The sequence below is a fragment of the Rhinichthys klamathensis genome, unplaced genomic scaffold, assembly GCF_029890125.1.
Source record: "Rhinichthys klamathensis goyatoka isolate OS25496 unplaced genomic scaffold, OSU_Roscu_1.1 h1tg000029l_1, whole genome shotgun sequence".
Classification (NCBI taxonomy): domain Eukaryota; kingdom Metazoa; phylum Chordata; class Actinopteri; order Cypriniformes; family Leuciscidae; genus Rhinichthys; species Rhinichthys klamathensis.
The window spans coordinates 240,334-516,796 of NW_026606579.1; the positions used below are offsets into that span (position 1 = coordinate 240,334).

At 38.9% G+C, this 276,463-nt stretch overlaps 10 protein-coding genes and 1 long non-coding RNA gene across 17 annotated transcripts; 5 read left to right on the forward strand and 6 right to left on the reverse strand.

The window, feature by feature from the left end:
- Positions 1-4,202: 4,202 nt before the first annotated feature.
- mpped1 (metallophosphoesterase domain containing 1) lies at positions 4,203-38,877 on the reverse strand. Its single transcript, XM_056245096.1, has 7 exons — positions 38,704-38,877; positions 37,189-37,558; positions 36,322-36,503; positions 26,004-26,229; positions 6,979-7,094; positions 5,399-5,512; positions 4,203-4,790 (listed from the first exon to the last, which is right to left on the reverse strand). The coding sequence occupies exons 2-7, from the start codon at positions 37,353-37,355 to the stop codon at positions 4,672-4,674; spliced, it is 924 nt and encodes a 307-aa protein (XP_056101071.1). The 5' UTR covers positions 37,356-37,558; positions 38,704-38,877; the 3' UTR covers positions 4,203-4,671.
- LOC130079879 (uncharacterized) lies at positions 17,934-18,840 on the forward strand. Its single transcript, XR_008806622.1, has 3 exons — positions 17,934-18,331; positions 18,479-18,601; positions 18,682-18,840. It is a non-coding gene; the product is annotated as an uncharacterized LOC130079879 (long non-coding RNA).
- A 2,615-nt stretch (positions 38,878-41,492) lies between the features above and the next one.
- scube1 (signal peptide, CUB domain, EGF-like 1) lies at positions 41,493-114,748 on the reverse strand. Of its 4 annotated transcripts, none has more exons than XM_056245093.1 (23): positions 114,519-114,748; positions 112,604-112,726; positions 104,864-104,989; positions 95,761-95,895; positions 75,955-76,080; positions 73,163-73,279; positions 66,652-66,741; positions 62,003-62,119; positions 55,673-55,795; positions 53,248-53,364; positions 53,034-53,156; positions 52,830-52,949; positions 50,973-51,083; positions 46,125-46,241; positions 45,218-45,376; positions 44,894-45,097; positions 44,621-44,782; positions 43,367-43,534; positions 43,127-43,288; positions 42,846-43,043; positions 42,609-42,761; positions 42,042-42,121; positions 41,493-41,954 (listed from the first exon to the last, which is right to left on the reverse strand). In XM_056245093.1, exons 1-23 carry the CDS (start codon positions 114,727-114,729, stop codon positions 41,802-41,804), a joined length of 3,195 nt encoding a protein of 1,064 aa, XP_056101068.1. In that variant the 5' UTR covers positions 114,730-114,748; the 3' UTR covers positions 41,493-41,801. The 4 variants fall into 4 exon arrangements, with proteins under 4 accessions (XP_056101068.1, XP_056101067.1, XP_056101070.1 ...); XM_056245092.1 differs by having other exon boundaries at positions 45,218-45,379; positions 114,519-114,747; XM_056245095.1 differs by lacking the exon at positions 66,652-66,741 and having other exon boundaries at positions 114,519-114,747.
- A 1,447-nt stretch (positions 114,749-116,195) lies between these two features.
- Positions 116,196-122,074, forward strand: samm50l (sorting and assembly machinery component 50 homolog, like). Its single transcript, XM_056245124.1, has 15 exons — positions 116,196-116,370; positions 116,562-116,672; positions 117,036-117,137; positions 117,475-117,562; positions 117,957-118,063; positions 118,890-119,020; positions 119,128-119,215; positions 119,297-119,425; positions 119,504-119,575; positions 119,713-119,799; positions 119,969-120,039; positions 120,405-120,472; positions 120,590-120,736; positions 121,099-121,240; positions 121,444-122,074. Exons 1-15 carry the CDS (start codon positions 116,350-116,352, stop codon positions 121,487-121,489), a joined length of 1,410 nt encoding a protein of 469 aa, XP_056101099.1. The 5' UTR covers positions 116,196-116,349; the 3' UTR covers positions 121,490-122,074.
- Positions 122,075-123,763: 1,689 nt separating this feature from the next.
- aldh1l2 (aldehyde dehydrogenase 1 family, member L2) lies at positions 123,764-135,519 on the forward strand. The gene is made up of 22 exons (XM_056245133.1): positions 123,764-123,943; positions 125,084-125,228; positions 127,780-128,014; positions 128,233-128,398; positions 128,490-128,591; positions 128,714-128,803; positions 129,009-129,143; positions 130,074-130,199; positions 130,280-130,371; positions 130,901-131,168; positions 131,246-131,373; positions 131,552-131,702; positions 131,786-131,856; positions 131,946-132,051; positions 132,635-132,722; positions 132,928-133,021; positions 133,179-133,278; positions 133,939-134,037; positions 134,126-134,291; positions 134,643-134,748; positions 134,949-135,148; positions 135,231-135,519. The coding sequence occupies exons 1-22, from the start codon at positions 123,896-123,898 to the stop codon at positions 135,284-135,286; spliced, it is 2,772 nt and encodes a 923-aa protein (XP_056101108.1). The 5' UTR covers positions 123,764-123,895; the 3' UTR covers positions 135,287-135,519.
- Positions 135,520-136,830: 1,311 nt separating this feature from the next.
- Positions 136,831-138,369, reverse strand: nopchap1 (NOP protein chaperone 1). The gene is made up of 4 exons (XM_056245160.1): positions 138,222-138,369; positions 137,793-137,864; positions 137,546-137,679; positions 136,831-137,446 (listed from the first exon to the last, which is right to left on the reverse strand). The coding sequence occupies exons 1-4, from the start codon at positions 138,289-138,291 to the stop codon at positions 137,258-137,260; spliced, it is 465 nt and encodes a 154-aa protein (XP_056101135.1). The 5' UTR covers positions 138,292-138,369; the 3' UTR covers positions 136,831-137,257.
- A 686-nt stretch (positions 138,370-139,055) lies between these two features.
- On the forward strand, positions 139,056-166,441 carry slc41a2b (solute carrier family 41 member 2b). 2 transcript variants are annotated; one of them, XM_056245151.1, is made up of 11 exons: positions 139,056-139,174; positions 140,055-140,671; positions 140,982-141,089; positions 143,255-143,326; positions 143,588-143,732; positions 143,928-144,074; positions 146,925-147,072; positions 147,196-147,275; positions 153,106-153,237; positions 156,088-156,236; positions 166,252-166,441. In XM_056245151.1, exons 2-11 carry the CDS (start codon positions 140,174-140,176, stop codon positions 166,273-166,275), a joined length of 1,503 nt encoding a protein of 500 aa, XP_056101126.1. In that variant the 5' UTR covers positions 139,056-139,174; positions 140,055-140,173; the 3' UTR covers positions 166,276-166,441. The 2 variants fall into 2 exon arrangements, with proteins under 2 accessions (XP_056101126.1, XP_056101119.1); XM_056245144.1 differs by lacking the exon at positions 166,252-166,441 and adding an exon at positions 162,159-163,005.
- Positions 166,442-169,345: 2,904 nt separating this feature from the next.
- Positions 169,346-213,562, reverse strand: chst11 (carbohydrate (chondroitin 4) sulfotransferase 11). 2 transcript variants are annotated; one of them, XM_056245163.1, is made up of 3 exons: positions 213,304-213,562; positions 191,841-191,926; positions 169,346-172,673 (listed from the first exon to the last, which is right to left on the reverse strand). In XM_056245163.1, exons 1-3 carry the CDS (start codon positions 213,419-213,421, stop codon positions 171,819-171,821), a joined length of 1,059 nt encoding a protein of 352 aa, XP_056101138.1. In that variant the 5' UTR covers positions 213,422-213,562; the 3' UTR covers positions 169,346-171,818. The 2 variants fall into 2 exon arrangements, with proteins under 2 accessions (XP_056101138.1, XP_056101137.1); XM_056245162.1 differs by having other exon boundaries at positions 213,319-213,560.
- A 2,342-nt stretch (positions 213,563-215,904) lies between these two features.
- Positions 215,905-218,686, forward strand: nfyba (nuclear transcription factor Y, beta a). Of its 2 annotated transcripts, none has more exons than XM_056245165.1 (7): positions 215,905-215,927; positions 216,664-216,757; positions 216,859-216,992; positions 217,243-217,440; positions 217,698-217,776; positions 218,004-218,083; positions 218,199-218,686. In XM_056245165.1, exons 2-7 carry the CDS (start codon positions 216,664-216,666, stop codon positions 218,229-218,231), a joined length of 618 nt encoding a protein of 205 aa, XP_056101140.1. In that variant the 5' UTR covers positions 215,905-215,927; the 3' UTR covers positions 218,232-218,686. The 2 variants fall into 2 exon arrangements, with proteins under 2 accessions (XP_056101140.1, XP_056101139.1); XM_056245164.1 differs by lacking the exon at positions 215,905-215,927 and adding an exon at positions 215,934-216,085.
- Positions 218,687-219,934: 1,248 nt separating this feature from the next.
- On the reverse strand, positions 219,935-228,308 carry hcfc2 (host cell factor C2). The gene is made up of 16 exons (XM_056245161.1): positions 228,044-228,308; positions 227,583-227,731; positions 226,335-226,495; positions 226,038-226,246; positions 225,859-225,943; positions 225,388-225,494; positions 225,059-225,286; positions 224,769-224,972; positions 222,652-222,680; positions 222,495-222,561; positions 222,274-222,351; positions 222,151-222,182; positions 221,912-222,052; positions 221,639-221,824; positions 221,272-221,563; positions 219,935-220,317 (listed from the first exon to the last, which is right to left on the reverse strand). Exons 1-16 carry the CDS (start codon positions 228,201-228,203, stop codon positions 220,238-220,240), a joined length of 2,208 nt encoding a protein of 735 aa, XP_056101136.1. The 5' UTR covers positions 228,204-228,308; the 3' UTR covers positions 219,935-220,237.
- Positions 228,309-236,707: 8,399 nt separating this feature from the next.
- On the reverse strand, positions 236,708-239,883 carry avpr1ab (arginine vasopressin receptor 1Ab). The gene is made up of 2 exons (XM_056245166.1): positions 238,774-239,883; positions 236,708-237,506 (listed from the first exon to the last, which is right to left on the reverse strand). The coding sequence occupies exons 1-2, from the start codon at positions 239,639-239,641 to the stop codon at positions 237,103-237,105; spliced, it is 1,272 nt and encodes a 423-aa protein (XP_056101141.1). The 5' UTR covers positions 239,642-239,883; the 3' UTR covers positions 236,708-237,102.
- Between the last annotated feature and the right edge of the window lie 36,580 nt (positions 239,884-276,463).

Here is a 276,463-nt window from a genome sequence, read left to right on the forward strand (position 1 = left end):
TTTAATATACGGTGACATTAAAAAGTTTAAGGTCGGTAAGATTTTCCAAAGAAATGTGTTTTGCTCACCAAGGCTGCAATTATTTGATCAAAAATAGTAAAAACGGTAATATTGAAAAAAAAATATTTAATACATTTTAAAATGCAATTTATTAACTCACAAGATTTTCCAAAGAAATGTGTTTTGCTCACCAAGGCTGCAAGTATTTGATCAAAAATAGTAAAAACGGTAATATTGAAAAAAAATATTTAATATATTTTAAAATGCAATTTATTGTTTATAAGTTCTAATATGCTGATCATTTCACATTAACAGTTATGTTAATATGTTAATATGCTGCTTCATATTTTTGTGGAATCTGTGATACCCCCGCCCCACCCCCAAAAGTTCAAAACAACAGAATTTAATTGAAATAGAAATCTTTTATGACTTGATAAGTAAAAGTATTAACTTATTTCTTAAGAAAAAAATTGTACTCATTGAAGCCTTAAAATGATGGTCATAAATAGATAAAATTGTTTTAAGCCCGTGCTGAGATTTTTATTTTTAATGTTTAACCCAATCCAGCTGAGATCAAAGCAGTAGTTTTTCATCTCTCTCACTTTGGAAAGAGTGTGATTCAAGTGTAATGAAACTAATGGAATCCATAACTTCAGAAAGGTGCTGCATACTTCATTTTCAATTACATTTATGATCCATCGTATTGCTGGATCTAAATATTACATATACATCTATAAATATTCATTACACACACACTGGATAGCCTCCTACAGTCAGTCTTACTTCAAGGGAAAGATAGTAGCATTTGTTTGAAGCAATAAGAATATGTAGTGTTGATTGGTAAAGAATTATATAGATTAAAAATAATGCGTCCATGAACTTTTAGATATGAATGTATAAGGACAAAAAGTATATATTTTAGCCCATGTAACATCTAATGTGTTTGACCATATGCAATGAACAGTATGTAAAAGCCCATTTAAAGCACATTCTCCAGCAACTACTTAATAGAGAAAATTATAGGGCTAAAGATATTCGCCCCGGAGGACATTTGTAGTCATTAAGGATGACACCGTAGCAAATAACAGCATTCAGTTCCCAAATTTGAAAAGGTTTCTTCATAGAATAAGTCAACCAACTTCTGCTTCAGGATATGGGTAATTCAAGGGCGATGGAAATTAAACATCTTTGTCACAACAAACATTGTTCATAAATAAGCAGCATATGACAGTAATCAGCATGCATTGTTGCGGCTAATTGTTTCGTGTTTTCTTTTCTCCAGCGGCAGTTGCATACGCATTTGTTCCACCCGTATTCCTTCGACTGGCATCAAGTAGTTCCAGAGTGAGCCAGACGGCACACCCCGGGACGTTTAACAGCGCTAAAATGCAGTACACCAGGCCTTTTATTCAGCTTTAAGAGCCTGAAACGGCTGACAAGAAGATGCCGAAGATGTATTTGTGAGTTTATAAGAGACACAGAGAGAGAGGACATCGCTGTGTAAAGCACACAAGTCGACAGAGAGACAGATGTTGATGGTGCGTACTAAAGAGGATTCACTCAATGGCACATGAGAAGATGGCACAAAAAGATCTAAGAAAATGGAGGTGGACACATAAGGAGAGTAATAGGGAACATGTAGGTAAAAAGTGGCCAGAGATGGGAAGGATAGCAGAGAACACTCTTTAATGGCATAGTAAGAGCCAGCTCGGAATAAATTACCTTCCATCCCGCAGGATTACTCATGTAATTATTTGAATGAGGGATTTCATTAGGATGTGCAGAGGTGTGGAAGAAGGAAGGCCGAAATGATACAAGAGTGAGGACAATTTTTACCTACATGAATTAAGTTTTAGACACGTGCAGATAATTGATATGAAATTCAGAGTCCTTTGATTAGGACAAAAAACATTAAAAATGGGAATCTACTCGTCTCACACGCAGCTAGAGAAAAAGACCGAGATGAAACAAAAGAGAGATTGAAGAAGAATGAGGACATAGCCAATTGATGGGGGTGAGTTTTAATTTAAGATGGGATATATCTCGGTGGTAGTGGCGTGTCTGAATTTCATTTGTGTAAATGATCTTTGAAGAAACTACAGAAAAAAGTGCGCACATCCAGTCACAATTCAGAAAACTGAAAAAAAAATAGCATTACATGTTATGTATGGAATATATACATTAACGCTTCAACTTGAAACACTGTGAACACGGTGCTTTGACCTCTAGATCATCATCAGGAAAAAAAAAGGTCTATATACCAACAGGTAATGATGACATCCTCAGATTACCTGCCCACAGGAAGTCACATGATTTTTGTGTACACTTGTTTTTAATTTTGTGTAGTTATGTACCATATTGATTAACAACTGATATTAGAGATCTTTTAATTTATCTGTACCAGTTGATATTGGATATTTAATTTTGGATAGTGTTTTCTCATACTTTGACATTTTTATTAAGTGTCAGATGTCAGCGAAGGTAAAGTTAATCTTAAAAAAACTATTTAATAACACTGTTCTATAGTAAATCTTAAAACTTATATTTTTCATACTGTACATTACAATTGTGGTGCCTAAATTCACTTATTAAAATGATTGCAAGCGTTTTATTTTAATTTATATAGACAAAACAGTACAGAATTGTAATATTTGCCATTTATCAGTTATTAGCCATTGGTCAAAATTTTAATATCGGTGTATTCCTAATTTGTGTATCTCTGACTATGTGACATAATATAAGGTATGAAATAATGTTAATGTAAATAAACCCATTCTATTTATATACATTTATAAATCATGTAACTTCCTGTGGAGGTTCTCTGATGATGTCATTATGTTTCCAATGTGAAATGAAACCATAGAGACAGGTTGAGTTTGAAACGTTGAGGTTGTTCAATACAATTTTGGAACATTAATATCAGTGTGCAGATATTTACTTTAGTTCCTCCCATAAATGATCTTTTCCAGAACAAAAAGCAGTTTCGACAGTGAAATTCCTCTCTGCTAGAATTTATTCAACACCATAACTCTTTAGATGGCATAAAATTAACTGACCAAAAAAAAAAAAATCTCTCAAATAAAGAAAATATCTTTAGCACTGAAATTTCACAACACAAGTAATTAACAAACAATCCACAAAATCTGTTTGGAAATTCAGATCAGCATGCTGGGAAAAAATTAACTGGAGCACAGCAGTAAACCTGATGACAACATCTTCAAAAGAAAGGCCCACATATGGGCACGAATGAATGGAGAGAAAAAACAAGAGGAAAGCCACATGACAGTGTGAAGCACCTCTGACCGAATGCAAACAAGTGTACAAACAGCAAGAAACCCTTAAGAATAAGTAAAGATGAGAATCCATCTCCCAGGCATCAGCTCATCCTTCCTTTCTAGTCCAATATTTTTCTTTTTATCCCTTCGATCTCTTCGTCCTCTGATGCTTTCTTTTCCCTGGGCTATGAAAGAGGAGCAATTGATCGTGTATCAATGCACAAGGAGCCCACAGACGCACGCGCACACACACGCAGAGTGATAACTCGTTCGATTTGTTCATTTTTATTCATCCAAATATGGAAGATATGAAAACCCTCTGCACATCTAACAGAAGCGTCATATTAGGCCTAATGCCACACACAGTTAATGCTGAAGAGCTGTAAAAACACATGGGAATAAATTATCGCCAGGAGGAATGTTAATAAATTATAGTGGGGAGCATGTGGATCAAAGTGCAACGTATTCTTGTTATGCAAAAGCGCACTTTGCGCGCATGACGAGTCTTTGATATTCAGAGGAGGGACATTAACGGCACGCTTTAGAAGAACTTTTAAATATTTGACCTTAAACACTTCAAACTACTGTAAAAGTCCACACTGCTTTAGTAAAGGACCGTTTGCTTGAAAACACACTCACAGTTTTACACGTTTACAGTAAATCGAACAATAAAGAAGGTGTAAAAAAGTGGAGAACACAGGAAAATATTCGGACACATTTTTTTGTTACCCCACCCCACTCCCCAATCACTATTTTTTAACATCACATTCCTGTTTAGGGCAAATTTATTTCTTCCAGTGTATGGCCCCAAGTTCAAAAGAGCAACATATACTGTAACAACAGAGCAGTTAGGAAAAAAGTAGGATGAGAGACTGAGACTCGGATAAAGAGAGAGAGAGAGAGAGAGAGAGAGAGAGAGAGAGAGAAAGAAGTGGTAAAGACCCTGAACAAACTTGTTTGCACCATAGCACTGTTTCCTCTGGGCACATCCTGTAACTTTCAAGAGTGGATCCAGAGCAAAAGAAAAAAAGATTCTCTCCCCCGAGTCAGAGGTCCATTGAGGCTACAAGGTTACAATGTTCCTTAAATAAGTGCCAGCCAAATGAGGAGAAAGCTTTGCTTCCATGACCATAAGTACATGCGATTGTCACGCCGATTCAAGTGCAACACAAGAGTCAAGTTCAGAAAAAGAGTTCAAATGTCTGTGTCAGTGAGGCAGAATGCCACTATTTTATGTCTGAGGGTGGCACACGGCACAAAAATGGGTGGAAATATCCTTGGGAATATCCAGATTAGCGTCTCTCGCTCGCTCTATATACACTACGCAGCATCTGTATACGCTCAAGAAAGGGGCCCTGAATGAAAGAAGGCGGCCGATGGACGGGTCTCGGTTCAATCATGAGCTTCTGGGATTGGGCAAGTCGAAAACGATGGGTGCGTTCATAGGCTGGAAGTTCACCGTGCACGCAGAGGCGTTAACAAACGTGGTGGTTCCGTCTGTCATCATACCGTAACCTAGCTCACACAAACATAAAGGACAGAGATATATTACCATTGCTTAAGTTGAAAAACATCATGTACGAGATGTTGTAGCGAACATATATGTTTAAATACAGGTAAAAGGTGAAAACCGATTTTAATCAAATCAAAAACCAGGATGAAAGTGTTAAAATCGAAATGGTAAGTAGAAATAACCATGCAGTGTGTGTGTGAGGGATGAATACTTTTAAGATTTTAACTACTAAGACATTGCAAACAGCAAAAAATTACACATAACAATAAGTAAACAGCTGCCGTTTTTATGTTATGGCACAGAAATTATGCAAAAATATGGCAGAGCCAAACACGGACATGCAAAGCACAACGCACAAGCTTACACAAATGTATAATGCAATCGCATTGCCCTCTATGAGATTATTTCCTCTATTTATTATGCATATGAATGTGAACTAGTTCTTGCTATAGAGCTGTCAGAAGGCAGAGCAGCATGGGACAGACTCTGCCTTGCTAACCCCAAAACAGGGTGGATTGACGTGGCAGCATGAACAAGATCACAGGGCTGTGTGGATTTTCATGCATGTGATTTACAGACAGTTGGGAACATCATCATCTGATGTGATTACCTTCATGAATGTGTCCAAATACATGTAGTTTGGGCTGAACTCTCCTCTGGACGGTGTTCAATAGCTCCATACAGCCAACGCGTTGCATCTTCCTGGGCACCCAGTCCAAGAAACCTACAAAAAAGGAGTATAATTACTAATATGAAGATCACAAGTGAAAAAATAATAATAATAATAATACATTTTTATTTATTTTTTTAAATCAAAGATGACAGAAACATATGATGTTTGTTTCATTTACGCTTTTGGAGTTAAAGCAGGACAAATGCCAGACATACCTTGTTACCAAGTTAGGGAAGGGAATCATATCGAACTTAACAACTGTGGTTCTGATTCAACTTAGTGGTTTGGGGGTTGCTTAATGATGTTTTATTCATTTTGAAGAAGAAATTTGAGATGTGAGGTGCTAATTTAAGAACTCTACCAGGGTAAAGTCTTGACTCACTGAATTTTAATTAGATGATGTGACTGGATGCTCTAGAAAGGTTACAGAACTTATTAATATTCATGAGCTAAGCCTTAGCCATAGTAGGATTAGTAAACACATCCTGGATTTTGATTTTCCTTTCACAATTAATTGGGTGAGTCCAAAAAAGGTTTACACATCCAGAACCAATAACAAAAACAAACATCCTGAAGTTTGGGTCCAGATTGCGAACCGGTTCTTGATTCCCAAACCTACACCAAGTATTGAGAGAGTGCAATGATTTTGACTTTAATAAAGGGCTGTTCACACAGGACACATTCTTATGTCCATCTGTATTGTTTTTCTATGCAAACAAAAGTTCATTTTTGTGAAGAGATAATGCGTCTAAAATTCCTACTATATGAAAAAAAAGCACGCCAACAGAGTAGTACGTCCGAATTCATAGTATTCAAAAAACAGTAGGCGAAAAGTACCCGGATGACCTACAACTTCAGCCGAGACTCTGAAGTACGCATTTGATGGACACTTTACTATCCCATGAGGCCACGGGAGAGGATTTGTGAACGGTGGTGAAGCGAAGCAACTGGTCACGAAGTAAGTTTCAAACTATGCAGAATCTACTATACAGTTTGCGATTTTGGATGCAGCGTCACTGTATATACAAATTGACTGGATCCAAAGTGATCATCATTATAGACTACAAACTTGACTTCACACATGTAGTCTGATGTCTCTACATACATAAAGCACAGACTTACTGGGAATCTTCAGAGACCTCATTTGAGGCTAATGATAAACACCCACATCTGCACGAATGTATAGTGAGACACGTCTTTACCATGAGAATTACACATTGTCACATTCTCAAAGCCCAAAAGCTTAGTGTTTTAAACCGCAGCTGTCTCTATGCACAAACTTCCATTCTCCGTACATATGACTGTGTGTGTGAGGGTTTTATTATGTGCGAAGGGATTTGCTGCACTGCGAACAGCGTCTCAGCGTTGCATGCTTTAGCAGCCTGCTGTAGCAACTCCATCTGCCAAAGCCTCAAAGCAAAAGACTTGTGTGTGCGCAAGGATGAAGACAACATAATGGGAAATAACCATCACCGCATGCTTTGTGTGTGTGTATTTGTGTGTGATTTAGGTCTTACCCAGAGGAGGGCAGTGTGTGAGAAGAATATCCGTGGAATCTGGGATCTGATTCCACTTCTCCAGCAGAGCTTGTCCTCGTGGTAGATTAAAACCCCAGCCGTAGTACCACGGCTGCCTGAAAACATAAATAAAGAAGAAAAAAAACACAGTTAAAGCCTGCTGATGTGACCATGACCATTACTTCCAATATCTTCACTTGTGCTTCACTGATCTTTTACCCAGACTGCCCAACCACTGATTAAGGTAAGATGACATTTCCATTTGGATCTGTATGGTGAATGTATCTGTGAGATATCTTAGGTAGGTTTATGATGAAGAATCCCCAAATCTCAAATAGCAATCCCTTTGAAATGACTGTCACATCTTTTACAAAATGTAATAGAGAAAAATAGTTTAAATAGAAGTGAAAAAGAAAACAAAACAGGAGACCAATTTAGCTGTGTGGTGGGAGTTACAGGTGCGAGGCCGGATAAGATTATGTCCTCATCTCTCTGCTGTTGACTGTCCAAAAAAGCAGGGGCGTGAGGACGATTTGAAAAGCTTGGCTCATGAATATTAATTAGGTGATGTAACGCTCGCCTAGTAGTCCAAAATGATCGAAAAGGCTGGTAAGTGGGCGCTTCACATAGAGGATTACCATTTGTGCATTTGATCAGTCCACTGCCAATGCACTTGATTGGCAGAGGCTTCTCCTTGGTCTTAAAGTCATTTAAACAAAACAAAGAAAACGCTTGCAATTAGGCCGCCAACAATGTTTTAATTTAGATTAATTCGATGAATTAATACATTTAATTTAAATGTATTAATTATTAAACAGCTCATTTAAAATATTTAATTCATTAAAAAAATTTAATATTGAATAGTGATTCATATTTTTATGCCTGTATAAAATATTATATACAGATCACACATAAATATATATGCACTTTAGATTAGGGTATCACACCAGTCCTCAGGTCTTTACACTGGCTCCCAGTTACATTTAGGATTGATTTTAAAGTATTATTACTGGTATATAAATCATTCAATGGGTTAGGACCTCAATATATTGCAGATATGCTCACTGAATATAAACCTAACAGATCACTCAGATCATTAGGATCACATCAGCTAGAAATACCAAGGATTCACTCTAAGCACGGAGAGTCTGCTTTTAGCTATTATGCCAGCCGCAGCTGGAACCAGCTTCCAGAGGAGATCAGATGTGCTCCTACAGTAGTCACATTCAAATCCAGACTCAAAACACTTCTGTTTAGCTGTGCATTTACTGAATGAGCACTGTGCCACTGTTCGTCCAACTGGTTTTTACTGTACTTTATTTTATTTTTTATTCTAAACTGTTTTAATTATTCTTATTTGTTTTGATTATTTTAATTTCTTCTATGTAAAGCACTTTGAATTACCATTGTGTATGAAATGTGCTATATAAATAAACTTGCTTTGCCTTGCCTAGGGTCCAATTCTCACTATGAACTAACTATGTCTTTTGCCTCAATAAACTCCTTATTACTGCTTATTAATAGTTAGTAAGGTAATTGTTAAGTTTAGGTATTGTGTAGGATTAAGGGATGTACAGTAGAATATGGTCATGCAGAATAAGGCATTAATATGTAATAAACAGCCAATATCCTAGTAATAGGTATTCTAATAAGCAACCAGTTAATAGTGACAATTGGACCCTAAACTTAAGTGTTACCATTTATATTTGTGTGTGTGTGTGTGTGTGTGTGTGTGTGTGTGTGAGAGAGAGTGTGTGTGTGAGAGAGAAAAGATCAGAAAGACAGGAAGAAAGAGAAAGATGTAGAGAACAGGTAGAGAGAGCCTGTGTGTAAGGACAGAGAGGGGGGTTGATGGTTTTGCCTATGCCCCATCACTTTGATTGCAGATGCACCAAGCTTGAGTGACGGTATAGAAATTAACATGTCACTAACAATCTGTCCCCAGATCCATCTTCCTCTGCTGTGGCGGATTTGCACATTCATGTGTGCGAGTATGTTGAAAGACTCTGAGAGTGTGTGTGTGTGTGTGTGAATGAGAGTTTACACATGAAGCTTCCCTTGCCTCTACGTGGATTTTGTCATTTATAGAGAGCAGTCACTTGAAACATTTACTTTTATAGCTGGCTGACGCATCAGTGTCCTGCGCTGCAAACAAACACACACACACACACACACACACACACACACACACACAGACACGGACCCTTTGAGGAGCTATCTAGATCAGCCCTGGGTTCCATCATCTTAAGAAGGTCAAGAGGAAAGAAGGGGCTCGTGGGAAAGCAAATGCTATTTTCATTTGATTTCAACTGATTAATATTCAAATCACTTCTATCATCAGGGTCTAAACATTTATGATCAAACATCCGAAGGCACATTGACGCAGTCTGATTAATTCACATCTCTAATCTTAAAACATTTAAAATGGCCTTTGCATATTGATGGTGCTATTTAAATATTCATTTCCATCTTTACACGGACGTCTCAATTACACTGGATCGAGAAAGTACTCATTATTGGTGTCCCAAACAGCTTTTCTAACTAAGTAGAGGGAGATTAATAAGCAGAAGGAACGAGAGAGAGAGAGAGAGAGAGAGAGAGAGAGAGAGAGAGAGAGAGAGAGAGAGGTTGCATGTGAACACAGAAAGGGAAAGAGAAAGGGAAACACTTTGAAAACTGCTTTAAGCATGATTCAATCATGAAATTCAAAAACTCTGGCTCAGATTAATGAAGATTATTTCAAGCCAGAAGATCAGACGTACACGTGTAATTCCTTAAAATGTGACACGGCAGAGCCAGTGATGTACTAAACCATCAGGGCATTTATCAGTTATTATCAGATGTTTTTTCATTTGTCAAAGCGAGTAAGAAGCAGAGACAGCTGTTTGCTTTCATGCCTTTACTCCCATGATGCCACACCAGCACACAAGTGAAAAAAAACAAAAAAAACTTTGCAAACTAGGTTTCAGGATTTTATAAAGCAAATTTAAGGGGTGTTTGTCCACTTAAAACATCACCACAATGCTAAGGTGTTGCTATTTGGTTGCTACAAGGTGTTCTGAGTGCTGCTAGTGTATGTCGATAGGTTGTTGCCCAGTCAAAAGGGGCTTTTGCACCGGGTAGATACAGGAACTCTGTTATAGGAACTGGCCACCAGGGCAGCCCACTCCACCGAGAACTAAATTTTCCCCTAGGGCCATTTTTCTGGTTGCATTCGCACCAGCAGTAACTCTGAAGTGACGTAAGCCGACCGAGAGCGACATCATTAAGCACGACATTTAACAACGGCAGCAACTGGAGGATGGAGGACGCCGTGATCGGCAGGTGTCGGTCCATCTATCGCAGTTTTCCATGTTTGTGGAGTAAATATATGTAAACTGTGTTTACATGGCTTTAAAAAAATGGCGGGTGACGGTGTTTTGTACGGCATGTGTTTGCCCAATCATGTGTTTGTCACTGGTAGTTCCTGTTGTGCTGGGTTAGACCCTACTCTGAAGTAGGCGCTAATTAAGTCCCCCCAAAAGGCATTCCTATAACTAAAATCGATCCCAGTTCCTGCAGTGTGAACACACTCCAAAACAACTGGTATTTTCGGCCATAGGCATAGGAACTATGAAAACGTTTCTCTGGTGAGAAAGCCCGTCGTAGATTAATCACTCATCTTGTTTTAGCAGAAAACACCAATCAGAACTAATCAAATAGTTGGACTAGAACTGCCATGTGGTTAATGTCTTTTAAAGTAAGTCTATTTAAAGTAAGAGTAAGGTCTGGGTCAAATCAGTGAGTGTGTCTGCATGCAAAACCTCTCTTGGCCAAATGATATCAGTGCAGTTTCGCCAAAAATCTTTAAACGTATAAGGCTGCGGTGGAAAAGGCTGTCAGGCCTTTTTTGCTGCTGGTAAGATGACGCACTTTGAGTGGAAAGATAAAATGCATACGAAAATTGGGGAGAAATAGATGGAGAATGCGAAGCAGAAATATGAAGCGTCATTCACAGGTCAGTAAAGTTAGTCCTAACAGCCCTTTTTACGTCAAGTGCATCCACAAGCGCTCTATTCCAAAACCTTTCTGACTAGAGCCTACAAGGCAGCTGCCTTCTAAGGGTACATTTACACATCAACAAAGTACTAAAAACAGAAATGTTCTTCCTTTGTGTTTTTTACAAAAAGACGACAACGTTGTCAAAACAATCCCCGTTCACATGGATCTGCAAAAATTACTAAAAATGCTGTATTCTGATGCCAGGCCAGTAGATGGCGCAAACACAATCGCACCTATAGACTGAACAACACGTAACACGCATGAGCAAGACATCACAGTTCTCATACATTTGAGAGTTTGTAGTTTAAATGGAGATGATAGCGGTATGGTTTTCAGAAATGTGCATTTTGGAACCAATTATCAAAAATTAGTCGAAACACATAAAAAGTGTTCCGTTTTTATTTGAAAATGGCGTTGTGTAAACGGCCCATCCTGGTGTAAAGGTGTGACATCCTGACTATCATGGTAGAACCTTATAAGTGAACGCTTTGAAACACTGTGTCCTCACACTTTCTGACTAATGAATTTTCACTTTTCCAGTATTTTTGAAAATATTTTTTTAAGAGATTTCTTTTAGCTAAAGAAATACTTTGAATCTGAGTTCAACTAAAAAAAAAAAAATTATACCACAGAACTTTTCCATGATTTTATCAATTTCCATGGCTTTTCCAGGCCCGGAAAACACACTTTTGGAAGCTTTTCTAGGATGGTGGGAACTTCTCCATAAGCAGCAACTCAGCAAGCTGTACAAATAGCACTTTGCATGGCAGTTTAAACACAATTGATTTCAATAGAACTGTTGAAATTCCTAAGATAATACAAATCATTTTTTAATTACACTGAACTATTTTTATCAACACTTTTCATGGGCGAATTAAATTTGTTAAAACAATCTCACAATTTCTCATACTTCATTCACTTAGCTTGCAGCAATGCATTCTGGGATTGTCCTATGCACAAAGATTACACATGATTCTGCCTTAGTATTTGGCTAAAATGAGGTATATCTTTGGAAGCGGCTTAATTAAGTTGCCTACTTTGTGAAGCAAACTTCAAGATGGAAGCGCTCCAATGTACCTCCATAGGCAGCTCACTAGATTTTGGAACATAGCAATGCATAACTAGACATGTGTGCACATAAACGCAGACACATACAAGCTATCTGCAAATGAGGAGAGCTTCTGTTCAACATCCTCACCTGTGGCTGCTGTAATTACAGATGATGGTGGTTGCCTGATGCTAATTACAGAAGAGATGTACACATTATTCTCTGTGTGTGTTTAAGATACTGTATGTGCATGGCACAGAAGCAGGTATGAGAAGTGAATAATTAGTAATGCGATGTTTCTGACAATGACCCAATTGTGTGTACGAAGGAGAAGAGGTTGGGAATCTACAGGGATAAGCTGTTACATCTCTGAAGAGTTAAGAGGCAATATCAGACAGCCTCTTGACAGTGCACACACACACACACATACATAACCTCATTAAGAGAGCGCGTTTCAATTAATAGCTTGCAGGTCACAACAGTCCACTGAGATATACTAGCACATAAGAAGTGCTGTTAACATCACACATGTGCTCACTTACACACTTGAACTATGAATGAACAATAATACAACTTTTCTTGACATGCTATTCCCGAAATGGCTTATCGAACAAGAAATGAAATGAAAATAAAAAAGTGAAATAAAAACAAACAAACAAAAACCATTCATCTATAATATCTCAAATGATTTTATCAGTGAAATCAAAAAACTAAGAAATATAAATTCACACACAGAAGAAAAACAATGTAAGTCGGGACTTGATTTTATCGACTGGTTGTTAAATAAATAAAATAAAATATATGGATTAATGTGATTATTTTATTTTATCATAGAGAATGAAAAACTAAGAAACATAAATCCACACATATAAGAAAAACAATGTAGGTCGGCTATTGAAAATAAAGTAATAAAATAATAACTGTTTGTCAATAAGATAAGTCACATGCAACATAAGATAAGCAGTGAATTTTCCATTTCATGTCGACTTTAAAGATTCAACTTTAACAAGAGGGTTTTACTGAAAAGCTAAAGCATAGCATGCCGTGGAAGCGTACACATCAAACAAACAAAAAAACTATACAAGAAAAAATCTGAACTAACTAGTTGACCTCACGAATCAACTAAAGTACTAGTTGATCACTGTGACCCATCCCTAAGTTTTGAGCCAGTGTTGTATATTTAGTACAGTGTGCTGTGTTGTATAGTTGTATTTCAGGCAGTGTTGCATATTTAGAACAGTGTAGCTGCATTTTTCAAGCCGTGTTGTATATTTAGCACAATGTGCTGTGGTTTTGTTCTGAACTACAGGACCGGCTGGACTTTGATGTTTAATCTGAGAGAAGCAAGCGGTCCATTCACGCGGGGCTCCAGTCCGAGCAGCACAGCAGGAGAGACACACACACACACACTCCACAGAACGACAGAAAGGGAGAAAAACCCTGGAAGGCAGAGTATATCAGTCTCTGACAATAAAGGGATTAGCCCAGGCTTGAGCTGATATGAGTGTGTATCTGTTTATGTTTCTGTCAGACATTGCTGCACACATGCTCTGAACAACTTCACTGTTTGCCTGATTCCCCCATTCGTTCTCTGTGTTAACATGTGGTAAATATGAGACATTTGGTCCCCAGCATGACGTATGCAACACTCAGCATGCAAAAGTGAAACCAAGACTACTGGCCATGACATATACACACATTCACAAACAAACACACACACACACACACACACACACACACACACACACGCGTTTGGATTCGGTATCTGATGTGGAATTTATATTTTTAAAAATGATAAAAGAAAATGAACAATAAAAGCAAAATTAAATTAAAATAAATACAAATTTAAATGAAATGAAAATAAAATATATAGGTGGTGGAGAAATTGGAAATTCAAACAGAATGAGCACCACAGCTCAATGTGAGCATGCGTGTTAACCACTAGGCCACGGTTTCCACCAACAATTAAGCACTAATGATAGTCTTAAGTATAAATTGAGGGGTGGATAATGAATTTGGACCCTGGGAGAACGTTTCTGGTCCATTGCATCCGATCCGGACAGTCCGAGGACCAGCAGTAACAAACCCATCTGTGCAATGAGACATCTGCCCACACAGCTCGACACCTCTCTCAAACTTACACACACACACACGCACGCACTGGCCTGGGCACACGGCAGACTTCAGAACAGCTGTGTGGACTCACACTCATCAACGGGAACATTCACAGCACTGATTAACATAACGAGCCAAGAGCAGGGACACACACAGAAGTGTTTGATAGCCGATGCAGTGCTTTAAAGGAATGGATTGTGCATGAAAATGAAAATTCTTCCATCATTTACTCACCCTCATGTTGTTCCAAACCCGTATGACTTTCTTACAGTATGTGGAATATAAAAGGAGAATCTCATTAGCACATTAGCATATTCAGATTTGTCGCATGACATGACCATGCCAAATTTAAATCTGCTCGAAATCCTTTTGTGTCCCACGGAAGAAAGAAAGTCATACAGTTTTGAATGATATGGATGCGAGTAAATGATGGGCAGACTTTTCCTTTAAAGTCTGCCCATGCTTTCTTAAAAGCAGTTCTTAAACGTCCGTGGTTGCATGAATAAAGACCTCTGCGTCTGCAAGGCTACATTCGGCATTCCTTTTGAAAAATCAGGCTTAAATGCTTACTGAAAGAAAAAATCCTCAATGGACAACATCTGCACTGCAGCGAAGCTCTCATCTTGCAATGGTGTGTAGGTGTATGTGTGTCCGCATTAAAGACGAAGATGCTCAATTGCAAGAAATACCCAATTAAACTTCTCATTAATATTATAAAAGACAAGTAAACTTAAACTTTCCAAAAGAATCCCCATGGCCCTTCACAAAGAAGAGTAGAATAGGAATGAGAGAAAAAAAAAAAAGTTGATGTAGAAAGATGATGACAAAATTAGCCAAGAGAAAGAAAAGCAGTCTTCATAGAGTTCTTGCAATAATACACACAAAAACAAAAGCTCACACTCACATTGGTTTTGTCTGCTTAAGCACCCTACGTTTTTTGCATTGTTGTTTTTAATACAAATACTCATCTCTGGACATCGTGGACAGAGAAAACGGTCTGAAATATACCTGCACAAACAAACACTACTTGAATTTTTAGCTAATCTAATCTTAGCTGATCTTAAAATACTCTGCTGCAACTGACCAATCAGAATCAAGAATTCCGGAGAGCCTACCACAGTCAAATATTTGACCGGCATATTCTTCCTACAAAGCTATGCCCATTTCATGTTTCTGGCATCACTCTGTGGTCAATATCTGCTTGCATAATTTAACCTGAATCAATACATCATGTATATTCGTTTATTTGTCAAGTAGCTGTGTAATAAGTGGGATAATGTGTAATTCAGCCAATCGTTACAGCAAAATAAAGCCTAAATAGGTAAATAATTTGAAGACTTTAAGACCCTCTAGCGGGCCCCGTGGGTATTAGGGTCATACCCCTGCTGATCACCATTTGGTAACAATTTTATAACTCTACAGTACATTAATTAATAAGTGGGTTTTGTTCATTCTAAATGCTGTGGAATTATCATCAAAATTAGAGGTAATATTTAACATGTAACAGATGCATAGACATTAGCTTAAAAACAACCAAGAATATTTCTATAAAAATTATTATTAATCACAATCTTTTTATAAAGCATTGTAAACCTCTTTACTGAATCTTTTGATACAACTAAAGACATACTGTACAGTATCCTTGAGCAAATCTGAATGTTTGCGCAATAGGCCTTTAAACTACAAAGCGCACAGCGTCCGGAGATTCTTCACTGAACGATTACTTCTGTTTCTTGCTTTGGGTCCCTTGGCTTTGTCTCTCGTCCTTCTTCCGGGAGGATTTTAGGAGCGCTGAGAGATATGTGCGACTCAAACAGACACGTGCATGCAGCGCTAATGAGCTCCCTCTGGAAGCCCTCAAACACTCTGTCATACGTTAGAATTGCATTGGCAATACGTTACTTGTGTGTTAGCAGTTTGTATATGGTGTTGGAAAGGTGGAGAGGACGAAGGGACAGGAGAGAGCGGGATAGAAATGAAGAGAGTTTAAAAAGAGATGAATGGAGTTGATAGGGGAAATATCAAGGCTGTTGTTGTGTGTTTGTTTGTTTGAGAGAGAGAGCGAGAGAGAGCGAGAGAGAGCGAGAGAGAGCGAGAGAGAGAGAGCGAGAGAGAGCGAGAGAGAGAGAGCGAGAGAGAGCGAGAGAGAGCGAGAGAGAGCGAGAGAGAGCGAGAGAGAGCGAGAGAGAGCGAGAGAGAGCGAGAGAGAGCGAGAGAGAGCGAGAGAGAGAGAGAGAGAGAGAGAGAGAGAGAGAGAGAGAGAGAGAGAGAGAGAGAGAGAGAGAGAGAGAGAGAGAGAGAGAGAGAGAGAGAGAGAGAGAGAGAGAGAGAGAGCCAGGCCCCTCTAGTCTGAACTGTGAGGAGCAGGTGCAGGACAGCAGCATCAGTGTGTGTTTGTGTGTGTGTGTGTGTCTATGCAAATGTGTGTCAGTGACCGTGTGTGTGTGTGTGAGATGAGGTTGTCATATGGATTGGCATGGAGCGATGCAAAGCAATAGCCTACTGGGTAATGAACACACAACACATACTGTACACACACATGCAAGGTGAGCCTGTCAGGTCATAGAAACTTGCTCCTGCTGTGTTAATGCGCTTTGTGTTGGCTTACCAGCAAAGCCTTCAGCGTTTACACACCGATTCAGTTTCAGCTTGACTTTCTGCTTCAACTTGCCCATCTGAAACTTTCTGTGAGATTTTAGCTCCATGAGGAGCCATTTAAACATTGTTTCAATGAAAATGCAAAGCATTTTTTAAAAGCAGAGGCTATTTACACTAACTCCGCCCCCTGACGTCTGGTTGGGCCAGACAAACTCACCGAAGACGCTGGATTCTCAACAGTAACAATGTTGTAGGGGTAAGGCGCAGGGCAGAAAGTTTAGATTTTTTTTTGCCAAACTCGCTCTACTACCTTTTCCCATCACATATCAGATCAGAAAGGCATTTATTTTCAATACTATCTATCGCTACAATCTAGTGTAAATAGCCACTGCCTTTTTGAAATGTTATTTACAAAAAAATGCTCACCTAATATTTGGTGTTTTTAACTATGTACATCTAAATTCATCATTTGATAGTGATACAATGCACTTATTGTGTACATACAAGTTTTTACATTGTACTTATAATTTAAAAAAATACCTGCATGTAATTACATCCATAATTTCACTGTTGATCCTTCCCTTACCCCTTAACTCACCCTTAAACCTGCCCATACCACCAAACCTGTCCCTAAACGTACCCGTATCCCTCCTCAATAGCAGCAAAAGTGTTTTGCAATACAATATGAATACAATAAGTACATTGCACTTATTTTTTTATGTAACTACATAGTAGTTAAAGACACCTAATATAAAGTATGACCCAAAATATAATACAATTCCAACGCTTTGTTTTTTAAAATGAGGATCATAAAAATTGTTAATACACCTGTGATGCATTTTTTTAAAAGTTTTGTAGGTACCCCTCATACCCCAGATAATCATATTTGTGTGAATGTGCATCTGTGTAAGGGAATACAATTTCTCCATCTCTAATTGGTGGCAGAAATACTCGCAAAGTTTTGCCACATGGTACCACATTTCCTTCCTCCACAGCTGTGCGAAGGAAATAAATAGCCAGTACAGAATAGAGAGCAAAAGAGGTGTAATGAACAGTAAAGGGAGTTCAAATGTAGAAACTGAGGAAACGCAGAAGTGGTTGTCTGGGATTGTGGCGGTGTTTCTAGAAATCAGCATCTAATTCCGCCTGTGAAACTGCTGGACATTTTTTTCCTCCCTCTTCCCTCTCTTTCCCACAGAGTGATAGTTGCCTTAGCAACCGTGGCAAATCTTCCTTTTCTCAAACAGATGTCCCATTTAGTTGGAAATTAGAATGTGTAAAAACCCAGGAGACTCAAATTATTTCCAAGTTCTCCGGGAGGAGGGAGACGGAGAAGAAAAGAGGAGCGCAGAAAAGAAAGGAGTGGCGAGGGATGGAGAGAAAAAGAGGAAAAGGGAGGGAGAGGGTTACATATCCTCCTCCTCAGGAAGTGTGAAAGTGTGTTGATTAGCCATCGCTGTGGGGCAGCTAATTCTGACGCCCGACCAACACTGAAGAGGCAGCAGACGGAAAAAGACACAAGAAAGGGAGGACAAGATGAATACAGGATGGGTATGAACCATTGTAGGGTCCGTCTTTCGCTTAATACGGTGTATCATTTTATTCTCCGAATCATTTTTTTTTCTGATACGACTGATAAAGCGGGTGAAGTCATGGAGAAGGGCGGAGATAAACTGTAGCATCTCGCCTGTTTTGCAGGTAAACAGATTCAGCGTTTATGAGAATGTAAAGAAATTCCCCAGAGCCGTGCGTGCTCACATATGTGCGAAGACACAAGCCCGGTGTGAGCGAGGAGTTTTCGCCTTGGAGACCAATTTACAGGTAACATCCAGCCAAGACATGAAGCCCCACATTCAGCTGCTTTTAATAAAAAAAAGCTTTCTTTTCTAGTGCTTTCCCAGACAGAATGATTGACGCATAGATAACAGGCTGAAAAGACTGGCGGGTTGGAATATCTGGCCCTTGATTCGTGTCGACGTTCCCCATGCAATGCTTTCAACTCTATGGAGCATTAAGCTACAGCTTACCTATTGGAGCAATGCCATTTTTTAACGTTTTGCGGGGGGGGGGGGGGGGGGGGGGTTTGCAGTAAGGGTAATCGCTGACATTTCAAAGCACTGTCAATGATTATGCACATATATTGGTGGTATCACGGTCATAAATTCAAAAGTGTTTGGGGCACAGTGCCACAAATTGCCCTAGATATTTAAAATGTGGAATGTGATCTATATATACACAATGTATTATAATTTTATATATTGTTATAGCCATAATATATTACGATATTTTATTCTAGGGCCATCTATAGTTACAGGTTTTGACCCTTTTAATTCATTAATTCATATGAATTATTTGACAAAAAATATAAATAGACAACAAACAGATTTATACAGTAAAAAAAAGAAAAAGCCCTCATAAGGTCCTAGTGTTAATTTGATTTATTAACAAAAATCGACAACAAACTGGGTGTAAATTATAAATTATCGCTCATAAATTATCAATAAACAAAGAAATTAATACATTTCTGGGTAACACTTTACTTGAAGGGGTGTGCATAAGACTAACATGACACCTTCATAATCATGACATGACACATGTTATGAATATGAAGGAAGTGTTATGCATGTTTGTGACAACTGTCATTAAGTGTCATTCGCTCAATTATGACATTTTTAATGCAAATATGACATTGTTTGAGATGTCTTTGTTATGACACCTTGACATAAACCAATACATCATAACCTGTCAGTGTCTTTGTCATGACAACTTGACATTACTAAGACAACACAACCTGTCATAAACATGACATAGCAGATTAATTATCAAACTTAAGAAACCACTTAGCTTTATTGGTTAACATTACATTAAACTGTCAGGTGGTTGGTTTTGACATTGGCTGTCATGAAGCCATTATAACGGTTTAATGACAAATTCAATTTGTACCACTGTAGTTGAGGTCACGAAAAATATTCATGACACAGTTATAATGGCCTCATGACAGCCAATGTCAAAACCAACCACATGACAGTTTAACTTAATTTAATGTCAAGTTGTCATGACAAAGACACTGACAGGTTATGATGTTATGGTTTATGTCAAGGTGTCATAACAAAGACATCTTAAACAATGTCATATTTGCATTCAAAATGTCATTATTGAGCGAAAGACACTTAATGACAGTTGTCATAAACATGCATAAACCCTACTTCATATTCGTGACATATGTCATGTCATGGTTATGAAGGTGTCATGTCAGTCTTATGTACACCCCTTCAAGTAAAGTGTTACCCATTTCGGACACTGACCAATACTATTATGTTGGTGACCATTTTAATTAATAAATTCAATTGAATTACTTGCACAAAAAATGGACAAAAACTGGGCATTATGTGTAAGAATAAAATATTACATAATGAATGTAATAAATAGAAGTAAAAAAAATTTTTTTTTTAAAAACTTACTTTACTTCCCACTTACTTAAAAGAACAACAAAACAAAACAAAAACCCCGGATAAACAATTTCTGAATCCTACCATTAAATTTCCAATTCTGCTCTTTTTCTGTCCAAAGCTGAAATATATTTGATCTTTTTCCTAATACTGTCACACTTCCCGCTTTCTTGCTATCTGGCAGCCTCATAAAAGCCCATAACGACCAAGTTTGGAAGTTGAAGCACAAGACATGAGCCACGTGAAAAGGCCTTTCAGAAGAAGAAAAAACCCAAAGCAGATGGAAACAGATAAGGTCGAACAACTTCTCGGAGTTAAGAGCGGCTAACTCAAGTGTGTGAGCGTGCGTGAGGGGTCTACATGACAGGACTAGGCCGTTCAGACACCCCCTCTCCCTCAGGCATCTCAGATGTTAATTGAGGAGGTCCTCCAGTGGCCAGCCCTACATAGCCGAAGCGGTGAGCTCTTTTCCCCGTGGGGAGACACGACTGATACTGTACTAATCTCTCCTCTCTTCTCAAATCATTCTCCACATCAGCCGCCACTTTAATTAATTCACACAGACGTGCTTGACAAGGTCAAGCAGTTAAACGCACTGTTTTATATATATACCCACCACCACACCGTCCTCTCGATCATTAGGCTCAGTTCCTTCCTCCTCTCCTCCTTTTAAATCTTTCGCTTCGTCCAAATGAAGAGCTGTTCATTAGTAGCTTGTGCCGTGTCCCCTTCATCAGTGAAGAGGAGTCATCAAAACAGGGGAGGCAGGTACACCAGAAGAGAAAACACGCATCCTTTCTGTCTTTCACTTTACTTTCTTTCTCCTCTTTCTTTTTTGTTTTGTTTTGATGAGCTTCTTTAATTGGGCCACTACAGAGGCGAAGCAAATCCTCAATAATTAAAAAATCTAATTACGGAGTCTTTTGCATCTCTGGCAATAATTATTCCTCGTGGAGTCACTGGATAGTGAACATTTCTTCTATTTTCATTTCAGTTTTACAGGGGGAAAAGTCTGCTTTCTCCTTAATGCTTTATCCCCTCCTCTTTTCAGTCTCTTTTCCTCCTCCTCCTCCCCCTTTGCAGCTTTCTCAGGACAAACTTTTTGATGGTTGTCACTGATCTTAAACAATAAAAACGCTTAAACACCCACATACAGTACATGCACACATATGAGGTGAGCAGTATGACTAAAAAATAAATAAAATCACAGAAAGAGTAACTTTACATCATGTTAACAGTAAATGGTATTCTGTAATCTTAATAAATAATTTTTAAAATAAAACTATAAGCTTTTATGTATGCATACTATTATATACTACATAATGATATATTACACTACTTTTGTTTAATCCAGTGAATTAAATACTTAAATACCTATTAATGACCAGTTCTCCCGTTTTGACTTTGTAATTTTGCATTACTCCACGTTAATCCATAAAATATAGCATGGCACCGGGACGTCATGCCGTCATGCAAACCTATATATATATACAAACCTATATATAAACACCTGGCAACCAGGTGTTCAAGAACATTGACGTTGATCATCTGTCTTTGCTTATGAACGCCCTGCTGTGCTTTATAACAGTGTAAGAAGCCCCCAGCTGCCCCTCAGAGCAGGAGAACAAGACTGACTGAAAGTGATTGACAAAAATCTGTTACAATTAATGTCCTTTGTGGTGCTCTTGTAGGAGATGCAAGTTTTAGACCAGCTTGAATCATTTGCTGATCCTGTTCCACACCTTTGCATTTTATATTTTCACTACTACACTAACACTGTCAAGGCATAGTTGAAAATGAAAACAAAACAATTAAAATAAAATCCTCTAGAACTCGAGACATGAGTTTCAAGAGACTTTTTTCCCCCAGTAGAAAAATAAACAAGTCTTACTTTCATGAGCTTAAGAAATGCAATTTGCAAATTTTCTCTCCTGAGTAGCCCTGCAGTGTTACAAATTAATTTTACAGAACAAATACAGATACAGTATGAATTTAATTCCATTTTTCAATTATGCATCACAAAAAAAAAAAAAAAAGTTGTTCAAAATAGTTTTAGATGAAGTATAGCATGACATACTGGCGGACACTGCTGCCACTGCTTATAAACTATTCAAATAAAAGAGCAAAAAGGCCAAAAATGTCACTTTTCACTTTGTACAGTTTGCGCATACAAAGGTAAACCAAAGGCATACAAAAGCAAAGCCAAAACCTTTTAATCTCCCGAGTTTCAATGCACTTTTCTCGATTACCTTCAACCTGCTCTTACTGCCGGTGCATAAACATTCAGCTATCAGCTTTACTCCCCCCCGCAGGGCACACAGGATGTGTTTGTGTTCACCAAGCATCATTGTATGCATAACTGTCCATATGAGCGCATATACATGGGAAAGTTTAAGCTGCTTGCGTGCGAGTGTGTTTAGCTGAGAGCGATATGTGCAGTGGGTCCTACACAATTGTTTGTGCTTCACGCTCTTCTGAAAGGGACAGCCATCCTTAATACTTCATCCACCCACACCAGCTCTCACACACGCACACAAATAGGCACAAACGCACCACGCGTCTCTGCATTTGCAGATCTGCGGATGACAAATGACTTGTAAACTTGCATTAGCGTCAGCAGAACAGAAAAACACCCCACATGTTTCCCCCATGCAGGTCTTTTCATTCCAGAATCACCGTATGACAAATAGTCAGGATTTAGGAAAGAATGCAGCGTGCCAAGATCTCATTTAGCCCGGTAGAGGAGAGCGAGCATGTGTGTGAAAGCATGCAGATTACGAGTAGGGATGTGCAACAGCGACTAGTCAATTATAGAGGTCGACTAGTCTCTCATGTTTTCTTATTTATTATCATTCCTATTGAGGAATTTTAGTGATTTTAAGCATTAAAATTAGCGTTTCAGCTGCACGGAACAACGTTCTCGGAGGGTTTAAACCCCGGGTTATTGTCATTCTAAACCTCGATTTTAACCCTGGGTAAAGGAAGGCTTCACACTTGTAATTTAGAAGCGGAGTTAGCACCACCTTTTATCTGAGGTTAGCAGCACTTTTGCGGTGTAAACCCAGCATTGCGGTGCCAAATGTGTGCAGTGTGAAACGATCCCGTGTTACACAACTAAACCAATCGGCAATCGCGTGCTTCATATTCACATGCTTTGGACAGTCATGGAAACACAACGCATTGTAAAAATAGTAGTGTCAGCATTTGAGGGGAAAACTGTTAAATGGTGACAGAAAACACGACAATTGCAGTTAAGACGAAACCGTTTCGTTCTTCCATTCAGGAAAAACTAGAAAGCAGTCTGCTATATATAATAGGAGAATCTGCAAAGCTAGAACCTTTATATAAACAGGTTGAATGCCTAGTTTGTCCAATCAATGACAATGACACTGACATAGCAAATATGCAAATAAAAAAGTTTACCCAGGATTTAGTGTGAAACGAAACGACATCTTCAATACCCAAGTAATTTTTAACCCCAGATTATGAGCATTCTTGTGAAATGTGAGATAACCCAGGATTCCATTTACCCAGGGTTTGGAATGATCCAGGGTTAACTATTTCAAGTGTGAAAAGCCCTTAGGAGAGATAAGGAACACGATTAAAAGAACTTTTCTTTTTTTTACTACATACATTATTTATACAAATGTAAGGCAGGATTAGTCTATTGTAATTTTTTTTTAAATCCACTTTACACACACAAAAAAAAGAGCAGGAACAACTGAGCATGATGCTTCTGCTGAAGATCTCTGCATTTGTTTCATTCTGTTGTGCTGCAGTTGGTGTGGTAACAGCCGCAGCACTCTCTCAAATAAAGGTACACTTTTGCACCATATCTATATACAGTAGTTCCAATATGCACCCGTTAAGGGTAGATAAGGCACTAAAGGTGTACCTTTCAGGGTACTGTCCCAGTGAAAAGCATTTGTTCACCTAAAGGTCCAAATTTTTGACATTTTATCTGACAGTGCAGGTAAACTTAAAAGGCAAAAAAGAACTTGAGCCAGAAGAGAAAAGAGAGATGAACAGGAAGTGATCTGATGGACAACATAAGCTCTTTTCCAAACCTATAGCCTCCTTCTGCCTACATAGACATCTGCCTTCTAAGCTTCTTAACTGAAACAGAACCTCAAAAGTGACTGATTTAGAATTCATTTGGAATAAAAAAAATTGGGGTTTTCATTTTTTGTTGTAATTTTTCTCTGGGGTTGTCTTTTCTTTGAAGAATACGTACAATAATGAGAATCTGGCCAAAACGAGGTATCGTAGAAGGCAGCCCAAATACATAGCCTACCATTTAAAACAGCCTTGACACTTTATATGTCTTTAAATAGACAGCTTTGGGAACAGAGCAGTAGATGAAGCAGCAGAAAAAGTAGAGATGAACGACTTTACTGAGCAATGCAGTGCTGCACAGATCACAGACAGCCATCGCCCGCAGCAACACAGGACTCGGCCCATAAATCCCGGCGACTTCACCAGAACAAAATCTCCATGGAGATGAGAGTTTTGCAACTGTGCCCCAGTGTGGCAGAGTGTCTTCAACTCTACAGTGACAGGAGGAGAAAATGGATGTAGGACTAGATGGACTGACAGAGAGCGATGATAATGATAAAAGAGAGAGAGAGAGAAGCTCACAGACACACTTTCTGTCCACCTTCCCCTATGGTGGAATGCTATTACCAGATCTCAGCAGTGCTTATGTTTTTTTAAGTCTGCATGGTGTAAACACACATACACACTGGCATGAGATGAGGATTTCTGTCACGACATATCGGAGTGGATTAATACTTGAAGGTTTTAATCTAGCTCATGAGTTCATGACTGTTGTAAACACCATCAGCTTGACAAACCACACACACATGAATAAATGCTTATTTATCAACTTTGATGTAAGGGCTTACTGTGATATTTGCAGAAGCCATCTGTCAGTGAACACACCTTAGATGGGACACACACACACAGCTATAAAAATGAGAGCATATCATAGACCTCTATTGTTGTACCAAACCAAACCCGTATAATGATGATAATAATAACAACAATAATAATAATTATTATTATTATAACCCCATCTCTTAAAGAAAATGCTTTGCAATGAATAAATTACTATTATAATTTTAGTTTTCTGATAAATTATGATAAACATTACAAATGGTTTATTATATATTATACATGATTTATTATAATTTAATTATTATAACAACCTATAGCCTAATAATACTATTAAAATGTGTCTTATTTTTCACATTTATTACTTTTAATATAAACAAATTAAAATAACTAGAGACAAACCCTAAATCACTTTTATTTATGAAAGAAAACATAATTTAGCCCCTATGAATCTGTTTTTCATTTTAGCACACCTCCATGTGGTGTCATTGTGTTTTACTATTCTTGTAAGGACGTTTTTGCTCCTGCAAGTTTAGAAAATACACCCACACACTATTGTACAGGCCAAATTCATAAATAAAAAAAAAAAAATTACCTGGCATGCGTTTACAATACATCTGCGTTTATACTTCGAATTCAGTGCTTGCAAGTAACAAACAAACAAAGTTATTCACACACACTGGCACAAAGGTAAATCGCAGGACATGGAGGGGTGGCAAAAGAAGTGTTAACAAGAGAGATAGACAGAAAGAGGTAAGAAGGAGCAAAAAATGAGGAAGACTTGAGGGGGAAGGGACAACACAACAACATATGGTGACAAACACGGTGACAGGAAGACTTGAGAAAGCGTGCGCAAGAGAGAGAGAGAGAGAGACACTCACCACGGTGAGCCGTAGATGCGGAAGCCCCTGACGGTAACATCAGAGTCCTGCAGGTAGATGCAGTTGGTGAGCAGGGACTGCACGTTCTCGTAGTTCTCCGGCTTGAGTTTGGAGGCCGAAGGAAAGTAGTAGAAATCCTGCTTTATCAGGTCTGCCATAAACTCCTGATCGAACGTCAGCTCGTGGTTCCCGGCTATAACGATTTTTATCTCGTAGGGCAGAGTGCCTGAGGAAAGAGAAAACAGCTGTCATGATACAGTGCCTTCGTGAGGATTAAGATATTTATTTGATTATTTATCATCCTTCATGCAATGTTGCCATGATAAGCAACTGCGGGGATTCCACCCACGAAACAAATTTCCATAACTTTCCGAGTCATTTGTGGTTACTAGATAAGGACTTTGACTCATTTTGAAGGCGCTGCACTCAAAAGAAATTGTATCTGATCTGAGATAAGAACAACTAGAAAATCAATTTTCACTACAGCAATTTCCATTGCTTTTTTAGATTTTACTGAAGATTTGATTATTTTCCAGCACTTTTATTATCATTTTTAAATTATCACTTAAGCCCTTGTTTTAAAAAAAAATATTTACCTGTCATTTTTTCCATCACTGTGGGAACTGGGAACCCTTTAGCGACAATAATCTATCTGGAGCAAAGTGTCTTGATCAAGGATCTAGTATGGTTCAAACCTGCAACCTTTCCCTTACAAGCCTTGAACCAATCTTAAACAAAGCAGCAGGTCCAGACAAAATTTGAACTTTCTTAATGAAATTGAGGGACAATTTGCAGAAAACTTTCTAAATTGATTTAAACACAGTCAAATGTGTTAAACAGAGCTTAGAGAGACTGCACTTTTATTGGTACCTAAAAGCATAGTCGAATTAGCCAAAATATTAAGGGGACATAAGGGGAAGGGGGATGTGTAGCACTGTAAATGACAGTCGGACTAATACGGAGGAAATCTGCGCTGCTTTCTCTGGGCACAGATGCCACATGGGCCTGCCAATAAGGTGGGCTACATCATTCTCCTTGAGGTATTAAGTTGGTTTATATTGGCACTTTGGTGTTTTTTGGCAAGCAGAATGCATTGCAGTAAATCAGAACATGATGCTGGACTCTTAAAGAACTTGTTTTCGGCTCCTCTCTGGAACAATGCAAATTAATATAGCACTTCATAATTCTGACATCAATAAATGCACAAATATTATTACTCCTCGTTCCATCTCCATTTTTTCACGGTTCTATAAAATTTTCACCACACCGGGGAGCGAACCTGTCCACGCCTGACAAACACAAAGACAGTCTGTCCCCACAAATCTCCTCTCTCCAAATCGCTCTCCCCGCAGCCCTGCGGATCCGAGGCAAAATTACGACAAACATCTGGAAATGTTCCCTTTATTTGAAAAGTGTCATAAAAGAGATGAGATGCGTCAGAAAGTGTAAGGTTTGAGGTGTGACGGAGAGTTCAGTCAGCCTGTGTTTTGACAATTACGCAGCCAAGCGAGTCCCTGAAAAGCGGCAATTAAATTGTGGGCGGGAAGGATGTGGGGGGGTTCTGGTTTTGAGGACCTTCAAAAAAATAAAAAAAATAAAATTGACAGAGCGCGCACACACACACACACACGCAGTCCCTCGCACATGCTTATGCTCAAACCGTGTGACTTAACAGCAATTTTCCTGACACTTAACACACGCACAATACTCCACGGCACCTCTCAAAATCTGCGTCCATAAGCACAATTTTACCATCGCTGGGAGATGATCGTAAAAGAAAGACATGGACAAAAATTAAGAGTGAGTTTTATGTGTCCGTGGCAGATGCTTTACAAGAATCAGCACAGGAGTCTAGCAGATTTAAAGCCTCCTTCCAGAGGCAAAGCTCTGATATCTTTCATGTTTGCTCAACAGTTTTGCAATACACGTAATTAAGAACTATCTTCAAGCTCAGTCGTTTGCTTTACTGTGATGTGATCTGATTTAATTTCCAAGCAGATTTGAGAGAGTTCATATCTTCTTCTAATGCATGTCAAACCCTTCATAATTCAACATACATTTTTCAGACACCCGTCAATACACCCTCTATATTACAAGGAATACTTCATTCTGATTGGTCTTAGCATTGTACTTTACTTCAGTGGTTCTCAACTGATTTTGCTTCAAGACCCAAGCTTATATTCAAATTGGTTTAACATGCAAAACAAGCAAATGTCTTTAAATAAATAAATAGGCAGATAAGCAAAACAGATAGACAGACAAAAAAATCGTTTATGGCTGGCCATGTTGGAATCAAAGTAACTACCTTATACCGATAGTAGAGACAGAACTTATGGTCAAGGGTGTGTTCACACTTGGCATGTTTGGTTCAATTAAAACGAACCTTGGTGCGATTGCTCTGTTAGTGTGGTTCATTTGAATAAGTGTGAACCCTGGTGCACACCAAACAAGCGGGCCGAGACCCCTGAAAGCAGCAGATCTTCGTTTGTGTGTGTGACGGAGGGATTCCTGCCGCTGTTTTTACATCTTTTATTTTATAAGCTCTTCATGAGCTGGTCAACATACCATGTAAGCTACGCACATACAACGAGCGCATTTAGCTCAGCATAACAGCATTGTTTTGACCAGCAGATGTGTCCATGCATGTCCCTATGCCTTTAGGTTCAGTGTTAAAAGGCCAAAGTTAGTGAATGCTAAGCGGACCAGGACTAAGGGTGTGTTCACACTTGTAGTTCGGTTGGCTTGGTTCATTTGGTCCAGGCCAAAAAACAAACAAACAAAAAAAACATTTAGTCCTGGTCCACCTAGCGTTTAGATTGGCATTATTATCACCGAACCTAAAGGCATAGGAATATGTTCACAACCTGATTGGTCGGCTTTTATGACGTATTGCCTATTTTGAGACGGAACTTACCGAACATCCAAACCAATACTGTGTATGTGCGTAGCCTACATATGATGGTATGTTGACCAACTCATGAAGAGCTTATAAAATGTGTAAAAAAGGAATTTTTATTTTTATTCCTTCTATTCGTCTATGTGCTCACAACATACAGCCATTTGTTTATGTGTCCTCGCATCAAAAAAAAAAAAGAGAAAACAAGATAAATTCCATATTGTGTTTATGTTGTGCACCATCGGTTTCACGTACATGTGTAGGCACTAGGCACTGCAAAAGTGTGAAAATCTCCCGGTGCATATGTTCATCTACGTGTACTCATTGCCTTTCTTTTCTCTGCTTCTCGCACTCCTTTTCTCTCTCATATAGATTCCTCAAACGACCAGACTCCTTCAAAGGCAGAATTACAGAGAGAATCACCATTTTACAATGGAGTCATTCTCTTAGAAACACAAAGCAAAAAAAAAGTCTTTGGAAGCAATCAATCACACAAATACAAAACGCCAGCAAGAGGGAGGATGGAAAAGACGAGCCCAAAGCTTTTGTGATGAGGAGGAGCGGGAAATGGAAAAGAAAAAAGCATGCCGATTTCAGCCCAAAATGCCTAATCCGGACACACGGACGAGTGTGCGCTGCTTGTTGTTATTAGTTTCTATCTTCTTGGGCTCTTTGTCTTTGATTTCAAAAGCACTTTCAAGGCGGCAATAGCTTAAATTTCACTGTGAATCTGACAGACAGCTTCTGTTCTTTTCACTTCAAAAAGAGCGCAATTAAAGTGGATGAATGCAGGCCGGTGCGTGCTCACACAGAGGCAAACGTGCAGCGAGAATAGCATGTTCAACACACACACACACACACACACACACACACACACACACACACACACACACACACACACACACACACACACACACACACACACACACACACACACACACACACACACACACACACACACACACACACACACACACACACACACACACACACACACACACACACACACACACACACACACACACACACACACACACACACACACACACACACACACACACACACACACACACACACACACACACACACAACAAGCAGTAGCCATACAAAACGTCTCACTCTTAACGTGTCTTGTGAGCTGCAGCATTGAGGTGTGTGTGTGTATGTGTGTGTGTGTGTGTCTGTGTGTTTGTGTGTTCTGTGGACCATTAAAATAAGGGCTTTAGAGGTGCATAAGCCCAGAGGAAGTGTCCGGATTTGAGTGCTATTGTCATTTCTGTTCTGGTGGGTGGTCTTTGGACTTTGATGGAGCAAATCCTCCAACCTCCAAAATTCAGAGCTCATTCAAGAGGATTATGGAGCTGTCTCACACTGTGTGTGTGTGTGTGTGTGTGTGTGTGTGTGTGTGTGTGTGTGTTGCTGCAGACGTTCTGCGAGACGTTTGCCACCTACGTGATACGTGCACTTTCTTGTAAGTTGGCTGACTGAGAAAGTATCTGCCAACGGCATAACTGCGCATTTTACACAAATTAAAATTAATCAGGGTGTATTGTGAAATATAAATGGACAACCACAGATCTTTAGAGTACAGATTTTGACAATTTTAGGCAAAAGACAAAAACATTTCAGTTTCCATCTCATTCTTCAGGTAAAACTGTCAGGCTGTCATGTTGCGTTTTGCAGTGTATTCATTGGATAATTCATGTCACTGCAATACATTAAAAGAATATGAAAATGCCTGCCTCTCTTTACAAAGTTTCTGTTACTTTCTTACACAATGATGCTGATTAATCGTTTGTTTAGCTCGTTTTTCAGTAAAAAAAAAAGATCTATAAAAACACACTGTAGATGGGATCAAAATCAAAGACCCTGACTGTGGCGATGCTGATTGGTTGATTTTACATGAAAACAAACAGTATTCTGACTACAGGTGGCCAAATTGTAAAGAAATTCCCTTTATATTTAAAGGGTAGAAATTGCCTATTTGAACCAATAAAATAACCAATTTTCTTTAAACAGAATTTAGTTTTACCCATTTAAAGCTTTTTTGGCCTCAACATTTTTCATGGCCAAAGCCTACAGTAAATTACATTGAAAAAATATTCATAAAACAATCTGTGTGGAAACGTGGGGGAAGCACAGACCAAGTTTTTTTTTTCAGCTTAGTTTCAATAGACAGTCTTTTTGGACTGCTTTCTGAAAAACAGTTAGAGTTCATGTTTTCATAGTGCATCGAATGCTTTTATTTCAAAAGATCAAGGAAGATTTGATTTCTCATGATATGACCCCTTTAAAGCATATTTGTAACATTTGATTTATTTAGTTCAAGCTTCTCACTTGTTTCAACCCTTCGATTCACCCTCTTCCTTCTTTTTTAGTCCATAATCCCAGCTCAACAGAAAACAGTGACGCTTTGAAGAAGTGAAGTGAAGAATCTTTCTGCCAACATGCACAAACACACAAACGGTGTAGGTGTTCTTTGTGTTTCTTCATGTGCCCATGTGAAATGTAAACACACAGTATTATAACAAGCACACAAACACACACCGCATTCACCGATGTATATGTAATCAGTTTTTCACACACACACACAATTTTCTTGCTTTTTGAAAATGACAATTTTGTATGCAGTAATTTTTTTCTGTGGAGAAATCCATAAAAATTTTGGTCTGCTCCTAATCATACTACAAAATACCTGAAGCGTTATAGTGCTTGTCATGGAAAAGAGCAATACATTCTTCAAAATGAGAATTTTTTTTTTAATAATACAGGTAAATAATTAATAATTTGGAAAAAATTAGCAAGAAAGTCTGTCACCATGAAATCAAAATGATCAATTCTCCTTTTTTTATGGAATATTGCAGTGTTTATTATAAATTATTGACCCGTGATTGTGAACATCATTATTTTTTTTAAATCATGTGCCCCCATACTCTTACATCAAAATAACTCCCCCCTCCATCAGCAACATCTCTTTTCTTCTCTGATGACAGTTTTACAGAGTGAGGGCAGAACAACCTGTCACTCACATGAGATCGACCAATAGAAAAACCATAATGGTCCAACGATCCAATCAATTGCCACCGATGGACAAAATCATGTCTCAGCAAACATTTTTTCTTGTTCAAGAAGCCGCCTAACTCGGATATGTGTCACAATACGAAAGAAAAGCTTAATCGCAACTTGTTTCATGCCAACTTTAAGAAAGCAATAAGATGAAAAAGATATTAATATTAGTTACAGTAGTAAACAAATGATATGCCATACACATAGATCCATAGACACACAGTATTCAGCCACAAAACTACACAAAGATTTAATCTATGCCTGAGATTGTCTTTTACACTTTAAGTGAAAAACCGTAAAGCAGTGTCAAGCTTCATTGTTAATAATCCACAGCTAAACCTTCAGCTGACTAAACCCATGGCAGGGTGAAAAAAAAAGCAGAAAAAAAGAGCCGTAGAGCTTGAAGGAAGAAAAAGGGAGAGCACATTAAAGTTTCATGACGGTTTTCTCTCCAGATACAGACCAGAGAGAGAGAGAATGGAGGGAAAATTCCAAAGTTGAGAGGAGAGAGGGGGGTGAAGGAGTGAGAAAGGTATAAACTTTTCTCCCAAGATTCTTCCACCCCACACACTCAAACACACATCTCACACAGCCCACGCAGCCGTCACATCACCATTGGGCTAATCTATTATTCATTATGTGGACAGGACAGAACAAGACGGGGAACTACCAAATCTTCCTGACCTGACAGAAAGTAAGTATAATATCTACTTCAGACACGCTTCTCTGCACATAATGACTTACAGTGAGAAACAATGCTACAACATACTTAAAATTCAGCCTCACCTATGCGCAAATTGTCTTAATAAAGTCTCAGAAAACACCTGTGAATCCTTAGAGTGCTCGAACAAGCAAACTTCTGGAAGACTGGAAGAACTGGAAGAAAGAGCAACTCTCTGAGAGAACAAAGGAAATCAACATTTGAACTCACTCTGCTGCACCATTCGAGACGCAAGTCTCACCTCAGAATCATTCTAATCTACATCTCTCTCTCTCATGCTGAGATCACCTCAAGTTCATCCAAAATCTATATGGTTTTAATGTGAATAATTATCATACAGTATTACACATGTTTGATATCATTTGAAATGTCTCAGTGCGACTGGTACAAAGGTCTCATTCCCAAAGAAGTAAAACTAAAGGTAATACGGTTTTTAGGAGTTTAGAGATAACCTGTACACAATTTGCCGATTGAGCGCAGCCTTACGCTTCTTTAATTGGACTGGACTACTACTGTCCGCACAAACATAACTTACTAAAGCTATTGATTTATTCTTCAGCAAAACACCCTGCCACTACAGACTATGACTATGACCCCCAGAAAGGTAGAACTATCACTTGTGATTACTGGGAATTCATTTAAGATTTTTCCTTTAACTTGCAAGAAATGATCCTCAAGCATGTTCTCCGGCCGGTGTAAGCCTGAAGGATACATGGGGAAAGATACAAGCTAGGTCTCTCACGCTATACAGTTGTTCAGCAGGCAAATACAAATGATTCAAGACCAATAAACACACAGAGACCAGTAAAGATACAGATTTGCTTAACTGCGCTCCTACACTTCTGCTACGCATTCATACAATGGCACTGTTAATTCATGAACATCTGTACTTCCGAACAACGGCTTCTGTTAGTTCAAATGACCTGTTTGGGCAGATGAGAACATGCTGAAATCATTTAGTATTTAAAATTAATAAAAGATTATCATTTTTGTCATCTAGTCAAATGACAAAAAAAAAGCTCTCTTCACATATATATTTAAAGATACATGATAAAAAAGGTACTGAATGGCCATTAACATTTCAGAATGGGTCACAACAGTGGTTGATCTGTGGTCAAATGGTCAAAAGACGAATAACGAAAACATAATTATGAAGGATGTGAACTGTTTGTTTTTCTTAATACTTTTAATCCACACGGATGTATTAAATGTGACAATAGACTTGTTATATAATGTAAATTTCTATTTCAAATAAATGCTGTTCTTTTAAATTCATCAAAGAATGTATAACAGTTTCCCTAAAACCCATAACTGTCTTCAACATTGATGATGTTTCTTGAGCAGCAAATTAGCATATTATATATGATTTCTGAAGGATCATGTGAAACTGAAAACTGCAGTAATGGCTGCTTAATTTAGCTTTGCATCACAGGAATAAATATTCATTTTTCAATAAATTAAAATACAAATATTATTTTAAATTGTAATATTTCACAATATTACTGTTTTTCCTGTATTGACTTATCAAAAAAAAATCAATACATTCTACCAACCTCAAACTTTTGAATGGTAGTGTGTGTGTATGTGTATATATATATATATATATATATATGTGTGTGTGTGTGTGAATATTCACTGAGAAAAGCCTGTAAATGAAGATAAAGAAACCACACTATGAAGGCAGGTAAAAATCATTAAATAGACATTACAAAAAGTGGCTTTAAAAGACTTTAGTTTATTTCTCTATCAGTGAACGCAAGTCTATCACTCACCTACAGTCCACAGCAATTCATTTCGCAATGTTTTTGTCTATATAAACACACACACAAGAGTCAAGACAGATATCGCTTCAATCGCTATGACACATCACTGTTCTTTCCCCATTCCAGCAGTGCTAAAACACACAATATGGTAACAACTAGGACACATAACACCAGTTTACCAAGCTACAACGTAAACCTCTGTTGTAGGTTTCAATACATGCTAACTAGGTTTTGGAATCCACGTTATCCACTAAATAAATGAACCATATTTCATGTACTTCCACACCTCCTTCGAGTTGCATTAATGCTGTATTGCCATTTACCACACCTACTTTGAGGTCTAAGGTGATGGTCCATTATTGAAGAACCCAAACTGGCAAAAATATTAAGGCTGACATGTTCAAGCAGTCTCAAAGAGGCCAGACAAAAAGAGAGGGAACAGATTTCGCAAACATCAGTGTCGAAGCGAAAGAGAAAAATATAAAACTGACAAGGAGGCCTTGAGACTAGGTAGGAGTATATGAGGAAGTCCATGTGATAGTGTGTGTGTGTGTGTTGGCACAGACTTTAAAGTATTGTGAGGTAAAAAGTAAATCATATCTCTGAGGATTGTTGCTGGATAAAGGAAGCATGTGCGCAGCGAGTTCTCTCAGATACACAGGAGCAAAGACTGAGAGATGAGAAAAAGAATCACGTTATAAATATTTATACAGAGACAAACGCGAGAACAAACACGCGAACTTCCTTTTTGGCACAGGGACGGCGTGCCAGAAAGAAAGAGAGAGGCAGGACAGCAGAGAATCAATAGCGGGAAAGAGGATGAGACACACGAGCGAAAGTCTTAATCTGACTGGTGTCTTCTGCACCCCGCTGACTAACCTCCATCCCTCCATCTATCCAGATCTGCTGCTTTCTATTCCCGCTCCTCAAACACCAGTCATCTTTCTTATTCTGTTTATTACTGAGCCTGTCTCACAGTTTTTGGACATGCACACGTGTACAATAAGTTATAAATAAATAAAAACATGCAACACATCATGACTATGACCTCTAGATATTCTGCTTGTGATAAAAGGACTTGAATTTACATTCAAATTCACTACAATATTCTGAAATTATTTTATCAAAGCTTGTTACTTCAAAAAGGTATCTTTTCAAGATTTCTCATAAGATCTCTGTGCTTTATTTCCTATAGTGATATTAATAATAATATTATAGTAATCTGTATAAAATTATATAACATTTCATTTATAAAATTTTACATAAAATTACATTTAAAGAAATAAAATGTAAATAAAAAAGCTAGAATGGTGATAAATTAAATATTTTAATGTTCAATGCTCAATGCGTCCCTCTTCTCAATTTTATTTCTGCCTTATTACATGGTGTATACTGGGCAGGTCAGGTTGATATCACGAGTTTATGAAACAGGCTATATAAACATTAATGTTCTTGACATGTAAAAGCATATAAATGACATCAGAAATCTGTGAAAGTTTAGAATGAACTGTTTCCAATAAGTATATTTGGACTGGTACAGTATGTTTTCATTCATGTTTTCTAGTACATGAACTCCTTTTTCAAAAGATCTAGGCATGCATCATTCACAAAGCTACACACATCCCACATATCTTGCATGTTCTTTATTTAACTTTTTTTTTTGCTAAGAGTAAGACTGCATTTCTCTTAGCTCTGCTTAACATATTTTATCACTTAAATCCACAAAATCAGTGCAGAAAATGGCTTAAAGATATGCAGAATTAGTCAAATGATGCAGTGATCGATAAAAGTATTGCAAAAAAAGATCAAATTTTGAGTCAAACAGCTGGCAAAAGTTTTTTAAGGAAGAGAACAAATAAAAAAACCTCTCACCGAGCCAGTCGTTAAACTTCTTAACTTCGCTGGGCAGGCCGAGCTCTGTGAAGTCTCCAGTGTGCAGTAAGACGTCACCGTACGGCATCTGAATAGTGTCAGTGCGCGAGTGTGTGTCGGAGATGCAGACAAACCGCGTGTAGCCCGGGGGCTTGGGGGAGTCATGGGGTAACGGATCTACCCTGTGGATAGACAGAGAGAGGAGTGGGAATACATAAGGTTATATATCGTTCTCTCGCGGCTTAAACAGTTGCGTTGGCAGAAACGGGTCTCTGAGGGACACGGCAGAGTTTTGAATAAGAATGGCCCACTTTAGAGCATCTCCTACTGGGTCGACCACACAGACTCTACCGACAACACACACACACACACACACACACGTACACACTCACAGATATTCATAAAAATGTGCAAACAATAGCTGTGACCTGTTTTCCTTTATAAAATGGCAAGAAAAAATATGGCCCATCTGAAGAAAAAAAACCCTCATGGATAAAAGCATGTGCAAAATCACATATTTTCAAAAGCAACTAGTTAGTTGTTGCTCTGAACAATTAGACAAACTAGTCTCTTTTCAGGAATCCCTGAATAATTCATATTCTCGATATTCACATGAACCCAACTTGGAGCATTTCACAGGAAACATTTGGCATCTTAAAAACACAACGCTCATGGCGTAAGCTGCTTAAAAAACAGCATGAATTTTGACTAAACACCCAAACATGTCCGTCAGTTAAAGCAAATTGTGCTGTCAGCGTGCAAATTAAAGTGCTGCTGCTAAAAATCTTATTTAAAAAACAAATCGGTTGTCGAACAACTAGTCGACCATAGTGACTCATACCAAATGTGCACATGCGAGTTGCTTACATGTGGACGTGGGGCGGCTGGAAGCGACCCTGGTTGATGTTGTAGAAGGTGAAGGCTTGAGTTGGGTTGGAGCTGTATTCGTCCACCTCTACCACTCCTCTTCCTCCTCTCTGAGACTGTTGCTGCTGTCGTCGGGCTGCCATGATTTCCGAAAGTGTGAAAGCCATGGCAACACACACACACTATCTCTCCCTCTCTTACACACGCGCTTGTCCGGTGGTGTTTGCTTAATAGGATTCCACTTTAGCTAGGATCAGATTGTCTTGTGCAAGTCTTTGGGATGTCCAGGACCGTATTCAGTGGCTGGCCCACCGTATGCCTCTGCTGCTGGGATAGAGAGCCTGCATGCTTCTCCTCAATCACAGTACACCTGAGAGAAAAAAGGTACGAGATACAAGATAAAGGGAGATGTGAGTGGTGGCAGAGGCATATTATCAAAACCCACAATCAGACGCCCGGTTGGCGGCGGTATGTCCCACTCTACTGTGTGTTAGCGCCGAGATCTTACACAAAGCCATGGTAACCATTCTGTCACGATTTCTATATCTAACAATAGAGTTCCCTGCACTTTCAAGACGGGAGGAAAAAAAAGATGCGATGCAACAGAGACAATTGTTTGGGAGGAAAGAGGACACAAAGCCCTGTGAAAGAAAGGGGAGCTAAAATGTTATTTTTGACCTGAAATAACAAGTAGGGAAAAAGCTGAAAGCTTTCTACTCCATTCCTTGAGAAATACATAAGTGCTCAAACAATGCAAAAACAGAAAAAAAAATTGTGTGTGAAAAGAATAATGATAACAATTCATAAAAGATGGATGATGACTAAGCACACTAAGTAAAACTATGTGAGACAAAAGCTTTGAATAATAGTCTAGTAGATGGTCGGATCATTTTTTTTTTAACAAAACTAAACAAAAATATAATATATTACTCTTGTAAAAAAAAAAAAATGTAATGTGATGGTACCATATAATAAAGTGATGGAATCACGATGGCACTTAGATATATCATGGTACTGAATGATTTCCATATTGATAAACTGTAGTATTTCAAAGAATATCATGGTATTTATCATGCTACATTGTCAAAAAAAACATGTTATTAACATGGTATCATGTCCAAAAATGAATACCCACATACTTGTTGCCACTTTTACTGTTAGAGTAACAGTGGTTCACAAAAAGAGCCAATACGAACTACCAGTTTGATGGGCTAGATTGCATGATGATTTGCTTTTCATTGAGTTTAATTTTGCAAGGTGTCCTTTGCCAGATAAACATGATAAGTCAAGGTTTAAATGACAAGGAATAAAACCAACACATAATATAATATCATAATGCCAAAAATCAATCACTCATGTTTAACAAGTATTCAAGAATTGACTGTATCTATGGTAACTCTCTCTTCTTTCCAAACAGACGAGCATCATTTATAACAGCGCACTCTCTTATACATATTAATTCATGCATATTCAAAATATCTGCGGTGCTAATTTACATACCAGAGATATACTTACCTTTTCAAACTCAAGAGTCTAACGCAAATGTGTTTTCGGAGATGTGCAGGTAAAGACTAATATAACCGGCAGGAGAGTGAAAACGCAGCGGCTCCTGTTTGCAGAGGCTCGCGCTGGTTTGTTTGAACTGGAGTCGCGTGGTGCCCCGGTATGCGTGTGTGTGTGTGTGTGTGTGTGTCTGTCGCTCTTGGAGACACTCCCCCTCGCGCTGCTCTGGCTCTTTCTCCTCTCCTCTTGGCGAATCCTACTATGGCTTAGACTGTCCTTAGAGCTTCAGTCATGTAACTTCATTAATAATCATAAGCCAACCTTTTACTATTGCTAACAGACCAGTTTGTTGTTGATGAATTGTATTCACAGAGTCCTTCCGCTTGACCAACGTCTCCCTTTCATTCAATCAGTTAGGAGTCTACAAGGTAAACGTCACGTATATTCACGTGACAAGCCCCATCCATCAAGTCAGTTATTTCAGTCAGAGAATGGCTTAATTTGTTTTATGTATATATCTGCCAGTGCAATCTATCTGTATGTGCTGTCTAATCAAAGGTTGTATTTTTGTCTGACCTTGATCTGCATGTCATATTAAAGTAGTAGTGGCTTTTTAAACGTAAGTTATATCAGTCTAGACCAGCTGTGTGGTAGTTAAAAATTGAATTCTGAAACATGAATAACACCCTTTTTAGTTTTCAAATTAGTTCAAATATTTTGAAAAGCAAAAATCTTGGTCGACACTGCCCCTTTGTGGGGAGAAAACGGCATGATTTTTGATGATAGGCCTATAATATGACCACAAGAGGACGACAAATCATTCAAAATGGCGTTAGGTGACATAAGGGTGCTTTTTTCTAACTTTGCTAATTTTTCCTCTTTAAAAAAAAGAAAAGATTTAACTAATACATTATGAGAATAAGCAACAATTGTTTCAAACGAAAGGTAACAGCTCAACAAACAGCGTGAGATTTGAATGATTTATTAATAAAGTGAGGTCTTAACAATAGTTCCCATTCTCTTCTAGGGTTGATTTCACACTGCTGAAGTGTTCATTCTTTTGAAATGTGGTCATTCACCATGGTGGAAAGCATTTAATTCAACAGAGCCTTCCAAAACAGTCCTGAAAATGTCAGACTGTGACCCTTCCCCAGCACATTGTCTCCTTCTACTGTAAATATTAACTTAAAAAAAAAAAAAAAAACCCACTAATATATGTACATCATTTACACATCTGTATTCATAAAGCTTACAAATCACACCAGCAGCAGTCTGAGTCACTCTCTCCATCTGAGGGGAAAAGCACTTAAATCTGTGCGTGAAGCCATCGAGGTGTGTGTTTGTGTGTGTATTAGTTGCTTTTGCATGTCACACATTCTTCTTCTTTGCTAATGGCAACTGTTCCTCAAACAGTCACATGCCTTTGTTTTAGTAATCAAATGAGACAACAATATGTGATTAACACACACACACACACACACACACACACACACACACACACAGAAGATCAACTACAACCTGCGGTTTTCTCACAAATCATAAATTACTGTGCTAGCATAATATGTATTACAGCATTTGTGTGTGCATGCATGAATGTATGATTATTTAAGCTCGATGCATGAGCGAATGTGTTTCCCTGTCCATATGTGGATATTACAAATACAAGCATTAATAAGTGCTCATATAACAAAGCAGCTTTAGAATGATCACTCCGCCCCTCCCTCCCAAACAGGAATATATGCAAAACAACGCAGAACACTGTAAAATGACAGGTAATATTATCTGTATTTCAGTTACTTTATGGCTCATCTAGATGTATGTGGTTGTGATTTGATTTAATTGTGATGGGTATTTTTCACATACTTCAGGTATGACATCAGTTCAACAAACAGCCTCTAATCTTCATCCACAGTTCAACAACAAGAGCAAAATATGTGTCTTTGTGCACAGCACAAAGGTGATATGCAATTACTATGTAATAGATATGATATAATTATGTAATACACCATAATAAGTCTCTAAATCCAAAATTGAGTTCTTTGTTGTTCTGAATAAACTCTTCACCATTTCCATGAGTTTTATGACACAACAAGCTCAAGAAAAAAAAGTCTGCCAAAAATGATCACCATATTTACAATTTCTCAAAATGTTCTCAAAATCTAAATAGCAGGTTAATGACAAACTCGTTGCATCACGTAATCTTATAGAAATTAATCTTATACTGGTCAAGCTGACAAAGAGGTACAAACCCAATAAAAGCAGATGGCACTTCAACATTAATACTTTTCTGATATTAAACTGAGATTATTATGAAGTGTGTTTTGTTTTCAGGAGAGGGAGAGGTGAGAATATCTTTCTGTATCCCTGTAGAGGGGCAGTACGGACATTTCTTGTTTCTACAACCAAGGTAAAACATCTCTATACAACAAAAACAAAACAACAACGAAAAAAGCAACTTATATTTTCTTATTCTCTACAATATAAAATTCAAGTGCAGTTGAAGCTCCAAATACTAGTAAAACAACGTACACGTAACTCTAACTCTCATACTGACAGGTAGTTTTTGTCTTTTATCCTGTTTTTTTTATTTATCTTTCACTTGTCTGGCTTTGTCTTTTATTTTTTTGTGGTCAGAACAGAAAGTGAATACTTTCTCATTAAGTGCACTAGGATATTAAAACCCCTTGTGCACATCAGGGGCATGAAAATAACCTTTTCCAAACAAGAATATATATATATATATCTGTGTGTGTCTGTATGTGTCCTAATAAGCCATAAGCTTGCACATCATTTTTGCACACACAGACAAGCGCACGCACACATACACACACACACACACACACACACACACACGCACACACACACACTTACTTACAAATATACTGTAGATATCAAACATCCAAAGAGGGCTTTTGCAAAATCAAGCACATAAATATTAGCAAACAAAAAACATACAAAGACAAAAAAGGACAACTGGACAAATCTCAGACAGGAAGAAGGCCAAACGTCTTTATCTTCTTGCAGTAGTTAGGCCTTCTGGGAGCTAGTGGAGAAAAGACAGGAAGAGAGATGGGGATAGAGCCGGGGTCGTGGAAGAAATGTTCGGGTTTCTATTTATACGGCCGTAGAAACCTGGAGACTTTGGAGCGTAGCAGCTTGATAAAGGAACGTGGAAACATCTCCTTTGATTCCTGCACAGTGTATTTAAAGTAGTTATGAGGGTGGGCCAGCACATCAAACAGAGCTTTAATCAGCTTCTTATCCTGAAAACAGAGAAACGTGCCATTAAAAGAGGAATATAAAGTCATGTCTGACGACAGCTACTTACTGTAGTGAAAATAAATGCTCACTTTTAATATCTCTTGGTGGTTTTCTGAGGCGTAAAGTCGACCGTCTCGAACAATATCCTCTATAAGTTGCTGGTAGTCTTCTATAATGACAAAAACACAAACTGATATTAATAAATGTAGTATATTATTTATGTACACGAATAACTTTTTTACAATTTATAGAATGTTTAATGTATCTCATTTGTGTAGTTGCTGTCTAAATGCCTGGCCACTTTATTAGGTACACTTGTTCAACTTCTTGTTAACGCAAATGTCTAATCAGCCAATCACAGGGCAGCAGCTCAATGCATTTAGCCACACATGGTCACGACGATCTGCTGAAGTTCAAACTGAGCATCAGAATGGGGAATAAAGGCCTTTGAACGTGGCAGGGTTGTTGGTGCCAGATGGGCTGGTCTGAGTACTTCGGAAACTGCTGATCTACTAGGATTTTCATGCACAACCATCTCCAGGGTTTATAGAGAACGGTCCAGTGAGCGACAGTGGGCAAAAATGAGATTTCATGGGCTACATCGAATGTAGTATGTGAATGTGTGTGGTTGTGTTTGGACTGCATCTGTAACTTACCATCATAAGTGACATATGGAACCTGAAATCCCTTTCCACTGTTACCCTCGTTAGATTTGAACTGGATCCACAGCTTGCGTGAACGGGAGGTGAAAGCGATTGGTCGCTCATAAGTTTGACATGTCTCATAAGTTGTAATGGAAGTGGGCAGGGCTAAAAAGAGAGAAGAGGAGCTCAATAATTTGCATCCCTGCTTGCAATAATTAACTAGCATCCAAAATGACAGGTATACCATACCGCTCTTCCTCATGACAAGAACATCCCCGCACTCATCCTCAATGGGCAGGAAGATCTCTGGTACAACAATAAGGATGCGCCTCTTGTTCGGAGGGTTAATGGTCCAAACACAGTCCACATTAGATGGATAGTCACCGGGATAGTTGGGAGATTCGATGTAACCCATGAAATCTCCCAGCTCACCGCCGCATAGCTGATCTGCAAGGGATAAGAACAGACAGACCCGTGAATTCACTGCTTATCATGGGATCTGTGAATGGATTTGCATTATTCTGCCTTACTTTTGCAGTGAGATACATTGTTAGCTCCGTCAAAATCTGTAGTGGTGTTTCCAGGGCAGGTGATGCAGTAGTTCTGTCCGGACTCAGACTGGTAAGTTCCAGCCGGACAACGGATGCACCGGTGCGTGCTGGCGTTATAATGATGCCCAAGAGCACAGTGAACTAGAAATATGGGGAAGTGAAAACACAAAGTAAATATGGACATAAGAAATGTGCTTATTTTGCAGTGTTGCATCATACCTTTGGCTTCACAGTCTCTAAAGGACGTGCTGGCCGTGTGTTTGGTCAAGAGTCCTCCTCCACAGGGGAAGCACACCACACGGCCCGGCTCAGGCTGGAAGGTGCCCAGCGGGCACGGCTGGCACGGGCGGAAGCCATCAGCAGAGAACTGACCGGCAGGGCACTGGCCTACAACCAGAGAATGACATTTTGAGTATTTTGAGCATTTAACAAAAAAACAAGATTATTTTGATTATGCACTACCATTCAAGATGAAATAACTGCTTTCTAAGTTAATATATTTTAAATGTAAATTATTCCTGGGATGCAAAGCTGAATTTTCAGCATCATTACTCCCGTCTTCATTTCCTTCAGAAATCATTCTAATATGCCGATTCGCTGCTTGTTCTTTGAAGAACAAGGTTCAAAAGAACAGAATTAAAAAGAGAAATACAATTTAATGCATTCATGCTGAATAAAAGTATTAATTTCTTTTAAAGAACAGTAGTGTATTTGTGTTATTGTTATTTCTTTTTTCTTCATTTTTTAAAAATGAAAATAGGGGATAGTTCAACCAAAGAGAAAAACAATATAAATTCCAGTCTGGAATTTACAAAGATTATCAAGATAGCTTTATAAGACTTACTGAGTATAGAAAACTAGACTACTTTAATGGTGCTTTTGTCATTTCTGGAGCTTCATAGCCCCTGTTTTCCACTCACTACCAATGTATTTAAATTCACAACCTGAGCATTTGGCAAAATAACTAGATAAACAGAGAAGTGTCTCATGATGCTCATCAGTTATGTCTCGCGAAATTGTTTGAATTTTTTTTTTTAATTCCACAAAGAGGGCTAAAACCAAAGTGATTTCAATCAAGTCAATTGAACAAGCATCATGACACTGCAACACAAATATTTGTAAACATTTCGTTTGGACATTCTACCATGAATATATTACCTAATAATCACCTAATAAAGGGTTTAGTATTGAGGTGTGTTTGTATGCTGTCAGTCAAATACAATTTAGCTGCTCAAATAGTTAAAATGAGCTGCTACCAATTGATCCAGACTTTGCTAAGTCCTTCATAAGAAATCTTGCATTTGCATGATAATGAGTAATTCTGGGATTTTCTGACCCTGAATTTCAAAATCTATTGATTCATTTGAAAGAATGTGGTCTTGCATTAATCAGCTCCAATAATCAATAGGTGTGTCATTACCATCACAAAGCTATTCATTGATTGAGTGTTTGATAATGTGTATCCACACACACCTCCGCACTCAGAGACGTTCTTGGCCCCTGCGATGCCCTGTCCCTCGGTGCTGGGGCAGGGCTCGCAGGACAGCTGGCCCTCCCTGTCCTGATAGGTTCCTGGCGGACAGATGACGCATTGTTCCTGTTCTCCACTGTAGAACGTTCCCACACCGCAGCTGACTGGGAGACACCCGAACACACAGAAACGCACCCAAACACACAGATACAAGATTTATGAAAGTGTCTTCAACCCCAGATCAGAAAACAAAACCCTTATCCCAAAATACTCACCGCAATTCCCGTCAGTGAGGACCTGTCCTATACTGCAGGTCTCATCTCCTTCTGTCTGTCGCACGGCACGCTGGGCCACCTCGTACGCCGTGCCGGAGAACTGAATGTAGAACTGCTGTTTACTGATGGACTTCCTTAGTGTGCGCATGGCATTCTGAAGCCTCTGTTTGGTCTTCTCACGCACACAGTCCACATTACATGATTCTGACACATAAATAAAGACAAAAGACATCACATTTACACTCTGAAGTCACAGATGGCATGACATGGGAACGCAACAGTTAACAAGAGAGAACTACTGTACACACATGCAGGCAATGTTACCTGAGGCTTCCTCTTCTTTCATTTCCATCTCAAACTCTGCTGTGATGTGGGAGACTTCCTTTGATGGAGACTTCCGGCCACGACGGCGCTTTTTGGAAGAGTCGCACTTCAGATTCACAAACGTCACCTGACAGTCGTCTGTGCAAGGTAACTGACCAGCTGCTGAAAGGACAGGAAAGGGAATAAGGAAAAGCAGAATAGCAAATGAAACGGGAAATCAGAAAGAGAGGATTAGGAAAAGAAGAAACAGGAGAGAAGAAAAATAGGTAAAAAGAAAAGAGAAAATGGAAGCGAGGAAGAAAACGAGAAGAGAAATGGGAAAGAAAAGAGTTGAGAAAGAAAAGATCAAAAAAGAGAAAAAGTCAACAAAACAGGAAAAGGAAAAGAAGACAAAATGATAGGGCGAAGGAAAAGGAAATAGGAAAAAATATTTAAAAAACAGAAGAGTAAAGGGAAATGGGGAATAAAAAACATGACAAAAGAAAAAGAAAAAAGGAAAAGAGAAACAAGGAAAGGAGAAAGGTAGAAGAAAAATGGTAGAGGAAGAAACAGGACAAATGAGAAAAAAGGAAAGAAGGAAAGGAAACAAGAAGCAGTAAACAAATAGAAAAAATATTTCACAAATGAGAAGAGAAAAGAAGAAATTTGAAAACAAAAAGATAAAAAAGAAGAAGAGAAAGGAAAATGTAAATGAAACAGGAACAGGAAAAGGAAAGGAAACAAGAAGAGAAAAAAGAAAAGGAAGTAAATGAAAAGGGAAAAGAAAAAAGAAAGAAAAGAAAAGGAGAAGTGTAAAGGAAAGAGGGAACCAGCAAGGAAAGGAAACAGGGCAAATGAGAAGGAAAAAGGTAAAGGAAATGAGAATCCTTCAATGAAAAGATATTTTTGAATGTGGTGTGTTTCTCACCCTGCAGGCTCTGCTTCCCCGTGTCCCGGTGTTTCTCCTTGTTGCGGGGTCTCAGGTGGCACTTGGCGTCTTTGATCTTAAACCGTGCTTTCTGCTTCACAGGCTGGGCCAGCATCTCTGATGGATGGGAAATCGGCAAAGTCTCACTTTCACTTGCACGGTTTGGATAATAATCATGGAAAACACCAAAATATGAGGCCTTTTTGAAATCCAACATTCAAGCACACTAAATCTGTCCTGTGGGCTGAGCGGCCCATTCCAAAGTATTAAAAATATGAGTGTCTAGTTTAACACAAGAAGTCCAAAGTCAGTGAGGGAATGAAGGGAGACGAAGGGTCAGGAGTTGAAATGAGAACACACTGCGGTTGAGGACTTCAGCTGGTCTTCTAAAAGCATATCGAGCGTGTGGCGGTTTTGGACCCGACAGCAGGGGGTTTGGTAGTGAAACTTTCAGCGATGTTTTTTTTTCTTTTTTTTCAGAATGTGTGAATCAAGCGAACTGTCTGTTTGCTCGTTCTCCCCGGGCCCCGTGTGTAGAGGCCCTCAGGAGCCACTGTGGTAGAATACCGTCTGTGTATTTCAAATCTGTCAGCATAGATGTGCAGCCAGCACAGAGTCATTTACTCAGGTTCACAGCATTCCTATGTACGCCGTCCAAAACAAGAAGCGGCGCTTGTGTATGCGAGAGAATTTCGAAGCCGTCTGTCTGTCTGTCTGAGTCTTGCATAGCTGTCCAAAATCTACACAACGAAACCACATGGGGAATGTCGAATTCTGAGAGGCGGGAAAGAGAGAGTACTGGGGATAATAGTAGCGTGTCTGTGACCTCGGCAGGGTTGAATGATAGGACCTGTCCTAATTCTCCTCACAGATCTCTGTATCTGAGCCCTTGCAGTGATCCAGTGTCTGTCATGCGATGTAATGGACTGGAACACGTCACGCTAGATGACTCGTTTACAGCTGTCCTGTCTGATCTCTGCTAAAGGGGCCAAAAAAACAGAGAAGCGTCCTTGCTCTGAGCCAACCGAAAGGAGATGTAGGACATACTAGACTCATGGTGAAAGGAAAGGAAAGGAAAGGAAAGGAAAGGAAAGGAAAGGAAAGGAAAGGAAAGGAAAGGAAAGGAAAGGAAAGGAAAGGTCAGTGTACGTTCTGGTAATTAGATTTTCTACTTAAAGGATTAGTTCACTTTTAAAAAAACTTTTGCTGATAATTTACTCACCCCCATGTCATCCAAGATGTCCATGTCTTTCTTTCTTCAGTCGAAAAGAAATTAAGGTTTTTGATGAAAACATTCCAGGATTTTTCTCCATATAATGCACTTTACTGGGTACCAAACGGTCCAAGGTCCAAAAGACAGTTTCAGTGCAAACTGTTCAAAGGGCTTTAAACGATTCCAGACGATGAATAATGGTCTTATCAAGCGAAACGATCGCTCATTTAAAAAATAAATAACAAAGTTTAAGTTTTATAAGCTCACATGCTCGCGTCGCTCTGTTCTGTGTGACTCTCCTGTTCGAACTCGTTCATCAAAATGAACAAATCTTTTTCCGAGTCATTTGATTCATTTAACGACCGAAATGAACGAATTGACTCGGAAAAAGATTTGTTCATTTTGATGAACGAGTTCGAACAGGAGAGTTACACAGAACAGAGCGACGCGAGCATGTGAGCTTATAAAACTTAAACTTTGATGTTTTTTTTTTTAAAATGAGCGATCGTTTCGCTTGATAAGACCATTATTCATCGTCTGGTGTCATTTAAAACCATTTGAACAGTTTGCAGTTTGCACTGAAACTGTCATTTGGACCTTGAACCGTTTGGTAGCCAGTAAAGTGCATTATATGGAGAAAAATCCTGGAATGTTTTCATCAAAAACCTTAATTTCTTTTCGACTGAAGAAAGAAAGACATGGACATCTTGGATGACATGGGGGTGAGTAAATTATCAGCAAAAGTTTTTTTAAAAGTGAACTAATCCTTTAAAGGTACAATATGTAGCTTTTTTTTGGCCACAAGAGGGCGCAGTTTCCAACAATAACAAATGCGTATGTTTATGACACAGTGACGAGCTGAATGATGGGACTTGCTGTCAAGCTGATGGATCTAATAATGTTTATGGATGAGTGAAAACACTCATGTTTTTTAACATTACAGTGGTATGAAGCAGGTCGCGATTGCTAAAGAGACAGATATCACGCGAGTCCCGCAGATATAAAGGAATAAGGACATTTAATTCTACTGACCTACACGCAAGTGCTGGATTACTCACACAGGTCAGTTTATTAGACGAATTCAACTTGTGAGGGAACGCAGCGCTGTTTCACTTGGTCTAACGTTACTCTATCACACTAAACGGCATTTAAATGTGTGTTGAAAGTTACAATGTTATTCTACATGTTAGTTCGTTTTCTATACGAAACTAGCAGCTAGATCGAGATTAGAATAACGTACTGACCATATTCTAACATGTCATCATGTTGAGCTAACGTTAACATTGATTTGTTTTATGTACATTTGCTCACCTGTCTAATAAAGCTGTCAAGTCGTGACTCGTGAAGCTCTGTCGAGTCCAAGTTAGTCCTGGACGTGGAGCTCTTGGCATCTCAAAAACCCCACGCTGATATTGATCCTTATTTTAGTTCTCCTTGTTTGCCCCAAAGTCTGCTTGCCATGGTTTATGTTTGAACGAAACAAGAACTTTGTGCCGCTAAACGTTACGCATTACGCAGTTGTCCATGTCTGTCGCCATGGTTACATCATGGCTATGGCAGTTCGAGTGGATACCGAGGATAGCACGGATATTGCGCCATTGACAGGCGACATTTTTTTCCGGGACGGCCACGGAGGCCCTGACCCAAATGGTGCACTTCATGCGGACTTTCGGTCTCGTGGACTTAAATCGCGCGTGCTCGCCGAGTCTACGAGTCCGTAGGCTGTCCCATTTAGCATTTTAACGCTCTGAAGTGTGCTCAGCAGCGCCCCCTTTGTACCCTTGAAGCGGTCTTCCCACGAAGCCCGCATAGATGCAGGCTCCACGCACTTTACCCAGGAATCCTTGCGAAAGGCCAATCAGACAACGGATGGGAGGAGATTTCACTCACGGACAATTGTTAACATGGCTGAGAAGAAAATATTTAAGTGTAATTATCATTACGATTTTTATGACAAGTTTATACAAACATTATGATCATCGACCAGTGGTTGATGTCTCAAACATAAGGCTAATAATAGCGAGCTGAATAATACGATCGCATTATGATTCATTAAATAAATAGAACAGAATGTCAGGGCTTTACTGAGTCATATGTAAACACAACAACAATAGGCATCATATTTCCCCAAACCTGCAGCTCCTGTCCATAACAACAATCAGACCGTCTTCCTGTTTCCGGCGTGACGATCGAGTCTGTCCCAAAAATACCTCTCAATGCGCCCTCGCAGACTCGCGCTAAGGGCCCTATAGGTCTGCACTACATGACGTCACCGAAGTTTGGACTCTGAGGAAGTCCACAAGTCTGGACTGTGCCATTTGGGACAGGGCCTTATTTAAAATTGGAATTTCTCTGAAATAAAAAATTATTTAGACTTTATTCAACGAATAGTTGAATAAAGTCGTTATTTTAGTTTTTTTTGCGCACAAAAAGTATTCTCGTCGCTTGATAAACTTAAGGTTGAGCCACTGTAGTCACTCTGACTAATTTAACAATGTTTTCTGGGCCGGCAGGTTTCACTTACAATAGAAGCCTATGGAGGAGTGAGACAGCTCTCAGATTTAAACAAAAATATCTTAATTTGTGTTCCGAAGATGAACGAAAGTCTAACGGGGTTGGAACGACATGAGGGTGAGTAATTACTGGCAGAATTTTCATTTTTGGGTGAACTAACCCTTTAAACAAAACGAAAAATCTAAAATTAAACCGTTTTTTTATTGCTCTTTATTGCTCTTTAAGTAGAAAATTGAAATTACCAGAAGGTACACAGACCAGGAAAAGGAAAGGACAAAGGAGAAAACAGATAAATAAAAGGAAAGAAAAGAAAGGAGAAAACTAAAAGTAGAAACAGGAAACAAGGAAAGGAAAATGAAAATAAAAAGAGAAAGGAAACAGAAAATCTGGAAAGGAAGGGAAAAACAGAAAAGGGAGAACAGAAAAAGTAAAGGGAACAAAAAAAAAAGAAAAGAAACAAGAAGTAGAAGAAGAGGAAAAGGAGAGTACAGAGCCAATTAAGGGACATGGTGATAAAATATATTTCAATGCTTTTTGTGTTCGCTCGCAAAACTTTTGCGTGTTTTTTTGCGCCCGAATGCAAAGTTTCTCAGATGAGCACAAAACATTTTGCAAGGGAACACAACGTTTCTTGGGGGAACGCAAAACTTTTGCGAGAGGACGCAAAATCATTGACATTGACAATCATTGACATTTTCCTCCCATCTCATATTTATTTCCTTCACCCTGTCCCTTTAGGTGCTCTGTATGAGAGGAATGAGAAGAGAAATAGGAAAGAAAGAAACAAGAAATAAAAATGGAAAAAGAAAGGAAACAATTAAAAGAAAAAATAGAGAAAGAAAAGGAAAGAAGAGAAAATGTATGGGATGGGAAGGAAACAGGAAAAGGCAAGTGTTCGATCTACCGAAGATTGAGAGATGTATTGTAGTACATACTAGATGTATGCACTAGATTTTGTAGTGAATACTTGTTTTTTTTTTACTGCATACTATATTTTACAATGCATGTTAGCTGTTTTAATACCTATTATAGACTACTGTTTGTAGTGCATACTAGACTGTAGTACATACATGTTTATGAGAGGCTCAGTGCAGATAAACCACAGAGAAAAGATACAGTACCTGTGCAGGTTTGCAGGGAGCTGCTGCTGGATGTAGTGACGTTCTTCTTCAGTGGAACTTTACCTGGCTGGACAGGCACCCCGCAGCTCAGAGTGTAACTGTTCTCAGAGTCTAAATCACACACACACACACACACACAGAGAGAGAGAAAGCTTTTAAACAGATGTTCCAGGTGCTGCATGCACCTGAGTATTGTCTCGTAGTGTGTGTGTGTGTGTATGATGTACTGTGTGTGTATGATGTACTGTATGTGTGTGTGAGTGGAGAGGGTTGGCTGTCATCATGACAGAGTACTGTGAAGTTGTCTAGAGAGTCATTGGCCTGACTTCGGCCTTGCCACAAATCGTCCAATGGCAGGCTGAGTATTTCTGTTGGCGTGCGGCTACAGCCCGCGGGTGAACAGGATTAAAAGAGGTTTTATACAGCTTTAGTGCTCGAACCCGGGGAGACCATCCATTAACACACACGTACAGAGAATCCAAGAGTCATAAACACACACACACACACACACATATATATATATACTCATACACTCAGATTCGCATTGATCTAACTTACAGATGAAATTTAGACTTTATTCATTTTGATTTATTCTAGTATATACTACTAGGTCACATTTCTGATTAGTGCATACTTATTATTGAAGTGCATACTAGACTTTATTGTGCATATTAGCTTTTATAATGCATACCTCTTTCTGTAGTACAACCACTGCATTGCCAAATTGTTCACAAAATTCCCTATATTTAATATTTATAATGCACACTACTTTCTGTAGTAAATGCACTGCAAGTTTTCTATAAAAAAAGTCTACAACCTTTAAAAAAAAATTGTTTCTTGTTTTAAGCGTAAAAACTTAAAACACTGTGCAAGATCAATGATTTAACGTAGCAGCACCTCTCTACAAGACTTTTTTGACGGATGAGCGGTGGTTCTTTTCTATTTAAGCGTAAAAACATCAAAGCTTCAAACAAGCAAGAAAAAATGTAATTTAATAAATGTTCTCTGAAAATATTTTTCAGATTTTTTTAATACTTGTTTTTGTAGTGCAAACTAGACTGTATATATATTTTTTTAGATCGTAGTGAGTGAGAATGTGGCCCTTGTGTTAGAGCTGTGCGAATGGACCAAAGTTTAGTGAATCAAGACTTGTATGAAAGTTACTTCTGGGTATTAATATGTTTACGCACATTCCTCTAAACCGATGGTCCTTGCATAAAATTTGTCAGAGACAAGTTTTGGGCGTCTAACACCTTAATACCTTTACCAAAGCAGTCCGCAGAGATGATAGATGTACTTATGAAATATCATTGCAACATTCTTTTCTAGTCACTTTCTCACAGAATGTCAAATATCACATTCACATGATTCCTCTGGTCAGGCCAATTGAACGTTTCTTGCCCTTTATTGTTTGTTTGGTTATCTAACAGATATGACAATGCTTGCATGTTCAACGTCATTATAGCAGTATTAATATGACTGTGAGTTGTTGAAAGCTTAATTTTCATGTGCTTTCTCATTTCTGGCCAGTTTTTCCTCATTCCATCAGCCTCCTCATCATCAAGCTTATTGATTTGATTGAACCAAGCATGCAAATTTTGTGATTTAAGGTTTGAACCACTAGAGGGTAGCAGAGGACAAAGACTGTTTGAGCCAATAACCATAATAGAGTGCTGCTTGATCTAAATAAATATATTCCTTTCAGGCGTATATAAGAAAGTGAACAGATTTACAATTTATAATGTACATTACTGAATTTAAACAAATCAAACTGCACTGAATGTATCCAAACAACACAGAATACAACATGCTGTTCAACTGACTTCCAGAGAAATCCCAAAAAGTAAGGTAACTAACCAGCCAGGAAAAGGGCGTTTGATGGACAGGACAGCGAACACGTCTCTCCTCCACCTGTTTTAGTGCAGCTGAGCTGAGCACGAGGTGCCGGCTTCCCATTCGCGAGGCATTTTACCGCCTCTGAGGGACAAACGAGGTATGGTTACCATGGAAACGACAAACATTATGGGATATTTCGGGACGGGGAATGAAACGAGGACTTACCAACACAGTCTTTCTTGTTCCAGTGGAGCTTTTGTCCAGGAGGACACACACACTCGTAACTGCCCGGTGTGTTCACGCAGCCATATTCACAGCTCCCGTTATTAATGCTGCACTCGTCAATATCTGTTACGCACAGATGTCAGTTTGTCCATCAAATTGTGATTTTTTTTTTTTTTTTTTAAACCATTGGCTGGTATTGAGATTGTGAACTCACCGCCACAGTGTGTGAGGCCATAGAGACTGTAACCTTTGTGACACACACACTCAAAGCTTCCCGCGTAGTTGATGCAGATGTGGTCACATGTCCTCTCAAAGGAACACTCGTCAATATCTGCAGAGGACAAAAACACACATTTACACACACAAAACCATCAAAGCAAACCAATTGTGTATAATCATTTTCTGGCTTGAAGTAAAAATGACCCCACAATAGTGATTTCACCAGAAACTTGGAGTATCCTAAAAGACAAAAAAAAACAGCACACTCTTTGCTTGTTTGACTCATGGTTACACTTTATTTTAAGGTGTCCATGTTACAGTGTAATTATAAGTACTGAGTAATAATAATAATTAACTACATGTACTTACTATAGGGTTAGGGTTTGGATTAGGGTGTGGGGTTAGTTACATGAAATTATGGACCATTTATAGACCATTAGCTAAATGACTAATTGTAAAATGTTAATGTAAATACTATAGTAACTATATGTAACATGTCTAGCAAGGACACGGGTTACAGACTCATTTTTGGTAACGTTTTTCAAAGCCACAATTGCAACCAGTGTAATTAGTGGTGTTTTCTAGGACAAACATACAATTTATCCTACTTTAGTAGTTTAGATTCATAGGTCTTTAGTAGGCTATGTTTGTTAAAATCCCAAACAGTAAAAAGCACATTTTGTGTTACAGACATGAGTGATACATCAAATCATGCATCATGTTGAGGAGACTTCTTTTACTTTTCTAAGTGACTTTTGTCATCTAAAAATAGGTGACAGAGATACCATAGAGAGAGATCCATGTCACACAGCATCATGGCAGTCAAAACATGCTGAAGTTAAAGGTATAGGGTAGGCAATTTTAGGGAGGCTAGCAATAGCAAGCTAGCTTGTAAAGCATGAGATCCCCTCCTTTCAGAGCGTCACCAAAGCCACGCCTCGTCCAAAACATATGAACGCACACAGCCAGAGCAGAGTCTGCAAAGCGTTAAACTAGCTCATGTCTAAAGCACATAACATTACAATAATAATGAACGTAAACAACTTACAGAGCTCTTGTTGTACTAACTGACTGATTCACTGATAGGCTTACTGAACGCGCTGATGATGTGATGTCTGCGTGAGCAGGGTGCGCGGATGTATGGAAATACATACAGGCAGGTTGGACATTGTATCGATTGGACGAACATTTTTTGGTCCTGGGACTTCCACAGAAGATGTATGTACATGTTTTAATATTTAGACCACCTTATTGATCAGGATGTAAAGAGAGTTTCAACCAATATAACAAAAGTGTTTCTAAAAAAAAATTGCCATCTCTACCTTTTTAATATTATTGTTATAGCCACTCTGCCACACCCATAGAAAAAACTGGCAGCTATTTTCCCTTGATAGATTTTCTGGTATGAAGGGAATAGAAAAGTAAAAAATTAAAAACTAAAGATGTACCTATATAAACATAGCAAGGATAATATACAAAGAGACAAGCATGACAGAAAGATGGCACGTCCACAACATTGCGCTTCACCAACACACCATTCAATAAAAACACACATACACACCCCACGCACTGATTAGCCAGGAATCGGGTGGTGTGGTGTTTTGGTTTAGCTTAATAAAATCATTTCTGTTTGTACTCCCACTCGTGCTCCGACATGCTTGTAGGAATCCGCCACCATTCACCTCCAGTAAACTCAACTAAACACACACACACCTCATACGACGCCAAATGCTTGCCAGCATCCCAACCAAACAACAGCCTGAGCATGAGGTGCTTTTGATGAAGAGGTGTGGGACGGTGTGTGTGTGTGTGTGTAGACAGCTTCTACATCCACATCTCGCCCAAATGGCTTTAAAATAGTTCACCCCCAAAATTGATGGGGTCTTCCAGAATGTTTAGCTCTTTTTCATTCAAAAACAAGTCAAGTTGCTTTTAGCCGTACAATAGCTTTGTGCGATAAACAGTTCGTTATTCAAAGTGTAGTCGTGCAAGCATGAATAAAAGTTTACAGCTGAGAGTGGAGAGGAAGATTTTCACTAAATAAAAACCTACATTTACAGTCATAATAAACCTTTACAGTTCAGTCATAATTTTTTTGTCATGTATGGTACTTGATATTTTATGGTTATTTTTGGAGCTTGAAGTGGTTGTTGGACGTATCAGTGCAGCCTGAACATTTTCCTAAACGTATCCTTTTGTGTAAAACAAACCCCTTGTTAACTAAAACAAGGGAACAGGGAAACAAATTATTACAACGTGACCCTGATTTAGTAAAACGAGGGAACAAACTCTTAATTAATGACCGTGATGTTTTTTTTCCTGCATGTCATGTGCAGCCGGTCCGTACCCATGTAGATCTAAAATGTTCATTTGTATTTCCACCCAGAAAGCAACAATTTGTAGTGTGAAAAGTGACTCACCTTGACAGGTGCGCTCGTTGGTCAGGAGTTTGTGTCCTTTCTGACAGCTGCACTCGAAACTGCCCACCGTGTTCCGGCAGAAATGATCACAACCTCCATTATTCTCCAAACACTCATCAATGTCTGCAGAGAAGAGAGAGAGAGATGATGATAATGGTGGAAAACACTGATACGAGGGTGTAAAACCAGTACCACTATTCTCATAAACAGCTTTTTGGATATATAAACAGTTTTCCTAAACAGGGAGCCACATACACAGCTCCACAACATCATCTTAAATATATCAGCCAACCCTGGCACACCGTCCACAAACCCAATAAAAGCTAATCCCATCAACAAATGTGTAGGAAAACTGTGTATGTGTGGAGTTTGGGGTTTCCTCTGCAGTTATTTCAGTAGCTGTAGCAAACACACACTGGCTAAGGTTTGCACTAATATTAACTGAACTGTGGGACAGAAAGTTTCCACTAAGCTTAAGACCACAGATACACATGCTAACTGAACACAGGGCATTAACGATGCTTTTGGGAAACGCACCCCAGATTAATAAATCAGATTATAACTTTGAGACTTTTGGATCCCACTGTATGAAATAGTTTACCACTTTAAACAATGCGATTGTAAAATGTTCTAAACATATTGAATGAATCTCATTCTAAAGCTAGGATGAGCAATAGGGCCTTTAATTAGGGCTATATGACGCCTAAACTGCATTTAATTGATTTGATTAACAAGGCAAGGCAATTTATTTATAATAAAGCACAATTAAAAACAACGAGTAGTTGACCAATGTTCTGTACAATTCGTAAACATATGCAAAGAGCAAACACAAAACACACCAATATTATACAGCACATCCATCTTACTACTCACAGTAAAACAACAAGCTACTAACAACTAAGCAAGTAGGGTTAGGGTTAACAGATTAATTCTTCCTGAGAGCCAATTTCCACACTAAAGCTGTGAAAATCAAACTGTTTATCAGTTTTATGCTGGATTTCAAATATAAATAATGTTACCCATCTCACTCCGTCTGAATCATTTATCTCTGCTGCTCTATTTCTCCAAAAAAGATAATAAAGAGAAAGAGAATAAGCTCTCTAGAAGTTTGCTAGATCTTTTGACCGATGTGCTAAATCATAATATCTACTTTTCTTGTCTCAATCTGTGTGTTTAAACATCAAACCTCTCCGTAGAGTCTCCAGAATCAGAAGACCTATCCTGTCTAATAAAAGCAAGTGTGAGCCTGTGCCGTGAGGTCATCGGTCTCCATGTCCTAAAGGAAGTGCTTTATCATCTCTGATGGTTTATTTCCTGTCTACCTGTCAGATATGTGTTGTTCAGGTCAAGATGTTCTACAATACCTAAACCGCACATATATCATCCGAATCTTTGCATTGAAAAGATGCTTTCAGGGAGCTGGTGTATGCAGCTTGATAACCAATATAACATCATGCGGATTCATTAACAGAATAAAAACAAATTATAGTGCAAATGACATAATGGAATGTTTAACAGTGATTTAGCATTCACACTTCCCTAAAACACACTCTCACACACATGCACTTTATTCCAATGGCTCCTTAGCGCAGGCAGGGGGCTAATGATATTCCACATAATGAAGTTTAATGGGACTAAATAAGCTTTGAGTTTAAGCAAACATTGGACATTCTTCACATCTGTAAATGATAAACAACTGCAGGGGCGAAGACTGAGAGGCAGAGAGGATTCGTCTACATCGATTTTCGATCGGAAACCGGGAGAGCAAACACTCACACAGCAGTCAGAGACGTGCTTATAAAACAAGTGCTACGCTAACTTGATCTGATTAGAAAGAAAGAAAGCTTGCAAGAAGAATGTGGAATCCCCATGAGCTCTGGAGCGAAGGTCTGTACTCAGGGATGTGTGTAGCCTTACCAAATATTTAGAGAAAAAAGCAATTAAAATTAATACATTTGTGGAAACATGAACCTCTACAAATAAGTCAGGACAGAGTTTTCAACAAAAGGATCGTTTTTGCAGATTGTTTTCAGGCTGCTCACCTCAGGCTAGCTAATCTCTGAGAAATGCGCCGTTGAGCGCGCCAGTGTATTTTTTGGAGATTTAAATGGCCTGTTTTATTTGCTTTGTTCATAAAGGGATTTTGCCATGTAATAACACAGGCGCTGCTTGTCCAGAGCAGCCAGGAAAAACCAGCGTGATTTCGGCCCCGACACTAAAACTCTTCGGAGCGCGCGGGGGTCCGTTGGGCCCGGTGTCATCCGAGGTGATGCCGCCTGGCTGCTATTGTGCGGATTACTGGGCTCTGTGTGTATTAACACAAATAGAGCTCAGTGTCCTGACAGAGAGAGAGAAAAATGGAGGACTGATGGAGAAACCAGGCCTGCTATGACCCTATCAGCTTGATCTTTTCACAGTGCTGTTTGGTGACTGTGAGGAAAGGTGAGCTTTCTAAAAAAGAGCCTAGAACATCATAAGATCACCAGTTGCATAAACATGGCCACTAGTTAAGACTGTGTCTGATCAAACAGTCTGATCAGCTAGCAATTAGTAAGGGATAATCAGTCTTACCGTTCAGATTCAAATCAGACCATTCTACATGTAACTCACATAAAAAAAAATGAGATGACAAACTTGTAAGAATAGTCTAAGCAGTTTATGCAACCAGCCGCTGGTCCACACATCTATTTTTACTCAAGAATCACCTGCTTAGACAGGAAGAGATTGTCTGACTAATAAAAGCAATCCACCACAGATCATATATTAGAACAGCATCTTTGTAAAATCTTGTACAGAAAACGCAGGAAAATAGTGAAAAATGATTTTCAGCAATCCAAAATTCTAACTCAGAAAAACAATGGAGAATTTACAGTTCTTCTAACAAGCATCTAGTTGTTTTGCTTCTAAGTGCCTCAACCAAAACTGAATGCCTCTTAGATTTAAATTATACTTGACTGGAAAACTAAAAGAAAAAAAATTCTAATCCTATCATTTACATAAAATAAACTAAATTGTTATTTATTTATTAGTTTGCATATGTATATATAAACTGTATATATATATACACACACACACACAGTATATATATATATATATATATGTAGACACACATAATATATATATATAAATGTTATTTTTTATTTTTGTTCTTATTATTATTATTAGGATAATGTAATAATAATAATATGTAGATTGTTCATAAATTTATATTTTAATTAATTAATTTAACACTCGTTCAAATCAGTATACAGTACATTATTCCAAAGCAAAAAAGAAAGAAAGAAAAATAAATAATGCAGAATAATGCAATTCATTCCACATCTGAAACAAGTGAAACCATTTTGATTACATGGACTATGTGTGTGTATGTATGCATGTATGTATTTATATATAATAAAAGATATTGTCAAAACCAGACAGATAGCATGGTTATTGCTAGTCCATCAGCTACTAATACTAGAACTGTAACCTGGAAGACAAAAGCTAAACTCCTTTCAAGCTATTTGAGTCCCAAACACAAAAGTATGCAGGCCAGCAGAGACGTGCCTGGGGTCCCATCAGCCGGACCGAGGAAACATACACACACAGACACAGATATGAGCACACGCACACAAGACAAACTGTTCACTCCCATAATTCATTTCCCCCGATGACACCGTACACACACACCTTCTAATCAAACATCTGGAAACTGTTCGCAGTCATTTCAATCACTCTCTCTATCCTCCCTCGCTCGCAATCTTCCCGCGTGCGATTGAGCGAGCGTCTGTCAGCGTGCTGGCCAAGCTCTCCTGTCTGTCATCGCAGATGAAGGGCCTTTTATCAAATTCAGGCATTTAAACATGCCCTAAATAGTTTATATTGAAATGATTTTGTTACAGAGGCAAGATTGGGCAGCTCCCTGCGAGACCACTCACCGAGGAGGGGAAAGAAAGTGTGAGAGAAGTAAAGCGAAGATGACAGTGGAAAAATGAGGAAAGGTCACTTGTAGACATTTACACACCCACATACACTTATTATAGCAGCGTGATCTCTATGTGATGCACTTTTCTGTTTAGTCTGGGGTTAACGTTGGTATAAGCGCAGAGTCGCCTGGGTTATTACATAAGTGGCACTTGTGCCTTTTCTGTTATGCGCAACATTTACATCCCAATTACATATGAGGGCTGAACACCTATCATTATTGTGCTTTCATCTGTCCTTGCTTCCACAGACTTAAAACTAACCGACTTAGCATCAGATAGTCTGTTAAAGATGTAACGTTAAAGGGATAGTGCCCATAAACGGTTTGGTTGCCCATATTCTTTAAAATATCAGAATAAAGAAATTCATACAGGTTTGGAACAACTTGAGGGTGAGTAACTGATGACATAGTTTTCATTTTTGTATACATTTTCAAATTGTATACATTTATTTTAATTAAAAATATATTTAAAAAATTAAATAACATTTTTTTATAATACAAATACTGGCCTATAATGCTGTGAGGGAGCCCCGTATCAAATTAGATGGTCACTACTGAGCTCTTTTAAGCCTGTTAGGGGTGTGTCCTATATCTCCAGCCAATCAGCTTTAAGTCAGAGGCGTCAGACCATCCTCTCATATGTTGATACCGATGATCAAAAGAAGCTCTATAATCACTGCTTACTTACACTTGCTCCCTAACTGAACAGAGACGTCGAGAGTGTCAGATCTAGCATTCACAGCTAGAGTCTAATGTAACATCCTTGTTCTTCTTTACTAAAGAGCTTGATTACAAGCTATTTTTACAGAGTTCACTAACAGGCAGTAATAAGTGGTCACTGGCACAGCACACCTGTGATAATTGACCCAAAAGTATGTGTGTGAGTGCATGAGTGCGTGCGTGATAAATGGCGTGTCAGTGAGCAGATCTAAGACCTTGTGCTGGATTTATGAAGGCAGACCCTGAGGCGGGCCTAATTATTTGGGCGGGTCACAGCCAAACCAGACCAACATCCATCTTATCATACGAACACAGAGATACCCAAAACACCCCTTTAAAGCCATCCCATTAAAACTCATCAAAAAGTACACTTTGTTGAATGTTGACAAAATTTCCCGGTTGAAAAAAAAAAAGTTTAAACCAGCTTAAAATGGTTTGCTGGCCTTACCTGGTATCCCAGTTGGTTTTAAAGCCACTTATCAGCTGGTCGGGTCTAGACAAGCTTGACCATGTTGGGACACCATCATAAACCAGCTTAAAAACATGCAAACCAGCTCAGGCAGGTTTCAGCAGAGTTATTTTCTTTCAAGCAAGTACAGCAGATTTCTTTTACATAATTGGATAAATTAACATTTCTACTGAACAGTATTGATGACTCTTATTGCACTATATAGAGGTGTATGCAAATTTTTTGTCCAATCAAATGCTTGCTTTCAGTAGCAGATCATGCTCTCGGCTGTGATGCAAACTAAAGCCACTTGGTTATTTATTAACAAGAACAATAAAAAAGCCCTTCAATATGTCCAGCCTAAAACGCATCTTTAAAAGAAGAAAAGAAAGGTCTTTAGAGGTCTTCAAACCTCAGGATGGCGCTCTGCATGCGTGTTTATATGTGTGTGTGGTTTTGTATGACATCCTCCTCACTAATCAAACAGTGGTTTGTGGAGGCGTCTTGCTGTACGGCGCAGATGGGGCTGTTTTAGGCACATACGTGCTACATTCTCTTCCTTCTTGAAGAAACGGTCACATGACCACGCCTCATCAGTATGGCAACCTCCCAGGGAAATGACAAGAAGAAAAAACAGCTACTTTCAGACACATTCTAGTGGAGTGACCCACAGGTGCCCATTCACACACTCGTTCACTCGTTCATCAAATTAAGGTAGAACAGGAAGCGATTAATCTCTAAGTGTGCAGGTCTCCTGGACCGTAGTATGGTCAGTGAGTTCTTGAGTGTGTTTGTTTATAGAGAACCCACCATCATCCCGTGCCAAGATAGCTACGCGGCAGTTTTACTTTGAAACCCCTGCTCATTGACGTCAAAGCTGGAATTTCGGAAGGAGAAATGCTTCGCAGCCAAAGCAACAACAACACGGCCATCACCGACCCATTCCACAGGACAGGACAAACGGACGTAAAGCCAGTTGGTCTTGGCTTGGGATCACACACCCCCACACATCCGCCGATACCTGACCATTTTGAGCAAAAGAATTCATCTAATAACGTGTCTCCAATTTAATCCGAGCCTTGCGGTCTAAATACAGGAAATCTTAAATTGTTCCCTGACATTCAGAAGCACACAGAGGGAGGAAATCAGGACATGCTCCTTGACAAGTCATATACAAACAACACGCATCTACACTGACCTTTGCAGGTCTTGCCGTCGGGTTGAAGAGTGAAGCCCACCGGACAACTGCAGCGCACCCCGGTGGCCGTGTCCTTGCAGGTGCGATCGCAACCTCCATTGTTCACCGCACAGGTCTCTGGGTAAATAAACACACGGGATGGGACAGACAGAGGAAGTAAGGGAGCATAAACACAATTAGAAATCAATTTTCAACATTTTTGTAAGTCACTAGACATGGTTGACTAAGAACTAAGTGAGGATGTGCAGTCGTTTTGAGAGCTAGGCTTGACCGCAACTATTTTTGGGGAAAGGTGCATGTAAATAATGAATCCCAATGGATGCAGTTGGTAGTTTAAAAGGAATCACGAAACTAATACAGCACTTTGCCCTTAAACTTAGTAGGATGACAAGGTTCGTGACAGACATGAAACAAATACTTCATGAAAAAAGCTGGATTTTAAATTATTTCTGATAACACCATCCCTCTGCCCTTCCTTAAGCCAAAGATAAAGACTTCCTTGGCTACTTTGTCAGTCAAAATGTGAAATTAAAAAGACAAACAAAAGGAAAGAGTTGTGAATTTTTTTCCCTGGGGATAAAGTTAATAGAAGGGAAATCAGAAAACGGACAGCGTTTCTGAAGGTGGAGGGTGGAAAGCGGCGGGTTAGTCTTGTCACGTGAATGACTGTGGAGAGAAAGTCAAAATAAGCAGTTAAACTGGAAAACATTGTGTTTTACTTGCATTCAGATGCACATGGGCCAAAGACTGCTATGGAGGCATGAATTCGAACATGTTTTGATTATTAAAACTTAAAATTTAATATTTTAAGACTTAATATTAATATTTAAATACTCAGATGAGAGTTCCATCTTATATGTGATGTCATCACACATTCATTGTGTTCAAATATGAAAAATTGCTTAATTGGTCATTTTATGCAACAATAAAAAAAAAAAACATTCACATATTTGGGTCTCACTTTATTTTAAGGTGACGTAGTTACACATGACATTACTACATGTACTTACTATAGTAATAACAGTAAATGATCCATAACTACAAGTAACTAACCCTAACACAAAACCCTAACCGCAACTTGTGCATGTAAGTGCATGTAGTTAATTATTATTACTCACTACGTAATTTTAAAATAAAGTGTAACAATAGTGTGACACTTTAAAGTTTTGTCAGTTGCTCCGCCCACTGTGACATCTCATTGGTCCAAACTCTCATTCCACATAACTATATTAAACATCAGACATGTTCTGATTGGACCAGATTATATACCCACATAATCACACCTGGTTAGTACACTGTGTCTGATTCTCCAGGTCACGTTGGAAGCCGAGACGTCCATTTGGGAACAGTCATGGGATCTTTGAGCCATCATGTTTGCTTTTTGCTGACCACACAGTCAAAGACAAAGACCCAAAAGCAATTTGGTTGAGGACACAAAAGAGTAAAGACGTAGAAGATCTTCATCTTCAACAGCACGTTTTTTTCCCCCTGTGGGATGGGGAGTGGGTGAAGTGGCTTTCTGTTAATGATTTATTAAGCATGTCAAAGTCCCTGTTATTAGAGTTTTATGCTATGGGCTTTTCAACTGCTCCAAGAACAGCTGGACCGTCTTTTGCCCAGGGACATGTACATGGGACGTGCGTACACACAAACAGGGTTTGATTAAGTTAGCTGTGAATGAATACACCAAATACCGGCACCAAAAGTTCTCGAAAAGGGGTGTGGTAACTCTAAATGGGCGTGCCTTTCTGATTGATGGATTTGTATGTTTATATATACGGATATCACTCCTGAACGAAAGATGAAGATTCCTCAGACATCATGATCGTGTTTCCCGGCTCCTTTTGGCGAATGGCCAGTTAAAACTAAAAGCCCACAGTTGACTGGAGAGATTTTGACTGAACGTCCCAGTGCTGAAAAGAAGCCCTTCTTTGGGAGGAGAAGGAAACCACACAGACCTTCCACACATCTAGAGCTTTGGTGCCTACAACAACTTTCAGATAAAGTCTAGACTTGAGCCGAGAGACAGCTGCCCAGAGGTGTGTGACATTTATTTGGATCACGCTCCGGAGGTCAACGAATCAGAGATCAGCCCCTTTCCACATGTGCCCGACACATGGCAGTTTATTTAGATCAAATTCCCCCCCCTGCTGCTAAGTGACCACCTTTTTAAAACACCTATTTGTGTTCGGTGTCTCGCTTTCTCTTCTTCTTCTTCTTCTTCTCCAGTCTCTGGGTTTCCCATCATGCCTAGGTACAATAGCAGCTTTCTTTCTGACACCGACTTTCCAGTTTAATATGTCAGGATCGGTCACATCCTGGTGCTGTTGGCCTCAGCTGTGACAGGAGGGCAGGATGAAGCAGGAACACCGAGTGTCAAATCTAGCGTTCTCCTGTGGCTCCTGTGTGATAGAACACACACACTTGCACAAACACTCACATGCAAAGCCAAGCTACTTGTGTGAATCTATCATAACGGGCCCATTTGTGCATTATGAAACTTGGAATATGATCTTAGACGGGTGAAATAATGAGGTCAGTAAGATGGTGATGACATCACATGTGACTCTTAAAACCCTTCTTAAAACAACCTCTCCATACAGTTCATGGTATGATCTAGTGTGCATACACGTCAAAAAGTGCTACAGTTGAAATACAGTATAGCGTGTGTATATGTGTATCGGGAAAAAATGAATGAAATCTCAGCTCAAGGGGGGAAGCAAACTCAAACTGAAATGAGGTAGAAGCAGGAGAGTTAACATTGGGTCTATCTTCAATGCAGCTACTACAGGGAGGAGAAAGTAATTCATAAACCAAAGACACTATTTCAGAAATTATCAAAGAATCAAGAAGGTGATAAAGGGGGAAAAATCTCTGTATCGCCAGGTTCCCGGGTGTACCTAAAATTGTCAAAAGCAATCAGTAGTGAGATATGTATGAACTGAAAACTGGACTGAATATACTTTGGCTAAATAATTTTTAACCTGATAGAATTAAATGTAATTCACATTGATAAGTTGTTTTTTTTTTGTCACAAACATAACTTATTTTAAGTTATAATAATGATTTGAAAATATACTTATATTCTTTAGCCACAACCTAAAAAACTAGCCCTCTATACCTCATCGTTCAGAAAAGGTGTCTGGTCTGTCCTCCCAAATACTTTACAAACAGTTTTTCTGCCATACAAAGGCAGATCTGTTGTCTGTCTGACAACATCTTGGCCTTGGTTCATGAATTCAAGGATAAATAGCTAAATGGCTGATATATTTCTGAAGGTCGAGTCTGTGTGAGTTATCTTCTCTCTCTTAGGAGAGCTAACTGAAGCAGATGGACTGGAAACTAAAACTTTATTCTGCATTTCTTTTCCGCACCCTGAAACGATAATTCCTCCATAAAAGACACATTAAAGTCAACACAAAATCAAAAACGACCCTATATACTTTCAGAATCTGGTCTTAATGTGAACGATTCATCAATGCACGCTATCATTAAAATAGAACGATTATTTCAGATTATTCCAATAGAAACACTTGCTTTGCCTCTACAACTTTCTTTTTCAGTCAAGGGGTCAAGAAATTCACCCTTATACGGGCAAAAGTCATTTTTTTCCATTGACAATCATTCGGAAGTAACAAGGTATGACATTTTTGCAAGCAACATATTTGTCATTTATATGTTGCTTGCAAAAATGTAATACCTTGTTACTTCCGAATGATTATATATGTATATATATATATATATATATATATATATATATATATATATATATATATATATATATTATTTTTTTTTGTGTGTCCATTTAGGTATGTAACACCCATTTTTTCATGACCAGTAAATTCCTATTTGACAAAATCAAACCCTACATTTTTCTCATTGAATCTTGTTCAATTGGAAACAACGTTACATTACGAAAGTAAAACAGGTTTTGGCATTTCATGTTGACTTTAAAAGAGGGGGAGATTTTACAAATTTACAGATACTACATTTATGAAGCGCAGATGACAGAAGATAAATGTGGGCAGGTGATAAATGCCAATATTTAATTGTTAAGAACACATACTATTAATAGAGCGTAAAAATGATGTCAGGCATCTTCAGCGGTGGTTCACCACAGCCCACAGCCTCCTATGATGTGGAAACGGTCTGGACCAACTCTCAAGTCATTCTTTCTCCATAAAATGATCTGGCCATTATTTGTTCAGTATTCAGCCCACAAATGTTCCTCCAGTTCAACTAATCACTGTCTAAAATTACAACTAAAGCTGAAGTCATACAGTGAAATGTTCGACTGGAAAAGAGGGGATTGGTTTATCATCCAGTGTAGAGCAATCCAGTGTTGTTTTTGTTTCCGTCTTTGGGAGTGGATGGAAGCGGTCAGTTGTTAGTTGTGTTGTTTTTGTCAAAGAGAAGAGGCGGCGGCATTGAAGACAGTTTAAGGAGAGTGCAAAAGGAACCTTGTCATGTTTGAAGGGACATTTCTCTAATTTGTAGGAGGGTCAGACACAGAAATATCGAACGAGTGACCTCAGGGGGAAGGGCAAAGGAAAGGAAAGCAACTCAAACAAACTAAAGGACAGAAAGAAACGAGGGGGTAGAAGCACAAGCGCCATGGCAACACATAGAAAGAGGAAGAAAAGAGTTACCCATAAGTAGACGACGTTTCACCCGCTTGTCCACATCAGCTACTGACGTGGTATTGAATTCAGAGCTCTCAATTGCAGCCTCATCTTTCTCTAAAACACAAGTGACAGGGGACAAACAGGGAGGAGTAGGTTAATGAGAAGCCCAATGTCCATCGCCCGCACAGACAGCCCCGCTACAGGCTGACCCGCCTCTGGCGACACGTGGACGCCTGGACGCGGGCTGCCTGACCACCTTGGCGTTTGAGCCCAAACCAAAGCCAAGAGGCGTAAAGCCATGAAGAAGCGCAAATAACCCTGTTAGAGTGTTAATCACATGAACAAACAGATAAATAAAAGAATATCAAGATCTCCCAAAATAGGGGGGAAACGAACATGGGGACGTGGGAGGAGCTTAACAAAAGGGGGACAGGGATTGGACGGGAGGGGCAGAGATTTACAATAAGACGCTGTTTCCGTTGTAGTTCGTCTTCCATATCAAACAGCCACTTGTTTACCGCAGTAACAGAGAGGACGAGCAGTGGAGGAGGGAGAGAGAGAGAGAGAGAGAAAGAGAGAGACAAGGGATACAGAAAAAGAAGAAGGATGGATACAAGTCAAAAGACAAACTGCATGATAATGAGATGATGACAAAACAGGACACAAAAAAAAGGACACTCAGTGACAAAGATAGAGCTGAAAGGAAGATGATGACACAAGAGGAATGGAGGTCTCATGGTGGGGTCCATGAGAGGAAGGTGGGACATGCAGAGAGGTGGATGAATGACAGAGTCTGGGGCAGCGCTGGTTGCCTGTTTGTCTATGGAACACATTACAACTGGCTTGGACAGTCGAGTAAATGCAGAAAACCACTTTCCGAGCGTAGGGAATTGCCAGGCGAGTGTTGTGAGGAGGGTAATGGCTTCTGAGCATGCAGATACAAGCACAGAATTGGTGTTAGAGACGAAGGGGCAGGGATCGGGGACAAAAGGACCCAATCCTGAATGGGTGGAGGGCCAATCAGGATGTGGATGCTTGCCTTAAAGGGACATTTCACCTAAAAATTACAGTTCGGTCATCATTTGCTCAACCTTAAGGTGTTTCAAACCCATTTGACTTTCTTAGATATTGAGCAGAATGTTCACGCTGCTTAAATAAAAGCGGGCAGAGTCTGTCAAGCTCTATAAGACGACAAAAAAACGCACCATAAAAGTAGCCCGTGTGAGTTTTCTGAAGTCATATGATAGCGGTGTTAGTAAACCGGCAAAATTTAAGTCGCTATTTGCTGAAAGTAACTTATTTGAATTTGCTTACATTCAAATATGGTGAGATAAGATGCATCACACCAGGTTTAATGTCATTGACATGGTCAACGTATACATATTTGAATGTACAACGTCAACATTGAGTCTTTGTGTGAAGAACAGGCCAACATTGAAGCAGCTGTTTGCTGAAAGTCTTCTTATTTGTGTTTGTGTCAAAATGCCATATTTGATGATGTGCCATATTTGAATGTACAAAGTCAAAATTGAGACTGGCAACTAGTTTTATGGTGCTTGTTTGTAATTTTTGGAGCTTGACTGCATTTATCCTCATTTACTTTCATTGTGTAGAATAAAAAAGCAGCATGAACATTCTTCCTAACATCTCCTTTTGTGTTACACAAGAAAGACATACAGGTTTTGAATGACATGAGGCTAAGTAAATGATTTTTTTATACTTGGGTGAACACTCCCTTTAACATCAGGCACTGAAAGTCTGTTTGTCCTCCCCTCTTTAGTCACTTGAGGACACTAGAAAAACATTGAATGTGTGTGTTTACAGAAATCTGTCTATTTCTGTGTTTATGATTTGCCTGTATACAGACTTGGCTCTGACTGGCCTCTTTAGAGGACTCCACCAATCAGAGGTTGGAGTGAGTGCAATGTCACAGAGAAATTAAATAAATAAATAAATAAATAAATAGGGAAAGGAGAAAAGAATCAATAATCCACTACCTCTTATGTGACTACAGTAACCATAAAAAGCAAAGGGGTTACTCTTAATGTTTTTAAACAATAAAGAAGGAAAAACAATGAAATAGAACGATATTTCACACGGACAAAATCATGCAGGCGAATGACAGCTCGTGCGTTAGTGTGAGAGGACAGGAAGTGAGCTAATAAGAGTAAAAGAAGAAAGCGATAGTGCAGGGCGAAGGAAAACATGCAACTGGCATGAGGAGGAGAGAAGGATGCTCTAAATGAAAAAAGAGTGACAGATGAGAGTGGAGTGGAGGCCAGTTTTGCATTGTTTAGTGACACTTTTTATTCAGGGTTGCAGACGGGGTTGGTTCATGCTTGTTGTGGGGGACAAGAACGAGAAGATGCCATTGGCTGGCTGATTTCAGAGAGGTCAGGCAGGGGGCGGGACTGGTGTACAGATTGGCTGGTCAGAGAGGATGGTGTTTTCTGATTGGTGGGGGCTCTACCGTTGATCAGGCTGCAATTGAGAGGTGTGTTTAACCAGTTTTACCCTTTCTTTCTTGCATTCGTTAGTAGATTTGCTTATAAACCACTTTATTCCAGTCAGAATCACTCTTTAAATTGCAGACAAGACAGGCAATCAGTAACTTTCACCAGAGAAGCAGGAGGAAGAGCAGGGAGCCCATGAGACACGCCACACACAGGAGCGAAAGGGGGATCCTAAAGGAGCGCTAAACACAGTGAAAGACCATACCCACACAGCACAGCTAAACACACAGACCACAGCGAGGGTCCAGAGAGAGAGAGAGAGAGAGAGAGAGAGAGAGAGAGAGAAGAGGAAGAAAGGAGGAGGGAGACAGGGATGAGGTGGGAGCAGTCTCTACACTCCTCGTCTGGTCCCCGCGGCCGTTTGGTGTCGCTCCGTGGAGGCTGGAAAGGAAGAGTTGATTGAGTTTGACGGGAGAGAGTTTGGCTCCGGGCTCTAAGCTGCCAGAGAGAGGCGAACCAATCCAGTGTACGGCAATCAGCAGGTACAACAAAACAAACTTTTGCGTTTATGTTTCTGTGGTCAGGGGAAATGTACGTGTACTGTGTCAGTTGACAGTGTAATGCAAAACATGATTGGTCAGGACACAATCATACAAAATAAAGCTGCTTAACAGTTTCATATTCATTTAAATGATGGTAAATGACAACTATTTAAAGGGATAGTTTGCCAAAAAATCAATATTGTGTCATCATTTACTCACACTCTTGTCATTTCTTAATGACATTCTTCAAAAAACTAAAGAAGATATATATATATATATATATTAAAGAGTATTTTCTTCTCATACAATAAAAGCCAATGGGGTCTAAAACAAAAACATTCTTCAAAATATCTTATAGGTTTGTAATGTCATGATGGTGAGTAAAGGAGACCATTTTAATTTTGGGGTGAACTACCCCTATAAATGTGTAATGTGTACTTCATTAAAACATTTTGCACAAAATCTACTGTAGTATAGAACAAATAGTTTCAACTGAATGATTTGAGTTCATCTTATATAGTTGTACATTAAAGACAAAACAGTAGCATAATAAAGTTTTCTGTATTCTACACAAAGTGGGTCACCCCCATTTTGAGATCACATAAGCCGAAAAGTACTTATTTTACCTTGGTAAACTACCTGTTATTGGACATTTTAGATTGCAAACAAATCAACCATGTATGACTATAAATTATAAGCTTTTGCATCCATGCACTATTCCAAAACGACTGACAGATTGGCACAACATTAGAAAATTGCCCTTTCAAAAGGCACAATTTGTAAGATTATGGCATTAAAATATCCGGAAACCACTAGCACAGTGTTATATATTTTGTTCACTTGTGTAAATACATTATCCCAAATGTTTCCAACAATGTTTAAATCCAGAAAAATGTGCAAGTTTAACCAGTGTAACATCCCGTGTCATTGTGTCGCCTGCCAATGGCGCCATATCCGCGTTATCCCCGGTTTCCGCTTTTACTGCCGTAGAAAACATGGAAACACAGTGAGTCTCATGAATAAATGCGGAAGTAGTTACTATAGCGTCTAGCACGCCACTCTGTTGTTGTTTCGCACAGTCGTCACGGACCACGATTATTCATTATCATTTGCAGCAGGTTCTGTCGCCAAAGAAAACTCCAAGAAACGTAAACGTACGGGTGAATCAAATGACCCAAGAAGAGTTTGGGACAAGAGGAGAAATAAAACAAGAATCAGTATCAGTGTGGCATTTCCTAGACGGAGAGAGCTTCGCAATAAACTTCGACTGGACAAAGACGCTGATCTTTCATGTGTTTTATTAGGTGAACAACTTTTACCAACAGAAAACATTCCATTGGGAGTGGAGGTGAAGACGACAACTCCCGTCATGCCACGCTACTTCACAGCATCATTAAGCTACCCCTTTGTTATTGTTCTGAATATGCGACCTCTAGCGGCAAAAATTACATACCGTGCCTTTATATATACATCTGACGTCACTATACAGCCACTGGAATTTCTTGGCCTGGGTGTGAGGATCGGACACTGCAGTGCGGTAAAACTCATGTAACATGGAGTGTGTTTCCTGTGCGCTTCACATGACTGATGACCCTTCACTGGCTCACAAGCCCATGTGAGCCCACTAAACCCACCTGCCAACTACAAAGTCTCTATCCCCACATTTACTACGTTTCAGTCCCAGTTCATGTGCATACACCCTGTCTGGAAGGTTTTATGCTTACGCACACCTGGAGTAATGATACAAACTGCTCTAAATGTTAAATTTAGGGTATATGTACTCTCGTAACTGAAAGAAACTTTGTATCGGCTAATGATGTGGTAGCTGGCCTTCAGTTGGAGGAGTTTGAGGAGACAGCAAAGACTCATGAGAGCCAAATGACATAAAAAAGATGCTCTTTGGAAGGGAACTCAAGCACACATGCTGGCATAACAAATTATAAAAGCAGGTCAAACATCGCAGAGGCCATGAGGTTCACCCTAAGAAAACAAGCATAAAAATGAAACTTACCTGCAGTGGGTCATTTGTCTTCCCGAATTTCAAAAAGAAAGAGTGAGTTGAGAAAGAAAGAAAAAACATTTTCTTCTTCATTTCTGAAGTATTGCCCCTGGATGCAGCCGTACCCGCATGGCGTATAAAGTTTTCCCTTTCGGCAAATATGGCAGAACTCCATCTGCCGACTGGTTGGCTTTTCCACCATTATCAGAATGATGAATGTGTTTTGCACACGGAGAGTTCAGCGATTAAATTTCCATCATCAAGCACATCTTCCCAAACCGACACAAGCACACACATCTCTCTCTCTCACCCAACCCACCCTTTTCTCTGGCTTATGCACTTTTGCTAGAGCAAGATACATCAGAAGTCTCATTTTCTGCCCTAATAGTCACACAGAGCTGCGTGTGTGTGAGAGAATGAGAGCATGAAAGCCAGAAGAGAAGATGAATGACCAAATTAGCTGTGTCACTCCCCGAGTGTCACAACTAATGGGCTTTTCCATCATTGAATTAGCCACTAACTGCTAAAGCAAGCACTGAAAATCAACGCCATCCCTGAACCACAAGGATTTGATGCTTTCATGGGCAGGGGTTTGTAGATGAGAAACATGAGTTTTCTTTTCCCGCCGTTATCACTGACGTCAAACCTGTTATATTTGAATGTACACAAATGCAAATGCATTATTGTATCCCTTAATTGTTTTAGACAAAATATACACTTCTCTTTTCCACATAATGAAAGTGTCTGTCAAGCTACAAAATATGCAAAAAAGAAGGGATGCACAGATAATAAAATTCTGGCTGATTACACTTCACTCCACATTCAAATATGGAGCATTAGCCCCACACCAAGATCACATCAGATTCATTTGTGAACACAAATGAGATTTGAGACTATTGTGCAAATAGCACTATGGTGCTTTTCTGTTTGTAGCTCAACAGCTTCCAATAATTTTCATTGTATGGAAAAGAGACGTGCAAATCTCCTTTTGTGTTCCACGGAAGACAGAAAGTCATACGGGTTTGGCACAATATGAGAGTGAGTAAATGATGACAGAATTTTCATTTTTGGGGCAAACTATCCCTTTAAAGTTTTGCTTCATGAGTGGAGGACGCTACAATTGACATGTGTATGTTTATAGACCCCTGAACCGCAAGGAAGCAGTTCGTTCCTGGATGCCACATGGGCTGGAGTGTGGGGTGTTCGTCTCTGAGACGTGAGGCCAATCTTTGGGGTTCGCCGTGCCAGAACCCAATGCACTCTCTGACCGCAGTGTACCGGGACCCTCAAAGCGGAAACCGTGATATGGACCATTCGACCGGCCTACAAAAACATCTTCAACAAACATTCTGTCCAATCTGTCAGACACAGCCCTCCACATATAACCCTGGTAAAGCTCACTCACCTCGCGCTCATTGTGTAAATACGACAAGGCTGAGGTTTCCATGAAGAATTTTGCTAGAAAAGCTAAACGTATATAAACGACCAGGCAGTGTGTGTGTGTGTGTGTGTGTGTGTGTGTATGAGAGAGAGTGACTTACCAATGCAGGTCTTGCTGTCCGAATGCAGGGCATATTTCTGATGACATCCACACACAGGCCCCACGTCGGTGTCATCACACGAGTGTTGGCAACCACCATTTCCATAGTTACATGTCACTGGCAACACACAAGAACTGTGAGGAGGGCTAAAAAGAAAAGTGTACCGCTCTGGACACCCCTTTAATCAAGGTACACATACACTGTAAAAAATGATATGATCAATAAGTTATGACAACATATGTTTTACAAACTTTAACTCAAGTTAAGCAAGCTTATTGGTTTAAGTCAGTTTAATGTAATTTAAGTTGAATTGACTTAAACATCCAGATTGATTGCACTTAAGAATTTAAGGCAGAAACTCTTTTTTTTATGTATACACTTTGGTCATTGACAGATGGGGAAAATAAAATGTATATAATCTTGTATAGTTACATGGGGGGTTGCAGAGATGCTATAGAAGATTCCCTAAAGAACCCTTCAGCGAACAGTTCTTAAAACCATTTTTTTATGAACATCATTTAAGAACCTTTTCCCACTATAAAGAACCTTTTGTGCAATAGAAAGGTTCTATAGATTTTAAAGGTTCTTTATGGAACCATTAATGCCAATAAATAACCTTGTAGTCTAGCAAAATAAATAGGCTTAACAAGAGAGGACAAAACACATCCAATATCTTTTGTGGATGTCAAAGGCCTTTGGTTGGACAAAGAGACCGTCCAGATAATCCACATCTAATACATTGTGCAATACTTGGACGAATAGGAGTTTGAAGGACTTTGGTCCACGATTTTCCCACTAGTATTAAAAATAGAAGAATGACGAATCGTAGATGAAAGTTCTCCAGATGTTCAGGCCAGAGCCACAGCACTATAACTTATAAGTCCTTGACAGATCAGTGGCTGAGGTGGTTTGTTTAAGGGCAGATCAGTATTAGAGGGCAGACTAAAATCAATCTGTAAACCTGTTGTTTGGCTTTGATGCCACCAGCCGTTTTTCTTTGAGATGTATATTCAGAAGCCACTTGTGGCCATAAGGAAAAACTAAGGGATTTTTCATACCACTTGAAAAGAATCTAAACAAGTGTTGTTAACTTGAATGAGATCAATACATGATGACTTTATAATTTGTAGCTACATTAATTATAATTATAATGTGGCCATTTTAAATGTACATCAAGTAGAATTTTTTACTTTACTAAAAAGTTTGGGATCACTTTAGTTTAGGGTCCAATTCTCACTATTAACTAGTTGCTTATTAGCATGCATAATACTAGGATATTGGCTGTTTATTAGTACTTAAAGCACATAATAATGCCTTATTCTGCATGATCAAATTCTACATCCCTGAACCCTACACAATTCCTAAACTTAAAGCTGCAGTCCGGAACTTTTCCTCTTTGTCGCCATCTCTCTGTTCGAAATCTGTAACTGCAGTGATTCGCGGAATTATCATCTTTACGTGGGTTGTAAATCGGCATGAAACAGCGCGGATGAACACAGTGCTTTGAGGCGAGTGCTGCTGTCAGTCACCGCGCTGTGTGGATACTGTCATACAGAATCACAGATTCACTTTTTGAAAGTTTGACCAACATAAGAATTTTCATAAGAAAATGTCTTCTGAACAAGTAAGTAAAATCCATTTTTGTTCTGACCAACTAAGGGGGGAAAAGCATTCGACATGATAAGCTTCGTTAGATTTAATCAACGCGATTTACAGCAACCGTGCAAATTATAGCCTACTTTGTTCTCAAATTGTTCATGTTAACAACATCAGCATTGCGTGACTAATGTTAAATTTAATGTGTTTTATGGTTAGCAGCTACCTGTGTAGTTCAGAATTCATATTCTCCATAATAGCAAATCGAGAAAGGCACAACAAAGGAAACTCCATAACTGTGTGAATTAAGAAAACGTACTGTTACACGATTGAACTACTGAAATGTCTTACTTGTTCAGCAAAAAAAAGCTGTCTCTTCTTCCGTTTTGAACCCCTTCAAAACACGGAGTTCAAGCACTTTTTAAAAGCCCCGCCGATGTTTAAATCCTTGTGTTCGCATGAGACGGTTTCTTTCTCTTTCTCTAGCCACCTTAAATCCGAAGTACGAAGTCTTTTGGGTTTTATAACTGCTGAATCTCCAGTTGATGACACTGATGATTGTTGTTTGGATCTTTCTGGATGCCATAAGTTTAATTATGTAAAGTGCTGCGAGAAAAGCCTATACATCTAAACATCTCGTCACGCGCAGTATAGCCGGCTATAGCCGAAACTCCTTCTTTATGTGTACGGGTGTGACGTCATGACGCAAAGACATGCTCGAATTTCCCGCGGAAACCCACCAGTACCACTGGAATTAAAATCATTATTACAAGCTAACCGTTTTGAATCTAGCTATGGCAAGCAGATAGTTTTGACCACTGGCAGAATAAGTTTTTTTTTAATATAATTATTTTGGATTATTTTTAACTTAAAAAAGTTACGGACTGGAGCTTTAACAACTACCTTACTAACTATTAATAAACAGAATTATGAGTGTATTGAGGCAAAAGTCGTAGTTAGTTGGTTAATATTGAGAATTGTACCCTAATCTAAAGTGTGACCAAAAGCCTGAAGAAATGAGTAGTATTTTTGACAAATGTTTTAAAATGATGTACACTCACATCTAGTCGTATCGTGTCATTTCTATTCTGGTTAGGGGTTACATAACTAACGAAGTACATTTTTAAATTTTAGGAGTCTGAGAGACAGAGGGAGCAAGGATATTAATATGATTATGTTGCTAAGTTGGTACATACATTTGCAGTCACGTTGATTTTCCTCCAGCTCAAATCCTGGACGGCACTCACACGCCACACCACCTTTGGGAGTCTCTCTGCAGATATGGGCACAGCCATGTTCCTTATTCATACAGTTCATCCCATCTACCAAAAGAAAGACAGAGAGAAAGAAAGAGAGAAACCTGAGTTACAGTCATGTAATCTCCCATTACAAACACTCCTCTGTCAGGCTCCTGGAGATGAGCGTGTGATTTTTATGAGTGGTGTAAATTAGTTTAATGTTTCTGCCACAGGACCTTTTTTTCACACAGAGAACAACACTGACACCGGCTGACCTGTGGAAGCGCACACAAAGACTCTCTCCACGGACAACATGCTCAGCAAACATCTACAATCCTATTTTCTTCTGAGATTGCAAAATCTCTCCTCTTGTTTCACCCACAGGAATAATTCACCCACGAATGAAAATTCTGTCATCGTTTACTCACCCTCATGTCGTTCTAAACCCGTATGACTTTCTTTCTTCGAGGGAAGACAAAAAGTGAAATTATGAAGTACATATCGATTTTTTCCAATGCAATTATTATTTATTATAAAATGATACGGCTTTGACTGTTCCAATATGTCGGGCGCCTTAAATGCATCCTAAAAGTATTGTAAAAAAGTGGTCCATTCAACCTGTGCACTATATTCCAAATCTTCTGACAGCATATGTCGAGTATGTGTGAAAATAGACCATTTAAGTCATTACTCTTATAAATAGAGCAATGTATCATGAACGAACAGTTCTAATTTCAATGAGTCGCCTGATCCAGTTCACGAATCAGGGTTGGGTTTCCCAAAAGCATCGTAAGCTTGACGTTGGTCTCTACGATCAACTTAGGCTTACGATGCTTTTGGGAAACGCAGTCCAGAACGATTTGGTTCTTCAGTTCAGCTCAAGGCTCAACAATTTAATCATATGCTTTTCTGTCGTTTTAAAGATTAAAAACTGTGATTAAATGTAATTGCAAGGAAATATGAGCAGTATATATATACACACACATATTTTATGTACTATATATTACTAGTATATATATATATATATATATAATATGTATATCTATCTATCTATCTATCTATCTATCTATCTATCTATCTATCTATCTATCTATCTATCTGTATACAAACTACAAATATATATATAATCTGCCGTTTTAGGGCAAAAAATCATGCAGGTTTTTGGAATGACGTGACATTGCATAAAATGACAGAATGTTCAATTCAGGAAATGATAAATTTCAGTTTGCTGTTTCCTTTTTCTCTGATCTCATAAGTAGAGTATAACGGTTATCTAACACAGCATCTCTCACCGTCCTGAGTGAATCCTCCAAGTTTCCTAAACAAAATGATAACATAAAAGCCCGGAATAAAAGAGCCAGACAAGGAATGACAGAAAGGAACTGTTGGGCTTCTCTAATGGACATCCTCCTCATCTTCAGGCCAAACAATGAGCAAAGAATGTGTATGTACACAAAAGCAAGTCTCCGTGGAAACATGGCGGGTTCTTGCATCTCTGCCCCCTCTGTAGCCTCTTCAGAAGCGCTAAGTGCTCTCAGGACAGAGCCTAAAGTAGGCTGCTTTTCTGTCGGCGTCCCAGAGGACACCTTGATGTGCCTAATTAACGTGGACTCTGGAGAGGGTCATCAAACCTTTAAACGACAAAGAGATCTGCCACAATTCTCACCCAACGGTGTGAGAGTGTGAAGTGCTATAGAACATTTTAAACACTACTCGAGGTCAGTGATTGGCAGACTAATGTAGTGAGAGACTTGATTGGGCTGCAAAGGGTTTGATAGGGTTTTAACTGGAAGTGCGGGAGATAAAATAAGACCTTCTGCCCGGCTAAAGTTTTAAATATGCCATCCAGCTGTCACAAGAACACAGACCGAAAAGGAAACAAAATATTGACCTCTTTCACCTCAGACTGTCATTCCTCCATTTGTGTACATCCACAGCAGCACTCAGGAAATATGTGAGAGAAAATGGCAATTATGGGAAATTTTAAGTGAGTGCTTGTGAGAGAAAAAGACAGCAGGCTCATGCACATACGTGTGTTTAATATCAGTATACACTCTGTGTGTGCATGCGCTCTGTTACTCATAAACCCACCACTTAAAATAAGTGCTCTAAAAGCCCCAAATGCAATGTCAAAAGAGAAGCCACCTTTTAAAGTCTAAGGTATAATAATTTATACACCAATTACAGTACAGCTCAACCCGGCGTTTCTTCTGGGCCGACAAAATAGTCTCATATGTCCATAGATGGAGAGAATAGGATGGAATCTGTCTTTGTAGCTCTGAACGTCAACATAATGTGGATACATATAAAATAAAGACCTCTTAAGATGGCCTACATATCCGACAACTCTTTATAAGGGTGGAAAAGTTTTGTTTTAGCCCAGTGGCTCTGAATATCATTTAGCTTGCTTCTGATGTGTAAAATTGTTCAGCATGTTAACTGTATTCAAGGGGTCAATGTTAATACAAAATTCCTCGATCTTTAGAAATTAAGTGTTCAGAAAATTAGCAAAAATGTGTGCCGTTTCTGGCTACGCCGTATCTGCAGATCCTTCTGAAACATCTGAACAAGTTCACAGATCATTTCGGTCCAATCTAAACCATTTGTGTGGCACATTTCAAACTACACTGGAGCAGAAAAGCACTCTTACTCATTTCATAGCATTTACATTTTAAAAGCAGAGCATGTTTAATTCTAAAGCTTCCTATTAGATTCTAAAGATCAGAGAAAGGTTAAATGGGCAATGAAAAACTAAATTATGACTGGGTGCAAAACAACTTTGACTAATATTATTAATTATAAAAATGATTACAATATGACACCTGTAATAGTCTTGCTAACAGGAAGTGATGTAACTGGTTTCCAAGGTTACATTCAAATCTTGCACGTTTGGCAAAGTTTGACAAGTCTGTCATTTTATGTAACAAATGAATTTCAGTAAAAACCAGTTAACTATACATGAGTGCATACACAAACACGGCCTCAGGCCCCCTTTTTTCCCATCTCTTGTAAATGCCATTTTAATTGAAATCTGTCAGACTTTCAATCTCTCTCCAAATGCACAATGCTATATGTACTAAGCCATGAATTTCAATGAGGCTCTTTTTCACCAGCAACCATTGATGTCCTTCAACTGAAAACAGCCTTTTCCAAAAACCCTCCCCAATCTCTACTTCAAACACAAGCTTTCTTAACAGCTCGTCACAAGTTCTCTCTCTCTCTCTCTCTCTCTCTCTCTCTCTCTCTCTCTCTCTCTCTCTCTCTCTCTCTCTCTCTCTCTCTCTCTCTCTCTCTCTCACACACACTCTCTCTCTCTCTCTCTCTCTCTCTCTCTCTCTCTCTCTCTCTCTCTCTCTCTCTCTCTCTCTCTCTCTCTCTCTCTCTCTCTCTCTCTCTCACACACACACACAAGCTTATTAATTACGGCTAACATTAAAGTGGGCCTTTTTTCTGGAACCTTCCCCGGCTAACCCAGTGACCCTTATTGAAGTCACTGTGACTGGAGAAAGAGACAGTATCCCGGTGTCTATGTGCATTTCTATTCTCTCACTACATCTGTCTCTCCCTCAACATGAAGGTTTACAAATAGCTGGTGATCATACACTGAGGCAAACATACACACTTTAGCCTTTACGCCTCTATTCTGACATAACGCAGCTGTTTTCTTCAGTGAGGAATGAGTCAGATAGCAAAAGTGGGAGAAAGAGAATCTGAAAAAAACCCCAAAAAAAAACACAGCTGGACATGTATCAGGACACCTCTAATTTTGCACACTTCTACCAACCAGGGATGGACTGGAACAAAAAATATCATGTGCTCCAGTTCATAGCCAGCTGTAATACTTTTTTAGAGAATTTTTAAACATGTTATATATTTATATATTAGATAGGGCCTATGTTTTAGGGTAACACTTTAGAATACGGTTCCTTCGTTAATGAATAACTACACAGGAACAAATAAGTAACACAATATTAACAATCTAGTAACTACTATTAACTAACAAGAAATTCTGATTAACAAATTAGTAAGTACAGCGCACAGATGAAAGTGGTAGTTCACTATTAAATAATCAATAACTACTTTTTTTAATGCTTCCCAGAGAACTACTGTAAGAATCATGGTAACTAACAAGTAATGACTCAAGTGTTACTACATACTTCTAAAGGAATGACTAATTATTTGGATCCGTATTCTAAGTGAAGATCATGGTAACTAACTAGTAATTACTCAAGTGTTACTACATACTTCTAAAGGAATTACTAATTCTTTTAAGCTTTTGAGGTTTTTGGTGAAGTTTTAGATAGTAATTCCCATAGAAGTATGTAGTAACACTTGAGTAATTACTAGTTAGTTACCATGATCTTCACTTTAGAATACGGATCCAAATAATTAGTAATTCCTTTAGAAGTATGTAGTAACACTTGAGTCATTACTAGTTAGTTATCATGATTATTACATGAAAAGCCAATCCTAAAGTGTAGAATCTTCTAATCCCTCACAAGATATTTGCACGCACGTATGAGGTAGGAGACATTAATAAAATCTTCTTCTTTTTTTTGCGAGGTATAGGTTAAATAATAAAATCACTGAATATGGTATTTGGATGGCCGATAACTCAATATGTTCCAGCCGTCACCGTGACTCTGGCCAATTTCTGGCATTCCTCTGGACAGGCATTGAATCACTACAGGACAAGTAAGGTCCCGACAACTGCATTTAAAAAGCCATTTCTTTAAAATTATTCAGTTGATAAATAGTTCTCTAGGAGAGAGCATAGGCTAATTATTTCCCAAATCATAAGTCTGCTATGCTATTACATATTGATAAACCGTGTGTATTTGTTTACAGCAGTTATTAATGTTAATGTAGTGCTAGTCATTTGTCCTGCATTAGTTATTGATTAGTTTTGCATGAACTATTAATATTCTTCAGTAGTTCTCTGGGAAGCATAAAAAAAATAGTAGTTATCAATTAGTTAATTGTGAACTACCACTTTCATCTGTGCGATGTTACTTACTAATTCGTTAATCAGAATTTCTTGTTAGTTAATAGTAGTTACTAGATTGTTAATATTGTGTTACTCATTTGTTCCTGTGTAGTTATTCATTAACGAAGGAACCGTATTCTAAAGTGTTACCTGTTTTAGTTATACAACATACCACATAGATTATATTTTGAATGACTGGTTTTTGAATGAACGACTGAATGAGAGAAAGGTATGTTAAGGAGTCAGGTGATCAAAAAGTAAAATCAAGGATTTTATAAATGATTCTTCAATTAATATACAATATTATTTCATACACAAACTAAACTGATCCAGTTCACAAACTCAGTGCTCCACTTGCAGCAGATTCTCAGTGAAAAGTGACTTAAATTTGAGTCAGTACACAAAGCTGTATGACTTTAGAAGACTTAGAAATGTACTACATGAGCCATATGGATAATTTTTGATCATTTTATGGTGCTTTTTCCACTTTTTAGAAGGATAATGACAGAATAAAAAAATATATGATCCACCCTTTTGGGGTGAGAAGTCCCTTTAGAATGATTCGGCTTCAGATCGTTTTCTTCCTTTAAATCTTTGCATATTTGCTTTGTATATTTAAACAAGTTTTGACAGCTGGCCCGCAAGTCAAGGGAAAAGTTCCGGTTCTCCTTATAGCCAGTCAAACTACATCTTACAGTCTACCTGCCACAGTCAAACTACATCTTAAACTGTACGGGAAAAAACATAAAGAAAACTATAAAAACAGAGCAAAAGAGGAAATGCAGCAGCTCATGAAGGTTACTTCAGCTGAAAAGCTAATATTTAATCACAGTATTTATAACCAGCGGAAGACGGTGGGCAAGACCTTCAGTGCCCACTTGCTGTCAGCACCTCAGCAGTATATGTGCATGTGTTTGTAAGCGAGTGTGTGGGTGTGTGTTTCGTACAGTTCAATCAAAGTTCTTCCACCCTAAAACTGGCCCTGCAGAGAAAGTTTCGGCCATGAGACGACTGAAATAGTTTTCCAACATGCTAGTCAAAACTCTTTATTTAAAGAGTACTAAGTCGTCACTCATCACCATTTTTATGTAGAAACAAAACAAAAAAAACTATCATCTCTAGGACTACAGGCAAAAATACGCACATGCTCATGCCCTTTGACCTCTGCCGTGACCCTGCAGGATTCCACCGTCTGAGCAGGATGTTTGCTGGGGACTCGGGACAGAAGCGGGTGGCCGTGTGCGAGTGAAAGGTCTAAGACACTTTACTTACACTTACATGTGTGTGCGTGCGTGTGTACAGTGGATTCGTTTAGCTCACTTCCTTTCCTCACACAATCCAAATAGACACCTTTGCCACCTAATGGTCAATCAGCAGTGTTTATCTTTACTTTTTTTTTTTCTCTAAATCCCACCTTTTCTGCTGTTATCCTTCACAGGACAGATAGTGAGAGAATAAAAGAAGGTGAAGAGAGATGTGACGTATTCACCACCAACTACGATTTTGAGGTCGGTAAGATTTTTCAATGTTTTTGAAAGAAATCGAATCGGTTACCTAACGTAACCTCGGTTCTCTCTAGAAGAGGGAACGAGTATTGCGTTAGCTAGCTTACGCTGCGGGAAAGATTCATCTTTGCTGAGAGTTTGAAGCCAAAAAATTATTTCATAATTTGTATCCATTGACAACGCAGTTCCTCTGCGGCAGACCTAGAGCAGGCTAGCTAGCAGCTCATTGGTTCGCTCAGAGAGAACTGCTTAAGCCTATGGGAGAGCGGGGCTGAACCCGCTGCCAATTTGAGAGGCGCCCGCGCGCTCATTGCATCATGGCCCGCCAGAATGGGCGTGGCTATGGTGTATATAACAGTCTCTCCCAGGCTTATATGTTGATTTATTTCAGCGTGAAGCGAAACGCTAGTAGCGCAAGCACGGCCGGGAACGCAATACTCGTTCCCTCTTCTAGAGAGAACCGAGGTTACGTTAGGTAACCGATTCGTTCTCTTACGAGAGGGTCTTTCGTATTGCGTAAGCTAGCTTACGCTGCGGGAACACCTGGTCAACGCCGTGCGCGCTATGAATCCACTCATGAATCCCAGGGTGATACCGGGGGATTTTTAACGTGGAGTGAATGTAATATGAGGCCGGCAGAGCGGGCACATGAAGTGTATACATAAGCATCTAAGGAGAGCACAAGGGGCGAACCGGTTGTGTGAGGGACTCCCAGTAATGCAGCTTCTTAGGGAGCTGATCGTTAGACAGCTAGTAATTTTGCCTGCAAGGCGGGAACTTCCAAGTTGTAAAATCTGACAAAAGTGGACAGGGAGGCCCATCCCGCGGCCACACAAATGTCATGAATGGAAATTCCACAGGACCATGCCCACGATGAGGCCATGCCTCTAGTGGAGTGCGCCCTGATGCCCTGAGGGCAGGGCAGGCATTTAGATGCGTAAGCAGAGGCGATAGCGTCCACTATCCATCTAGACCAGGGGTCACCAACACGGTGCCCGCGGGCACCAGGTCGCCCCCAGGGACCACATGAGTCGCCCGCAGGCCTGGTCTAAAAATAGCACAACTCAGTAGTGAGCTGCGTCTGAAATGTAATTGTATTCTGTTGATATTCTTTTTCAATCACACCTGTTGCATTTATATAGCATATATTTATATTTAAAAATGACAATACCTTCTGTTCATTATACATGAGTTTAGATAAGTTTAGGTGAACTCTGACTTACTCTAGTTCAGGGGTCCAAACGTCGCTCGCGAGCTACCAGTAACGTTAGCTCGTGGCCTGATTGGAGGTTGCTCGTCAAGGAGCCGTTCACATATCGAGTCTTTTGCGTCCTCAAGTTCGTTATTTCAAATTTAGGTGCGAGGCAAGCGCGCTCATAATTAAAGCGACGCGCTATTTTTTTCCAGGTGCAGCGAGATGAAAAAAATGCAACTATTCAGTATGCCGCAAACGTACCGCAGGTCAACCAATCAGCTTCACCCTTTCCATAACAACATTGAAAGCTCAGTCAACATGAAGGATGGGGGTGCACCCAAACACTACGGGTGTTTTTCTCTTCTCCGTAAATAAATCTTGTAGCAGAGCTACAGCAAGTGTTTTTCGGTGGTGGAAATCTATTAGCTACTAAAACTTCTTTGTCATTGTGGAGAGCGCAGTGCATGGTTGCATAGCAACGACAGACGCCACGGGAAAATCAGATCGAATTTTACTCTTAATAATAAAAGATAAGCTAATGTGCATTGTAAAAGTCAGTAATTTATCTTTTTTGGCTCATTCTTTTTATAAAAATGATTTAAAGGCTGAAATATGTGAGGTTTATATTTTTATAAAACATTTTTTGTCAAAACTTTATTTGAACTTGTACATACTTGTACAGTAGGCTAGATAACATGTTGCAAGACACTCCTTTAAAATCTAGCCATAATTTTTAATGTTATTATTTTAATGTTTCTGTAAACAAAAAGTGCATATTGATGCGGATTTATTTGTTATTTGCTGGTTTTCGACATACAACTTAGTGAATTGATTTCATTGTGTAGTATTAGTACTTTTTGAACAGGATTCTGTGATTACCGTGATCATTTTGGTCACTAATGAAATTAAATTATCATGCCATTTCATATCTAGTCATGATGAACTATAAAATCAACTATAATTATGTGTTTTTACAATATAATATGCAAAGTACAATTTTCTATAAAAAAAATAATCTCTGATTCTGTTCTTTTCTCTGACATTTAAGGGTGACATAGGCATACAAAAACCCTTTTAGGTATAAAACAGTTTAGATAGTTGTTAATATGCGAGTTATGAGACATTATTTCAGAGATTTAAGTATTGTATTACATGAGTAGCTCTCGGCCACTTTCATTTTTAAAAAGTAGCTCTCAAATGAAAAAAGGTTGGAGACCCCTGATCTAGACAGTGTCTGTTTAGAGGCGGCCAGACCTTTGGTGCGCCCCCCAAACGACACGAAAAGCTGCTCAGCGCGTCTGAACGCGGCAGCGCGCGTAGTGTACAATCTCAGAGCCCGCACCGGGCAGAGGAGATTGGCGTCGCGCTCACTATCGGATGAAGGCAGAGCCGATAGGGAAATAATCTGAGCCCTGAACGGGGGTACCAATCGCCTTCGGGACATAGCCATGCCTAGGTTTGAGAATGACAACAGAATCATTCGGTCCAAACTCAAGACACGCGGCGCTGGATGAGAGCGCGTGAAGAACCCCCACGTGTTTTACTGAGGACAGCCCTGTCAGAAAAACGGTTTTGAGCGAGAGGTATTTTAGGTCCACAGACTTGAGCGGTTCGAACGGGGGTGCTTTCATAGCTTCGAGAACTATAGAAAGATCCCAGATAGGAACCGAAGGGGGGCGCGGAGGGTTCATCCTCTTAGCTCCCCTGAGGAAGCGGATGACTAACTCGTCTTTGCCCAGGGACTGAGCGCGTCGGGGTTCAGAGAACGCCGCGACTGCTGCCACGTAAACCTTGAGAGTGGAGGGGGACCTGCCCTTGTCCAGCATCTCTTGAAGGAAAACAAGCAAAGACGGCACCTCGCATGACCGTGGGTCCAGATGTTTGTCGGTGCACCATTTTGAGAACACAGACCATTTAGACGCATAGAGCCTTCTCGTGGAAGGTGCTCTAGCCTGTATGATAGTGTTTCTTACTCCCTCTGGCAAATCGACGAATAGTCGTTGATCACCCATGCATGTAGCGCCCAGCGCCGTGGATGGGGGTGCCAGATCGTGCCGCGAGCTTGAGAGAGGAGATCTGCTCTGACTGGGATGGGCCACGGGGCTGTCTGTGACAGCTGAGTGACCTCCGGAACCCAATTCTGACTCTCCCAACGCGGGGCTATGAGGAGCACCGAGTGGCGTGTGTCCCTGATCCTCTGAATTACCTGCGGTAGCAGAGCGATCGGAGGGAATGCATAGAGCGGGCGGCAAGGCCATTCCTGGGCTAGCGCGTCCTCGCTCCTTGAAAAAAATATTGGGCAGTGAGCGTTCTCTTCTGACGCGAAGAGGTCCACTTCTGCTCTGCCGAATAGCCGCCACAGTATTTGGACCGTTTGTGTGTTCAGGGACCATTCTCCTGTGGAGATGAGGTTCCTGGACAGTATGTCTGGACCGTCATTCAGATGGCCCGGCACATGCGTCGCTCTGAGCGAGAGCAGGCGGCTCTGAGACCAAACTAGAATGCGGTGTGTCAGTAGGAAGAGATTCCTGGATCTGACACCGCCCTGACGGTTGAGATAGGAGACCACAGCCATGTTGTCCGAACGGATCAGGACGTGGTGTCCCCGAATGAGCGGGAGGAAGCGCGAGAGCGCGTTCTCGACCGCAAGCATTTCCAGACAGTTTATGTGTAAGGGGCTTTCCTGTGTCGACCAATGGCCGAAGGCCGGTGAGCCCTCGCAGACTGCACCCCAACCCATGTTGGATGCATCTGTCGAGATAACTTTTCGGCGGGAAAAGGTCCCCATCGTGACGCCCTGCCAAAACCATTCTGCTACTGTCCATGGCTGCAGCGCCGTGAGACATGTCTGCGTAACCCTGATCAGCTGGCGGCCCGTGTTCCACGCGCGGTGGGGTACACGGCTGTTTAACCAAAGCTGAAGCGGGCGCATGTGCAGAAGGCCCAGCTGAAGCACAGCGGAGGCTGAGGCCATGTAACCCAGCATCCTCTGAAAAGTTTTCAGAGGTGTGCGGGTGCCCATCTGAAACGAGGCGGCTAGTCGCTGAACACTGCGCGCGCGCTGTGTGGACAGGCGAGCCGTCATCGTGACCGAGTTCAAATCTATTCCTAGAAAGGAAATCGATTGACTGGGTTGAAGGGAGCTCTTTGTCCAGTTGACAGAGAGGCCCAGCGTTTTCAGATGGTCGAGGAGAACTGCGCGGTGCGACAGAAGCTCCGTCTGTGATTGGGCCAAAATCAGCCAGTCGTCCAGATAATTCAATATGCGCAGCCCCTGGCTCCGCAGGGGGGCGAGCGCCGTATCCATGCACTTCGTGAATGTACGGGGCGCCAGGGATAAGCCGAACGGGAGAACGGCTATTGATAAACATGACCCTCGAAGGCGAAACGTAAGAATGGCCTGTGACGGGGATTTATCTGGATCTGAAAATAGGCGTCTTTCAGGTCTAGAGAGATGAACCAGTCCCCCTGGCGCACCTGCGCGAGGAGTTTCCTGGTAGTGAGCATCTTGAACAGTCTCTTCATGAGCACTTTGTTCAAAAACCTGAGATCTAAAATCGGTCTGAGGCCGGCGTCTTTCTTGGGAACCAGAAAATAACGGCCGTAAAACCCCGACTCGGTCATAGATGGCGGGACTCTCTCTATGGCGCCCTTTTGCAACAGCGTCGCGATTTCTGAGCGGAGCGTGCCGGCGGCCAGCGGGCTGACAGTAGATTCGAGCCGAGCGCGCGCACGAGGCGGACGGCGGCGAAACTGTAGCAGATAGCCGTTCTTTATAATGCTTAGCACCCATGGGGAAATGCCTGGAATGGCTTTCCACGCTTTGGAGCATGCGGCTAGTGGCCGAATGGCTATATCGCCCTGATTGCTGCACATAGCGGGCTGGACACAGTGTGTGGGCGCGCTTTGAATGTGTGTGGCAACGGGACTTGCACTCAGAGAGGAGTCTATGGGCCGTGAAACAGAGCGAGCAGAGAGGGGACACGCGCATGAGCTCGTGGGCGTGTTTATGTTCTCTGATATTAGAGCGGGCTGTGCCCGTTTCATGTGATGGGGCTCTGAGAGAGACACGGGATATGTTATGCTTGTGTGTATGGGTGAACACATGATTGTGGGCACATTTTCTACACAACTGGCATATTTTCTCTTTTTGAGATTTCTCTGGGTAGCCGTAAAAACGGCTTTTTGTCGCTCGCAAGCGGGCTGGGACACCGGCTTGTTTGTGGCGATAAACACTACAGCAGTCGGCGAAACAACGGGGACTGGCAGAGGGCGAAGCTTTGACGGCGGTCCGGCCGCAGCGGGAGAGCGCCGTCGTTTTCTCAACTTTGCTAGGCAGACTTCTGATGATCAGGCTTCAGCGTGATCTTGGGTCGCGGGCCCCGTGGGGGCGGCGGTCTGCGGCGGCTGTCAGAGCGAGAGCGAGGGCGGCCGCCCTGTCTGCGCTGGGCTGTTTGAGTCTGCGGAGTAGGGCGCTGTGGTAGAGCTCTGGCAGGAGGTTTGCGAGAGCGGCCTGCGGAAGAGCTAGCGCGACGGGGCAGAAACAAATTCATGGCCTGAGTGGCTTTCTGGACCTCGGAAAAGCGATCGACGATTCCCGTGACAGCAGATCCAAAAAGGCCCGTCGGGGAGAGGGGCGCGTTAAGAAACGCGGCGCGCTCAGAATCTCCCATGTCGGCGAGCGTGAGCCATAAGTGTCTCTCGGATACACAAAGGCTGGCCATGCATCTCCCCAGAGCTTGTGCTGCGGCTTTAGTGGCGCGAAGGGCGAGGTTCGTAGCACTTCTCAGATCCGTGACAGCGGAGGAGGGGTTTCTACCGCTCTCGGCCCACTCACGGAGAATATCGCTCTGTAACACTTGGAGGACAGACATAGAATGCAGCGCTGCGGCGGCCTGACCGGCGGCGGCATAGGCGCGAGCATGAAAGCTCGAGGTCGCTCTGCAAGCTTTCGAAGGAAGCGTGGGGGAAGAGTGCCATCTAGCAGAGGGCGGGCAGAGGTGTGCGGCAACCAAGTCCTCAACGGGCGGCATGGCTGAATAACCTTTTTCGGCGGCTCCGTCCACCGAGCGCAGCGAGGCGGATATATCGGAGCGGTTTCTAGCCGAGAGCGGGGCATTCCAGGACTTCGTCAGCTCTGTGTGAAGTTCAGGCAGGAATGGGGCGGCCCGGTTGCACGCGGGGGTCGAGCGCCGATGAAAAAACCTGCCGTCCATCTGGTTCGGGGCCTGCTCGGGTGGAGGAGACCACTCGAGACCGAGGCGTTCGACGGCCTGTGAGAGGAGGCGCATTAGTTCCTCCTCTATTCCGGCACGGATCCCCGCCGACTCTCTCGTGGAACCGAGAGATGACCATTCCTCACTGTCTGACGCGAGCAGTGAACAGGAATCCTTCTCCTCCGCGGAGTCATCGGAAGCGACAGAGCGGCCACTCGGCGGCAACTGTATGTCCGGCTGGGGCGGGGAGGGAGAGCGGGAAGCGGGAAGCGGCGGCGGCGGCCCGCATGGTTCCGCAGGGGGCTCCGGCGGCCTCTGGGCGCGGCGTTTCTTTTTACGCGGCGAAGAGAGAGGCGGCGCGGGAGCGGATTTTGCCGCCAGAAGTCGTGCCTGCAGGGACGACAACGGCAGGCTCTCACAGAAGTCGCATCCTCCATCCGCGAGGGCGAGTTCTGCGTGCTCGAGTCCCAGGCAGAGAGCGCAAATGACGTGGCGGTCTCCGTCCTCGAGAGGAGCGCGGCAAGAGCCGCAGGAAAAACGAGACATCTTTAAAAAGACGCTCGGCTCTTTTAGATATAGAGAAAAAGGATACAGTCGTCGGATGGCGCTAGCTTGCAGGGCGGCTGAAGGTGGCGAAGACGGCCGGCTTCTTCAGGGTCCGGGAGCTCGCTAGAGTGATGCCTTCTCGACGGCGACGGCTTTTCTCAGGACAGCAGAAGCGTGTAGCTCGCTGAAGATGAAATGAATCAACATATAAGCCTGGGAGAGACTGTTATATACACCATAGCCACGCCCATTCTGGCGGGCCATGATGCAATGAGCGCGCGGGCGCCTCTCATTGGCAGCGGGTTCAGCCCCGCTCTCCCATAGGCTTAAGCAGTTCTCTCTGAGCGAACCAATGAGCTGCTAGCTACCCTGCTCTAGGTCTGCCGCAGAGGAACTGCGTTGTCAATGGATACAAATTATAAAATAATTTTTTGGCTTCAAACTCTCAGCAAAGATGAATCTTTCCCGCAGCGTAAGCTAGCTAACGCAATACGAGAGAACCTCTCGTAAGAGAACTCATTATGCTCACCAAATGGCTCACCCCCATTTATTTGATCAAAAATGAAGTAAAACAGTAATATTGTGAAATATAATTACAATTTAAAATAACTGTTTTCTATTTTAATATATTTTGAATTTTTATTTATTCCTGTAATGCCTTCATTGTAACCTTCAGAAATGCTCCTTCAGAAATCATTCTAATATGCTGAATTGGTGTTCAAGGATTCTTTGATGAATAAAAAGTTAAAAAGAACAGCACTTTTTAAAAATGTCCCCTTTAGGAGAGGTCTTACTCTAATCTTACCAGAATCGAATGCTCGTGTGAAGATGTGATAATGTGTCTCTATCAATGTGTGAAAAGGACTGTAGTGTGTGTGTGTGTGTGTGTGTTCATGTGAGTTTGGGTCATATTCCTCTCATGTGCTCATAAATCATCAGCCTGCATTTCTCCACCAGCGTCTGAACTGTAGGGGTGGCGCCGGGGTGAGCCAATGCATTAATGATTTTCTCATGACAGAAAGAGAGAGAGAGAACGAGACAGAGAGACAGGTAGGTAGACCTGAAGACGGTCATGTCACACAGAATAGGCAGGAATCACTTACACACATGCACTGTTATTTTATAGGACTTTTTTGTCCTTTTGGAAGCTTGACAGATGTGGTCACTATGTACAGTTCAATTTCAAAATTTCTCCTCTTGTTTTATGGGAAAAATAACAGCATGCCGGTTTGGAACCACATTAGGGTGAGTAAATAACGACAGGATTTTCAGGAGTTTTGGGTGAATTATTCCTTTAAATATTTAGGAAAGATTCTGATTCATTCACACTACACTGCCAAACCCATTGGTTACTTCTACCTTTCCGAGTCCGGAGAAGCCGACGGGCTGTTGGCTGGGCAGAAAAAAAAGTAAAGTCCTAATTTACAACCCACCAACAATCGCCAGGATATCAGCGGTTGAGAAGAATTTACAAGGTTATTATTTTCACAACATGTGGTGACATTTTGTGCCATATTTAAAATCCCATCAGGAGCCAAGGCTTCAATTTTCAAACTGGACAGCTCGGGCCAGAAGAACACGGGGACGGAACGGTTCCAGAGAAAAAAATAAAAATAAACAAAATGAAATGCAAGCAAATGAGGGGGACTGATACTGCAATAATAAGTTAACAATAAATAAAAAAAGAATCTACAATCTGATTCCCTCCAGAGCGGGAACAGAGATGACAGAAAGTGAAGGGTTTACATCCACTAGGTTAGGCTGCTCTGACTCTATCAGTGGCACTGGGCCATCTGGAGCAGAAACTCAGTTTATAACTGTGTAAACTAAACAGGGTTCCAAAGAAACAATAGTCACTCTTTCCCAGGAATGTTTGAGACACAACTATAAAAAAAAGAATAGTGAAGAAAAAATAACGATAATGGAAACACATCCCTGACGACTCATAGCCATCAGGCTTTATTGTTTGCTTCTGTGTGTGTACTTACTATTTCGACTCTCCCTGAGACAGACAGACCGATGGATGGACAGACAGAGGGATAGACAGATTGATGGATGGAGAGATAGGCATATGGATAGACAGACTAAGAGGCGTGTAGACAGACAGGTAGATAAATAGATTCACTGGCAGGTAGACAGATTGATGGATGGATAGACACAAAGATGGATAGACAGATTGAGGCATGGATGGATACAGGCAGGCAGACGGATACAGATTGACTGATGGATAGACAGAAGGATAGAGAGATGGACAGACAGACAGACTGACTGATAGATAGACAGACTGATGGATGGATAGACACAAGGAGGGATAGACAAGGATAGATAGGTAGATGGAGGGATAGATAGACAAACAGACAGTAGGACAGACAGATGGATAGACATATTGATTGCTTTTAGATTTTATGCAGATGCTTATTGCATGTGATTATTCATGCATAAATAGACCTAACAACTGCCGTAAAACTTTCATTAACTATATGAACTGTTATGGACATTACAGTAACAGTGACCCACACAGGTCAATAGACCTGACAGAAGCCTTATAGTCAAAGGAACATGGCCTCTTATAGAGCTAGTTTTCCACAGCAGACAGACGGCGCCAATGTCTCACACACACACACACTGCGCAACACTGCGCTAGACTCAGGCCAGTAGGACGCACTGGTGAGTGAAGAATTGTAAACACACAACACCACACATCTCTCTCTCTCACACACACACACACACACACACACGTATACATAAGCCTTAGGCATGAGCCAATGGGCCATACTGGTGACAGACTAACTGTAAACAAGAAACATACACACATTCACACACACAGATACCCAAACACACACTATTGATGAGTGAGGGTGATGAAGGAAGGTGAGAGGTTCATTTAGGGTGAGATTAAACGTGTGAAAGCTTGCCTGTTTGTAATCAGTGTGTCTGACTGTGAGACTAAGGCGGATGAGGAAAACTGTACGCGGGCTTAAAGGTACAGCGTGTCATTTCTGCACCATTAATGGCTCCAATTGAAATTCCAAGTAAATTTCTTCCTTAATTAAAATTAATTGTATCATTTTTATATAATTAAAAAAATAATTAAAAATAATAAATGTATAATAATTTAATAATAAATAATAAAAATAGTAAATATAATAGTAAATATTACCAGATATTAAAAAATAAAAATGATAAGCAAAAGATAAAATGTATTATTATTATTATTATTTTTAAATTATTATTATTATCATCTTGCCATATCCATTCAGCACTTTTATGTGAAAATATGTGGGTGGAAACCCAGCTACTTTCTGCATATTTTCTTGATCTGGTAAACTATCTGATTTTACTTTAGCCTTACTGTTTACAGCCTTTTGTAATTGTGTTTTGTTTTACTACTGTAGGATTATTTTGTCTTATGTAAAGTTTGTAAATATCTGTATGTCAGATAGCTTAATTTAAATAGTACTAAATAAACAATATAAATAAATAAACTATAAAGGAAGTAAAATAAAACCCTAAATAAAAAATTCTTAAAGTTTACTGACGACTTTGAGCAGAACAGTATTCCTCATAAAATTCATAATTGAAAAAGATACCCAGTCTTTCCAGTGGCAAATATCCGATTCATCTTTCTGTTTACAGTGGGTATAGAGCAGTGTGTGTGTGTGTGTGTGTGTGTGTGTGTGTGTGTGTAGCGTGCGGAGCCATCCAGGACTGCCACAGCACATCAGTTAGCTATCCACAAAAACAACTATTTAGATTGTTTACAGACAAGTACACAAATGCACCACACACTCACTCACATAAAAACATACACTACTAGAGTATTTACTGAAGTTTTGCTTTTGAAGTAAAAATACTACATGCAGGAGCAGAGATTCACCAAAAGCAAATATGGCGCATTTCTGTACCCCTCCTCTCAAATTCTATATTTTTCTGTCCAGCTCCTGACTGGCTCTATCATTTTCCTCTGATCTTCTCCCAGTGAAATGTAAAAAATAGGGAAAATTAGCAATTATGAAAAAAGATCAGTCAAGACTAGAAAATTCTTGAAATTAATTTTGGGATTGCCGTTTATTCTCTTTAGCATGCAGTGTGAAGTATTTCACTTAGTTCCCTTATCATTCCGATTCAATTTCAGCAAGTGAAGAACAATTTTATACAAAGTTGTTTTTATTGTCTCTTATAACAAAATTTTTATTTAAACCCATGAAAATGCAAATCCTGTTGTAAATAATAGTGAAAAATCACTTTTTAAAACAGTTATCCATTATAACAGTCCATTTATATTGACATACTACTCAGTACATACTCATTTATATATACACTGCGTACATACACACACACACATTCATATGAACACATCCTAAAGATTAGAGAGCCTATGAAAAGACTGCAAACATAGCCTAAAAAAGTAGGAGAGGATGAAAAGGAGGGGGCCGTACACTCCTCTCCACATTCCACACATGATTGTGAGGGACATCAAAGATGCGATTACGAAGCAACCCACTCTCATTCATGACTTTGTGTGCAAATTGCTCAGATTTACGTAGTGTGTGGGAATGTGTCCGCCTCGACATGGAGAAGCATCATTAGTTAATTCTGACAGGCGGAATGAGAAAGCACAAGAGGGTCGCATGATCTACACACACACACGTCATGACTGACTTTACCATGCATTTAAACTGCATGCATGCGCACCATCCACACACAAAGACATGCCCGCTGGCCGCCTGCGCGTTCAAGCCTTCAACTTCCACCTCTGACCCTCAGCTCTGTCCAGGGTCAAGACTGTCAGAAGTGAGATGCTGATGAATTGGCTGTTCTGAACCCACAGTGGGAAAGACAGAGTACACATGGACACATAATCAGAATAAGAAAACGGCCTAACAGGACACAACAAGCTTCCAGCGGAGAATTATTCGTCTGTCATCAATAACAGCAAAAGTGACAAAATGACAGACGTAAATCACAACTTTTAGCATGGGACTGGATCAGTTTTAATAAAGTACACAACTCAAAATGCATGTGATATAATGATATACCTAGGAAAAGCTATTTTATGCATTTATACATTTTGCAGCTTAAAAGTGTATAAAATAAAACACAAAATGATTTAAAGGAGAACTCCGGCGCAAAATGAACCTTTGGTCTAATAAAACATTGGTACCTAGTCAACCGTTCTCTGAGATTTGTTTTCATGATGATCGAATGTAAAGAGTTTTATCTCTAAAAACTGTTTAGCGTATAACGCTAGTAATGGGGGCATTTAATAAGAAAAAATAAATCGCTCGTTTATACCACTAACAAGACTCAAAATAGCCCCACACTAACACAGTAACATAATGAGGGTCCCTACATGCAAAACGAAGCATTGAGAACTTTGTAAGTGTACAGACCGTTTAATAAGAAGATATTTTATGAAGACAGTCCACTTCGTGTATACAGACAGGAGCCATCTTTGGAAAAAAGTCTCGACTAATCAAACCACGAACGCCATTTATACAGTTCAGCTCACTTAGCACGTCGTTCGTGGTTTGATTAGTCGAGACTGTTTTCCAAAGATGGCTCCTGTCTGTATACACGAAGTGGACTGTCTTTATCTTTATCTTCTTATTAAACGGTCTGTACACTTACAAAGTTCTCAATGCTTCGTTTTGCATGTAGGGACCCTCATTATGTTACTGTGTTTGTGTGGGGCTATTTTGAGTCTTGTTAGTGGTATAAACTAGCGATTTATTTTTACTTAATAGATGTCCCCATAATTAGCATTATACGCTAAACAGTTTTTAGAGATAAAACTCTTTACTTTCGATTATCATGAAAACAAATCTCAGAGAACGGTTGACTAGGTACCAATGTTTTATTAGACCAAAGGTTCATTTTGCGCCGGAGTTCTCCTTTAATATCTTAATTTAGTGACCAAACATAAGTTACTGGAGGTTTTAACTTTATTGTGTTTTTTCTCTTTTTCTTTTAAATCAAAAAGTCCTAAAAGTTAATATCAAGTTATATATTTTTTATCTATTGATGTCTTAACTTGCAGCTCCTTTATATATAATATAATATAAAATGATATAATATAATATTAATAAACTAATTAGTAAATAAGTCATTTAATCGTTTTTTTATTCCCTAACATTTTATATTTTATTCAGTACTTGAACAGTTTTTTGGCACACATTTATTTTAGACCAATGAGATTTGACTGCAGGTGAAGCAACAATAAAACTTCAAACACAAGCTAAAAAACGAAATGTCTGGTTTGTTTGGGTCACAGCTGGCCAGGACAGTGCGCAGTATTAGCAGGATGAGACTCACCATCCGAGCGGTGGATGCAGGTGTGCTGGTTGTCACTCAGGAAGAACCCGTTTTTGCACTGGCACTCATAACTGCCCATAGTGTTGACGCAGATTTGCTGACAGCCGCCGTTGTTGTCCATACATTCGTCCACATCTAGAGAGACACAAACACACACGGTCATTACAAGGCACACAAACACAGGCATTCAAGCACAAGGATCTGGGCAAAACCATCATTCTCCGTCTCTCTGCGTAACCAAAGCCGGCACGGCTCAGGTATTTGCAACAGTGTTTGTTTATCCGGAGATGATTTTCCTTGATTTCCTCTCTGCCGCTACTGAAGAATGTTTATTAAATGAGTAGTTTGATATTCCAGTTTTCAAACACATCCACCAGACAAATAAACCAGTAAACAGACGCGCATAATAGATTGAAATAAGAACATGAAAACAATATCTGTCATCCAAACCATCAGTAGTATTGGATAAATTGATAAAAGCATGAAGGATACACTTTTTAAAGCTGTTTGGATGCGAGTATCATAAATCAATGTCCAAGTGTGTGTTTGCCCATTGCTGTGTCTTTGATAGCTCTATAAATGGCATTGTGGGTGAGTTGGTTTGAGTAACAGCGTGACACTGGAGACCAGTAACACACATGAGTGAGTTTTATGCAGCCCTAACACAGCAACCTGCCTCTGTGGAGTCGGCAGCCCATAACTCTCTCTCTCTCTCTCTCTCTCTCTCTCAGGGGTGCTATTATGTCTCGCTGTCTCTGAGTACTACCACTGCCACTCTTCTGTCACACGTCACTTTTCCAGCTATGTGGCCTGTCATTCTCATATAGGCCAGTTGAGATTTTTATCATTAAAATTAAAAAAGGTTTCTGCTGAATGTTTGCTAACATTTTCCCACCTCAGGCTAAAGTTAACAGGGCCATAAGACACTGGAAGACCATTAAAGGAGATCCCGTCTGGAATTCATACAGCTATCATTTTAATAGACAACATAAACCAAGAAAACAAAACATGTTTGGAAGAATTCTGGTAGTATTACTCAAACCTTAAACGAAAACAAACAAAACTAAATGACACTGAACAAAAATGTTGGAATTCATATACATATAATTTTAATAGACCACTTAAGTGAATTCTGGTAGTATTACTCAAACCTTAAACGAAACTAAACGCAACTAAACGAAGCTAAACGAAACTAAACAAAGCTAAACAAAACAAAGCTAAACTAAACTAAACTATTGTAATTCATTTACCTATAATTTAAATAGACAGCATAAGTAAATTATGGTAAACTCAAACATTGAAATAAAATAAAGTAACATTTAAAAATAAATAATTAAATTAAATTTTAAAATGCTTTATTAAATCATGCTTTAATATGGGAAATGTTAAAGCTAGACTGAACAAAAAGTGAAGAACGAAAGAATTTTTTTGCATGTCCTCATAAAAAGTATTGTACTACATTGTAACCAATATAGTAGGGTAATTGAAAAAAGATTATGTAAAGTTTATGAATGGGCTGATGGTAAATCTTTATAATTAAAAACTTGCCGTGTTTTTATAATTAATAAAGTTTAAGATCACATCAATTTTTCTCCTCAGGCATTTGATTCTCTGAATCGCTTCACTACAGCCTGATTATTCAACAGAAGTAGCTGAATCTGTGTTGCCTGACTTCCCTGCATCCTGTATGTGTGAGAACACATGTTCGAGTGTAAGAGTATGCGTTGTCAGCCTGTTTAGTATAATCTGGTTCTGTTGTTTACAAGCCACTTATAAAACTAGCATTGAATGTTGTACACTGGAAGGCTGAATGAGCATCAAAGCTTTGGTAAATGAGGCGTTGGTTTCCTCAACTGTTATAGATGAATTGTCAGCGCTGCATTCACAAACACGCTCAAAGTGACTGTTGTGTATAGATGGAGAGAGATTGCAGTGTCTGTTTCCACACCGTGTCACATTTACATGTTGTGTGACACCTAATGTGGACGTGTGTTTGTGTTTACAGCGCTGTCTTTCTGGAGTGTGTTGAGAGGCAGCGAGTTTTACGAGCTCTTTATTTGTGCAAGTAAAGACCTCTACAGCTGTTAGCGCCTGAGCTCGGCGGCACACAAGCACACTCATCTGCCCACTGGCTTCAACAACATCCCATGTAGTGTACAAGCTAAGACAGCTGTGCTAATGGAGACTAACTGACTTACGAACTCTGGCTTTGGTGTCCTGAGTGGATCTCATTGTTTTGTACACTTTATTTGGGCTAACATTATAGCTAATGTCTGGAAATTCTATCAATTTTCTATTTCTTCCTTGTGACGTCCTTGTGATAAGTAATGATGATACCAAAATGCATCAGCCGAAAGACATGCATGAATGTAGGACATACATTCATACACTCATCCACAACATGCAAACACAACCACTTTTCATGGTTTAATTTGGTCACAGTGGTTTATTATGTGGCTCCTGGCTTTACCTAGCGACATAACTCTTATTTTAGCATCCACAGGGGCATCTCGTAACAGGACAGCAAGGCCTTTACTGTATTAACTACTGTACCCTTCGAGAGAGGGGGTCTTTATGCCCTCGTCCACAGAGGCATCCCTGTCTGCCAGGAACCGAAAGCGTTTTGTACGGCATAGTAGGGTTTAAAAATATGAGATTTCTTCACATTGATTTACTTTAATTTAATTATGAATGACATTACCAGCATAATATAATTTGAGTTAAATCAAATTGATTTTGCTTTAATTACTGCATGATTGGAGCTCAAGATGCTTTAGCAAACTTTTAGGAAAGAACAATCCCTCTTGAGATCTCGTTAAAGTCTCAATTTTTTTTAGATTAAATGCAGAGCAAATAAATACTTTAAGTTTCCTGATTCCCAGATATGATTTCCTGCTAAAGACACAGAATTGAATGTGTCCTTGCTGAATAAAAGTATTCATTTCTTTAAAAAAAAATCTTTTAAAACATGTTGACAACGGTGTCATTTTGCGATCTTCATTTACAGTGTTTACAAGTATTTAAAGACTTAATGCAACATTGTGGTTGATATCTCACCTCGACCCTTAATAAAATTACATGTTGCTATTTTGTAGGTTGTCACCTCTGTCTTTCCACTCTCCTTTTACTATTTTTCTTTCCTCCCTGAAACACATGTTGACATCTCTCTTTCTCTTTATTTCTTCTGAGAAAAATGTCGGAATAGATGTAGGGAAATATCACATATAAGGCCACCCAGATCACAAGCTTTTATCTCTTTATTACCGCATGTAACAATCCAGTCGTTGTGGCTTGCTTCTTATTTACGGACAAGAGTAATATTTGATAGGAGGGTTTGGAGAAGACATGCTGGCTGCCTCTGTCTCGAGTGACTCGATAGCTGCGAGCGTGTTGTGTGCCGTGTTTAATGTGCAAATGGAAACAGATATCATCAGTGTGACAGCACTCTCTTGCTTTAAAAGGAGGGGAAAAAATAACATTTCAGCTGTCATCTCTCAATTAAGGCACTCTCTGCCAAAATTTAAACAAGAGCCCTGGCATCCTGGCCTGCGAGTTTAAACTAGAATGCTTTTGTTTTGTTTGATTACTCTTGTGTAAACTTTAATTTGGAAAAGATCTAAGATGACATGACACAACAGGAGAGAGAGAGAAAAAGAGAGAGAGAGAGAGGGGGGGGGGGGGGGGAGAGAGAGAGAGAGAGAGAGAGAGAGAGAGGGAGGATGAGGGAGGAGGAAATTGAGAGTGAAATAGAGGACAGAATAAAAGAACAAAAAAATCTTTTGAAAAAAGAGTAAGAGGTGAGAATAAGACTGAACAGAAAAGAACAGACGTAAAGAGAAAGTGAAGTGAAGTGAAGAAAACTAAACGGAACAGAAGTAAACTGAACATGTCTATAGAATGGAGGGGGGGGAACAAAAAAAGAAAGAAGTGAACAGAACACAAAATAACTGAACAGAAGTGAAGTGAAATTAACTCAACAGATGTAAACGGAGGTGAAGTAAACAGAACAGAACAGTAGCGAAATGAACAGAACAAGACGAAATAGAAGTGAAGTGACATTAACTTATCAGAAGTTAACAGAACAGAAGAGGACAGAACAGAACAAAATAGAATTGAAATGAACTCATCAGAATTATGAACAACAAAACAGAAGAAGTGAAGTGAAGAAATGAACTGAACAGAAGCAAAGTTAAGCGACAAACTAAACAAGACAAAATAGAAGTGAAGTGAAATTAACTCAACAAAAGTTGACAGAACAGAACAAAATTGAAGTGAAATGAACTCAAAATAATTGAGAACAACAGAACACGAGTGAAGTGAAGTAAACTGAACAGAAGTAAAGTAAAGCGAAGTGAAGTGACAAACAGAAAAGGACAAAATGGAAGTGAAGAGAAATGAACTTTTCTTTCAAATGAATTAACAGAAGTGAACAGAACACAAGTGAAGCAAAGCCAAGAGAACAGAACAGTAGTGACATGAAGAAGTGAAGTGAAGCAACACAAACAGAACTAAATAAAATGGAAATGAAGAGAAATGAATTCAATAGAAGAGAAGAGAACAGAAGAGACCGGAATTGAACTGAAGTGAAGTGAATTGAAGTGAAGTGAACACAACTCAACAGAATAGTATACTGAGAATTCTCTTGTTTAAAGTGACCTCAGTTACAACATCATCACCCGTGTTGTAATTCTAACTATATGAGTTCTCTTCTCCCATTCTGATGTTGGAATGAGAGGGGAAAAGCAGCCAAAAGATAAATAAACAGCAGCAGCAATGCAGGCATTCATAAAAAAGGGCCAAATGATCAACACATTGAGTCCAGCTGCCTGCACATTGAGCGAAAACAAATAAGAATGGAAATGAAAAAGACAGAGGAACTGCAGTAAAATGCTCTTTAATCAGCTCCCCATTAGCCAATCTTAAATCAATTAAAGCTTTAACTTGTTAACATGTGGCGATCTAAAACGACTTCCTACACAAGATCAGCCAGGCAGACAAGCCACAGCACTGGTTTCCGCCCCATTTCAAAGAGCTTGCGGTTTGGTTAGCGCTCAGTAGGTTTGTTTGAACACACTATGAATGTGTGTGTGTGTGTGTTTGTGCAGAGCGTAATCAGTGGCACAAGCCACATTAAGGCAAGCATCACTATTGCTATTGCTCATCCTATGTGCTATTACTTTTGGTTGGGTATATGTGAAATGGTTTCAAACAAAATGACTTTTGAACCGAGTACTATTATTGGTGGCTGAAAAGAATCTAACTAGCCCAAGTACAGTGAATACAAGTCATACACTTTCTGGCCATTTGTCTCTGAAGTTGCTTTAAAATATTATGCCAAATGGCTTAGCCCCTCACACAATGTCATTTTAAATAGCTAAGATCTATGGAAGCCCATTTCAAAACTTCTTGTAACTGCAGCTTACACAATTACAACTTTACGATTTATGATGTTATACTTTTAAACTAACAGCCTAGCAAGCACTTAAAACACTTTAATAACTGCATAGCGACCATCCACAACATCCTTGTGACGCAAAGTTTTGCATGAGCAGACACCAATCGCATTTTCATCAGAAAATGTAAAAATCTAGTTAAAAGAAGCCATTAATTATCTAGAAGTGAGTTGGAAAAGGTTAAGCAACACGTACTTGGAGAAAATTAAATAGAAAGAGAATGTCAAATAGACAAAAAAGAGATTACAGGAAAAGGTCGTCATAAACATGATTCATTTAACCTTTCAAAAAGGTCAATAGTTCTAGTGGTTTCACTTCCATCTGAACTTGCCATAATGCGCACACATGCCAATGAGAAACATGAGGGGTGCTATGACAACACTTCATATGACGGTAAAGCGACAATGAGAATGAATGAGGTTTTGAAAGAGCAAACAAACACACACACACACACACACACACACACAGATGACGTGTGAATGAGAAACATCAGCATTAAGCAGACATAAGAGAGAGAGCATGACGAGGAAACATTACAAAGCGCCATATGACGACATCTCTGTGCGGAAGTGTTTCATTTAATGTTTCGAGTTCAGGACAAGTTAAGATTAAAAGACAATTTTAGCCCTTTTTTAAAAACGGAGGGACAAGTTGGAATCATTTTATGTGGTAATAGACTTTAAGCCACAAATCATTCATTTAACCTCTCAAACGAAGATTAAAGTGACTCTAGTGATACTGCATGCAAGTCAAAGAAGAAGACAAGGAGAGTAAAATCTCTAAATGATTCACTTTTTCTGTGTCAATCTATTTCTAGGTAGAGGTGGAGGACAGGGGCTGAGACAAAGACAGACAGAAACAGATTGAATCCAGGAGAGAGGACAAGACAGAAAAAAAGGGGACTAGAAAAGTAGACAGAAAACTGGAAGCGGAGGGAAAGGCATAACAAGAGTAGCAGAAGGAGGAGGGCTCGAACAGGAGAGCCCCCGCAATGCCGCTGATGGCCCTCTACGGCCTTGTCTTAGTTCCCAGAGCCATCATTTAGGCTTGTATTTGAGACATTCCACAATAAAGATGTCAAATAGAAGGCAAGTCTATCGCCTCTAGGGAAACAGCCTGGAGTTACTCCAAAGAGACCCACAGCCAAGATAACCAAGAAAATGCGGGGAGAGAAAGGGAAAGTGTGTGCAAAGACAGAATGGAAGAAAGAGAGATTTTAAGGAGAAGAAGGATAAAAAGAAAGTTAGAGAAAGTAAAGAATGGTTTGATTATGAAGGAAAGAGTCATAGAGATAGAGTAACGTACAGCATTATCACAGTTTAAGACATTGTATTATGGTAATACCTTGGTTTTTTGGACATAGTACCATGGCTGGACCGTAGTATTCTAAGATATAACTTGGAGCACAATGTAAATACTATCGTACATGAATTTGGTAGTCATTAAATGTGTGTTGTGTAATGCCCACGTCACTAGAATCACCTTTAAGGCCGATCTGTTCAAGTTTATACCTATGAATTCAGGAAGCAAAGAAGACATGCATTCAAGTGATTTTGTTCAGAATAACATGAATGCATTGAACTGCCTGACTTTCTTCGCACAACTGCAACAAAATGAAGAGCAAATGTTCGCAATAGTGGCTCAACCAATTGTGTGATTTGGAGGCGGGAATATTTTTTGGCCTAAGAATAGAAATCGGGACTGTTTGCAAACATTCATTGCTGTGCCTCTAGTGGCACAGAAATGATGACAGTTTGTAAGTATTTTAGTAAATTGGTTTCGAATTCTTATGAATACGTATAATCTCATTCATACGTTTTTTTTTTTTTTTGCAATCTGCATATGTTCCACTAGTCACATGTAGCCAGACCTTCAGATTGACAGCAGAAGGTCTGGACTCCATCAAAGCTTTCATTGGCCAATATTCATACAATATTGTCAACTGCGGGTGTGATTAGAGGTGGACCTTCATGGTCATGTTTTACTTAGAAATCATACATTGCCGTACCACTCAGATCGTGCAAAGTTTTTAGCCAGCTGAAAACACCAGCGCTCTTCTGAAAACGTCTTGATGCGGGCGCTTGAGAGTTTTTTTTTAGTCGAGATGCTATATGTGCTATATACGAAATATCCGTGGAAGTGTTACTATCTGATTTCCCAGACAATTCAGCATTTGCTCTGGCTCTTGGTTTTCAATGATTTTGTTCCGTTGTTGTTCTTGTTGTTGTCGTCTGTTGCTGTTGTCCCAGCAGGATGTGGCGGTGGGTCACTGTGGTATTTGTCCCGTCTCTCCTTCACTGTGATTGGACGACTGGGTAAAAAGTGACATTGATGAGCGCTGTGTTTTACTCAAAGTTGAATATTCTTCAACTCTCGACCGTAAAAAAAAAACCCGCTAAGTTCTCAGCGTGTACTAGACGCTCAGCACCTCGTCACGTTGCTGGCGTTTTAAAAAAACACAGCACTCCCAAACTTGAACAATACACTAGCCTCGGGGGGGAAAAAGCATTCATGGAAACAGACTTTACCTACAAATCATACGTTTTTGAACTAGTCACATTGTATAAATTCATACGAAATCGCCAACTAGTACAATACTTACGAATTCTCACAAGATCGCGTTGGAAATTACATACTTCACCTTTAAGTAGTACGCACTAATCAAAAACCATGGTATTACTATCTGATGTCATCACTGTACACCACAGTTCTGTTTTGAAATGGAAAAATATTAGGAAAAAACATCTGATGAAATTGTGCAAGCTGTTGTAGCAAGGCAGAGGAGGTGCTAAAGGTCTCTGAAGGTCTGAGCCCTGATGTCCTGCTCTGGGATCCATCATCATTACAACGTCTAATGAAAAATGATGACCTCAGCATCCTGAAACTCCGCTTGGCACACATATTTGCTTTGGATTATGAGAGCAGAGATGAGATGAGAGCGGTTCAAGTTCTTGATCCAGCTGCTAAGACGAACACCATCGCTGACGCTGTCTTCTCTCTCTTTATCTGTTGCGACACTGAAATACGTGGTCCCAGTGACACTATAGAGCCACCACACTTCAGGTTGATAAGTCGCTTTCGACCAAAGACACATCTGCACTCACTTAGAGCAGTAACGCAGACAGACTCGCTACAAAAAACACACTTTTTAACGAATTCCTCAATCCCCACAGCAATCCAGCAAAAACCATGAGACCCGGACCTAACTCTCCGGGTCATGGAATTTCATCTTTGAACTATTTCAATAAATATGAGATGCCAAGTTATTAATTTTCTCTCAGCCTTTTCTTCCCCTACTTCCATTTTTAACCGCTAACATAAACATCGGACCTGACTGACGATTTCTGGGAATTGGAGGCGATTGCGCCACTGGTGACATTTGGGTGACATTTTTAAGAGATGAAAATAATCGCAAGGTTCCTGTTGGCGTGCTCCTGTCAGAACGGGGATGGAATACCGGCGCTAGACGCACTCGGCTGGCCTTTTCCGAGGCGCTGCACGGAAAGATCGCTGAGGCTGATTTGTTTACGTATGCGGAGGGGGTCATTACAGAGGTCATTAGCCGGGCAAAGAGATGACAAGGGAGTAGCTCATCTGTAAGTCCGTCAAGAGAGCCAACTGAGTGTGTATTTTTCTCTCTAGCGTCTTACCAAGACAGTTGTGCCCGTCGTCTGCCAGCATGAATCCATCGTAGCAAGTGCACCTGTAGTTCCCGGGGATATTGATGCAGTCATGAACACATCCGCCATTGTAGTCGTTTTCACACTCGTCCATATCTGAAAAAGACAGCACACACACACAATTGAGTCAGTAAACACAAAATATCACATTGAGTCGGTACAGATCAGACAAATGTCCATAACACAAACAGTATGGACGAGTAACACTGAAGTTTGATACATAGGTTAGGGGTTGTACAAATCACTAACTCTTAAGACTACTAAAAAGTCAAATCCTGTTAGTGATACTAAGCAGAGGTTAAATAGGAAGTTTTAGGAACAGTCGGCTTATGAAACAAGCCTCCATTAGGGCTATGAGTCTGTACAGCAGACAGACGTAAGTGGGGACACTAAAATAAACACAATATTTCTTTCTCTTTCACTCACACACTTGAATACATTGAAATCAGATAGACAGAAAGTGTCCGTTCTCTGCCAGACAATGATAGCGGGTATCTGCTTTGTGTTCTGTATATCTCGGAGTGTGTGATTTAATAAACCTGGCTTGTGCTCTTGGAGACATACGGCACAAAGTAAAAATATCCACATTATTTCCCACAAATAACACTCACGTTGTGCAACTGTGGCTTTGAGGACAGTGAGAACTGCGTTTAAGAATGTTTTGTTTTTCTTTGCAAAAACATCTTCTCAAAACTGAAAAACTATTTAGACAGTCAAATTTCGAGTTCACAGTAACACACATGCAAGCGCACATGCTCATGCCACAAACACAAATCATACACACACAGATATACACTAAAATTATGGAGGCATAAATACTTCACTAGTATTTTATTTGTTGTTTATTTCTTTCGTCTATCAAAGAGTGTCGGTTTTGGCTTATTTTGAGGAAAAGGGCCATCACAGTAGACAAACCCTGAGCCAACTCATCATGAAAACATCCATAAACACTCTGGAGCAAACAAAAAGTTCATGTTTCATTACCGTTTTATCTAGAGAACATGTTCCTGAAGAGTGCTACATGATCCACAAGAAGGAAGGAAAAAATGAGGGAAAAGACAGACGTCCCCTGAAGGTAAATGAGATGGAGGAATGACAGATCTCACCATAATAAAGGCCACTTTAAAATAACACATTGAGTCTCATTCACTAAGTGTGTGTGAACGTTTTAATGATAAAAAATCATGATACACTTTCATAAAGAACTTTACTCTAAATTCAGGATGCAATTTATGCAAAAATCACATACTCAGGGTGGCCTTATAAATCACGTTAAGATGAAATTTTATACATAGATATTCAATCTATATTTCACCATTTAGGCTACAGTAAAAGAGTAAGAAAAGGTGCATAATAGCTTGAGCTGCAAGGTTCCTCTGCATAGAAACGCGCAGATACTTGTATGTACAGCTTAATCATTGTGTTTAAACTGGTTTTGAGGATGGCACACTTAGTGTTGCTTGAAGATGTTTCTGTGTGTGCCTTCAGGCGAGCGTGTCTTTAGAGAGTGTCATATGTACCTATATACCTCAATCACGTAGTCGCGTATTTAAAATACTCCAAATTCATTAACATTATAACAAGGTAAAGCACAAATTCATGTGTGTATCGCATGTGTTATGAACTGGGTGGACATTTTTTGTGAGAAGTTCAAATTAATCCACACAATTGAACTGAATGAGACACAATATGTCCGTCAGTGGCATTACACTAATGCATTATAAAGGTAATCCATCCGAGAACTGTAAGAAAACGAGTGAGAGTCGAGGTCACAGTGTTTTTAGGTGTCCGTGCGTGTTGTGGTCGTCAGCAAGGCTAACAAGCTGTATATGAGCTGCCAGTGAAGGTGTGAGGGGGACGGGGATGTTAAAGAGCGGGACGGCTAGTTCGCTTCCAGCTGACAGACTTCCTGCCCCGGAGCTGTTGTTGATACGGGCCGGCAGCGAGCTGACAGGTCGGGCTGCTGCTTGTCGCCATTTCCGCCGTTGACACACGCTGATCTCTAATTGAAGGAGAAGTGTTTACGCTCAACATCCCATCAGGCAGATTAAGCACCTCCGCTAACACCTCAGCAGGGGTGGAGCCCGCGGGAGGCAACACCTCAACACCCCTATGGCCCAACATAGCACACCCCATGCCCAAATCCTAACTGCTGAAAAACGTGCCATGCAGAGAGCAAAGGAAGGAGGGGTATTGCAAAAAGCCCTTTTCATAACGCAGGAAAGGGACAAACAATGACACCTTGCTAATGTGTGTTTTTGTATTAATCATAATTAATTTGCACGTTTCAATCACACATCCACAGTCAGGTTGAACCTTCGACATCAAGATTTTAGGTTTAGCTCCACATATGTACTGAATAATGTCTGTCTCAGCTATACTGTAAAGGATAATTTTGTAATCTTTTCCGAAGGTCCTGTGAAACAAAACAAAAATAATTTTGTAAAAGTGAAAAAAAGTGCAAAGTTGCATGCAGTCTCAATAAATATGATGCCATAAAAAGTGTATGTACATTAGGATTTTTTTTTTTTTTTTTTTTATGAAGTCCCTTAAGGCCCATTCACACAAAGAACAATAATTATAAAGATAACAATATTAGATTCCACATCAGCGGACGATATCATTCTGTTTATCATAAGCGTGCGCTGCAGTTTTGTCATCTGCCACTTTAAATGCTCGAGCTGTCATTGTTTTTCTCATTCATCAGCAGGAAAAAAATCATTCTGAAAGTGATTTCAGTGATATCGTTCTTCTGTGCCGTTATCGTTATAGTTGTCGTGTAGACTGCTATTCTTTTATATTTAGAATGATTTTTAGAAGTATATCTTATTTTAGAACTATTCTATTATCATTATAGTTATTGTCCTTAGTGTGAACAGGGATTTATGCTCATCAAGGCTGCATTTATTTGATCAAAAATACAATGTGAAAATTTCAACTTAAAAAAAACATATTTCAAAATGTAATTTATTCTTGAGATGGCAAAGCTGAATTTTCAACAACCATTAGTCCAATTGTCAGTGTCATATGATCCTCCAGAATTCATTAACATGCTGATTTGTTTATCAATGTTGAAAACAATTGTGTAGCGTTTTTTTTCCGGATTTTTGATGAATAATAAGTTCAGAACAGCATATGTTTGAAATATAAATCTTTGTAACGTTAAAAATATATTTACGGACACTTGATTAATTGAATTGAACAATTTTACTGACCCCAAACTTTTGAATGATAATAATTATAGAAGAATTTAAAATGCTGTTTAAAAAAAGTTTTTGTGTGGGCGTGCGTGTGTGTGTGTGTGCGTGTGCGCGTATGGTGGCACATAAAGCAGTAAAGAGACTGAAGTGTCCTGTGAGGGGAGGGTCAGGGATGAATGGTGGGCACACTCAGATAGCCAATCAGAGCATTGACAGCTCTGTGATGAGTCCGCAGACACCAGGCAGACAATGGCCTAGCAATGGGCCGACACCTCCATCTCTCATTCCATTTATCTGTCTCTTCCTCACCACCCCCCATGCCCTTTTCTATCATTTTCTCATCGAAACATACAAACACACTCAGAAACACAACTACACACAATCCACCTCAGTCTACACACAAGCAGAGACTAGGGCACTTCTTCAGTAAAGCAGCGACAATTACCTGACCTCTTTAGGTAGAGATAAAAAGGGGATGGAGGGAATGAGAAAAAGAATGAATAAAAAGGCAGGCAAGACAATTTTCTCCAGGTTAAACTGACTGACCCATAGTCCTGATGCCGAGTCATCTTTACAAGCTTTGTTTAATCTTTCTCTACCCTGCAAACAAACCCAGCAGTGAAATCCCCACACTAGCCTCTGGGGATTTAAGATCTGTGGGGATTCCCTTCAACTGAGAAAGCTCATCAATTAAGCAATTTGCATAATCAATAAAACCCAAAAGGGTCAGGAAGGAAGTGCTATGTCATCTCATGCCATAATTTTTATATATAATTATAATCTTTTATCTTTAAAGCATATAAACTTTGTCATTACTGTGTAATTCCAAAGTCACCAAATAAAAATTTGGCTTTCATTAGTCAAACAAACAATAGTCCCGCCCCCAACTCACGGCATTGGTTGAGCCAATGTTGCTGTGTCACGCTGGTCGGGATGCTCAAACAAACAGAGCAATGTTTTGATACTGGCACAAAGCCACTGTGTTTACGTTTTTAGGGGAATCAATCTACGAAAGGCATTTTAATTGCATAGTGCCGTTCACTGTAGGAAAAACCATTAGATGCATTTTACACTGTGAGTTTAGTCTACCAGCCCTAAAAAAACATCAAATACATAACGCAAAGCAGGTTCACAAATCACAGACAACATATGCCTTGACTTTACAATGACAGAAACATGCAAAACACAATTTTCTGAATCACCCATGATAGTAGAGAAGCAGCACTTTTCAAATGTCACAATTACAAGCAGATGCACCTCAAAAACCTGTTTTGTTGTGTCTGTATATCTACTCACCAGTTAAAGAGATGTTTATCTGCAACAACTTATAAAAACCATGTTAAAGATTCAAATAATAGCAAATATATTTAATAATTCTATGAGCACAAAGCTAAAAAGGCAATAATGAATTGCTTGGGGACCAGCTGACTGAATTTACTGAGCATGTCATCACAAAAATTTAACTAATATTTATTTAGAAAACCCAAAGGAGGCAGACGTTTCTCCTGAAACTCCTTAGGAGAAATAGTCGACATATAAGAAGGCTGTAGAGCTATAAAATCGAATTAATGTGAAAAGCATAGCTCAGATTATATGATCTTAAAGAAATTAGATGAGAAACATTTTAGATCTTTCGAAGACTTTGGTATGTTGGCAAATCTGAGCACATGACACTGTTGAGATCTCTTCTGAAACTTCAGATAAGACACATTTGAGATTACTGGGGTTTTTTTCTTAGGAGAAACACCTGAGAAATCAGGAGACTCCATCTGACCTCCATTTCATCTCATTGGTGTATAGGAGAAACAACTGAGACGTTAAGGAGATCTTATTTATGATTATTCTTTTCTAATGGTCTGGAATTAAGGTGTTTTATGAGAAACTGCTGAGACAGAGGCCCTGTTTACACCTGCATGCGTGTGATCGATCAGATCACAAGTCGACGACGCTAAATACAGGTGTAGACCGGGTCTAAAACGTTTTGAGCTTGTCCACAGAGGTAGAAGCAATCCGGTGCATTCGACCGGATTGCTTTGGTAGTGTGAATGCTCATGTGATCGAATGTGTTCGAACAGAAGCAAAAGATCTGAAAAAGCCCATAAATTTACCCGCCATTAGACCCTCCTCTCGAAGAAATCAGAACAGAAGTGGTTGAAAGTGGACAAAAGAAACACCAGGTGTAAATAGGAAAATGTCTCCCACATCTACTTGTGATCCGATCGACCAAAACGCATCTTAATTCCAGGTGTAAACAGGGCCAAAGGTATACATTACTGAAACAGCTAAGCTTTCAAAGACCAATCTCCGAGCAAAATAAATGTACTTTTGATTGGCATCTTGGTTAATAAGAGCACAGTTTAAGACATTTTATGCGACACACCTGGCTTGCTAGGAGAAACATCTAAAAAACATCTAAAAAGCCATTTAGCCTATTTGTTGTCTACAAGTAACAATTGAGATATTAAAGAGATGGGTTCTGAATCTCCTCATGCTCAACATGCAGACTTCACCAGCATGTAACTGGACCACAAAGGCACTGATGTGCAGACAGACACAATGACTGCATTAGAGTGTTAGCGAGCATTTTCTTAATTTTCTTCAAAGCCAAACACGCAGGGCTTTAATTAAAGGGTGGGTATTGGGGGTGTTAATGGGCTTTTTTTGCTTCAGACAAAACAGCCCCCCCACTCCCCACAATACACCACATTACACTGTGGACGGAATGTCCGCTCAGACAGAATAAGAGCAAAAAGAAAAGAAGAAAAAAAAAAGAGAAGAGATGCACGCATAGTTAACATGCTAAGACCAAAGCAGACCGGTCGGATTCAACATAACTGACAGCCTCATTGCCTCGCGACCGTAGACTGCGGTTTGAAGGTGGGAGGAAAAGGCTTCTGTAAAGTCCAGAACATTCCCCGTGTTTCCTTAGAGAAATAAAAAGATGTTGTTCTAGCCCACGCTGTCTGGCCTCAGCAGGAGTATCAAGCGCTAACTGAAGAGCAGTCTGGTGCAATGCCACTTCACATCCACCTAATTCATTAATGCAATTGAGAATGGGTTTCGGGTTTCATAATAGGTAGAGAGCTCATTTCACCCTTTTCCTGAAACACAAGCTCCACACATGTGGGTGAAACGGGGAGAGAGTGCGGCAAAACTAACAATCTAGAATCCACAGATGAAGAACACAGAGTACAATAACAGGAAACACCAGAGAGAGAGAATAACCCGACTGTTTGTCAGCTCTAAAAGTGTCCATCATGCTCGGTGCACCTCAGTGATGCTCTGACACACACAAACTCATTATGTAGCTCGCAGTCTTTAATCGCACCAGCTAGAAGTCAGAGAAGTGTGTGTGTGTGCGTGCGTGCATGAGAGAGTGCGTTTATATATTCAAGATTCTTGAACACAAATTCATCCTGGGTTAACTTAACCTGGACCTAAAAATCATCACTTGATTTATCAATAACTGTACCCTGCACCTGCTCAGCCATGAAACGGAAGTGTGAAATTGTGAGTATCAAATAAGAAATAGAGCCTAAACTTTGAGTATTTAATTCTACAATATTAGAGGATCATTTTTAAAATAATGTATAAAATGTTTTCTCGCAAATATTTCAATTCTACTTTTCACTTAAAGTGTTATGCTGATAACATATTTTGTAAAGAAAAAATATTGATTTAGAAAAATGCATATCGTATATAACCTTTTTAATATAATGCAAATATATCATTTTAATGAAAGAAATGTATGACGAAAAAAATGCATATTGCATATACATTTTGTCATATAATGCCAATCTATAATTCTGAATGAAAAAATATTAAATTAGAAAAATACATATTGTATATAATTTTTTTTGTAATATAATGCAAATATATAATCTTTATTGAAAAAATATTAAATTAGAAAAAATGCATATTGTTTATCCATGTTTTGTAATATAATGCCAACATATAATTTCAATAAAACATTTATTAAATTAGACAATCACTGTTTTGTTCTCCAGTCACTATGTTCTCCAAAAATCACATTAGCTATTAAATAACCTATAACGATCAACTACTAAATTGTTCTGTTACAAAAAACACATTCAGAACTTTCTTCCAACATATGTATTTATGCCCAAAAGCATGTCCAGTACCTGCTCAATAGATGTATGTGATTGTACAGAGATGTGGCGTGATGTTAGTGTGTGTCTATGAGTGTTTCAGTGAATGTGTGAGTGTGATCCGCTCTGATCGTGTGTGTGTGTGTGTGTGTGTGTTGGCTCCAGCTGTGCTGTGCTCTCGAGCAGAACAGGAGAGGGAGGTGTAAAGACTGGAGCAGGTTTTGGCCTCCCAGCACCTCTCACCCTCACACTGCACTTCCTCCTCACTAATTAAGACCCACAGCAGGATCTAGAGAACAGCTGGATGACCTGACTGAGTGTGTGTGTGTGTGTGACAGCGAGAGACGGGTGGACAGGGACGGAACGAGCGAAACAGAAGGAGAGAGATCTGTCTGGCCCACCTTCGCAGTGCTTGCCATCTCCCTTGTAACCAGTCTTGCAGATGCACTTGAAGGACTTGGGAGTGTTCTGGCAGAGAGCGTCGATGTGACAGTCATCTGTGGCTTCGGAGCACTCGTCGGCATCTGTGGAGTAATCACATGGGATAAGATTTAGCTGAATGCGTGTTACACATCGATCTGAAAAGATAATAGAGTCAAATCAGACAGTGACAGCAAATAAAAGAGAAGTCACTAGATGAAGATGCTTTATAAAGTGCCTATTTTGGTTTAAGCCAGCCGAAAATCTAATGCTTCAATAGTAGGTCAGTTTCTAAAAGCATGACACCCTCTCTATTTAAATCAGTACAATACAAATAATAAAACAGAGAAGGGTCATTACATTAATCTTTCAGTTTCATTCATATTGGTTCCAAAAGCGAATAACATTCAAACAGAAGAGCAAGAAGGAGTTCCAGAAACAGCTAATCCTCCTCAGTGCAGCACATACCCTTCTACCAAACGACAATCCAGTCAAACTGAATTAGATAAACATTGACTTTAATGAAAAATCTGTTTTATGTGTTTCTTTTGACAGGAGATTCAGGGTGTGGTAAATGTTACTCTTTGTCTGTTCTGAGAACAGTTTACTTTCTCTTATGGGGTTCTTATTGCTGGTTTAGACAGGTGAAACTGAACAGAACAGAATAAAAATGACAAAATCTTATTGAGACAGGACAAGGGCAGTCCGGAAGGAAGAAGTTCAGCCTTTTTAGCCAAGAAAGACGGTCCAATAAAGTGATACATTGATACACATAAAAAGCAGATATTATGCTCATTCATTCTCCAGATACAGAGGTGAATGGATGAATGAATGAATGAATGAATGAATGAATGAGCAGACTGTTGGAAAGCTACTTTGGGAGATATTGTCTTTTTGAAGAGGTTAAGGAGGTTGTTTGGTTGGTTATAGATGTGTAGTAGACTCAATCCTGTCACCCCAACAGTGACACACCACTGGCCCCCCAAACTCTTCTTTGTCTTTTCATGAAATCGTGTGAATTCTTTAAACTTCACGCAAACGTAAAAAGTCGCAGAATCCAACTGATCACCTTTTGCGCAACGGTGCGCTCTTTACATCCAACATCCAAGCCATAAATACGCATGAAGCGTGTGTGTGAGAGAGAGAAAAACAGAGAATCCTTTCTAAAGTTTTGTTTGTGCATTCCATAACTTAATCTGTTAAAGTAGCCTACTGTCTATTTAAAAAGACTGAAAACCGGGAAAACCAAAAGTCCGTTATGCGCAATAGTCAGACTCATTTGGAGATGAGTCATTCATCTCGGTTTATTTGCAAAAGCATTGTGTCTGACCTAAAATACACACGTGAAAATATAAAATACTACAAATCCTTCAGTCGTGTCGTGGTTAAAAATAACCAACAGACAGTTTTTATTGTTTGTATCATTATTGACTTTTTCCAGGCATTCATTATGGAGAGACACAATGCGTATTGATGGTGGTGGAGGAGTGAGGGGTCGATAAGCCCCCCGGACCGACCCCATCAGGGCGGCTCATGTTCCTATAGACCCTATGGGACTTAGAAGAGCTCTCCTTAAGGAATATCAAGAGCATAAAACTGCGCGTTAAACGCGTTCAAATACGCATACGCCTTATTCCGTAAGTTTTTCCAGCTCTTATGTCAATAACGAGAGAGCAATATTTTAAATGTTATGACTAAATTTGTATTCTAAATGAATGCAATAATAATTAATTATACAGAATTTATATTGCAATTACACTGAAATAATTTGCAATTACACTGAAATAATTTGCATACAAACATGCAACCACTGAATTATAGCCAATATCAGGTGTTAAAAGTTTCACCCAAAAATATGTGAAAGATCCAGGGAAAAAAACAGAATGGAACACTTACCTGCGACTGCAACATTTCCCATGACATCCAAAGTATTTATGATGAGGAAAAACAAACAGACGTCCAGGGAGAAGCAGGCAGGACCCATGGTTAGAGGCTGTGAGTGAATGGACTTCTCCAGTTGTGCGTTTCTTTGATAAGAAGGATTTCTGCTGCTTCTGGCAGAGAGAGCACGAGAGCTCCAGCCGCCTGCTGATTGGCTTGCGCACATTTGAGGAGGAGATGGGAGGTGGAAGAAAGGGGGACAGAGAGAGAGAGAGAGAGAGAGAGAGAGAGAGAGAGAGAGAGAGAGAGAGAGAGAGAGAGAGAGAGAGAGAGAGGTCTCTCTCTCTCTCTCTCTTTCTCTCTCAGTGCGCGCGCCTAAATCTAGATAGATAGATAGATAGATAGATAGATAGATAGATAGATAGATAGATAGATAGATAGATAGATAGATAGATAGATAGATAGATAGACAGATAGACAGATAGACAGATAGACAGATAGACAGATAGATAGATAGATAGATAGATAGATAGATAGATAGATAGATAGATAGAAAGATAGATAGATAGGGTCATTATGTCATATGAAAAAGTACAAAAGCAATAACAGTCTGAATTATGGCAATAAATATAACAAATGTAACTGATAGCATATCTATAGCATTTCCGGCAATTGTTAAATGGACATTTAAAAATTGCCTAATGAAAGTGTTTCTCAGTTTGGATTAATCTAATCATCCCAGTATGTTAAAAGTTGAACTTTATAGTTAAACAAAAAGAAAAATCGCTTTTGAGTTTTGGTTGTGTGAGAGTAGCTGCTTACGGTATTTAAAGCCAGGTAATCAATAAAATACCAATCACAGGAGAGGACATGCTGCCCCCTGGCGACCGAACAGCAGTACACACCTTGTAAAAAGCACTGTGGTTGTGTGCCATTATACAGTGACAAATTAATTTGAATGACTTTTCTAGTTGCGTGTAATTACTGGATATGATTTTTTAATCTAATTTAATAAATATTGCATTTTACATTAACAAAAAGCAATTTCTAAATTACAAAAATATTCTAAAAAAAAGAAAGAAAAAAAGAACCCCGGCTACTACTTTATGACTTTCAAAGATTATATTAGGATTCGATTGTATTAACCTAATTATATTCTTTTTTTTCCAGGCCTGAAAATCACGAATTCCCTGATATATCCAGGTTTTATATGACCATTAAAACACTATACCAAGGTAGGCTACTTAAAAAAACAGAAGTAGCCTAGGCTACCATATATATTTTTTTGTTTTAAAAAGGGGGAAAAAGGTGCGAAGCCTTTTAAAGTGAGAAATAATAGTTTTTACGTGACCTCATGCAGGGCACCAAAACGAAATCTTTGACGCATTATCAGCAAGACTTGAAACATGTCTACGATAGGGTTTACAACACAGACATACAAACAAACAAACAAACAACAAAGAGACAGACAGACAGACAGAGTCATCCTAGCTGTGAAGTATTGTCTCTCTGAGGGTCTGAAAGACGCGGTCCATGTATAGCTCCTAACTTTTACATTTGCCCTTTTCACAAGTAAATCCTGTGTGTCTGAAACGCGCTGCACAAGTTGAGTGAACGCGCGCGACGCTAAGGAACGCGCCGTCCGCAACACCACATACAGCGGACCCGCCTGTGTGTGACGTCACATAATTCTAGCCAATTGCAGTGCAGGTACGCCAAGCGGTTGCGTGTCATGGCGTCCTCCTTGAAGGGGGTTGGGTTCGCAGATTCATAATAACTGCGATATTTTACATTCCCACGATCAGCGCAGCGGCTCTAACACGTTTAGGATATTATTGCACTAACAATGGGGACTGTGCACGCACGGGTAAGTGTTTTCTTAAAAACGCAGGGTGAAATATTCTTGGTTTGCCTGTGACCTCTTGTGCTCCGAATTATTTTGCTGGTTTATTGCTTGTTGTTGTATTGTTAAAGAAAGCTGCTCGTCTTTATGTACATGACATTGGATATTAGCTATACATATGTGCAGAATATTTGCAATGTTTTTTTTTTTTGTAGAGTATGGATTCTTACCCCATGTATGGGCGAGATCTGGGCGTCAACCCAGATGATATGGAAATGATGGAGGCGGTGCAAGAAACTAAGCAAGAGGTTTTAGAAAATAAAAATGTAAGTTTTGTCAAACTGATTCTGACTTCTTTTAAATCGTTTTAAACTTATAAAATTATATTACCATGTTTGTTTGTTTGTTTTGGATATTTGGATAATGGTTATACCATGTATATGTAATGGTACATGAGTAGTGAACATGAATATATCTTGATTACCACGTTTCATTTCTGACTGTACCACCCTTACAAAAAAGTACCATAAAACTCTGATGCTATTAGATGGCAATGCCATAGTATTTACATTGTATTCCAAAATACTTCCAAGAATACTATTGTGTATGTCCAAAAATACGGTATTACCGTTGTTGTATCATGTCCACAATCTGCAGTCACACACTATGACATCTCTGTTCTCTTCTAGGTTGTTGTACAACATGTCAACATTGAAGGGTTGGGCAGAACTAAAGAGGATTACTTGGGCTATGAAATCTCTGATGTCTTCACTGCCAGAAACCTGGTTGAAGTAAGTGAGCTGTCAAGAAGGTCAAAGTGTTTATTGGGACGGGTTATTATGAGTAGCGATAGACCAAAATGGTCCAAGGCGGATTTAGTGGACAGTGCACTTTTTTTCTTTCTTTTTTTTTCAATTTCAGATATATTTTTGCTTTGGATAAAAATGTCTGTAAATGCATAGATAGATCATTAGATACAATTATTACTAGCTACGTCTTATGTGCTGACATTAATTGTATCCAATGTATCAGCATTAAATAATAGGCCATAGATATCAGCCATTAAGAAACTCTATCGGTCGATCACCAATTTAGTAGACAAGGTAACAAGCCCAGTCTTTTGTTCAGGTGATGAGAAAATCCCATGAGGCCAGACAGAGGTTGCTCCGTCTTGGCATATTCAAAGACGTGGAGGTGGTGATTGACATCTCAGAAGGTACAGCATCCATAACATCTTCATGCCCAATTTAGAATTTATCTTCATGCCCAGTTTAAAACGAATGTGTCCAGTTTTTCTGTACTGAGCTGTTGCGTTCTTCTAGACTTTCGACATTTACAAATTGTACAAGCAAACCGCTGTGCTGGAGAATATTAACCTACACCAGCTCATTTACATACTCATAAAGACAGAAAAAACAGTGGGTCCAAAAGTCAGCCTTTTTATTATCAGTATTAAATGTGTGTGTATATATACAGTATACACACAGTACATAGGAGAATGGCAATGAGAATTTTCATCTATGAATTTGATTTCATAGAGGAATCTACCCTGCATTACATTCAGCTACAGTGTTGTTCATAAGATGCTGTCTTTCTGATCTCCTCTTTAGGAGCCAATGCTCTGCCAAATGGACTTGATGTTACATTTGAGGTTACTGAGCTTAAACGACTTACAGGCAGTTATAATACCATGGTTGGAAACAATGAAGGCAGTATGGTAAGAACCATTATACACACAGAAATTACTTTGCATCCTAACCCCAGGTGTGACGTCTGTCCACACTGAAATAAAAAATACTGTATGACCAACAGTCAATTATAACATATGTGATATGGATGGGATTTTGGACCAATGAGATTTTACTGTGGCCGTGGCTACACATTGCACCACTGCAGAAATAGTATCAAAGTGATGTGTGAAATGTCCTGTCAATCATCTTTTTGACCATTGTTGTTTTCGGTAACTGAAGAAAAGCTAAAATAAAGTAAAATATAAATAGTGGATGACAAACAAACTTGAAAACTGAAATAAATTAATAAGTTTAAGTGCTAGAATGACAAAAATAAAACTGAAATTATATAATTTCATATAAAAGAGAGCCAGACAGAAATATTAAAAACAAATAAGAATCACGAAATTTAAAATGAAAACTGAAAATATATATTAAAAGAAGCTAATTCAAAATATGAATAAACTATATTGGTATATACAAAGTACTAAAATGGCACTTTTACTCTCAAATAAGATTTTCTTTCATGCTATGAATAGAATAATATTTAATATGAATAATAATATTAATAATAACATTTACAGTCAGTGTGAGTATTGCTATTATCACTAGTGCTGTCAAATCGATTTATCACGATTAATTGCATCTAACATAAAAGTTTGTAAATGTATAGATACATACACACACACATATATATATATATATATATATATATCGCAATTAATCAATTTGACAGCACCAATTATCACTCTTTCTTAGATTTTCTGTGTAGTTTCATTGTGTTACTGCATTTGTGTGTTTGTACCTCTAAAGGTCTTGGGTATTAAACTTCCAAATATGATTGGCCGAGGAGAGAAGCTCACCTTTCAGTTTTCCTATGGAACTAAGGAGACGTCCTACGGCCTGTCCTTCTTTAAACCACAGTCGGGATATTATGAACGCAAGTATGTTTTCTGCAAACAACGTAAAACTTTAAAGATGAAGTGTGTCACTTTTCTTCGATGTTAAGATCCAAGATATTGAATAACGTTGGCTTATTTGCTTTGTGTAGCTTCACTCTAAACCTGTACAAAGTCACCGGCCAGTTCCCGTGGAGCTCTCTAAAAGAGACGGACAGGGGAGTTTCTACAGAGCTCAGTGTAAGCTATTAAATGTGATGTGATTTTAGGCCATTGGTTGTACTTAATAAAGAAAGATATAATGCGATATGTGTCTTGCAGTTCCCTCTGTGGATGACGGATCACACTCTGAAGTGGGAGGGTGTGTGGCGTGAGCTGGGATGTCTGGCCCGCAGCGCCTCCTTTGCAGTGAGAGAGGAGAGCGGACACACTCTTAAATCCGCCCTTTCTGTAAGCTCTGCTCTGTTGCGTTGAAGTTTCGCCTCCATGCTTTCAGACTGATTTCATGGATTTCTTGTCTCTTACAAGCACACCATGGTAGTAGACACCAGGAACTCTGCCATCCTGCCCCGAAGAGGTGCCTTACTGCGGCTCAACCAGGTGTGTGAACTTGAACATCAGCCCAGAACTTATCACTAGCTGTTTTGTATTTCTTTGCTCACCGTTAGTTTGCCTCACAATGTCCATCACTGATTAAAACTGTCTGGACAATAGTTGTGTTGGCTCTGTTGGTTTAGGAGCTGGCAGGATACACCGGAGGAGATGCCAGCTTTCTCAAAGAGGACGTTGAGCTGCAGCTTAACAAACCATTTATCTGGGGATCGGTGCGTGTGGTCTTCATTCACGTATATTGTTATAGATATTTCTGGTTTTGCCATTGTTTATCATGCTCTAACTGCCTTAGAAAGTTGCTATAAAAGTCTCTTTTTAAAGGACATTTGTGATATTTGGACATTAGTATTATTAAGTAGCTCTAATGATTTTCTCTTATAGGTGTTATCCGCATCTTTATGGGGTGGGATGCTCTTTCCTCTTGGGCGTCAGCCTGCCTCTATTGCTGACAGGTGTGTGTGTGTTTGTTTGCTTGCTTTTAGGTGGTTGCTCCATTGTTCCTTGAAAGGTTTTATAGTTATAATTGCTTATAAATTTATAATTATGTGCTAATAAAAACCATCTTGTATTGTTTAAAGAAACATTTTATAATGATAAATCCACACTGCTCAATTAAAAAGGCATTCAGAAAAGACATGTTTAGACTAATTTAGACACTGAATTAAAGAGGCCAAATTATGCCCTTTTTCAAAGTCTTGATTTTGTTTTTAGGATCTACTAGAATAGGTTTTTATGCTTGAATGTTCAAAAACACAACACCTCTCTTATTAATATAAACTTCAGTCAAATTACATTGTGCATGTGTGTTTTCTGTCAGGTTCTACCTGGGCGGCCCAACCAGTGTCAGAGGTTTCGGCATGTACAGTATAGGACCTCAGAGTGAAGGTACAGGCGTATGTGTGTGTGTGTGTATGTATGTATGTATGTATGTGTGTATATATATATAGGGTATGATCACAGCACACCTTCCGATCTTTTTCCTTTGATATCTTACCTGATCAGGTGATTATCTGGGTGGGGAAGCGTATTGGGCTGGTGGGCTTCACCTTTACACACCCCTCCCCTTCCGCTCAAACAAGGGCGGTCTGGCTGACCTCTTCAGAACACACTTCTTCCTTAATGCTGGAAACCTTTGCAACCTCAACTACGGTCAGTAGTCTCAGAAAAATTTGATTAGTTTTTTCCAAGGAAGTGCAGTTGTCTGTTGCAGGGCTATTATTGTTAACTAAAATGAAAAATAAAAAATATTTTAAAAAAATCAGAATATTAATAAAAACTATTACTATTAATAGTTTCTAAAATAACACTGTTTTATAGTCATTGAATGAATATATGCATTGAAGCCTTTTGTCCACATGGTGATGCTAATGTTCCAATGAAACTTCAGGATGACACTTTCAAGTTAGAGACTACAGTGGGCAGAGTATTATGAAACCTTCATGTGGTGTAAATCAAGCTGTTTATCCCTTCACAGTAGTGTGAGCCTGTAATTCTGCACTGTGTTTGTGTAGGAGAGGGACCACGTGCACATCTGCAGAAGTTAGCGGAGTGTATCCGTTGGTCTTACGGCGCTGGTATAATTCTACGCCTGGGAAACATTGCTAGGCTTGAACTCAATTACTGCTTCCCCATGGGTGTTCAAAGCGGAGACAGGTACATATACACATCCACTGAACCCTATTTATGCATAAAGGTAGGGTAGGCAATGCTTTTCATAAACACTTTTTGTTATACTGGTTGAAACTCTCTTCACATACTGATAGCAAATAATAATAGAAGTGGTCTGAATATTATTATTATTATACAGCATTGTAACCACTGATTTAAATCTTAAATCATTTTTTGTTCCCTGACAGGATATGTGACGGTGTTCAGTTTGGAGCAGGCATCCGTTTTCTGTGATCTCTTCAACTGCTGTCCTACTGTTGCAGCAGGGATTTGTGGGATAGCGCATACGATTTTTGTAATATTTTTGGATGTTAAACCCAAATTGAGGGATCCCTACTGCATGCATGCTCTGAGGATGCACTTTGTTTTTGTACCTTTAAGACAAAAAAAGTGGTTTTCCTGCTTACCTCTCTCACTGTTTGATTAAGTGTCCAGTGTTAAGTGAACAAAGATGTATGACATCTTATCCAGTCTGCAAGGAGACTGCAGGTGCTAATAGAGTTAGGCTTTTACAGCTGTTTCCAATGAGGAGAGCTTTAGTGATTATTCATGATCAAGCTGTTAAACCTGAGATTCAAATCCACACCACCGTCCACCCTTATGTGTTCTTTGTTGGCCAATGTTTCAGCCAGTTCAGTCATGCCAAACTAGATAATTGAATTGATTCAAACTGACCTCACAGAATGAGTAGAGAGTTGAAGTCCCCTTCGTGAAATCCACCAGCAGTGCTTTATTATTAGGACACTTTTTATTATCGTTTGAACTTTAAAATTATGTTATATTGTGCACAAAAAATAAACCTCCTGGTTCCCTAATGCATTTGCTCTTATTTTGTCATCATTTTAAAAAAGCACAACATATTTTATTACATTAAACGGCTGAAACTGAGTTGTCAAACACAACAGACATCTATAACAAGGCATTTCTTACAGGCTAATGTTGTACGTGTGAACCGCTAATCGAAAGAAAATTACAGGGTCTGCTGGAGACATTACTGGGTGAACGATAAACATTTGAGGTTGAAAAAGATGAAAGATCTCAAAGGCTCATATTAAACTACTTTTTCATCTTGTTACAAAACTGTGGTTTTAGTGCCTTGAGTGCCAAAACACACATCAGAACAATTGTTTCTGTCCATCAAAGGTGACAGGCAGGTCATGACCAGCTTGATATCTGTCATGGAAAAATAAACTGAAATAAAACTATTTATTTAGAACTATTTGCAGCATTCCTCTAGAGCCAAATAACTGACCGTGAGGCAGTGGTGTAAAGCATTTGAGTAAATAGTTACTGTACTTAAGTATCTTTGTACTTTGTAATTCGACTGAGTATCAAAGATACAAGCAACTTTTACTCTACTTGACTACATTTTTGAAGGAGTATATGTACTTTTTACTCCAATTTGCAATTACTCGTTACATTTTGCATGGCACCTATCCTTTTTCAGCAGCAGTTTATTTCTGCCACAAAAGAAGCGATTGCACCATCAACATGGCTTAGAAGGTACTATATCTTGTATGTTTTGCCTCTTGTTCACCCAAACTTGTCAACAAGGCTACATTAGCTTCATATATGAGATGAGGCCGAAACCAGCACATCCAGTGCAAGTAGTTTAATTTTACTAAACATTATTTTAATTATCCGTTATATTGAAGAGACCTTTATGAAGGATATCGTTTACTATGCCTGTTTTGAGAACTTGAGCTTAACTGAGACTTGAGTGTTTGTGTTTAAGAGCCTGTTGTGTTTACCTTGATTTATTGCAATATTGAGGTGTTCAATTATATTTTGATTTTGAAAATAAACGTGTGATTGCTCTCCTGACAAATCACCTGTTTCTTGTCTTTCACTGGCATGTCTCCTGGGAGTTGAGGACTTGTGCATCTTTGAGCCTACATTTAGTTTAAGTAAAAAAAAAACATACTTAAGTACTGTTCACATCAGATAATCTAATGCCCGGTTTCACAGACAAGGTTTAAGCCTAGCCCCAGACTAAAATGCATGTTTGAACTGGTTTAACGGAAAGCAACTTGCACTGACTGTTAAAATATGTCAGTGCCATTCCTGTTTTGTCTCAAGATGCACACCAGTAGGCCTACTGTTTTTTTTTGTCTAAGCCACATTTATAAAAGCTACTTAAATGTCATAATTGAACTAAGGCTTGGCTTAATCAATGCCTTGTCTGTAAATCCAGGGCTAAAACTATTACTCATTGGAATTGGAGACTTGTAACCTGTAATGGAGCCATTTTCACTGTAAGGTAGGCTATCTGCACTTTTACTAAAGTATGGTTTTCAGGTACTCTTTACACCTCTGCCTTGAGGTAAAGACCAAACTAGAAAAAAAAAATGTATTTAAAAAGAAGCAATTCTTGTAAATTTGGGTTTTGCCTCTAATAACAACTACGCTCAGGCGGGTACGCGCATCTGTCTAAATAAATAGCCGCCGTGACGCATGGACCGGGAGCGCGCACGCACTGAACTCGCTTGCGCGTCGGGTCAGTCTGCTGCTACAGCCACACACTGACCACAGTCAGTCAGCGAACCGCAGGTGTGCGTTTACAGTACCGCATGTTCCCAGCCCACCTCCCCGGACTTTAATCGTGATCTTTCTTTTAGTGTTTATAGCATTTTTTTTACCATGTTGTGGACGGCGAACACGATCATGAGGAAATTCTCCTCGAGCTCTGTGAGTAACCGCATCTTCTGCATTGTTGGGTTTGCAAAAGATTTGAATGAATGAATAAACTCATACGTGAAAATGTGAAGGTAGACACATGCATACACCCTTTAAACAAGTTAATATATGATGGTGACCTCTTAAATAACATTATTAAACAGGGGTTACCCATGTACAGTTATTGTAAGCATGCTGTCAGCTGATATAAGTAACCCGGTGTCTTAGACTCTTAGTGCAATGTTGTAGGTTTCATACTTGTAAATTAATTCGCGATATATGCATACTATATGCATGTTAATTAGATATAGTATTTTATACTGTTAAACCGGTTTGGGATCCCGTTTTTGCCACGTTGCTTGGTCGGATTAGGCTACTTCTAGTGGACAGATCCGTGGCGAGTTGCATCAGCAGGGGGTCGAGAATATGAGGGCAGATCATATTACTAATGTCACTATTACTAGAACACAAACTATTCAACAACTTCAAATCACATGTGCACTGATAGATAAACATGTTGCAAGCATTAATAAAACGAGTAATAATAACATTTACAAGCAAACAACTTCAATACCTGTTTGTTTGTAGGCAATGCTTGAGCTGTTTATGTCTCCAGTAGATCTTCATTTTTAGACCCATTGTGCAGCACTGTTGAAATTACCATTTCAAATTACTTTATTGACATGATTGTTTTGCTAACAACATTGCCAAAGCAGCAGTATATGTACACACAAAGCAAAAATTGTGATTTAAAATAAAAAAATAAAATTAATAATAGTATAAAATGGAATAGAAGTAAATAAAATAGACTTTCAGCGAGATATTTGGATCAATTATGCACTCATTTTTAGTAATAAAATATTAATAATAATAATAATAATGCAGATTATTTACAGTTTAAAACCATTTGTCCTCCTTTTTATCATCTTGGACATTGTCATTGACCCATAATACACATTTTGTTGTACAGACAGTGAATGAACTACTAATAGGAGGTCAGAGCAGCGGTTAGTTTTAGAGAACAAAGGGCCCATATAGGACTGATTATGTTTCATATTTTAATGTTGGTGACACACAGTTTACGTTAAACCATAAAGTTTTGTCTGGTGTGCTTGTTTTGATGTTTTAACATTTAAATACTCTTTCACACAGGCTTACTACCAAAATAAGCTGAAGTTGGCCCTGATTGGCCAGAGCTTGTTTGGACAGGAAGTGTACACAAACCTCCGCAAGCAGGGCCATAAAGTGGTGGGCGTATTCACAGTTCCTGATAAGGACGGCAAGGCGGACCCCCTGGGTAAGTGTCAGATGGGTGGGGGTGGGATAGATTGGAGCTCTGAACAGTTTTTTGTAGTGTGTCATGGGGGCTGGGACGCCACATTTGCAGTTTGCAGCTACATGTGTGGAAATGTTGTGGACCTTAATTTTAAGTGCCACAGAAGTTGAAGTGAAAGATGAATCCCTCTAATCAAAATTTTCAGGTTTGTGGATTACATTAAGGCCATCATTGTAGTAATGAACTCTAACAGGAAGTGAGGCTGAACACCAGTGTCCCTCCTTCAGTCACAACATTGAATTCCTGAGCAGCACATTGGTTCAAAACTGAGTGTTTATGTTTGTGTGAGGCGCAGGGTCAGAGGAGAAGTACATCCCGCATAATGATTGCATTGTTTTGGTGAATAGTGGTGTGAAACCATTTGAGGTGAAAAGTCCACCAGTGATCGGAGCATTTGTGATCTATGTGAGAGCAGAGTTTGTATGAATAACAGATCACTCATTACATCAATGTGCCATTGTATGTTGAGTTATTACAAAAAATATATAATTTTGTGTGTGTGTGTGTGTATATATATATATACTGTATATATATACACTCACCGGCCACTTTATTAGGTACCCCATGCTAGTAACGGGTTGGACCCCCTTTTGCCTTCAGAACTGCCTCAATTCTTCGTGGCATAGATTCAACAAGGTGCTGGAAGCATTCCTCAGGGAGTTTGGTCCATATTGACATGATGGCATCACACAGTTGCCGCAGATTTGTCGGCTGCACATCCATGATGCGAATCTCCCGTTCCACCACATCCCAAAGATGCTCTATTGGGTTGAGATCTGGTGACTGTGGAGGCCATTTTAGTACAGTGAACTCATTGTCATGTTCAAGAAACCAATTTGAAATGATTAGAGCTTTGTGACATGGTGGAAGTAGCCATCAGAGGATGGGTACATGGTGGCCATAAAGGGATGGACATGGTCAGAAACAATGCTCAGGTAGGCCGTGGCATTTAAACGATGCCCAATTGGCACTAAGGGGCCTAAAGTGTGCCAGGAAAACATCCCCCACACCATTACACCACCACCACCAGCCTGCACAGTGGTAACAAGGCATGATGGTTCCATGTTCTCATTCTGTTTACGCCAAATTCTGACTCTAACATCTGAATGTCTCAACAGAAATCGAGATTCATCAGACCAGGCAACATTTTTCCAGTCTTCAACTGTTCAATTTTGGTGAGCTCTTGCAAATTGTAGCCTCTTTTTCCTATTTGTAGTGGAGATGAGTGGTACCCGGTGGAGTCTTCTGCTGTTGTAGCCCATCCGCCTCAAGGTTGTGCGTGTTGTGGCTTCACAAATGCTTTGCTGCATACCTCGGTTGTAACGAGTGGTTATTTCAGTCACTGTTGCCCTTCTATCAGCTCGAACCAGTCTGGCCATTCTCCTCTGACCTCTGGCATCAACAAGGCATTTCCGCCCACAGAACTGCCGCTCACTGGATGTTTTTTCTTTTTCGGACCATTCTCTGTAAACCCTAGAGATGGTTGTGCGTGAAAATCCCAGTAGATTAGCAGTTTCTGAAATACTCAGACCGGCCCTTCTGGCACCAACAATCATGCCACGTTCAAAGTCACTCAAATCAACTTTCTTCCCCATACTGATGCTCGGTTTGAACTGCAGGAGATTGTCTTGACCATGTCTACATGCCTAAATGCACTGAGTTGCCGCCATGTGATTGGCTGCTTAGAAATTAAGTGTTAACGAGCAGTTGGACAGGTGTACCTAATAAAGTGGCCGGTGAGTGTATATATATATATATATATATATATATATATATATATATAATTTGTTTATTTTATGCACTTTATATATGTTCTATTTGCTTTATGCTGTTTGACTGTAGAAAATTGTTTATATTTGCAGGATTACACTGTCAATTCAAAAAAGAAAAAAAAAGAAAAAGGGGCCTATGTCACTGTTTTTTTGTAATAAAGGTAGAGTAAATTTAGGTGGATGAAACCAGGAAACACAAACTCCATTTATATATATTATGATTATTTTTATTATTAGTAATCTCTAATGGTACACATGTAATATGCTGATTACCATTTTAATAACCATATTCAGATGGTGAAAAGTACCCACGTCATAACTTAGACTTTTAAAGTTATAACTGTTTATGACTGATACATTTAAAGATTCAGATATAAAGGACAAGGTCCGTTACTCAAGTATGCATGATATTGAATATATATATATTTTGGTTGCACTTTACTTTACAGTACGTGCACTTACGTGTAGTTACAGTGTAATTACCTAAGAAAGTACTGGTTAATATAAGGTAACTACATGAATTAAGGATAGGTACCTAGTTATTACCCAGTTGTTGTAATAACTATAAGTACATTGTATGTATATATGGGAACAGGACTGTAAAATAAAGTGCTACCTATATTTTGCTCTGGCTCTTTGTTCATTGAAGTTGGCTAAAGTCTGAATATGCCAGGTGCGACCTGGTTTTATTTCAGAGAGCTTATATAACCTTTCAGGACCAATCTCTCTCTGACCTTCAGCGGCGGTGGCGGAGAAGGACGGGACGCCGGTGTTTAAGTTCCCACGGTGGCGGGTGAAGGGTAAACCCATCCCAGAGGTGGTGGAGGCGTACAAAGCTGTGGGCGCCGAGCTGAACGTCATGCCCTTCTGCTCCCAGTTCATTCCTATGAATGTGATCGACTTCCCCAAACATGGATCCATCATTTACCACCCCTCCATCCTGCCCAGACACAGAGGAGCCTCAGCCATCAACTGGTGAGATGTTACTAAAGTTTCACTCTGAGATCTTTATATGGACTTTATATCTTTATCCCCTTCAAATTATTTTTTTAAAGTTAGACATCAACCTTCTTAGTAGTATTCCTCAATCTATTTATTATCAACAATATATATATATATATAAATTATCTCTGATGATGACAGTGATGATGGTAAAAGATGATGGCATTTAAGGGTTGCATTCCTGTATGCAGGACACTAATCGAGGGTGATAAGAAAGCAGGATTTAGTATATTCTGGGCTGATGATGGTTTGGACACTGGCCCCGTCCTACTGCAGAAGGAATGTCCAGTAGAGCCCAACGATACAGTGGATACACTTTATAACCGCTTCCTGTTTCCAGAAGGCATCAAGGCCATGGTAACTATCAAGAAAACATTATGACCTGTTTTATGCAAGCTAAACATTAGATTTTGAATCTGAGTTTGCTTAAAAATGTGTGTTCCAACAGGTAGAAGCTGTACAGCTCATTGCAGATGGCAAAGCTCCCAAGATCCCTCAGTCTGAAGAAGGAGCCAGCTATGAAGGAATCCAAAAGAAATCCAATGCTAAGGTGACACACAAAAACAATTATGTAAATCAGGCTAAATGTAATTAAGCTGTGTTTTTTAGGGCTCCAAAGGTTCAGGAAGTGAACACCAGTTTATCCGTCATGATCTGCCTCTCTTTCTCCAGGTGAATATGGCTCAGCCGGCAGAGGCCATCCATAACTGGATCCGTGGTCATGATAAAGTTCCGGGTGCCTGGGTTGTCATTGATGGAAAGGTGCGTTTTCTAAACACACATTTCGTTTGAATGATTCTTGAACAGAGCACTATAGGCAGTGCACTTTGAATAATGAATAAAATGAATCTGAAGTCTCGCTCATAGGAAATCTCAAGACTAAGTCTGATGATCCTACTATAAGATGCTAAGTGGATGATGTTTTTACTGGATAGTAATGAGTGTGTGTGTGTGTTTTGTTCTGTAGCCGGTAACGCTGTACAGCTCATCGATGCTGAGCGGGTCGTTGCCTGCAGGTCAGCCAATAGAGGTGGAGGGGGCGTCTCAGCCTGGGCTCATTGCCAAATCTGGGATTGTTCTTTTCGGGTCTGATGGAAAAGCGGTTAGTTTCTATTGTTTTATTTACTTAGCTTCTAAGCTTTTAATGCATTATATCTGTGCTACAAATTCATCATGAAGATTATTAATTTGAATTTGAAATCTTTATTTCGAACATGGAAAAGAAAGTATATAAAAATATAAAACAATGTTTAAAAACATAGGAGAAAAAAAACAAAACAAATGAGCAGCAAAAAAATATATATACTTCTTTCCTGTTGACATACTTCTATTACATGTGCGAAAAGGAGTAGGAAGAAGTAAAACTTATATACTCCTACCCCCTTAATTCACACAGTCATTCAATTTACAATTTTATATTATTATTATCATATTGTTCATATATATATACATATATATACATACACATACATATGCACACATATACATACACATACACGCATACATACACATGCATACCCACATACACATCATTGTGACCACTGACAAGTATTTATTTATCTAACCTCAATTATGTACTTATTCAAGCAGCAAAAAAATACGACCAAAAATAACAAAGCAAACAAAGAAAAACAACATAAACAATGAAGCACTCCTACTTTCACTACAGTGCTTCTTGATACCTCTTGAAGATAATTTCCCTGTACATTATTTTAAATAGGAGTATGTTTGAGCATTGCTTTAGTTTATCATTTAGTTTATTCCACAATTGTACCCCGCAAATTGATAAACATAATCTTTTCCTTGTTGTTAAAATTTCCCCTTCCTCTTAAATTGTACTCTCCCTCCCTCTCAGAAAACATCTTTTGTATATTCCCAGGCAATAGGCTATTTCTTGCTTTGAACATGAATACTGCAATTTGGTATTCGATTAGATCTTGAATTTTTAGCAATTTAGACTGCAAAAATAATGAATGTGTGTGATCCCGAAATCCAACGTTGTGAATTGCTTTAATATAATATCACTGTGCAGCTTCAGGTGAAGAACCTGCAGTTTGAGGATGGAAAGATGATTCCTGCATCCAAATACTTCTCATCAGAGGAGACCGCCAGTTTGGATCTCACAGACGATGAGAAGGAAATGGCAGAGGAGATCAGGGTATGTGTAGGCCTCAAAATGCATTTTAGATATATATTTGAGCAATGATGCCATTTGTCTTTTGTTTCATACTTGTCTAGGCGATATGGAAGGGTATTCTGAGTAATGTTCCAGGTATTGACGAAACTACCGATTTCTTTAAGTCTGGAGCTGCTTCTATGGATGTAGTCAGGTGGGTCTGACCTTCATTTATTTATCTTATTTATGTATTATTGATTTTTATTAATCTTATTTATTTATATACTATTATAGTATTTATTAATATTTTCAATTAGCTTTAATTTTTATATTTATGCAAGTATTAAAAAAAATAAGTTTAAGTTTTTCTATCTATAATTTATATTATATTTCAGCTTTATTTCAATGACCATTTATTTCAATTACCATTTTTAAAATAGTTTTAGTTTACAATAACAACTCTGAAACTAAGTGGCAAAAACATCAAAACTGTTGTGATATTGACGCCATTATCACATTAACATCATTAACCACATATACATATCAATGTTCATTCAGTGCTCAAAACTGAAACTAAAATATTTCAAACTCATTTCACATGCAAAGAGGTTAGCCAGTCATGGCAGAGGTCATTTACATAAAGTCGTACAAACAGTTTGTTTAATTGTTAGGAGGCAGTAACTGTTTTTGTTGAAGGAGACCTCGATGAACATAAGTTGAGTATGTGTTATTGTTTGATTTAGATTGGTGGAGGAGGTGAAGCAGAAATGCGGAGGAGTGCAGCTTCAGAATGAGGACGTCTACATGGCCACCACCTTCCAGAGTTTCATCCAGATGTTCGTCCGACGCCTGCGTGGAGAAGACCAGGAGGAGGAGCTGGTCATCGATTATGCAGCAAAAGATGTCAATAACATGACTGTGAAAATGCCCTATCAGTGTTTCATTAATGGCAATTTTGAAAACGCAGAAGATGGAAAGACATACAACACGGTGAACCCCACTGACGGCTCGGTGGGTTCAGTCGTCTCAAACACACAAACATGTAAACACACCCCTGTTATTCTAATGGTTGCGTTGTGTTTTTTCAGGTGATCTGCAAGGTGTCATATGCGTCAGTGGCAGATGTGGACAGAGCGGTTAGTGCAGCCAAAGAGGCCTTTTATAACGGACCCTGGGGTAAAATGAACCCCCGTGACCGCGGCCGGCTACTCTACCGGTAAGATGGAGAGAGTTTGTGTAGACTTTTGTTGACATATGAATGAAAAGCCAAACACATTTGCTAAGTTAATAGTAATATTGTATTGTGTTGTATTACAACTCTTCTTTTGAGCAAGAATTGATTTCACAGAGAACTTCCTGTTGGGCAGTTTTCATACTTTATCTTTTGTGTGCAGTGTGGCTGACCTGATGGAGGAACACCAGGAGGAGTTGGCCACTATTGAAGCGATTGACTCGGGTGCCGTTTATACCCTGGCCTTGAAAACACACGTAGGCATGTCCATTCAGACCTTCAGATACTTTGCTGGCTGGTGTGACAAGATCCAGGTCTGTGTGTTCACTGTGCAGGCCTTCAATGTATACATTTAATAATTTCCTGTCATTGACGCATCATATCCTGTTCCTCACAGGGCTCAACGATACCCATCAATCAGGCCAGACCCAATCGCAACCTCACCTTTACAAAGAAAGAGCCTCTGGGGTGAGTCAGTGAGTGTTAATGTGTGTGTTTTTATGTGAATTTGATGATCATAAATATATGACGTTTTTTTGTGTGTGTGTGTGTCTCAGTGTGTGTGCCATAGTGATTCCCTGGAACTACCCACTTATGATGTTGGCGTGGAAGAGTGCAGCCTGTCTGGCGGCGGGAAACACACTTGTCTTAAAACCTGCTCAGGTAAAACATGCAAACACACATATACAAAAATATGAATAGTTCAGATTTTATATATCATTCTAATATGCTGATTTGTTGCTCAAGAAACATTTATTATTATTAATAGTTGTGCTGCTATATATATATATATATATATATATGTGTGTGTGTGTGTGTGTGTGTGTGTGTGTGTGTGTGTGTGATTTTTATTATTTTAATAAATGTAATTGTTAAATTACTTAATTGTATTACCGGTATATATATATTCCATGGAATCACAATTAAGTAATTTAACAATTAAATTTATTAAAATAATAAAAATCTACAATCTAAAAAAATAGTAAGAAATGTACAAAATATTAAATATGATTAATTTAGAATAATTCTTTTTTTCTCTAAAAACTACAAAAAATATGACGAACTAGATGATATATTCTCTTGATATTTCCAGTTAACCGCACTAAAGTCTGCTGCGTATACAGTATATATGTATATAAATTGAACTATAGAAAAATTGTAAGAACTATGTATGTGTGTACTGTATATATATATATATATAATTTACTGAATGCAAACTAGATATATATTCTTTTGACTTTTCCAGGTAACCCCACTAACTGCACTGAAGTTTGCTGAGTTGACAGTCAAAGCTGGCATTCCGAAAGGAGTTATCAACATTGTTCCAGGATCAGGTGAATACATTAAAGGAATATTCCAGGTTCAATACAAATTAACCTCTGTGAACAGCATCTTCTGTGGCCTGTTGCTAAACACCACAGAAAATAATTGCATTTTTTTTCTCGCAAAAATCTAATTTATGTGAGCTGTGAAGATTCTAAAGATTTTTTTTGTTTTTCAGAAGTATTTACTGTGACTGACATTTCTGTCATCTCTTAGGTGGTCTGGTCGGGCAGAGGATGTCCGATCATCCTGATATCCGTAAGCTCGGTTTCACAGGCTCTACACCCATTGGCAAACAGATCATGAAAAGGTGAGTCCCATTTGTGTAATTTCACTAAAATCAACACCCTAATCTATTAGTCTGTTACTGTTGCTCAAATAAGTCATGTACAATGACAGTGAATCGTTCAAACTTTTATACGGTGCTCTGAAAGAGCCTCCAGCTGATGATGTCGATCCTGTTGCAGCTGTGCGGTCAGTAATTTGAAGAAGGTGTCTCTGGAGCTGGGTGGTAAATCTCCCCTCATCATCTTCAGTGACTGCGATATGGACAAAGCAGTGAGAATGGTGAGAAAAAACAGCTAGTGCCTGAAAATACAGAATACAAGTCAAAATCTGCTAAAGGGTTATTAAATGTAACAAATCATGTAAAAAAAATTATGGGAAAATTAAACAACATTTTTTTGCAACTTTGATAATGATGAAACTACATTTTATAAAAATCACCTGTCAAGTTTATTAAATATATTCAGCATATGAGTCAAACCACAGGGATCACTCATTTAACAGTTCATCTATTGCCAAAATTGGTGATTAAGTGTGTTATGTCCATGTTTTTAGCTCTAATATTCCAACCAAGTTTTTGACAGACGGGATAACATGCGATTTTTGGGTAATTATAAAACGTTCAAAGTGCTTTTTGAGACCGACATGTTTGGCTTGTCAAAAATGATACATTCAGCTGACGCAAATTCGTTGACTCGTGAAAAATAAAGTAAATTTTTTACCATGAAAGGAGTGGTTTTGATGCACAAAGTTGTTGTTATTGTCTCTTATAACAAAAGTATTTTATTTAAACCCATGAAAATGAAAATCCTGTTGTAAATAATAGTGAAAAATCACTTTTTTCAACTGTTGTTCCATTATTACCCCGTAGCAGGTTTTGACTCCTATGCAAATGCCAGATCCTCCTCTTGAACTTACTGCATGTTCGTGTGTACATTGCAGGGGATGAGTTCTGTTTACTTCAACAAAGGAGAGAACTGTATCGCTGCGGGCCGGCTGTTTGTTGAAGAGTCCATCCATGACGAGTACATCAGGAGAGTGGTACGTGTTCCCTCGTGCATGGATTGCATCTTAAAGCATGCGAGCTGCTTCTAGATGAGGACTGTCTAATGTGTGTTTGTGTGTTCAGATCGAGGAAATCAAGAAGATGAAGATCGGAGATCCTTTGGACCGCTCCACAGATCACGGACCTCAGAACCACAAGGCCCACCTGGACAAGCTGGTGGAGTACTGTGAGATCGGCGTGAAGGAGGGAGCCACACTCGTCTGCGGTGGGAGACAGGTGGACAGGCCAGGTGAGACCTCCCATCTAACCAGACACCCATGCTTTAAAAGGGTTTGTCAACAGAAATGTGTTCTGTAAATATTTTTTTGGGCATAAATCTAGCAATTTTGGTCATGTATAATCATATAAGCATTATTCCCAGTGTTATGTTAGTATCATTTATATACTATTATAGACTTTATTAATATTTTGAATTAGATTTTATTCGTAGATTTGAAGGTGAATTAATTTTGTTATTTGCTTTTGTAACTTTTATTATTTTAGTTAGTAATTTACTTCAGTACTTTAACCTACACTCATAAAAAACATAATAACAATACTGATTATTCCATTTCTAATATAGAGCTATTTATGCTTACAGGTTTTTTTATGGAGCCCACAGTCTTCACAGACGTAGAGGACCACATGTTCATCGCCAAAGAGGAATCATTTGGCCCTGTTATGGTGGTATCCAAATTCAAAGATGGGTAAGCTGCCCTTTTCTCTCTATAGTAGGGCTTTTTGTGGCTATCTGACCTGCAACATGAACTAAATCCAAGGCAGGAGCTCGTTATGACAACATTTGAGCAAAACATCAGCATTCTTTAGGCACATATATTATACTGTGCCAGATATTATCATTAAAGAAGAGCGTATCCCTGCTAAAACCATTGTTTTACTCCATCAGTGATGTAGATGGAGTTCTGAGCAGAGCAAATGACACCGAGTTCGGTCTGGCCTCTGGAGTCTTCACGCGTGACATCAACAAGGCCATGTACGTGAGCGAGAGACTGGAGGCGGGAACCGTGTTCGTCAACACCTACAACAAGACCGACGTGGCGGCTCCCTTTGGAGGCTTCAAACAGTCCGGGTTTGGGAAAGACCTTGGTAAGAGTGAACAAAACGCACTGTATTATTAGTCTGTCTCTATCAATTGATGAACATGAGGACCATATGCATGTGTATCCAGGTGAGGAAGCCCTGCACGAGTACCTGCGGACTAAAGCTGTGACGGTGGAGTATTGAAGGAAACCTGGGACGGTAAAAAGACTGCATGGCCCGTGACTGCAGCCCGAAGTGTTTCGCTTTGGCTTGAAGCAGGTTTGATAGGAAATCCAGAGCATATCCTGCCGTGACTACACTGATGTGCCTACATTTTACATCACTCTTTTTTTCTGGGAATGTTTGGAGCGGGACAAATGCTGGCTTGCCAGTCTACACTGGCGAACAACATTTTTAAAAATGGAAAGACAAAAGACCTCCAAGTGGACCCAAGGACACAGAATTATTTTTATCTAGTAGACACTGAAGTATCATGCTGACTGAGGTCAAGTGAATGATCAAATTAAGTTATTTTCAGGAAGTAACCACAATAGTATTATGATTTTGAGCGTTTCATAACCATGTAGCCAGTGACAAGCAATTTGTCTGCCCACACTGAACGTGAAACTGCTGCACGATGCCGTTTTGCCGCAGAAATAGAAACCAAGTAACCACAAAATGTCCTGTCGCTCGTCAAACTGCTCATTTACACTACCGTTCAAATGTTTGGGATTTTATGTTTTTGAAAGAAGTCTCTTATGCTCACCAAGGCTGCATTTATTTGATCAAAAACACAGTAAAAACAGTAATATTGTGAAATATTATTACAATTTAAAATAAGTTTTTTCTATTTGAATATTTGTTCAAATGTCATTTATTGCTGTGATTTTCAGCATCATTACTACAGTCTTCAGTGTTACATAATCTTTCAGAAATCATTCTAACATACTGATTTCATGCTCAAGAAACATTTATTATCAATGCTGAAAAACAGTTGTGCTGCTTAATATTTTTATGGAAACCAGGATACATTTTTTTTTCCAGAAATCTGTAATGAATAGAAATGTCAAAAGAACAGCATTTATTTGGAAAGTAAATCTTTTGTAACATAAGTTGTAACTCTCTTTTCAATAATTTTATGCATCCTTGCTTAATAGAAGTATTTATTTCTATTAACACATTTCTTTTTACTGACCCCAAACATTTAAACGTGGATTAAGCATCACGTTTTTTATTATTCAGGCAGTTGCAAACACACACACGTCCTTAGTTTTATATATAGTCTAATATTTAAAAGCCATGTCGCATCACTGCCACTTTGATATCTGTACCATATTTGTACAACCTTAAGGGTTTTAATATGTGTAGCATTTTCACATCATCACTCATTTTTATTAGCATAACTGTATATATTTTATTAGAGGATATGACAACTTGTCTTATTTTATATATTTAATTATGCATTCCAGACAGCTACAAGATAATTGGAAATGTTGAAAGGGGATAACGTAAACTGCTGTTATCTTTGCGAGGAAGTTATTTATTTGTACAAAAAAATATAAGACATGCTTGATGTAACTTATACTCTTGAATTCAGTACAATGTGAATTATTTGACCATATCTGTTGCCAAGTGTTCGCTGAAGGTTCATGATGCTTTTGTTATGCAACACTTCACACAATGACATGCATTTGACAAAAGATGAAATGTAATCATGTGCAGATGTTAATAGGAGTATTTCGATTCTGTATAAGCTGTCAATCACACAGGATGTGTCATATTGTCAAACATAAACAAGTGTTTTAACTTTACATCAACTACAAACTATATTAAAGGAGCGTTGGGAAACCCTGTTTACAATAAAGAGCGGAAATTGCAAAACTTTGTGGTTTTAAGATTATTTTGAATGAAACAGAACTTTTACTTTGTATAGGTAATGCATAATTTTGTTCAAGTATATTCAACTGAGACTGTAGTCCCTCCCCTTGATAAAACATCTCCAAAATTAAATGAAATGTTCCTCATATGAGTTTGCCAGCTCAACAGGACATAAAATCACTGGTCTGTGCTCATCCCAAACAAAAACAGACTTGATATGGTCATGCATTTTATCCATAGGCACAGAAATGTCCTGGCTTGAGTCTCCCAGAGTTCCAGTGGACAGTATGTGCTCTCTCACTTGGCCTCTTTCTCCAACACCTGTATGTTGGCCTTTTTCTTTCTGTCTCCTGGAAGTTTGAGTGTCTTTGCAGTGACAGTTTGCACCTCTTCCTCTGAGCTGTCTTCCTCAGATGATGATGAAGATGATGATGATGACGACTCTTCGCTGCTGTCTGATTCCTCAAGCTCAACCAGAGCCACATCCTGCAGGGCAAACACACCCGGTTATTATGGAAGAAATTAAATATTGTTACATTTAGACACTTAATGATGAACTACAGCTGGTAGTGAGACCAGACGCACCATCTCAATGACTTTCTCTGCGTTCTCCACACACTCGATGTCAAAGAAACCAGTGGGAGCCTCGTCCATCTGATGTCTTAGGGACTCATTGGCCTGGGCCATTTGGGGAAGGAAACTCTCCAATTTATCCAAGACTAATGCACAGAAACACAATAAATATAAGGAATAGAATATAGCAGTTATCCATTATAAATAACAATCCAAATGTATAACCTGCAAATACAATTGAAGACATGAACATACTCACCACTACTTCTCGAGACCCTTTCTGTCTGGAGCGAAGCACTTTTAGAGCTCAACAGAAGTTTCTCATGGATTCCTGGAGACAACAAAGTTATCAACAATATGATGTGTATCTATCTATCTATCTATCTATATATGCATTTACATATATATATGTGTGTGTGTGTATATATATATATATATATATACACACACACACACATACTTGTTTAGATGATTTCAACTGTTTTAAAAAGTTTAATTCTTCAAGATTTAAAATAGTCACGTCAACATGGAAAAATCACCCATAATTTATAGCTGACATTTAATAACGGTTTATCTAATCACAAATGCTAATCGGATCACATCTGAACCGAGTTTCTGGATTCAACTGATAGGCTGTAAACAGGTTAAAAACCTGAAATCAAAATTATTTTTTCAAACAATGCCTCACCTTTTCCGTTGCCACAGGTCAACAAGTCTCTAGAAGAGGTTTTCTTGATAATGTTTTGTGTTTGAGCCATGGCTTGCTCCTCACATGTACAAACCCAAACGCAGTCCTATCCACATGCGTAGGTGTTTACCATAGAGGTATTTACACAACATAATAACTTCCGCGTTGAAGGGTCGAGACACTGTTGGCGCCCTCTAGAGTTTCGGACGTACGTTAAAAGACAGGACTGTGGAAGTTAAGTTAATAAAATAAAATAATTGTAAACATTTTAGTGTTGAACCTCAACTAATATTACGTATTTGAGTTTCAACACTTTAAGTGTTTACATGTATTTTATTTTGAAATAAAAAAAATAGCATATTCAAAGATTACAACCCCAATAATATTACGTACACTATTCGTAAATATTGAGTTTCAACACTTAAGTGTTTACATACAATAAAATAGCATATTCAAGTATTGCAACTTAATTAAGTTAAGTTAATAAAATAAAATAATTGTATAAATTGCTAGGATGTTTTCTAAAGAATATATGCCGAATTTGAGAAGTATATAGACGTATATATATATATATACTATCTATCTAGAAAATCTGCATTCCCTCACAGGAATTTAAGCTGTCATGCTTGTTTGACAACATTTCCCTTCTGTCTGCGAATGCAATACATGGCAAAAAGAAAAAGGGGGGAAAAGCGTCTAAGATAGTGTTAATGTGACGTTAATGTAACAAAAACAATTGTAGAAAGTAGAAATGGGTTTTAAGCCCATAGTTGAAGAAACACCGATTTGTTGCACGGGCCCCTGTGCTTTTATTTTGAAATGCGCGCTCGCTCCTGCGTCTGTCGCAGTGCACGGCAGTGGTGACGCGCCGCTGTCTGTCACAGTCTCAGAGCTCCAGTCCTGTAATCCGGGAAGAAGCTGAAACTGATCTCGACGGAGCTTGAAATATTACGGTAAATATATTCATTATAATCTTTTCAACCTCCAGAGAGATTAAAACATCTACCACACATTAAGTAAAGCTCTGGTTTAATTTGACAGCCTTCGGAGTTTAAATGATTAATTATGAATGTTTACCAGCATTGGGCAGCTGGACAATATTTTTAAAGATGTTTCGGGATGATTCCAATACACAATTCACCTACATAAAGGTTAAGACATACAATTGAGTATTTTTTGATAACTGTAAACCATTTACACTTCTAAAATTAGGCATATATTCTTAGTTTGTCTGGGAGGAAATGCAGCTTGTCCGCTCCCTGCCACTGCATCACATATATTTAAATATCCAATAATATAAATCAATTATATGTAGTTACTTACAGTCATGATAAAGTGTTGTTCTGAGAACGACATTACAGTTATGCATTTGTTTATTTCCTTACATTTTTCGAAGTTCTGAGAACAAGCATTGTTTAATTGACTTTGTTTACAAACATCTTCTGTGCAATGTGTGTTGTTTGTTGTTTTGTCTGTGTTATAACTATTGCATCTTCTTACATATGTTTTATTTATTACTTTTTTATGTCAAATTCCTCTTTGTTGACTCTAATAAGAATATGTCATACAATAACTAGACTCCTGTACAAATAATAAAGGAGTTTTTCCCCCCATGTAAAATTAATACTAAAGTGGTTTAAAAGTTGGTTCCAACTTCCAAGTATGGTGTACTCAGACTGTGTACTAAACATTGTGACTGCCAATTCAGCATAGATCAAATAACAACTGCCCCGAGACTAAAGCACATAATGATAATGTGACCTTGAATGTGTGTGACTGTGCAAGTACACTTTTGTTGTTGATGGATGTTCCCTCTGTACTTTTCTTCATCAGGTCACTGCGACACTATCTGGGCTTCTTCGTAGCTGTTATGGATGCCACCTGCTGGTTCTGCTGATCTACCGCTCTCAAAGTTCAGAAGGCCATGAGCCCAGTCAGCTCCCGTCTGCAGAATGAGCCTCCGAACCATAGGAGGTGGTGTGCTCAGTTCCCTGGGCCCTAGTCTGGCAGTACAGGCTGGAGCACCCTGGAGCTCCATCTCTTTTAGACCCATTCCCTCCTTGCTTCAGACCATGGTACCTGCCGGTTACACCGCTTTACAGGAGGAACGGCTGGCCATGGTGGACCTCAGCACGCCCAAGCCAGAGTCCCTCAAAAACGGGTTCCACCGCGAGCCCCGCCGCCACTCGGACCGCAGCAGCAGAACATCCATCAGCCTGTCTGATGCCGGAGACGGGCGCTATGCGGAGACGGAGCCCATCTTGCCTGAGGGCAGACTTTCGGGAGAAGAGGCCGACGAGGAAGAGGAGAGCGAGGAGGAAGGGCAGCAGCTGGCAACCAGAAACATGCCCAAAGAGTCGCCCCTGGCCATGGCACTGCAGATACTAGTTCCCTTCCTTCTAGCTGGGTTTGGGACGGTGTCAGCCGGAGTGGTACTGGATATAGTACAGGTGAGATTTACTCACCCGTATGACTTTCTGTAGCAAAAGAATATATTTTGAGCAATGTTTCAACTGTTTTTGTCCATATAAAGAAAGGCATTGTGGTTGAAAATCACATTGTACTCTACTGGCTCCAAGGTCCCCCATTGTTCAAGGCAATATTTGAAGGCCCTCCTGTCTAAGCTGATATGTACCTCTGGTTTAATGAATTAAGTTTATGTAAATATAACTATAAATAATTTTTGCAAGTTTGCTAAAGGACCCGGGGCCCCTCGTTGAGAACCACTGCTATAGTCTATCCTCTCTTTTTTTCCCTCAGCATTGGGAAGCGTTTAAGAACATTACAGAGATTTTCATCCTGGTTCCTGCTCTTTTGGGTTTGAAAGGAAATCTGGAGATGACCCTCGCTTCCAGACTGTCCACAGCGGTTAGTATCCAAACTAACTAACAAACCAACTACAGTTTGCACGTCATTGCATCTTGCTTTAGTTTAGGTGTGCCTGTAATTTCTGATTTGATGATGATGTGGTTTGTGATGAGATCTGGGCTCATTTTGGGCATGTTCTCACCTGTCAGGACCTGACAATTCATGCCTGTGCCCATCTCCATAGATTAGGGCTGGTGGTAAAAAACATAGACCTGTGATAGAGTGACTAGCTAGCCTGTTATTATGGTAATGACTCCATAGGTATTTCCAACCCCCATATGTCTGAGTAAGAAAAACACACATTAATTATATTATATATATCGCATTATATGTATTGCATCTAACAAAAGTTTGTAAATATATATATATATATATATATATATATATATATATATTAGTGCTGTCAAATCGATTAATCGTGATTAATCACATCTAACAAAAGTGTGTACACACTTGTTAGATGTGATTAATCACGATTAATCGATTTGACAGCACTAGTGTATATATTAGTGCACTAATGCACTAATATATATCTATATATATATCAGGTTTATTATATAGTTAACCAAAATTAAAACCAACTTTTTTTTGTTGCTTGAAATAATAAAATAAAATTAAATATCATTTTTTGTATCTTATTTTATTTCAGCTAGTTGCTAAGTCAAGACAACATTTATCATTTTAATTTAGTTTATCTTGATGTATTAAAATAACAAAAACTGAAATACAAATTAATAAAAACTTTATACATATATTTAAAAATATATTTATATTCAAAATATTAATAAAATTTATAATAGTATCTCAATGACACTAAAACAACATTATATAATTAATGAATTAATCAATTAATCAAAAATTAAGTTAATAATACGATTATAGAATAAACATTTTTAAATTAATTACAGCACCATTTTTGCTTCAACATGCTGAGTTTTGGGGGAATTTTTGTCACTTTCAGTGATATTTTTTGCCATGATCAGCATCATCTGTTGCTGGTAGTAATTACTTTGTTCGCACTACAGAAGTTAAAAGAGCCATTTCGAGTTGACCAACATTTTCTGTACTTTTCCTTAGATATATAGATATACCTGAGTCTAAGGAAAAGTATATATATATATGTTGCTTACATAAGCTAATTCATCAACTGATGCTCTCCTGCCCTTTTCTCCTGCTCTTTTCTCCTAAATGCTGGAGTCTCAGCTGTTATCTGCTGACAGAGTGGTTTTATTTCTTTTTTGGTAGCTACTGTTTTTTTTTCATTTTTTTTTTTCATTCTGGGACTCTAGAGCTCAGAGGGGTTTCAGCTCATGCCGTATAACATCTAGTGTTCTCATGGCAAATCTGTCGTCCCCCCTCGAGGTGAAAGAATAAACAAACCCTGGTGGTGTGGACCGAGCGGAGGAGCGGGGCTAAAGTACAGGCCTTCTGTTCACCCTCATGCAGCTGTGGGAAAAAAAGAGTCTATTGCCCTCACACGGCTCTCTCCTACACGCTGCTCTTTCACATTTACATTTGTTTCCTTTATTTTCTTAAGCACACACACTTGCGCACACACTGGCTCATTGGTTGTGGAGTCGGCCATCTTGTTACATTGCAGGCAGAAATCCATTTCAAACCCAAAATATTATTATCTTTTCCTCAGATGGTGGTTTTCTTTTCAATGTAAAATATCCGATGCCAAAATCCACCACTCAGAAGGAATTTGGTCTCATACTGTTATTTTTTCCTCATCATGGTTTTCTTGTTTTAGCTTTTAGGTTCACAACATATTTTACACCAAAGTCAAAAGATTGAAAGGAGACTAATTATATTTAAGATTAATCCTCCCTATTTATTAATATGAATTAATCATGATATATGATTATATACACTAATATTATCCTGCTATATAAATATTTTACAATTTAAATAATATATCATTATTATTTCACTAATGTAAAAATTGTCTTAATGCAAAAAGTCTTAATGGTCCTAAATTAGGCTTTTTTCTCTCCTTCTGATTTTGGGGGATTTCAAACATTTTACATTTTTTACCTTTAGTTTTTGCTTTAGGGAGTGCAAGAAAAGTTGCAATTGTTGTGACCACAGTTAGGGTGACTAAATGCAGTGAGGGTGAGAGGGATGAAAGGAAAAATAATGTTCATGAATTTTGTCATCCTTAGGTAAATGTGGGGAAAATGGACTCACCCATAGAGAAGTGGAATCTCATTATTGGGAATTTGGCACTGAAACAGGTAAGGGCTTTCTGAAGGGCTTACATATACAACATTGGCTTTAAAACAAGCAAATGCAAATGAATTTAGCATCAGTAACCCAGTAAATCTAAATTCGCTAAAGTTTTTTACCTGAAAAGGAACCGAGATCTTATCAGGATAATGGGTTTGTATATTTACACAGACCCGTATAAAGACGTCTATATAAACGTCTATATAAGTGTGTGTGTATATATCATTTTTTTTATTATTATAAATCTCGCGTCTCTGTCTCATTCTCAGGTGCAGGCCACCGTAATCGGGTTCCTGGCAGCAGTAGCAGCTGTTGTACTGGGTTGGATTCCTGAGGGAAAGTTCCAGATCGGTCACGCTGTTTTGCTGTGTTCCAGTAGTGTCGCTACAGCCTTCATAGCATCTATGCTGCAGGGTACATACTTCAGATTAACCTCTAATACTCTTATATGTAGCTACTAAAGCCGTTCTTTTCACAACAAATAATGTCCTCGTTGTTGTTATATCTTAATCCGACATTAATCTTCTTTGTTATTAGTCACATTTCACATTGCGAATCTCCAGTTCCTAGTGGGTAAGGTAACCGATGTCTTTTTGTGCCCTCTCTCAGGTATAATAATGGTGGGTGTAATTGTGGGCTCTAAGAAGACAGGCATCAACCCTGATAATGTAGCCACACCCATCGCCGCCAGTTTTGGTGACCTCATCACGCTGGCCATCCTGGCAGGGATCAGCCAGGGCCTCTACAACTGCCTAGGTGAGAAAGATGTGTCTGAAAATAAGGGCTCTGTTCCAAACCCTTGTGAGCTGCCTACCACGATAGCATTTCTGGGCATCATAGGCTCACAGTATGCATTTAAAAAGTAAGTTTGACAACCTGAAGGGTCACTTTCAGTTCCATTTTGGTTAGGATGCTGCATTAGAAGGTAGCTGCGTATGTAGCCAGCATACAGTGAGGTGGCTCACTAGGAATTGTAACAGAGCCAGAAAGACAGTTAATTTTGTCCAGAATAGGTAGCAGGTTAGATTTTGATGTATCTGTAGTTGTTTCTCTCCAGCAGATCAGCCATGCTTTCAGTTTTCTGCCACAAGAGGGCGCACAAATCCCTCACTTTAGATTCCAGCCTTGACTAAATAAAATTTAGATACATTTGTCATAGCACAGTGTCTAAATGTGAAATAATTGATCATATTTCAGACTTTATCTGTCATATTAGAGTGTGACCAGTAATATATCTTAAACGTAGCAGCACATTTCACACTCTCACACTCTATAGCAGGTGTCAGCAGATCATGTGAGGGGTGTATATTATGGTTTATGGGACCGTGGGGTTGATATGTTTTATGGGAAGGGTCACTCTGCTAATGAGTCTGGCTCAGGACAATGAGAGTGTTGTGACGTAGTGCATGACCTCTCTGTGTCTACGACTCTACGTATCCACATTCTCATGAAACACACACACAGGGCTGACTATGCCTCTCTCTTCCACACAGACATGCACAGTCTCTCTGTCAAGCGCCTTTCTTGAACTGATACTCAGTCTAGCGCTGCCCATGAGTTTGGGCACGATACTGAAACATTAGTTTTTAATAACACAGAAATGAATTTCTTAGTTCTTTATTATTGGTTTGGTATTTTATGTATGTAATAAATTAAAAACACATGTATAAAAATTAATCTTTGTATATATACATTTGTATATTTTAAAAGTATGAAAATATTTATATATTTTCAAATATTACTATTAGAATAGTAGAATAATTAGAAATTAACTTTTTTGTCAAGTTGTATGAATTTAAACAAACAAATAAAGAAATTAGCTTTCTTGTCAGTTCTTGTCAACTCTCATTTACACTGCGAAGCCTAGTGAAAAGATCAAATATCAGACACTTTATGATCCTGTCAAATATTGAGGACCACTTTAAATTTGGTTTTCAACATGCTTCTCTATGTTTGTGGGAAATCTGCCCCTTGCAAGCATCGCCAAACCTGCACAGTGTCTCTCTCACGCACATAAACACTATCTCTGAAAGTGTGAAAGTCACACATGGGCCGTCCCGAGCAGTGTTCTGGGTTGTTTATGCTGGGTTTAATGGGGCTTTGCTCTCTGATGACTCAGTGTGATAAGCCCCAGACTGAGCGCCGCACTCCAGTTTTAGTCTTTCCTTTTTTAAAAGAGAGGTGAAGTGAGGTGAAGGCAAGGCAAACGGCACCACCGTGCAATGCCAAAACCATATCAGCCATGCCAACCAGCCGAGAAGAGAGGCTTCTGCCATCATTAGCGCACACCGCTGCCCTGTCATGCCCATACCACACTAAATATAGTCACAGATGTTGCCTCTATGTTTGGGATTTAAAGATTTAGGCTGTTTAGTGTGTGTGATGAAGAGTATTTAGCAAGGAGTGAAACCTTTTTTGGCTTCTCTGTCTGCTTTAAAAGATTTAATTCGGCTTTTAAGAAGATCATATTTTTCTTCCTCAATCTGGTTAAATCCAATTAGAGCCAGTCAGTACGGCTACATTCACACAGCAGCAGAGTATGGTTGTCAGTCTCGATCGGGGCACCACGTTGAGATTACCATGAACGATTTTGAGTGGTGGCGCAAAATAAATTGTGAATCAGATCGTCAATCGTGAATTTTGAACCGCTTTGTAATAATTGTGCTGCGTAGAAATGGAACACACTTATTTAGAGACTATAAAAAGGGTTGCTCACGAAACAAAAAAACCCTGAATGTATTGGCATAATCTTTGGGAAACTTATTGGGAAAACATTTCTTGTCATATTCACAATGCTTTTAAATTAATATTCTAAATATTTCCTAACCCCACATAGAAGTCATAACTGAATTCTGAGAGCTTGATTATTGTGTGACATTTGAACAGAACCACAGCCGACAACATGATGTCTGTCATCAACAAGATGTTGGTCATGGTTATTTTCTTTCTGTCAATCTGCCATTACAGCTGTCAACCCCTTCCTAGGTTTTGAAAAATGGGTTATAGTGTGGTCCGAGAGCAGTTTGTAACTTTTAACTTGAATACACTACCATTACATTTTTAAAAAAAAAATTTTTTCTTATGCCAAAACTGCTTTTATTTGATAAAAATTACAGTAAAAACCGTAATATAAAATTTGACACTTCAAAAAGTTCATAAAGAGACCATAAAACTAATCCATGATAGGAGTTGAGTGGTTAAGTCCAAATTTTCTGAAGAGACTCGATCTCTTTATTTGAAGAACAGATTAAATTTAGGCTTTTATTCACATATAAACATTGAGAAGCTCAATAACAACAAGCATTCTTGAGCTTCTGTTTACCATATCTGATGTGTGCGTTGGTGAACGTTTATATGTGAGTAAAAGCCTAAATTCAATCTGTTCATCATATAAAGCAATCGAGTCTCTTCAGAAAATGTGGACCAAACCGCTCAATTCATATGGATTTGTTTTACGATCTCTTTATGAACTTTTTAAAGCATCAAAGTGGTAGTTGCGTAGCTGTCAATGGAGGGAAAGAAGTAACTTTGAACTAACCCTTTTAAGTAGCTTCAATCAAAATGACCTAAGACTACCTATATTCACTGTGTTGTCTGTTTTTTTAGACTCTCACCCATATGTGTCATCGCTGGTGTGTGCCTTCTTCATGTGTCTGACTCCACTGTGGATGGTCATCTCCTCCAAACACCCTGCCAGCCGTCAGCTGCTGTACTCAGGCTGGGAGCCCGTGATCACTGCCATGTTCATCAGCAGGTGTGATACACACACACATACACACACCTCACACACCTGGCCATGGATTCACACACACACACACTGAAAAAGCATGTGGCCTTCCTTTGGTGCTCTAAATAATCAAAATGTTCCCTATTTCAGCATTGGAGGACTCATTCTGGACAAAACTGTGTCTGATCCCAACCTTGCTGGGATTGTGGTTTACACGCCTGTTATCAATGGTGAGATTTATTTATACAAAAATATTCTATAAAGCTTGCACTTTTTATCTTCTGAAAATTACAGATGCACCGATTGCAATTTTCTTGGCCGATTTCTGATTTTATTGTGCAAGTGTGACCTGTCGATACCGATTTTTGCTGATTCCGATTTTCTTTCAAGAGACTATAATTGACAACATATACAACAAAAAAAACCAAATATTTTCTTCAATGCAAAATTTTATATTCATAAAGAAACAAGTAAAAAGACCGTAATAAATTAAGAACAAATAAACAAATTTCAAACAACAGAACAAATAAATGCAATAGAATAAAGAGAGATATGAAATAAACACGGCTTTAAGTTTCTCAGGTGGTTATACAGTATATTCAGGTAAGAAATAGCCTACTACAGAAATTAATCAAATGTAAAAAAAAAACAGTATATAGTCTTCATTGTAAAAATTACATACAGATTAATGCTTACAATTAGTTACAAAAGTTATTCAGTCAAGAGCAGAGAGTGATTTTTTTTTTGTCTTTTGTTCTTTTATTAACATGACAGACATCAGCAGGTTTATTAGGCTGCTGTCACTTTAAGAGCTTATGCACGGATCCAATATACTGTTACACAACTTGTTATCTTTCTCAACTAATTAGATTCCAAAACTGACTTTGTTTAACTGAATACTTGCCGAGACGGGCATTTTGACATAATCTTGTGTGTATTTAACTGTTTAAGTGCAGTAAGCCACTCATTTTGGTACTTGTGACTCACAAGCTGCTTTAGACTGAGAGGTGGCTTGTGCGCTTTTGATGTGAGCACGAAACCTGCGTAATAAGTAAAATTATGCGCTATACAAGCACTATTTAACCAGAGTGAAGGAGACGTGTGAGTGAGAGGAGGGTGTGTGTCACTTCACAGTCAGAGAGAAGAGACCGAGATGTTATTGCCTGTGCTGCTGGCAACAAAACGGACCGGCTTGGAATCGGAAAGACGTGAGACTGCCGGCCAGTTACCGGTCCAGGCCGATCATGCGGAAAATAGGCAGATTCCGGTCCCTGGCCGGTTGATCTGTGCATCTCTACTGAAAATACATGCTAAGTACAACACTGGTTACTGCTGGATTATTCTTGACACTCTTGGTCTTGGTATTATATTTTGTATAATAGGCCAAACAACATCAATATCTGAATTTTAAATGCCTTATTTGTGTCTTGGAAGGTTTAAGCTTTTAAATTCTTAATTTGTAGACCTACGCCCATGTCCATGGCACGTTTCAGTCCCTTCTCAGACTTTTTATTACCTAAAAGTAACGTCTCTGTAATATTCGCCCTCATTTAAAGTCACGCAAGTATCCTCGAGGCAGATATAGGCACTTTTTTGTGATTTTTAATAAACGTTTCCATATTGAGAAAAAGCCAAATGATGGAATATAGCTAAAATAGAGTTGGATGTGATTGAGTCGTGGGGTGAAGTCGTTAATTGTGGCAGTTGAATTTCTTGTGGTAACAGGAAAGGAAGCCAGGACCATGGCACCTCCACAAAGAGCCATACGTTTTTTAATTAAGGCACGCTAATGAGAGACATTTACGCTGTCTGCAGTCTGCCTATGCTCACCCGCCCAGACCACCAGACAGCTGTTTGAATCTCTGCATGTGTGTGTGTGTGTGTGTGTGTGAAAGAAGACTGTTTATGTCAGAATATTTAAAGTTATATCAAAATATATCTATAATTCAGAATATCAAAATCAAAGGTTTTTATTCTTCATTCTAAGAGCAGAGTTAGCGAGAAACTCAAAAGAAGGGCAAAAGAAAGGAAAAGAGAGTGATAGGATGAGTAACAGAGGCTTCTATAGTTTGTCTGCCCAAACAGGAAACGAGTCAGGGAAGGTAATTTAAATGATTACCACACACACACAGACACACACACACACACGTGCCACTTAGGTATAGAGAAATAGTTTCTGTTTTACATAAATAGAGCCTCAGAACTCTCTTATCACCCACAGTACTAGGGATGGGTCACAGTGTTCGATTTGTTACCCGCCAATTAGTGTGCTTTATCTAGATGTTTTTGTTTTTTTACTTTTAATGTTTTAAGTTGCCGTGATTTAGCAGTAAATCATGTATGATAAAACCCTCTCTGAAAAGGTGCATCTTTAAATTCATCCAAATTAATACTACAACAGCTATAGACCTATACATTCAGACAGACTTTTTTGACTGTTACGTTGCATCTTATGCTATACTTGGAGACTCTCACTGCAAGACTCTGCAAAAAAGAGAGTTGCACATTTAAGGCTACGTGTTAAGTTACAAGAAGTCCGTTTAAAAAAAAAAAGTAGTCCATCTTTCTGTTTTTGAATGCAAGGATGAAAATTCCCTCCAACAATTGTGTCCGATCAGGATCAAATGAACCTGCAGCCAGCCTAATAATTATACAAGCCTTAAAACATAAAAAAATATGTAGTTTTGAATATCCCAACCCAAACACTGTACATACTGGAATCCAATTGGACCCATACTCAAGCCCTGCTGCACACTCAGCCAAAGTCTCATCAGCTCTATGACCCAGATTAAAGTGTCCATATATGTTAATCCCACTGCTTGGACAGAAATGAGGTTGCATATCATCTCCATTTCCTGTTGGCAGACAAAGCTAAAAAAAAAAAAAAAAGCATCGGATTAATTGGACCTCGATGCTCTAGGAAAGGTTGAAAAATTCCCATACACTCTTTTCTCATGCCCCCAGCCCATATCCAAAATGTCACACCGTTGCTTGTTTGTGAGAACATTAAGAAATTTTAGACCTGTCCAGCTAGTCTGAGCCACAAACACTTTCCCACACTATCATCCATTCAGATGGCGTCTCTCCAGCACTGCCACAGGGACGTGGCACAGTGTGGCATAATTGTACCCTCTGCATTAAACACAAACAAGTACTTGTTGGGGCTAATTGTGCAGAGGCCTGTGCGGTGTTAAAAGATAATCGTTCTCATTTAGGTCTGGTCTTTAACGATGGGAAATATTAATGTCATTATGGGCATGAATGCACTATCGTATGTGAGAAATAGATTTGCTTCGTCTTATTGTAATTCAGATCACTGATTTCCTGTTTGGCTGTGGACTGAAAGTATAATATTTTAAATAATTTCCATTAGTATTGACTGTCCTCTTGCAGTTACTAAACATTCAGGTTGTTTTCCGTGGAGTGGCAGTGCTTTTTTTAAAGCAATTCCCAAATCCCCAACAGTTGTTTGATGGATTGCACAGGGTCTTCTTTCACTAAAATGTCTCTTTCTTTTCTGTTATCTTCTGTTCTGTTTCATTCGTTTCAATCAAATTCTATTTTGTTCTGTTCTATTTTGTATATTTTATTCGGTTTTGTTTCATTGTTTTGGAGATTCTTCTTTGTTTTATTGTATTCAGTATAGTTCTGATGTTCTATATTTGTATTCTATTCAATTTAATAGTCAAGTCAAGTCATCTTCATTTATATAGCGCTTTTAACAATGAATTGTTTCAAAGCAGCTTTACAGAGATAAACATATAATTTAAGGTAACAGATTGTTTTGGCGTTATAGCGGTTCTTGAATAATGTTACTTCCAGCTAAAGTTAACTTTGATTGATTCACCTCCGTCGAAATGATCAGACTTTAAACGCGAACCTGTGATTAACGCTGATGGCGTTCACATGCTCATTCAGAATTCTATAGTTATGTGCTTTTTAAAATATGTGCGCAGGTTTGTAATTCATACCTAAACAAACTACTTTTCTTGCCTATAAATTTTGATACAGAATTTTGTTTTATTTTATCACTTCGGGGTACGCGAGCCGGAATTCACAGCGCTTTATCTGTAGAGTGGGAAAGTGATCCTCCATAGGGAGAGGATAGTGGATACTTCAGCACTGCATTGTCATCGGGTCCAGGCGAATCTCCTTCGTCAGATCTGGACACGGCCTGGATCCGGCAGGCTGCGGGAAAACCTCGGGATAAACAAAGACACTAATATTAGCGTAGATGCCATTCTTCTTATGATGTAGCGAGTACATCAAGATTTAAGGGAAGTGTTCCCAGTTCCGGCTGACCTAATCTATGCAGCCTAACATTGAATTTATAGAAGTCTATAATGTATTATGTGTATGCTAGGTCAAAGAGATGTGTTTTTAGTCTAGCTTTGAACTGACAGAGTGTGTCTGCTTCCCGGACAATGGTAGGAAGACTGTTCCAAAGTTTTGGTGCTAAATAGGAAAAGGATCTACCGCCAGCAGTCGATTTAGATATTCTAGGTATTATCAACTGGCCGGAATTTTGAGATCGCAATAGACGTGAAGGACTATAATGCGTTAAGAGCTCGCTCAAGTACTGCGGAGCTAAACCATTTAGTGCTTTGTAGGTAATCAACAATATTTTAAAATTTATACGATGTTTAATAGGGAGCCAATGCAGTGTTGACAGAACCGGGCTAATATGGTCATATTTCCTGGTTCTGGTAAGAACTCGAGCTGCGGCGTTTTGAATACTACATTATTTAGTTCTGTTGTATTCTGTTCTTTTCAGTTAGTTTTTTTGTGCTGTTCTATTTAGTGTTCTATTCTATTCCTTTTCATTTTCTATTTCCATTTCTATTTTTGCAGTTATTTTGTGCTGTTCTATTCTGTTTGATTTTGTTAGTTCTGTTCCACTCTAATTGACAAATATTCCATTGTATTCTATTCTAATTGGTTCTATTTTAAAAACAGATGTTTTAGTTCTGCAGAGTGACAAACCAGATGGTGTAAAAAGAGCAGAGAATGTGTATGTTCTGTCCGTCTCTGTGTTGTCTGTTCTGTTCTGTCCTCTGTCTTTCTCTCACTCACTCACTCACTCTCTCTCACTGACTTGTCTTCTCCCAGAACTGCTGGACGTGACATATCATTACTGCAGCTCTGTACACCACTCTACTTTACTCAGGAGAGAGAGAGAGAGAGAGAGAGAGAGAGAGAGAGATAGATAGAGAGAGAGGGAGAGAGGAAGGGCTGTGCTTGTTGTGCGAGAAAGAAAGAGAGAGATAAAAGAGGCGGGGGACAAAAGCAGAGTTAGTACTGGTGACTCATGGCTGCCAGTCTGACAGTGAAAAAATTAAGCCTGTATTCATGAACTAAAAAAAGTTTTCTCTGTAGAAGCTTCACTGACACAGAGTTAAGGCCCGTTCACACCAAGGATGATAACTATAATGATGATATAGTTATAAAAATCATTTCTAAATTTAAAATAATAGCAGAGTCCACACCACAACTATAACGGCACAGAGAAACGATATCGTTGGAATCACATTTTTTTCAGCCGATTAGCCATAAAAACATTTACAGCCACTCAGATCCATCCTGCGTTAAAGAGCTCGAGCATTTAAAGCTGCAGACGACAAAACTGCAGCACACCCTTAGAATAAACAGAGCGATATCGTCCGCTGGTGTGGATGCTAATATATATCTATAAACTATATCTTTATAGTTATCGTTCTTGGTGTGAACCGTGAAAGTCTAAAGGTGATGATACACAGGGCAACTTTTTGAGCAATGTTGCAATCAATCTTGCCGAGCGATTGTTGCTTGGGCACTTTCCCATTGAAAATGGGCAATACATTTCTATCTGGATAATTTAGATCGGTCGTGAGTCCTGTGTCTCATCTGGTTGACGGCAACATTGCCCAGCAACAATGCTTGCTCAAAAAGTTGCCCTGTGTATCATCACCTTTAATCTTGCTGGAAACAGGCACGCTGCTTTTTCCTCCTTGTTTTTGATTACATTTTTAGCCCTGTACTCTCAGTATATATTTGTCTGATGTGAGTAATATTGTATTGTAGGTATCGGGGGAAACCTGGTGGCTATCCAGTCCAGTCGGATATCCACCTACCTGCACTTTCACAGCACCCCTGGAGAGGTTCCTGATGAGGCCAAGGGTTGCTACTGCCCCTGCCGAACCTTCTGTGGCTCAGGTGACCCCGAACACTTCCCCAGTGTGCTTCAAATTATACCAACTTGTGTCACAATACATAACAAAACAAAGTAGATAGTGACAAAGTAGATAAACTACATAATGAAGGAATGGGATCAAGTTATGACATGGCTCAAAACTGAACACCACTGCTTTCGTGCTATTTTAAATCCTCCGAACATCCTTTAATGCCTACAAATTTAAAGAGAGGGACTTAAACACACATTTGAGGGCAGTTTTTGCTTTCATAGCCTGTATTAAAGAGAGCGAGAACAAGTAACCAGTGTTTAGAGCAACATCACTTGAAAGTGCTTGCAAGTGTGTATACATTAGCTTTAATGGAGTGTGTGCAACGGTGGTTTGTGTATAACGATCCATCTCGGAGAAAAGCAGAGAACGCTTCCTATAAACAACAGAGGTAGCGTGTTGATGCCGGAGCTTTGATGCAGGGCTTCTTCTTAGAGAAACAAGAGGACTCTGGGGATAGAGTCCAGATGCCCGAGCACATGAGGGGCACGGTGCCCACTGCAAGCTTAGCAGTGCCATCTGGAAAGATGGGCATAAATCTTCCTCCTTCAAGGACTCTGAACGCACAGGGACGCCATACTGCGGGGGTTCAGAGGGATGCTAATGGAGTGAGAGAAGTGTAGTGTTTGTGAATGAGATGTTTACTGTATGCATATAGACTTCTAAACATAGAATAAATCCAATATACGAACACCTACACATGTGCATTGATCGCACGTGGAGGGTTGTTTGAATTCTGTGGTGTTTTAAGCCGATGTCTTCATACTGGATGAAGTGGACACAACACTTTACAATAAGGTTTCATTAACATTAGTTAATGCATCAACTAACATGAACTAACAATGAGCAATACATTTGTTATAGTATTTATTCATCTTTGTTAATGTTAGTTAATAAAAGTACAGTCATTCATTGTTTGTTCACGGTGCATTAACTAATGTTAAGAAACATCATTTTTGATTAATGTATTAGTAAATGTTGAAATAAACATGAACTAAGATTAGTAAATGCTGTAGAAGTATATACATTCTTAGTTCATGTTAACTAAAGTAGTTAATGTTAATGAAACTTTATTGTAAAGTATTACCATATATACACTCACCGGCCACTTTATTAGGTACCCCATGCTAGTAACGGGTTGGACCCCCTTTTGCCTTCAGAACTGCCTCAATTCTTCGTGGCATAGATTCAACAAGGTGCTGGAAGCATTCCTCAGGGAGTTTGGTCCATATTGACATGATGGCATCACACAGTTGCCGCAGATTTGTCGGCTGCACATCCATGATGCGAATCTCGCGTTCCACCACATCCCAAAGATGCTCTATTGGGTTGAGATCTGGTGACTGTGGAGGCCATTTTAGTACAGTGAACTCATTGTCATGTTCAAGAAACCAATTTGAAATGATTAGAGCTTTGTGACATGGTGGAAGTAGCCATCAGAGGATGGGTACATGGTGGCCATAAAGGGATGGACATGGTCAGAAACAATGCTCAGGTAGGCCGTGGCATTTAAACGATGCCCAATTGGCACTAAGGGGCCTAAAGTGTGCCAGGAAAACATCCCCCACACCATTACACCACCACCACCAGCCTGCACAGTGGTAACAAGGCATGATGGTTCCATGTTCTCATTCCGTTTACGCCAAATTCTGACTCTAACATCTGAATGTCTCAACAGAAATCGAGACTCATCAGACCAGGCAACATTTTTCCAGTCTTCAACTGTCCAATTTTGGTGAGCTCTTGCAAATTGTAGCCTCTTTTTCCTATTTGTAGTGGAGATGAGTGGTACCCGGTGGAGTCTTCTGCTGTTGTAGCCCATCCGCCTCAAGGTTGTGCGTGTTGTGGCTTCACAAATGCTTTGCTGCATACCTCGGTTGTAACGAGTGGTTATTTCAGTCACTGTTGCCCTTCTATCAGCTCGAACCAGTCTGGCCATTCTCCTCTGACCTCTGGCATCAACAAGGCATTTCCGCCCACAGAACTGCCGCTCACTGGATGTTTTTTCTTTTTCGGACCATTCTCTGTAAACCCTAGAGATGGTTGTGCGTGAAAATCCCAGTAGATTAGCAGTTTCTGAAATACTCAGACCAGCCCTTCTGGCACCAACAATCATGCCACGTTCAAAGTCACTCAAATCACCTTTCTTCCCCATACTGATGCTCGGTTTGAACTGCAGGAGATTGTCTTGACCATGTCTACATGCCTAAATGCACTGAGTTGCCGCCATGTGATTGGCTGCTTAGAAATTAAGTGTTAACGAGCAGTTGGACAGGTGTACCTAATAAAGTGGCCGGTGAGTGTATATGGTTATGTATATATATATATATATATTAGGGCTGTCAAATGATTAATCACGATTAATCACATCCAAAATAAAAGTTTTTTTTACATAATATATGTGGGTGCACTGTGTATAATTATTTTGTATATATATAAATACACACACATGCATGTATATTTAAGAAAAAAATATTATTTATATATAAAATATTTATATTTATATATAATATAAATTATATATAAATCTATATACAGTATATACATGAAAATATTTCTTAAATATATACAAGCATGTGTGTGTATTTATATATATAAAATAATTATAGACAGTGCACCCACATATATTATGTAAAAAAAACTTTTATTTTGGATGTGATTAATCACGATTAATCATTTGACAGCCCTAATATATATATATATATATATATTCACACACACACACACACACACACACACACAGTATCATCATTATTAGATTTGATGTATTGCTTTCAAAAATTAACCTTTTTTTTCTCCTCTCTCTCTCTCTTTTTTTTTTCAGGGGCCAATCACAGGTCAGCACAGGTACTGCTGTTACTGGTTGTCCCTGGCCATTTGATCTTCCTGTACACTATTGATCTGATGGAAAGAGGTCACACCTCACTGACGCCCGTCTTCATGGTTGTGTATTTGGCTGCTGCTCTTCTCCAGGTGAGTGTGATGTTGTTGTCACACTATGACAAAAATATCAATCCTAATGAGGCCTTCTAACCAGATGTCAAGACACTGACATCTTCATGCTGTTTTAATAACCTGTCATCACTATATATTTTTATCAAATCTGACAGCTATTTGAGGTTCAGGAGTAAGCACTCTTTCCTGTAGCAGACGAAAATGTCAGGCCATAATCATAAAATCAGACACCCATTTTACGATACCGGTCTGGGGAATCTATTTCATCTTCAGCTTAATCACGAAAAATGTGCCGCTTGCCGCCCACATGTAGCAATGTTGCAACATGGCGTTTTTTCCCATCATAAACCTACAAACCTTTTAGAAAATCCCCAGAGCTTTTAGCCGCCCCATTTCCCCTGAAAATGAAACAGCGATGACATTAGGGATAGTGAGCAGGTGTTGTTTGTGTGTGTATGTGGGTGTTGTATGTATCTGTGAGTGCTTGGTTATTCCAAAAGGGTGTTTTCATAAATTGTTTAGATCGCAATTAAGATAGATTACCCTCGGAGAACCTCAGTAAGTGCATTCAGCGGCTGGCATGCGGAGGCATGTTGCGAGTGGTGGAATGTGTGGTATTTTTAGGAAGTTTGTCTGTATGTGTACAGTGTTCGTGAAACGTCCTTGCTAACCTAAACACACACATCTTTGAGATCCGCAGCCATACTGCTTGACTTCAGACCTATTTGAAGAATCCTTGAGGATGGAGAAAGAGAGAGAGACAGGCATTCAGAGACAGGAAAAATGAGTGGGTCCATTTATTGCATTATTGTGCTGCTCAGTCATTTTGTGTCTTTTAAATTGTTTGTGTACATTAATCACCGAATTCTTACTTTCTCTTTGAGAAATGTAATTTTAAGTACTACTATACTATTTATGTAACTGCAAAAATGTTAATTTAGAACTTCGAGTCAACTATAGTAATTAATAATTCAATTATAGGATAATACATTTTAACACACACACACACATATATATACACGCATACACGCATACACACATACACACACACACACACACACACATATATATATATATATATACATACACGCACACACACACACACACACACACAGTATATATACACTCACCGGCCACTTTATTAGGTACACCTGTCCAACTGCTCGTTAACACTTAATTTCTAAGCAGCCAATCACATGGCGGCAACTCAGTGCATTTAGGCATGTAGACATGGTCAAGACAATCTCCTGCAGTTCAAACCGAGCATCAGTATGGGGAAGAAAGTTGATTTGAGTGACTTTGAACGTGGCATGATTGTTGGTGCCAGAAGGGCTGGTCTGAGTATTTCAGAAACTGCTAATCTACTGGGATTTTCACGCACAACCATCTCTAGGGTTTACAGAGAATGGTCCGAAAAAGAAAAAAACATCCAGTGAGCGGCAGTTCTGTGGGCGGAAATGCCTTGTTGATGCCAGAGGTCAGAGGAGAATGGCCAGACTGGTTCGAGCTGATAGAAGGGCAACAGTGACTGAAATAACCACTCGTTACAACCGAGATATGCAGCAAAGCATTTGTGAAGCCACAACACGCACGACCTTGAGGCGGATGGGCTACAACAGCAGAAGACTCCACCGGGTACCACTCATCTCCACTACAAATAGGAAAAAGAGGCTACAATTTGCAAGAGCTCACCAAAATTGAACAGTTGAAGACTGGAAAAATGTTGCCTGGTCTGATGAGTCTCGATTTCTGTTGAGACATTCAGATGTTAGAGTCAGAATTTGGCGTAAACAGAATGAGAACATGGAACCATCATACCTTGTTACCACTGTGCAGGCTGGTGGTGGTGGTGTAATGGTGTGGGGGATGTTTTCCTGGCACACTTTAGGCCCCTTAGTGCCAATTGGGCATCGTTTAAATGCCACGGCCTACCTGAGCATTGTTTCTGACCATGTCCATCCCTTTATGGCCACCATGTACCCATCCTCTGATGGCTACTTCCACCATGTCACAAAACTCTAATCATTTCAAATTGGTTTCTTGAACATGACAATGAGTTCACTGTACTAAAATGGCCTCCACAGTCACCAGATCTCAACCCAATAGAGCATCTTTGGGATGTGGTGGAACGCGAGATTCGCATCATGGATGTGCAGCCGACAAATCTGCGGCAACTGTGTGATGCCATCATGTCAATATGGACCAAACTCCCTGAGGAATGCTTCCAGCACCTTGTTGAATCTATGCCACGAAGAATTGAGGCAGTTCTGAAGGCAAAAGGGGGTCCAACCCGTTACTAGCATGGGGTACCTAATAAAGTGGCCGGTGAGTGTATATTCACTGCTTGAAAATCAACTACAATAATACAGTTGCAAATATATATACTGATATTTTATTTGTACTGTTATTAGCTGGGGGGTTTTGTTGCTACTATTAATACTAGTAACCTTCTTGTCACATCTTCATTTATATATTTGAATATATAAATAAAAAATTAACCACGGCTAGCTGTGCATCAAACGATTTTAATGCACGACGTAGAGGCAAAGCATTTCAAATCATTTGATGCACAGCTAGGTGTGTATTATCCAGCTTATACCATGGTCATTTGCCAGCGTTGACAACTTGAAGCTGTCATTGATGTTTGCAGCGCTTAATTTGACTGGAAGGGTTCAAATGGCAGTTATTTTCGTAAGCTACCACTCATTAGATTTAGCATTCTGTCTGCTTTAAATCAGACACAGAGATAAAGTAGTGTGGTATGGTTACATTTATTTGATTGAATTATAACATTTATTTGAATGGATTAGCCTATCGGGAGGAATAGAGAGAGATAGATAGATGGATATGTACATGTGAATTACCTGTGTCTGTGCAGCGTCTCTCTACTTGCAATGAAGCTCAAAAACAGTGACTTTACAACCTCCTTGCTGAATAATATAATGTAGTGATTCATTAGCAAAGTTAATCTATTAATATAAGTTGTGGGGCAGCGTTATTGACAAGTTTCTATCTTTCAGTGTTTGCGCAGGTCGATCTCCGATCTCTGTGTGCGAGTGACAGTGACGTGTGTGTGTGCGCTTCAATGAAAGCAGTGCATTAATAAAGTGATTAATGGGTTATATAGTGATTATAGGTGATTAAACTGACTTGGAACTACATGTGCATTAAATGGTTTTATTGCACACCTTCCAGCCAATCAGAATAGAGTATTCAGACAGACCATTGTACCAATTATTTTGTTATTTTTTATACCAAATTTGGCAAAGAAAATCCCATGTAAAACTAAAAATTGCCACATGATGCTTCTCAGAACAAAATCTCTTAAACAAAGGTTCAGCCTATAGCTTGCCTTGTTGAACATGTGTCAGGTGCCCTGAGAGTGGCCCCCTGACCTCTGACCTTCACGGGTCTTCAAATACAAGGCATCTATAGAACTCCAGAAAAAACAGTCTGCTTTAGAGGAAGAAATTCCCAGGTTAAATGTAGTACATAGCTGGTAAGTATTTTTGGTGACGTTGTGCAGAAGGTCTAAATTGGATGTTCACTTGCCTCTCCAGGAAATTTTTTTTTACAATGAGGTAACGAAAACCTAAACAAATTTAGATGAGAGAATAATCCACAGTACAAACATATTTTCAACATTTACACTACCGTTCAAAAGTTTGGGGTCAGTGAGAATTTTATTTTTATTTTTTGGAGGAAAGAAATCAATACTTGTATTTATCAAGGACAGTAAAGACATTTATAATGTTACAAAAGATTCTATTTCAAACAAATGCTGTTCTTTTGAACTTCCTATTCATCAAAGAATCCTAAAGAAAAAAAAAACTGTACAACTGACAGACCAACAACTGTTTCAACATTGATAATAATAATAAATGTTTCTTAAGCATCAAATCCTCATATTATACTGATTTGTGAAGGATCATTTGACACTGAAGACACTGACACTGGTGATGCTGAAAATTCAGCTTTGATCACAGGAATAAATTACACTTTACTATATATTCACACAGAAAACAGCTGATTTACACTGGAATAATATTTAATACTATAACTGATTTTTGTTGTATTTTTAATCAAATAAGCGCAGCCATGGTTAGCAGAAGAGAATTCTTTTAAAAGTATTTAAAATCGTACCGACCCCAAACTTTTGAACGGTAGTGTACATATATATATCATGTAAATAATATCATCTTTTTTCATCATCATCATTACAAGGGTTTACTGAGAATTTGATGACTAAGAGGGTAACTAGTATTCAAAGTAAACAACATGTAGTAACAATCAAACGATACACAAAATATATTTTTGGTAGCGCTGATAATGTCTGTCTTGTTGACACTGTCTGGTTGTTTAATGACAAAATGACGTTACTTTTAACCTTTTTTCCACTGTGAACCTAAGAAAAGGACGCTGTGCTAACCTTTGCTTTTCAGTGGGGGTTTGTGAGTTAGCTAAATCTGACAACCTTCTTTTGGGCATGTACTTAAAGTAGGGTTTAGGGTTTGGGTTAGTCTGTAGTCATTATAATTAGCTTTATATACTGTACTTCTGTTGTTTTTATGGAACATTTTCATTTAGATAGCTAAGTAAAAGTGTGTGTGTGTGTGAGAGAGAGAGAGAGAGAGAGAGAGAGAGAGAGAGAGAGAGAGAGAGAGAGAGAGAGAGAGAGAGAGAGAGAGAGAGAGAGAGAGAGAGAGAGAGAGAGAGAGAGAGAGAGAGAGAGAGAGAGAGAGAGAGAGAGAGAGAGAGAGAGAGAGAGAGAGAGAGAGAGAGAGAGAGAGAGAGAGAGAGAGAGAGAGAGAGAGAGAATGCAACATGCAACATCTCTGACTGCTTTCTCTGTCCTTTTGAGTGATGGAAAAGTGTGTCTGTGTGTTTGCGCAGGGTGGAACTACAAGGCTAATCTTGTCGGGTCTCAACAGCTTGTGTACATTAGCAAACCATCACTTTCCTCAGCTTTTAGGAAGGCCCCTGCCTAACTGTTTAATCGTTAATTGATCAAATCCTTATAAAGAGCGAAAGGGAGAGAAAACGCGAGTGGAAATCTCCCGTGGAAAGGTCGTCGTTCTGATATTCTCACACACGGATACACACAAGGTTAATTATCGAAATAATGTCACAAAACTCATCTTGCCTGGTAGGCACAATTAATAGCCTTTAAAATGGCCATTTATTTCCTGCTACCTAAATTGAAGTTTCAAATCTGCGGCATAGAGCGAATAGTTTTTTAACCATCTTGCGCTGACCTTAATATAACTGATATAAATGAACGCCGCCCAGCCGGTTAACCAGAGCGCCAGACCTCCAAATAGAGTTTCACACCGGCCCGTCAGCCTGATTAATGGGCAGGCCTCATTTTTATTTAGTTGAAATGAAAGTCTTTCACTCTCGCATGCACAGGAACACGGGCCGAAAGCGAAGAGCCTTCGGGGATTGCTGCGGTCCATCTCATTAGCTTCCAATTGAATGCAAGATGAAGATTTCAAATGTTAGATCTCCATTAAGCAAACAAACTGGCATTCAAAGGGCCGCACTGATCCAAAAGAGCATTTTAATAGTCTGCGATGCTCAGCAAAGGCAAACACAGGCCTGCTTTGCTGATGTTTAATGAGCTGCGCTAGATGAAAAGCCCTATGATGTGTGTTCTGAAGCCGTTTCGGGTATTTGTCTTAAATGTGAACGCCGCTTTTCAAAAGAATGGGATCTTGTTTCATTTCCGAGACGAGTCTTTCAAAGAAGCTCCATAAACAAAAACATTGCGTTACTTCTGGAACCATTCCCTTCGTCTCTTTCTGATTTAGAGCTTCCTGTTGTGTGCGTGTGTGGGAAAGTTCATCCAAAGGTACGGCGGAAGGGACTGTGTTTTTGTTCTTTACGGATGCCGTAGCAGATATTCAACACAGTCTTGTGTGCGTTCTCTTTCCCTCCCAGGTGTTCTTGTTGCTTTGCATAGCGGACTGGATGGTGCACTCCATTTGGAAGAGCGGGAAAGATCCGGACAGTTTCTCTATCCCGTACCTGACGGCGCTGGGCGACTTGTTGGGAACGGCCTTCCTAGCTCTCAGCTTCCACTTCCTGTTTATCATCGGAGACCAAGACAGTGATGTGGGTGACTAAGGTCATTCTTTGACCTTTGATCCCAGAGATCAAACTATATCATACTTGCCGTCCTCACTTATTGCCTTGAATGGCTGCTTGTCGGATCGAATGGCATGTGGCAACTTAGCATTTCTCTGTCGGGTTAAAACATTTTTGTTACTCTTCTTAAAGTGCCAGATGATTTATAAGATGCATCGAGAGATTCAGCACATGCAGTGAGGTTTAGAAGGCGGAAAAATGTCTCCCTCATCTCAAAAACGGTGATTTCTTGTGCATCTGAAGTGGGACGGTACGAAAAGCATCTTAAATGCTCTCTCCTGCCCTGTCAGTTTTCCTTATCAGCACTATAGCAGTGGAAGGACCAAATACAAACCCCAAAACAAAATATATAAGATTGTCCTGGTGATTGTACATTATTTATTTGCCCTTTTTGTCTTTGTCCTTCTTTATTTACTACTTTACTCATGTTTTTTGTTGTCTCTTTTGAGTGACTTTGAGACACGACCTTGTTGCCACGACTTCCTCCTGTATGTCCAATCAAATCGGACCTTATTACAAGTATAGCCGCACAGTTTTACTCATTTACTCAACCAGTGCCAGGTCAATTCGTATAAACCTCTGTAATGCAGTTTGAAAGTTAAAGTATTGCTTAATAGCTTAGAATAATGAACTAATATATATATATATATATACAGCGGGGGAAATAAGTATTGAACACGTCACCATTTTTCTCAGTAAATATATTTCCAAAGGTGCTACTGACATGAAATTTTCACCAGATGTTGATAACAACACAATGAATCAGTACATACAAAGAAACCAAAACAAATAAGCTCAGAAATTAAGTTATGTGTAATAATGTGAAATGACACAGGGAAAAAGTATTGAACACATGAAGAAAGGGAGGTGCAAAAAGGCATGGAAAGCCAAGACAACAGCTTAAAACTATTAGTAATTAAAAAGCAATCCAACCCCCTGTCCGTGCACATTAATAACAGCTGGTTCAGTCCCAACGGATGGCCTACAAAAAGGTCTCATTGCCAAGGTGTCACACAAGACACATCTCATGATGGGTAAAAGCAAAGAGCTGTCTCAAGACCTTCGCAACCTAATTGTTCCAACACATAATGATGGCATTGGTTATAGGTGCATTTCTAAGCTTCTGAATGTTCCAGTGAGCGCTGTTGGGGCCATAATACGGAAGTGGAAAGACAATCATTTCACCATAAATTTGCCTCAACCACTGCTCCTCGCAAGATTTCTGATAGAGGAGTTAAAAGAATAATCAGAAGAGTTGTCCAAGAGCTAAGGATCACTTGTGGAGAGCTTCAAAAAGACCTGCAGATAGCAGGTACTGTGTTCTCAAAGAAAACAGTAAGTAATGCACTCCACCACCATGGCCCGTATGCACGCTCACCACGCAAGACTCCATTACTGAAGAAAAAAAGCATGTTGAAGCTCGTTTAAAGTTTGCTGCACAACATTTGGAAAAGCCAGGGAAATACTGGGAGAATTTAGTGTGGTCACATGAGAGCAAAATTGAATTGTTTGGATGCCATAATACACACCATGTTTGGAGGAGAAATGGCACTGCACATTACCCTAAAAACGCCATACACCTTGGTGTTAGCTCTTGGACAACTCTTCTGATTATTCTTTTCACTCCTCTATCAGAAATCTTGCGAGGAGCAGTGGTCGAGGCAAATTTATGGTGAAATGATTGTCTTTCCACTTCCGTATTATGGCCCCAACAGCGCTCACTGGAACATTCAGAAGCTTAGAAATGCACCTATAACCAATGCCATCATTATGTTTTGGAACAATTAGGTTGCGAAGGTCTTGAGACAGCTCTTTGCTTTTACCCATCATGAGATGTGTCTTGTGTGACACCTTGGCAATGAGACCTTTTTGTAGGCCATCCGTTGGGACTGAACCAGCTGTTATTAATGTGCACGGACAGGGGGTTGGATTGCTTTTTAATTACTAATAGTTTTAAGCTGTTGTCTTGGCTTTCCATGCCTTTTTGCACCTCCCTTTCTTCATGTGTTCAATACTTTTTCCCTGTGTCATTTCATATTATTACACATAACTTAATTTCTGAGCTTATTTGTTTTGGTTTCTTTGTATGTACTGATTCATTGTGTTGTTATCAACATCTGGTGAAAATTTCATGTCAGTAGCACCTTTGGAAATATATTTACTGAGAAAAATGGTGACGTGTTCAATACTTATTTCCCCCGCTGTATGCTTTGAGAAAAGGGAATAGCTTTTCAACTGCTCATTCAAGAAAATCTTGAGTAAAAATTGACTTTCTTTTTTGGTCTCCAACAACATCTGTTTAAAGCTCATGTATGCAACTGAAAACAGTATGGGGCGAATGTGCAACAGAGACACTCTTATACAAGTCTATATTTCTGTGTGTGTATGTGAACTTTTTTTTGTATATTGTTACGAAGGTGCCATGAACAGCGATTTTTTTCTATTTGGAAAAAGAGAGTTTCTACCTGCACCAATGGAGGATTCTTGGTGTATCTTTCTGCCATGCTTTTTTGATACTCAAAATGTTTAATAAAGGTTTAATAAAAGTTTACGTCCAATATCTGTCAGTCTGATGTTTATTTTTTTTCCTCCTTAAGTCTCCCGAGGGCCCTAATTTAATTCTGTCGACTGTAATTACCTGCATTTGATGTCTTTCGAACTGCAGGGATGCAGCGAAACCCCCCCCCCCCCTTTATTGGTTTAAAAACCCCTTGCGCTTTTATGAGAAAGCTTTACGTACATTCAAACAATAGGTATTCGCTTGCTGTGCGAGATTGAGAACAATAAAGCACTAACCATAAAGGGTTTTTATTTGATTACAAAAATCTCTGCCAAAAAATACATCAGACACATCAAAGTGTGCCCCTAAAATTTGTGCTTTACACAACCTGTCAGCAGTTTTGTCAAACTGAGCTTTTTTAAATGCAGTAGCCAAGCTCAGAAATTGCTTTTTGTAATGTGATATTCACAGCAAATACAATTTAGTGGCCTGTGCATAATTTCATTCACGCATTAGCAAGGCTTCTGTGGACAGATATTTACTGTATCGCCTTTTATACAGCTCATTATAGGCTATTAAATGCGACAAGAGTATGAACTCTTTCCAGACGTCACTTATCACTCAAAGTTTTTGCATATTGTTGTCGACAGTCTAAAACAAAAGACCCCTGTGTGCGTGTTCGGGAGTCTAGACGGGCCATGTTAATGATGGCTGTTGAACTCCCCTGTCTTCAGGGTTTAATGGGGTTATATGAGTTGTGTGGTGGATTGGGGGCCCTGAAATTGGAGCCTGCTCATAAACGGCCTCCAAATCGAGCCACGGGGACCCTGCTGTTGCATATTAGCACTCTATAAAAAACGGACCAAAACCTCCAGTGCAGCCCACAGCCTCTGTACTATGATCCCTAATGTTCACCACTAACAACAAACAGGTCATCAAGCCAATTTACTGTTCTTGTGTAGCTAATCAGAGCGATGACTTTCAAAATTGGCTTTGATTTTGTGGGTTTATGTTGTTTCCTGTTGGAAACAAATTAAGGTGGTAGCTGGTTTTATATGGTCTCTAGTTAGTCCAAGCTGGTCTGAATAGTTTACTAGCTTGACTACCAAATGGTGGACCCGGTTTTGGCCTAGTAGACCTTCTTGGATTAGGAAAAAACAGCTACCCCTTTGTGTGAGGAACAAACCTTGACAGCCCAGATCCCCATTCAGTTTCAGGTGATATTTTCCCTTCAAGCTTTGCCTGACCAGATTTTTTTTCCAGCAGGGTTGTGATGTTAAATTTATTCTTAAACATTGGAAAACCCTTTAGGACTATCGCTTTAACGATCTAAGACTATTTCACTTTTATATAACAACATAAGCTTGCCCTTTTCTGACACTATAGGCAGCACTGAACGATGGAAATTAAGTCAGTCTTAAGTCGACACAACGCCCACTCTTCCATCACAACCTTTGCCATCCTAATCATCGAGTAAAGATTGGATTTGGAGTCGTCCCCTGGCACGGGCGTGAGAGATGAAAGTTCAATTCAAGCCAAAATGATAGTTTAGACTGAAGGACATCATCCAACAAATCCACTTTAATCAGTTCTGAGGGCCGTTGGACTGTACAACTTGCTCTTTACTCACTGTGGTCACTTTTATTTCTCCATTTGTTTGCTCACCCTCATGTCGTTCCAAACCTGTACGAGTTTCTTTCATACGTGGAATGCAAAAGATGATATTTTGAAAATTTTCTCTTTTGTCCATGTAATAGGGCCCCGTTGTTTTGGACCCCATTGACCTTCACTGTGTAGACGAAAACAATCAAAATATTCTCTAAAATTTGTCATTTTTGCGTTCTCCAGAAGGAAGTAAGTCAAACAGGTTTGGATCTAAATAAGGGTGAGTAAATGATGACAGATTTTTATTTTTGGGTTAACTGTCATGACTTTAACATAAATTACTTGTTTCGATTTTGTCAGTACTTGCTAAATTCAGCCATGAGAGAGAAAGATGTCAGCGAAAGTTGTCATTCTCTGTCATGCTTAGGTGCCAACGGAGAGCGGTTTCTGCCATTCAGGTGTGAAATTCCTCCTCGACTGAAGTCAAAGCAAAGGGTTGAAGGAGTTCAACTGTTGTGCAAATGGATTACTATGGATTAATCAAGTATACAGCACTGAGAAACACTTCTTAGGGAAATGGATGGACGGAAAATCTTCTAAGCTGTGATTGAACCACAACCAATTTCATCCTTGGGAATTAAGGAACACTTCAGTGAAAATATCTTGCAAGTCTTTTGGTTGGCTTTTAGAGCGGAGAGATTATACCAAATGATAGTGGTTTTCAGCTACGCCTGCATATTAGCAGTAAACAGTGTAGCGGTCCCCAAGGGAACAACATCTAACTTCCAAGCAACATCATCATTTCAGCCCTTCATTTGTTGGATAATGACAGAGAACTGCTGCCAACTTGACCCTGCACGTGTTCGCTGAGAACAGTTTGCGGTGCCAAGTTTGATGTGGCTGAAGGACCCGGGTTAATTCAAAGGATGAACTCCCCCCCCAATGGCAAACGAATGGTGTATTCTGAGCATAACCGAGAGGTTACGGTGGAGGGTGGAGCGGAGGAGACCATAGCAGGTGTGGTAGCAAATTTTCATGAGAATTGCAGATTCAGCAGCAAAAAAAACCCAAAGCTCAGGATTTTTGATGCGAAGTTAGGTTTTGGCTGCAATCTCGCTCTTGACACCAAAGTGACAACCCGCTACTGAAGCGCAAAACCGCGCATGAATCTTTCTTCACAGTGGAGTGACACACATTTCTCTGGCAGCCCAAAATGCAGATCTGTTGCACCTATGTGACACAAAAGCTTGGCACGCTTTTGCGTTTCCTCTCGCATCAAATCTTCAAAGGTCCCACTTTAAATCTCTCTGGGATATAGCAGGGCGCTCATATAACCAGACACATCTGGACTCACCACAAGATCTGAGAGGCCCTGCCAGCACCACAAGGTCAGCAATATTGTCAAATATTCAAAAACATGGCCTTGCTAAGAGGCTAAAAGCTGGGTTCTTTAATAAAGTAGTGATGATATTGTTGGGGAGTATTTAGTCTTGCAAAACCACACATTTGACAATTAAAGTCTAGTTTACTTTGAGTTTGAAGCTTATTCCACCCATTTATAAAGGAGCATATTATTGATTAGGGCTGGGTACCATTCAAACATTTTCGACCAATACATTGACTTCGATACCGGTTCCTGAACGATACTTTTTTTAATACCAATTTTATGAAATCTGTTTTAATAAGAGTCAGTGTTGACAGTTGACATTGCTGACTCGTCATCGTGCACGCCTATAAAGAGAAATGCAACTTGCAGCCATATCCCCCTGTAACCCAAGAATGGTTGCCCACTGAAGCTAAGCAGGGTTGAGCTTGGTCAGTACCTGGATGGGAGATAAAATGCTCTTAAGTTTATTACGTGCACTTTCAAGTGCTTTTTCAGATTTGTAGTCTTGGCAGCAGTTATCTTGTATGGCTGTTGGCATCGAGCCTGGTGAAATGTAGCCACACTTTTGGTCTTTTCCACCTGAGCCACGTCTCCGGGCGTAACCAGTGTAAACTAGTGTTTTTTTCCTCATAGCCTCGCCACAGCCAATCATGCTGCATGCTTATTGGCTCACTGACGTTGACGAGATTTACCCCCTAGGTATCTTAATTTGGTACTGAACGACAAGACATTTTTTGATACTCGATGGTACCGAGGCAATTTGGTCAGTGCCTAAAAAGTATCGAACTCAATGCCCTATTGTTGATGAACATGTAAAGCAACCAACCACAGTTCAGTTTGTTTTTAAATGCCGTTTAGCGAAGGGTTTATCTGAAATGTTCATACCAAAATAATAGGCCGGTGTCCTTTTATCTTTCATGGCCCGGGGAAAGAAGGATGCATTTGTAGGCCGCATTTGAAGGAGCCTACGAATTGGGACATCCTTCGTCGCGGTGCAGTGACGCAATCGGCCTTTGAATAATGCTTTTATTGGCCGATGCATTGGTGCATTCTTACAGTATTTGTTCCCATGTTTACTTTTTTAGGCACAAAGCTGAACCTTGGCATTACTGGCAACAAATTCAACCAGTTGAGCTACAGGAGCCATAAATGGCTTTAAACTGCACTATAAGCTCACAGACAAACTTAAATGTTGTTTATCCAAAGGTGAGGGTTTACATTCAGCCTCTGCTTATTTTGAATAAGTCTCGTTAAGTTTTGGGGATTTAAGGAACTTTGTAATTGAACAAATCCCTTATAAGAAACTGTGAGAAGGGCCGTGTGGTGCAGGGTTCAAAGAAAGATTTAATGTTCTCCAGCATAAAAACCCCGGAAACCATGCCAAATGAGGAGGAACAGCTGTGTTAAAAAGATCCCTTTAACAAGTGACAACATTTTCACTCGAGTTTAATGATTATGTGGAGACAGAGACAGTGACAAATTGGCCACTAAGGGGTTCAGTTTCAGCTTTATTGAGAAAACAGGAGAGAAAAAGAGATAGAGAGACAGTGTGAGCGCATTCTCCAGGGAGCGCATTGATCTGACAGTTCACTTGGTTTGTATTTTTCCCATTTACAGTGCGAGGGTCCAACCCGTGACCCGCCAGAGTCCATCCTGAATACCGAGGAGGAATAAATAAATAAATTAGACTGTGGATGGTTTAAGAAAATGTTTGAGAAGAAAGTGAGCGGATGCTCACTGAAAACAAATATGGAAACATTGAACCAAACATTGATTATCAAACAGGCACATAGAGAAACAGGTAAGCCACGTGAGCATGTGTGGATGGTGAGCCAAGCTGTTCTGTACCTAAGTGTGTAAATATGATAAAACCTCAGTCTGGGAATGTCCTCAGCTGGATGCATAGTCATAAATCAAGCAAATCATGTTTGTTTTTTTATTTCTAAAAATGCAAGTTGCATGCAATGAGAGTGTGCTGTACTACATGTGATAGAGTGACAGTTTGAAAGGCACTGTGCCTGCTAATGTGGGCGCTAATGCATGTATTAGTGTGGCTGTCGGGTGGGCGCTAATGAGGCTGTACCGTGTTTGTTGTTACAGAACAAATGAAATAAACAGGTTTGAAAAACTGCGAAACCATTCAGGCACACTTTGTTTTCTGAGCTGATGATTCAAAAAAAGAAGTTCAGACTTGAGGATTAATTTCCTGCTCTGGCGAAGAGGTTAGATGAGATTTGAACAGGCATTCTAAGAACGACTACACAAAGGGTTTTTGTGTCTTTTGTGAAGGATAATACGCTAAATTTATCTACTCGAATCTCTTGCATGTCAATCTGAGTTTTTGTCCTAACCAGCCAATCAGTTACCATAATTACTAGATGACAAGAAATGAGTTTTGTAATTATGACTTTGACAAATCCATGAACGGTTTTTACTGTTTTCTGCATGATGAGGAAGCTTAGGATAAGATTTAGCGTGAGAAAGGAACAGCAGCAGAAATAGAGTGACTTGAGAGGGGAAAAGAGAAGTTGATAACGTAGCTTGGGTTTGTCCGATTTTTTTCAGGCCAAATAAACCCAGGACTTTTCCTAAAAAGTAGAGAGATGTGGGGAGAGAGAAAGCTGAAAGAAGCCTTTTATCCGTTACCTTCGCCAGCCAGAGTCAAGATTTGGTACAAAGACATTGAGATAATGCACTTGGACACACCCACTTGTGGCCATCGCGCACATAAATAAGCAGTTTTTATCATTTTTGTGCAGCGTCAAAGCAAATCATGGTCATCATGGTCATAAAAGACAGCTTGCTAAATTAAAGGGTGTTCCTTTAACCTTCTCAAATTGAGAAAGACGTTTAAATCATCTAATGGATGGAACAGATTTCCCTGCATTCTCTCTCTCTCTCAAACGCACACAACTGTGTGAAACTTTCCCATGAGAACAGCCCAGAAAACAAAGTCCTGCCCGTTTCCGTACACCCGTCACAAAACAACCAGCGAGGTATCCCAGCAACTGTGTTCTGCATATGAGGCAAGAAGAAATATGAACAAATTATAACAATTAAACCTCTAGCGCTAAGCTGATTTCCTTTCCTGGAAACAAAATTCTTTCTCATCTCTATTTCACACAGTAATTCAAATAATATTATAGCGTGCTGCTCGCAGCAACCTTTTCCATTATAAACAAATACAAAATAAAACAAAACACCCAAAATCCTTACATTTACCGAAGACCAACCAAGGGAGGAGGGGTTGTGGGAACAGTGTGCTTGAGGCCAACTCGCAGTGACCTCTGACCTCCCGACTGCTACAGATGCTCCCTGACTGACCCAGTGGGCGGAGCCCCTCCCGGTCACTCACAAATGGACATGCCCCTTCAAAAAGGCATCATTCAATGCCTCTTTTTTTGTCATTCTTATTTTAGCGTGCATCTTCAAATATGCACCGTATAAATACACACACACACACACAAAGGCCGTCTGAGTATGGGAGAAAAGAGAGGGAACTTCCAAAGGGAACACAAAATTAGAAGTGGGGAACTGAAGTCTGATTGTATCGCAAGTCTTATTATTAGTCTAGCCGCTCCTTTCTGTGAAGCTTCGATAAGGGCGATGGCTGGCAGAGTATATTAATAGATAAACCAGTTGAGCTGGTACAGCTCAGAATATGTCATATTGCTTTTGATGTTTGGGAACAGGAGCCTTTACACTGATAATGTACAATTCAATAGGCAAATACATCAGGACTTCAGTTTCAAAAGACCACTTTCGAGTGGTCCACTTTACGCATTTGCAGTAGACCGACAGCTCCTTGGTCGTTTCGAAATAATGCAACCATCCCAGCGGATTTAAATACAATTTTACATTTAGGTGCTTGGTTGATTCCCCCGCCTGTGTCTTTCAGCCATGGCCGTTCTTCCATTGATCAATCTCGTTGAACGAGCTCGGAACGTGTGCACAGCTGTGTTTACTGCAGTTTTAGGTAGCTGGGAATGGAGTAGTTAAACATAAGAAAGTCCAGTTTGTAGAGTTGGTAGAGTTGGCTTTGCTGCTGGGAGCTGATGTTGTTGAAAAACATGGCCGCCATTTGGTCGGTGGTACGGGTGGATTTGGCGTACGACGGGAAGCGCAATGATTCGCCCACCCCTGCCAGCTTGAGCACGTAGTTGGCGTCCTCCTCCAGAGTCTCGTACTTGCCCACCAGGTCGTAGTGGATGTGGCAGGGGTGGCAGAGCGAGTAGACTGTCTGCCAGTGTTCGTTGAGCGGAGCTTCTCTATGAGTGCTCGGGTCCACCAGGTACTCTGCGAACTCCTGGAACTTGACGTCGGCACCGCTCTGCAGCGCCTCGGCCGTGGCGTTCTTGCGGTACCGGCGCACGATCTTTGTCCCGTAGCGTTTGTGGAACGAGGTGTTGTAGCGGAGCGTGAACTTGTTGCGGTAGGCCGACACCAACCGCTCGAAGGGCTCGCGCACGAAGAGGAACTTGAGGTAGTTCTTGAGCCGGTGGTTGATGTCAGGGATGCTATACTGGTTGAGGGTCTTGAGGTTGGAGGGGATGTGGGCCTCGTTGGAAGGAATCTCCATTGGGTCGCTGTACTTGCCCCGACTGCTCAGCACCATCATGACCCGCTTCCAGTTGGTGCAGGCCACCTTGGGCACGTAGCAGTAGATGAGCTCGTGCTCCTCGTCCACCACTAGGTGCTTGAGGTCGCTGGGGGTCAGGACGCGGCGCTTGCGGCTGGAAGCACTGTGGGCACGACACGTGTCCGCCACCTGATCCCGCCGGGACTGATGCAACACCGCCGCCGCTGAGAACTCAGCCTGAGAAAGAGGAGAAGAAGAAGAGGGTGAAACAGGTAAAGTAGCTCAGACAGTAGAGCATAGCACTAGCAACACCAAGGTCATTGGTTCGATTCCTATGGAAGGCATGACCTGATGAAATGTAGACCTTCAATGCAATGTAAGACGCTTTGGATAAAAGCATTTGCTACATGCATAAATGGGAATATAAATGTAAAGAGTAATTTCCCACGTGCCTTTTAAAGCCCTGCGAAGACCATAAATCAGCAGGCTGCCATAAGAGGGAAAGTTTGGCACCAGACAATATCATTAAAATCTTAGCTTAAATCCTCTACAGCAGGGGCACTTAATTCTGCTCTTGGAGATCTTCCACCCTGCACAGTTTAGTTTCAACCCTTGAAAGTTTTAACACAGCATCCTGTCATTTCAAATATAAGCTGTTTAATTAGAGGAACTTATCTTAGCTGGAAGGTAGATATGTGTGAGAAAAACATCACAAGTTGTTTTCTAAATTAAATAAGTGACTTTTATATTGTCACTGTACTGAAACCAATGCAAATTGTTAAAATATTATATTGAGACTATTTAATTTGTGTTAAGCTGATTTTGATTTCTTACCTTTAAAAACTATACGGCTGTCAAATAAATAAAATAATTGTAATTGATCTTGTGAATTTTTACCTCTTTGTGAAAAAGCTAAATGAAACAGTAAAAAATAAAAATAAACTTAACCCCACCCCCCAAAAAAACAACTACTTTTTAATACAACATACCGCAGCTAACACTGAATTCTTTGCAGATAAAACAATCCCAAAATGCATTGCGAAACTCAGGAGAAAAAAGCTTCCATGATGGTGGACAAAGGTGAGACAAGCATTAAATATGCGTTCCAAAAGAGTTTATTTAAATTAAGATAGACTGTTTTTTAATATTTGAGCATGATATTTATTTTTATGCTTTATGTTATTAGCTTAGCAACTTGCTAACATCATACAGTATTATATTGCAGTCAGTCGTAAGTTGCATCCCGCGAGCAGTGCTATTTTGGGGTGTGTATCCTATTTAAGAGTGCTCCTAAAATCCTGAACTTCTTCCACCCTATAACAAAGGCAGTGAACAAACACCATCTCACCACATCAAACAAACCCAAGACTCGTGAAAGGTTCTGCTGAAGGCCTGAGGCAGTGAAAGTGGAATCTTGCTGAGCTGTGTTGACCCTTCCCTCAATCTGCTCAATGGAGTTCAAAAGTTAAAGGTCAGTCTTACAGGTCAGTGGTGAATTTAAGACTACCAATGCAGTATTTAGCATTTATTTAGAATGGTTTCTAGTAATTCAGATTTGGAAAGGAATGAAATGTTGTGTTTCTCTCTCTCTTTCTCTCACTCTCAACTCTATCTATCTATCTATATTTCTGTCTGTCTGTATAACATTGTATGGAAAGGAGCATCATCTGCTAAACTTACTTTTAGGAAAAAGAAAGTCTCCCGAAGCATGTTTCTAATGATGAGGGTGAGTAATAATTTTATATGGACTATTCCTGTTTGAGATGTTCTTTAGTAGATAAATTAGAAATCCCTAGCTCTAGTTTCACTGGGTTTCATCAAGTTTCTGCATGTTGGATGCAATTTAACATTTAAAAAGGGAACAACACTGTTCATTTCTCCAAAATCATTAGACTATTCAAACCTACAGCCACCCACATACTCACTCAGTGTCTCTCTCTCTCTCTCACCCTCTCTCTCAGCCTTTTTCGCTCTCGTTTATACACACCCACTCTCATTCGTTTGAGCGCTCTGTTTCAGTGGAATTTCCCCAGAGTTTTGTGTACAGTATTTAAGACTGTTTCAAAGATTCCTAGAATAAAGCACCATGCATCGCCCTGTCGGCATATACATTTATATGGAAACCAAAACCATGTCTTTGCATAAGTTTATGTTTTTGTGCACACATTTATTCTTAGTTCACCCAAACATTAAGATTCTGTCATGTAATTCAAAAACCTGTATGGCTTTCTTTCTTCTGCAATTTCTTTTTTCATTCCACTGCAGCTTTATAAAAAAAATATCACAAAAGTCTTATTGATAAGATTTATTGTACTTTCATGGTGCTTTGTATCATTTTTGAAGCTTGACAGCGCCCGTCTCAGCCCACTTTCACTGTATGGAAAAGAGCAGTGTAAACAATTCACCAAATCCAAAAAAATGGGATCATTTTGAGAGGGTAAAGAATGACCCCAAAAAGGTGACAAGCAAACTCTACAGGCAATTCATTCATCGACCTCAAACATGCATTATCATTTGTAGCCTAAGGTTAGTCACTTTACATCTCTCACCTCTCAGTCTAACATTAACCTAGATAAATATGTGCTATTATTAGGCGCATATCCAAGTGTTTGTGTGGAAGCTAAATTAGTCCCGCGTTTACTGTATGACGTTTAAAATGGCGTGTATTTCTCTCCGTAGCCGCATCCACTATACTGCGGAGATTAAGAGTCAACGGGTCAGAAAACACTACTATTATCATAAATGGGCTACTAGTCTAGACTAATGGCTTCAATGAATGACTACCAGTCGACTAGGACAATCTTTGGTCAGGGGCAGCCTTAGATTGTTGCATGAACTATTTCATTACATTTCTATAGAAGTTATGCATTTTATTTGGGTGTGTTAGAAATGTGTGTTTCCCAGTTTATGGGCGGCAGGCAGTGTTTTAATGTCTTGTGTCTAATGAAAGAATTAATTATTCTCTCTTACACACTCAGTAGCTCAATTAAATTGCTAAAACTCTACACAGAGCCGCATCAGTAGCAGGCGAGTGTCTGGCAGAGCCGTTTCGAAACGCCGAGAGCTTTTCTGGGAATCGCAGGCTCTTCATACATATATAGCTAATGATATAGTGTCCACTCCAGTTCCTGCACACATGTCAGGACTTTGGTACCTTGATATAAAAGCTTGAGCTGGTTTTCCTGCCATGATGCCATCGGCCCTGAACTCCATTATGCAGCGGTATAGATAGGAGAAATGGGGTCATGAGAGGTAAAAAAAAAAAGGGAGATGGAGAGCGGTAAATGTGAGGCAAATTAAGGTTCGGTGACTCCTGGTTTAGCCACTTTTTTCTTTTCCTGAAAAACCTCTACAGCTATTTTGCGGTCCATTTTCTACAAGCCTGTTTTCTGCTTTCTGCTCCTCTTTCTCTGCTCTGTAACACAATCGACCATGGCATCTCCACATCCGTACGTCCACAGGGCCGGTTCACAGCACAGGCTGTTTGTGATCGTGAGCTGTGTGTTGAGAGGTCTAACAACAGCTAAACACATATCATTGACCAAAGCTACATTCACTCAGTTCAGTGTTTGGGATTGACAATTATATTTACTAACAGATGTGACTCTCAAATAGACCTGATCACACAACAGCCTACATCTCGAATACTGTGTGTATGGATAAACAACTCAAGCCCCTTTTCTATTGTCACGATAGCTATGAGTAATGACTGTAATCATAGTGACAGTGATGGGAGTAAATATCAAACATGATGACTTGCGTAATGCCAGAAAGTAGTGGACGACCAATATATCACCAGAGCTGTCACTGGAGAGCAACTTGAACAAAAATTTTTTTCATTCTTATTATTGTCAAATAAATTTTGTAATTATGTATAAAAAAAATGATTGCAGAAATTTTGTTCATCGAAAGTATAAAACATTTCTTACAGATTTATTTTTCAAAATTATAATTTTTTTAATTAATTGATTGAAATTATATGGGTAATTATTATATAAAATATTAATTAGCATACATTTCTTTTCATGTTGATTGATTATGAATTATTTCAAATATTTTCATGTTTTATTTTTGTATTGTGTCAAATAAATATACATTTTATTGCAGCAATGTTGTGCATATATAGACTAAATCTTTTTACATCTTTATTTTTATTCAGTTTTTAACTAAAATAAAATCTAAAATATATAAATATAATTTTTACATTTAAGTAAATATATATATATATATATATATAATAGCTGCATTAATGTTGTGCTTCTAAAATTATTAAACATTTATATTGATTATTTATTTATTTATATTGATTAACTATCAAATGGTTTAAAATATATTTTAGTAAATATTGTGTAAAATAAACACATTTGTATTTATTTATGCAATGATATGAAAATGTTATTTATCATTCAATCATATACGAGCTATAATAGATAAGCTTTTCAGACACTCACCAAAAATAACATTGATTGACCATTTGTAAACAGAAGCAGTTTTAGCCCAGTATCTGAGGCTACGTTTCACAGGATTTGCTATCTATTCTTGCCTTTCTTTCTGCTGTGCTCACACAGATCCAGCATCAATCTTTTACACACACTTTCACCTCGTTATCACAGAGAAGACAGGGATGCTAAGATATATGGGCTCTCCCTCGCCCTGTCTCTCTTTGTTTCTCTCTGCCTCCCTCAGTCTCTCTCTCTCTCTCTCTCTCTCTCTCTCTCTCTCTCTCTCTCTCTCTCTCTCTCTCTCTCTCTCTCTCTCTCTCTCTTTCTTTCACTCTCTCTCTCTCTCTCTCTCTCTCTCTCTCTCTCGCTCTCTCTCCCAAACACACATTCACATGGTGCTTCTGTCAGTCTGTAGACACCCTGAGCTCATTTATTCCCAGCACACCAACACAGCTAGCTGCTCTCCACTGCAATTAGATAGCTGGAATGCATTCACATTACAATAATCCCAGAATGACACACACACACACACACACCTGCCTAAACTCTGGTAGAAGTTTGTGGGAAAGAACATATTTGCATTCAGTAGTAAGATGCATTAACAAAGGATCAGCATGCAGCAATTCAAATATGTCGAATAATGGGTTTAAAAACATATTTTTCCAAAAGTAACCCTAATTTATTTGTTAAACTTTAATGAGGGAAAAATTACCACGCTCACCTTTAATGAGATTCAAATCCCACAGTAAAACACAGCTGGCAGTAGCCTGCGGTAATTGTAATATTTTGTCAAGTCGATGCGCAACAACAGAGCGCTGAGAGGCGATGTGTGCGAGTGTGTTTGAGGGAGGTTTGTGTTCGTGTGCGCTTTACACTGATGAGCTCTCATTTATCTGCTCCACGTTCAGACTTTGCTGAAATAGAGAGCCTGCGAACCGCCGTAAGAAGCAAACATAAACAGCACCAGGAGCAAAGCATTAATAATCATATATTCAGAGCGTCTGTATGCCCACCAGAGACAGCGGCAATATGTGGGCCCTGTGGATTTTTAGAAAGTAAAGTCTCTTCAAAATACTTTTCACACTCTCATTTACCTAATTTGTCCACAAATAATATTCAGCCTTGAAAATAAAGATATTTTTGCTATGAAAGTCATTATGATTTCCGCCAGTGTCATTTCCACCCTATGTCAAATAATGGGAATTATTACTATTATTTTTTTTTTAATTCTTGCTAAGCCTAATTTCGTAGTTAACAAGTTATGTAAACAAAAGTATGCATTAATAAATATTACATTTAAAATTAATTAGTCTATTACAACTTGAAATACAAAAATATTCGGTTCACATTTACCTTGAAGTTGTTGTTTGTGTGAAAATGATACAAATCATTTTCACAGCATAAATGTTGGAATCTTTTATGATTCAGTTTTAATGTTTGGGAGATCGTTATAGTTTTGACGATAAACATATGGATTTTCATCATTTAACATTGAAAGTCTTGTTGAAAGTTGCTTTTATTTTGTTACTATTTTAAAATTGTGTTTAGTTTTTATTTATTTTTAATATATTATTATTTATATATTTTAAACGTATATATTCAGTTTTATTTGTAGTAATTATAGTTAAGAAATCAGTTGAGAAACCAACATATTTTATTTTATTTTGAGTCTTGTTGAAAGTTGAAATCTGTTCGATTGCATAGAAATCAGCCTGTGCCTGTAGTTGAAGAAACACCCACTAATGTCTCATTCAAAGTTTGCAGCTTATGCTTTTCAGGAGATTCATTCTCAGTCTCTCAGACATAAACAGGTTGTGATTTGACCCTGTGACTGCGGCGACCTCAGAAGCTTTTATAGAGGCTAGCTCTTATAAGCGTGAGATGAATTATTAAAGAAAGTCAAAGCCTTCCCTCCATCTGTCCCCGCACTGAGGTTTATCATCCATTTATATGAGCTCAGAGAGAGAGAGATTAGCACACTCAGAGGGCCCAAGTTTAACTAGAGAATAAATTTGATTTCCTTGCTGGAGAAGTCCACAATAAAACGACAGACTGAGTAAAATTTTCTGAATTTCCACTTTATTTATAGGTGTCCTTGTTATAGTTATACATTTAAGTACTGAGTAATATTAATATTAACAACATGTACTTACTATAGGGGTTGGGTTAGGAATAGAGATTGGTTTGGGGTTAGTTGCATCATGTAATTATGCATAATTTACTGTTATTACAACAGTAAGTACATGTAGCCTAACATACGTAACAAGGACACTGTAAAAAATAGTGTTACCTAAAGTATGCTGTTCCAAACCTAGAAGAACATTTATTTGTTTTTACAAGCCTTAAAGGGATAGTTCACCCAAAAAATGTAAATTAGCCCATGCATTACTCACCCTCAAGTCATCCTATGTGTATATGACATTCTTCTTTCAGACGAATACAATTATATTAACAAATGTCCTGGCTCTACCAAGCTTTATAATGGCAGTGAATGGTTGTTTCATAAAAGTGCATCTATCCATCATAAACGAACTCCACACGGCTCCAGGGGGTTAATAAAGGCCTTCTGAAGTGAAGCGATGCGTTTGTGTAAGAAAAATATCAATTTTTAAAACGTTATCGACTAAAAGATCTAGCTTCCGGCCAAGCAGTCTACTTACGCCTAAACCGCAACTTACGCAACTTGTGACGTCAGAAGTAGCGTAGTGCGTCCATAGAGTGCGTCGTGGCGTAACGTAAATATCAGCAAGAGCCGTATTACTCGCATGTTGCGCTTTAAGTGGAATCCGTATGTGCGTTTGGCCGGAAGTTATTGTAAACAAACAAACTCATGGCTTCGCTTCAGAAGGCCTTTATTAACCCCCCGGAGCCGTGTGGAGTTCGTTTATGATGGATAGATGCACTTTTATAAAACAACCATTCACTGCCATTATAAAGGAGCCAGGATATTTGTTGAATATAACTCTCCGATTGTATTTGACTGAAAGAAGAATGTCAGATGACCTATGATGAATTGCGGGTGAGTAAATCATGGGCTAATTTTCATTTTTTTGGTGAACTATCCCTAGAATTTAATCTGATGGTCTTAATCATATCTAGCAGAATTGTGCCCGTTCCAGCACAGACCCGCAGCCGCTGTTGCTGTGCCGATGATGATGACTCATGCCTGCTGCGCTGTGGTTGTGAGCGGCCAGCGAGTCCAGCTGAGCACTGCGCTAGTTTGAGTGTGTGTGTGTGTGTGTGTGTGCGTCTGTCTGTATTTGCTCAGTAAACACCAAACTGCATGCCAGCTCTCAGAGTCCTGCGCTGCGAGACAGTTAATACCTCTCTGTGCACTTTTTAGACATCGCATACACATATTCACACACACACACACACACACGCAGTGCTGATAAAGGTGTCCTTGTGAGTCTCTCCCCCTCACACTCCCAGCGCTCCCTGACTCACGCGCCACTCGTCTTGACGGATCTCTTGTCTATCTCTTAAAGCGGAGGGTTTGATTTAGTGCTGCTGCAGGAAAATTGATCCCGTGTCAATGAGAGGAGGAGAACGAGGCGGACGCTCTTCTGCCCGCAAACCCTCGTACACAAGAGACTTTATGAGACCAAATCAACTTTTCCGAACTGTAAAAGCTGAACCAACTTTTCCATGATTTCGCTAACAGCCCGCACAGCAGGGATGATCGCGTTCTTTCTCATAAAAAAATACGCTCTAACACTTCAGTTTAACAACCTACTAAAAAAGGTCAAGCCACTGTAAGACGATGTCACTCCGGTGTTGCATCATAGCATGACTCCATTATTGCATCATTCCACAATACAATCAATCCTTTCACTATGTAAATTTGACATCATTTACATATTCGTGAAGGCATTCATGACTATTCCTATGGGGTTTAAAGTGCCCCTATCATGCCGTTTTAAAGGTTCCTAATTTTGTTTCAGAGGGTCTCCTACAACAGGTTTACATGCTGCGTCCAAAAACAATTACGTTTTCTACATTGTAGCATCCGCTTTTTTCTCACAATGTCTGAAATGGTTCATCAAGGATTCAGTCTCTCTAAACCCCTCCTTTCCGAGAGCCTTCTCTACTCTGATTGGTCAGATGGCCCAGTCTGTTGTGATTGGTCTATCACTTACAGTGTGTGTCAGAAACAAAACGCCCATCATTATATCGGAATTTCAGCTCTGGAAGCTTCCTCCGCACTTGACACACTGTAAGGATGGCGTTGGTTTTACTATATCAATTTGAGTCCAATTATGAAACATTGGAAGAAGCACCTGATCAACCTGAACCACCGTCAAAAGCACAACTTGAGCATGATGTTTCTAAGTGGTTTATTTTTATTAAGTTTATCATACATTGTAGATGAGATCTGAAGGCGGGTCAAAGCAGATGTTGTTTGCGGGCAGCCAATGAAGACCATAGGTTGGCATTATGCAAATACCGGTAATAGAATTACTGACAACTCGTCTCAGGCAGTTCAGAATCGCTTCTTTCTTTTAGGAGACAATAACTCAATAACTCTTTAAAAATGTGCAGAGCTTTTACATATAGAAGCAGCCATATACACACTACATAAGGTTATTACCCCAAAAACATAATAGTGCCCATATTATGCTTTTTGGGATATTACCTTTCATGTAGTGCGTGCTTAACAAATAAAGTAGGCGAAAAAATCCTATAGACTTATTAAAGGAAAGGCCAAAGATTAACGATCAAGCATTTTCTTGATATACTGAATAGATTATTTAAAAATGACAATGTAATTTTCTGGTGCAATTAATCATGTGACTTCCTTTGACCTCTTCTGACTATCTAATAGAGCCTCGACGCGAGGGAGGGTGAATGAAGCAGCCGGAGAGATTGAGAGAGGGGGTGAATGGGCGCAGTGTCGAATGCCCTCCTCACTAAAACAGGAAGTTTCCACTGGTTCTGCCCGACGCTGCCAATGTGCCCTTTCTACTGCCCAGGTACACACACACACACACACACACACACACACACACACACACACACACACACACACACACACACACACACACACACACACACACACACACACACACACACACACATGACCTTACAGGGTCCAGCATTGAGAGGTTGGGTAAAAGGGCAAGGGAAATGCTACCATGTGCTTTGGCAGTGTGTGATAGAGGATTGTGGGATACATCTAGTGATGTGTGTGTAAACAAAAAAAAAAAAAAAAAAAAAAAAGATTTGTGAAGTACAATCAACATGGCTATATAAGTCATTTCAACTTACATTATATTAAACTGACTTAAAAAAAGTTAAATATTGTATAACTCACTATTACTTAACTTATTTTGATGAGTTAAAAGGATTAGTTCTAAGAAATCTATGACATCACTATGTGACCTCACCAGGGTTATGACATCGTTTTTAAAGTTTAAAAAAAAGTATATTTTAATATACAAACAAACACATTGTACAATTATATATTTGATAATACTGTACATTTCAGAATATTATGTATAATATTATATATATATATTCTGGTTTACATCTTATATTTACATATAGATATATATAAATTTTTATTATTATACATTTATGCGTTTGATAATATACATTTGATAATATTACATCTATTCTGCTATAATTTGTAATTTATATATTTAGTCAATGTATATGAATGAAAATAATGAATGAATTGCATTACATTATATACCTGAATCAAAAAAGGCATAAACACTATATTTTACTAAATATTGTATATCACTACAGAAATATGGGAGTATCAGAGCCAGTTCATTAGAATCAACCATCTGAACAAACTGACTAAAATGAACTAGACTTGAAAAATGTATTAAAGTTAGCAGCTTTTCTACTTTTCACTAGTGATTCCCCAGCACGGAGTGTTTGTACAGACACACACCCTCTTTTATCCCGACCCACCTCACCTGAAAAACCTGCCTTAAGATATACAAACAAAACCACGCGTTTCCCACCACGCCAGCGAAAGAAAGAGACTCAAAGAGAGGACGAGGAGAAGCGAGGGAGGGTGGGAGAGCCAGGGAAAAAAAAAAAACGTTTGAGAGTAAGAGATCCTGAGAAGTCAATGTCAAGCCAGTGATTTTCCACCACTCGCACCTGAATAGCATCTTACACTGAGCTTCAGAGACAAGTGGCACGGAGGAGTTCAGTTCAGTGAGTTCACAAACTAATGTCAGCGCTGTGTGCTACTGCTGCCTGTTGAGGGAAACGCCAGACATCTGATGCTTTGATTATACATCTCCTGTCAAGAGTTTAACTGTAATGAAAGGTTGTCTGAACTTTCACCAGATTATCAAACACACACGCACATGTTGGGTTTCCATGTTTTATGGGGACTTTCCATAGACAAAAGGATTTTTATACTGTACTACAAACTTTATATTCTGTCCCCTAAACCTATACCCATCACAGATTTAGCATTTTCAAAAAACTTTGACTTATTATGATTTCTAAGCTGTTTTGCTCATGGGGATCAAAAAATCTCTTTACTTCCTTTCTGGGCCTTCCTCTCATTTTTGATGAAATCCTCTCAGATTTCATAAAAAATATATCAATTGGGTTTGGAATGACATGAGGATGAATAATTAATGACTGAATTTTCATTTTTGGGTGGACTAACCCTTTAACTCAATCATATTCATCTAAGTCAGGGATTTTATAGTTAACTAAATCTAAAACTGAAACTAACAATATAAAATACATTTTCGTTACTTAAAATAAAATACACCTTAGCTAAAATAAAATAAAATATAAAAAAAGGTACACCTATTTTATTTCAGCTACTTGATGTACTAAAACAAACAAATAAATAAATACAAACTAAAACTGAAATAAAAATGTATTAAAAAACTATATAGCCATATTTATTTAGCCATAACAAAAACTATTAAAAATGACAAAAACACACAACAACATTTCTAAAACTTTAACTAAAAAAGAGAAAACTGAAAATATAATAATGAAAATTAAGGTAACACTTTACAATAAGCTCTCATTTATTAACATTAGTTAATGTATTAATGAACTAACAGTGAGCAATACATTTTTTTTACAACATTTATTAATCTTTGTTAAAGTTACTAAAAAAAACAAATACTTTATCAAATACATTTTGATAATGTATTAGTAACCAACAAATGCTGTGGAGGTATTGTTCATTCTTACTCCATGTTAACTAATGTAGTTAACCTATGAAACCTTATCTGTAAGTGTATAACAAAAATTACAATAGTATCTCAATGATAAAAATGACTAAAATCTCAGCATACAAAAATAGCACACTGAGTTAATTTACTGGTGATCCTGAACCTGAATCTAAAGCCATAAGTGTCCTCTCTGTGCTCGCGCTCGCTGAATTCCCGTCCCAGAGCAAAGCCACATGTCTGTAAACATCTGAATATGGAACGCCGCAAATGACTCTAACAGTAAAAGAAAGCAGTGAGGATTTGTAAAGCCTAGTGAAACTGATCAGACGGGGCATTCTGGGTTGCAAAGGAGAGATGAGAAGAGTGTGAAATGCATGTGTCAGTTTGATGGTTTGTGAGTCAGATGCTCTTTGATTTGGTACGTCTCTGTGCTTGTCTGATCTTGCATCTTCTCGTGTTTGTGTAATCGTTTGTGACGGTCGGGGTGTGTGAACCCCTCAGGTGCTCCAGCGGCTAGCCATCACGATCACACAGACACACACACACACACACATACCGTCATGAAATCAAGCATGATGAAGGGCAGAAGAGTGTGAGCCAACCTCCATAGATTCATTCCCACGATCCCTCTCAAACTGATATGTCAGCGATGCCTTTGATATTTGATAAGTCATTTCCGTAACATGATCTTGATACATGACAACATTTAATATGAACGAAACTATAGCTTTGTTGCAAAACCTACTGAGCCGCCTTCCTAGACAGCATTTTAGGTATTAAAAAGTAGGACATGAGCTTGCAATGCATTCCAGTGTTGTATTATCTATAGTATATTTATATACATATATTTATCATATACCATTTATAAAAATTTCAATTAGCTTTCATTTTTATATTTTCAGTTTTAATTTTAGGTTTAGTAATTTCGTTACGTGCTTTTTGTAATTGCATTTTCCCCCATATATTAGCTTTAATTTATTTGTATTTTGTTTTAGTAATTAAAGTATTTAGAATTTTAAAAAAAAAGTTTTTTGTCTAATAGTTAGGCTATATATAATTAAATATATTGAATATTATATATATATATATATATATATATTATGTTGTTAATTACCCTTGTGTCATTAAGTCTAAATTCTGTTCATCTGTTAATCATATAAAGACATCGAGTCTCTTCAGAAAATTTGGATTAAATCACTCAATTCTTTCATCTTACGATCTTGTGATGGATTTTTTTAATTAATCAACTAACATTTGTTTTTCTTGCAGGAACAACATGCCTATGCTTTATGTACGTTTCCCCTTTGGCGAAAACTCATGACTTTGGTTGTGTGAGTGTATAAATAACAAATATGCGAAATTAAACTAGACAGAGGTCTTGTGATCATGAAGTAATCACAGAAACAGAGTTTGTTTTACCTGGTAACAGCAGGGTTTGCATATGAAGAACCAATCAAATTGTAGGGAAATTATGTAATGCATCATGGCATTGTTGCCATACCCCTATTCTATAAAAACTGTTGTATTTGTGTTTCACTGGTGGGATTCTCAATGGAATTTGTCAGAGATCCTCCGGCCCATGGCAAGCCGTTTTAACTTTTATTCATTTCCAGGATATGAATACTTGATATCAACAATTCAATTTTCACTAGTTAAAATTATAATGATTGATATCAGGAATAATATTTCTACTAGTAACAATGGCAATTTTTGATATCAGGAATTACATTTTCACTAGTAACAATGCTAATTCTTGACATCAACATTTACATTTTCACTAGTTAAAATGATCATTATTGATATCAACAATTGAATTGCAACTAGTAAAAACTATAATTCTTGATATCTGTAATTGTATTTTCACTAGTGAAATGTCACCATAGGCTGCCATTCAAAATCAATTATTGATATCAAGAATTTATTTCTTACTAGTTGAAATTCCAATTTCACCTATCACAAATACAATTCTTACTAGTAAAAACCTTTATTTTTGATATCAAGAATTAAATTGTCACTAGTTGAAATATCTATTCTTGATATCAACAATTGAATTGCTACTAGTAACAATGTTCATTTTTGATATCAATAATTCAATTTTCACCAGTGACAATGTTAATTTCTGATATCATGAATGTGATTGTTACTAGTAAGAAAGCCATTTTAGATATCTGAAATATTGATATCAGAAATACATTTTCAGATATCAAAAATGAAAATTTTTACTAGTAGCAATTCAGTTGTTGATATCAAGAATAGACATTTAGACTAGTGATAATTTAATTATTGATATCAGGAATTCGCATTTTTACTAGTAACAATGTAATTATTGATATCAAAAATTATATTTCTACTAGTAAGAAATCAATTCTTGATATCAACAATTGATTTTGAATGGCAGTCTATGGTGAGATTTCACTAGTGAAAATACAATTGTTGATATCAAGAATTACATTTTTGATATCAATAATTCAATTGTTGATATCAAGAATTACATTTTTGATATCAATAATTCAATTGTTGATATCAAGAATTGAATTGTTGATATCAAAAATGTAATTGTTGATATCAAAAAATGTAATTGTTGATATCAAAAATGTAATTGTTGATATCAACAATTCATATCCTGGAAATGAATAAAAGTTAAAACGGCTTGCCATACCGGCCGTGCTTAAAGCTTCTTCTTGGGGGAAGTTCTCAGAGGAAATGTCGAGGACTCGGACATTGCTGAAGTCTGTTTGTTTTATTATTGCTGCGCAGCAAGCTAGTTAGGGGGACAAGTATTAGCAGCACCCAGCCGACGTCGACTGTAGACGCGCTAGGGTATAGGGTTAGACTCAGTCGATGTGTATAAATATTATAGGACGTAGTTAGGTTTAGGGAAAGAGGAAAAATCTACCATAATCTCTTTATGAACTTTTTAAAGGGTCAAAGTGGTAGTTGCGTAGCTGTCAATGGAGGGACAGAAATCGCTCAGATTTCATCAAAAAGATCTTCATTTGTGTTCTGAAGATGAACGAAGGTCTTACAGGTTCGGAACGACATGAGGATGAGTAATTAATGACAGAATTGAATTTTTGGGGGGAACTATCCCTTTAATATTAAAGATGAATGCCAGTCTATCTGGCTTTATGAAACCGCTCAGGCTCCGAGTCAGCGGCGAGAGTACCACTTTATCAACACAGAGACATATCATAAATTATAGGAAAGTTGCTGACCACTAAAATTAACTCCATCTTGTCTCGACATTCCACTACAGGATAGTGACACGTGCGCTCCACTGAGAGAGCGGAAGCGTTCGGCGGATGAGGAAAGTCGCATTACCCAGCAGAGCCAGTAAAAGCCGAACAGAGGCACGTTACAGCCTGACTAAAGAGCTTTGCTCAGAGAGAACAGCCTGTAAAAGAATAAGAGAGAGAGAGAGAATAATCTGCTATTATAGTCTGTGTAATAATTTTAGTAGCTGGTGGAATAATAAAAGCTGCATTTTACTGCATGGTGTGTTGGATTAAAACATCATAACAGCACATACTGTATTTGTAATGTATGTAATAAGTATTACGGTGTATAAGTGTGCAGCTTTATCTGAGAGCCTGCATTAACATGAATCTCCTTTATAGTGTTTCTATAGCCTGAATGAATGTGGCTGCTAACTTACATGTAGGCCTAAGTGTGTGTGTGTGTGTGAGGAGAGTATTGAAATTCACAAGATTACCCTGTAAAAGTGTCTCCAAACTCAATGAAACTCTGTTGCCTTCATGCGTATCGTATGGCAAATGCTTTGCGAGTGGTCAAAAAGAAAGAGTCATATTTGTGGAAAAATGAATGGAACTTTAGATTCGTGCTGCTGCATATGGAAACCAGTCCAAATATACTGTACATGCATTCAGAATCCACCAGGGATTTAGTTCATTTTAAAAGGCTTGAATTTACATCAAAACCAGCGTGTTGGTGGGGGTGTTTTTTTTTTTTTTTTTGTCTATGTTGTGGGGACTAAATGTTCCTACAAGGATTGTAAAACCTGAAATTAGCAACATGTGAGGAGCAGCCAATGGTCACAAAGAGAAAAAAACAGCTAAACTAGTAAATAATCTCTAAATGAGAATATTCCTGTAACGGGTGCGTGCAGATAGGAAACCGTAGACACGGAAGATGAAGATTCAAACGGGTAACTTTACTTATAATAATCCAACAGGTAGCGATCCATACAAAGAACACAAACACACACCATAGTGTTAACGATACCGCACAAAGAGTGCAGGATAAGGTGACCTATTCATACACAAACTCAAATAAGATGCTTTAACTAACACAGCTGACGCGGATGAACTAATATTGACGGTAACCAAGGATACTGATGGTGACATAAATCAGAACAAATGAAAACTAAACTGAACAGAATGGTGACAATTCCAGGTTAATAGTTAATAACATTTGTAGCATATAAAATCGAGGTTGCAGTGAAGCACTTTTAATGGAAGTGAATGGGGACAATTTTTGGATTACATAAAAGCAGAAAAAGTACTTAGATAATTTTTTTTTGTTAAAACGTGTGTATTACTTGAGCAGTAAACCTATATAAATCTTAGTTTTTACTGTTGTTTTGGGGGTTTATGGTCTGTCATCATGGCAACAAACTTGTAAATCTGGATATGTTTGCATATTAAAGCTTAGTAAGTGTTTTTCCCACACTAAAATCATGCTAACACGCATATTGTTTATGTCAGAATATTCCAGGTTCAATTCAAGCTCAATCAAAGTGATGCATTTACATTGGAAGGGAATGGGGCCAAACTTTGGAGGACTTAAAGGGATATATAAGAAGCTTATATTTTTATAAAAGCAGCACTTAGATTGATTATTCTGTTTAAAGTTGTGTATTATTTGAGCCGTAAAATAATTTTTACAGTCGGTTTGGGGTTTTAGGGTTTATGGCGTTCCGTCGTCTTGCAACAAAGTTGTAAAACTGAATATAAGTTTACACATAAAAAGGTAAATAAGTGATTTTTCACAATTAAATCATGTTAACGTTATTTGTTTACGTATTGTGTCTATACTATTGAGTATACAGTGAGTATTTTAACATTTTCAGATTGGCCCAATTCTCTTCTATAGAGTGCAACAGTCTGGTAAAAACTCTCCATAAGGAAATTGATTTTAAAGGATAACTTTAAAACCATTAAAGACATACCTACTGTGAGTTATCAGGTTGTTCATGCATGGCATTTGCTTCTGCTGAAGACGTCAGCCCGCATTTTTTCAGCTTATTTTTAAAATAGCAGAAATCGTGGTGAAAACTACATTACCCATGATGCCGAACAATCAGTCCACCAATCAGAGCCGAGAAAACCCCCCACTTTTTTAGCCCCGCCCACTCCCATGAAGCACTGCGAATGATGTAATCGTGTCGTATGTAATCTCCATCAACATTTGTAAATAAGTAATGTAGTTTCGATTATGTAGTTTGCGATGCTTGATGGGATTGTAGTTCTTTCCCTCACTAAAGCCGTTTGTCTTTTTGTCTGATTTTCAAATACTTTTTTGCTTCAAATCAAAGTTTGTAGTGTTGTGATTCACCTCGTAGCTGGTTGATTTGGTGTATGGCTTATCAATCTTTAACGAAGACTATTTTAAAATACCTATGGGAAAAATAAATGAAAAAAATAATTTCGGAACCAGTGCCGCTGAAAAGGGGGACGGGCACTAATGCACTCTATTGTTAGTGTGTCATTGTAACCAAAAGGAGAGACAAGTGGAAATGTATTTTTGTGGTAATCAGCATTATGCCACAAATGTTGTTTATTGAGCTTAACTTGAATATTCCTTTAAGGAATAGAAAATATCATTGGCTCAGTATAAATGCATTTGAAGTTGATAAAAAGACAAATGTGTGTTTGTAGTGTCAGACGAGACCACCTACTGCCTGCTTGTGCTGTGACATTTGGCGTTCTCAGCTTCTTTTACGTGCAAAACGCTCTGACAGCGCTGAGACTGTTTGCTCAAGGTGAAAGAGTTTTTGAACATGAGATGAAAACAAACTATTACAACTACACTCTCTTTCCTTGCTTTCTGGAACAGGACGATCGGTCGGGCGACAAAGAACAGATGGGGTATACGATCAATCATAAAAGGGTGGAGGTGGCTGGAAACGTGCAGGAAGGTGAGCGTGAGAAAGAGGGGTGAAATTAAACCGGATGAAATCAATCCTCGCATAATGTTCGCTTTGTGGTCGAGTCAATCTGCTCGGCTAAACTCTGGACCTGCGTGTTTTACATTGGAAATGAAATGTGAATGTTTCCATAGTAACGTGCTCAGGCATTCCAGTGACGGTCCAGAGGTTATTCTTTCCCGCTGACCTCAATGCAGAGAAGACCAAAACTTATAGACCCGTGAAATCAAAACTGACCTGATTTACTCCCTGATACGTGAGCCTGACGTTATTTTGAACCATTCATTGGTGCATGTTATTCCAAGATCCAATCAATTCCTGCAAAAATGTATTTACAGATTGTCTGGATGGACTTGATATACCCTACATTTTTATTATTGAATATCCTGTTTCACTATGAAATATGAAATCAGATTTTATTAAAATTGCTGGTGAATTCCATTGTCAATTTATATACTAGTGTACTCAGAATTAAAGGCAAAATAGCGAAATCATTATTATGCCTAAGTGGGAAAATTATATTTTACTTATTTATATTTAATGTAAAACTTTTTTATAGAAAAACATTGTAAAAATGCTACAGTAAAAACCCGTTATCTTTCCATACGCATTAAAAAATATATAAATTGCTTAGCATCATATGTCATTTTACTGTCAAATTTTTGGTTGTGCAAGTAAAAAGTTTGAATTACCATGTAATTTAGTTTAAATCTATCCATGTATAAATACTGAACAAGAAAATGCATGTATTTTACAGTACGTATTATTGTTAAAATTATGTATTATGTAAATATGATATATTTTTATTAACCACCTTATTTACTGCGGAAAAACTTAAAAAAAAAAAACAGTAGTTCTTGTTTAAAGTCCCTGCGTGATGGATCACATATATTTTATTTAAATACTTTTCTTTTTTTTTGTCAGTTATGTACATTCGAATGTTAAAAGTTCATGTTTATTGCATTATTTACTGTAGTGTGTCACACGACAACGATGTACTAAAAGCGCAAACGATTTTCCTTTGTGTTTTTGACCAGTTCTACCCACAGACGACAACGTTGTCAAAACGACTAAAACACTGTAATATTCATGCCAGGCCAGAAGTTGGCGATGTCACTTTGTAAAGACACACTACAAAAACACATACACATTCTTCTACAGAGCTACTTTTACACTGTTGTCACGTGTTGTTTTTTGGGAAGTCGATTTTTACACCCCGGAACGCTAGTTTTTGCCGTGATTGGCCGGGTTTTGAATGGCAATTTGGCTGGTTTTATTACACAAACCTGGAAACCCTGAGAGCGGTAAATTGAAAAAAAAGCATCGTGCAATTTGTCTGGACGAATGATGAGGTTGAAATATTACTACAAGTGACCCTGGACTATAAACTGTAAATGTGCATTTTCAGGCCCCCAAAACACAGCTGTTGTGTAAATGAATGGGCAAAACGCATAAAACGTTTTTAGTTGAAAACAGTGTCATGTAAAACGGCCCCTGATTGTGTGGTTTATAAGTCATTATGCCAGGCCAGGCCAGTTATGTTAAAAACTCACTGTCACCATATTCTTATTTAAACACTGTCACCACGTTTCACTGTAATTTATACATATATTTTATGACAAACTGATACCTGTGTGGGGTTGTACAGCTCCTGTAGGGCGTTTCTGGAGCCTTTCCGACAGCAGCCCTCCGTCGCGAACGGGTTCCGCCTCATAACTGCGAAGAAAACAAAGAAAGAGAGAGATAAACTGTTAGAAGAGCCAATCAGGCTGGAGCAAAAGAAACCTATCCTGACAAGGCAGGTTTTTGTTGAATCGATAGTGTAGTGTTCATATGCCCACTTGAATACACACACACACACATTCATTTGTCTGAATGGATGCCCTCAGTAAAAGGGCATGTCTTTAATAATGCAAAGCCATCCAACAAATCTCCATATAAACAATACATTCAGTTGCAACATTGTGTGTTGCAATGAGTGAATAATTGAAGCATGCTGAAGCCTGTAGACGCTCTGCCATGTTGTAACTGACAGTAATAGTTTTCTACAGTTTGTCTCTCAGCAGCGAGTCCGCAGAGAGTGACCGGCACTGCTGAAATGACACTAGATGAAAGCTAATGACCAGCTCTGCTGAAATGGTGCCCTATGAAAGCAGTCTCTGTGCCTCGCTGCTGTAGCAGTGCAAGCTCTCACAGACTGATACTGCATACGCTCGTTTATTCGCACTCGTGTAACGTTATCTTGACTTATAACATGTATTTGTGTTATGTTAAGAGTCATATGTGTTTTCACACAAAGAGAACTTTGTTTAAAAGTGTGTTAATGACTGTAAGTGCACAGCGTTCTCAGAGCGTCTGATGTCTGACTGCTCAGTCCAGCTCGAGGTAAGGGATCCGAATGAAACCGAGACCGCTGGGAATGAAAGGATGAAAGGAAAAGCAGAGTGACAGAGGACGATGTGTTAATGAGGAATAGAGATGCTATTGGACGAGAAACAGACAGTTTGGACCAGCAGGGTCGACAACCTGAGGGGTCGTCATTAGCGCGCGAGTGATAGCGAGAGATGGGTTATGTGATTTAATTGGTCTTTTAGAAATGTTCAAATCCCTCGCATCTGCACGCCAGTTTATCACTCACTCATCTAAGTAATCCTTCTTTATAAGCGTGCATATTTAGTTATAAATATGCCCACATGGAATACTAGCCCGCAGAATTCGAAGAGCCGTCATTCAGGTTCTTCACATCCTGCTCTATGTCTGTGTTTATTAAATATTTTAGCTGATGTTCTCTTTTTAGCGTGAAAAAAGTGTGCAGATTCCATCTGAGCCAGGTTATGAAGCCAAAAACAGACTTTTTTTTTTCAATTTTCTTTCCGTCATATATGATATTTCACGTCAAAAGGGTTGTTTTAGGGACAGGCCAAAAACTTCAACAAAGGAAAGTACAATTTTTTTATTTCAATTTACTTTAAAATGTAATTTTGTGATGCAAAGCTGAATTTTCAGCATCATTACTCCAGTCTTCAGTGTCACATGACCCTTCAGAAATCATTATGCAGATTTGATGCTCAAGAAACATTTCTTATTACTATCAATGTTGAAAACAGATTAATAGCTTTGTGGAATCCCTGATACACTTTTTTTTCTCCCAGGATTGTTTAATGAATAAAATAGCAATTATTTGAAACAGAAATCTTATTGTAACATCATAAATCTTCACGGTTACCTCTGATCAATTTAATGCATCGTTGCTAAAAAAGAAAAAAGATTTTTTTTAATCTTACTGACCTCAAATGCTGAACTTATCTTGTCTGCTAACTCATTACAACCAGAAACAATGATCTGCAAACAAAGTGTGTGTGTGTTTGGGGTTGAATATAGGTTCGCTCTGCCTGAACATCCCCTAAAATTATCCCACCTGCGTCCATGTGGATCTTGCTGTTATTAAACTGGTGGTCCATTGGACACACACCTGCTGTAATTTCCCATATGCTGACAAAACCACTGACGGTGGCACAGCACCTGAGGCACAGCACCTGAGCCCCACCCCCTCTCCGCTGCTTGACCTTCAGCTCACCCGCTTCATCAGAAAGTTAGCCATTGTTTGAGACAAACCATGTAGTGGCCAGCTTTATGAATATTAAACTGTAAAGATCTGAGGCTGTACATTGATGAAATGTCTCTCTGCTGATAGATGAGGATCTAATGGCAATGTTTTATTCCGGAGAGCCGGGAAACTAAAGAACCTGAGGCACAGAGATCTTGTTTAGTCCTAAGGGAAATCAGAAAACTAAATGAGCAAAGCAGGAATGCTTTAGCCACCTAAACACAGTTTACAGCCAATGAACAGCACTAATATATAGATACTGAAACAGAGAAATAGCTCCATATAAAAACTTTGGATTATTAACTAGCCCAGCTGTACACATGACCTTGCACTGCTCATTCCCAGCAGGCCGGTTTCCTCCGAGCCAAGATCACACAGTCGCATATCTGCAGCCATCCATCAGCCGAGGATTATGGTATACCAGAGGATTAATCTGTTTCTATCTACCCGTAACATACTCTAAAACACATCAGTTCCCTTATCACCGATCTGAGCACACAAAACCATAAGTCAGACTACAACTAAAATGCACTCGCTCTTAAACTCACATTCACAGTCATAAAAAATATATTTTTAGTCAATAAAGATGACAGGGCTCCATTTGGACAAATACAGTCCATCAGATCCCCGCCAACACACAAAAACACAGCCAGATTTTTTTATTTTATGTTTTTTGTTGAAACATATATATAAGAAAACATATAGGTCTCTCAATCAATTGAAAGTTAAATTTAATTAACATGGATATGCTGATTAATTAATAAAAGCGCATGAAAATTATTTAAACATATTACATTATTGGGGTGTGAGTAAAGCCATGTTTTTTTGGGAGGGCATGTCCCATTGAAATGCCATGTTTTTTTTTTTACTTGTCCAATGGAAATGGCATGTTTTAGTGGGTGGGGCATATCCCATGGAAAGGTGTTTTAGGACATGTCCTATGAAAATGCCTTGTTTTTTTGGACATGTCCCATGACAATGCCTTGTTTTTTTTGGACATGTCCCGTGGAAATGCCATGTCTTTAAACATGTCTAATGGAAAATGCTTTTTTTTTTTTTTTACTTGTCCCATTGAAATGCCATGTTTTTTTGTTTTTTACTTGTCCAATGGAAATGGCATGTTTTAGTAGGTGGGGCATATCCCATGGAAATACCATGTTTTTCTTAGACATGTCCCATGGAACTGCCTTTTTTTTTTTACTTGTACCATGGAAATGCTCTTTTGAGATGTCCAATGGAAACGCCATGTTTTTATTAGGTCTATGGAAATGCCATGTTCTTTGGACATGTCCAATGGAAATGCCTTTTTTTTGGACTTGTCCCATGAAAATGCCATGTTTTTTTTTTCATGGTATTCTTTAAAGTACCTTGGAGTATCATCTAAATACTATACAGTATATATATACACTCACCGGCCACTTTATTAGGTACACCTGTCCAACTGCTCGTTAACACTTAATTTCTAAGCAGCCAATCACATGGCGGCAACTCAGTGCATTTAGGCATGTAGACATGGTCAAGACAATCTCCTGCAGTTCAAACCGAGCATCAGTATGGGGAAGAAAGGTGATTTGAGTGACTTTGAACGTGGCATGATTGTTGGTGCCAGAAGGGCTGGTCTGAGTATTTCAGAAACTGCTAATCTACTGGGATTTTCACGCACAACCATCTCTAGGGTTTACAGAGAATGGTCCGAAAAAGAAAAAACATCCAGTGAGCGGCAGTTCTGTGGGCGGAAATGCCTTGTTGATGCCAGAGGTCAGAGGAGAATGGCCAGACTGGTTCGAGCTGATAGAAGGGCAACAGTGACTGAAATAACCACTCGTTACAACCGAGGTATGCAGCAAAGCATTTGTGAAGCCACAACACGCACAACCTTGAGGCGGATGGGCTACAACAGCAGAAGACTCCACCGGGTACCACTCATCTCCACTACAAATAGGAAAAAGAGGCTACAATGTGCAAGAGCTCCCCAAAATTGGACAGTTGAAGACTGGAAAAATGTTGCCTGGTCTGATGAGTCTCGATTTCTGTTGAGACATTCAGATGTTAGAGTCAGAATTTGGCGTAAACAGAATGAGAACATGGAACCATCATGCCTTGTTACCACTGTGCAGGCTGGTGGTGGTGTTGTAATGGTGTGGGGGATGTTTTCCTGGCACACTTTAGGCCCCTTAGTGCCAATTGGGCATCGTTTAAATGCCACGGCCTACCTGAGCATTGTTTCTGACCATGTCCATCCCTTTATGGCCACCATGTACCCATCCTCTGATGGCTACTTCCACCATGTCACAAAGCTCTAATCATTTCAAATTGGTTTCTTGAACATGACAATGAGTTCACTGTACTAAAATGGCCTCCACAGTCACCAGATCTCAACCCAATAGAGCATCTTTGGGATGTGGTGGAACGGGAGATTCGCATCATGGATGTGCAGCCGACAAATCTGCGGCAACTGTGTGATGCCATCATGTCAATATGGACCAAACTCCCTGAGGAATGCTTCCAGCACCTTGTTGAATCTATGCCACGAAGAATTGAGGAAGAATTGGGGGGGTGGGGGTGGCATTTTCTCATTTCTCTTTTTAATTTAATTCATTAATTCATTAATTTAAGCATTTAATTCTCTAATTATAATTTTGTTATTTTTCAAATAACAATTACTACGATGGCATTTTCTCATTTCTCTTTTTAATTTAATTCATTAATTTAAGCATTTAATTTTTTTGTTATTTTTTGTTATTTTGTTATTTTTCAAATAACAATTACTACGGTGGCATTTTCTCATTTCTCTTTTTAATTTAATTCATTAATTCATTAATTTAAGCATTTAATTCTCTAATTATAATTTTGTTATTTTTCAAATAACAATTACTACGATGGCAATGAGAGTCTTTAAAAGACAGCAGAAAATGAAGAATATAGCATTGCAGAAAGTTCAGCAATGAAATGTTCTATTTTATATTTTCTTTATCTGATCAAACAACTTAAAACACATTACTGAAGTAGTCAAAAGTGTGTGTGGGAACTTAAAATGAAATATTCTGACTCACTGCACCCAGACAACCACAGGATGATCTTTCCCATTCACCTATGACCTAATGAACGAGCTTGAGTGTGTGTGTGCGTGTGTGTGTGTGTTGCATTAAGCTCTTTTGTCAAATAGGTTCAGCCTAATCCACTTTTGCAGATGTAAAAAGTGCTAACAATTACTAGACAAATGTTGTGTGTGTGTTGTGTAAGAGTTGTTCTTAAAGGGACAGTTCACCCAAAAATGTAAATTCTCATTTACTTACCCTAATGTAGTTCCAAATGTGTATGTCTTTCCTTCTGCGAAACACAAAAGAACACATTTTGAAACATATAATGAAAGTCCAAAACAATAATTGGCTTTCATTGGACAAAAAAAAAAAAACTTTTGTGTTCCACAGAAGAAGGAAAGTCATACAGGTCTGGAGAAACATGAGGGTGAATGTTCATTTTGTGTGAACTAGCCCTTTAAGGTGTCTGTTAATACATTCAAAGTGTTTCCTTCACCTCAGATGACTGATTCAGTCAGAAACCACAACATAAAGAGTGTCTTCTTCACCCATATGTCTGGCTATACACTTAGTCAGACAAGTTAAGATGTGTTTGTCATGTTCTCCTACTATATTCCATTAGAGGGGTGTGTGAGTTGGTGTGTGGGTGAGTGCTGTAAAAGTGGTCATCTCTGTGTCTGGAACCAGGATTGTAGGTCAAGAACGTTGAATCAGAGCTAAAAAGCTGCGGAGATTGGAGTCTAATAGCCCATGTTTGTTTTTTCTGTCATAGTGGGGACTTCCATTGATTTCTATTGTTTTTATACTAAGCTAATGATGTTTTTATCCCCTAACCTTCACAGAAAACCTCCATTAAGGCATTATTTAGTCTGTTTATTTAGGCGTTTTCCCCATGGGGACTGTTTGCTTGTCTTCCATTGTAGGTGATTACAAGTTTTACTGTCCTTGAGGGAATATTTGTTCCCCACAATTTAGGCAAAAGCCGACCCATAGTCGTGAATATGACTACTAACTGCATTATACTTCACAGGACCTCTGCTGTGTGTGTATTTGAGTTGTTTGTGGGGCTTTTTATGAGTGTGTCAGCATCCTGGCGTCGTGATGCCGACACAGCACTCTAATTGCATACTGAATGTGGACACACACACACCCGTATTCATTATCCAAACTCTTTCTTGAGACTATCGGGACGAATCTGCATCCTTTTATTTCCTGTTCTGTCCCTCTTCATCTTTGTATCACTGTCCTTGTGCAAAACGAATGTACACACGCTTTCTCTTTGGCCGACCCAGGCTGTCATTATTCATTCGTCTCGTTCTTCCCTCTGCGTCTCCATCCGTCCATATTGTCCCTCAGATCACATTACATCTGAAACTAGCCGAGGAACGTGTCACCTTGAAGACAGGCAGAGAAAAATGGCTTCACGTCCTTCAAACTCACAAACAACGGGATACGGATGTCACCGAAAGCACTTTCGTATTCACATATTTGCAGCAAATTTTCTGCATCTGTCCTGCAACTCTGGGCCAAAAACAACAGCGTTACGCAAAACACATTATTCAAAAACACGAACATGCAGTAATTCAGACTTAAGCTCGGCCCTAACTCACTGTCAAGATGCTATCAGATTTAAAGGTACTCAATCATATACTCTTTCACAGACAAACAAGATGGCAATGATCGTAAGAAGCATGATCAGACAAATTGATGGCTAACGACTGAGTTTGGCTGCCCATCTGATCATCTGACCAGATCTGGACCATCTGAACTGAATCAGCATCAAACACACTGATTCCTTATTGTACTATACATGCACTGTCATTAAAGGGTTAGTTCACCCAAAAATGCTAATTCTGTCATCATTTACTCACCCTCATGTCGTTCCAAACCAAAAGTCTTTCGTTCACCTTTGAAACACAAATGAAGATATTTTGACTAAAATCTGAGTGATTTATGTCCCTCCATAAACAGCTGCGCAACTACCAGGCACTTTGACGCTTCAAACAGTTCATAAAGTGATTTGAAAACTAATGAGGTTCATTCTCGTGTTATGCAGCACGTTTGAGCTTCTGTAAGAACCAATGAGGTTTGTTCTTGGGTGTCAAGCAGGTTCAGTTGAGCTTCAGTTTATGTTCGCTGATGTTTATATGTGAATAATCTGTTCATCATAATGCGATCATGTCTTGTGTCTCTTGGGCTAAACCTCCCGATTCATATGGATTAGTTTTATGATCTATTATGAACTTTTGTGTCAAAGTGGTAGTTGCATAGCTGTCACTGGAGAGTGCAGAACTGGCTCAGATTTTATTCTTTTATATCTTCATTTGTGTTCCAAAGATGAACGAAAGTCGGGTAATTAATGAGAGAATTTTCATTTTTGGGTGAACTATCCCTTTAAATATGGCACTTTGCACAAATATTGTGCTAATTAGCATTTCAATATTTTTAAAGATATCAAATCCCAAGTTATTTAGAGATTTTTTTAATGTCAAATTTAATGCATAGTAAATTTACTTAGTAAATACAAAATTAACTATTATTAAATACACTTAGTAAATAACTTTTTTTAACAAATTTTTAATTCATTTAAATGTTTAATACTTTACACAAAAATAATTTATTATATAATTAAATACTACATTTATTTGAATATTAATATTTTATCATTTTATTTTATTTGTTGAATATTTTAATTTAATTTAAATATTTTATTTGATAGCCCCAAATTAGATAGCCCCAGTGAGTTTAGCATAAATTTGCGACCCTTTTGATGACCTATTTTGATGTTTTTATTTAAATAATGAAATCCCACACAAAAAGTACATTTTGGTAACAGCATTGAAAGAGTTATATAGAAACTAACACAGCTCATAAAATATTTATGAGGTGAACAAACAACATTTTTTGAATGTTAAAGCTGTAGTGTGTAATTTGTTCCCCATAAAAAAAAAAAAAAGTAAACAGTCATTGGTGATGCCAGTGGCACAGAAATTACACACTTGACCAAAAAAAATCATTTTTAAGACTTCTTAAGCTTTATTTTGTACCCTTCTTGTGGAAAGCGCCATATATAGTAAATGAAAAGGGGAAAACCCTCCCCTCAATTAAAGAAATCGACATGTTGGTGGTCTAATGCACTGAGTTGTGTTGATGTGTTTGTGTGTGTGTGTGTGGACCCCCTGGTGTGTGATAACACGTCTGCAGGCTGGAGAGCCATCTGCCACTCAAAGGCTCCATCCATCAAAACAAAACACAAGAGACAGTCAAACAATACAGTGCATTCCCTCACACTCACAGACCACACACACAGATAATGACGAGAGGTTTCCAAACACACACTGACCTCATAATATAACAATAAGACAACATAGCTGACCTTTTGTGTTCTGCATATGCAATTATTATCGATCCAATCAGCCGAACCTCTCACCTTTCAAGAAAGACTATGACATGACTTCCCACATTTGAAATCTTTCTCTCTTGACTTTGCTGTATAATGCCCAGAGCCTCGTATAGATCCTGAGGTTAAGAATGATTACACTTTCTGACATCATTGATGATGCAATAAAGCTTAAAATCATCGGTGGGTTGTCAAGAGCGTTTCCAGGCCAACGCTAAGCACCGCTCGGTGTGCCCATGTGGGTAATTAGCTAGTCTCGAAGACGGAAGGAAGTGCTTGTGTCAGCTAAAGAGAAGAGAGAGGGGAGAAAAAAAAAGAGAAAAAGATAGTTGAAATGCGGCCTGTAGTCATTGTTCACATCCCATACAGCCAAAGCATTCCCATAGGAACAAAGACATCCTGGTTGTCATTTCAAATGCAAGAGCTCAGAAGCTTCACTTTATCTTGCATTCTGTATAGCGATCAAAGACTCGTGCTTCTCACACAAAGCTTTGAAGAGTTAGTGCAGGTTATACAGTAAGATGGAATAGTTCACCCAAACACACATCTAAATATGATAATAGAATCGCATGTAAATATGCTGCCTCAAGATGTGAAAACTATGGCAGAGGAGAAGTTTTTCATTGACTTAAATGAATGCATGATTGTAGACTCTCTACAAGTGAATCACTGAATCATTTGCTCAACATATTCATTCAAAAACACTGAATCATTCAGAATAGAAACACGTGGCTGTCTTTATGAGTGAATCATTGAATCATTAGCCCTTCAAAAACGTAGATTCATTCAGAATAGAAACACTACCAACTTTTGCTGTGTTTTGCTTGGCGAATCTAATATTCAAATATTGAATCAATCACTTAACCGTTTCATTCCACAACTCTGAAACATTCAGAAGCAAAACACTATACTGTGTTTTGCTTGGAGACGCAGCAAATATGATATTCGATTATTGAATTCTTCACTGTTTCATTCAAAAATTCTGATTCATTAGCTTTGTTTGCTCAGTTTTCCACAGAAAAAGAAAGTTATGTGGTTTTGGTAAATAATGTAATTTTTGAGTAAACTATTCCTTTTATGAACTTTGGCATTGCATTCTCTCTTTCTTATTCTGATGCAACTTCTCCTCTCTGTAACTACTTTTTATTTCTGGTCACTGCTTTGGACAATTTTGTTGGGAAATACAACAACTAACCACATCTGACAACACTCCGGGTGACATCAAGCTGCAAACCTGGCAGATGGCAGACGTTTGTTTATACCAGGGACTCTGGGAAATAAAGTGATGGATACTTAAGCTCTTTGAAGCAAAAATGAGGTATCTGATAAACTCTCTGAAGTGTTCACGCACCATAAGTTTTAGAGAGTGGAGTGTATGACCCTTTAATCAATATGCCTCTCTCCAAACATATACATCTCTCACCAAATTTGCTTGCCTAACATGTATACCGCCCATCTCAGTGGCTTTTACAGATTCAAAATGAGAAATGGAATAAATCACTTTAAATGGGTGTTCAGAAAATAGCTTCAAAATGTAAATAAATCTCTCAAAACTAGACTTCAATAGGCTTCAATTAAAATAAAAGCATCTAACTGAGATGTATAAGGTTGTGGCGTGTTGGAAGAGAATGGTCCCCATAGGCATTAAAAAGCATTTAAGGATGTTCTGTCATTAAAGAGGATACATTTTGTCTCCTTGTTCCCACATGATGGATTGAATTTCAGTGTGCATAAATGGCTGCTGAGATTTTAATTACATTGTGTAAAAAAAAAAGAAAAAAAAAAAGCTTTGTATTGTTTAATGTGCTAACATCTAAATTAACTTATTTTATTTTAACTTATTTACTTATTAAGTAAAAATGATGTTTAATATCACTGAAACAACCTAACACCCGAAAAATGTAAGGGTCAGGTCAAGTAGATATAGGTATTTAAACTCAACACGAAATCAAATTATACTACTTATGCTAATTCATGTCCCTCGTCTAATTGTAAAAAAAATTATCAGTGCATGTTATTTTAAAAAAAAAAGAAAAAAAGATTTTTTTTTTAATTAATTAAATAATAATAATACAATTCTAGAATTACATAAAATAATAAAATATCATAATCATCTGAAACAACTCTCTTTTAACGCTGATGTCACTTACAGTTGGTTGTGTTGGCATAGATATTAACCATTTGCCAAACTACTTAGGCATTGTTTTAGCAAACTTGAATGTAATGGCCATTTTTCATGATCCAATCACTTCCTGATGGACAAAATCCTACATCCAACAGTCCCGGCCTACAATTTTTTCTTGTTTCTCTCAAAAACATGTCGCATTATGGAAGCAAAATGCGTTGCAAACAACAAAAATCATGCTGACAATAAGGTAACAATTGCACATTTTTACAGTCTAAACTATTTCCAACATGCTTCATTTCTATTCATCGTTTGACAGAGCTGGATCATTGTAAGTGATTAACATAAATGTCCAAAAAATAATACAAACTGAAACAATATACAAATGTAGGCAGGAAACACGAGATATGTAACTATATATCTCTTTGTGAATCAAGCCAGGCTCTATTTATAGCTGCTAGGTCAGAGTTTCTCCTCTCTCAAACACGCTTCCACCACAAACCTCTAATTCTGTATGACACACCCTTAAAGAAGAAGAAGGAGGAGAGAAGATAAGCAAACGGAGGCTGCAGGACAGAAAAACAACAAATAGAAACTGATTCAATTCAAATCTGAAGCTAACCCCCGTGTTAACTGAGACTGCACCATTCAGAGCAGCAGGAGATCTATAATCAGCAGGAACCAGTGGAGGTCTAATGTATGGGTAGATATGGAGAAGCAAACAGCCGTCAGCCAGATGCTCAGAAGACAAATGACACTACAACACTTCAGCCGCGGCGTGACTTCAATCATCACCTCTGAGCTGTTTAAAACCAGCTCTCTTCCTTCTGCAGTGTCAAAGCATGACTCAATGTATAGCCATAATACACACTCTCCTTCGCCACACTGTAATGAGAGGATACAGCATGCACACGTTTACAATCCTCACAAGCATGTGTTGCAATCCTTTTTATTCTTTCATTTTTATGCACACAACTTTCCTGCGATCAGTCGTCAATCATACTGTAAAGCAGCCCCTAAACGACACCTAAAAACGACAGATTGCTGTTCATGTGTGTCAGATGTTGTCTTCCTGTCTAAGTGGGCGGCCTGATGCTATTAGTCACGGTCTAACTGCACGAGACTGGTACCGATTTGACCCGAGGAACCTCATGAATGTTTTAGACTGAGAGTGGCAAAGAGGAAAAGAGGAAAAGAGTAACCCAAATAATGTGCTCACCGACCGATCCCACCCCAGAGACACACAACAGTGATCCATGCAGTCCATTACACGGGAGCGTACCATTACTGCTCAGCACGGGGGGGGGGGGGGAGGTCAGACTGATGGGCCTCTCACATCCACAGTCCTTCTGTTTAGAGTGCGCTTTGATTAGATCACCCACTTACACCTCTAATTAGCTTCATTAAATCAGACAACCTCCAAATTACAAGTGCGGTTAAAGCATTTTCCAGTCTGAATCTCCTCTCCCTCTGGTGCTCTGCTCACCTTGACAAATGTTACAGTTGTTCTTCTTTACAGTGTTATCAGTTATATATGGCTATATGTGATCTTTTGAAATAACTGCGATTTGTTATGCACTTTACATTCCAAACACGTATAGCCTGAAATCTACAGCAGCACGTTTTTTTGATTGCCCAAAACAAACTCCATTATAGAAGATGTGCGGCTTTTAACATGCATTGTGAACCCAAAATGCTCTAGGTTGACTTTATTTCACAAGCAACCCAAATATATCCGGCCGTTACAGGTACTGTGTAAGACTAATGAAATGCTACGTCACAAAAGTTTGTTAATATTAATAAAATGACAATATCATTTAAACATCATCATTATTATTATTAACTATAATATTAATAAACAATATTAATGAAAATAATATCACTTAAAAAATAATAATCCAAATTATTATTAACAAAAATTTTAAACAACATTTAATAAAAATAACAATATAATTTAAACAATAATATTCCAGATATAATAATAATAAAATCATAATAATAGTTATTTTTACTAAAATCAAATTTCTAAAATTGTATTATTAATAATAATAATAATTTACTATCATATTTAGGTTGGCTAGGTTCCAAAAATCAACATAGTGAATGGAAAGTATAAATATTGTAGTATTTATAATATTTTACTATTTACATTTCAGTTTTTTTTTAAATAATGTAATTGTACCCAGTGTAATATTTGTTTGCAAATGTTTGATTATGATAATTTATACATTTCATATCCTAGATGTAAATGGCATGAATCATTGTGATATTTATAAATATTTGAATATTTGAATTTCAGTTTATTTAAAATAAATAAATAATGTAATTGTACCCAGTGGCAATATTTGTTTGCAAATATTTGATTATGAGAACTTATACATTTCATATCATACATTTAAATGCCATGAACAAAAATACAATAAATAATTAATCACAGTAATTTGTATTAATCCTCAGTAGAATTCATCCTCAGCGGAAATGTCATAATTGAGTCAGAATAGTACTCAGATTCAAGACTCCATGAAATAAACCTCAGTGTCTTTTAGATGATTTTGAACAATGAATGCTTTTATGAGACAAAATCAGAGAACAATCAGCTTTATGTGTGTGAATGAGCATTGAGTGTGAAGCAGTGAACAGCCGTGCAATGCTGTCTGTGTGAGCAGTGTTTCGCACTGTTTTGGCTCTTTGTCTTGTGTTACTATTTGGAGCATGCTCAGAAAACCAGGCCCGTAAATCACCCGCTCTTACCAAAAAGCCCCCATAAGGGCCACTGGAACTACTGTTGCCATGGGAACATGAAAAGGAAGTACACTTATGGGATGTCTTCATGTCACGGCCAAGGGCGTACTTTTGAAACCAAGATAATGTACAAAAAATGTGAATTAGAAAAGCGAACAGCACTAGCACTGAGACTTCTTCAAATAGCATGCATGTTTCTGCTAAAGTTTATCTTCCTTTTTCTCAAAGCAAAATGCTATGGTTTTAAAGTAACTGAAATACACATACCACAAAATTACAGACTGGAAGAGGACTATGCAACAGTGAGATCTTAAAATAGCCTGGAGGGGGAGGGGGAGGGGGGGTGACAGTAGTCAAACCAGAGTCACACTCCATGCAAATTATACCAGGAACTTCAACAGTGTCACAAACACACGCATTCTGTTTATTATAAGTATGCACTGCAGTTATGTCTGCCACTCTAAAATGCTCAAGCACTTTAAAGTCAGGTCGATTCTGATTGGCTGTCAATGTTTTTACCGTTCATCAGCTGCAAAAAATTGTTCTGAAAGTGATTCCAACAATATTGTTCCTCTGTGTTGTTTGCGTTATAGTTTTGGTCTTTGACCTTTAGGTGTGTTCAAACACGCTGATTCATTCAGGAATGAAACAAGTTACTATACTTAAGAGTGAGTCATTGAATCATTCACTCAACCAATTTGTTCAACAACGATTCATTCAGGAACGAAACAAGTGACTGGCTGCGTACAAAATGGCATACTCTCTTGAGTAGGTACTTATTTTGATCAAGTAATTGCTTCATGACAGCTAAAAAAGTGTGTCCTGTATAGTATGAGTGTGTGAATCTAATCTGAACATACTACATTCGCCATGTTGTCATTATCATGTAAAAAAAAGTCATTTGAAATGGTGGTAAAATAGACATTTACTTAAATAGTAGCCGAATCTTGTTAACGCACATTAAGTTAAAAAATCATAAAAGCCGGGTATATGATTATGCTTATTCACCAAATGTTTAATGATTCTATCCCAACACGGCGGTTTATGCTGCGCTACACACTCTCTTGATTTCTGTTTTGCTTTCTCTTTTTCACATCCGTTCTGCACTCATAGCAACTGTAATGTGTCTCTGCAATTGCTCACTGCTTCATTTTATTTCAGAGCAGAAGAGGGATTAAACTGGATAAATAAACTTTTTATTAATAACCATGGATTCTCACTGTATCCACCCATCATCGTATTATTCAAGGGAGTGAGCCTTCATGTCCAAATGCTTACAAACATACAAAAGAAAAGCATCCACACGACTAACACACACGCACACGTGTGAACACCTGTTTACACTCTCACACCCCATCCCCCCAAAACACACATCATACATCCCGCTGTTTCCATGGTGATCGCTTACACCCTGTGAAATGTGGTATTTCTCCGCCGTTGCATATTTTCTCACTCGAGTTCGCTCTTTTCTTTGTCTCTGTCTAATGTTCTCTTTGGTCCTCTGTCTTTCCTTTGGCCTGCAGGACTGATAAATATGTTTTAACCAATGGACAGGATGAGCTATCAAGTATTGCTAGAACAAATTGACCTTTTATGCACATATATAAATGTGAGTGTTTAAGACAAGTATGCTTTTTTAGAACTAGCGGATAGTGATAGATAACTATTATGGCTATTAACACCCATTTTTACACCATAATCAGGAGAAGTCTGTATAAATACACACCCCTCCTAAAAGCATACATGCACAGTCAAACCGTTGCCCTTATTAAAAACCATAATTCACTTTAGCTCTGTTCAAGAACGTAATTAATTTTGAATAAAACCCCAGACTTGCTTAGTCTGATTGTGAAAAACTGTACCCACAGCGCTGAATTTCACAAAGAAAAGTGTAGGTCGTATTTCAGAACCAATAATTAAAAGGAATAGTAAAAAAAAAAGAAATGATATTTTGCAATTTGACATTATTTTCTTGTTTTCTTGTTTGAATTAGTGATTCATTGTCAAGAAAATGCAAAAAAAAAAACTAATTTAATTATGATCTTAAAACTTTATTTTCTTTAGGCAAAATATAATTTCCTTTTTTTTTTTTTTGAATTTTTTATGTTATGGTTAAATATGACCCAGACATGTATTTAACAAGTTTTGTGAGATTCACCCAAAGAACACAAAAGGAAATCAATATCTAAGAAGCGTTTTGTAATGAGACGTTCCAATCATGGTGTGTAACTTCAGCGAATTGTGTCTTTTGCATGTGTGTGTGTGTGTTTCTTAGACATTCTTAAAGGGATACTCCACCCAAAAATGAAAATTCTCATCATTTACTCACCCTCAAGTTGTTGCAAACCTGTATGAGTTTCTTTCTTCTGCTGAACACAAAGGAAGATATTTTGAAGAACGATTGGAACTTTGGCACCATTGACTTCCATAGTATTTTTTTTATTTCTACTATAGAAGTCAATGGTGCCAAACAACTTTTTGGTTCCAATCGTTCTTCAAAATATCTTCCTTTGTGTTCAGCAGAAGAAAGAAACTCATACAGGTTTGCAACAACTTGAGGGTGAGTAAATGATGAGAATTTTCATTTTTGGGTGGAGTATCCCTTTAACCCTTCATTGGTTTCATTGTTCTTTCTGTCACAGATGAAAAATCTTCCCGTCGTCATGGTAACGGGCATAAACAATAGCCAGATGTGTTTAGGGACCCTCTTCTCCCATTAACAGTCTAGAGCTCAAGTCATACGGCAAGATCAATGCTTATCAATACTCTCGCCAACAAGACACTCAATTCAGCACGCGCTGGCACTCCACGTAGTGCATAATGACTGCTATAGCAGGCTGACAAAGGCCCTAATGAGACACTCACACACACAAACATACACACTTTTCATTATGCCCATTGGAACAAAACAAATCTCATTTCTTTCTTCTAGAAGTCCTGCTGAACAAAAGATCCCACATTTTTTTTCATCAAAGTTATAAATATCAGCACACTCAGTCATTTTATACCTCTGTACTTTTATATGTCGCCAATTGTCTCGTCTGTGTCTATTTATTTCCCCTACGGACCTTTAGGAAAATAATCAAGACCAAGTCACTTATATATAGCGTATCCGAGAACTTTATCTGTCCTCAGCTATAAAAGAGCAACCTCGGAGCACCTCTTCTGGGATCTGCACACACCATGACCCCACAACTCTGTAATTATCAAATTCGAAAAAGGAGCAACACATAATCACCCAACACAAACTCACTTTACCAAAATTTTTAAAGCGACGGCTCCTAAAAAAAGCTAAGTTATTATGGGATTTGGGATATAATCATCCATACGCAGAGATCTCTTCATTCTTCCAGCTTCCTCCAGATGCGGGCGGGTGGCTGGCATCCAGATGTTGGATTTGGTAAAAGACACTTATGCGGTTTTCCATCATTAAGACACGGCTCCTCCCACGACAACACTCCGCAGACGGTGCAAGCTGAGCTTAATGAGCCTAATGGGCTGACTCATAAACCACAAACATGTGCACACCTTTTATCTCACGCATGTGGCTTCAACAATTAACCAACGGAGAGACGGAAAGGGCAAGAGAGAGGCGGACAGATGTGCAGAAAGCATGAGGCGGACTGTCTGAAGGCTTTTGACATCAACAAAATGAAAGAAGAAGGAAGATGCAGGGTATTCCTATACAGTTGGCATTCTCCAAAGATACAAGCTTATCAGGGCATGCATGTGTGGGCCAGGTTTCATAGCAGCAGATGTTCGCATGCCGACCAAAAACACGAATCAGGAAGTGTGAGCCACAAATTCAATCCGTTTCAGCAGATGGATATCAACCAAATTGCTTTGGTGGGCTCCAATGACACAATCTCTGGCTCGAACACGAGGCTCAGCGCAATAACAACAAGTGCAGTGAAGAGAATGTGAATTAGGCCCATTAATCAAACCTTATCTCACTACTACATTTATGTTACAAAGGCTAAATAATTTAGCTTGAAGCTCATTTGTATAATTTGTATGTATCTGAATAACACTGATTCTCAAATGTTACTCCAGCTGTACAAGTGTCCACATCTCTCCTATAATATTATTTTAATTAATTTATAATTATATTATTACAGAATTTAATATTATATATTGTGTGTGTGTGTGTGTGTGTATATATATATATACTGTATATATTATTGTAATACAATTATTACAGAATAATATATTATAAAAATGTATTCTGAATTAATTTTAATTATTTAATTATTACAATTATTATAATATTAGCCTATTCTTAAAATAATATTATTTAAATTAATGTATTATTAGTTATATTATTACAAAAAAAATATCATATTGAATATTATTACTTTGTATAATATTATTATTGTAATTAAATAAAATGAGAATATTATAGAATATTATAAGAATATATTAAAGAAAGAAAGAATATTATATTATAAAATACTCTTAATTTAAAATGTTTATGTTTATTATAATATTAATTCAATAAATTGCAGTTAATGTATTAGTTATATTATTACAGAATTTGATATATATATACATACATGTAACATTGTTACAGAATATTATAAAAATGTATTCTGAAATATTCATTCTGCAGCTGTACCAGTGTCCAAATCTCTCTGGGACCAGCTTGAGCATGTGGGTGTGTGTAAGCTGATGGCTTGGAAAACAACGAACCGACCCACCAAGATCACACGAACAGGATATCCTGCATATGCACTCTCCAAAAAAATGGACACGGAAAAAAAACAACAACAACAATGAGCTTGGAACTGGCAGGCAAACACTTACGCAACGGCAAACAGTCAGTGTGATTTGAGCTTTGATATGTCATTTGTTTCCATGTTGACGTGACCTTTATCATTCATAGACATCAAATGCCAGGCCTCCTCAACAGACTCGAAAGAAAGACTTCTGTACGTCAGGGAAAGTCAGTCACACAGATACAGAAACGGCCTTATCTGAGCTCTCAGGAAGAACCGGGATTCTTTGGTCTGCTGGTCTGAGTCCTCGTCCCAGTCCTGAGTAACCAACCCTTGAGGAATGTTGAACTCCCTGCAGACATTCCTTATCTCTTTTCTTCTAAGACAACTCATTTTGGTTCCTTTCCACGCCTATAATTCCCTCTTTTTTCTATCTCTCCAGTCCTGCCAAGAGGAAAGCTGTCACACTCAAGAGGTTGCTCTTATCAAGACTTCTCAGTTATTCTTCATTTTAGTAACGTTTTCTCAGATGTTTCTTCTAAAATTCAGGAGAAATAAAAATAGAGACAATTGAGCTATAAAATGAACGTGGATAGCATTGACAAACAACTTTAACATGGAGGAATGTGATGAGCAATCTGGCTTTTGTTTTTGAATATTGACAAATCTGTGCACAGAATTCAAATGTTGATAACCACAAAAAATAATTTTATAGTATTATCAATTTTTGTGGAAATCAACATTACGCCGCAAATGCTGTCGATTGAGCTTAACTTGTATTGAACCTGGAAAATCCCTTTAAAAGATCGAATTTTTCTTATGGATGTCCTCATTCTCTGTTCATCACAAACACACCGGAGCATGACGTCGTCAGCCCTGTCACTCAACTGCTCAGGTCCACTTGAGGCTCTTTCTAATGTGAGTGTATCTGTGTGTGTGCGCCAGTGTGTTCTCGGGGTATGTTTGTAGGCTAGAGTGCAAAATCAGGTCACACGGGGGGAGGAAAGGACAAAAGAGCAAGGGCATGCGGCCATAGACACACACACACACACAGAAGAGGAAACTGAAACACCTGTCAAGTCAATGCGGAGCATAAGGGAGACTGTTGTATTTTGTTCATAAGCATGTGGGACGCACAGATGCTTTTAGAAACAGCTGCTTGTACCACCATGGAGAGAAATGCCTGTACATCCCAGCAGACCATGGGACGCTGTTAAACCTCAGTGACGCTATAAAACACAAGTGAGTCTGAGTGTTACATGTCATGATCTTCTCTGAAGCATCATGTGCAGGTCTGGAGACAACATCTGGATGAGTGCGCATGAGCTCATCAGTTCCTCCGTCTCGTTTCAGCATCCCGTTTGTGTAAGATGATGATGACATGGGCATTCCAGCGGACTGCTGAGAACCTTCACATGCCGGTGACGCTGATGACTCACCGTTTCCAGAGACATTCCACCATGCCGGTGACCACAGCGGTTACTGACTACTGCACTACTACACAGGTCTCATTGTCCTTAATATCTGGATCTTCCATCCGCAGCGCATGGTAATTCCCCAAAAAAGCAGGTGACATGCTACATGCTTTGGACAAGATGAACCAAACCGGTGGGCAGGACAATGGAAAAGTCTAGCAGACTAACACATGTAATTATACATCCAACATCATCTATCAATAGAACTTCCAGATGATAGAACTTCCAGATGTGTGTATGTGTTTTAGTAGATGTGGATGGATGGATGGATGGATGGATGTTTCAGTCAAACATGGACAAACCTAGCCTGGTTCTACCAGACTCTCGTACATTTCATTTGTACAGAGAGTCTGGCACCGCTCCATTGACAATCCTTAACTTCCTTGTAGGAGGGTACTCTATTGAAGTCTAAAACTATTGGATCTGCCCAGAGTCACTCTGCATCTGCCACCAATCGCTAACGTTTGCTCGTGATGTATGTCGAACCCCGTGGGGAGGAGGGCCACAACATCATGGCTAAAACAAAACTAAGCAAAGATTGTTCTTGCTCCGGCTTTAACTTCTTAATATTCGGCAGTGTTGCTACAACGGACCGAATGGCTTCGCTCGCATCTTTCTCCGCTGCCATTACTGAACTACAACTCAAAATAACACACAACGTCATCGTTCTCAGCCACTCCCTCTGTTCGCTGATTGGCCCTACAAAAATTTGATCGGAGAAAACAAAAGTCTACAGCAGAATCTCAGACGTAGTACTGAAGGAAAATGAAATTGAGTGGAAGTGCGTAGGAGGGCGCATTTTTAAATATAGACAGACAGACAGACAGACAGACAGATAGACAGATAGATAGATAGATAGATAGATAGATAGATAGATAGATAGATAGATAGATAGATAGATAGATAGATAGATAGATAGATAGATAGATAGATAGATAGATAGATCATTTCTAAAAAATGTACATCTTATCAGTTATTGCTTTCCCTGGGAATCGAACCCATGACCTTGGCCGTTGCAACGCTCTAGTATTTGAGCTGCTAGATAGATAGATAGATAGATAGATAGATAGATAGATAGATAGATAGATAGATAGATAGATAGATAGATAGATAGATAGATAGATAGATAGATAGATAGATAGATAGATAGATAGATAGATAGATAGATAGATAGATAGAAATTTACATCTTATCAGTTATTGCTTTCCCTGGGAATGAACATGGCCTTGGCCGTTGCAACGCTCTACTGTTTGAGCTGCAGGATAGATAAATAGATAGATAGATAGATAGATAGATAGATAGATAGATAGATAGATAGATAGATAGATAGATAGATAGATAGATAGATAGATAGATACTTTCTATTCAATTTCACAACAATAGATAGATAGATAGATAGATAGATAGATAGATAGATAGATAGATAGATAGATAGATAGATAGATAGATAGATAGATAGATAGATAGATAGATAGATAGATAGATAGATAGATAGACACTACTTTCAATTTCACAAGTCACAAGCAATATAAACAACAGTTATGAACAGAAACAGCAGGGTGGATGTATGTCAGCTGTACGTCAGTATGGATGTATGGATGTTTGTACAGTGTGTCAGCTCTTTGATTCAGTACACTGACTCTACTGTACCGGCCACCGGAGACAATGACCATCCCTAGGCTACACAACACAACCCTAAACAACGGACCCGGGCTCTACCCGTTGTGCTTCATATAAATAAAAGATTCAAATGCATAAAAGCGGACGGTATTATTGATAGGCTACAGAGAGCTGGAGCTTTGATGTGAGTCAGTAGGCTATAGGCAACATCACTGACTCTCTCTCGCTGCTGATGATCGATGCGCTCTTTCAAACAGCTCATTGATTATGAATGACATTCTTCCACACTAAATCACCAAGTCAGGGGCTACAAAAGAGGGAAAGGAGCATCTTAAAACCTTTAGAATGAAACCATCACGAAGTCCTACCTGGTTGGAACATACTTTGGAAATAGAAGATGACCAGAATAAAAGATCCTAAACAAGTGGCCAGCACCATCCGGCAGATCCTACTCATCCTCATGAGGTCCAGTAACGTCTGTTTCATGGCTGGGCACGGAGAGCCGGAGGGACGGAGGGAGGGAGGCTGCCGAGCCCCGTATAGCGGGTCTGTGTTTGATGCTGATGCTCTCGCTGCCTGCGTCCGTGTCTCAAAGATCTCCGTGATCTCCCTGAAGTGCGCTAGCTTCCTCCGCACAGTAGACTACAGTCGAGAAGCCCCGCCCCCTCTGAATGAGCGCGCCCACGCTTTCATCTTTGTTTCCATTTAACCTATCATTTCTCACATTTCCTCTCGCTTTTCATGAGTTTTCAAAGTTGAAACTTGTTTGTCTTCATCAGCAGTTCAATAAAGAGGTCAAAAGTGTATTATGTTGCTTTATAAATTTAGCCAGGGTTGCAATTAAACTTAAGGTTTGTATTATTCAGTGGTTTGACATTTGTAGCAACAGTACAGGGTAAATATCATTATATCCACAGCCCTGTATCTCAAACTAAAGTCTGCCACTGAATAGCGAAGTTATTGCATATGTGAATGAGTGGAACATTTCTAGCCTACTTTTTATTTCTATTGTAAATCTGATTCAAACAAAGCAATCATATTTATTTATTTATTTGTATGTTTTTTGTTGTTTATCATTACATGGCATTTTAGATGAAAGTTATTGTAGCTTCTGTAAAGGTTTTATAATAATAATTATTCTTATAAATATTATTACTAACAATTAATTAATTGTACGTTGTACTGTAAAAAAAATGCTATAGTTATGCAGCTGTTTGCCAGTAACTTACTGTAGATTTAAATTGATGTATATTTACTGGCAACAGTTCTGTGAAGATCATTCTGTGAATCGATCATTCTGTGAAGATAAAGACTTGTTAATGTTTAATGTTCATTTAACTTTGAACAAACTGTTGCCAGTAAATAACATCAATTTAAAACTACAGTAAGTTACTGGCAAGCAGCTGCCAGTAATACTGTAATTTCTACAGATTTTTTTTTTTACAGTTAATAGCCTACTAAAATGTATACATTGTATTTTATATAACTACATATATAGCCTACATAAAATTGTAATAAAATGACAAGAAATGAAAAATAAACAAGAGCAAGTTCATCAGAGCAGGGAACTACTGGCCTAAAAAATCCCAATCTGCATGCATTGCAAAACTGTGGTCAGGTTGGTGGGAAATGTTTCCGTATGTGATGGTAAATAATGCAGAAGCTGGGAAGACCAGAAAGAAGGAGAAACATAGCCCAATACATATCACCAGACAGAAAGCCATAACTCAACACACTGCATAGATAAATAAAATGGAAACTCAAATACAGAAACCCCGCAGCTAATTGAATTTTAACCTGCTATACCAGTTAGATTATAAAGCCTCAGGCAAACAGTGCTGAGTCGATGCCCCCCTGTGCTGAAGTGTGGACACAACACAAAGACAATCACAATCACGGAAATGACTTTTGAGATTTAGAGAGGAAACTAATCAATGATAAGAACTGAAAGCCTAATGCAATGTTAATTATTTATTAATGACATTGTGACATGCATAGATGTTCTAGAACATAATCTTCCTAAGTTTCTTGGTTGGGTGCAGAAGATTTTGTATAACCCAAATTGAAAATTAAGTCTTAATTTATATGGATATAAACTGCCACAACATTTCCTCCTCAATAAGCAGTCGCTCATTATGCATTCAAGGTCCTCAGCATGCTGAGTGAAGCAGAAACGTTTAAAATTCATGAGTGATTTTGCATTCTGGACCTGCTGATTAGAGGTAGTTTCTGAGGTGTCCATTCCCAAGAGGGAATTAGGCCAGAACTACAAGGTCATGTGTTGGTGTCCTCTGAGGGGAGTTTTTACTGTACAGCTAAAAATTACTACATAAAATGAATGGAAACTCCTGGTAAATGCAGTTATTTGTGGCCAGTTATTTGTGGATTGATATTTATTTTTCTAGTGTTTATTTAGCCTACTTTTTCATTTGCTTCACTGTGCATGGCATTTTTAAACTTACCATAGGTGCATAATTCAGTCACGAAGAAAGAAGTAAAAATATGAAGCAATTAAATGCAGAAAAAAGGGAAAGTTTTCACAGTTGGCGATGATATGACTGCATTGGAATTTGAAATTCACCTCATTCGGTTTCTATGTCAAATTGAGCCCTATAGCATCTTTACCTGAGACCTGCAAAAGGGGAATGAATGGGAAATTAGAGGACGTTAGAGGGAAGTATGATTTACTCCTATTTAGGCCTACATAAAATTAAATTATAATTATTCACATGTATACAGGCCGCATGAATTTATCATATCATCAAACCAAATGAAGAAAAAATAACGGTTTTAAGATTAAGGTCATTAGAAAGCATTTGCACAAGATATGTAGTGAAATGCAGCCAAATGCACTGGATTCTGTAGCTTTAATTGACAATCTCCTCAGCGCGCCCTCTAGTGACCGACATCCACGCGTGCACAAGCGCGGGCACAAACTGTCTCGCGCAGACCCATTTCCGTCCAATCAAGTTGCAGCGCGAGCGCGAGTCAGGTTTGTATTTGTGGCTCTGGTCAAATGATCCGCTTCAGCGATAATTCTCGTGTTTAACGGGTAGAAAGGGATGTTACCGGCAGGCGTTTACAGGTTTTACCGGGCCGAAGGAGCAGTTAAATGCAGGAAGTGTTGAAAGAATGAATGTTTGAGGATGGGTAAGGGATTATTTGAGTGGAGAGATGGAGGCTAAGTGCACGCGAGGCCCCGAAGCCACATTTAACCACATTTAATAAACATCAAGTTTATTTATAAAAGAAGACTGTTAGTTTCTGGTTAAAGTATCCAAATGGTTCACAAATGAGCTATTTCTTCCTGTTAAATGCGTGTAATTAGTTAGCTGGGGTGATGCTAACCTGCTAGCTGACTATCAAAACAAAGGGCTGCTAGAGATGCATACAAATAATTATATAACCATTTATTGACTATATTAATAACATATCCACTGCCACGTTGCACACATTTATCACGTATTTATTCTATAATAGTATATTTCGTAAATGTATATTATTATATGTATTTGTAAATATTTAACATGCTATGATTCTTTAACCCAATGTGTGCTATGCTATTCATTATTTTATTTTTTTGAATAATAATAATCTTTTTTCATCATACTCTGGGGAGTTATTTAGATGTTTTTTTCCTGGGCCATGAGTGTATTCTTGCACATTATGAAGCTGTAATTGTAATAAATGTTTTAACACAACCCTCATTGTCGTATTTGGTTATTCAGATGGACGGAGACAGCAGTACCACAGATACTACTCAGTTAGGAATAACTGGAGAGTATATGACCGGAGGGACATATGTCTTACAGACCCAGGATGGTGAGGACATGGACATCATTCACCTGTGTTAAGAGATAATTAAGAAAACATTTATTATGAGATAAGAAGCAGCATGTTTATTGTACATTGTATGTGTGCAGATGATGGGGATGATAGTTTTAATGACCATGAGGATGGCAACGGAAGCAAAGACAATTTCCGAGAGCAAGACATTTACCTTCCCATCGCTAATGTCGCCCGTATCATGAAGAATGCCATCCCACAGACTGGAAAGGTAGTTGCTCCTTCTGTATTGTGCATCTTACACTGTTCCCATGTTATTGGAAAACCTATATAAATATCAGGGAGTTTAACTTAAAATGTTATGGACTATGGGAACAAAGTCGACATGAAACAAGAGTTGCGATAATCTTTTCTTCCCTATTGACGTATATCCAAGAGAAACAGCTAGAAATTGTTGTCTTTTTGAGTGTCCTAAACTTAAATACAAGTAAAGGCCTTTTATCAACTCTTTTTAATCTCAGATAGCCAAGGATGCAAAAGAGTGTGTGCAGGAGTGTGTAAGCGAGTTCATCAGCTTCATCACATCTGAGGCCAGCGAGAGATGCCATCAAGAGAAACGTAAGACCATTAATGGAGAGGACATCCTGTTTGCTATGTCCACCCTGGGTTTTGACATGTACGTGGAGCCGCTTAAACTCTACCTGCAGAAGTTCAGAGAGGTATTATTCACTCACTCACATATATATGCACACACCAGTTTAACTAGATCATGGTCTGAAAATATGAATGTCCATCCATATAAAGAATTGTAGAGAACATATATTTGAGTGAAACAAAGAAATAAAATGTCATGAAATCGAATATTGCAGAATGTCATTTTGTACAAAAGCAATACCTGCATGTGTCATCATAAATGTCATTTTTTAGAGCACAAATTGTGTTTGGAAGTTACAACTAACATGTTCATGTTTCCAAGGCAATGAAGGGTGAGAAAGGCATCACTCCGGTTACAGTCAGCGAAGGCCTTGGTGAAGAACTAACAGATGACACCTTCAGTAAGTTCAAACCTTTTCATCTAGCTTATTTTATGCATATAGCTGTATTTCCCTTCAGTGTTGACATACGAGACATCCAAACTCTTTAGCAAGTGCCTTGTTCAGAAAATTTGATGTCATCGAAACATACCACACCCTTCGATTTGTCCTTATTTATAGCTATTGGTGTTTTAAAGGGTTTCAATGATGAATTAATATGAAGTGTTTCACTTCACTTTCACTTGCAGCCGGTCAGTTGCCTGCAGGACTGATCACTGCAGATGGCACGCAACAGAACGTGATGGTATACACCACCTCATACCAGCAGGTTAGTATGTAAACCAACCCATGTTAACCCACAGATTTATGACTGAAGATTAGACAGACCGGAGGTTTTAGTTATGCTCATTATTTAAACCGTCTCTCTTTTTCTACTCCTTTAGATCCCTGGCGTTCAACAAATACAATTCTCATGACTGAAGAACAGGCCGACTATATCTAGTGGCCTGTCCAGTTTCCAGACAGACTTATCTCTTGCCTTGCAAAGTTTTCAGGTCAGTGCTGGAAGACCAAGAGATGCCTGGTTACCAGAGCAGGAGCAAAAGTGCCTGTTGCCTGGAGGCTGATTTGATCTTAAGTGATGTCTTGTAATTAATTCAGTGTTATATTTAGGCCAGTGTGTTTTGATTGGTCTGCTTGGTACAGGGCACACCAAATTGTGAGGTTTTTTTTTTTTTTTTTGGTTCTTATTTGGTATTTAATCATTTTTAAAGTTTGGGATGGGGCAGTGGGAAGACAAGGCCATATTGACCATTTACATTCCCACAAGTAAGGGAATTCTAATTTGATGTCATTTGATCTTAAATAACCTCATTAACTGACATTGTTATGCTGATTCTTTGAATAAACATGTGATCTGTCTTTGTTTGAATGTTGTTCAGCATGTCTTTAAAAAAAGTCATTCAAAAGTATATATTTATATATATTTTAAAAAAAAAACATTTATAGAAAATAAAAAAATGGTCAAGATCAAAATTCATTTGAATGTATGAATTTTATTGCAATGCCCTTTTTAGTAAACTTTAGCCTATACAAAAAGACTATTATGAGAATGTGGCAAAAATATATATTTGACTGAAATGTTGTGGAAAAAATATATAAAACAAAACAAAAAACATTCAGTTCAAAATGAATGGAAAATTGGTTTAAAAATGGTCAAATATTTTCTCAGATGTTTCATTTGCCATCAAGAAAGGGCACTAGGTGTTCCTGAGAATGCACAAATAGGAAGTGAATGTGTACGTGTCTGTAAATGAAGAAATAGATGTTTTTAAGAGCTCAGTTTGAAATGGCGCAATTTGTGGCATTAATACTCTTTGTAGTTTTCTAGATTAGTGAAATGTTAATGGAACATTAATTCAGATATAATCTCCAATGTAGAACTGCATAAGCAATTGTATAAATGGGATATTAAAAATCCCCCAGAAGACTGATTATACTAATTGCACTTGGTAAATAAAGCAGACCTATTACTACGTATAATACATTAATGCACTGAAAATTTATATAACCCAAAAACGTTTTTGTCAAAATGTAGGACTGTGTTTTTGTGATGTTAACAAAACTTGATCATTGCCTGAATTATTCTATTTAAAGGTACACTATGTAACTTTTTTTGTTCAAAATCAACTAAATTTATACAAAGTCAATACATCCTCAAGTCTTCTTTTAAAACATTTGTCTTACCCTAATTCACTATGGTAAGCCTATTATAAGTGTTTATATTTTAGACCCGTCTGGATGGTGTTTGTAGGAAATTGCGTCACTCGCCGCTTTTTTTAACTGCTAGAGGGTTAGAAGTTATATTGTGTACCTTTAAATTGCACTGTTTTTATATATAATGATAAGGCAAGGGGAAACGTTTCCTCCAGTTATTCAATAAAATTCTGTTTAGAGTAAGAATTGGATGGCTTTTATAAAAAGGGGAAAAAAACAAAGCTCTGGGGGAGCTGTTTATGTCCAAACTGCTAGCAATTATGTAGTTCTTAAAAATACACAGACCTATTTTAAAGAAGGTACAAAACGCATCTTAATATATGGGGATGTAGCTCATTTTCCACTAAGGGGTGATCAAATCTTGCTCACAAAAACCAGATTAGGTATTTCAAGAGAGAGAAAAAAGTGTTGCCAGTGGCTACAACAGTTTAATAAAACTATATTTATGAACTCAGTATAAAAAGTGTTAAAGTAAAATGTACATGATTTAACAGTAATAATGACCCAGTAGGGGTATTATTTAACTAAAACTCTTACAGTGTAAACAATGCCATGACATTAACAGTCAATCAAAGCAGTGGACTGAGATCACTTTGAGTCACTAAATGGGCTATATTAAAAAGGCCTTGTGTAACGATAAAGAGTAAAATGCAGTCCTGAAGTATTAGAGCTTTGGCTGTCAGTGCGATCCATCGGGGGTGAGAGTTCATCTGCAGGTGGTGTCAGGCTCTGCTGCTGGAGCACTGGAGTCTGCCTGGGTCACTGACGATTTCAGTTTACTCGTGTCTGCAGGACGACACAAGCAGCTGTTAGGACTGTACTGTGTGTTGCATTTGACAAGGACACATTCAATCGATCAAATGTTAAAGTAAAGACATTTATAATGTTAGAAAAGATTATTCATCGAAGAATCCTAAAAAAAATTGCACAAAAAATATTAAGCACCACAATACAAGAATAAATTACTTTTTAATGTAAATTAAAATAGAAAAATTATTTTTATATTGTAATATTTCACAATATTACTGTTTTCACTGTATTTTGATCAAATAAATGCATCCTTGCCAAGCATAAAATACTTATTTCAAAACGGGCAATCTTACTTGGCCAATAAACATCAACAATGCCATAATAAAGATAAGTTGGCTATAAGTTTGTGTTGTCGACATGTCGAGAAGAAGCGGTTTTCAGTGCTGCGATTCCACTTTGCATGGACTTCAAAGGATGAGGACTCGAGCTGGAATTGATACGGAAAAAAACTACGGCATCGTTATTGTTTGTCTGCCTAGGAAGCTCCGGAGCTGAAATTCAGATATAGTAATAGGCGTTTCGTTTCTGACACACAATGTAAGTGATAGACCAATCACAACAGACTGGGCCATCTAACCAATCAGAGCAGGGTAGGCTCACGGAGAGGAGGGATTTAGAGAGACTGAATGTTTGAACAAACCAGCTTCAGACGATTTGAGAAATGAGGAGATGTGCAGTGTATTCTTTAAGTTAAGTGTTTTTTTTTTTTTACCTTGGATGCATGCAAACCTATTGTAGAAGACCTCCAAAACAAAACTAGGAACCTTTAAAACAGCATAATAGGGGCACTTTAAAACCCCACGAAATCGAAACTGGTTTGAAATTTAAAACCCAAATGCTATTTGGTGATTCTATAGGAAATTCTTCAACATGGGGAAAAATCATGCAAGTCATGTCATGTGACGAGAACACACAGAAGCTCTTGCACACCTTGCAGCCAGCGGATCTGAGTGGCGGGACCGTAGCCCTGTTCGTTCTTGGCAGCGATTCGGAAGACGACGGCAGGCCGTGCCGAGCAGTCGATGTGTGCGTTGCTCAGCTGGGCTTCACTGACTGTGCATGAAGTCTTGATACCGCGGTAGATTCGGATGAAGGCCAGCTCCCCGGGTCGCTCCACGCTGTTCCCTCGACTCTTCCTCACAGCCAGGTACATCGAATACTCCAATATCTTCCCGGACAGAGAGGTGGGAGGCTCCCAGGTGATGTGCACAGAGTCAGAGTCCTGAAATGATGACATACCATCTAATCAACTTTGAACACAAAATGTTTTTGGCATCACTGAGAAGAATGATTGTACCTTGGTGATTTTCACAGCAGACGGAGCCCCGGGAAATCCAGGCTGGCAGGTTTTAAACTCGCTGACGGGACTGAAGTCGCCCAGGCCACGGCTGTTCAGTCCGGCCACCCTGAACTTGTATGTGACTCCTGAGGCCAGTTCCTGCTTCTCGTGACCCGTGAAACTATGAGGACCCGGCAACTTCCACTGTCAGACGGAAAACACCGGTGACGTAAAACACACTGACGCATAACTGGAAACCGTTACACTTAGGTGCGTGTACTGCAGACAAACCTCACTGTCAGAAGAGTTTCGGGAAGACAGGATTGAGGCCATGTCACCATTCTCAGAGGGCAGGAAGTAGTGTGTAACCTCACAATACAGTGTTTTAAACACACCCACATCAAACCAAACAGACTCCTTTGTAATTTCAGTCTGTCAGGGCACAGAGAAGAAATGTGTGAGTGTGTTTTTAGGAGCTTTATACACATTATATGCTCAACAAGTACAGAGACACAACGTAACACTCTTACCTGTCGGGATGGTATTGAAGAGATTTCTCGTTCTGTGAATGAGAATATAAACAGTAAGCGAGGGAAACCGTAGCAACAGCTAACCAAAACAGTGAGTGTGTGTGTGTGTGTGTGTGCACTTACCTTTCTGACACTGAGGTGCACTATTCAGCTTACCAGCCTTATTCATGTCTGATGGCATCACGGAAACACCTTTTTGATCTTTGATTATGCACATTAAAAATACATCATCAGGTATATGTACTTAACTAGATGTAGTAAATCACAGAAAGGCCAAAAGTAAGAATGCAAGAGTGGGGGAAAAAACATGCACATTATACCAGAAGCAGTTTTCGCTTTTCTACCTTTGTCCCCTGTTGGTCGAATGTCTGCCCTATCCTCACTCGTTCCTTCTGGCCTCAAAAGGCTTTCCTGAAATGAGAAAGGGGCCTCTGAGATTTATATATAGAAATACATATAGATTAGATATATATAGATTCCACTAAAATGCAGAAATCTGACCTGTGATGAAGATTCTCTCTCTCCTTTAACTTTGACAGCTGCACTTGGCTGGAAGTCTAGACAGATGAAAGAAAAGAAAATAACATAAATATATATATTTTTAAATATACACAGGGTTCTTGCACCTTTTCCAAATTCAAAAATGTAAGCATTTTTTAAGGTGCATTTTTACGCTTTTCCAGCACCTTACAGCTGTGGTAAATTACATATGTACATACATACACGTACTACTTCATCACATCAAGTAAGATTGCATAGGCAGAACTCCATAGCATTGTCCAGATATACTTCTTTTGATATTTTATTTAAAAACAATACTTTGTAGTTTTAATTACTAGTTAAAGTTACTTAATTGCAATGGGTGTAATTTTTATTTATATTTGATATATCATTATGTATAATTTCACACTTAAAGCAGCAGTCCATTATGTATAATTTCACACTTAAAGCAGCAGCAGTCTTTTCCTCTTTGTCGCCATCTCTCTGTTCGAAATCTGTAACTGCAGTGATTCGCGGAATTATCATCTTTACGTGGGTTGTAAATCGGCATGAAACAGCGCGGATGAACACAGTGCTTTGAGGCGAGTGCTGCTGTCAGTCACCGCGCTGTGTGGATACTGTCATACAGAATCACAGATTCACTTTTTGAAAGTTTGACCAACATAAGAATTTTCATAAGAAAATGTCTTCTGAACAAGTAAGTAAAATCCATTTTTGTTCTGACCAACTAAGGGGGAAAAAGCATTCGACATGATAAGCTTCGTTAGATTTAATCAACATGATTTACAGCAACCGTGCAAATTATAGCCTACTTTGTTCTCAAATTGTTCATGTTAACAACATCAGCATTGCGTGACTAATGTTAAATTTAATGTGTTTTATGGTTACCTGCGTAGTTCAGAATTCATATTCTCCATAATAGCAAAACGAGAAAGGCACAACAAAGGAAACTCCATAACTGTGTGAATTAAGAAAACGTACTGTTACACGATTGAACTATTGAAATGTCTTACTTGTTCAGCAGAAAAAAGCCGTCTCTTCTTCCGTTTTGAACCCCTTCAAAACACGGAGTTCACGCACTTTTCAAAAGCCCCGCCGATGTTTAAATCCTTGTGTTCGCATGAGACGGTTTCTTTCTCTTTCTCTAGCCACCTTAAATCCGAAGTACGAAGTCTTTTGGGTTTTATAACTGCTGAATCTCCAGTTGACACTGATGATTGTTGTTTGGATCTTTCTGGATGCCATAAGTTTAATTATGTAAAGTGCTGCGAGAAAAGCCTATACATCTAAACATCTCGTCACGCGCAGTATAGCCGGCTAGCCGAAACTCCTTCTTTATGTGTACGGGTGTGACGTCATGACGCAAAGACATGCTCGAATTTCCCGCGGAAACCCACCAGTACCACTGGAATTAAAATCATTATTACAAGCTAACCGTTTTGAATCTAGCTATGGCAAGCAGATAGTTTTGACCACTGGCAGAATAAGTTTTTTTTAATATAATTATTTTGGATTATTTTTAACTTAAAAAAGTTACGGACTGGAGCTTTAAATAATATTCACATTATACATACTATATATAAAATATAAGTTTAAAAAAACATCTTTGGCAGCATATTTTTTGTAAGTTTAAAACGTTTTTTTCATAAACATAATTTCGACAATTTCAAATAGATAAATAAAATAAAAACTAATATAACAAAATGGTAGAAATAAAGTGCAGCACATACGATGGCTGTGGTAACTTTAACAATTAAAAGTTAACAATTAATACTATGACAAATTTATACAGCTTTCTTTATTCAAACTGATTTGTTTTCTCCCATGAATATATGATTGACCTGAAGAATAAAAGCTGTATCATACACTTGAATATTTATATGAGCAATATCACGCTCATAGCCATTTGAAATGGCTCTATATCAATGTGAAAAGATTCTTTAATCAATAAAATTAAACTATTTTGTAATATAGCCTATTGTCTTTCAGTAATTCAAGCACTTTTCAAGAACCTTTTCATAAATATGACTGTTTTCAAGGGTTTTCCAAGAGTTTTCTTTTACTTCAAGCACTGTAAGCACCTTGTACGAACCCTGTGAATGTTTAAGTTGTATTACCTTTTTGCATAGGCTCCTTTCTGTCTCCTGGGTCTGGTGGAGGAGTTGTTGTGGACTGTGGTTCAACTGAAGCAGAATGAGGAGACGTGACCGGCTGCACTTGAAGCAAGTAACACTCAGCCGCAGGCAGGGGCCGCCAGGCGACATGCAGAATACTGATGGTGGACTTCACAAGAAACACCGCACCAGGAGTGGAAGGCCTCTCTACGCACACAAATGACACAAATGTTCATTGAAATGTCCAAAAGTGCACTTTGTTACGACAATGATGGCCAGCTGTCTGTTCTCACCTGTTTCCAGGTACCACAGATCTTTGCAGCAGACTTGGTAGTTATTGTACTTTTTGTATCCGTCTCGCCCGCTCCAGACATATAAACGAGTGCCGACGGTTACTGCGCAGTGCCCAGCTCGTGCTCTGGGCCAGTGTGCACTGCCCTCTTCCTGTTCCACCGACTGTACGCCTGAAGCCAATCCCTGCTGGTCTTCTTCCAGTGTCAGGTTATGCCATGTCAGTGTGTCTACAGTAAGCAAACCATACCAAGAGAAAACAAGTGCTTATTATTGAAACGATTTCTGAGATTATCTAGCTGCAGGATCATTGTAATATTCTTGATCATACCAAGGTTTAGTATGGAAAGGGAGTTGGTGCAGATCCACTTGACTCCATCAGCAGCGAGAGTCTCTTCTGCCTCTCCGACGGGAACCCATCCTCCAAACACATATAACCTACAATGAAGAATCAAGAAGACAAAGAACTTGAGGAAAAATAAAGATGCTGTTCGGTTACCAAAACTAGACTTTGGCATAGCCGTTCTGACTGAACATCATCATCTCTGAACATCTTGACTTTGTTGAAAAGTGGAAAGGGACAAGAGAGCTGTTCAGTCATGACGCCAATATCTAGGCTAACCCAGGAGGCTAATGGGTTTTCAGAATAGCGGTTTTGTTAACATTACTAGAAGAGCCTTGCATTTCGCCCTACAATATAACTTACACTGAGTCACATCTCAAATGCAAATTGACATGAAAATGCTAATTATCTTTCTGGTTTTAGGTCTCTAGAGCAAATCTAAGCAAAAAGAACCATTACTTGTTTCCAATCACATTGGAGGTGTGCAGACTCCTGGGTAGTGGTGGTTCCCCTCTGGTTGGAGGCAATGACCAAGTCATAGTCTCTGAAATAATTAAGACATCAGCTTGAACCAAATTAGCTATTTTATAGAGATACAGGTCATATGGATTATTTTGTGAATATGAATAAGGTCTTACCAATGTCTAACTGCCACAAGTCATTCAGTCTGTGCCCACACATGCCCCCAAATATGTAGAGCTTTGGGGCACTGCCACCCTTGCCACAGTACATCACAGAACTATGGGATTCCCTGGCTGACGGGCCTCCACCTTTTGTTTCAGGAATGCTCCAGCCTTTAACCCCGGATTGGGCCTGCAGCTCCAGCTCGTAGAAGTCATCTAAATACCTGCGTAGAGACACAAATATACATCATCCATGTAAGTATGTATGCGTTTTTGAGTTTGGCATGAATATTTGCATATAAATATGCACACCGTGGTATATTTCCATTTGGGTCTTCGCTGTCATTGGCCATTCCACCCAAAAGGTAGCACTTATTAGCATGAAGAGTGAAGCTGTGGCCAATTCGTGGGCATGGAGGTGATGCGTTCCTCGGTGGGCGGGGCTTCAGTTTCTTCCACAGCCATCGACTGGCCTGAGAAGAGATTTGATATCAGGGCCCTCCTAAAACCATGTCCTACCATCATAAACTATTAATGCTTTAAAGATGCAGTAAGCGATTTCTGATAAACGCTGTTGAAAGTGGATAGGATCGAGCATTAAAACACTTGTAGCCAATCAGCAGTAAGGGGAGTGTCTAATCATGAAGGGGGAGGTGCCTGTGTTGCATAAGGTGTGTTCGACATCGGCTGCGGCTGGATGTAAGCGATCGGCGAGAGTAGCCGCGTGCAGGCGGGGAGGAGCTGCAAACGGAGACGTGAAGTCGGACACTTTCTGGTTCCCGTAGTGACCGCTCACGTGGTGTTTGTATACTTTACCACAGCTGAAGTGAAATAAATGCAATATTTGCCAAATACACAGATGTTTCAGAGACATTTTCATTCAATACTTTATGTACTGCTTCATACAGCGTTGGTTTGAACAAGAATAAAGTTCAACATAAGCCTACAGCTACTATCAATGAAGTGGAATCAACGTTTTTTAATCTGTTTTATTTTGATAAACATAACACAATACATCGCGACTACATGAAAAGAGTGTTTACTGTTATAAAAAAACTGATTTGTGAGCTTTAGTGGAACTAAAGGTGTGAGAATAAACCGAATAAACACGAAACGCACGTGATCGTTGTCATGCGGTGAATCCGGCCAATCGTGGAACAGCTGTGTCGTCATCAGAGCTCGTGCAGCCCCGAGCAGCCGCTCTTCAGAAGCTGCGCTGGCTGAGTTCTCCGGCTACTCTCGAATCGCTCTCGCGGTACTTTGATGGCATACGTCACAGTCACGTGGCGTCGGCGCTGTATCAAGTCGGACAAAATTTCTAACCGGCATGCACTGCTTCAAGTCTGCCGCCGATCGGTCTGCGCAGAGCTGCATGAAGTCGAACAAGCCTATAGTGTGTTTGTGAATTTGCGGGTGGGGCTATCAAGATAGGGGTGTGATCCTTTTGGGTAGGGGCGTGTTTGTTTTGGGGATTTCAAATATCAACAGTGTCTTTTTTAGAAATCGCTTACTGCACCTTTCATTTAGGGATGACTACATTATGATGGCACAAGTGCTCACCTGCAGTTCATAGAGACTGTTGGTATACTGGCCAAATTCAACCATCCCACCAAACACCAGGATCCGTGTGCCTTCACAAGCGAAGCCATGAGCGGCACAACCAGGTGGGATATCACCTCTCACTGCTGGTAGGAACCACTGCTTGGTCACTAAAATAAAAGGTTTATGACTTGCATTAGTAAGTTTCAATATGTGTAAAAAAAAGTTTCATGGCATTTCCAACTATTTTAATGTACACTAACAAAATTAATCAAAGTTTAGAGGCATTTCTAACTATTTTAATGTATATTAACCAAAATTTTGTTACAGTTATCCAGTGCATTCATTGCTGGGAATTACATGAAATCTGAAGTCACGTCTGAATATTTATATGGGAATTATGCATGCATTTCGTTGTTTTTAACAGTGCATTGACTGTACTCTGTAGCATTAATGCAGTTGGTGTTTATCTAGTGCCCTACCAGAGTTATAAACATGCAGATTGGTCGCTATTCCCTCGTTTCCACCTCCAAACACAACCACCAGCTCTCGTATGGCCACGGCCCGGTGCCCATGCCTCGCTCTCGGAACCGGTCCAGCGTAAGACCGCACTCTTTTCCATAGAGGACCCTTGTTAATCATAATGGGTTATAGGTATTTTATCATAGAATTTTGATTTTGCACATGCACAATTGCATTGCAGTAAAGACTGACTACATGCAAACAGTTCGTAGCACTTCCCCGTGCGTGAAAACTCGTCTGTGATTGGCTTGACGTATGTCACGTGATCAAAAAGTGGTGCATTCTCGACCAATCAGAGCCGTTTGTGGTTCTTAGGCTCCTCCCATATTTTTACGAATAAAAAATAAGCCCCGGAGGGGCCGGGGACAGTAAAATTACAGTAAAATACAAAACAATAAATAATAATACGACAGATGCATATCATGAGAAAAATATTATTTTAATGAGTACTGTAAACTGTTAAATAAATTAATAAAACGCCCTTAATGCATTTAAAACAATCTACTAGCATAATAAATCTCTCCATATAGATCCATCCAATATATTGTTTGTTTATAGTATAGCGCAGTCATGGAGACAGAACAAAATAAATGTTTAAATACAATGTAGCCTATTTATGATGCATTATAACATGTATATTCTTTTTATTGTAACAAATGAGTCCCGGTAGACATTAAAACATAAATAGAAATTACAAAAGAAGTAGAATTGTTGAAATCTAATAATTATTGTGAATGTGCAACAGGTAGGTTATTGATTTTAAAATTTGAACAATGCTAATATGGTAGCTATCACTGTCCTTAATCTTTACTTTTTTATCCAACAAGTTTTATCTAAAGTTCACGAACTGTGTTTAAGCTGTAATATCTTATGTGAAAGCTAGAGGTCAGTAAAAGTCTAGGGCTAGGCTATATGAGGGTTTATGGTTTTCAGAGGCATAGCAAATGAGGAATGATTTTACAGACATGCCATAAACGCTAGACGTTATGGATCATAATAGGTTTAGAGAAAGCTATTCGTTCAGAAAAACAATTTTATCTTTAATAAAAACCAAAAGACCCTTTTTTGCCTGAGGACAATTTGACTGTGACGACATTGTGTGTTTATGTGCAAGGTTAAGGCAGTTCATGTTAAGGTTCTGCTACCCAAACGATTTTTTCTGAGACATGTAGATGTGATTGTGCACATGCAAAAGCACATTTGAGGCCCTTTAAATAGTGTTTTACATGTAAATGGCATTTACATGGTGGTGCAAGACAACGAGCTGTTCCATGATGCTACTAAATCCATTAGGCCTACTTACTTTTATTAAAGTTTTATGAGAAATAAAAAAATATAGGCTACGACACTTTAGGATACCTTCAGAGCAGTAGCAGAGATAGCGTGGGTGCTTGGGTGCGGCTGCCCCAGGGCCCCGTGCCAATTAGGGGCCCCTCAAACGCCGCCGATCTTGCGTCACTGGACAGGAACGGGGCCCTCGCCAGCAGTTATGCCGGTAACTTTTTTCAGTAACGAGTAATAACGCGTTACTATTTCCAAACCAGTTATCAGATTAAAATTACTGATCCAAATTACTGTGCGTTACTATTTTTTGTCATTTTCTTTAGTAGAAATGATGGCTGATATGCGATATGAAACCGAAATGTGAGTGAGAAGGCGGAATCGCGACACTCCAACTCCCAGCGTTATCCTTCCCGTCCAGATCCAATGCTACCACATCTTTAAATTACTATTAGTAGGCTATTGTTTGAAGTTAACATTATAAAATACGTAGACCTATACACTACACCACAAAACTAGTTGAGGATAATCTCTTTAAAATTGGGCAATTCCAGCGTTATGGACGTGACATTTGGTAAAAAACTTGAAATGTAAATTCTCAGAAAATGCATTTAATACCAATATATTGAAACGTCTGTTTATCCTCCTTAATAAAGGAGTCCAGACATTAGAAAAATATCAGTCTACACATGCGTTTTATATTTAATATGAGGGAAATACACGGACGTGACACAAAAAAACTTTAGGTGGCAAAAGTACAAGTTTAGGTGGCAAAAGTACAAAAAGTAATACCCACCGGATGAAGAAGGGCTGGCTCTCCACAGAACAAAATATTCATTTTGTCTTATTTTTCGTGTTCGCATTTATGAGGGAAAAACATTGTTACGTGACAGTTCCCCGTTACGGACGTGAGCGCTCTGAAAGAACTTTCCCAGAGACATCAAACATAAAGTACAAAGCCATTCATTAAGGCGAATTTCGTTTTGTATTAATTGTATCTTAATTTTAATCAATGTTTCATCAACCAATTGCCTGGGTTTAATAAATAAGAAGTAAATATAGCAGACAATAGATAATCGCGCCGGCGCGTGAACTGGAGCTCGTCTTGTGAGTCATAAATGAACAGAAACACAGAGTAGGCCTACTTGCCTCACACACCTGAGAAATATATCTATAGAAAGCTGGAAATGTGTACTTTTACAGAACAATTCAAAACGAAAGAAAACAGACTGTTCTCTGAAAAGAATGAGATAGCCTTTGTGTTTTATTTAACATATAAGCTTACTTGGCTCTAACCTGACTCCGCCAGATGGATTTGCTCCGCATATCCATCTGGAAACCTTCCGTTGAAGTAGTTTTGGTAAGGGGCGAAAATACTGGTTAGCTGATTGGCCTATGTTGGTGATAGACGGGCCAAATCAACCAATTAGATCAACGAAGCATATGACGTACTAACAGAGCGTATCTTTTCCTCTGAGAAAAGCCTCCAGAGCAGTGTTTTGCTCTTCTTTCAGTGAAGAAATACTCTGTAATTCCGATAAAACTTGCTCGATAGCCACGCTGATGCTAGTTTCATCCGCTGAAGCCGACATGTTCTTTAGACTGAACTGACGCGCTTCTCGTTGCGTCACACCTCAACCCGCCTCAAAGCCAACGCTGATTGGACGTTCGTTTGGTGAACTGCTCCCAAATTTTCTTTAACGGAAAGTATCCAGACTGATCTGCGAGTGAAACCTTGAAAGCTCGCGAGATCAGGATGGTCTCACGAGGCTAACTTGGCTCAACAAGTGACACATTATTACATATGCATTCATCAGATATTTTACTTTTTTTTTTACGTTTTTAATTTTAAAATGACTTGGTAGCAGAGCATGATGAAGCTCCGCCCCCACTGGTAGCAGAGCATGATGAAGCTCCGCCCCCACTGTACCGAGAGTCTAGCTCCGCCCCTGCTTCAGAGTTAAGAAAACATCGAGACTATAAGAACAGAATTTTTAGTGACATATGGTTTGGCTGTCGTAGGCTAATTGAAAAACTGATTCATGCTGTGTACATATGAAAAATGAAATTGAAAAAGAACAATGAATTAGTGCGGTAATTAGACAGATCTTCTCCGAAGTGATGACAGTTTACATTTCCAGCACTGATGTTAGAAAGATTAAGAGAGATAAGCTGTCTCCAGGTCCTTAACTATTTCTTGGTGTTTTGAAATAGGAGAGCTACCTCAGAAGTTTATGAATGACAATGAAGGAACAGATAAAGTAAGTGACAAATGTAGCATGTAAACTGTTCTTGAATAGCCTAATACTGAAATAATGAAATCGCATGCTTTTTCGTTTGCAACTCAGCAGAAAAGGAATGAATGGTTACACAATATTCCAGAGAGTGCTGGGAGTCTGTGGAAAAATAAACATGGAGATGGCTATTCTTATTTTAAAAGTAGGAGCAAGTATGATGTCACTTGCGAGGGGTTGCCGGAGAGAGAAAGGAATGGAGCGAGGGATGCCGGAAGAGAGGAATTGTTCATTAGTTTAAACGTCATTTACACAGTTTGTTCTTGTCCACTGATTTGATTGGACAAGTGTTGTTCCGTAGCCTGGCATGCCAGACCTACATCAAGATGTATGAAAATTATACATCAAATAATTTTCGCTGCCGCTAGGGTGCGTCTAGATTTCTAGGCTAGTTGTTCCGAGCACTGGAAAGTTTCACTGTTTCACTTCTCAGTATTCACATTCCAGTTTTATTGACGCCTTCAATCATTTTCATGACAGAGCAAAAATTGAACGATTGGATGACCGTATTGGGTCTAAAAATGTATTGGCTCTTGCAATGTCGCAATACACTTTTAAAAATGTATTGTGACCAATGGTTCCACGAAGAACCTTTTACATCCATTGGAAAAAAGGTTCGTTATAGGCTTCTGTAAAAAATGATTGTTGGTTTAACTTAAAATTAAGTTACCTGGTTGCCTTAAAATTTTGAGTTTGTTGAAATTAAAAATTTGAGTTAATACAATGGAGATTGGTTTAATAAATAGAAACTCAAAATTTGATCTGAACCACGTTCATTTTCTGTTGATTTGACTGAAAAAGTTGTGATAACAAATCAAGATTGGTTCAAAAATGGTTCTTTTTAGATCCGTTTACTGAAAGGTTCTTTGGAGAACCCAAAATGATTCCTCTATGGCATTGCTGCAAAAAAACTATTTTGGAACCTTTATTTTTAAGATTGTATTGTTGTGTTGTGGCTAAATTGCATTTCGTGAAAAATAATGAGGGGAAGCATGTTGAGTGGGAGAGATATGGAGATGTGAGGTGATGAAGATGCAGACAGCTGGAGAGGAAGGCATTACAATGAATGAGAATTACGGATGCAGTATGTAGACATTGAACTCGGTAGGAAGTCGTCACTCTGCATAATGAAAGTTGTTCTATTTTGGATTCTTCCCCCATTAACTGTAAGCTAAACTTCCTGTCTTAAACAATGCACTTTCCTTTCTGGCAACCTTGCAAAATAATTTAACATATTGTTTAGGTTTGAGCCAAGCTAGAGAAACAAACTGATTGTGTTAAAAATGAGTAAAGTTCTTTGATGTCCTTGAAACACTCGCGTTGTGTTTGTGTCAATGGACAACGCATGGTTCACCATTGAAAATGAAGTGCTGAACACTTTTGTGTTTATTTTTATGAAGTAAAACATTGCTGTGTTCATTTACAGCATGTCAGATATGCTTAAACCCGAATATTCCTTTAAACCAAAGCTCCAGTCCTCGATCAAATGTGTATTATGAATAGACAGCTAGAATCAATGTGAAGAGAGAAAGTTACATCATACTTCACCTGAACTAATCTAACATTTCTTTGTCTTTCAGGAGCATGTGAGGACAAGGGATTCGCTGCGAACCCAATTACACCCACAAACTGCCAGCACTGACAGACCTGGTGACGTCAGAAAACTAGTGTTTGAAGAGAAGGTGACACATTAATGAAAATCTTCATGAAAAGGCCTCCTTCACTCTATAATTAAAGGTAATGGGAACATTCAGGGTTTTCACTGCAATGCCATAAAAGAATGATTTTTGCTTCCTCAAAGAACTTTTCCGAGGTTCTTCATGAATGGGACCGTTCGTGCCAATGAACATTTAACTTTCAGATTGTGGGTCATGTAGTTTAAGAGTCTAAGATAAGCCTTGGATCTACTCTAGAACCTTCTGGATCTAATTTGGAAAAAGCGTGACCAGGCAGAGTGAGCCTCTAAATTCTGTAAATACATTTTTTAGCCTTCTTGATGAGAATAAGTGCACTGTGAAATTTACTGTTAAAACGTCACGGTTGTTAGAACGTTACGGGAAGAACAAAGGTTTTACAAGAATGAACTTACGGAATTAACTTACAGTATATTTACAGTAAAAAAAATTATATTTCTTTTACTAATATACCAACCTATAGTACTGAAATCTCCTTTGTACCTTTATAATACTGACAACCACCATAAAAACAAAGGTGGTAATGAGAAACAACATTATGAATCACAACTGAGTTTAATAGAATGTGCACAGTATCAATGCAAAACATGATCAAATATTAATTTAGCACATGGAACACATGGAATTTAACCAAATTATCAATTTATTTCAATATTCGGTTTTTACCTGTAAATTAAAAGACGACATGCTCTTTTTCTCTTCCCAAAACTGTCAATTTAACTGTGTTTTTTGTTAAATTACATTAAATGCCATTACAGTTATTCACCATATATAGCAAGGAAACTTTTTAGGTTTTGTACTTTTTTACAATGTATATCCTGGCGTGATTTATTTCTGTGTGTGTGTGTGTGTGTGTGTGCCGTGTTTGAGCGCACCACCAGTTTTGATGGAACCTCCCTCCTGGCTCTTTTTATATTTTTAATGTCTTTCAAAGTCCACATGGCCCTTGCCGTTATTAGATTTGCTGCCTAAAAAACAACGAACCTTTCCTGTTTGACTCATTAACAAGGCAGGCTTTGACCGTCAGCAACATTTAGTTTAAAAGATGAGCCTGACATTACCTATCAATTGGGTTACAATCCTATAATAAAACGCTGATTGCTTGCCAGTGGTGTTCAGATCCAAAGACGAATCCCGCATTATGTGACCAGCTTAGCCGGAACATACCTGTTGATAAGACCCAGATTGAGAGATTGGAGCCACTTGGGTTTTCATTTTACGCAGATAAGAGAAAGCTGTGGGAGATGATGGGAGTTTAAATGTAAACCGCACTGAGATTGAAGCAGATGTAAAGGATCAACCTTTCACATGCATAGTGGTGCGTTATGCCAGATTTTCTCACACTCACACATATCAGTGGCCCCAAAATACCTAAAACACACTTAAAATGTCATTGCATTAGATAATATCAATCCAAGTGGTATTTATTTTAAATAAAGATAGCATAAGCACATTTTTCATTTACATGTATTATTTAGCAGATGCTTTTAAGCACGTCGATTAAATTATGATGAACATCACATGCAATTTATTAAGCAAAACATTTCATAAAAAGACTTTTGTTATATTATAGATAGTAAATGTGATCAACTATACCTGTGGTTACTCTTCTAGTATCCTTGTAAAGCTTCCAAACAAAGAAGAACCAAGAACCTGTGAAAAGTAATTTTTCATAGTGTGAAGAACATTTTAATAGTCTAAAGGACTTATTTTTCCCACTATAAAAAAACTCAATGGAAAGTTTTTATGGATGTTAAAGGTTCTTCATGCAACCATCAATGCTAAATAAAGAACCTTTATTTTTAAGTAAGTGTGTGTGTGTGTGTGTGTGTGTGTGTGTGTGTGTGTGTGTGTGTGTGTGTGTGTGTCTGTGAACTTTAAAATACCTGACTTCATACATCCACGAAAAAGCACCTTGAGGCCAGTTGGTAAAAAAAAAAATCAATGCAATAATGACTCAGGAAAGTGAAGTTAGTTCTAAGTAAAACTATAGTGCACAACAGTTGGGTTCCAGAAGTAAAAAAGCTTTTTTTAAACCTTTTCTCAATAAGGAAATTGATTTTTAACGATAAACCTTTAAAGACAGGCCTGCTGTGAGCTGAAAGGTTGTTAATCGATGGTATTTGTTTTTGTTGAAGCTCTTAGCCCACATTATTTCAACTTATTCTTAAAATAATCATGTTTGACAGCGGAATTCGTCATGAAAACTACATTATCCATGATTATGTAGGCTACATAAAATTCCACAAATCAGAGTCAAAACAAGCAAAATGCGCCAAAAGAGCTGCCAAAAGTGCATATTTTATTACAATAAACTTATATATAAGTTACTTATAACTTAATATATATATATATATATATATATATATATATATATAATCAACATTTTTAAAAGAGTTTATATTTCTCCATCCCCTTTAACTTCCCCTTTAACTATCTTAATATAGATATTATGCAGTTTACAGTGATTCATGGGATTGTAGTTATTTCCCTCACTAAAGCCGTTAAGTTCTGGTACCTTTGTGTTTTCGTCAGATTTATTGCTTCAAATCAAAGTTTGTAATCTTATGATTTACCTCGTATTTGATTGACTTGTTTCCCGGTTTAACACTTAAACAAATACTTTTAAAACCCCTATTAGAGAAATGAATGGGGGAAAAATACTTCCTGAACCAGCGCCGCTGAAAAAGTGGATGGCCACTAATGCACTCTATAGGCATTATTTGGTTTCAGATGCCATTTGGTTTGATTATTTTGTTATGTAATGCAATAAAATGTGATACATTAGACGTTATTCAGTTATGTGTAATTAAGGGCGAAAGAGACTGTGTAATAAGAGAGTGTTCTGGTTCTGCATTATGCAACCAAGATTGCAGACACTGGTTTCCACTGTGGATAATTATTCCCACAGCTCTCCAACTTAATTAAGTTTATATTTATCGTTCTTTGATCTCTGTGTCATTATTACTAATAAAGTACGTCTGAATCTGGAGGAGACCTGTCAATCAAGCATTTTTTCAGCCTGTCTGTTACAAGGATGATGGGTAATGTGTTAACCAAACGAGTAGCTTCAGGCATTGAAACTTGTGCACACACACACACACTCATAGACAGTTTGTAATTCGCATGTTTTATTTGCTTTTGTTGAGATTTTTATATATTTACATATATTGAGATTTATTCTCTTTACCTGTTTTTTGACACAACAAAATTCTTTACATTTACATAAACAGTTCGCCAAACACCAGACAAGCTCATACTTTGCTCAGTTAAAGATTGGCACGACCAATACAAGATACAGCTCAAGTTATACAGTGCTAATATCAAATTATATTTATTTGTCAGTCACAAAACTGACACATGAAACGTACACACTTATACACTCTTTTGCTCCCACCCAATCAAAACGAGCTTTGTGTTATCGATGTAAACAAATAAGACACACATCAGCCTAAGAAATGAAGCTGAGGTTCTCACCAATAAGTCACAGACTTTATCCATAAAGGAAAGTACAACACAACATGATGTGCTGTAAAACAAATGATTCACTTATAAGAATGAACACAACATTCCTCAGTAGATTCTCATTCATGGTATTATGAAATGATTCTACTTCCACCATGAATATTTCAAGTTTTTAAGTAAGGAACCTATATACAAGCAGAAAATGAGCTGACTTGCACCACTTAATTTGTATCTTTTGTAAGGAAATCCTCATTATGTGTGATAAAATGGTTTTACTAGATATACTTATACATTTATTTTCATGTCTTTATTCATCCCCATCCCATCGGGCTCCATAGAAACGCTCTGACTTGATTTGTGCGAGCAGTCAAGCTGCAAACACTGACTGGATTTGCGGGAATAGTCTAAACCTACAGACTGACTGGACTTTCGGGAGTTGCACGGGTCTCTCCACGAGTCGAACCCATCTTTGGTCCGGGCAGCAGTCAGCTTGGACAGGAGGGTGTTCCTCCTGAAGCTGCTGTCCGAGTCCTCTTTGTGGAACGTGTTTTGGGGTTTGTTCCAGCAGGAGAAACAGCCTAAGAAGTCGTAGAGGAGGTGACCACTGAAGAGCATGTAGATCCACGGGTTACAGCAGCTGTTGAGACTCGCCAGCAGGGCAGAGAGGGTCACTGCAGCATTTTCAGAATCTGAGAAGAAATAAGATGGCGTTAGCCTTGTGGTTAAAGATTTGGTCTGATAACTGGAAGGTTGCAGGTTCAGACCTGGGAAAAATTGATGCATTTACAGGTTTAGGAATTGTGATTGCAGGTTGAACTACTGTTGCGTAATGTATTTTGTCATTTTTAATGTGTTTTATTTGTATTTTCTCTCTTGAAGCTCTAACATTGAACTGAAATCTGTTTTGACTCATATAATAATCAAATCTTGCACTGTAGTTTTGTGCAATCTGATTATGCAGTTCTCCTGAATAAAAGGTATACGCCCTCTCAGATTTATGAAGAAAAAATATTAGGTAATCAATCATTTTTTTCCTTCCGTGGTGTACAAGTATTTATCCATATTGGAAGATGCACTTCCAATAAAACAATATTAGATTTATATAAGGAGCATTATGTAATGGTACAGTATATAAACACTGACAATAATGAAAAAACAGTAATACAAGCCCCTGTATCCTTTAATCTCAAAGGAATGCTAATGGAATTCAAAAAAGAGCCCTCAGAGGCAGATAAGATCTTCCTGGATAAACTGAAATTCTGAAAAATACACTGAAGCAAAATGCAGTATGATCTTATTTAGCTAATTCTTATTGTTTGGTCTCATTAGGAGCGCTTCTTCATTTTTATAGAAATACCATTAGGATTCCCATTAGTAAGGAAAATGAACAACATGTATGCAGTTATTTTTTGGAGATGCCTGTAGTTACACTTGGTTCGTTTTATGCCAGAATTAGGCTTTGAAAACCGAATTACACTTGAAAGGAAAAGGAATGATGGGCTTTAAAACCCTCAAAATGAAATCAAAGAAAAAGATGTGTTATTTATCTAATGTAGATTTTTGTTATTGTGACTACAACCGTTGTCCAAGTTACACAGAGTGCGCAAAATATGTGTAGGTTTTTCGCGTCACGTAACCATATCAAGAACTGCCCGATCCCCGTGCGTTTTGGACGGTAGCATACGTCGAAAAAACTTAAAGTTTGTCAATTTTTTTACGGTTTTTATAGAATTACACAAAACATTTATCATAAAAAAATATTTCACGTTTTGTTTAAACATCTTTAAAACATGGCACTAGGGGCGCAAAAAGACGAACCTTAACCGCTCGCATCCAGAAAATTACTAAAAGAAATGCTTCGACCACCTGGAAGTCTTCGAATAATTTGTAGCTACACTTAATATTGTGTTTAAATATATATTTACATTTAATATGTGTAACCCTATGGCGTCTTACCATCCCAGGAGAAGTTTTCATCCCAGACTGACCACATTTGCACGATGAAGAACGGAGCCCAGCACACAATGTACGCCAAAACAATCACGAATGTCATCTTCACCGTTCTTAGTTTGGCTCTTGAGATGATGGTGACGCTACTGACAGACGCCTTTCCAATCATCCCGTTCTTAGTGCTGTGTGGGGAGCCTCTCCTGGTCTTGCACTTGAAGTTCTTCCAGATACTGTGGCATATGAACCCGTAGCAGATCATGAGGATGATTACAGGGATGAGGAAGATGCCCACGGTGATCCAGGTGATGTAGGCTCGGATGCCCCACGGCTCGATGAAGTGTCCCCAGCAGTCATACACATCCGAGCCGTTCTGGATCTCGCTCAGGGAGAAGATGAAGTATTGAGGGGTGCTGAGCAACAGGCTGCAGAGCCAAGTGGACCCGATCATGATGTAGGCGCGCTGCGTGGGCTGCTGGAGGGTCTTCAGAGGGTGGCAGATGGCGATGTAGCGGTCCAGGGTCATCATCACCATCATATAAGTGGACGCGAACATCCCCAGGACCTGGAGATGCTTGACAATCCGGCAAAGAAAGTCTGGTCCGTAAAACCTGAAGGTGATCTCCCAGCAGAGCTGTGGAAGAACCTGGAAGAAAGCCACCACCAGGTCCGCGAGACTCAGGTGCTTGATGAACAGGTGCATGCGCGAGCTCTTCTTCTTGGTGTTGTGCATGGCCAGCAGCACGCACAGGTTTCCGATGACCGCCACGAGGAAGGTGACGCTCAAAACCGTGATCTCCATTTTGGCCACGTCTTCGTTCCTGCCGTACGGGTCGGTGTCGTTGCTCGCGGCGATTTGGTGCGACGTGTTGCTCATGGTTGGGTTTGGAAACGAACTGTGATTCCCATGCGTAAAAGCGCATACGCTCTCTAGGGTATATGTAGAAGCGCGCGCGCGCTACCTCATGGGTTTCATTGCGCACTTGCTTGTGCGTAAGAGGCAACCGATCGGGATCCCCACAGAGTCCCCAAGTGAGCACACTTAGACTGGGAAGGACTGATGCATTTAAGTTTCAGAGACACGGATCATATTCTGGTAGTCCACATAACTGTGCCTCAATTGTGGTGATCTGACTCACAAATGTCATGAGGATTGTCTGATAAGTGTTGCATTCCTTAAATCCAGCCCCCAATATAGAGGCTGGCAAGCTCAAGAGCCGCCTCCCTATCCTCAACTGCACGCCACGCCCCTAAACAACATGAAAACAACCTTAGCACCAGTAGATGTAAGTACGCGCGCCGCGCGCCCTAATTGGAACCAACCGAGCGCGTTACGTTTCATTGTACGTTGACATACTAATCATATATGTCAAAGTTTTTACAAAGCCTTTTTATTCTAAGTTTTCATTTAGTTGTACCATCTGTAGTAGTTATAAATAATTAGCTTTATATAAATCAATAGGTGGTTTGCCATTTTGGAAATATAGTCTTGTTTTTCACTTGTGTTTTCTCTGTGGGAACCCCGATTGTTGGTAATGACAAAGGGAAACCGTTTAACAAATTCTCTAATTTGAACTAGTCATGTTCGAAATACAAATTTAATATAGTTAAGGAAAAATGCATTGAGCTTGTGCACACACTCAGATCTTGAACTAATGTCAGCTGACAACAGGGACTTGTGTAGTCAGATTTATACCAAGCATGCATGTGTATGAGAAAGCAAGAGACATTTGAATCCAATATAGTTGTTGCAACCTTGGCATTACTTGCTCACTATCAATAACTGGCCAGAAAAAAAGTGAGACACATCTCAGTCCTGTATTTAATTTTGATCCTTTCGTGTCCAAATTGTAGTGTAACCACCAAACATACTTGAAAGGAATATGGAGACTGATACTGCACAGTATGTACAGTACACTGCTGTGATTGTGAAATACTATAAATTACACATACTTTGTTGTCACATGATCTCACTGCATTACATGTTAATGCAGCAACAGGCATCCATTATCATCAATGTAATATATATATATATATATATATATATATATATATATATATATATATATATATATATATATATATATATATATATATATATATATATATATGGAGTAAAGTCAAATAATGAGTTTGAACATAATATAGATTTTGAATTCAATGTCAGATAAATGTTCAATTCACCTTGTTTATTTGACGCTGACCTTTGGGGTCACAACTGAGCATTATATCTATCCTGAGCATCAATGTGTGTGTGTCTAATAGAGAATGTGCATTTGTGTGTGTGAGCATGAGAAAAGGAGTAAATAGAGTGCAAGGTGGGGTAAGTATTCAAACTGCAAAATACACTCTGATTTTGGTGTAAAATGTTTACAATACATACCTAATTGCACATTTAAAAAAATCATGCCATCAAATTTCGCAACTTGTACTAATCCATGTTATTTCAGCTGCAATGTTTTCAACAATGATGAAGCAACCACCGCTTTTCATGAGCCAGATGTGGTCACTTAGAACCAGAGATGCGGACAAAGGTTTGTACACAATACTTAAATCTCACTTGTTATGCTTAAACACTTATAGAAAATAAAGCTGAGTTCAAAATCACATGAGTAGGTACTACATTTGAACATGAATTTACTTCGCGACCATAAACAAGTCCTATATAGTGTGAGTGTGGGTAGTATGAATGAAATTTAGACGTACTACATTATTGTCACGTGACCTACCAGCGTCAGTTGCGTCACCTCACTGCCCTTCATAAATCCTCTCCCGTGGCCTCATGGGATAGTAGTGTCCATTGAATGCGCACTTCAGAAGTTGTAGGTCATTTGGGGACTTTTTGCCATACTGTTTTCCGCATACTATAGGGAAGTATTCGATTTCAGATGCAGCATAAGTCTTATTATGACAGTGATGATGTCAGAACATCTCCAATTAAAGTGCAGTTAATGAGGAGCAGGAGCCTAATCACCCATGATTCACACAGCTATTCATGCAGTTATGATTATGAAGGATGTTTGCTTGAAGCACAAATAAGAGTTAAGCAAGGCTTTGGTGTTGAATCTACATTTGTAAAACTTGGTGTAGGATTTACTAATTTAGAAAGTCCTAATACATGTCACATGATGTAATTTAGAAATATGGCCAGTAACACATTGAAATAAATGTGATATTTTGAAGAAGAAAAACAGAAATTGTATTTTCTTGTAAATGGACTCTTGGTTTTATTTACAACTTCAATTCTTTTACAGCAAAGATGCATTGTGTTGGTTCTCTCATTTGGTAAAATGAAACAAAAAATATTGATGACTCATCCTCCTGCACACATTTTTGTCCAATCAAATGCTCTCTGGAATGAGAATGTCCGTCCCACTAATAAAACCTGCAACTGACTAGCAAGTAGCAAATTATGTTTTAAAAAGCCTATTTGACACTTACTGTCCAAAACGTACTGTTTCAATAGGAAATAAAACATTTGTCAAGCCATTTCATTGGATACTTTTTTTTATCATTGCTAAGTGGATGAAAACATTCTGAAATACTTCTTGTCCTCTTATTCTGCAGATCACTGCCGTGGAGGTTTGGTGGGAAAAGAGGACAGTCGAAAGCTATGCTATAAATTGCTATGCAGAGTGGTGTTTTCTTTGAACACTTGTGAAGAGGCAGATTAACTAAAAGGTTTCTGCAGTTTTATGACCTGGGGTAAGTGCCTTGAGCACTTGGTGGCAGTACAAATTGTGACGTTCAGAGGACGATTTAGGGTGTTTCCAGATAGGACAGGGAGTCGTGTGGGAGTAACTGTTTGTCTGTCTCGGATGCTGATGCTCTTTAGTCCCCTTTCCCTGATGAGCCTTCATTATGGACAGATGAATTCAATAATTCTGCATGACGCATACATTGACTGCAATCACCACTGTGTCCTAGGGCCCTAAAAGAGGCACATTTACATTTCTTCAATATAGGTGATGCTTTTATCCAAAGCAACCTACAAATGAGGAATACAACAGAGCAGGTCATCAAGTAACATAAGAAGTGCTGTGATAGAAAGTTCAAAGATTGTTCAGAGGATGCAGGCTATAGAGATAAAATAGTATAATATGTATAATATGCATGTTATCAGAATTACTGTCCTCACAAATTTTTTTTTATTTTTTTATTATAAAAATTTATAAAAATTTATAAAAATTTATAAAAATTTATAAAATTTAAAATTTATTTAAAGATAAATTCCTTTATCCTTTTTCTTGACATATTTTTGAAAATCGTCCTCCGTAACCAAAAACTACCTTGAATCTAATGCTATCACACATTTTTCAAATACAGGGTCATATACCTACACAAAAATCACCATGCGGTTTAATCCCTCAAAATGGTACCAATCAACCCTCTGTCTCACGGCCTATACGTAAAGCCAGCCAATCAGATTGGAGTAGGGGATTTCAGCAAGTTTTTGCCTTTTTTGGGGGGGGGGGGGGGGGGGGGGGGGGGGGGGGGGGCAGAATGTGGGCATTCTGTGTGTGCTTTCAGGGGCTGAGGCTATTTCTTTGTAATGTTGGTGGTAATGTCACTTGTGGGATTGGACTGCGCAGGTCATTATATCTAAGGCAAGGCATTGTACACAAATTGCAGTAGTCATTTTAACGATGTTCACTATAGGATATTCAGATGTTTATAGTTGTTCAGAGATGAATTATTTGCAGATGAAGTGTTGGATAGGGAGAATGTAGGCAGCACTACAGTGGGCACCGACAGATTAAAAGAAATGTGTCTCCTTCTTAGAGAACATGAGGGCAATCTTCAGGCAAGAATAGATCTAAAGATCACACATCCCTCATCTCTGTCTGTATCTCCCAGCCCACATATCCTTAACCTTGTTACCGTGGCTTGGCTTGTGTCTTCCCACAAAACAGCAGCTGTGAAGCCCATTTGCTGTTCATTGTAATGAAACCATGACAGAGAGAGAAAGATGCATTTGTGAAGGTACGGACAGAGATGTGTGCGAAAGAGTAAATAAACAAGAATTTTAATTTCTGTCCTCTTTCACAGTTTCATAATGTTTAATGTCCAATTTATATGCATAAAGCTGCTGGCTAGAGATTTCGCTTTTTCTGAGGTTGGTTTAAATTTGTGGTTAATGCCATAGTTTTGTATTTTAACAGTGACAGTTGTGATGCATTTGTTTAGGTACATGAGCCTACAAGGATTAATGATCACAGAATAGCAATCATTCATCAACAATGGGCTTTTTCCCTCACACCCTGTATATGGGATGCAAGTGTTTGAGTGTGAGCATGTGTGTATGTAAGCCTTTTCAGGAAAAGCAAACATGCGATTCAAAGTATAAACTAAACGGTATGTGTAAAGTATGTGTTCAGTTACTGTTTGTGTGATTGAAACTGCCTTGCATGAACTATATAATTAATTTAAAGAAAGTGAGAAACCGAGAAAGTGAAACAGAGAGCATGTAGGGCGATTCTGGGGCAAAAGAGACACTTTTGAAGGATGTCTTTGGTAATTTCCTCGCAGGTCATTATTGCTCTGAAACAGACAGATGTAAAGAGAGATTTTAAATTTCATTAAAGCTCAGGGTGTTTGAAGGTCGACATATCTATCTCAGTTAAAAGGAGAAGGAAAGTAAAATATAGGCAAGAAAGTGCAAGTTGTGTAAACCTGTTTTTTATCTTGTTCTAATGTGAAACCCAAAAAGAGTTATTTTGAAGAATGTACCCTCATTTTTTTCCCAATGGAAGTGAATGGGGACTGGGTCTGTCAAACTCCTAAAATGAGATAAAAGCACTATAAAGGAACCATAAGGTAGTTTATATGACTACATTCCAATTCTTCTGAACTCTACAAAAACTTAAAGAAATTTAAGTTGCTATTAATGGAAATAGAAAATCTCGTTTGCTTCGTAACCTATCCGTAAAGCACAACGTTTACAGACACAAATGAGATTAAGCTACAGATCATGAGATAGGAAACTGGTTCCAACCCGTTCCAAAACCTTCTGTATCATGACCTGCTAATTTCCAGTGAGTTATGTGAACTACTGCTGTATGTATAGTTTTTCTCTGTCAAGTCCGTCTGTTTTGTGTCATTCTTGACCAACAGCCTATGATGGATGAAGTGATGGTCCGAGACCTTAAACTGACCTCTATTTCCCTTAGGCCTTGAGAGAAAATTATGTCATTAAAGTCTCAGTCTAGAAGCAATGATATGAAGAATGTATTTTTTTAGTCTGTGTCGGTTTTATTAACGCATTTTTATTACCAAAGCTTTGCTCAGTCCATCAAAAGAGGTTTCTCCTGCTATCCACAAACATTACAAAACGCTAACTTGAGAACGTTTTGCATGTTTTTGAGGCTTAATGGGGTTTTGTTTCTCCATGCAGTCACAGGAGAACTGTTCACTCGGAGAGATTAGCAGAGCAAATGAGCAGTTTCGCGGCTGTAATGTTAGCTGAGAGAATTCTGATGCACTTTATGATGCAAACAAGACTCTGAAACAAAGAATATGGTCATGGCCACATTTAATTCTATGCTTGTGGGATATACCTTAAAAAGATTTACCCAAGTAACATGGTTATCGTTTCTTTTCAGTTCACATCAAATTCTTTTCAAATTCTCTCTTCAAATTGTGTCGACTTCAGCGTCACAACAGAGACCACCTTTATCATCTTTTCTAATCGGTTTCGGTTATTTTTCCTTCCATTCTACCCTTTTTACTTTGTGTGAAGTATGGAGCCCACGGAATAAAAAGTAAAATATATATATTTTTTAAAAATGTATCTCACAATTTGAACTTTATAACTTGCAATTATACATTATATGTCACAATTCTGAGGGCAAAAGGAAATAAAGTCAGAATTGCGGGAAAAAATACTTTATAAAGTATGAATTGTGAGATAAAAAGTCGCAATAACCTTTTTTCTTTTTTCTTCCGTGCATGGCGAAATCAAACTTACATAGTGAGCCACACTTTTACTAGACATTTCGAGAGACCGACAAGACTGTTGGACCTGTAAATAATGTGTTGACTGTGATTCAGAACATTTGAGAGTAATTCACCAGGGATCTAAGAGAAAAAGGCCAATAAAGACATGCCCATTTTCACATAACCAGAACGCACACAGTTCTTCTCTGGTTTTTCACAATTTGTTGTTATTGAGGTTGTTTTTTCTTATCAGCAGTGCTTGGCTGAGTGACAGAAAGACATTTAGCAAAATACTTCACCAGAGGTGCTTTGTGAGTTTCATTTAGCATGTCTCAGAAGCGGCTATTTTCCTAGAGGATTTAAATGGATATTTCACCCGAAAATGGAAATTCTGTCATCATCCTCATCCTCATGTCGTTTCAAACCGCTATGACTTTCTTTCTTCTGTAGAACAGAAACTTTTCAGGAATGTTAATGCTGCTGTCTTTTATAAGTGACAGGTCAAGAGTTTTTAAGAAGAATATAGTGCACAATTCATATTAAAATAGTTAGATGGGACTATTCATTGAACTATTTAATACCTGTTTAATATTTCATCCTTGACTGTTTTGATTTTTGAGTTATGGCATGTTCATGTACTGGAGATCTTAACCTTCCTGCTATAATCTCTAGTATTTTGTGTTTGATTGTCCATCTTTCATTAATGAAAGCCAATACATAATAAAACCCAAGCCTTTACACTCACTGCACATTTCACAACCTCTCTTCATCTCGTTGAGCCGAAGCATGTGGAGTGTGTGTGCGTTTCATATTAAGTCTGTTTATACTGCCTGTTGAGATAAATGAATGAATCTGATCAGAGAACCCCAGCATGCCGGAGGACTTTCATTTGAACAACACAGTTTATTTATCACCCTTTTTATGACAGAATGCTTTGTGACAATCAGTTTTAATTGAATGAAATTGGGACAATTTTGCTCAATGCACAAGAATCTCTTTGCCAATTTTCTCTTTTCTCTCTCTTTCCCCCAACCCTTTCTCTCTCCCTCTCTATTTCCTTCTGAAATTACCTATCTTGTTTGAAATTGAAGGGTTTGGGCTGGACCTATTCCCGGAATCAAAATGGTCTCTCGGTGGGGGTTTGTGTGATGGAGATGTGTAGAAGGCTTTTTTCTGACTTCTTTTTTCGTGTAATGTGTTCTATATCGCAATATGGTACACTTTAGTGACCTATTTTAAAGCAGTAAAACAAATAGCACATGTTTGTTTTGTATGTTATATAAACTATATTTCTTCCTTTCTTGACTATAGCCAACAATTGAAATTATGGAGAAAAAAAATGACATATTTAATTCATAGTTCAATTCATGCACCTAAGGTACCCATTTTGCCTGTTTTATTGAATTAAATTGAATTAAATTAAATTTATTTTATTTGATATGCTTCTTTTAATTATTTAATGTTCACTGATTTAGTAATTTTGTGTAAATTTTCTGCCATTGTTTTAAAATTCTCATATTTTGGTAACGGGGTTAAAAAAAATGAAACATAAAAAGAAACAAAAGCGAAGAAAGTAAACTGGCTATAATATTTAGTTTGACCTCCTGAGGTTGACTCCACAAAGCAGCTCTCTGTTCCCTATTCATGTAAAGTGTCTTTAATAAAGAAGTGGTGCACTTCATCTCATCACAAGTGCACCAGAGTATGTAGCACATGCTATGATCATATTTCATAAACACACTTATCTCTGGTAGTTTTCCCAGATGGTGTTTGAGGACAGTGTTTAGGGCTCTGATAAGGTCTGTTGGAGGTTCTGGGTTTGCAGTGCAGTTCATTTCTTTGTGTGTGGAAACTCTGGAATATAGTGGTTAATAAATGATCTATAAAGATCTTCACAATGGACCTGCTGTTTCGAATTCAAATCCTACAATAGCTGTGTCCTCCACAAGCACACTTTTACATCAGGAGTCACTGGGTGGATTATCGGTTGATTCAATCAATTAGAAAGAACTGAAACTGTTCGATCTAAATCTTGTTTGTTGGGAAATGGAATAGGTGCAATAGTTTTACTCAGTCACGCAGTCAATCTCACCTTATTTTTAAAGGTTTGAAAATGTGTGTTGTGTGTGAGACGATTTTAAATGGACTGTCCTCCTCATTGTGAGTGACTCTAAGAGCATTTTCAGAAACCAAATTACGTTGTCCTCGGGGGAGTTAAGCTTGATTTCGATTTTTTTTTTTGTCTCACACACCCACCAATAGCTGGACGATGACATAATATTTGCAGAACTGCTTTATTGACTAAATGAACTAATTTAATAATGAATGATCTTTTCAACAAAACTGAATCAACACTGAACTGACTTCAGCTGAACTGAGCGGGCTGCGTTTCTCAAAAGCCTCTTGAGCAAAGTTGATCTTAGAGACCATTGGTGGCAATTGTTTTAAAATCTACTTAAGCTTACGAGGCTTTTGGGAAACGCAGGCCTGGACGAGGACATCACTGTTTTCTCATACTGTATACAGTATATATAAATGAATTAAATACGTTTTTACAACAAAAATGAACCATCACTGAACTTACTTAAGCTGCTATTTTCTCAGATCTGCTGTACAGCAGAAACAAACTTTGTTGCATTATTTTCCTGTTATCACTGTAAAAGTGCTTTGAAACAATCTGTATTGTATACAGCGGTATATAAATAAAGGTGACGACTTGACTTGACTATACATACAGTATATAATACAGATGTAAATGTAAATTCAAATGCAAGGAAAGCTATTTTACTATGCTAGAATAAAAAAAAACATAATATAACTATATATTATGTTGGAGGTTATAACTATATATTATCCTGGAGGTTCCTAGATCGAAACGGAGATCCAGTGGTGATCGAGCTTTTTCAGTGGCAGGTCCAACTCTCTGGAACTCACTGCCTGTAGCTGTGCGGACTGCTAGTAGCTTGTCCACTTTTAAATCATTGCTGAAGACTGATTTGTTTGAAGTAGCTTTTGGCACAGGGGAGCTGTCTTGATGAATGTTATATTCTATGTGTACTTTTATTTTTAGCATTTGTTATTTTATTGTGTTTTTATTGTATCAGTCTGTGAATATTATCTTTGTGTTTTCATTGTGAAGTACTTTGGTAGGCCTTGGCCTTGGAAATGTGCTATATAAATAAATGTGACATTGTGACATATAATTCTTCTAAATATGAAATGTTTTTAATAAATATAATACATATTAGATCTCACAGAAATATGAAGGATAGACAGGATGACAAATACATCTTTCCAAAACATTTTAAGTGGACAAAAAAACACTGCATGCTTGCTAACACTTTTTATATGTTGCTCAAAATAAGACTGTCTACTAAATCCTCAAATGCTCTGGTGTAAAAAAAATTATATGATCAATAAGTTATGACAACATATGTTTTCACAGTGCTTTAACTCATCAAAATAAGTTGCGCAATTTTCAACTTTTTTCTAAGTTATACAAGATTCAACTCGTTTTTAAGTCAGTGTAATGTAATTTCAAGTTGAAATGACTTTTCAAAGTTGATTGTATATTTAAAATTTAAGATGATCATTTTCTTTCACCACCGAGCTTAAGCTTGTTTTGCCTTATACAATGCCTGGACACACTTGAGAATTGTGGTTAAAGATCTACAGTGGAATAGTGATTGCATTTGCAGTGTTGCAGGTTTCTTTTGCTTCATTTACAATGCCTGTAATTTTAAACATGAAATCCTTAAGAGGGCGAGGCTGGTTATCTCTTCGAGAGGTACTTGGCCTCGATCTCTTTTGTGCATTTAACCATTATGTTTCTGTTTAAAGACATGAAACGTATGTGTTGTTCTTTCTCGAGCTAAGCTTTAATGGCTGGTCATCTCTAAACACCATAACCCTCTTAATCCAACATGACCTCCATTTGTCGATTGATATAGGCACATGACATTCACATGTCAGAGAAATGTGTTTGCATGTCTGTTACTTAGCAGAACTAACATAGGAAATCAGTATTTCTAGCTTTCAGCATCGACCTGTTTGTTTAAACCCTGTAGATCCCAGTGGAGCTGCTGGTTTGCCCTGCCAAATATATAATATGGTTTCACGATGAATTTATTCATCCGCTATTGATGCTAATCCAACCGAGTGTTGGATAATGAATGTATTCTATATCTGTGTGTTGGCATCCATAGTGATAAAAATGGGTGGAAACCTTCTCTGCTTAAAGGCCCGTTCACACCATGGCTATATAACGATAAAGATATAGTTATAAAATCGTTCCAAATATAAAAGAATAACAGAGTTCACACCACAACTATAACAATATCGTTGCAATCACTTTCAGAACGATTATTTCCAGCCGATGAACGATAAAAATATAGTAGGGAAAAAATACTATGGAAGTCAATGGCTACCGTCAACCAACATTCTTTAAAATAACACCTGCAGACATCTCACACTCTTCTTGTTGTGTATAAGAGACACCAGACAAAGAAATCTCAAATTATTCATATTTCATTGGTTCTCTCTTGTTTTTGCATGTGTTTATTATTTCTTTGTGTGACAGCCTGGCCAAAAATGATGTTCACACATCACCTTTGGCCATAATCATGGTCCTTTTTTGTCAATTTTATTGTCCATTTTGCTTCTTGATTGCCTCTGGTTTATGTGAAGTGTCATTTTGTAGCAAGAGCTAAATAACTCTACAGAACCGCATTGGTTTGAAGTGAAATAAGGCTGAGTGAATGATGAGTGAACGAGGACTTTTTTCGCTGAACTACTCTTTAATCAAAGTTCTGGACTCATGCACCCCGTGGGATGCGGAAACTCTTAAGGTGATGATACACAGGGCAACTTTTTGAGCAATGTTGCTGGGCAATCTTGCCGAGCGATTGTTGCTTGGGCACTTTCACATTGAAAATGGGCCATAAATTTCTATCTGGATAATTTAGATCGGTCGTGGGCTCTGTCTCTCATCTGGTTGCCCGTTGACGGCAACATTGCCCAGCAATATTGCCCTAAAAGTTGCCCTGTGTATCATCACTTTTAGTAGACTTTCTTTCTCTTAAGATCATATATAAAAAGCAAAGAGCTTGTTACCAACTTTGCTTAACTTCAGATGAGGGTTTTCATGGATAGTAAAAAAAAAAAAAAAATACACAACTAAACTTTCAGGCCCCAAGAAACACAGTAATAAATAGATTAAGAATTCAGTTTGTTCTTCATATTCTCCCTGTACGACTTTTGGTCTTACATGAAAAAACAAAAGATGATGTTCAGTGTCAGGGCTCACAGAAGGAACAGACTGGATGGTAAGTTATTAACGTTTATTTGTGCAGATGGATACTCAGACGGAGATCACAGGTAAGGATCAAATGACTTTGAAATAAGGCTGGATGATTAATCAAAATAATCGAAACCGAAATTCAGAGCTTTTAACCGACGTAATTTTACCATGTCGGTTATTTCGTTTTTTTAATCCTATTAATATTTCCGCCCACTGTGTGTTAATGTACTTTCCCCTTAAAGGTGCTCTACGTAACTTTTAGCGGCCTCTAGTGGTGATGTTTCAGATTGCAACCAAATTTTACAAGAGCGCTCGTGCTTGAACTCATAGACAATACCGTCTATTACGCAAATATCTCGGCGAATACTTGACGGATTTGGCGAGCACCGAGCTCGTTGGGACAATCTAGTCGAGCTGAAAAGAACCATATAAGTTCCATAGTTTTTGGTGGTATTTTCGCGGAGATATTAGCAGAAAACCATCGGGCGCGCTGCAAAATTGCGGACGCCGGTGACGTCACGATCTCAGAAGAAAATCGGTCGTATCTCTGGAACGCAAAGACCCAGAGAGCTCAAATTCGGGGGAGGAGGTCCCAGGAACCCTTGCCCGAACGCTAGAGTGGCGGGCCTCAGGGATGCCCCCTACCGGATCGCCGTTCGCTGGGACCCCCGATTTCGAACGGCTATAACTCGGGGAGCCGGGCGAGTTGGACCTCGGGGGTGGGCTCGTTCGAAAGGCCCCGTCCAGCACTACGAACGATTAGAGTCTTGGGAATATTGATCAAAGATTGACTGAGATATAAGCCGAAAAACGTGCGCCTTTAACCGGACGTAACTCCCTGACCGTCTACAATAGACTGTATATAAGGAGAGAGGCTCGGGAGCGCGCATGCACGTCACATCCGTTGGATTTCGCGGTAAATCCGACCCGGAGACTTCACATAGAAATAGGAATACTGGCCTTCAGAGGTAATAGCAAAACTCGACAAGTGGATCATTTTAATGTGTGATTACAACCCCTTCACACACAGGCAATAAAAAAAGGATTCATTTTAGTAGAAAAGTTACATAGAGCACCTTTAAAGGGGTCATTTAATGGTACATGCACTTTTACAAGTTGATTGTACTGAAATGTGTGTTGGCAGTGTCTGTACACAACCATCATATAATGATAAAAATCCAACCAGTGGTTTTGTTTTAATCTCCTTATATGTTTTCCCCTGCCTCAAATCAAGCCGTTCGAGCCTGTGACATCACAAGCTCGCACGCCCCTCCCACGATTGTTGATTAACAGGAGCGTTTCAACACAGACCCGCCCTCGCTCATGAGGGAGCTGTCAATCATAGTCTGCGCGGACCAGCGCGGTCATTGTTGATATGCTGGAGCACTGTCTATGAGCAGAATGGCGTCTAAGCGATTGTGGTGTTCTGTTCTTGGGTGTAATAACGAACACAGCAGTCATTTTAATGTTCCTTAATCTGAACCGCTGAAGACGCAGTGGCTGTGTTTGTTTTCGAAGGCAATATTCCCCACGAGCAACGTCAATGCTCTCATGTTTGCGCGAATCATTTCACACACCAGACTGCTTTATAAACGAGGAGGTATAAAGCTGGATTTGCTAAGAAGCTGCTCATGAAAAATGGATCGGTACCAGATATTCGTGTTCCTGCTGAACCTCTAGAACAACTGAAGTGAGTGTAACGTTTTATTAAACTTTATATTAATACATTAATCTTTGCAAATCGCTAGCTGCACGCTTCACAATGAATGCGTCTAAGGTTTACACTCAGGGTACATTACGCATGTTTTCTATGTATGACGTTCTCAATATAATTCATAATCCCACGTTTATACTGAACAACGCGTTATGGTTATTGTGTCGTATCGAGTTACAAATGGTGTATGCACAGAACAGAGAGGCGGGGTGAGCAAAGCTCATTATCATTTAAAGTCATATGCACTGAAACGGCGTGGTGAAAACAGAGCTGTTTTTGACCAGGTAAAATAAGTGTTTTCTTACAAAACTAATGAGAATGTTTAATTAAAGTATATTACAAACTTTTAATTTAGACCCTAAAGAATCATATTAGCTTGTACAAAAATGGCTTTATATGACCCCTTTAAAACATATTACCGCATGTGTAGTCACGTAACTCCGCCCCGTCCAGTCTGCGACATTGAAGCAACATGAGCCCCTTTCACACAGCGCGTTGATCCCGGGAAATTGGCAGAACAAACACCTTCTGTGTGAACGCAAACACGACCCGGGATTGATGCCAGGTTGGGGACAAATAAGCCCCTTTCACACAGAGATTCCGGAAAATACACGGATAAAGCGACCCGGGATTTGACCCGGGTTCGTTTGATTTTGCTTCATTCACACTGCCAGTGATTTGCCGGAATCAGAGAGCGCGTTCACACACAACCCGTGTATGTTCCAGAAAGACACATGACATCGATGTGACATGTAACGTGTATAGTTTGCTTATAAATTGCCAGAGTGCCTTCTGTGTGAACGCAAACAGGACCCGGGACTGATGCCGGGATCGATGCCGGGTTGGGGACCTAGTAACATTGCCGTGTTCAGACCCGGAACGCGGGCTGTGTGAACAAAAGCCGTAACCAATGCCGTGTCGTAATGATGACGCTGAAGTGAAGTGAAAGCAGGCTAGTGAAACGTACGCAATGCGCTAGTTTATGATCGAATCAGAAAAAAAAAATGCACAAGCGTGGTTTCTCCAGAGAGAAATCGCGGCTCATAAGCAAACTATACACGTTGCTGAGACATTACATGTCACATCGATGTCACGTGTCTTTCCGGAACATACACGGGTTGTGTGTGAACGCGCTCTCTGATTCCGGCAAATCACTGGCAGTGTGAATGAAGCAAAATCAAACGAACCCGGGTCAAATCCCGGGTCGCTTTATCCGTGTATTTTCCGGAATCTCTGTGTGAAAGGGAACTCAAACACTGAGTCAACTCAGCAACAGGAGCCGCTTGTACCAAAGAAACACGCGAAAAAAGAGAGACTGACAAACGCCCAGCAACAAGTGCCTCCACTCCACAAAGCAGGTTTCGATAACACAAGCATTTACAAATGCTACACAATATGAAAAGGATTAGTTTTTTAGTTTTATACAAGTTATATTTTACTTTTAAGATGGCAATATTTACAATAATTTATTTTGTTTACAAAAATAACTATTTTCTACATTTTTAGGAAACTTTCTTTTTACATTAAAACGTAATGACTTTTTTATAAGACGTTTTTATTTCAAGCATTGTATGCTTTGTTTGATTCAATTGTTTGAAATATTTAATAAATAAGCATTAAAAGCTATCTGTGCGTTTCCTTATTTTAGAATTACAAAGATAGGATTATGCATGAACATATTTACAGTATAAGCCTTGCCAGTGACATATGAGAAAGATTTTTTTTAAATAACCGTTCAATAATCGTAATCGAGGTAGCTTGTTCGATTAATCGCGATTATGATTTTAGCCAAAATCGTCCAGCCCTACTTTGAAACATTAAACAGGCTTAGCTGAATGATAATGTCCTTTTCTCTCTTGCAGATGGGTAGGAAGCAGTCACACTGGAGATGGATGGATTCAGAAGGATCGGGAAGCTGGTAAGTAGCAGGTTGGTTGAAGGAGAGTCTGTGAGTCATGTATCGACGAGACCAGACACTGACTACGTTTACATGCAGCCAATAACCCGGTCGCGCACGGCCATGTAAACACCGGCAAAAACCCGAATATGCTCATATCCCGGATTTTAAAAACCGGGATATGATACCTGGGGTACCCCTTTTCTAACCCGAATTTTTGGTCATGTAAACGCGCATCGGGATATCCCCATTGATTTGTGTTCTGCGCATGTTCTATTCGCAAGGAATCTTGGTCTTTTGACTAGAGGAACTTCTCAGCGCATACAAAAACCCGCGTGCAGTATAGTGCTACCGGAAGTAAACATGGCGAGACCATAGACTGTAAAAAAAGACGCAGCACAGCATACTTTTGGAGCGAGGTCAGTACCAGCACCAAAGCGCAAACAAAGGCGATCGCTATCTGCCCCAAACTATTCATTATCCGCGTGCTGCTGCGGTTGTCTTTGGATACAGGAAGAAGAATCGGAAATGACGCATATTGCGTCTAATGGCGCTTTTCCACTGCTGGTACGGCTCAGTACGGTTCGGCTCGCTTCGCTTTTCCACTGCTGGTACGACTCGGCTCAGCACGGCACGGCTCGGCTCGCTTTAGCTCGGTTTGCTTTTCCACTGCAGTTAGTACCGCTTCAAAGTGGGTGGGATTATAGATGGACCGTTATAGTTTATCCGCTCCTCGGCAACCAACGAGACGAACGTCTGCACTTCGTCCACTGACCACGATTCAGCCATTTCTTTTTTATGGAAGTTTTCTTTCTTTCTTTTTTCTTCAAGCAAGTCAAGCAAGTAGTTTTAAAACAGGTGCTACAGCGGTGGCTGTTGTCTACTGGCTATTTAAATCTAGTGGGTTTAGTGTCTCGTGTCGCAAATACAATGACGCTGATAGTGACGATTCTGTCTCTCTGACCAATCAGTGATCTGTTGTGTTTTCACGTCACATTTTAGTATCGGTACGGTACGCTTGGAACCTCAACAGAGCAGGTACCATTTAAAGCGAGCCGAAGCGAGCCGTACCGTACCGGACCATGCAGTGGAAATGCGCCATAAGTGAGCCGTACCGAACCGAGCCGTACTGTACCATGCAGTGGAAAAGCGCCAAAGCGTGCCGTACCGAACCGAACCGTACCGTTCCATGCAGTGGAAAAGCGCCATTAAGGTTGTCCGTACGTCTTGACGCTAACCGTGCGTCGCCGTTTACATCGGGATATTGCAATTCCATGTATACAGGAGAAACTCTCTCTGCTCACGCATGTAAACGGGTTATTCCTAATGTTTCAGAAACCCGAATAGTGACCTTAACCCGACCATAACCCGAAAATTGGCTGCATGTAAACGTAGTGACTGCAGGGAGAGTGAGTGTACAAAAGGCCCGCTATGAGTCAAACATGTATATAGTTAATGTGGGAACATTACACCTACGTCCAGTAGGTGGCGGCCTGCCCTTACTCAAGTTCATTGCAAGTATTGCATCAGCCATAACTCAGACTGCGTTATGAGGAAATGGATAGAAACTCCGTTCAGTTGTGGACTGTTAGTGCTTGAGTACTGAGAATTTACCTTGTTCTAATTATTCCTGAGTGGTTTTAGTTGGTGTGCGTCAATGACGATATGTAAGTGCGCTGTTTATTATTAATGTTTCTTTGAGAGTTTCTAGTAACTAGTTAACATTGTAATATGTGCTGATTCATTGCTGATTCAACCTAATGCTAAGCTAATTATGACTGTTTGTGACAGACGTCAATAGTGTAATATTTGGCTAGCGTTAGTGACTATTCCATTTGATTATCATCACTGTAATAATGTAATCGCTACAATTGATTACTTTATTATGAGAAGTGTTGTTGTCTTTCGGTAATATTGTTTGTATATATTCTGATAATATTGTTCTAATGTCCTAGCTTATGAGCATACTGTTGTGTTCATTTGTGATGATACTATTACAGTTAGTAATTATTCCTTTTCTCTGTTTATTTAGAACCACACACACATACACAGAGAACTACAGAATTGCATATACTGTTTATATTGCAACCAAAGGAAGAAAACCTTTTATGCCATACCGTGCTGTTTGCTGTTTCTATATTCCAACTATTGAAGTAAACCTATATCAACCTGATTCTGTCTTCCTGAGTCGTGACTGACATCCTGTAGCGAATGCAACATATTACCACCCAATTGAGTAGCAACTAACCCTTCCTAACATTATGGTCCTTCGAGCCGGATGTGATTTGCTATAGTGACAGTATGGTTGATGAGTATCAAAGAGGAACTGTTCCAGAGTATGTACGGCCAAACCGCCAGAAACGTCATCCTGCTTATTTTGACGATTTTGAGGTGGACTATGGAGGTTATCAACCAGGGAGTAAACATCCTCAGCACTTAAGCACAGCACGGTATGAGCACAGACGAGAACAGGAATCCAGTTGGAGCAAAGGAGGTATACAACAGATAGCACCTCATACTCCACCTAGAGACGGGAAACAGTCATCAGAGTCGACATCATATCCTTACCTTCCAGATTTAAGGGCACCATCCTTCGCAGCCTCGCAGTATCGGACTGCTACCATGGATCGACCTGAGGCCTCTACTCCTTTCCATGAGCAATCAGCTGACGTTATGCCTGGCACACCCATCGACCACAAAGGTCGACTATGTACCAGTGCTCCGCCTACCTTGTATGAAAGATCTGCTACTTTTGACTTGCATGCTTCTCCTTCATATGTGGTTTCCTCAGAACCTTATTCACCACAAGCCAAGCCTTCACGTTATTCCTTCAGTGGCATGAGTCGTGGGGTGAAGGACCCCAATTATCCCTTGCAGCAACCGAGAGCTTCCCTGACTGAGCCACATAGTGCTACAGACATGATGGTTCTGATTGATAAAATGATGGGTCAGTTGCAGATTATGAAAGACGAGGTCGCGTCAAAGCATGACACCCCTAGAGGACCAACGCCCAGTTATCCACAATCTTATAAAGAACCGCCTCCTGTGCATTATGAATACCCCGACTCACAGTGGTACGCGCATCCACCACAGTATGCTGCAGACCGAATCTTATGGGCCATATGACAGAGTCCAGAGCAGCTACGAGCCTGTCACTAGATCAAAGAGCGATATGTACCACCACCCAAGGCCACTACCTGCTCAAAGACCGAAGCCTTACTGGTTAGAGCAATCTTCCATCCAGCTAAAAGAGTCAGCTGCAGAATATCGAGGTCCTAAGCCCAGTATACCTTACCTTGTACATAAAGATCCAAGCGAGTTTGCACGTCTGAGGCTTGCTCTGCACAATCTGCTACCTGAGGATGGGTCAGAGTTGTTTAAGTATCAAATTTTGGTGGATCATTTACAGTTGGAAGATGCTAAACTGATTGCAGATTCTTTTCTCAACTCTCCATATCCTTACACCGAGACAATGAACGCCTTGACAGATAAATTCGGTAAGCCTCATCAACTTGCATTGAATAAGATTGCTAGAGTGATGGATGCGCCAGATGTACGTCCAGGAGACCCAGAAGCCTTTGAAAGGTTTGCATTACAAATTGAAGCCCTTGTAGGACTGCTGAAATCCTTAGGACCAGATGGGGATGCTGAATTGAAGTGTGGGTCCCACGTAGTTCGCCTGCTGACCAAGTTGCCACCTGATTTAAGAGCTTCCTTCAGGAGACAAATGCTGCCTCATCATGCTTCAACCTTTACACTTACAGAGTTCTCCAAATGGTTGCAGTCTGAATCGTGGTGTCAAAATAGTGATCTGGTGGGAAACATTCAGCTAAAGGGATGGACAAACCAAGGAATTGGGAAACGTAAAGAGCAGAGGTCAAGACCAGCTACTGTACTGCACGGAGCAGGCAGTTTCACCCCAAATAGTACTTCCTCTCCAGTCAAAGCAGCCACTTCACCAGAGAGGAAGGTGAAAAGTAAAGCCTTTTGTCCCTACTGTGAGAATACAGACCATTTCCTTAGTCAGTGCTTCAACTTTCAGCAGCTCACGACTGAACAAGTGAAGACCTGGATTCAAACAAACAAGCGCTGTTGGAAGTGTGGTAGGACACATTTAGCTGCACAGTGCAATCTGAAAAAACCCTGCAATAAATGTAGAGGTAAACATTTGCTCATACTCCATGACATCAATTACAAGGCAGTCAAATATACTGTGCCAGCATCAAGTTCCACAGCTGAAACCTTATATCTGGACAGACCTGGAACAGATAACCGGGTCCTGCTGAAAGTAGTCAGAGTTCTCTTAAGATATAAGAACCGCACATTGGACACTTATGCTATCCTGGACGATGGATCCGAACGCACTATCTTGTTACTTGCTGCAGCCCAGCAACTGAATCTGAAAGGTGACGAGGAGGAGTTATCCATTAGAACCATCCATCAGAAAGTGTCACGTTTACAAGGCTCAACAGTTTCGTTCAGTATATCTCCAGTGGCGCAACCACATAAGACATACCACATCAAGCAAGCCTTTACTGCTGATCAGCTGGGATTATCTCACCAAACTTACCCGATGGAGGCACTCGTAAGCAAGTACAAACACCTTAAGGGTCTTCCTATTCAGTCCTTTGAGAAGATTCACCCACTCCTTCTGATCGGTGCCGATCAGCCTCATTTAATCACCCCAATCGAGCCAGTTCATCTTGGACCACCTGGCGGGCCAGCCGCCATCAAGACAAGACTGGGTTGGACACTACAGGGTCCAGCGAAGCTCCTTCTGAATCCTCTTCATCCTCAGCAGATCCTTTTTACATCGGTGTCATCCAAGGAAACGGAGTTGGTGAGAAATGTTGTGAAGTTATGGGAACTGGACATTCTTCCTTACCGTAATGAAAAATTGGTCACTCGCTCCAGGGAGGATCAAACGGCCCTTGAACTCCTAAACAAAGGAACTGTCAGAGTTGACATAAACGGCGTCCAGAGGTATGCTACCCCCCTGTTACGTAAAGCCAACATGGTTCATCTTAACGCCCCTCAAGAAGCAGTAATGCCACTACTTCGGAGAACTGAACGGAATCTCTTAAAATATCCTAATCGTGCAGCGACCTATTCAGTGGAGATCAAGAAACTAGTGGAAGAAGGGTATGTGGCCAAATTGGATCCTGACAAAGCACCACAGAGTCATGAGAGGTGGTTCATACCACATCATATGGTCACCCACAATGACAAAAATCGGCTGGTCTTCAACTGCTCATTCCAGTACAAGGGAATGAACTTAAACGAATCCCTGATTCCTGGCCCAGTAGTTAGTCCGTCACTCCTTGGCGTCCTGATAAGATTCAGAGAGCATTCCGTAGCTGTGAGTGGGGATGTAAAGGGAATGTTCCATCAAGTCCGACTTCTGGAACAGGACAGACCTATCCTACGATTTCTTTGGAGAGATATGGAACGAGACAGAGAGGCAGACGTCTATGAATGGCGGGTGCTCCCATTCGGCACTACTTGCAGCCCCTGTTGCGCTTCCTATGCACTGCACAAGCATGTTATTGACAACACAGAGACAGGTGATAACCTACGATTCACTATACAAAGGAGCTTCTATGTTGATAACTGTCTTCAGAGCCTGAACACAGCTGATGAGGCCAGAGGGCTGATTGACCGTCTAAGGGAGCTACTGGCAGATGGAGGATTCAACATCCGACAGTGGGCCTCAAATCAACCTAGTGTAGTAAGTCATCTACCTAAGGAAGCTCAGTCTACCAGCACTGAACTGTGGTTGTCACAAAGGGAAACAGAAGTTCCTGAATCCACTCTAGGTCTGCACTGGCATTGCCCCACCAACACTCTTAAGTACAAACACCATCCCCTAGAGTATGGACAGCCCACCATGCGCAATTTATATCGAATCCTTGCCAGTCAATATGACCCATTGGGCTTCATCCTCCCATATACAACCAGAGCGAAAATCTTAATCCAACAATTGTGGTCTAAGCCGAGAGAATGGGATGATCCTTTATTCCCTGATGAACTCTTGCAGAACTGGCTGCAGTGGGAAGACGAACTTAAATCACTTTCCACCATTGTCTTCCCTAGATGCTATGTGACCCCAGAAATGGATAATTCTTCTGCTGCAAGGGAAATACATGTGTTCTGTGACGCATCAGAGAGATCCTATGGGGCAGTCTCATACCTGAGAACCGAGAATAGTCAAGGCAAGGTACAGTTAGGATTCCTACTTGCACGCTCCAGAGTTGCACCTAAGAAACAGATATCCATTCCCAGACTTGAACTCTGCACCGCACTCTGTGGAGCTCAGTTAGCGGAGTTGCTAAGGAAGGAACTTACACTTGAGTATCAGAAAATTACCTTGTGGTCCGATTCCACCACAGTGCTGAATTGGTTGCATTCAGATTCGTGCCGGTTCAAAGTCTTTGTTGGCACCAGGATCACAGATATACAAGAAACAACAAACCCACAGGATTGGAGGTACGTGGACTCTGCGCAGAATCCGGCTGATGACCTAACAAAGGGAAAACGTCTTGAGGATTTAGCCCGACCGAACAGATGGAGTAATGGACCCCCCTTCCTTTTAATGCACCCTGATCAATGGCCTAAGAGTCCTGTTAACAGCTCCTTGGAAGGGGATTCGGAGTTGCGTAAGTCAATGTTCTGTGCCCTGAATGTAGTAACCTCCAACTCAGAGATTCCTGATGCCAGACAGTATACAGTCTACAGAGAATTACTGGAAGCTACTGCACAATATGTTCATGGGGCTGCGAGTGGAGAGCCGTTAACAGCTGCAGATTTCCTACAAGCAGAAATACTTCAGTGGAGAGCAGCTCAGCAAGATAGTTTTCTCTGTGACTTCCAATGCCTGAAACAAGGTAAACCTCTTCTTTCTGACAGTAAACTGCTCACTTTGTGTCCGGAGCTGGACAAAGAAATGGATGTTATTCGAGTGGGGGGAAGACTTCGACGAGCTGAGACACTCGACATAGCAACAAAGCACCCAATTGTCCTTGATCCCAGTCATGCCCTTACTAAGCTTATAATTCAGGACTATAATCAGCAGTTGAAACATCCAGGCCCAGAAAGAGTTCTGGCTGAAGTTAGAAGAAAGTTTTGGATTCTGCGTGGTAGAGAGGCCATCCGCAATCACCAATTTCGATGCACTGACTGTAGGAAATGGAGAGCCAAACCAGAAAACCCAAAAATGTCAGACTTGCCTGTAGCTCGACTTCGACTATTTAAGCCTGCGTTTTACTCCACTGGAATGGATTGCTTTGGGCCCTTCTCAGTTAAGATTGGACGGAGAGTGGAGAAAAGATGGGGAATAATTTGGAAGTGTTTAACAACCAGATGTGTCCACCTTGACATTCTATCAAGTATTGATACTGATTCCTTCCTCATGGCATTTAGGAGATTTGTGGCACGTAGAGGAACTCCTTTTGAGCTATGGTCTGATCAAGGGACTAATTTTAAAGGAGGGGAGAGAGAGTTACATGAAGCATTCAAAATGATGTCACCTGAACTGCAACAATGGTTGGCGAAGCAGAAAGTTCGCTTTCATTTCAACCCACCTGGAGCTCCTCATTTCGGAGGAGTATGGGAACGTGAAATACGATCTGTAAAATCAGCTCTGTATGCTTCGGTTGGTGCTCAATCTGTAACGGAGGAAGTCCTCAGGACAGTGTTAACTGAGGTAGAGGGAATACTGAACTCCAAGCCTCTTGGATACCTATCCTCTGACGTCTTAGATACTGATCCCATTACTCCGAATCACCTTCTCATGGGGCGGCTGGATGGCTCTCTCCCACAAGTTGTATACCCTCAAAGCGAAATGATCAGTCGTAAACGATGGCGCCACAGTCAGATCCTCACAGACTTATTCTGGTCCTCATTTATCAAGTACTACTTACCAAATATGCAGACTCGATCTAAATGGCAGAAAGACGTTGAGGAAATTGCTGTTGGGAATGTCGTTATGCTGGTAGACCCTCAATTGCCTAGAGCGATGTGGTTAATCGGGAAGGTGACCAAGGTCATGCCAAGTGCCGATGGGCATATCAGAGCTGCAGATGCGCTAATCAATGGACGAACCTATACCAGACCTGTTTCAAGGATGATTGTACTCCCTGCTATCCCTGAAGACACAGAAACCTCATAACTGTAGATCATTTATCAGGGACAAATTTAGTTCCTAAATTTGGGGGCGGCTGTACAAAAGGCCCGCTATGAGTCAAACATGTATATAGTTAATGTGGGAACATTACACCTACGTCCAGTAGGTGGCGGCCTGCCCTTACTCAAGTTCATTGCAAGTATTGCATCAGCCATAACTCAGACTGCGTTATGAGGAAATGGATAGAAACTCCGGTCAGGCGTGGACTGTTAGTGCTTGAGTACTGAGAATTTACCTTGTTCTAATTATTCCTGAGTGGTTTTAGTTGGTGTGCGTCAATGACGATATGTAAGTGCGCTGTTTATTATTAATGTTTCTTTGAGAGTTTCTAGTAACTAGTTAACATTGTAATATGTGCTGATTCATTGCTGATTCAACCTAATGCTAAGCTAATTATGACTGTTTGTGACAGACGTCAATAGTGTAATATTTGGCTAGCGTTAGTGACTATTCCATTTGATTATCATCACTGTAATCGCTACAATTGATTACTTTATTATGAGTAGTGTTGTTGTCTTTCGGTAATATTGTTTGTATATATTCTGATAATATTGTTCTAATGTCCTAGCTTATGAGCATACTGTTGTGTTCATTTGTGATGATACTATTACAGTTAGTAATTATTCCTTTTCTCTGTTTATTTAGAACCACACACACAGAACTACAGAATTGCATATACTGTTTATATTGCAACCAAAGGAAGAAAACCTTTTATGCCATACCGTGCTGTTTGCTGTTTCTATATTCCAACTATTGAAGTAAACCTATATCAACCTGATTCTGTCTTCCTGAGTCGTGACTGACATCCTGTAGCGAATGCAACATATTACCACCCAATTGAGTAGCAACTAACCCTTCCTAACAGTGAGAGTTTTATAGTCCATGCTGGTGATGGGACACAGGTGACGGTGATCATGATGAGGATGATGAGGTGCAGGTGCAGGTGATGATGACCGGGAATGCTGGGAAGTGTAGTGAAGACACAGATGAAGGAGGTGAATGTGACATTCAGTAGATGCTTCTTGACTCTTGTGAGTCATCTTCAGATTTGAAATGACTCACATCTTTAGTGTTTTAGGGCAAAAGAAAGGTTCTGTTCTTTGGGTTGCAACTTGCAAGTTTTGAACTGGAAAATATTCTAGAACCAGGTATTTCTTTGAGCTTTTTAGGGGGGAAAGGGTCATGCAAATGTTGAAATGAATTTAACATGAGGCTACGGTGCTTCTTCATTACTGTGATCATATTTTTGGCAGATCTGCATTCCTCTTAAAGCCTGATAGCCTGGATTATTTCTGAGATGCTCAGTCCACCTCTCTCAATGCATCACAACACTGTTGAAATTTTATTAACAAAATGCAGGATCCAAAGTGTTGATATATTTGATAGTATGGTAGTCAAATTTCATGAATGTGCAGTTAACTTCTTCAATTACTGCAATTATGAAATCCCAGCATTGACATCATCAGTTAACTCATAAGGTCTTCTCGCAAGATTCTCGCGTCAGAAGCTTTTCTCAATTTAGCTTTTTTCAAATCAGACAATTTCTTTCACTTTTGCTATCAAAAAAAGGCCTGATCTAAACTCATCATGAGTTTTTTTTAATGGCCACAGTGATCTGAATAAGAGTGCAAACTACAGAGGGTTTGGGTCGTCTGTCCCGGTTAACGAAGGCTGGAAAAAAAGTGTGTAAATTCACACCATTTGTGAATCATTGTGGGTTCCTGATAAAAAAAATAAAAAAAACCTTTTGTTTGCAGCCTTTGACTGAGATTAATCACAGTCCATGGGCCATTGATTTAACCCGTCCTTTTATAAAAGCTGAAACTCAACACATTTACTGTGTTTTATATGTTCTCTTTCATTCCACTAATTCACTCTGATACTCGCTTCTGTTCAAAATTGCTTTGTCAATTCTTTTAAAATCCATCAAAGCCTGAAACATGATAAGAACAACATCAGAAATGACTCTTAACAAAGGAGAATCAGGGTTAAAGCTCTTCAGTATGTCTCTGAACTTGCAACCTACTATTTTTGGTGGTGAAAATATATATAATTCAGGGTTAGCATGAAAGGTCCAAACAGAGACACATCAGTTGAAGTGATTTGTTTATTTGGACAATCTGGCGACGGTGTTGTCATGGCAACAGCAAAATCTATGTATCGACTCGGGAGAACAGACTGACGCCAAATTCTGGTTCTTTCTTCCTTTTTTTTTTCCATTGATCAATCATGACTTTCAGTAATCTTTTAATCAGCATTAATAATGCCTGCCATGAATGAATCATGTTAAAGCATGTTTTGAGCTATGTGTTTGCATGTGCACAGTCTGGGATGAGTCATGTGATTAGGGAGTTGGGAGCTCTTTATGTCCTTCCTTTGCTTATCGCCAGGTTTAGCTGTTTATTAATGGCCAGTGAGTCACAAGGTGAGAAGATCAAACAGGCACACGACACGCATGCATATACTTTAAATAAAACCAATCCAAAAGTTGCATCTTTGAGACATCATCTATTGTGCCTCAATGCTTGAGGTTTCTTTACGCAATTATTTTACATATACCAAAGCATTTGTACAAAGAATTTGATGTTTGACGTTCATTATTTGGATAAAAACAGCTAAAACATTGTTTAAAATAATTTATTTCGTGTTCCATAGAAGAAAGAAAGTCATAAAGGTTTGACGACATGCATGGGGGTGAGTAAATTATATCGAAATTGTATTTGTTTGCTGAACTTTCCCGTTAACATTGATAGCACTATCCGGTGACTTTATAATTTTCAATACATTGGCAGTTTGAGGTGACATGAGTTAGGGAGAATTCAGAAGGATTCAGTCGTATGCAAATGTACAGCTACGTAATTGGTCCAAATCTCCACTCCATATAGATGAATAAGAATGTGTTCTGAGTGGCTGTGATTATGTTGTCTCGCATTGTTTTTGCTTTCAGTGAAGAAAGGACTTCTCATTCTCAGAACATTGATATTCAGCTCCAGACAGCCTGAAAGACTAAAAACAAATGCATATCACCTCTAAATCAAATTTTAGGCTACTTAAACCCCCATGCTTCCACTAAAGTGCTGTCTTTTAAATCATAGTCAGACATTTAATTGTTGTCCAAAGACAGCAATGCATCTTAATTCTTCAGTGTTTTTCTAACCTTAACGTTGGGAGTGTATATATTCGCAGCAGTATATTAGGAACTCCCTGTTATTTTTGGCCAGGACATTCCTGTAAAAGAGATTCTTAATTATTTTGTCCTGGTTAAATAAATAATAAGGATACACAAACAGCTTAATGAAGTTAATGCACCAGACAAGAAGGAAATAATAATTGTAAATAAAAGCAGTCTGCTTAAACATGCCCTAGACGTGTTTACACCAAAACATGGATGCTGTACCCAATTTTAAAAGCCAATTTGAGGGCTTTGATCCCAACCTTTTCCCATTAACAACCCCTAGAATTATAGGGGTGAGAATGTTGATCAAGCCCCAACCAAACTGTAAAATCTGATTTGTTAAAGTGCCCCATTATACTTTTTCAGATATTACCTTTCATGTAGTGTGTAATAGAGCTGTTTGTGAATGCAAAAGGTCTGCAAAGTTTCAAAGATCAAAGTGCACGATAAATGGAGTTATTGTCTCCTGAAAGAAAGAACCGATTCTGAACTGCCTGAGACGAGTTGTCAGTAATTCCAGTCTTAAGCCCAAAGTATACTTTGTTTTTTTACGCGTACGCTACATATACGTACAATTGAATGCGTAGCCTTTCAAAGTATTCTCCATTTGATAGCTTTGCGAAGCTTTGCTTTTTCTCCAGAAGTTATGGCCGATAAAAATGTGTTTGTATTCTTTTAAACTAAAGTTGCGGCTATAACTTGCTATTAGTTGGGCCTTACTTGTTGCTCGAACCTACGTAGATTTGCAACAAAATTGCATAATGCCATTGGCTGCCGGCGAACGTCTGCATTGAGCCGCCCTCAAACACTGCAGTTGTAGCTGAGACTGGAAGTTTGGTTCATATTTTCGACATGTCAAGAAAACGCTGTTTTCTGCTGCGAAAGCAAATCCACTTTGCTGCACTTTCAAAGGACGAGGACTTGAATTGATACGGTAAAACCGACGCCATCTTTACTGTTCACATCCCTGTTTATCAAGCGCTGAGGAAGCCTGAAATTCAGATATGGTAATGGGAGTTTCGTTTCCGACAGACTGGGCCGTCTGACCAATCAGAGCAGAGTAGACCAATCACAACAGACTGGGCCGTCTGACCAATCAGAGCAGAGTAGACCAATCACAACAGACTGGGCCGTCTGACCAATCAGAGCAGAGTAGACCAACCACAACAGACTGGGCCGTCTGACCAATCAGATCAGAGTAGACCAACCACAACAGACTGGGCCGTCTGACCAATCAGAGCAGAGTAGACCAACCACAACAGACTGGGCCGTCTGACCAATCAGAGCAGAGTAGACCAATCACAACAGACTGGGCCGTCTGACCAATCAGAGCAGAGTAGACCAATCACAACAGACTGGGCCGTCTGACCAATCAGAGCAGAGTAGACCAATCACAACAGACTGGGCCGTCTGACCAATCAGAGCAGAGTAGACCAATCACAACAGACTGGGCCGTCTGACCAATCAGAGCAGAGTAGACCAATCACAACAGACTGGGCCGTCTGACCAATCAGAGCAGAGTAGACCAACCACAACAGACTGGGCCGTCTGACCAATCAGATCAGAGTAGACCAACCACAACAGACTGGGCCGTCTGACCAATCAGAGCAGAGTAGACCAACCACAACAGACTGGGCCGTCTGACCAATCAGAGCAGAGTAGACCAATCACAACAGACTGGGCCGTCTGACCAATCAGAGCAGAGTAGACCAATCACAACAGACTGGGCCGTCTGACCAATCAGAGCAGAGTAGACCAACCACAACAGACTGGGCCGTCTGACCAATCAGAGCAGAGTAGACCAACCACAACAGACTGGGCCGTCTGACCAATCAGATCAGAGTAGACTCTCGGATAGGAGGGGTTTAGAGAGACCGAAATCGAACCGTTTCAGACACTAAGACAATTGAGGTGATGCTGCAGTGTATATTATGAGAAAATTAAAGTGTTTTTTGACCTTTGATGCATTTAAACATTGTTGGAGACCTCTGAATCAAAATTAGGAACCTTTAAAACAGCATAATTGTCCATGGCCATAATATTGTTCCAATCACAGTCACAGTGAATGCCTGGCCCTCAGGACCAATCCTCATGTGCAAAGATAGGGGTCAGTGAACCTGCTGTACTCTCCCACATTCTGGCATTCCCAGCGCAGGGGTTAATGTATCACCGAGCTGTTGATGTGGGAAACGCTGTGAAGGAAGTCGACGTTCTGTATAAATGTGGGACAGAAGCAAAAGGAGAGAGATGAAATGAAAACGATAGATGGACAGATGGGAGAATGAGGAATGTTCCGATGTGTGTACCATTTGGGTTTGATTTAGGCTTTGAAGAATGAGAGTCAGATCCGTGGGGAGCGCAATGTCTCACATTCATCATACACTCTCAGTAGGGAGTTACAACAGAGGCTGTAACGTCCTGATCTCTTTGCTGCTGCTGTCAAAGCATGTGGTTGGTGTTCACGATGTAATAAAATGGATTCAAATCAGTATGAAATTTGCAGCTCATACTGATTTTGCCCACAGCTCATCAGTCCATTGATATTTAAGTGCCTCTGAAAGACTCAAAAATCAATGGACCTACGGGTGTTTATGTGCATATGAGTGGAACGTGTCGAAATTAGAAACTGCAATTGAAGGCGTGTTATTCATTATTTGTTATTTAATTGTGTCAGTCCTGATAAGATCCTCTACATAATTGTTTCTGGAATTGGACGCCGTATATTTTACTGCGAATCCTTTTAATTAAAAAACAACAGGAGCATAGACTTGCAGCTATAACTTTTATGAAACGTGACTCTAATGCAATAAATGAATGCACATGCACATATACCTAAGTGTGTGCATGTAAGTTTGTAATTTGAGTGGTGGAATGTGTGTGTGTGTAGCATATAAAGCAATCATGAAGCAAAAAAGTCAATGAGATTTATGATTGGGAATGATTTCAAGAATGCATGATTTTTTTTCTCATACTTGCTGGGGAGAAAAACCACATGCATGCTTATGAATGTTATGGACATGGCTTGAATATGGGCTTTATGTCATAATTTGTGATAACACAAGTAGAGTACTTCAAACAGGTTCATACCAATGCGGACATCCTGCAATACTTAACATGAAAAGGTTTAACATGGCTTAATATTTGTATTAAAACAATGACCAAGAATAGCCAAATTGCTCTTGAACATATTTATACTACCAATTATATGTCTGGGGTTGCTATTAATACTTTTATTCAGCAAGGATGCATTAAATTGATCAAAATTTACAGTAAAGACATTCATAATGTTACAAAAAAAATGTCCTTTTCAAATAAATGCTGTTCTTTTAAACTTCTATTCCTCAAAGAATCATGTGACACGAGTAATGATGCTGAAAATTAAGCTTTGATCACAGGAATAAATGACATTTTAACATAGTAATATAGAAAAGTTATTTTAAATTTGAGTAATATTTCACAATATTACTATTTTTACTGTCTTTTTGATCACATCATTGCAGCCTTGGTGATCAAGTCTTACAGACCCCAAATGTTTGAATGGTAAAACATATATTTAATAAATTGTATATATTAAATATACATGTATATTAAATATTATTATAATAATATATAATAGAAAAAACAAAGCCACAAGCCATAAATACAGATCAATGTAATCTGATAATAAATAGCCTGCTGTCTATTAGTCTATGACATGCAAAAAAATAATATCCTAAAGCCACTGTCTCAGTACATTAAGCAATGTTACGTGTTAATCCATCTTATTTGTCTCTGTATTCAGTTCATAAACACATTTTGGGGGACTTTTTATACTGAGCTAATGATATTTTATATCCCCCCTAAACCATTTTAGGTTTTCATTAAGACATTATTTAGTGTTTATTCCTCTTGGGGATTGTTGACTGTTCAGATTTGACTGACATTTGGACTGCAGAATGTGTACCTGAGCCAAATACACTCAGACAGTTTTGGACACATGCATGGGACGATTTATTATTTTGATACGTAAGAATGTGTAGTGTAAATAAGCTGTGTGAGAGCTCTTCATTTGAGTCTGGTGTTCTAGTCCATGTGATGACAAGCAGGTCAATTGAATAATGAAACAAACACAGACCCTTTTCCTTTTCCTCCTGAATTTTGATGTTTATGACAACATGAAAGCCCATTTCTACCACAGCATAAGGTAATTGTGAGATAAAGTGCAAGATAAGACCTAAATAAAGTATAAGGGACAATAATATCATAGTGTTTTTTAGGCGTCTTCACAGTGATATTCTCATATGATTTAAATGTTAAATTTCTTATTTAATACATTAATGTTTAACATGGTAAACGTTCAGCTTTATTAGAAAAAAGTCATTCATTCTTTAATTGACCCAACCAGAACTATAGAGCCAACAAAATATCATGTCATTTTCTTGAAATTTCAAGTTCAGTAATAAATGCATAATTTTACTGTAAAAAGCTTTCCTCTTGCTTTTACGCACACACACACACACACACACACACACACAGACTCAGACATACAGTATAGAGACCACCGTAGATGGCAATAATTGGCGTTCATTAATATGTGTATTTCCATAAACAATGAGATTCAGCAGCACTGCGAAACAGGAGATATGTTGAAGTCTGTTTATAATATGCTGCCTCTGGTTTATATGAAAAGAATTGATCCCATGACACAGTTTAGGATTATTTACATTTACAAAAACTCTCCTCTGGGTCTGTTTGTCAGTTTATGTTCTGTATAAATCCATGATGCTCTAATGCGTCCAGTGAGAATAATATTGGAGCTAGATGTGGTATGTAAGACTCTGTAATATTCTGTTAATGGTCGTTTATAAGGATTGCTGGGGTTTCGGGGGGCCAGCTTTCATCAAAGCTTTACCACTGATTCTGCTCTCTAATCTGATCCCCATTTTATTACACAGGCTTTACGTTCAGATACCTTCTGATATCAGCTCTTAGCCCGGATTACCACCTTCTTTCTTGTTTTCATTTACTGCTTTCTCTCTCTGAGCCCCTCTGCCACCTTGAAATGCATTGTGAGTATGAGTTAGTGATATTGACCTTATTTTTCAAAGCTTTTTTTGTGTCAGTCGGTCAGTTGACGTTTATTTTTGTGTGTGAAGCTCAGTGTTGTCATGTCTGCTTGTCATTATATAAATGTTGTGCATATCATTTACAGATTAGTTTTAATATTTTCAACTTTGTTATAATAAAAATATGTATACATTTATTTATTATTATTAATAATTATATTATTATTATTAATATTATATTATATTTGTTTTTGTTTTGAGTATATATATATATATATATATATTCCATATGTCTAAACTCTGTTTAAAATAATAAGAATAATGCCAATAGTCTACACATAAAATCAACTTATAGGCTTATTGTAGTGGCTAGTTTGTTTTGTTTGACCCGGTTGCTTGTTTGTCTTGTGAGATGTGGCTCTGCTGGTGAAGCTCCTTCAGTGTCCTTTAGCCTGGAGCTGCTCACTCATTATTGCTTCCTATCTGACAGACAGGAACAGCAGTGCTGTGACCAGACTCTCAAGCACATCCCCACATCACAACATGGAGCTGGTCACACATATTGATCTTAGTTCCACAAAACACAACTGTTGCAAAATGTGCTGCAAAAGCTTTTCTGTCCGTTTTTTGTTTTGTTCTGTTATGTCATGTCATGTTAGGCTATGTTATGTTATGTTATGTTATGTTATGTTATGTTATGTTATGTTATGTTATGTTAGGTCATGTTAGGGTATGTTATGTTATGCTATGTTATGTTATTATATGTTATGTCATGTCATTTCAGGTCATGTCAGGCTATGTTATGTTATGTTATGCTATGTTGTTATGTTATGTTAGGTCATGTTATGTTATGTTATGTTATATTTTGTTATGTTATGTTAGGTCATGTTAGGCTATGTTATGTTATGTTATTTTATGTTAGGCTATGTTATGTTATGTTATATTTTATTTTGTTATGTTATGTTAGGTCATGTTAGGCTATGTTATGTTATGTTATGTTATTATATGTTATGTCATGTCATGTCAGGCTATGTTATGTTATGTTAGGTCATGTTAGGCTATGTTATGTTATGTTATGTTATTATATGTTATGTCATGTCAGGTCATGTAAGGCTATGTTATGTTATTTTATGTTATGTTATGTTATATTTTATTTTGTTATGTTATGTTAGGTCATGTTAGGCTATGTTATGTTATGTTATTATATGTCATGTCATGTCAGGTCATGTCAGGCTATGTTATGTTATGTTATGTTATTTTATGTTAGGCTATGTTATGTTATGTTATATTTTATTTTGTTATGTTATGTTAGGTCATGTTAGGCTATGTTATGTTATGTTATGTTATTATATGTTATGTTATGTCATGTCATGTCAGGCTATGTTATGTTATGTTATGTTATGTTATGTTATGTTATGTTATGTTATGTTATGTTATGTTATGTTATGTTATATTATGTCAGACTATGTTATGTTTTGCATGGAGCATTCCATTACTATATTGTGCAATTTTGAAGGTAAATCGATTAATTAGATGTATTTTCTTTTATTAATGATTCTCCTGTTGCATCAAGGCACAAAGTCTGGTTCTAACTGATCGTGGTCCTTGATGTAATCAGATGTTCCTCACCCTACACAGAAACCCTAAAGGTAAAGTTGTTTTTATAGTTTCTGCTTTATGTTATGACTGCAGTTCACAGATAAGCTCTCAGATCATCACAAGGTGGTCTGTGACTCAAAACAGACTCACTCACGTCGACCGTGCCTTTTTAGGAATATGGATGTAGGGAGAAAGATGACAAGCAAGAGATGAGAAGGAAGTTTTATTGGTTTTGCATTCCTAAAATATTAGACTACTACCAAGATGGGATGGTTTTTGAAGTCTTTATTTCAGGAAGAATCATGTTGTTACTGATGCTGCTTCTCGCCGCAAATGCTTTCTCTGTTGTTATCGCAATAAAAGTGACAATGACAGATGTCTGGGGTCTAGAGCACTTTGATCATCATGACAAATGAACCTATAATGCACTAATAAAATAATTCTGTAGTAGTTATCCAGGATGCTTAACTTTGTACCTTTGAGAAAACACCCTTTTTGATGAGTGGGAAAAACACTCATCCCGCTGTTTGAAATATGCATAAAAACATTGCTAATAGCAGCCTATACTCCATTATACCTGAATATATACATGTCTGAGTTTTATTAAGGACAGATCTGTCAGGTTGGTTTCAGAAGCAGAAATGCTAAACGTGTCAGTAATCATTTCCAGACAGTATATAAATTCTTTTGCAGCCAGTAGTAAATTCCCTTGAGTCCTCGTGGGCTCATATGTCAATCGATAAGCACATTGTGTTTATTTACATTCCATACGGTGATAATGAAGAGCACTTGTGAATGTGCGCTGCGGTTTAGGAGCCGGTCAGCAGGGAATGTTTGTAGAACGGCAGAGAGATATGACATTGATGAGGAAATATAATATGTGTGCCATTTAGTTATTTTGTTTTATTTTTTATTCATTTTTATAATTTTTTTTTATTATTCATGCAGACTATTTTTAAATACTTATTTTATACTTCTTGTCACATCTTAACACTGAATGTATTTGTTTTGTTTCGTTTTGTTCAAACAAACTTATTTTATATACTTTGCTTTCAGTTTCATCTCTTCCTTTCATTATTTATTTTGTTTTTCACCTCATCTAATGTATTTTTGCCTCTTCTCTTTGCTTTACATCTCATCTCATCTCGTCTCTTCTTGTCATCTCATTTACTCTTTACTTCTTGCCTTGTCTCATGTGTGTTTTTTTGTCTTTTCTCAACTCTCTCTTCTTTACTTTATTTCCTGTCTCTTCGTCTCTTTACTTCACTTCACTGCTTCTCATCTCATCTAGCTTTCACCTCTTTACGTTCCCTTCCTGTCTCAACTCATCTTTCCTCTGCACTTTCCTCAGGCATCTCATTTCACAGACAGACATTTGCAGACAGCACATCTATTCTGTCATGTGGTTTGACATGTGACTGATTCTTTACCTGTTGTTTCACAGTCATTTATGTGTGTGTGTGTGTGTGTGTGTGTCATAGAGACTGTGTGACACTTGATCCCTTTTATGCAAACAGCTCCTTATCTCTAACCCTGAAGCCAAGGTCACATATCCACACATGTCCTTTACTGTACGCTAAAACTTGAATGCAATTTAGCCGTGAACTATAGATTAAGGCGACCTACAAAAGTCTCCGAGCTCTATATAATATTGACACAAACAGGAAATCGATCAGCCGGTTGAACATGAAGCTCTTCATCTTTTAATGAATCTGACATTCCTCTCAGATAGTCTCCAGGTGCTTTCTCGTTATGTGCGTGTTTAAATAGCAATTTCTGTATATCTTTTGATGAAAAATATGTCCATTCTCAGATAGGTCCAGCACACAGTGTGACACCCTAAATGAGAGCTTTCAAAAGCATCCAAGTAACAGCAGCCCAGAGATTCTTCTGTCAGCGTTAAGATGACATGTCATTTGTGCGTGTGTGCGAAACAGAGAGAAAAGCAGAGAGATGCGATATACCCTGTGCTTGCCTGACAGCGCATAATTAATTTCCTTGAGAATCAAAGCCCATCCGTTTTGTTTGTGTGCTGTAGAAGTTCATGCACTACCAGAAAGCAAATGATAAGGCAAAGCTTTTGTAGCATTTTTAAGACATAGCTTATCACCCTCTCTAAATGATCTACCAAAGACATTTAACGCTTGGTTCCAAACATAGTGAGATGCCTCCTCAGTAGGCAGCATGTTAGGCTCAGGTGCACCCCCCCCCCCCCCCCCCCCATTGAAAGGTTCGGCATATTAATTATTCTGCCTCCTAAGATGCGTTTTGGACAAATGTTTCACATCTTTAATGTAATTCATTAAAATTTTGATATCTTGTTGCATAGAAGCATACATAAATGTAACCTACACCTGATTTTTTCTTTGCTTTACCTTTATCAGTTCCATCACATCCAACAATTTCCGTCGTTTTTTATTTATTTATTTAATTGTGTTTTTCTTTCGGTCTCCTAGAGAGAAAGGCTTTTATCTTCAATTAAGTTTGTGATTTATGTTGTGAAGGAATGCTGAGGTTATGCTAAATATGAATTATGTGTTGATCTGAAGGCCATGTAGTTGTTGGTGTGAGTGATAGATTCATCCATTAAATATGATGTTGAACAAATGACACTGTGGTGACCGGGTTCAATGATACACAACCAGGAGGGCCTTGACCATGTCAGAAACAGTGGAGGCCAGCATGTGAATGAGCTTTAACCCTTGTGCTTTTTGACCCGAGCATGCAGGTCACAGACAGTCTGAAACACTCCAGACCTTAAAGACACAAATCTTGCTCAAGAGAAGACTCTCCAGATGCTGCAATGCAAGTGAGTGGACCGAACAGTTGTCATAAATCATCTAAAGACTTGGGGCTGTGCAGAACCAGTGGTGGCGAAGGAGACTTTGGCTCTGGATCTGCGGTGAGCTCTGTCTTTGGGTCCTTAGCGGGCTGAACTGGCTCTGGGTTCGGGGTGGGCATATGGAGATGTTGGCTGGGTTCCGGTTCTGGGTCAGCAGGGCAAATGGGCAAAGACAATGTCAATGGATACATATATTCCAGGCAACGGAGAATGGCTTTCTGCCAAGTAAAATTCTCCATCTCTGGCAAGTCCATCGGGCCATAATAATGAGCTCCTACATCAATCTTAAGGTGCTTTTTTTTTCAAAATTACTTTTGTGGTGATCAATTTTATTCTACAAGTGCTGTCGATTGATCTTATATTGAACAAGGAATACTTTTTTTTATTTATTCCCAAATGAATAGAGTCCGATAGGGAGGCAACTGAAATAACATGAATGATATTCTCGTGTAACCAGCTCTATGTAGAATTAAACAGCTTTTTCTTTGCAACTGACATAAGTGATGTTTCAAACATACTTTTGATTTCTTTGAATTTTTTACAGTCAAAAATTGAACTTCAAAAAGGCACTTTTAAAATGAGGCCACATCTCATCACTCATCACACATCTCATTTGACATAATTTCAAAGCGCACCAATTTTCTGTTGTAAATTGAACTGTCCTGTTGAGAGATTTGAGTCTGTTATTTTAGCACTGGGCTAATCTTGGCCCTGGCCCCCAACTTTATCCCTCTTTTCCTCTTTAATTTCCTGCTGAGCAGCTCTTTCAGTGAAATAATATGCAAAAATCCTAAATCCAGACGTAAGGTTTATTTTCTCACCTTTATAAGATTTCTATAGAATAATCTGAAAGACACAAGACACCATTTTTCTGGGTGAATGACTTTGTGTGGGGTACTAAAGTGAAAAACGTACATTTACAATCAATATTGATCCTTTTTATGCTATTCTTTCTTTCTTTGCTCTAATTGTCTTTTTGTAAAAGTAATATTTTATTGCATGTTATCCCT

Excerpts from the sequence above, each read along its gene's own strand:
- nopchap1 (XM_056245160.1), bottom strand. The coding sequence starts at position 138,291 with ATGGCTCAAACACAAAACATTATCAAGAAAACCTCTTCTAGAGACTTG. Across the intron at positions 137,680-137,792 it reads AAGGGTCTCGAGAAGTAGTG|TCTTGGATAAATTGGAGAGT; the intron begins GTGAGTATGTTC and ends TCTGTGCATTAG. Across the intron at positions 137,447-137,545 it reads CAGAGAAAGTCATTGAGATG|GATGTGGCTCTGGTTGAGCT; the intron begins GTGCGTCTGGTC and ends TTTGCCCTGCAG.
- samm50l (XM_056245124.1), top strand. The coding sequence starts at position 116,350 with ATGGGGACTGTGCACGCACGG. Across the intron at positions 116,371-116,561 it reads TGGGGACTGTGCACGCACGG|AGTATGGATTCTTACCCCAT; the intron begins GTAAGTGTTTTC and ends TTTTTTTTGTAG. Across the intron at positions 120,737-121,098 it reads CCTTTGCAACCTCAACTACG|GAGAGGGACCACGTGCACAT; the intron begins GTCAGTAGTCTC and ends GTGTTTGTGTAG.
- chst11 (XM_056245163.1), bottom strand. The coding sequence starts at position 213,421 with ATGAAACAGACGTTACTGGACCTCATGAGGATGAGTAGGATCTGCCGG. Across the intron at positions 191,927-213,303 it reads CCAAAGTATGTTCCAACCAG|TTATGAGGCGGAACCCGTTC; the intron begins GTAGGACTTCGT and ends TTTTCTTCGCAG. Across the intron at positions 172,674-191,840 it reads AGCTGTACAACCCCACACAG|GCTGAGTTCTCAGCGGCGGC; the intron begins GTATCAGTTTGT and ends CCTCTTTCTCAG.
- nfyba (XM_056245165.1), top strand. The coding sequence starts at position 216,664 with ATGGACGGAGACAGCAGTACCACAGATACTACTCAGTTAGGAATAACT. Across the intron at positions 217,777-218,003 it reads ACTAACAGATGACACCTTCA|CCGGTCAGTTGCCTGCAGGA; the intron begins GTAAGTTCAAAC and ends TTTCACTTGCAG. Across the intron at positions 218,084-218,198 it reads ACACCACCTCATACCAGCAG|ATCCCTGGCGTTCAACAAAT; the intron begins GTTAGTATGTAA and ends CTACTCCTTTAG.
- avpr1ab (XM_056245166.1), bottom strand. The coding sequence starts at position 239,641 with ATGAGCAACACGTCGCACCAAATCGCCGCGAGCAACGACACCGACCCG. Across the intron at positions 237,507-238,773 it reads TGAAAACTTCTCCTGGGATG|ATTCTGAAAATGCTGCAGTG; the intron begins GTAAGACGCCAT and ends ATTTCTTCTCAG.
- hcfc2 (XM_056245161.1), bottom strand. The coding sequence starts at position 228,203 with ATGATTAACAAGGGTCCTCTATGGAAAAGAGTGCGGTCTTACGCTGGA. Across the intron at positions 222,183-222,273 it reads TGCACCTCAGTGTCAGAAAG|AACGAGAAATCTCTTCAATA; the intron begins GTAAGTGCACAC and ends TCTCATTCACAG. Across the intron at positions 221,825-221,911 it reads GAAACTCTTCTGACAGTGAG|TGGAAGTTGCCGGGTCCTCA; the intron begins GTTTGTCTGCAG and ends TCCGTCTGACAG.
- mpped1 (XM_056245096.1), bottom strand. The coding sequence starts at position 37,355 with ATGGCTTTCACACTTTCGGAAATCATGGCAGCCCGACGACAGCAGCAA. Across the intron at positions 5,513-6,978 it reads CACACACTGCCCTCCTCTGG|GTTTCTTGGACTGGGTGCCC; the intron begins GTAAGACCTAAA and ends CCTTTTTTGTAG. Across the intron at positions 4,791-5,398 it reads ATTTGGACACATTCATGAAG|GTTACGGTATGATGACAGAC; the intron begins GTAATCACATCA and ends TGTGTGAGCTAG.
- scube1 (XM_056245092.1), bottom strand. The coding sequence starts at position 114,729 with ATGTGCGCAAGCCAATCAGCAGGCGGCTGGAGCTCTCGTGCTCTCTCT. Across the intron at positions 53,157-53,247 it reads TGGCCTCACACACTGTGGCG|ATATTGACGAGTGCAGCATT; the intron begins GTGAGTTCACAA and ends TGTGCGTAACAG. Across the intron at positions 43,535-44,620 it reads GAACGTCTCTGAGTGCGGAG|GCCAGTGCCCTGCCGGTCAG; the intron begins GTGTGTGTGGAT and ends CTCTGGTTGTAG.
- aldh1l2 (XM_056245133.1), top strand. The coding sequence starts at position 123,896 with ATGTTGTGGACGGCGAACACGATCATGAGGAAATTCTCCTCGAGCTCT. Across the intron at positions 128,804-129,008 it reads GGGTTGTCATTGATGGAAAG|CCGGTAACGCTGTACAGCTC; the intron begins GTGCGTTTTCTA and ends TTTGTTCTGTAG. Across the intron at positions 131,374-131,551 it reads CGCGGCCGGCTACTCTACCG|TGTGGCTGACCTGATGGAGG; the intron begins GTAAGATGGAGA and ends TTTTGTGTGCAG.
- slc41a2b (XM_056245144.1), top strand. The coding sequence starts at position 140,174 with ATGAGCCTCCGAACCATAGGAGGTGGTGTGCTCAGTTCCCTGGGCCCT. Across the intron at positions 143,733-143,927 it reads CATAGCATCTATGCTGCAGG|GTATAATAATGGTGGGTGTA; the intron begins GTACATACTTCA and ends GCCCTCTCTCAG. Across the intron at positions 147,276-153,105 it reads TTACACGCCTGTTATCAATG|GTATCGGGGGAAACCTGGTG; the intron begins GTGAGATTTATT and ends ATTGTATTGTAG.